Source organism: Oryzias latipes, chromosome 16 (genome assembly GCF_002234675.1).
Source record: "Oryzias latipes chromosome 16, ASM223467v1".
Lineage (NCBI taxonomy): Eukaryota > Metazoa > Chordata > Actinopteri > Beloniformes > Adrianichthyidae > Oryzias > Oryzias latipes.
Genome location: NC_019874.2, coordinates 8,514,701 through 8,803,058, shown reverse-complemented (window position 1 = coordinate 8,803,058; position 288,358 = coordinate 8,514,701). Strand labels below are relative to the sequence as shown.

Here is a 288,358-nt window from a genome sequence, read left to right as displayed (position 1 = left end):
TGGGTTAAAGTGACAGTTTCTTGGCGCACAATGAGTCTCTCATCTTAACGTCTTGAAACAACAACGAACACAAATCAAACAGTTTTTAAATCTAACTTAACTTTTATTACATCTATAGAAAAAACAGCTGCAGCTTCCAGCTTTTTCTGCCACAGTAATCACAAAAATGCCTGTGAGATTGCAGAGGGGCTGTAGATCAATGCAGACTAGGATTTTCTCTTTTTTTTTTTTTTTTGGATGCTGGTGTGCCGCGGGTTTTTTGTCAAGGTTAAAGTGTGCCGTGTTGAAAAACACTGCTGAAGATGAGCCAGAGAATTGCAGTTAGCATGTAGCATGAACATGGATAGCAAGAGATAAAACTAGAGACCAGGTAATGCACCATAAAGGGGCAACGAACTGGCGATGAATGCTGGAGCTTAAGTAGGCTGGTAGATGGTGAGGGGAGTGTCCACAGCTGGGTCCAATCAGGAAGGCAGAGCGGAGAGAGGAGGGGGAGGAGAGACTGCAAGAGGCACCATGACAGTACCCCCCGCCCCACTCAACGACCGCCACCGGGCGGTCCAGGACGCCGGTGCAGGTGGGCCTGGTAGAAGTTCTCGATAAGGGACGGATCCAGGATGACGGAACGGGAGATCCAAGACCGTTCCTCCGGACCGTAACCCTCCCAGTCCACCAGGAACTGGAAACCCAGACCCCGGCCCAAAACATCCAACACCCAGCTAACCGTGAAGGCGGGGGCGCTGTCGATGATATGGGCGGGCGGAGGGGAAGCGGACGGTGGGTAAATGGGATTCTCCTGGACGGGCTTGCTCTGGGATACGTAGAAGGAAGGGTGGACCTTGAGGGCAGCCGGCAACCGGCAACCGGAGACGTACACATGAGGGGTTGATGAGTTTTCTCGATGGTGAACGGTCGGATAAAGCAGGGAGCGAGTTTGCGGGTGGTGGCCTGGATAGGGATGTACCGGGACAAGAGCCAAACCCTTTGACCAGGCTGGTAAACGGGCCCCACCACCCTGTGAGGATTGGCAGCACGACAGTTACTCTTCTTGGTGCGCAGGAGAGCAGCCCCGGTCTGACGCCAAATGCGCTGGCATTGTTGGAGATGGTGTTGGACCGAGGGCACTGCCAAATCAAATTACTGAGACAGAAACAGAGGTGGTGAGTACCCAAGGGAGGCCTCAAACGGGCCCCCCCTGTGGCAGAAGATGGGTGAGAATTGTGGGCATACTCAATCCACACCAGGTACTTGGACCAGTCTGTAGAGTTCTGAGTTGCCAAGCAACGGAGTGCCGCTTCCAACTCCTGGTTAGCCCTCTCAGCTTGACCGTTTGACTGGGGATGATGTCCATAAGTGAGGCTGACTGAGGCTCCCAAGGCAGAGTAAAAGGCCTTCCATACCTGGGATATGAATTGCGGACTGCGGTTAGACACAATATCTGAAGGTATTCTATTGTGACAGAAAACGTGATGAACTAGGATGTCTGCAGTTTCCGTGGCTGTGGGCAGCTGAGGAAGGGGAATGAAATTAACAGACTTGGATAAACGATCGATTACCGTGAAAATGACTGTGTTGCCTTGGGAGGGAGGAAGTTCAGTAACCAAATCCACAGCAATATGGGACCATGGTCGATTGCGTGTGGGTAAAGGATGTAGGAAAACAGAAGGAGGCGAGTTGGATGAATTAGACTGGGCACAGGTGGTGCAGGCAGCTACGTATTCCCTTCCATCATTTTCCATGGATGGCCAAGAAAAACAACTGCAGAGAAGGCTAAGAGTTCTGTGAATGCCGGCATGGCAGGAGACACGTGAAGTGTGACCCCAGGTGAGTACATCAGATCTAAGGGAGGATAGCACAAATAGTGTTCCGTTAGAGTAAGGTGCATGGTCGGGTTCCTCACCTTGAGCTTGCAGGACAATGGTTTTATTCTCCCAAGTGAGATATCCTACAGAGCAGGTGGGGGATATGATGGTGGTATCGGAAGGGGTTTCAGAAGGGTTGAATTGGCGAGACAGAGCATCTGGTTTGATGTTCTGACTGCCAGGCCTGTAGGAAATGGTAAAGTTGAACCAGTCAAAGAAGAGGCACCAACGTGCTTGACGGCAGTTGAACCTTTTAGCAGTGCATAGGTAAGCCAGATTCTTATGATCAGTCCAGACTATGAACGGTTCAACCGCCCCCTCCAGTTAATGGCGCCACTCCTCCAAAGCGAGCTTCATAGCCTCAATTCATGATTTCCCACGTCGTAATTTTTTCTGCGGGTGAGAGTTTTTGGGAGAAAAGGCACATGGTTTGAGCTTTCCAGAAGATTCCTCTCTCTGTGAAAGAACAGCTCCCACTCCAGAATCGGAAGCGTCAACTTCTAAAATAAATTGTCGTGAGGGGTCCGGTTTAATGGGTATAGGGTTTCTTGAGTTTATGAAAGACTGTTTGAGCCTCGGGGCTCCATTTGTAGGGTCTGATGGTAGAAGTGAGTTTAGTTAAATGTGAGGCAATGCTGCTGTAATTCCTAATAAAACAACGGTAGAAATTGGCGAACCCCAAAAATTGTTGTAGTTTTTTCCTAGTGTCTAGAGCAGGGGTCGGGAACCTATGGCTCGCGAGCCATATATGGCTCTTTTGATGGTCACATGTGGCTCGCAGACAAATCTTTAATTGTACTTTTTTTTTTTTATTAGACCAGTCCTTGTCTGGCGCGATGCGATGCCAGAGGCGCGCAGTAGTAGTGGTGCTTGGAGAGAGAAATCTACACCAGCACTATCAGTTTACTATTATCTATTATTTCACAGAGTGTGTACCAGCCGGAAACCTGTGAATTGACGTGTATGAGGGGCCGTATAAGACATTATTTATTCTGAACCATTCACATTCATACATTCTTGCTCTCACAGTCATATATACTCTCTTTCGCATACATATATTCTCTTACGCATCCATATATTCTCTCTCTCACATTCATACATTCTTGCTCTCGCAGTCATATATACTCTCTTTCGCATACATATATTCTCTTATGCATCCATATATTCTCTCTCTCACATTCATACATTCTTGCTCTCACAGTCATATATACTCTCTTTCGCATACATATATTCTCACTTGCACATCCATATATTCTCTCTCTCGCATGCATATATATTCTCTTACGCATTCATATATTCTCACTTGCACATCCATATATTCTCTCTCTCGCATGCATATATATTACTTTACACATACATACATTCTCACTCTCATTGTCACTCTTAAAAAAGAATGTATGTATGTGAAAGACAAGTATATATGTACGTGTGAGGAAGAGTTTATATGTGTGTGTGAGAGAGGAGTATGCATGAAACGGAAGTGACTTTGCATGAAAAGGAAGGCACTTTGAATGAAAAGGAAGGCACTTTGCATGAAACGGAAGGCAGATGATTTCTCGTGCTCTGATTGGACGAGAGGCCGCCACCTCCCATTTTGAACAGACGCTAACATGAACCAATAAGAATAACATGAACCAATAAGAAGGCCATCGGAACCTTAAGAAATATTTTATCTTCACCTCAAGTGGTCACAAATCTGTCTGCATCTCTAGAGACACAAAGGAATGTCTCAAATACCAATAATGGTAATAGAAGTGCCACCGAAACAGAAAATCCGTATCCACCTTATTCCTAGCCCCCATGAGCCTTTGCGTGAATTATGGGCGACACTTCCTGTAGACGCTGGAACACGCATTTACATTAAAACAAATTCCTCTTGTTTTCGATCCATAACTACATATAAATGTGGGAAAACCAGCTGTCATTTCTTAAAAAAGGCAACGGTGAGGTGGAGATGAAATATTTGTTAAGGTTCCGATGGCTGCAGGACCCCCGTGGCTACTTCTTGCCGGTTCGTTTTTTTTTTTAAAATAAACTTTATTAACAATATCTTGCACATACAAAATACCAAACACAAAACTCCACTGTGTGCAAAATACAATCTTCACGTTCGCCATGAGAATGAACAAAAAAACATAATGATAACCATGTAAAACAGGTTATGCAAAAAGAAAACAAAAATAATAAGGCAAAGGAATCTGTTAAAGTTTCAGGAGAGACCGTGTTTCAACTGTTCTGACAGCTTTTTTGTTAGTGGAAAATTTAATACTGTTCACATACAAAACCATTTCTTTCTGAAAAACATAAAACACGGTTTTTTTGTTGGCATATTTACATTTGTGTATAAAGTATTTAGCCATAATTATAAGTAAATTAACTACATATATTTTTTCTGCATTAAGTCTTCCTTGTGTAAAATATCCAAAAATAATATGCTCGTAAAATAATCTATAATCTTCACATAGATGAGTTCTTATAAAATGTATCACATCTTTCCAAAATAGTTGAGTGAAATAGCAAAACCAAATAAGATGAGGCACAGTTTCTGGTGAGAAATGACAGAATGAACAGTTTATGTCCAGATCTTTTTTAAACTTAGAAAAGAAATGTTTCACTTGATAAAATTTGTGAAGAATTTTGAAAGAAATTTCTCTGATTTTATTGGTGATGAAATACTTTTGTGGCAGGGTCGAAACCTTTTCCCACTGAATTCTACATACAAAGCTGTTCCAGTATGAGATAACATACGGTTTTGTGGCAATCTCATTTTGAAACAGAGAACGGATACTTTGATTATTACTGCTAGCTGAAAAACATACCTTTCCACACCACAAGTCTGTTAATTTTGGATTTCTTGCTTGTTCATGTTAGCGTCTGCACTGTAATCCCTAGCGAGTTGACTGAACTTAACAATTATTGTGTAACAGATTACGCAACAGTTAAGTTATATTATTAAAACTTTTAAGTTAACATTTATTAAAATTCATATTGTCAGTTGGCTTACATTTGTATTATTTCATATAAAAAATATTAAGATTCCTCAACTTATAAAAGAGAGATTATTTACTTAAAGTTTTTAATATTTTCCAACTAAAAAACGCTTTAACTAACTATATTTTTATATTACTCAACTCATAAAATATGTAAAATTCACTCAAATGCTTTATAAATTCTTTAACTCATTAAATGTGTAGCATTGAAAATATTTAAAATTCTTCAGCTTAAAATGTATTCTAAACAGAGATATTGATACTGCCCCACTACATTTTAAAGGCTAACATTGATAAAAACCAACAAACGTGAAGGCCACACAATAGTGATTGCTTAATACACTTTTTTTAATTGCTCTTTAAAAAAAAAGCACAAATATCAAGAGGATGAAGAAACAATAAGTGCAATAAAACTGCATTATAAGAGTGCCACACAACATATTGACAAAAAGAGTTGGTTTTGTATTGTACGGCAGAAAAAGCAAATGATCACAACAAAACACATTAGTAGCATAGCACTTAAACCAACAAATAGTCCATTCTAGAAGACTCACTCAACGAAACATTCTTCAGCGTCAATAAATGTCCTTTCAGTGGTTTGCTGTCCTCAAGGCTCAAGACAGCATTCTGAATAAATATGAAGGCAAGTTCAAGTTTTTTGGGGTGCTGTAGGTCCAGAGCATAGATGTCCCCGAAGAGTTAGAAGAGATTAGTCAGCCAGATGTGTGGGACCACTGACGGCAGCATCAGGAGTATCACCACGACAACTGAGAAGATACCCACAGCAGTGTCTGTGAGGTCTGGTATTCTGGAAAAAAAAAAAAAAAAAACACAGATGAGTTCAGACCCTCAAAGATATTCATCACACTAATGTCCAAAACTGACATTCCTGCCATCTGTCAATGTGAATCTTTTCATGTTAACATTCTGTTAGCTTTTAATCAACTGGCTATGATGTTTTAAGGACCAACTCCAATTAAAATTGTGTTTTTAAAAAGTTCTTTAGCATTTTTCTGAAGGAGGACATTTATAAAATAATTTAAGACTAAAGCTTCATTTTTCTTTATTCAAATAATGATGGATCAGGAGCAGAAAAAGGTAAATGAAAATGTTCCCACTCCTTCCAATCAGGAGTCCCTGATGTTCGCCTTTCATCTTCCGTCTCATTTTTAAAACCATTTAAAAATATCACTCAGTTTACAAACTACAAACAATTGCCCTATTTATTATGTCACTCAATAAAATCTCAATCAATATTAAAGGATTAGTGAAAAACATTGACAGGGAGTCGTGTGCACTTACTGTACAGGTCTTGAAGAAGTTGGAGGCATCTTCATGCAGATAAACAGGAAGTGCAAGGAGGACAAGTGCCCGTCTCATGTTCACGTCACGCTGGTCCTAAAAGAATAAAAAGAAATATCCATTACCTTTGAAGCAAATGCAGAGCAAACACTTCCAATATTTATTTAAGGAACTTTAAGAAATAATAAAATGATACCTTTTCTAGATGTCTATTTCTAGTAAGAGGACAATACAGTGTTTATGTCATGATCCACTTCAGGTCAAAGACCCAAAGTCATTTTTAAGGCAAGTTACACCTTGGCTTCTTACAGCTGTTTACAAATGATTTGTTATCCGTTTTTGAATTATGCACATTAGAAATTCACCTGGAGGTCATAAATCCTAACCAAGCTGGCCAGTTCCTGTCTGTTTTGGTGGACTTAGTCTCAGAAAAGGGCAGCTTTAAGTTACACAAACATGTAAAAACTGCACAATTTCCTCTGACTGCATCTACTCTACATAAATCCATTTCAGATCTTGACAGATAAGTTTTCATGGTTTCAAATGATGGAATGGTGCTAATGCAACATCATTTTATTATTGTAATATACTGTCATAAAGACATGACAATATTCCAAAGTGTCTCCACATACATGGCAGTGGAAACACTTTGGAATATTGGCTATGTAGTACTGCAGTATTATATGTAGTACTGCATAGTGCCAAAGTAACAGAACACAACTTGCACCTCCATTCCATTGTGCCACCTTCAGCCTGCAATCTAAATATGTTTAGTTAAATTGTAAATAATTTCAACTCTATTTAGACCTTTGTCTAGTTAAAATGTGCATAAATGTTTCCATGCTGCCGTATAAATCTAATAATGGTAATAGTTCAGGATGAATGCATTAAATAAGTATAAAACTCACCCACTGACACCTCTTTTCTGGTGAAATGGTGACTTTCTGAAGTTCAGTATCTGAAAAAGTCCAAAAGAGATTTTTCAATGTTAAAAAATGTTTCAATTATATTCTGATCAAAAAACATTTATTGCACTACACAACCTATTGGATTTTTGGTTTTTTTTAAATAGCTCTAGACAAATAACTGAGACAAGTTACCTGGCTGGCCTTGGCATCTACCTGGAGGTGAAACACTGAACACTCTGTAGTTCGGTACCTGAACACAACACGAGCACGTTGATTAATTTATTTTTACAAAAACCTTTTTTATAACGGAGATCAGTGATTTATAAAAGCTTAAAGCTGCATTCAAAACCCAATGCTTCCATGTAGCCACCAGGCTTAAAACTGTTGGCGGTAGCTCCTCCCACACAACCGTTAGAGGCTTTGAGTGACATTTTTGGACAAATGTCCAGCAGCAAACTTTAGCCACAGACAGAGGCCTCCAACGCGAATTTCACACGCGGATCACGTTTAGTGTGATTGCAGCATAAAAGATCATTTCTACCTCTGAAAAAAAAAAAAACCTCATCACTGTCGTAACTTACGGGCAAAGAAATGCATTTTGGGTTTGGCTCGCCATACGTATGACAAACTAATCATGTATACATTTCCACATTAATCTCTAAAACAATCATAACACACATATGTTTAAACAACAGTAAACCACATTTACGGTAGTATAAGAGCATTTTTAAAGCATTCATTCAAAATAAACCATGAACGATACTTACCAAATTAAATCAGGGCTGAAGACAAGACGGCACCATCAGCGATGAGGCAGATGGAAAAAAAAACCCGAAGTTGGGGCGTCTTGAAGCGGGACGAAATCGCAACGCTTTGCAGAAAAATAAAATGCTCGACTTTCAATTTCAAACGTCGCATACTCGCATTCGGCAAATCCAACATGGCCACCTGAGCTAACGTAGAGAAAACGAAAGACCCTCCCACCAGTACGTGATGACGTTATGACGCTACTTCAGGGATCTTAAAATTTTTGAGTGCTAGATAAAAATAAGCTTTAAAATATTTAGCACTGTTAAGTTAAATTTGAAAAAATCTTGATAGAGCTTAATACTTTATAGTTGAATCAACTACAAAATGACATTTAAGTTGTGTAACCTTAATAGTTATGAGTCAGTACAAGTGATAGGGTTTAGAGTGTGTTCAAAATGGGAGGTGGCGGCTTCTCGTCCAATCAGAGCACGAGAAATCATCTGCCTTCCGTTTCATTCAAAGTGCCTTCCTTTTCATTCAAAGTGCCTTCCTTTTCATGCAAAGTCACTTCCGTTTCATGCATACTCCTCTCTCACACACACATATAAACTCTTCCTCACACGTACATATATACTTGTCTTTCACATACATACATTCTTTTTTAAGAGTGACAATGAGAGTGAGAATGTATGTATGTGTAAAGTAATATATATGCATGCGAGAGAGAGAATATATGGATGTGAGAGCAAGAATGTATGAATGTGAGAGAGAGAATATATGGATGCGTAAGAGAAAATATGTATGCGAAAGAGAGTATATATGACTGTGAGAGCAAGAATGTATGAATGTGAATGGTTCAGAATAAATAATGTCTTATACGGCCCCTCATAGACGTGCCTAAAACTGCGCGCTCCCGTCTCTGAGAAAGAGCGCGCAGTTGCGGGGACGGGATGTTAGAGGAAGAAAGCGGGGGGGGGGGGGGGGGGGACGGCTAGTAAGGTGAAGCGCGCAGGGATTGTAACAACGTAAAACCCGCTGCCCGTCACTCACTGCAGCGTGTGAGTGTATGTTTGGCTCCCCGTCTTTATGTGATCAGTCTTTGTCACATCTACAGAACATTCAGACCTACGATCACGTTTAAAGTCTCAACACCTGCATGAAGCAGAAACTCACCACGTATCAACCAGACTAGACCATCAGCAAAACTACTACGAGAAAAACTCATCATTTATTAGCAACAGCATAACGATGTTATTAAAAAGAACCCACAGACTTATTGTACTTTAAAAATGTTGAAATTACATTAAATGCACACATTCATTTGTATATTTAGTTTTAAACATATTGTTGCGGACTTAGTTTAACTTGGCTGTTGGGCCGCCTTATAAGTTCTGGAGTTCATTAAACGCATCAAGCAGAGATCTGATTGGCTCTCAGTTCTGTCGCTCAGGTGGTTGTTAGGTAGTTTGGACCAATGGGGTTCAGCTATGGGCCGAATAAGGGAAATGGGTGGGCTGGAGCGGGAGCAGGGGAATATAAAGTTGGGAGAAGCGCTCTCGCCTCGGCGGGAGAGATTCAGGAGCTGCTGAATTAATTGTACGGCGTTCGTTGCGGTCTGCAGTAACCAGAATAAAGAACCTTAAAAGAGGTTAAGTCTCCGTGCCTCAGTGTGGGAAAGGGACACTACATTAATGTATGGCTCTTTCGAAATTACATTTCAAAATATGTGGCGTTTATGGCTCTCTTGGCCAAAAAGGTTCCCGACCCCTGGTCTAGAGGTTCCCATTTTGCGATAGCCTCAATCTTGGCAGGATCAGGTCGAATGTGACCAGTTTAAAAATTGTTAACCCAGGAAGTGGATCGTGGTGACATGGAATTCACATTTTTCAGCTTTAACATAGAGTTTGTTCTCCAATAATCTTTCCAGAATAAGAGGTGCATGGGTTTCATGTTGAGCGGGGTTTTGGGAGTATATAAGAATGTCAACAAGGTAAACGAAGACGAAGCAGTTGAGGAAATCCCTGAGTACGTCGTTTACGAGCCTTTGAAAAACTGCGGGGGCGTTGGTAAGACCGAAAGGCATTACTAAATATTCGTGATGCCCTACTGGTGTATTGAAAGCGGTTTTCAATCGTCACCCTCCTTCATACGGACGAGATGATAGGCATTGATAGGCAGGTCTAATTTAGAAAAAATATGAGCTTCTTGGACAGAATCAAAAATGGAGCTAATGAGTGGCAGAGAGTATTTGTCTTTGACGTTTATCTGATTTAATTCCCGGAAATCAATACAGGGTCGCAGGGTCTTGTCCTTCTTCTCGACAAAAAAGAAACCTGCGCTGACCGGAGAAGAGGACGGATGAATGTGTCCCGAAAAAAGTGCCTCCTGAATGTAACTCTCCATAGCTGCTTTCTTGGGACCGGATAGATTTAATAGCCTACTCTTGGGTAAGGTGGCACCATTGAGGAGTTCTGTGGAGCAGTCATAGGGTTCAATGAGGTGGTAGCGCGCCAGCATTGACTTTGCTGAAAACAGTTTTTAGATCATGAAAACAGGAAGTGACCTTGGAAAGGTCCACTTCTTCAGAAGTGTTAGAAATGGGTGGAATAACAAGTGGAATAGCTGACTGCAGGCAGTTAGCCATACAAAAAGTGCTCCAATTAGTCATGCGTTGACAACCGCAGTCAAACTGCGGATTGTGTCGACGGAGCCAGGGGAAGCCCAAAATTATGGGTGTCTGAGGGGTTTGCGTGACGTAAAATTGTATTGCTCATTGGCTACTGAATAACTCAGAGTCTTACGTCAACATATCTGTTTAGAAGGTGAGTTTTTCATGTTTTTTCAAATCTTTTACTGTATTAAACGGTCAAACGTGTACTTAATGTAACCGGAGGACGCCAGGATAGTCAGATGAGATCCACCAGTGGCTACTACTGAAAAAAGATGTTAGAAAGTAAGATGTTGCATGAAAAACTATCACCATTCATTGTAAACAATGTTCTCCTGTGCTAGCCATGCTAGCTAGCTCAATGCTAGCGGGGTTTCCGACTCATTTCAGGACTTTTACGGATTAAACAAAGTCGATTTTTACGACAGTGTCAGGATCGGTCATGTCAAACCTGGGAACAATTGCCTGTGAATTGTCACTAGGATTAATCAAATCTTATTTTCAAGAAGTACGTTAATGCATAACCTATAAGGTTTCTCAACATGGTGGTGAGAAGCGGAATGCCTGTGTGGACTTACCCGTGAGCCCCCAGCCCTTGGCTCGGCCGCCAAGTGAGTTCTCATCGGTGGATGACAGTTTCATGTTTCTTTGATATCAGGTAGGGTCTAAGCATCTGACTGTGGTTTCAGCCAATGGGTCGAAAAGCAGTTTTGAGTACCTAAAATTGTTGGTGTCTCTTGGAAGGGTATTAGAAAAGGGCTCCAACAGGGAACTCTGTTGTCCTCCCGGTGGACTTCAACACTCAGACAGGCAACAACAGTGACACCTGGAAACAGTATCTCTAATCTTTCTGGTGTTTTGTTGTTGGACTTCTGTGCTTGTCACAGTTTGCCTGTAAAACGCAGAATATTTCCAACAAAAGAGCATTAACCTGCATCTGAATAAGTGATGCTTTCAGTGGTACTTCCGTCTCTCTGTGACCAAGTTTGAGGATTTGTTTGAGCCAAAGAACTTGTGGAATAGTCACTACAGGTCTGAATGGAAGTTCAGTATCTCCCAGTTTACAGCACACGTGACTGGAGTCTTAAATGTTCATGTGCATTTTCCTTCCTTGGACTAGACGCATCAGTCTAAGGAAGGAAAAAAAAAAGATAATAATGTCTCGATGCAAATAAGACAATAACATAAAGTTCAGGAGGAGAATGATCAGAACCATCTCCTCCATGTTTTGTTTGATTGTTTTGGACTGCGTGTCTTCTTCTACGTTGATGTGAAATACTGATACACCTACAGCACTCTCTAGTGGTGTAGATTGTGCGTGTGGTGGAGATTATAACAGATACATGAACCTATTTATGTTTAAAAAAAATCTAATGTAAGTCGCAGCGCTGCCCATACTATGAAAAAAAGTGGGACTTGTACTGCGAAAAATTTGGTAGTGATTTTACATTGCACCCTTTTGTCTTTTATCACAGCGAGTGAGTATGTATGTGTGTGTGTGTGTGTTTGTGTGTGTGTGGGAGAGGGGGTGGCATTGTGCCGGTTTTTATTTACATGTTTGTTTGTATTTTCCTTTGTTTTTAAATTTCCTCTTGTAAAGCACTTTGAATGCCTTGTATTTTAAAGGTGACATACAAATAAACTTTGATTTGATCTGATAGGTGGGAAAATTAGAGCATGAGTGATTGTGTGGCCCTATGATGGACTGGTGACCTATGCAGGGCGTACCCCGCCTTCGCCCAACAGTAGCCGGGAAAGACTCAAGCAACCCCGTGACTCGAAAAGGGATTCAGCTGTTTAAAAAATGGATGGGGGGATGGCGTCTAGTTTTCCCCTGAGTTCTTGTGGCTTCAGCGCTTTCATGTAGTTCTTATAGAGGTGTAAGTCTCAGTCTGCATTTCTGTTCCATGTAGTCTAAGTTGGCACAGATGAGATGCTTTCTCTGTATTAGATCAATATTAAACACTTTCATTTCTGATAAACTAAAATGCAGACTTAGCAGAGCTTCAGTCAGGATCACAGCTTTTCCAAAGAACACAGGGCTGGAGAACACGGCCGTCAGATATTTGCATGTTTTTGCATCTCCTGAGTGCATGAACTAATGACAGCAAAACAATCAATCACTGCTGGAGCAAGCTTCTGATCTATAATTCATAGCCTTCTCCGCAGCATTTTGACGTGCAGATTTTTCAGTGAGTGTATGCCTGTTGCAGTGGCAACATATTTCCCTGTCTAACTGATCAGTGAACACATCAGAAAGCCGGAGAGCAGTGCTTGTCTGGGAGAAACAGACTTTACAAGCAGCTTTGTTTAGTAAGACAAATAAAAGTCTGATTAGGGCTCGCTGTGAATGAATAAGTGAAAAGTCAGGCTTTTAACCCTTGTGCTATCTTAGATCAGTGTTTTTCAAGCAGTGTGCCGCGGCACACTAGTGTGCCGTGAGAGATGGTCAAGTGTGCCGTGGGAAATTGCCCTCATTAACTGATCTAAAAACATTTCCCATCCCCAGGAAATCAGCTCTTTGTTCATCCAAACAGGCCCTGATAAAACACTGAGTAGTTAGGAATATAAAAGATCATAAAATTAAATTTTCTTTGTGTTTATTTAATTCTATTTAATACATTTTGATAAGAATGACGTTACCGCGATTTACCTGCAGCTATAAGTGTTTGCGGAAAAGTCCCGCCCCTTTAACTGTCTCCGCCAATCATTCTTGAAGGCTTAATCCCATGTCACCAGTCTGACCAATCAGAAGTGTTTAAAGTCTTCACTTCCTTGTTCCAATTTAGCTCAAAAAGTCGCTCAGTTCTAACAAAAATACCAGCTAAAGCTCGTCTTTAGCGGTGTAGCTTTCCACAGAGTCTGGTGTCAGACCGTGGAACAAATGAACAAAACAATGAAGCTCAGAGACGCGAGTCTTTCTGCCCTCTTTCGGTAGTTTTTACACTACATCTCCCATGATGCACTGGCTTAAAGGGATAGTGTCTCAACGCACAATGAGTCCTTGTTTAACGTCTTGAAACCAAAACAAACAAACAGTTTCTAAATTTTCTAACGTAACTTTTATTTCATCTTAGAAAAAAACTGCCGCAACTTCCTGCTTTTTCCGCCACAACTATGACAAAAATGCACGTTATATTGCGGGGGGGGGCTCGATCAATAAAGACCATGAATTTCTGCTTTTTTTTTCTTTGGATGCTCGTGTGCCGCTGGATTTTTGGCAAGGTTAAAGTGTGCCGTGGCTCAAAAAAGGTTGAAAAACACTGTCTTAGATGACCCCACCCTTGCATTGACGTGTTAATGGGTAAAAGCGAGAACAAGAAAAATATATATAAAATTCAATGTTGACTGGTTAACCTTGAGGTTAAGGCTCCCTCAGTGGACGTGTCCAAATTAGCTTGTTTTCTAAACACTTTCATTTACTACTGAGGTGAATGCAAAACATAGAAGAAAAAACAATGGGAGTATATTAATTATTTTGAAAACAAGTATTACAAAGTGACCAAATAACTCTTGTCCATGCACATTTTGCTGTGATTCATTACTGTTTGGAGGAATGTTTGGTGTACTGCTTCAAGTAACTGGCACAGGTTTTGGCCCCCTGTGGGACAACTATCTAAGCAGTCTGGAGGTCCCAGGAATTCCAGCTAAGGAGACATTTAGAAGCCAAGTCTGGAAGTCCAGCCGAGTGGGATTCATAGTATCCCTGCTGATGATTGGCTGTAGTGACAGATCCCTTCAGTGCTTTCACATCCTGCACTGATCTCTAAATCCCCACGAAAGATAAACATGCATTCGCAAACACACACACATGACACCAGAACACATGCACGTACACACAAACACATCAAGTCTTGGTTGGATAAAGGACTCTCTCACAAACATGAAAACACACAAATGCATGCACGCACACTCACACACACGCACATTCAATCTGTCATCTGGCCTTATCTGGCACAGGTAAGAGACACATTTGTTGACATTACCATCACATGTTCAGGGCTCAGGAGCCAAGCTCTGTGTGCTTGACAGATCCTTGTTAGTGTTGTTTGCATGAATCCGGCGCTCCGGCGTGGATTCCCATGCCGTCAGTAAGCGAATCTTCTTTCTCATCAGTGGATTCCTGTCAGGTCAGCCAAACGAGATATTTTTCTGCTCCTCTACTCAGTGGGGCTGCAGGAATGCAAGCCTGCAAATTTGTAATACGATGACAATGAACACCTGAGTTTTTTTTTTTTTTTTGGCCTGTTCTGTCTTTAGTGTAAGTAATAGAAGCAAATTCTTAGAAATAAAGACAGTACTAAACACGAGTTACACCGGTATCACTTTACCGTGGAGCCAGTTCATCAATTAGACTAAATGTAATGACATTGAAGGCCAATTCATACAGCTGCCAAATGTGTTTGTCCTTCTGTCTGTGGAAATCATGGATTAGCAGCAAATGAATCTAGATTTTAAACTGTCAGTGGGCATAACTGGCTAGTTATTAATATCGGTGTTGCACAAGAATGTTATTTTAGTTTTTTTTTTCTTTAAAGATCTACTCTGATGAAAATTGTGCTTTTGGTGTTTTTGACATGTTCTCGTGGCATTTTCCTGCTGATAGAGTATAGATTAGGAAACGTAAAATTAAATTTACATTTCTCAGTATTTCTCAGTATTTCACACACACATCTTCATCAATAGGAAAATTCTAATGACCGAGCATTCCACTGGTATTTAAACGCAGCACTTACGGACGAATTTGTGAGACGTGAAAACAGTCTCACGGTAGATCCGTGCATAACTTTGGCTTCGTGTGTGCGTAACAAGGGATTCGTGCGTGTTTTTTAAAGATGTGTGTGTGTGTGTAAGTAGTTTCAAGCTATTGTAATCTTAATTTGTGCATTTTTTTCATTTTTTTTTTTACTTATACACAAAACGTATTATGTGAGTAACAAATCACGCACAAATCCAAATTTATGCACAAATCCTAATTTACGCACACAAAAAGCAAGAATATGCATACACAAATCCTAATTTACACACACAAAAAGCAAGAATATGCATACACAAATCCTAATTTACGCACACAAAAAGCAAGAATATGCATACACAAATCCTAATTTACGCACAAATCAAAAATTACGCACGCACAAATCCGACTGAGTCTAAGGCTACGTTCACACTGCAGGCTGAAACGACCCAATTCCGAATTTTTTGCCCCAAAGCGGCCCAATTCCGATCTTTTCATGACAGTCTGAATGACACAGATCCGATCTTTTCAATTGCGACCCAGGCCCCGTGGGTTTGCCGGCCTGATTCCGAAACGTAGCCGATCTTTTCAATTGCGACCGCCGTCTGACCGGCCAGGCGACTTGATTCCGAACCGTTCGTCATCGACACGCAACAAACGTCATCATTTTGCGTTGAAGTAGGCTGGAACGAGAACGTAAACATCAACCATGGTGGACGATGCTGCTGAGACCCGTCAGTGGAAGGGAAGGGAGGTCACGGATTGGATTAATATTTGGGGTGACAGCTCTATTCAGGCCAAACTCCAGGGCTCTTATCGCAACTGGGCGGTTTTTGAAAAAGTTTCCAGCTAAATGGCAGAGCGTGGTGTTGAACCTTTCCCGCAATTACTTTTTTTTCTTTCTCCCCTTTCCGACCGTGGTCAGAAGGGGACCCGAGGCGATCCTCCTCCTCCTCCCTGTTCTGATCCTTAGATTCTCCAGAACGGGTTAATAAAGAGTCCATAGCATTTATTCTGGGGGAAACCACGCGTCCACACTGCCCCCCCCCCCCCCCATTCTCTATCGCGGCATGCGCTTGCACACACACACACACACACGCGGGCGCGCGGCCCCAACACATGCACATTTCCATTCCACTACAGTGGGTACAGACGATCCCGACTCCATTGCCTTCTTAAAATGAGAAGATTGTAATTGTGCTGCTCCTTCGTGAAAATAAATTTAATATTACAAAAAGAGCTCTGCTTTTGACAACACTGTTGTTGACATCCATTGTTAACGTTGGCTCCGCAAACAACAAGTGACGTGTTCACCGTTGAGTATTCTTCTGGCTTCTGCGCTTGCGGGTCTCGTTTGGGTCGTGTCATGGTCACACTGGAGATCACAAAAGTTCGGATTTACTTGGAAATGTGAACGGTCTAGCAAACAATTCGGATTTTTTCAAAAAATCCGAATTGAGCATTAAGCCCTGCAGTGTGAACGTAGCCTAATTTCTCTCCATACATATTGCGGGTGCGGGCGGGAGTGCAACGCATACGTTGCAGGAGCGGGCGGGATTGGTCCGAAATTCAGCGGGCGCGGGCGGGAGCGGGATGAAGAAAATAGTCCCGCGCAGGGCTCTAATGTGTAGCTCTTTACAGAACTAACACAAACAAGCCCACAATCCCACAGCTATCATTTGAATGAATGAATGAATGAACATGGATTATGGTATGAATTTTGGAGTTTGTGGTCAGTAGTTTTTGCATTGCTCTCAAAAGTTTTCCTACTTATTAATGTGTTTAAGTAGAGCACTCTGGACCTGATGTTTTGAAGAAATCCCCCTAGTTGGTGTAAAAGTATTTTTTTAGGAAAACTTCATAAAGGCACTTTTTTAGTTTTATTTGGATGTTTTACTGAACATCAATGTCATGAATTTAAAGGAAAATATCTCAAAATGAGGCTTTTCACAGCAATTATTGGGTTAGATTAAAATAGATTAATTAATTACAGATCACGATCAATTAATCACGCAAAAAAAATGTTTATGACAACACTAAAAATATTATCAATAAACTGAAATCAGTCTGGTGAGCTGACTCGCCCCTTGGATTTTTTGACAAATAGAAATGTCAAAAACAAGCAGCAGGTACTAACACCTCGGAGAAGAGAAGTCATCTTACAGGTCGTCCTTCATGGAAGCCAGGAGTGCTCCTCTGCAGCTGACACAAAGGAAACGGGAAAACAGAAAGTGACTTTTCTTCTGTTTCCTATTAAAGCAACACTTTGTTTTGGGAAAAAATTGTACGCCTCTTCGGTTCAGCGCAAATTCTCATTTCTGCCTGAAAACCCATCAGGCAGTGCTGCTGTTGTTGGTTTTGGTCGTATTTACTCAAGACAGAAAGCAGCAAACACGTTTTGAACACAAACACGAGGATTGGGCCACAGATGCAACGTGAAGCTGAAGGAGTCAGGAGATCACCAAAGTCATTAAAAACTCATCCTCTGAGAACTAATTAAGGCTTTGGAGATGTGGAGGATTATGCTATGCAGTTTGAAGTGGAATAAAAAATCATCAATATATCTCTGTGGCTGGAGGCTGATGTTGCAGTAAAACACAAACGATAAACCCGCCTGATCCCCCACCATGACAGCTCTCACAGGCATCCTGGGGGAGCGGCATCAACTATTCATGCAGGTGTTGTCACTCTGTCATTACATTCACATTCCTGTGCAACGATTGTGTCAAGAAGAGGAAGTTCTTTACCAAGGAGAAGAAAGAGCTAAAGAAGCACAGGTAGGAACAAAGGAAACATACTGGGGTACAAAAAAGAGGATCGAGACATGCGGCAGTCTTTCCCTCGTGAGGTTAATAGAAGTTTGCAGAGTATGAAAGTTTGACTTCTGACAGATGCTTAACTGTACAAGGAAGTTTGGAATTTTTTTTTTTCATGGGACTTTTAATTTGTTTACACGTTTTGGTGTTCATGTTTGAAATTTCCCGTTTTTTTTGTGTTTCTCTGCTCTTTTTAAGCTTTTCAGCTAGTCTGATTGGGGAAATTGCAGTTCTAGGTTGCTGTCTCACTCTGTGCAGATGGCCAGTCAATGTCGTTACGCCTGCGCTAGGCACAGCTGTGTATGCAACTAAGATCTGTAAAGAAAAAAACAGTAATAAATAATATATTTGACATAGGAGCATCTTAACTTTCAGGGTGAGTCAACACAACAAACAAAACACCCCCAGTAGGAAAAGAAAACAGACTTTTCTTAAAACCGACAACAAGTGAACAACCCTGGGAGTATTTCAGACAGGCAATTTGAGTAGTGCGTTTACCTGGTTACTTCTCCCTGTGGGCGGTTCAGTCTGATCAACTCACTTGTTCAGCGTCCTGCTTAAGTACCAGGTGTGGTCCAATCCTCTTCTTCCATTTCCGTGAGCCTGGAGAGCTGAGCCAGGAACAGAGAGAAAAGTGAGAACTTTATCTCCAACATCAAAATGTCTTTGCACAACTTTCGGGTCAAATGTTCTTTTCATTTTTTTCTGCGACACAGACAGAATTCTGCAAGCCACTTCACAAGCTTGATGCAACTTCTCCCTAAAAGAACTAACATAATCTAACACATTTTGTTTGGCATCACAAAAAATTAGACAGAATTTTGTCTTTCAAAAGTTTCAAAGGACCACGAACAGTGTGACCAAACACGAGCTCTGCTGGGCTGAATCCAGTGGATTCCTGAACATTCTCTCGGGTGGCTAACATCAAAAAAGGCAGACCTTCATCCCACTCTCTACCAGAGTATAAGCAGAATTTCTTCAACATAGATTTCAACGTTTGGTGAAATCTTTCCAGTGCGCCTTGTGACTGGATGATACGCGCTTGACACCCGATGTTTAACGGAAAGGGATTTAATAACCTGTCCAAAGAGCTTTGAAGTGAAATTTCAACCTTGATCAGACTGTATAGAATGTGGAAAACGAGAGGTCCCCGGGTAGTTTAATACTCAAAGTTTTCTATGGAGATCTTTGTTTTATGTATCTGAACGGAGCCTTATGCCAAACTAAAAGAAATATGGAATAAATCTTCTTTACTGCATGAGTTGTCTGACTGAAACCTCCATTTTTGCAGCTTGACAACTGAAATAAACAGAAGAAAAGAATGTCCAAGACAATGGCAGCCATTTCCTACAAGCTCCAACAAAGTTGACAGTTTCACAAGTTTAACTGAATCCCAAGAACCCAGCCTGAGGCCTGCTCAACACCTGTTTTATCTGATCCCTGAACCCCCAGACCCTGGTCAGGGCCGTGTCAAACTGAGAAACACAAACTCAGATGGCACTATCCATCCGTCTGTCCATCCATCTTACTGAGAGTAACTGTAGTTTGGTCAAGGTAGAAGAATCCATCTTTACCCGGTGACACTGAATGAAACACGTGGACAGGATACTGGTTTCTGAAGATGCTGAGGCTGTTTGGTCAAAATTCTGAACCTTTTGCTAAACACTTTGCTTGACAATCAAATAGCTGAAGGAATTATAGTGTTTTTAAGCAATAGAGTAATGCTGAAGTTATTTACTTAGTGAGAATTTATCAGAAGAATTTGAAGTTATCTAAAGCTAATGTTACACAGTAAGAGAGTAGATCAACTCAAGAAACATCCCCCTCTTCATTCCTCCATCGCCACACTGGCCCAAGAGCATGTCTGCCAGAAATCTGCAGAATCAGCCACTTCAGACCCGCTCGTTTGTGAGTGTACACGATCAGGTCTACCATGATTTAAGAAGAGGCAGTAAAATAAAATGCAAGGCTGAATCTAGGACAAAACTTCTCCCCTAGGAGCCTGCTGTGAATGATACCAAGACTCAGCTGCTCCACACCTTCATGTTTAGCCCACTGTTCAAAATCTTTCCAACAACACTCAAATTTAAACTTTAACCTCTTTTTTCACAGCTTTTTGGCAGTTTTGGTCTCGTTTTCTGATCAAATTTTAAAATGTCATTTCAACTAGAAGGCTCAACGTCTGATGGCTCATCTGAGGAACGGACAACCACTGACCTCACAATAATAACGATTTCATTTATTTAAAGACTCAAGACCACATCTTTGAGGGAAATATTCACATTTGAGGGAAATGCATCAAACCAGTACAGATGCTCACTGCTGCTAAAGCACAATTTAAAAAGATGAATCTTGTTATTGTGCTATCCTATGACCCCACCCTTACATTGACGTGTTCTCCCTGCCATGACAAAGGTGGATAAAGATGGAAAGATTTCATGTAATCCTTGGACACCAGTGAAGTTCACAAATCATTGAAGAAAAAAGGTTCATAGCACTGTCTAGTGGGTCCAGATGACCCAACTCCCAATGTTAAAGTGCCTAGGATAGCACTAGGGATACGGAGTATAAAAGGTCCAATATAGAAACGTTTTTAAATTCAGAGAAAGTGAGATTCAAAGCTCAGGAAAGGGATCTGAGACTGCAAATGTAAGGAGCAGTAGACAGAAGCTGAAGAGAGAAATTTCTGATGACGTCAACAACAGGTTTCTAGACTATCGCTCCAGATAGCTTTTACTTTTCATTCATTTTCTGTACCGCTTTGTCCCTTTCGGAGTCACGGGGCTGCCGGAGCCTATCCCGGCTACTTGGGCGTAGGCAGGGGATGCCCTGGACAGGTCGCCAGTCTGTCGCAGGGTAGAACATCCACAATCACACACCCATGCACTCTCACGGACAATTTAGAGTTGCCAATTAACCTATGAAGCATGTTTTTGGACAGTGGGAGGAAGCTGGAGATCCCGGAGAGAACCCACGCATACACGGGGAGAACATGCAAACTCCACACAGAAAGGACCCCCATTGATGTATTTTTCATGTCCCCCAGCTGGGACTTGAACCAGGGGCCTTCTTGCTGGGAGGCAAGAGCGCTAACCACTGCGCCACCGTGCAGCCCGTTTTACTGTAGAAACCAAATCTGTTTGGATCCTGCCAATGTTCTGATCCAAAGCACAGTGGCTTCTTTCAAAGATTTGGGGTGAAACATAAAGCAAAATTAACCTTCATAACCCTTGAGCTGTGTTTTGTTGAACTTTAGTCCTCTGTACAACATTTTCAGCCTAATTTGTTGCAGCAGTGAGTCGTCCGCATATACATTTTTTTCTTGTACTTCCCTTCTAATTTCAGACCTAGAAGCTGTGAACCAAAAGCCAAAGTCATAAAAGTGGGTTGTGACTCCAGCTGTTTGCTAACCACAACCATAACAATGTAGTTGAATTTTTCTGCTGTCTTGACAAACCTGGTTCTACAATAATAAAAGTAAAAAAAAAAAAAAAAAATAGAAATCAAGGGCAGATAAAGTTCAGAGCTTTTTTGGAAGTAAAGTTTTCTTCACACAAAGCCAGTAAATCCCATCACAGATGGTCCTTGAATAGATTCTGCTGGGCATTCTGGAAAACAGGTTTTGGACTGTATAGGGAGGATGCAGTGCTTTGTCTGTGTTTTGACAGGATGATGGATTGCAGCATTGGGTCATGGAGGCTTGAGGGGAAACTATTCAGCAGCTAATCACTGAAAGATCAGTTTTCTCAGACTCTGATCAACTTTCTGCACCGCTCTTTCTCAGCGCAGGTCAGCAACAGGGACCCACAGGTGAATACATGGGTGAACACATTTTATTGACACATGTTAGCAACATTCAGGGTCCAGTGCAGCTAGAGTAGTAATGTTCTGTCTAAAGAAGCCCTGAACACAACTTCCTGCCTGAAGTATCATCTGGAGCAGCGAGACTGATGAGCCACATTCCTGTCTGTCCACACACCAGCATGGGGAGGCCCTTTCCTGCTCTGCTGAAGCATCTCCAACCATGCTGTGTGACAGGAATGTGTGTCAGTGATCTCTGAAGATGAAGGATTGCTACATGAAACCTTCAAGATGGATGAGGAGGAGGAGCAGGCCAGGCAGTCTATAGGGACGCAATCATGCATGCAGAGCTGCAGCTGCAGGTGGACAGGCAGAACTGCAGCTGCAGGCGGACAGGCAAAGCTGCAGCTGCAGGTGGAGAGGCAGAGCTGCAGCTGCAGGCGGACAGGCAAAGCTGCAGCTGCAGGTGGACAGGCAGAACTGCAGCTGCAGGCGGAGAGGCAGAGCTGCAGCTGCAGCCGGAGAGACAGAGCTGCAGGTGGAGAGCCAGAGCTGCAGCTGCAGGCGGACAGGCAGAGCTGCAGCTGCAGCCGGAGAGGCAGAGCTGCAGCTGCAGCCGGAGAGGCAGAGCTGCAGCTGCAGCCGGAGAGGCAGAGCTGCAGGTGGACAGGCAGAACTGCAGCTGCAGGCGGACAGGCAAAGCTGCAGCTGCAGGTGGAGAGCCAGAGCTGCAGCTGCAGGCGGACAGGCAGAGCTGCAGCTGCAGCCGGAGAGGCAGAGCTGCAGCTGCAGCCGGAGAGGCAGAGCTGCAGGCGGAGAGGCAGAGCTGCAGGCGGATAGGCAGAGCTGCAGCCGGAGAGGCAGAGCTTAATCCGTAATCCGTAGACAACAGGATCTTGGTTTTTAGCACATCTGCTCACCAACAACTCTCGTGTGATTGGCCAATGTCTGGGGTTCGCACCACATTCACCTGTGATCAGAAATAAAACCAACATGACATCCACAACGCTCCTAAACATTAACCCATCAGTTTGCTTGAGCAACAGGTACTGCTTAGGCTTAGATCCATTCAAGAGCCTGACCCCTGCACAAGAACCACAATAGAGGTTTATAGCTATTCAATATTTAAATAAAAATAAATTCAAAACAAAGGTAAGCATGAAGTTGGGAAGACAAGAAGGTAAGATCAGCTTAAAAGCTTTAGTGAGAAAAGAGCAAAATCTTAAATTGGATCCCAAAAAAACAGAAAGCCAGTTGAGAAAGTCAAGCACTGGAGCAATCATGACATCTACAGCAAGAACAGTCCAGGCCAATGCTGCTGCAGTCTGTGCGCTGTGCTGCCAGATCCCTGCACAAGACAAAGATCCTGCCGCAGCTAACCACACTAAAGCATGGAAAAAATGTTCACACACCACTCCTTTTAGCAAAGAAAGAAGATTTCATCAAGGTAATAGGATACAGTTGTCGTGGAACAGGCTTCATACCCTCCAAATAAAAGAGGATTTTTTTTTAGATAGTAGCAAATTCTAGTTTGTTTTTTAACCTATCTGATGCCACAGCTGCGTTGACAAAATTAATTGAACAAACATTTAGTACTAAAAAGGTTTGCAGCTGCAAAGATCAGACAAACTGTCGGCAGATCCATGCAACAAACATCAGAAACTTTTTCTGGGGTATTCAGACCTCAGCGAACCCCTCTTAGTCTGGCTCCCCCCTCGTTGCTCTGACCTCCAACACCAGACTGCTGCAGATAAGCAACCCTCTCCTCATTGATGCCTGGCAGAGGAAGCGGATTTCAAATGATGCACAGGCCTAACTTAAATGCCAAAAATGGGTGTAAACATGGATGATGAGGAAAAGGTTGGAGGACAAACTTCTGATGGCCACAGTTCCTGTTGTCAGGAACTGGTGCTGGAGGACCCAAAATGCAGCAGACCAGGCTTGGTAGCGGACAATTAATAATAAATAATTTACCTTCATTTAATGAATAAACTTGAACAAGACAAAAGCCATGGAGGAAACAGAATCTTCTGATTTGTTGCTCAGAATCCCATCTCTTTTGACATTGTTGCATCTAAGTTTCCTTTGGTTCGCAGGCCGACAACTGCAGCAAAAAAGAAGAAAAAAGTAACAGCAAACAAAAAGTGGTAACATAAAAATAAGTTGCAGCAAATTGTGGTTAATTTTTTTCATTATGAAGAGTTCTACAAAAACGTCAGTAATCACGTCAGGGTTCTTGAGATCATTCAAAGATTCTCCCGGTACTGGAAGCTTCTCTGAGAGCTGTCTGTGTCAGCTGCTTCTGCTGTGTTTCTGTGACCCGCTTTGAAGGCTCACTGTCCCGCATTAACCCCATAGGGGGAAAAACAAACAAAAATAAAGTTAGGGGAACATTTTTTTTTTCATTGTCAACATTATTGTCACTATAAAAATCAGAAAAATATCACAAATTTGGGGAAGCCCAAGCAGGCAGCCTTCTCCTCCTGCAGCGGATCTCTGTCTACGGCGTAACGAGCGAGCTCCTCCAGCCCCGGGCTGCTAGCTGGCTGGCAGAAAAAAATGGGTCGGCAAAACAATCACCAATTCACTTCCACTGTGGATTGACTTCCATTTTGGATTGACTTCCACTGTGGACTCACTTTCGCTGTGAATTCACTTCTGGTGTTGATTCACTGTTGTGGATTTACTTTCGTTGTAGCTTTCTTTTGCTTGCATCGCTTTTTTTGTTTGCAGTTACTTTTTTTGTTTGCAGTTACTTTTTTTGTTTGCAGTTACTTTTTCTGTTTGCAGTTACTTTTTTTGTTGCTGTGATGGCGGTTATTTTTCACAGCGTTTGTTTTTTTATTTGCAGTTACATTTTTGCTTTAAGTTGCTTTTTTTCTTTTTTTTCTGCAGTGGCGTTTCTCGGCCGCCGTACTTTAGATTTGATTCATTTTAGTCGTTTGTTATTATCACGCTATTTCTAAGCCTTTCATAGTAAACAAAATCCATTTATATAATAACATATTACCTTTAACACACTAAAGAACAAACTTTTTAAATTAAATCTTAGTTATTTTACTTACCCAGAAGTAAGACGACTCGATCTCTGAGGCCCCGCCTATCACTCCTTGTGGGTGTCGCCCATTTCATGATGTCAACCCAGAGCAGAACTTAAGCAGATACAGCTGACGGGAGTAAAAGCCAAAACCAAGTGTGATATCCTCACTGAGGGAAGCAGAAACGAAATGAAATGACTCAACAGAAAAAAAAACAAGTCAAAAACGAATTTGGGACACAGAAAGTTTAGAGAAGAATCCTCAAAAAAATCCTACTAAAATGAGGCTTATAATTGTGTTTTTGAAAATGTTTATGCAATATTTAAAGGTGGTTTGTTCCACGGCTGAGTTCCTGAGCTGGAACTCACTCAGCAACAATCTTCGAAGCAAGCATCTGTGGATACAGAGGTGGAGGTGGGTGGGTGAAGGGTGGATGAGAGGCAAAAGGAGGGCAGCGTGTGAGCAGGAAGTCAAATGAGGGAGGAAGGGCGTGGATATCAGATGACAGGGCTTCCAAACCTCTCATCTGCGCTCGTGGTCGTTCTGATAACAGCCGCCTCTTTAACAGATCCGCCCCAACACCCGTTTATTCAGGCTGCAGGCGGGAGACTGACAAGCCTGGGCAACATCTGGCAGGTGCTGGTCCCATCATCCAGGGTGACCTGGTTCAGTTGACTCTACCACGTCTGTTGGGACGGTGTTTCTCTACTGTTTTTACATGCTGTCCTGTTTGGACGTCGCCTCTCGGAGCATTTCCTGCAGGGAGAAAACTGAAGGCTTTAACTGACGCATCACCTGCTGATTTGATCACTTCACACCATGGGAAGGATTCAGCTGCACAGGTATCAACCAGATCAATATTAGCAGGGACTGTCTCCAGAAGGTGAGAACTTAAACAGTTTTAGAAGGAACTGAAGGATCAACAAGATGTGAAGTGAAACCAACCCCACCAGGACCACATTTCTCCCCTTTGCTCCCTCTCTCTAATGTTTCCCCAGCTAAAACTACATGACTGACACAAAATTAGACATGAAATAGCCAACCACGTGCCATTAATAACATGTAGTACTATTTTTTTCCAATTAAAAAATATCATTACCATTAGTAAAAAAACATTGAAGTAAAATGTTGTTTTTGTGGGTGTACCAAAAGTCATTCCAAAGTCCCTCTTGAGCAAAGAGGTCAGTAAATAAACACGGAACAACACTGACGGAGAAAAAGGATTGAAGGGGAGGAGCCTCACGAGTACAGACCCTGAGCGCGGTCTTTGAGCTGAATGACACCTGGGAGATGCAAGGATCAGGGGTGTGTCCTCTCACTCCTCAACAATGCGCACGCTAAAAGAGAAGAAGCCCAACTACAACCAGTGGACTAAGTGTAAAATGCATCTAAACACCTGACTCCACAGCTCTGACGGGCACGGCAAAGCCTGTAGTCAAGTTGCAGCTTTTTGTCATACACCCGCAAATGGAGGGTGGAGATGGTGCACACAACTCCCATTCTTGTAGACGTTTAGTTTAGCCCATCTGACAGTCAGCTGATGCAACACAGGTGTGCTTATGAGCACTGATGAGCCCCTTCACTGGAAAGGTTTACCCTTGATCACCACATTTCAGCTATTCACAGGCCCCTAACTGTGCTCACCTTTGTTTCACACGTGGTCAGCAGGGGTGGCATGCCTTTTAGGGGGCTTAATCTGGTGTTAAGACAAGAAAGTCAAATTTAGATTTTAAAAAGCAATAATGACACTATTGTTTCTACATTTCCAACGCTACCCATTTAAAAAAATGTTCCTAGTTTGTATCTGATACTTCATGAAATGATTGCTGCGATGGGAATTGTAACAGCAGTGGCTGCTGTAACTCATGGAGGGTTGCAGCTGTGCCTACTAAGCAGTAAAACCTTATTGTATAAACCTAAACGTTGTTTAATAGTAGAGGATAGCATTGGTGGCCTTGAGCCAAGACCTCAGTTTTGGTGTTTAGAACTGTTGAGGTTCACTTTGGAGAACAACTTGACAGACTTTAAACCAATTCCTCCCTCAGTTTTAGGGGTTTAGAGATTTGATTCTGATATAGGTTGTGGATAAAAATGATCAAACAGAGCTGTACATCAGTAAGTTGTGTAAGTTTTGAAAAGTACTTAAATATTGGAAATTGGAAAAGTTGCTTCTTAAGTTTTTATAATGGCAATTTGCATATACTCCAGACTGTTATGAAGAGTGATCAGATGAATTTTATAGTCCTTCTTTACCATGAAAATGAACTTAAATCCCGAAAAAAAAAACCTTTCCACTGCATTTCATTGCTGTCATTAAAAGACGTGCTGAGATCATTTCAGTAATTTTCTTGTTAACTCAGGGGAGATTGTTGATGAGCGCAAAGCTGGAGATCATTATATCAGACTGATTGGATTAGAATGGCAGACCCAACATGTTGAAAGCGAGCAAACAAACGCCTGCAAAGTCTGGCAAAATATTTAGCATGTTGGCCTTTCTGAACATGAGCAGCCCATTTTGGCCATTTTCTCACTTATACCCACATCTAATTGAGAACTAGAGTCTTCCAAACACTGATATCAAACTCTTTAATCTGGGATGTCTCCATGGGGAGATCAAGAGGATCAATGACAGCAATAAAAAGACATTCCACTACCCTTTGTTTTCAGAGATTTTTAACTAGAACATTAAACCTTCAGTCTCTGACATTTCCATAGGTGAGCTCTGACGAAACTCATTATGACCCAACAACCTGTCACCACAAACAATAATTGTGTGGCTACACACAATCACACACACACACAAAAATATCAGTTAGCCTGGGGGAACTTGTGAGGGATTATCAACATCAAAGTCAATAGAAATGTCAACCTGGCTATCTCTGGAAATGCCAACAACCCTTTGCATATCCGCAGCACAGAACCAAAACCACACAAACACATGTACGCGCACACACACAAGTGCACACACACCTGCCTTTAGCACAGGGGGTGATTAAAGCTACTCTGGTGAGTGCTCCTTTTGATCTCCAAACATAGTGGAAAGCACTTAGAGGCAAAGCCCCGTCAAGCAGCAGATGACTTCACGCCCAATCGTCCAATCAGGGCTTCCCGCAGCACCTCAGGGCCCTTCCCCGCAGAACTATCAAATAGATTAACAGGATTAGGCAAATACATACAGCCACGGGTTGCTGCTCGAGCTAAATGTGTCAGAGCAGCCTGTACCAAAGGTTTTAAGGTCAGCTGAATAACCGAGGAGTCTAAAAAAAAAAAAAAATCAATCAAACTTGATTTCTGAAGCACCAAACTTCAAAAGGCTCACAAAGACAAAAGGAAAGCCCATTAACCCTTTTACACCAGAGCTTTACCTCTAGTGTTTACATTATTTTTACTATCGTAACTCTTCAACCATGTATGTACCCAACTGATGTTATACCAGTGGATTCTGAATTGGAGAAAAGCAACTTTGCGGTGTTACGCAACACTTACCAAGGTCAAGTGTTTAAGCAACCAATGGGAATCATCTTATTCTGTTGAGCAGAAAAGTGGCTTTGCACCATTACTTTTTGACCACGTAAACAGCTGAAGAGTGAAGGTACATCAGAGATCATGTGTCATTTATGCCTTTTATGCACCATAGACCTGTACGCGTGCTGCTGGTTTCTGGGTTGTCCAGGCCCCTTGGAGGGTTGTAGAGTGGACGGGCAAAAGCTTTTTTATATTCATTGAAGTTTCAAAAATGTATGGTCTTCCTTTTTGAAGTATGCTCGATTAGGATTAACACTGTAACGTTATGACCGATCCATCACCAACATGGACAGGATTAGAATAAAAACTATTCTCCATTAAATCTGAAGCATGTTTTTCTTCCTTTAATTTGACGGTCTGTTATTTAAAACCGTGCAGTTCAGAAATTCACACAGACCAACTTCAGGATAGACAAACTGTTGCATCCAAACTGAAGCTACTTTAAAGCAAACAAACAAGAAAAAAATATATCCTTAACTTACTTTTTGACAGAAAGGGAGCCAAGATGTCAAACTGTGTAGATCCTCTTTTTAAGGTTATCTTAACATGATGCAGGTGGTAGAAACTGGCTTTGAAAGAGATTTTTCTGCATCTTAAATCTTGTTGAGTCTGAAATAAACTCCACAGAAATGACATCATACAGCAGGTAGATTATACTTTGCTCTAATGCAGATACATAACACAGAGCAGCTGTTAGTGCAAAACCATGATAGAAGGTTATGAATCATCTGACACATGAGGTGTATATTTGTATAAACTCTTACAGCATTTGAGGCAAAACTTTATTTGTATCATTTATGTTTGCACACATTTCTTGAAGAACCAGATGGAGAAAAATATGAGAGAAAGAGAGAGTTAGTGTCATGGTTTGGGTATCTTTGCCTTGGATTTTGCTTCCTTTTCTTTCTGTCATGTTTGAGTTCTGTTTCCTGTCTTATTTTGAAAGGTTTCCTGTTTCATGCTTTTGAGTTTCACTTCCCTGGTCCCAATCTCTTCTGATCATGTTCACCTATGTCTTGTCAGTCCTGTTTTGTGTTTGAGTCTTGTCTCTGCCTTTCTCTTGTGCTGGTCCAGACCGTCTCTTCCCTAACTGTCTTCTGCCATGTTTTCATGTTTTGCCCACAGTAAGTTTAGTTTTGTTTCCCTGTTCTGCAGAACTTTTTGTTAGTTAATAAACCCCTTGCCCTGGAACCGTGTGCCTCCCGTCTGCATTTTTGGGTTCTTCATGCCCACAAGCCCTCCCTACCTGACAGTTGGATGTTAGAGATTGTGGATAAAACAAATGGGGTACAAAAAGAAATGGGAGAACGAAGGGGGTTAAGGAATTTGGTGGATTATTAAGAAGGGTAGAATTTTAAAAAGTGTATCATTTTTACGGTCAATTGAAGATGTTTGTCTAAAAGGGGCGGGGCCTGTCCACACACATTCAAAGATTACAAACATATCTATAGGCTCCATAGAAATCTTCACACGCAAGCATGTCAACTCATGCACAATACAGCTGCAGCTCACATGCACATCCTTATGCACACAGACACCTTTGCGGGATAGCAGATGAAGAGAATATGCCTGCAGGGCAAACCAAAATCAGCCACCCAGACCATGCCTGGCAAAACTGCCACAGGGGCCCCCATCGCCAGAGAGCAGGGGGGCACAGAGTGCGCAAGTCTGAGCCCAGCCAGGGAAACGGCCTTCCCGCCACACCAGTGCAAGGTCCCAGCCCAAGGCCTCACCCGCAGAGAGCCCCCACCCCCCCGCACCCCAGACAAGCAGCCCATCATCACCCAGGAGTTCTGGTTATCCCTCCACCCTAATCCCAGGCAGGAACCAGTGCCCCCAAGGGAGACCTGCCTCACACTCCAGGCCAGTGAGAAGTCCAGAGAAGTGGACAGAGAAGTGATTTCCCCCCCATGAGTTAAGAAGAAATCTACAGAGAAAGAAAATCAGTTGCAGAGAAATGATCCTATGATCCCCTATCAAAGGATAGGGCTCATTTTACAAAAGGATAATAAAAGGAAGTGGCACCGGCACCGTCTGCTTCAGGCTCCTTTCTCTGGTCTGATCCAGATCTGAGGATAATTGGCTGCTTGAACAGAGGTTTGGGCTGAGCCATTGTGCTAGTGGCCCAAACAAGTCTCGAGTTTCGGAAGGAGATGGATGAACAAGTTTGGTGGTGGGGGTGGGGTGGGGGTGGGGCAGAGCCCCTGATTCAAACATTTAGCTTGCATGAGGCTGAAAAGTGTCACACAATCTGAGAGACAAAAAAGTGATAGAAAAAAAAAATGAACTCAAAATACAAATAAACTCTTTCAAAACAAAACAATGAATTCTTTTTTCTACATTCTGCCCCTCAGAGTTGAAGTGTTTTTTATGATGAACATTATAACCACATTCAGGTAGAACAACCTCTGCTGTGATTGGTTGGTGTCAGAGAGGACAGAAAAACACTCAACAAATCCTAAAATGAGCTGTGAGAAGTCCTTTAGCTTTTAGCCGTAAGTCTCAACCCATGCCATGCTAAATATAAACTATGCAAGGAAAAAGTTTTAAGGACTATTTCCCAAGCTGCAATAGGGATTTGGTTCGACAGAAAAGGATCCTGATAGCCGAAGGTTCTACTGTCACTCTAGTTTTCATAGGAAAGAGCAGTAACTTGCACATGCACACCTGGACCCTTGTGGAGCATGTCTTCGGCTTTTGGGAGGATACAGATGTGCCCGGAGAAAACCCACACTTGCAGGAGGAGAACATGCAAGTTCCACACGGAAAGGACCCAGCTGGGAATCAAACCAGAGCCCGTTTGTTATGAGGTGAGGCGCTAACCACTGTGCAGCCCCTACTCCAAAGAGAAAAAGTATTTGTTTTTTTTGTGTCTTTTGGTTTCCTGACTGCTCATCCAGCTCGTTGTGTAGCTGGTGAAGCTGATCCTGTCCAACACCATGAGGTGTTTGCTCTCAGTGACCCTCGAGTCAGTGATCTAAAATGACAGGTCATAGAGAACAGGGGTTCCATCTGCTTCCTCACTCTGTGTCTGTTTTCTGTTCTAGTCTTGTTGGATGTGGAACATTCCCTCCATCAGCTGCTCATCTCTGTTTCAACAGACATCCTCAGTCATGTTTGTAACGTAAGGCTTGCAGAGCCAAAAACAAAAAAAAAATCTGAAACATTTTGATACATTTGATCCCCAACAGCAGAGGGATAACATGAACAACATGTCTTTCTCTTAAACTAAAGTTAAGTGAGTTACCAAAAGACTTAAAGAATCGGGAGAGTTTCATCTTCATGCATAGCTTGGATACTAGAGGTTTGGGTTCCTCGGATATTTCTGCAGTAGAGGCAGACATGACTGTGACTGCAAAGTTCTTAAATAATGCAGCTTTCAATTCAGTCCTGCAACTTCTGCAGTGGCAACAAATGAAATCTTCTCATTTACTTTTTTCGTGATAACAAGGTTTTGACTTATAAATGCTGTGTGATAAACTCGAAAAACATGCGTATTTCATGGTCCATTGTGATATCATAAGATTAGTGTATTTTTCAATGTAAATCTACTCCAGCAATTTGTTTTCCATAGGAGACACTGTTACAAGTTATTACACTTGAACAGAGCTGAGGGATTTACACAAAAGTTTTCTTTGACTGCGGAACGGGTTACAAAAAACACTGATAGAAAAAAATGAACACACATGTTGCCCTTTTGTAATCCTGATGAAAGTATTCAAATATCAGAAGGGGTATGCAATAGCGGTGTACTGAGTCATTTGAACAAAAATTAGATTCACATCATAATTTGTAGTTAATAATGCATTTCATAGACAATTTTGGTTCATTTTGAAAAATCTGATTCACTGACCTATTGATCTAGGACATCTTTAGCCAAAACTTCAACCAGTGTGACTCAGAGAGAAATACCTGATACTGAACAGTACAGGGAAGGTTTTCCACATTCCTTGGATTTCTTCAAGATAATCAAGTGTAAATTAACTATGTGTACAAACAAACAAGAATGAATGTCAAATCCATTCACATTTTAGTTTCCTATAGTTCAGCCCACAGTTGTTTTCCACATTCAAAGAATCCAAAGGGAACATTATTAGAACATTCTAGCTCACTGTATGGTCACATTTCTTTGCTAAATTCAAAGTGTTTCCACACATTGGACTGGAATGTTGGACTGAGCAGTTTTTGCTGATGTCATCACGTGTTCTTTGTCCACTGTGATGCACTTGAAAGTTTTTATGTTAGAGTCTATTGTGTCTCAATCCAAATGGTATTTTCCAAGATTGATATAATGAATTCATTTGAATTTGAAAAGATTTTATAATGTTCAAGTTTAATTTGATCAACAACTTGTGTCAGACAAATCAATCTGGTTAGATTGTGGGAAAAGAAAAGAGAGGAGCTTTCCTCCTGTAGCTCTTAGCTTCCATCATCTACAAGCTACAACACACCTGACTTTTTGTGACAACTCAGAAGGCACTAAGGGACAGTCTGAAAAATGAAAACACCACAGTCCACAAAACTAAATCAGGGTCAGGCAGGCAGGGGTCAATAACAAGCATGCAGTACCACACAGGCAGCATGGCACAAACACAACTTTGCACTGTGTGAGGCTCAGTACAGTGCTTTGAGTGATTGCACATGAGTGTCAGGTGTATGGCATTCAGGAACTGTGTGCTGGGGTGCTGGGAAATGTAGTGCTTTTATAACTCTAGAGATGGTTCCCGCCAGTGACCAGAGGGGGAGACAGAGCTCTGACGTCTGACAGTGTGTCCATGCGTTTGTGTGGCTTCATGTGTTTGTGTAGGTCCATGTGTTTTTTGTGAGTTCATGTGTCCCTTTATCTGCATGAAGGTTTATGTATTCTTGCATGCATGCACAAATATGTGTGTGTGTCTATGTGAGTGTAAATTCCAACATACAGCACAGACCAAAAGTTTGGACACAGCTTCTCATTTAAAGAGTTTTCTTTATTTTCATGACTATGAAAATTGTAGAGTCACACTGAAGGCATCAAAACTGTGAATTAACACATGTGGAGTTATATACATAACAAAAAAGTGTGAAACAACTGAAAATATATCAAATTGTAGGTTGTTCATAGTAGCCACCTTTTGATCTGATTACTGCTTTTCACTTCACAGGTGTGCCCTGTCAGGTTTAATAAGTGTGATTTCTTGCTTTATAAATGGGGTTGGGACCATCAATTGTGTTGTGCAGAAGTCAGGTGGATACACAGCTGATAGTCCAAATGAATAGACTGTTAGAATTTGTATTATGGCAAGAAAAATAGGGTGAAGATGACCATTGACGTGTTCTCCCTACCATGATAAAGGTGGATAAAGGTGGAAAGATTTCATGTAATCCATGGACACCAGTGAGGTTCACAAATCATTGAAGAAAAAAGGTTCACTGCACTGTCTAGTGGGTCTAGATGACCCAACTCCCAATGTTAAAGTGCCTAGGATAGGTTAAAAATGGTCCCACACAGTAAAGTCTTGCTCACTTAGCCACTGTAAAGTCTTCATTGACAAAGCTCAGGAGCACCTTGAATATTCTTGACGCTCAGGAACCTTGGATTTAACGAGCTCCGCATGTCAAGGAAACAGTGGAAAGATGGTTAAATTCCCACTGACTCTGTGGCCTTCCTGTGATGGAAGAAGTTCTGTCTTTTTCTGAAAAAAGCACAGAAGCACCAAGATACTCTCTGATCCATGCACAAGACCTCCTCTGGGAGGCGAGCAAAGCTCCCTCTGCTCCTGGCCCTCTGCAGCATGGCTGCAGCTCTGGGACACGGCTCTGTCTACATTTAGGATTTTGCAGATTTAATCTAAGTTCAAATGCAAATTATATGCAAGCTGAAGCATGTGGGGAAGTAACAGCCGACAGAGAAAGAGGGAGATAAAAAAGATAAAGTGATGTGACTCGCGCAGTATCAGCAGTGACACCTGTGGGCGTGTGAGTGACACTGTCTAAGAAGTGCGTGAAGCAGCACATCACTCATGCGCTGGTGGAGCCATGCAGGTGGAGTTCAGAGCACACTGTAAACCCGAATAAGTTCAGTGAACTCAAAATTTTTGAGGAAACAGATTACATAATAATTTTTAAGTTGACTTACTTAAAAAGTACAAGTTATTTGAACTTAAAATCTTTGAGTTGAATAAAATAAAACAATTTAACAACACTTAAACTATAACTTTTTATTTAACTAACTTAAAGATTCTTACTTTACTGAACTAGAATATTTTGTTTTTGTTGAACCTTAATACATTAGTTAATTAACTAAAAAACTTTAATATATCTCAACTCAAAATTAATCATTTGAAGTCTAAACTAGTCTTATTTGTCCTTCTTAGTCAGGACCATTCTTACAAAAGAAAAACTGAGGCAGAATTGTAATTGCAAGTTTATTTTTAAACCACCTTACACAAGTACATTTGAACAACTTGTTTTACTAGAAAATGTAAAACACTGCACAATTTGTGTCAAGAAAAAGTGCACAAGCCATAAAAAAAAAAAAAATCAGTCTTCAAGAAAAGCAAAAAATGAGCACTAATCTTTTTTACACCATTTCCTTATACAACTTTATAAAAAAGAGCATTCTTACATTTCAGGAAAAGCAAAAATTGTTTATCAGCCTTTTTTTTTTTTTTCACTTTTCCCACATAAAACAGTATTTTCTTAGGCTGCCCTTTCCCTATAAATATTAGCGCTCAAAAAAATACCCATTTAGGAAATTTGCCTACCACAAGCTCATCTTCCACCACAACTGCTGTACTGAGCGGACAGAAATGCACTGAACTTGTATTGTTGTTGCTGACGGTCAGAATGCCAACAGAGGTGCTGCTGATGTCTGCCTCTGGTGACTCTTTAATCTGCAAAGAAAAAAAAACTGTGTAGTATTAAAGAGAGAGAATTGATCGTTTGAGGGAAGAAAACTTTATGCAAAAACTACAACTTGAAATTTACATTTTAAGAGAAGGTCAAAAATTACACATCAGGCAAATTATTAAAGTTGATTTAAATTAATGATTTCAAGCATTGTAGTCAAAGCAATAAATAATTTACACATATTTATCAAACTCATTACAGAAATGATGAAATGCATAGATTAAAAAGACAGAAAATAAAACAGAAACGTCACTTAAATCACATTTGCTTAATTCAATACAGTGATCTTTAACTAAAGTCATGTAGAGCTTGATTTATTGCTTGAAAAGGATCTGGAAGAACAGAGCTTATATAATACAAAATCAAATGAAATCAAAATAAGACTACTTGTAAGAGTCCTCATGATTCCATAAGGCACTGTACACAAAAAAATAAACAAAAGCTTTTGTAACATGACAATCTGAAAACAGGATCACATGTATTCACCCAAACCCCACCCCTCCCTCCACCTAACCAGTTTCACCAACATAACTCTCAGCTTGTGCTGGATGGTCAGCACCTTTCAGGACACGTCCAGGAATTCCATCCGGCCCAGCTGCTTACCTACTATTCACCCTCTGGAACTCTTTCCTGATGTCATGCTCTCACAGTTAGCACTCGTAACTCTCCACCAGGTTGTGTCTTTGTTATGGGGCAGTTTTTCAACTACAGTACAGAACATCTCCATAACAATGACACAACCTGCTGGAAAGAAGGTCACCTTCTTGCCAATGCAACTTAAGAGCAAAGATTCAGTTCAATTTTATTTATATAGTCCTATGTCACAACAAAAGTCGTCTCCATGGGCTTCATACCGGCAATTGTACAAGAACATGAAATCATAATACATTAGGTATTGGCTAAACTAAACTAAACAGACTAAACTAAACTGGGCATCCCTGCCATTAGACCCTCTTACACAGTAAGGAAAAACTCCTTTATAAAAAAAAGAAAAAGACTCCTCCCCCAGGACGGACAGGCGATGTACAAGAACTCTTAGAGAAGAATTACATTTTCTAGTTCAACAACTGCATTTTAAAGTCCAGCAGATTGGCGTCATCCAGATGAAATAAGGGACGCCTGTGGGCCCGAGACGAGTCAGAGTCGAGGTCCACGGTCAGGTAAAGGAGCACGGATGAGCTGGAGTGCAATATTTTAGGAGACTATTTGTGCTTTGCCACATAACATTGCTTTGGCATGACTTTCTGGTTAAGTTGTATTACCCACCCAGCTGGAGTATTAACCAGCACACTGTCTCTGGTACTATTTAGTGAATAAAACATTATCCGTCATAAAGTACTTACATTCCAAACTTTGAAGAATTGTGGGTCCTCCTCACGTTTGTATATTAGAAGCCAGTACAGGACAGGAGTACCTTTGACATCAGCAGTCTGCTCTTGCTGCACAGAGACAAATACAAATTAATATGGCAAACATATTTCAAATGACTGCACCCTTTGGTCTGGCTCAGTTCAGTTCATCTAGTCTTTTTAATTATCTTAAAATTGTACAGTTATTTCAAAAACTACACCAAACATAAGATGACATTACATTCATATTTACAAATGCATTGGGATCAACATTGATGTTTTTTTCTCCAGTGAAGTAAACATTTACAGTCAGTCACTGAATTAGAAACGCTCAGTGATTAATATGAACCGATCCAAGTCAGCCCCTTCTTTTAGCTATACTAATGCATAATGTTGATCATGCCATGCAGTTACACCTCACCTGTTTATCATAGAGGTGCAGAATGTCACATACAGCCTTCCGGTACGTGCTGCCTTCTGTCTCAAAAAGATCAGCATCCTCTGCATATGTCTGTCCAGGTTTTCACAGGTTGAAATTTGTGATGCGATGAAATTCAGCTCACATCTACAAAAAAAAATAATTAAAATGTTAAACACAATTTAAAGCTTTTTCAAGCTACTGGTAGCTTGAAAAAACGGCTGCATTTTACAATAGCCTCAATACTCAGTCCACAATATGTAATCTAGGATGCATATTAATATTTTTTTAATATTTGTGCATTAGCTAGAATGACATATTTCAGAGGATGTTTAAGGAAGAGACAAAACAGTTATATTAAAATATTTGACATTGTGAAACACAAATCACAACCAAACCAGTGGCCAAAATACCGTTTTTTGAGTCTTAAGCAAACTGTATGATACATTTAGTACTTTAACTCGAGCCCAATTCAGGACAAAGTTATTACTGCTACATAACATTAAGGTAGCTTAGACATTTTTACTTATTTATAATTAATTTAATTTGTCAATAAGGTCAAATGTTCTCCATAGCCGGAGGATTCATTGGACTGGGAGCTGCTCGTGTCTTAGATATTGCAGCCATGTTAATTACAATCAAAACTTACCTCCGCTCTTATTTTTCAAACGCACCGCCGGTTCACTAGAACATACGAGAACATGTTAGCGTAAGGCAGCTAGCTTTGCCCACATTTGCATTTTAGGTTACTACGTGAAATACAAGTTACACAAAAACATAACGATTACCAAATCACAGAGCCTGTGGTAAAAAGTAGTAGAAAAAAGGCAATTCCCATTGACTCGTATTTGTGGCTGTGGCAGCCGCTCTGCCAGAGCTAGCGGTTAGCTAGTAGTAACGGTTAGCTAGCTAGTAGTAACGGTTAGATAATTTAAATTGTGCGCCAACCAACTCGGTAAACGTAAAACTTGAAACTTTGCCCCAACAACTTCTTTTAACCACAAGCAATAATTCTCTGATGACATGATACTGCAAAACATACATAATTGTTTATTCAGAACAAATATTCGAAGATACATACAAACTCGTGGAGCACGTCATGAATACAAAGGATATACTTGAAGGAACTTCAAAAGAAGCAACAAATATATAATACAGAGGCGAAAGTCATAAAATATAATAAAAAATAAAATAATACGACTTACCTAGACGTATGTGCGTTATCAACTTGGGCCAGCTGACACTCGCATCAGACCTCCGCCATCTTGAAGACTTCTGTGGCTGAGTTCACGTTCATGGGCGCACGTTATGACGTCATCACGTCTCATTACTCATAAGTTTTGACTCCAAGGTTTCATTTACTCAAAATGTTTTAGTCCAATAAAGATATAACTGTGGCAAAAGTTGAATCGGCTTATAGGTTTTAAGCTGACTCAACTTGTTTGTTACTTTTGAGTTCAATGATTATAAAACTTTTGAGGTCATTGGACTATCCGGGTTTACAGTGCAGCACTCAGCATGTCGCCTACCCATTTACCAGGATGCTGCTGATGCTCCGGAAACAGGTGACCTTCAGGCGCTTTGGATCCAACAGTTACTTCTCTCCTTAATTAAAAAAATCGGAGGAAACACCAGTTCTTCTTCCTGATCCTCCTCTTATTTCTGATGTGCTCCATGAAGATGGTTGCACCACAATGAAGACAGTTAGTACAACGAGAGGATGATGCGTGTTTGGTAAAACTAAACATAGTGGATGTCTTGTCAGGAAACCTGTCATGGTTCCTGTCAGCCTGTGAACTGGTGCTCACCACTCTGACCTGCCAGCTCTATAAGAAACTCAGGTGGTTTTTCAAATTTCAAGTGTTCTTCTTGGTGCTGCTGGATCACCTGTTGCCATACTTTGGATCATATCTGACCTCGTCTTCAGCCTGCTTGACCTAGGATTGTTGACACTGTCAATTCTTTTGCTCAGTTTTGTTTATTGGATTTCCTAATGAATTTTGTGTTTTATTTCTCTTCAGTCAAGAAGAAAAAAGGCAAAAAGGCACATCTTCATTTCTATGACTGAAATGATGAAGGTGAGGACAAATGAGGCGGGAACTACGTAAAAAAAATGACATTTGAAAATAATTTAAGCAAATGTTCAAAATGCAAACCTCAAGCATGAGTAGGTTAATGCAGCTGAAACCTGAATAAATGAGCACAGAGGGGGGAGACAGTATGTAGATAACAACAACATCAACAATAACAACAACAAAACAACAACAGTTCTGTTTAGCGCCTTTTCCTGAACCATAAGTCGCAGCACATGAAAAAGTGACAGTTTTAACAACAATGTAGCAGTAAAAATACACATTTAAAATATACAGTTACAAAATAGGTCAATGCAATGCAGTTAGATGGGGAGAATGCAAGTCAGAAAGGGGCAGCATCAATGTTTCAGAGGTCAGGAGGAGAGGGTTCCAGAGCTGAATGGGCAGAGCGGCTGAATGGTCTGCGGCCTATAGTGATGAGACGAGCTGTGAGGAAAACCAGCTGGGCGGAGGAGGATCTGAGGGACCGGGTGGGTGCAGCAACATGAACAAGGTCTGACAGGTATGGAGGGGCGAGATTAGGAAAGGATTTAAAGGTCAGAAGTGTTTTGTACATAATCCGGTCGATGGAGAACAGGTGTGATGTATTGGATGGATGCTATTAGGATAAAGATACGGGCAGCTGAGTTTTGAACTGGACTGAGCGACACCCCCCCAACATTCCAAACAGGAAGCAATTCAAGAAGCCAAAATCCCATAAATTTCTATAAAGAAATAGCTGTTACTCAGTCATTCAATTGGTCAGAATAACCATTCTTGCTTGAAAACTTTTTTTGTTCTTGATAATCCTCTTTTTGCCCCAGATTTTTTCTTTATTGTAAGTCATTCAAGCTATAAACTGACCAATCAGATGCCTCCATAAAAGTAGATGGTCTGGAGTCGAAAGTTCAAAGCGTTTGATTGACAGATTCTCCTGAACCCTCTTTTAATGATAGGAGTGGGGGCTTCTAATGAGCTCACTCCTGTTTGGTTGGTTGCCATGGAAACAATATCTCATCCCAATTTTGGACCAATCACTGATTCTTGACGTTGTCTGGCTCCAACATGGTGGCGTCCTTATTGGGGAAAAATGGCGACTGAATTGTTTTCATTTGGTTGGAGCCAATGGGTAATATCACACTCCGTCAGTCCAGTTCTCTGATACAGTCAATGCTTTGAACCAGTTTATAAACTGTTTTTGAGGAAGTCTAAATTAAAGGGAATTGCAATAACCAATAGATGTAACAATCTGCAGAAAACAGGAGCAATACTGAGGAAGTTTATCACACTGGAAATGGCGTAGGACACAAAGTCACCCAAAATATTGGAAGTACCAGCTGTTTACCTAAAAGCGGACAGTTTGTCCAACCAAACCACAGACTCCAAACCAGTCTGGCTTTAAAAACTATGTACCTACAGTTTTATGTCTTAATGTCAAGACTTTTTACGCCAATAGAATGATGAGCCGGATCTTTCCAGTCAGGCATGCCAAGTCCAAGTCCCCAACTTCTTGATCCAAATCAAGTAGCAGATCTTCCTCCAAGAACCTCCAAGGCTGAAGTAGGAAGCAGTTTCCCATTAACTCAAAGTTAAAAAGCCCAACTTGGAGCTGAAGTGCATATTTGAGGTTATGGCTTTTTGATGGAGAGGTGGGTTGTTCAGTGGGTGGAGTTAACAGAGCTTTGAATTTTACCTTGTCCCACTCAACTTTTCAGATGGTTGTGGTGGACGGTGCAATGTGCTTGTCCCACTTAAGGTCTTATTTTGGCTGTTCAGACTCCAATGACTGCTGCCGCGTATTAAATTATATATGTGAGTCACTTTTTGCGACTCACAAATACAGAGCCAATCATTTTCCTCAGCCTCCATCCACCTCAAGTACGAGCCAAAAACGGCAACAATTAGTAAAAAGAAAAAAACCTGAATGAGTTTTCTGTGTAAAAGAACAAAACAGCATGAAAATTACCACAGTCACAAGCATGAACATCCAATCGTATTGACACATCACTCGTATTGTTTGTTTGTGAGCTGTAGTTGTATTCTGTACATGTTGACATGTTTGTGAGTGAAGATTTTGGAACCAACAGGTATGTTGGTAACATTTGAGTGTGTGTGGACAGGCCCCGCCCCTTTTGACCAACATCTACACCTGACAGTAATGATAATAAATCTTTTGTCCCCTTCTGTATATGGTCTGTTATGGCCCCAACAGACTGTCACATTCTTGGGGAAATTCACAAAGGGGGCCATTACATATGAAAACAGGACACCAAGAAGTTGAGGAACACATTTTATTGGAAGAAAGAACCTGCATCCTGTAAAGCAATGTAAAAAATAAAAAATAAACTTACTGTACAGGTTCCAACAAAAGACAAAACAAAGGGATTGGAACCTTGGCCTGACATAAAATAAGTTAGGGAGACAACTGACCCAGCCACGTGATCGTAAGATTTCAGGTTTGATTACCGCCTTGTTCGTCCTTGTGTGGAAAAATGTCCTTGGGCAAGACACTGAACCCCACCTTGCCTCTGGTGGGAGGCCGCCACCAGTGTGTGAATGTGTGTGTGCATGGGTGAATGGGTCTGTGACTGTAAAGCGCTTTGGGCCTTTGAAGAAGGTAGAAAAGCGCTATATAAGTATACGCCATTTACCATTTACAATGAACAACACCCAGCAGGATAAAACTGCTGAGGACCAAGAGGGGATACAAAGAAAAACAAACCAACCAGCTGTTACCAACCAGCTGTTTGGTTTTGTTTTCTTTTTGTTCTGTATTTCTGTAACAGAGTGGGATCTCTCTGTTTTTGTACAGCTTTGTGTGTCTGTTTGTCTGTGCTTATTTTCAGGTGTGCTGGAAAGGGTGTGGCCTCCATTTGGACCCATGCATGATGTGCTGCACAAACGCTTCACCCTGACAGGATGTGTCTGCAGATACACTGTCACGGGGCTGCCACGTTCCCCTCCCAAATCTCATTTTGTTGGGATGAGAAAAACTTTTCAGTCTATTTCTTCCTGACTTCATTTTTCTGTCATGTGTGTCCCATCAGGCAGAAGGAAGTCAGAGCATAACTGGATGCGAGATCCAGTTTTGTGGCGTGTGCTACAAACATCTCAGCTCAAGATAGCTCTGGTTGCCAGTGTTGGGGAAATTACTTTTAAAAGGAATTGATTACTTTACTTAGTTACTGGATCAAAAATTTTAATTCAATTAATTTAATCATTACCTATTTGAAAAAATAATTGACTACTCATTACTTTATTGTAATTTTTGTTCATCTCATATATAAATTCTCAAGGGAAAAACAGAACAAACAGGATCCTCTTGTCTTTTGTTTAACTTTATTTTTAAAGCAATGACCTCGTGTAAAGTATCAATCTGGTTCACGACATAATCTGGTTTTATTACAATTTAGACAACAGTGTGAAAAATGACACAAAAATAAGTTACAACACACGTGGTCTATACCACTGCAAAAAAACCAACAACCAGTTACGCCTCATGTCTATCAAATCGTAAAATAAGCCACTCTTTTGAAAACACAAAGAACTATTAAATGCCTCCATGTTCATTTTCTCGCTCCTTAGTTATTCCATTACAATGACTTGCACCTCTCTTTCTACGTCTACCTTTTGTGCAAAGTTCTGCGCTGCTGCGAGTCTACCAAACTATACCCCATCCCCTCTTGAGTACACTGAGTGCCAACTCATACTGACCACAGATGCAGTCACATGCAACCTGGAGGGAAAAATAAAGCAAACAAGGCTATAATATTATAGAGAAAAACGACTCTCAGGAAGGAGCCAGCTCATGTCTTTCACTTCAAAGAGCGGCTCTAGAGTTGTTTCATTCTTAAGTACTCAGGGCGGGTCTCTGGTCTGATGCTAACCTGCTGCTCCTCTAGGATAAGAAGACTTCCAGCAGCATCTCTTTTTGTTTCAACTTTGAGCCAGGTTGGAAAGCAATGAGACTGCAGCAATGACTGGACTTTGACCAATCCCCAATTCTGTGCGCACATCCGTCCACGTATGTGCCAGCAACTCTGTTTTTTTTTTAAAGTAACCTCCGTTTCATTTCATTTAACCGAGAGAAAATGTCAGAGCCTACAAAACCTAAGTAATAAAGTAACAAGGGTTTCTGTGGTCCGATAATTGTAGTTGATTACTGAAATTTGAACTGTAATCCATAAAATTCTTCCGTTAATGACAAAAGTAATTCAATTACAGTGATTCATTACTTTTTCATCCGTTACCTTCAACACTGAGTGTTTTAGATTTCAATATCACACACGTCATTCTGAAACATACCTGTTTAGTCACACATCAGTTCATTTGACTAGAAATGAAAGAAGATCCAGAGCTTTTGGCTGCAAACCCACTCACCAAATCCAAAGCCTTAGACCCTGAAGAGGTCAGCAGCTGCTCTCTGGGATCCTCACCTTCTTCATCGGCTGTTTTGGCTTGAGTTTGGCTCAGTTTATGTTTGAGCTCAGAGCCTCCCAGCTTTAGCTAAACCTATCGGATCAGGGTTGGATCAACCTGAAGAACACCTGGAGGTACCTGAAGCCTTTGTTTGCATGTTTTATACACCTGAGCTTTTCTGTCTCCTTTCCGTGTGTCTCTGAGAGAATAATGAAGGCCTCCTGATTATTACATAAGGCTTTTTCACTAGAATATTCTTCAGCTTTTACAGTGTGCCCATTGGGTTTGAACTGCTGTCTAAAATGGTTTTGGCTCCATGCTGGTTGTTCTGTGAAAATGGTTTCAGAGCTGAAATCAAAACCCCTGACACCTTGTTGTAAGTTTTTCTTTCAGGGTTTTACCTCTGAGGCTCATGAAAGCCATTTGTCTTTGTCCACAGCTGAAGTTCACATCCGTCCACTACCCATGACCACAGGGACAAACAAGTACTAGAACCTTCACCTCTTGAGTCATGTCAGACCTGCTGGATAAGGGCAGATTCTGCAGCAGTGGGTTCACTGCTTTCTTCACTTAGATTTCGTAATAAAATGAGAACAAAAGTTAACCAATCAAACCAGTTCTTATTTCAGGACTGCTGTTTTAGGACACAGTTTCCAATTGAAGCTTTTTGAAGGACTATTGGACAGAACCCTGTAACAGGTTATATGCTGGACGAATCCTGGGATGCTGGCTGCATGCAGCGCTGACCGGGTTCAGCAGGCGTCTGGGGGTGGCTGCTTGCGGTTCGCACCCTGCCCATCAGAACCACTCCCCTTCTTTTTACAGCAGTGCTGCTCTGCAAAAACGGCAGATGTCACCAAGGAAATTCTTTCTGCGTCATTGTCCTGGGACTGAATGAGCTGTTGCTTCATTATGCATCTGAAACTGAATGTTAACGTAATTTGGCAAATTTTGACAAGGCTTAAATTTCATCTAATTTTGAGATATTTTGTCTCTAAAGCAGGTCATTGCGTCTCAGTGAAGGTTAATCTACTGAGTTTTACATCAAATGGAAGAAGTTCATTTGACTAGAAATAAGCAAAATGAACTTGGCTTCAGAATTTTTGCTACATGCTACATGCAAAACTAGCCCATGGACCCTCATCAGCTCCTAATGATGATCATCCTGCTACCATACCTCATTATTTTGAACGTTTGAACTATAGTTCTCAGGTTTTTTCTGGTCTGAGTTAAACTCTTTCAAGAGGCGTTTGAGGAGAAGCTCTCAGTCCTTAACATGAAGCCAATGTTGTAGATGCAGAAGGACACAAGATAAAGATGCATTAAAAAGTGGTGCTGGACTGTACACGTGGAGGCCTTTGCTTCTATTTTCAGGCCCTTTCTTAAACTTTCTGGGCTCCGTTTTTTTCTCCTTAGACTTTGGTTACTTAACCTGACCGGTCCCGAATCGACGTCCGGGCTTTTCCTCACAGCAGAAGCTCCGGTTTTATCAAGCAAATAGAACACCTGCAGACATAGGCAATTCTGTGAATTAGCTACACACAGGTTAAACTAAACCAGTCCATCACTGCTGTTACCGGTTACCAGCTGGTGTTTAGGCCAGAGTAATCATATAGAACATTCAGGCTATGTGACCGGGACATCCTTTTCAGGTGTTCACTATCACTTTTTACTGGACACCCTGCAGCCAATCAGAAATGAGGATTCACTCGGACCATGGGATATGGGCCGTTATTATACAACTAAGACAATCTGGCCTTATTGCAAGCATCTGTATGGAAGCAATTGTAATGAGTGAAGTTAAGTTTTATGTTTTTTTAAATTTATGTTTAGCTTTCTAAAGAAGATGAAGTAGTTTTATTTTTTTTTAAATCTGATGAAATGGTTAAAGATAAACTGAGAGCAGCAGACTCCACCCAGTGGAGGCGGGGTCAGGCACCGTGGGACAGCCAAACTTTTCTGCCTCACAGATCAGTGACCAAACATCCAGGTCCCATTAAGACTTAGAAAACAAACCGCTTAACCTCAGAAAACCTCTCTGCTGGTTGACCTGACCCTGCAACTTCTATTGCTGCCCTTTTGCTGTCCATTCAGTTTCTGTGACAGATGTAAACGCTGACTTCTGCCGCCGGTCCTGCTGTGCATTCCTGCACCGTCTGAGGAATCATCGAGGTTTGGAAAAATCTAAAACATTCAAGACTATGGTTAAAACACCCGTTTCAGTTGTAACCTGAGATTCTTCCAGTTGGATGAACAAGCTTCAAAGGAATGAGCCTCACAGAACATTTTCAAGCAGCATGAAGATGAGAATCCACTCATCAGGCTGTTTTTCTGCACTTTTCCTGACAGTATAGGAAAGTTACATGTGCTTAACATTTATTCAAACACCAGAACTGACGGAAAAACAAAAGTTTATAATGGCTCTAAAAACATCAACTAAAAGTCAAGTTAGTGCATGAGGCCAGTTGTGTCGTTGGGATGTGGGTCCATGCTTCACTTTCTGCTGCTCTGACACATCTCTGTCCACATTTTGAAAGAAAAAAAGACAACCTTTTTACTCTAAAATGATTTTGGTTATTGAAAACCGATAATATCAAGCAATAAATCCAGCTCTACATGACTTTAGGTAACGATCACTATATCTATCTACGCATTTAATCATTTCTGTAATTAGTTTTATAAATCTGTGTGAACGTTTTATTATATTGACTAAGCTTGCTGGAGAGAAATCAATCAAAACTGAGCAAAAGGGGAGGGACTTCCATTAATGAAATGATCTGTTTTAGTCTGAAACGTCCCATAATAAAATACTTAACAGGTGTTGAGGAAGGTATTTTTCTTTTTAAGTAAGATTGGTTTGATTTTGGCCTCATCTGCAGTCGTTCACAAAGCAAAACCTTCCTTGTGTTGCAGAAATCGCTGGTTTTGCCTGCAGCTGTCCAACAATCCAGGTTTTATCTGCTGAAATCGTTCAAACTCCAAACGCAGAACCTTTCCAGCTGCTTTGTTGAGAACAGATAATCAGTCAAAACTGTTGTTGTTTTTTTTGGAGGACATTTATAAAGAAAATTAAGCTTAAAATCGCATGTCTGACTATTTCTTTATTCAAATCGTTGTGAATCAGGAGCAGATGAAAAAATGTTGTTGGTAAAGGAGCTTATTTCTAACGCAGAAAACACACTTGGCAAGCCACAAGTTCTCAGCGACAGAGAGGGAAAGGGGCCGGGGTTGCTCTGCGCCAACAGTCCCGCCCACAACTTAGGAATTAAACGTCCAATGCCACAAGACCATATTAGAAACACTGAAAACCAGCTTTCCTTTGGCGTGGGTCTTTAAATGCTGCTTTGACGCCCCTGATGAACCTCGCTGGACATTAGAAGCAGATCCAGCGGCAGACGGTCAGGATCACCTGAACCTCATTCCAGGGGTTCTCTCTTGTTTTTCTTTAGCCTCACGTCACACGAAAACATTTCAACCCTTAAGAAAAAAGACATTTTACAAAGACGAGAAAGTTGCACCAGTGGGTTTGTTTTATTCTCATAAAGCAGTCCATGTAGTGAATATTTATATAAATTTATATAGGACTTTTCTATAAATATAAATTTTTTTCATAACAAATGACAGACAGACTTAGGAGCTGCGGCAGCTGAGGCCATCAGAGCCGACAGGACTGTGGAGAGGAAGCAGCAACCAAACCGTTAAGAGTTAACCAGCATCCAAACATCTGCAGAACAGCCGACGGCGGACCTCCACTGACCGGAGCAGCTCCTAAAAGCCTGGCCTGTTCCGATCAAACAGTTCAGTGAACCTCCATCGTCCCGTCTGAACAAAGAGAACCCTCCGACAGCTGAAAGGCCTCCAGGAGAACAAACATCCGCTTGTCACTCTCACTGTCGCCGATGCAGATTCATCTCCCCTCAAACGTCTGCTTCCTCTCAAATTTGTGTTAGAAGACGTTAAAATAAAAGGAGTTGCAGAGGCTCCAAGAGTCCAGAGAACTGTCAGCTCTGCCGCAGCACAAAATGCTTTCCAATTCAAATGTGTGTGAGCGCCTCTGCTCTCCTCCAGCACAGAACGTCTTCAGAAATAGATCAATGCTGCTTTGAATCTGCTGCGCACAGAACATGCCAGCATCCCTGCATGATCCCGCAGATCCAGGGGTTCTGGATCCAGCTGTCGCGCTGGAGACCTCCTCTGCGGAGCAGAGGAGTCCGAAGGAGGCGGATCCACATGGAAGCACTTGGGTATCAGGAACTCCTCACATCAGAGCATGGATCAGGAACTGGCCACGCTCAATAGTTCCAACATGTATGAAAAAGACCACGTTCACCTTTAAATACCAAATCTTACAAAAGTATGTACAGCCCAGCACGCGGGCGGCGTCACACCGTGGTCTCGCCCTGTTTACTGCTCGCCAGTCGCGTGTAAAACCTCCTCCAGGAGTTCAGAGTCTTCCCCGACCAGATCCAGAAGCCGGACGTGATGCCCACAATGAGCGTCATCAGGTACTTGATCATGAAGACGGTGAAGTCCGGGCTCATGTTGGGATGGTTTTGGATCGGACATGGCACAGCGTACGTTTTGCACGTCTGGCCGATCCACGTCCTCTCCCACTGCTCCCTGAAGGCCTGCTCGTAAAAGTAGCAGGCGATGACGATGGTGGCCGGCACGGTGTAGAGCACGCTGAAGATCCCGATGCGCACCATCAGCTTCTCCAGTTTCTCTGTTTTGGTGCCGTCGTGCTTCATGATGGTTCGGATCCGGAACAGGGACACGAATCCCGCCAAGAGGAAGGAAGTGCCGATGAAGAGGTAAACAAAGAGCGGCGCTAAGACGAAGCCGCGCAGGGCGTCCACGCTGTTGATGCCCACGAAGCAGACGCCGCTCAGCACGTCTCCGTCCACCTGCCCCACCGCCAGGATGGTGATGGTCTTGATGGCGGGGACGGCCCACGCGGCCAAGTGGAAGTACTGAGAGTTGGCCTCGATGGCCTCGTGACCCCACTTCATCCCCGCCGCCAGGAACCAGGTGAGAGCCAGGATGACCCACCAGATGGAGCTGGCCATGCTGAAGAAGTACAGCATCATGAAGAGGATGGTGCAGCCCTCCTTCTTGGTTCCCTGCACCACCGTTCTCATGTCGTTGTCAAACCTGTCGTTGCACACCACCCGCTCCTCCAGCAGGAAGCCGGCGATGTAGGCCACGGAGACCATGGTGTAGCAGCCAGACAGGAAGACGATGGGCCGCTCCGGGTAGCTGAAGCGCTTCATGTCCACCAGGTAGGTGAGAACGGTGAATAGAGTGGAAGCACAGCACAGCACGGACCAGATTCCGATCCAGATTCTGGAGAACTTCAGCTCCTCCTGACTGAAGTACATCATCCCGTGCGCTCTCTTGGGCTCGCAGGGCGCGCCGCAGTTCTCTTGCCCCAGGAAGTGGTAGTTCAGATAGGGGGGCATCCTGAGCGCTGCCGGGCAGCGAAAGTGGCCGCTGGGGGGCCCGGGCGGGACGCGCTCCGTGGGGTAGGGCCCGGGGCCATCCGGCTCCGCTCGGTCAGACATGTTCTGGCCCACGCACAGCTCCCCCGCGCCGTGCACGGGGAAGGTCTCGCACGCCAGGGTGTCGGGCCACTGGAAGCCGAACTTGTTCATGAGCGCCTCGCAGCCCTGCCGCGCGCGCTCGCACAGAGAGCGGCACGGGGGCAGCGCCTGCTCCAGCACCGTGCACACGGGCGCGTACATGGAGCACAGGAAAAACTTCAGGTCCGGGGAGCACTGCACCTTCACCAGCGGGTAGAACTGGTGGACCTCCAGCCCCGCGTCCTCCTGGTTGGTGTGGCCCAGCAGGTTCGGCATGATGGTCTCGTTGTAGGCGATGTCCGTGCAGAGCGGGATGGAGATGGGCTGACAGAAGCCGTGCTCCGGCACCGACATGCCCCGCTCTCCTCCCCCGAACTGTCCGTTTACAGCCACTAATCCAGCGTTCAGAACCAGCAGAACCGACCGGAGGGTCCAGGACGCGCGAGCCACTCCGTGCTTCCCCATGGCGAGGGGGTGGTGGGGGGCGCGCCACCGATCGCAGGGGTTCCAGCAGCCTCAGCGAGGGGCTCCTCCTCCAGCCGCTCTTTGTTTCTCCGCGTAATCCCCCGCTTTGCTGCGCGTCCTCAACGTCCACGCGCGAATCACGGCGTGAATCCACAGCACGAGACCGCGAAGTCCTCTGGAAAGCCCACGGGAGCGCAGACGCGTCTTCCTCCGGGACGAGGGGCAGCTCCGTCTCTGACCGCGCGGCTCAGCGTCAGGCTGCAGCGCCAGATGGCCCCGCCCCTCCTGCGAGCTCCAAAGGGGACGTGGACGCAGCTTCCGTTTAGGACTTTCACAATAAAGCACCTTGAGCCACGACGAAATGACCGTGTCGTGCACAGAAATATATTAATAACAGTCATAATGTTGATAATAATGTTCCTTTATCTGTGTTAGCTTTAACTAAAGAAAATAAAAGTTGTTCAGCTTCAGAAAAAAGACAAAAAACCCTTCAGTTGAGTCATTTAAACTTCTGCAGACACAGACTACGGTCTTTTTGCTCTTCCTCATGATTGTCGTCCGTTTCCATGAGCTCAGGAAAACGTCTTCACTAGCAGACTTGAAACTTCCTGCTTACATTCCTCTTCTTTAGTCTGACTTTACGTCACGGTTTCCACATTGTGCTCATTCCTGTGGATTTGTTCTGTTTCTCATTGATTTGGAAGACTTGACTAGTTCAAGACAGCAAAAGACAGGAAGGGTCTGATCCATTGACTGTACATGAGAACTGGACTGAGTGACCCCTCCTTGTGTTCCAAACAGGAAGTACCTGCTGGCTCCATGAAGCTAAAATCCCATAGACTTGTATAGAGAAACAAACAGCTGTTACTCAGTCTCTCTATTGGTCAGAAACACCATTCTGGCTCTGATACCTTTTTTTAACATCTTCAGTTTTTTTCATGTTTTTTATTTGTTTATTATTACAAGTCATTTAAGATATAAACTGGTCAATCACATGCCTCAGTAAAGGCATGTGGTGCCCGCTGGCCCATTAGAAACGTTTGATTGACAGATTCTCCTGAGCCCGCCTTCACTGGAAGGGGTGTGTTAGTCCCACAAGCTCACTCCTGATCGGCGACATTAGTTGCCTTAGAACATTGAGTAATACTGACTCGGATGAATCATGAACATCATTTGGATCCAACATGGTCGCGTCCGAATCAAGGAAAAATGTCAACTGAATTGACTTCATTGAGTTGGAGCCGGAAGTAAATCGTTTTCTGCGGGTGACATCAGAGTCACTCGGTCCAGTTCTCTGATACAGTCAACGTTTTGAATTAGTTGAAATTTACAAACTGTGTTTTGAGGAAGTCCAAATGAAAGAGCATTGCATTAGTTCGATCTGATGTTAGAGTTAGGGGTCTGAAGAGTCTATGCGTGTGCACACACACAAGCACAAGTACACACACAGCATTGTAGCTTTTAAGAAGAAGAATCAGCAGTTAAAGTAGTAAAAGCTTCTGTTTTAGTATTTCAAATTTGACATTTGTCTGACTTAACTTAACAAAAAGACTTTGGACATACCTGTGAGCTGCATCACCTCTTAGCCCCCCTGAAGACTCTTCTGGATTCAAAACTTCAGCAGTGCTGCTGTTGGGAGTTTAGTGTGGAAAGGGAAAGGAATGCTTCAAAAACTAGAAAATCCACCCATTTTCTATACTGGCTTATTTCTGTTCAGGGTCACAGGGATGCCGCCTAGCGAGCTACTGCTGGGTAAAGGTGGGATACATCCCATCTGCTGCACTATTTAAACATGTAGTTGTAGTGTTAGATAAGTTCATCTTTCTCTAAGAGTTCTGGTAAATCGCCTGTCCATCCTGGAAGAGGATCCCTCCTTTATGTGGACACCCCTGAGGTTACTTCTTCCTCCTGGAATCATTTTTTAAAAAGTGTTTTTACTCACCGAGGAGGGGGGTCTGAGTGGAGGGATGCCCACTTTGGTCTGTTTAGTTCAGTTTAGCCATTAGCTATTGTATTTTATAACAGATTTAATGTTCTTATATGTATGAAGCCCATTGAGACAACTATTGTTGTAATATTGGGCTGTGTAAATAAAATTGAAACTGGACAGTTCACTGCACAGCCACATGCCAGAGTTTAAAGAGAAACTACTCATGCTTTCTTGTTTTACTTACAGAACAACAGTAAAAATGAAGCAAGCACCCTTTTTTCCAGAAAACAAAAAGGTTTTCTGTAATGAAACCCTGGAATACTGCTGGATACGAACAATGAAGAAATTGTTTCTCAGTTTGTTATGGGCCATGCGACAGACTGGCGACCTGTCCAGGATGTCCCCTGCCTTCGCCCACAAATGGCCGGGACCGACTCCGGCAGCCCCATTACCCCGAAAGGGATAAACGGAAGAAGATGAATGAATGAGTTTGTTTTGGAGTGTTGTCAAATTTAAAATGATCATCATGAAGGGTATCTAAAATCTTTGCCAAACCACCTTTGTGAACCACCAGTGAAAGCGGACTCAGTGTGGCGAACCCTTACGGATGTACCATCAGGTTAACAACGACAGGAATTCACACTTTTTTAACATACAAAGGTTGGTTTATTATTTTCACTGCTAAATGTTGGCAAATAATGATAAAAAAAACCCCAAAATGATCCGTTTACAAACTAGAATGAAACTTTCTTTTCTGTTTTTTACATTTAATAAGGAAACAGCTGTCAGTGGAACGACTCCAGTGAAATGATGCTAAAACATCTGTAATGACAAATAATTAACATGAGTTTTTGGACTCCTTTCAGCAGACAGAAGCATGTACAGACTGCTTGGAACAGCTGTGCTCATCTTCCACTGGCCACAGATGTCCGGACTGAACCATTACTCTGGATTTATCAAAGAAAAGGACTTTGTTTTGTTCCGGCAGTGTGTCTTTAGGAGCAGTTATTTAGTTTTGAATTGGTCTTGCTTTCAAACTGCAATTTTCCTGCACTTTTGCCTTGGTTCTCTCGGCATTCTGGCTCTGGAGGAGCAGCATTTCAGGACTCACTCTAGACCGCAGTTTTTCTGACGATGGTGACGCAGTTCCTGTGGGGGGGTTGTTTGAGGTTCAGTTGGAGTCCTGTGAGGAGCCTCTGATGAGTCATACTCTGTTTGAGGTCCCAGTCCATGTTCGACGGTCTGTAGGTGATCTGGAGTGAGGAACTGGACATTCCTATTTAACCCTTGTGCTATCCTAGGCACTTTAACCCTTGTGCTATCTAAGACGACCCCACCCTTACATTGACGTGTTCTCCCTACCATGACAAAAGTGGATAAAGGTGGAAAGATTTCATGTAATCCATGGACACCAGTGAAGATCACAAATCATTAAAGAAAAAAGGTTCAGAGCACTGTCTAGTGGTTCTAGATCACATGTGTCAAACTCAAGGCCCGGGGGCCAAATGTGGCCCGCCATGTTATTTTATGTGGCCCGCGAGAGCATAAAGTTTTTCTTAAATTTTTTTTTTCTTTAGTTGATGACATATTATTTATGTGTAGCTGCTGTTGTGATTATTCAATGTTTTCAGGTCTTATGTGTGTATGCAGACAAAGTGTTGTCATCAAACCATCAGTTGGATGCAATGCTGTGCACCCTTTTTTTGTCAAATGTTACACATGTAATACGTGTTCTTTTTAGCTCAGTTTTTGGTATTTTTCTTTATTCACTTGGACAGTTTGATCGTGGGTTTTAATAAGTGGATAAAATTTAGAAGGATTTATGCTAGACTAACAAGCCACTATATATTTTCTACGAAACTGCAATTGTCACTTTAAAAGGTTATAGTAAATAAATTAGTTTTTTAACATTAAGGAGTAGTTACATTTATTTTTCATTACATTTAGCTACATGCATAAGTTATATCTGGCCCTTTGAGGACAGCCACTATGCTGATGTGACCCTCAGTGAAAATGAGTTTGACACCCCTGGTCTAGATGACCCAGCTCCCAATGTTAGAGTGCCTAGGATAGCACAAGGGTTACCATTGGGAGTTGGGTCATCTAGACCCACTAGACAGTGCGCTGAACCTTTTTTCTTCAATGATTTGTGATCTTCACTGGTGGACATGGATTACATGGAATCTTTCCACCTTTATCCACCTTTGTTATGGTAGGGAGAACACGTCAATGTAAGGGTCGGGTCATCTAAGATAGCACAAGGGTCAATTCCATTTATTTACAAGGTGCCAAAGAAGGCAAACAAACAAACAAACAAATGACCAGATCCAGATAAGAACAAAAAAACTGATTTTTATAATCTACTTATGTCCAGATAAATCTGGTCTGAACAACATTTTTTAACTGCTTGGCCTAAATAAGGGTCAGAAGACAGGTCAGAGGCATTAGTTTATTTCAGGTAAAACAACATTAAACAACATTTACAGTGGGACTTCACACTTTTTATTAGAACATTACACACATATGCAACAGCTACTCTACTATATACTGTGTTATTTACCGTAAATTGATGAAGTGGAAAGCAACATCTCTGGGAGAAGGTTGTTTTGTCTTTTTAGTGCAGCTTAAAAAGACAGAAATCTGTGAGTAGCTGCACTTTACAAAGCTGCAAACTGACTCCTCGCTGAACACAGCCAGAATGCATCTCAACATTCTCAAACTACACCAGAAATGGCAAAAATAAATATATTTATTCATATCTATATATTCATCATATATGTATATTCATACATGACTTCTTTTGAATGCAGTAAGAGGACCCTTTGTGCGACCAGTCATCATCTCACCCCATGGAATTTGATTTATCATCGAAATGATCTTTACTTTGAGATTGCTCTTTATTTTTGGGGGGTTTTCTGTCACAAAATGTGCACTTTTTCTAGGGTTAACAGGAAGGTGAACAGTCTGCCTTCCAGACTCAGAAGATGCACATTTCAAGAGTGCAGAGAGGAGCAGGAGCAGCAGCGGAGGAGGCGGTGTGTGGCAGGCTAAAAGTGTGCCACACTAAACATGTGCACACACCGGGAGCAACAAACCAAAAATAATGATTCTGCTGCTAATGCTGCCTGCATTCCCCTAAAGCCACTCCGGGCTGGGCAATCGCAGTGCTGCTCCGTCGCATTAACCCTCTTCTGTCACGCCGCTTTACTGGCATTACCCAGCGCCTCTCCTCCCCTTTCTCTGCCGCACAATCACAGCCCGGGGGTGACACTGCAAAGCCGCAAGAAAACTTCAAGTACAGCCTTTCTTCATGCCCCCCCCCTAATCTGTGGTAACGGTTCAAATCTGGGGATAACATTTACATTTGAGAAGAAGCCGCTTGCACAGCAATGAGCAAAGCAGGCAGATATTAATATTTATGCGTATCGTTTCAGGAAAAGCCATAAATGTGACCATGCAGGCTGTCATACTGAGCAAACCAAATTTAGTTTAAAAAAATGTAGAAACCCCTTGGAGCCGCTGAAGGAACTAGACTGGAACAGGCACCAGGAAACGTTTACTTACAAAGTTTACGTCACATTTTTAAAAAAAATTCTGTTTGAATAACTTAAAATAAATCAAAAAGCAGATATTTGATCATAAGGACATGTAGCGACAAGATCTTCCCAACACAACATTTGACTTCATTGTGAAAGACCCCAGGGATGAACCAGGATCCCGTCAATCGTCTTTTCAGGCGCTGGCCGGGTAGATTCTGCAGGAAAAATCCTGCCTGGGTCACAACCACACAGCCCAAACCATCTCTGGTTCAGGGAGAAATAAAGTAGTTTTGGACTGATTTTAAGAAGTGGTGACGTAAAAATCAGCCGAGAGGCAGTTCTCGGTTCCTGCAACAGAAGGTTCAGGCCCCTCTGAGCATTAGAAACGTCCCAAAAGAATTTCCAAAAAATCAATACCTGAACATTTCTGTTCATGACGAAAACATCTGATTGCTAAAAAAGGACACAGATTTCTCTGCGGAAACCGTTCATGCTAGCTGGCGCTAAACTTAGGAATGCTTTCATCTTTAACATGATTGTTCAAATGATCTAACGCCTTCTTTGACCGCATTCCGACAAGTATCTGACCAACAGGTATGATGATGATGTGTGTTCATCCCATCACAACAACAGTTCAGGGCCAGACTTATTGTTTCAGTTGATCGGTAAAAAGGAAGCCACTGTGTTGATAGTACCTCACAATTATCTCCATACAACAAAGCTTTTCTATTCAGAAAAGATTCAAACAAAGCTTTGAAGGAAACAAACACAGCAGTACCATCTTCCCTTCTCTGGAGGAGCCACAGCTCATAAAGAGGTGAGGGTGGAGCATCAACCAAAGTTTCCCTTCAGATGCAGCACAAAGACTCCCTCACGCTGCGGATTTGTCCAGTGGAGTGGCCGCTACGGGATCCACCGCCAAGGGATCTGCCGCCAAAGACGGTGGAAACTGAGGGCTGGATCAAGAGATCAGCTGCACAGCCTATTGCCATTTCTCCATTCTCAACATTAGCTCATGTTTTCTGGATGGAAGCACGGATGCAAAACTATTGCCCTGTTTAACCCTCTGTCAGATATGTGTGTTTCCATGCTGACACAGCTGCGGGTCACTTCTATTATTGCGCTTGTGTGCACGTTGGATGGTACAAACTCTGCAGAGCAGAGCACCACCACCAGAGACCTATGCTAGTCTGGCTTTTCAAACTAAAGCTGGCGTTTTAGCGCTCTGGCTCCATCATGGAGGTCCACTGAGCACAGCGTTTCCCACAACAGGGGGCTCAGTTTGACCAGCCTCCTCTCTCAGCAACACGCCACACGTTGCACATACCTGACTGTGACAACAGCACCAACAGCTCAGAATTATGTTCCCTGGGAACCGGCTCAAAAGAAGGAGCTCAGTCAGCAGCTATCATGGGATGCTCTGCTCCTGTCATTTCAAATGCAAGAAGATGATTGTCTTTCTCTGAAGCTGCTGACAGTAAACAGCCCCCCCCCACAACACTAAGATGTGAAGCTGGAGAGGATCAAGTCCCATCTGGATATCTTCTGCAGAGTGGGGGACCTCTAAAAGGCAGTTAATATAATGTGCTGTTAACAAAACCGACAAAAACCATCCCATTACCTCCTCCACCACTTGATCAAAGATCAGGAGGAGGACGCCCAAGTATGACACCCAAACGCAGACCTAGGAACCTAGGACCTCACACAGGTTTGTGATTACACAGGAATCATTTAAAAGAAAAATCATCTAATTTCATTAAACTGAAGCAGCTTCACAGTGCAGTTGTGCCACAGAAATGTTCATGAAATCTGTTCCAGACAAACAAATTGTCATGAGAAAAAACCCAATCAGGTCCGCATTTTTAATAGCAAGGATGAGAGTCTAGAGCAGTGGCTATTCTCAAAGACCACAGGACCTCCAGTATGGCAGCCAGGAACTATAGCATCACCAGGGAGCCCTTCATCATCTTCATCATCATCATGATTATTGTTGTTTACAGTCCTACAACCAGGACTGAAGTTATTAAGAGACAATCACAGCAATAGTGCTGCATTTTATGCTTGTGTATGTTTGTAAGGTTGTGTTTGTGTGTGTGTGTGTCTTGGCAGGAGCAGTGCAGTAGTGAGAAGCAATAATAAAAACGTCCATTATATAATTTCTAAATGAGTATATCATACATACAAATATACATTCTTAAATAGGAGGCTAGTTACAAACACAGAACACCATATGTACCGATAATAAAAGTCCTTTTGTTTCCACGGTGACAATGATTTATGACTTATTGGAACTTTATAAAAAGTAAACAAAATTTGCAAAGGATAGCATGAAATCTTAGGTGGCACCAAGAGTGCACGCATGCTCAATGCTCACTCAGTCCTCATGCACGCACCACACTCGTTCACTTTGAAAGTAATAAATAAGGAGAACTGGAGCTCTTCATCCGTTCATCTGTTCCCTCTGCAGCGCTCACCTGGAAGAGACAAAGGAAGAGCGTCAGTAACTCACAGCCACGCCACATGCAACAGTACCAACCTTTATTGAAATGTTCAAAAACACATCAGATTCCAGCGACTTTGAGAGCGTCTCACAGCAACACAAATGGGCAGAGCATAAGGGCATCCACAGCTGTGTGAAGAAGGAAGAACATTCGCTCAGTGCTTGTTTTAAGATAAAGCTTGGCTCACTGAAGGAAACCTGTGATAAAAAGTGCTGGGAAGCTCGAGCCCAAGCCTGAGGTGTGAAGAGGACGATGAGATAGTCGGTTGCCAATGATCTGGATTAGTGAGGAGGCCATGGTCCACTCAATGACCACGTGTGTGCAAAAGCCCCAGACATCCCCTTCTCCATGACGCTCGGTGTGAGGCGTCTGCTGAAAAGCTGCATCTCACTTTCTCTGTGTTATTCTAGATTAGGTGTGGTTCCTGGTCAAAACAGAATCCGAATAAATTCCAGATGTTTCTAGGATGGATATGGACACCTTTCCTACGACCAACTATTTTGTGAAAACACTCTGAACACGCTGAATGGGTGACTGCATTTTTAAATTTGTGTTCAAATGAGATTTACTAGTTACACACACTAAAGTTAGTCGGGTCATCTGACACATAAACAGAAGAGCACCACAGTTGTTATACAAGTTGTCCGTTTCCCTTGCCACACTCCTTGGAACCCGCAACCAGTGGGTTCATCACCAACAGAACCACCACCAGGGGCCTCATTTATAAACGTTGCGTACGCACAAAAGAAGGCGTACACCACTCTGTACGCAATAGTTGAGATTTATAAAAAGCAAACTTGACGGGAAAATGTGCGGCCCTTCACGCAAGCTCTGACCCAGGCGTACGCACGAAAACGGGTGAAATGAGAAACGGCGACACCGTCGGCAGATGGAAGAAACACGTGAAAGTGAAAATGACAATACTGTCTCTCATAAATAACATGAAGACTTCACAAAGCAAGTCTTACAATTAACAGCCTACACGAACACCAGTTTGATCGATCAGCAGTGAAAAAAAAATCAAACGAAAATTACAACAGAAATTTAAATGAACACTTATTTGCAAAAAGAAAAGGGAAATTTTTTCTGCAATATTGGCATGTTGTGCAATTCATCCTCATAAATAATATAGTTAACAGAACGAAATAATGTACAAAACTGATATTCTCGTCAGTGTGTCCGTCTGGCGGGGCAGACATAGGTGCAATTAGACAGACAGATGGATAGATAGAGAGAGATGCATTAATTGTCCACTGGGGAAAGTTGTTTTCATATTAAAACATTTCTTCATAAGCTACAGAATTATGGTATTCATGCATATGCCTTTAGTTTGTTTTATTTTTGATAAAACAATGTATGGCGTATGTCTCAACCATTCAGAAAGCAACAAGAAATTACATTTGCGCTGAACAATTTCCCATTTCCACGTGGATTATTACCGACATCTGTAGCTTGTCAGATGTAATTAAATAGATGGAAATAAAATGCCCCATCACAATGCGTAATGACGCACAATGGCTGATCTTGTGCTCTTAGAAGATGTGGCAAATGGAAGAATTGGGGGTGAACGCATCTTTAGACAGCAAGAAGACTTGTTGGCAAACGAGGACGAGTGGCTTATGAACCGGTTCTGACTTCGTCGAGCCGTCCTGTTGGACCTCTGCGGGCTTTTGGGGGTGTGTAACCCGGTGCATCTGGCGCGTCGTGTCCCCCTGCGCCTCAGTCACCACTCGACTAAGGGATTCCCTAATTCTTGCCGCTAGTCTCTCATCAAGAGGGGTCAGCTCCGGTATCGTCCCCCCCCCCCCCCCCCCATCCCGTGGCAAAAACACTCTGGCGATGCAGCGCCAGAGGTTTTTTTGCCTCGACTTTGATGTCCGACCATTTCTTTTTTATTTCGGCCACGGTCCGAGGTTGGGAGGCTACAGCATTTAAGGCGTCTGCCACTGTCTGCCACTCACGTGGCTTTTAGGCATTAGTAATGCCCACACTGTGCCCTCCAAACAACATTTTCCTCCTCTTTTCCACCTCGCCAACGATAACTTCTACTTCACATTGAGTGAAGTTACGTTTTTTTGATTTCTCGGTGTTCGCCATGGTTTCGCAATCAATGAATATTCATTTGTGGGCGTTTCACGGACTATTTATGGGCAACTATGGACGTGTCATACAGCCGCAAAAGCTGCGCTGCATTTAGAATTGGTTGTGATTTATTAAGGGAAAGATGCGTAGGATGTGCGTGCGCACGGTTTTATAAATCCGAATATTTCTGTGCGTACGCACGTCCTATGTTTCATCCGTACGCCACTTCTGACGCAAATCCTACGCAAAGTTTTATAAATGAGGCCCCAGAACATTATGAGGAGGAGCAGAGGATCCTCTGTGAAGAACGACTGCTACTGAACCCTAAACTGCTGATGCACGTCAGATTAAAGAAGTTAAACATCAACCGACGGTTTCACAGATATGAAAGTTGATAGTGTAAATCCCAATAGATCAAAGGCCGAATCCGAATTCTTCCCCTACCCCTACGGCTTCTCACTACCTGTTGCTCATCGTAAACAAGTGTAGAAATACGTTTCTCCTCCCCCCACATATGTGACGCAGATCACCCAAACAAGCAGAGGGGTAATCTATCACTAAGATAGTTCCTGGCACTTCTCCATAAAAAGCCCTTTTGGACACCACTACCGCTTCAAATGCCCTTAAAACTGGTGGAGTAGGGAGAAGCTGTAGGCGTAGGAGAAGAATTCTGTTCCGGCAAAACATTTTCTGTAGTTTACTCAAACATGAGTATCAAAGGTGGAGCTCAGATTATTACTACAGTATGTTGGTTGTGTTTCTGCAGAGCTTTAACCAGATTAGAGACGCAGACAGAACGTCGCTCACACAAAGGAACATGTCTGCATTTGAGATAACAGCTAAAAGGATTTAGCTGATGTTTTTGCCCACATTAATGACACAACAAAATACTAAGACTGTTTTGTAATTATCCCCAAACTACTTCAAACACTAGTATAAATGATTGTTTGACAGTAATGTTTGAACAACTTGCTTGTGCTTTTAAGAGGTCTGACTGCATCATGTTCACAGCGGACACACTGATGAAGAGCTTCATAAAGACAAATGTGCTGACTCAGGATTACCATGACACAAGACAGAGGAAACGTCAGACAGCAGACACAAGAAGATAATTGACCAAAGAAGTGGAGGATGCAGGCAAGAACTAGAGAGGAAGAACATGAAGATCTGGTTTAGAAAAGGAAAAACAAGGAGGAAGAGACGAGACAGCTAGAAGGAAGAGAATTGAGTAGAGGACTACAAATGAAGACGTGGTTGAATAAATAATCTGTCTCTTCTTTGGTTTTTCAGCATTTACTCAGGTTCTTACCCTCACAGCCCCCCTTCCCCAGCCTGTGTGATGATGTTTCTAGTGGAAGCAGCTCTGTGTGTCAGGAATCTTAAATGCTGGAAAGGCTCCTGTTGGATCTTCTGCAGCTTTGGCTTCCTGACTCCCAACATGCTCATGTGAGCAGCAGAACACGTGTTTAATCCAAACCAAATTAGCAATAGATGACTGCTTCGTGAAGTGAAGTGAGGATCTCTGTTGGCAGTTAAGGAGCCGCCTGAACATCACAAAGCACATCTTCAAGCAACAGATCTGCTCATTCCCCAGCAGCTGTACAGGTCACATCCTCACCTGACACGGTTTTCTCAGCAGCTGCAACATTTGGAGTGTGGAAATCCAGAGTTTTACCAGCTGACTGCTTCAGACAACAGCATTGTTTAAAACAAAAAAAAAAAAAAACTAGTCTCAGATTTATGCTTCAAGCTGCTGAAGCTTTTATAAACAAAGGAAAATGTCCCATTTTTTTGGAGGACACGAGTATGAAGCTTGGGGGGGTTTAAACGATGTAAGGACAGCATCAACAGCCTTATTCTCAGTTGTGGTCTGACGCTTAAGTCTCATCTCTGCCCAAAGGTCTGTTTTTACTGGTGTAACCCCTTCTGCCCAAACACTTTCATCAGTAATACCCCTGACCCCTATAGAGAGGACCCAGCAACCTGTGAAAGGAAGCTAGATCAGCTGGCTGTCTTCCTGGTCTACATCTTTCTGTCGTGATGCAGAGCCGAAGATTGTAGTGCAGAAAGATCAGCTTCACCTTGCAGATGTACACCAGAACTGTCAGATTTCTCCCAGGAGGAGCCGCAGAGCGAGAAGGACAAAAACGACATTCAGAGACGATCAAACGCCTGCAAGGGGACTCTGACGATGATGTCACGTGATCTGAGACCGGTCTGATATGTTATTCATGCACTGAGCGTGACCAGAGTTGCATGACATGCCTATTCTTCCTCCTGTTTACCTTTTCTCCCCTGCTTCTTCTTCTTCCTTCTCTCGCTTCCTCTTCTTCCCCAATTCTTCCAACCCCACACACCACAGCTCTCCTCTTAGACGCACTGATTTCATCCCCGCTTTCAGTGGGATCAAAGCTCAGTGAGCGTCAGGCAGAAGCACTTGTGGATCCACTAATAATCCCACTCGGGGCAGGCGTGCCGTGTTGTTTCTGTGGGCTTCACTGCTCTGTGTCTTTTATCTGTCTGAATGAACAGGATTTTACAAATCTCAGGCAAACCGGGCAGTCCAGTTTGGGGTTTCATTTTACACCATGCCCCCCCCCCCCTCGCATCCACACATATCTCTGCAGTCAAGGACACCCCCCCCCCCATACTGTTGGTCTGATCTGATTTAATGAAGTAAGGCAAACTGTTGCTGAACTTCACCCACTGAACGCCACAGCCGCTGTACTTTACATCTAATGAGCTGTTTTTTAGTGATTTCTCTGTCAGAGAGTGGATGAAAGCGAGGCGCCCTTCATCATTTTTCACATTTGTTTTCCAGTCTCAGCTCGTTCTGTGGCATCACTTCAAAGCTGGTGCTAATTTTGAAGAATCTTGAGACCAGGTCAGCGTGGAGCTGCTGCATCTCCGACAAACCCTCCGCTGCCTCGACAGCAAGTGGAGAAGTCACAGCTGGATCACTCAGATGACTCGTTACTGCGGCACTCGTTTACTGAGATGAAAGACTGGAGCTGCTTCTTCACGGACGAGCAATCACACAGTGTCTGCACCGGTTTTATTAGACGTGCCTGGTCCTGAAAGACATTATCGAGTCACATATAAGTTCTTAGTAGAGGAGTAGACTCAAGTCATACGACTTAGACTTGAGTCTGACTCCGGTGATGAATTTGATGACTATAGACTCGACTAGGACTTTAACAGCAGTAACCTGTGACTTGACTCGGACTTTAACCTTCTGACTCAAAAATACTTCCTGTTTTCCCTGACAACCAAAGATTATAAACTATGTTGACAGAGACCGCACATGAATCTGTCTTTTTCTGTAAATGTCTGCGTCTGTGCGCTGTCGGCACAACATTCAATCAAATTATGCCCACATTGGTTTGGTCCGATACATCCAACCAATCAAATTGCAGGATGACCAATGAAGACCATCTGTCAATCAAAGTGCCAGTTTCTGTTTATCCGCATTATTATGTTCTGGCATAGACGTTATGAGGTTGTCAACAAAAAACAGTTAGTAGTTAATTGAATTGACTTCATGTGGTTGGAAGAGGAAAGAACATGTGAGTAACATCACACTTATGAAGGAATGCTTAGTTTTAAAAAACACAAGTCCTTCTAGTCCTCTGACCATCACTCACGTCAAGCTCCTGCAGCTTCTCACTGCACCACATTTACCCAGCAGACATTTTCTAACCTCCCTAGGATTCCTGCTTCTTCAGATTCATGCTGTGGCTGTTTTTTTTCCCTCCTCCAAACACAAAGTTTCTTTCATTTCCTCCCTTTGGTCATTGGAAAGTCTGTCTACATTCACACTAAAGTGAACCACACCAGAGTTCATCTGCAGAGTTCCCTTTTTTGGTCTAAACCTCCCAACCCAGACGGTCATCAGGGAAAACCAGACCTGAATCTGACCAGGACCAGATCTGCACTGAGAGTAGGTGTCCTGATGGTGGCAACTTTGCATCTAAGATGTTTCCAGCGTGTTCCTTTTCTTCAAAGTGGTTTGTAAGTCTGGAAGAACCATCAAGGGGTGCAGGGCTTCATCAAAGACCCCAGCCGGATCAATCAGCTTGTGATGAGGAAGGCTATCTGACTTGAGGGAACAAGGAGAGACTGATGCTGCTGGCTGCTGTGGATTCCTCTGCAATGACACTTCAAAGGGAGAAGCAGGATTTCTATTGAACTGGTGTCTTTAGGGGAGCAGCTGGTGTACCTTTGGGCGCCTCCGGCAGATTCCTCAGAGGCTTGACCTGCTGACCCGCAGGCTGTCGTTTCAGCTGGGAAAGTTGTTTTAGCTTCATGCTCCCAGCTGACAGCACCTCCAGGCTCCCGTTAGATTCCACCACACAAGCCAACAGGATCATCTGTAGGCAAACTGGGGTGTACCCGAGCAGTAACCCACAAGACCACTCAGGGGTGTGGAAGCAACATTGATGGGAGGGAAATGAGAAAAAAAATTCTCATCTAACACACACATTTCATTCTCAGCTTTGCCCAAGTGTGTACACAACGTACACACGCATGTACACAAATACATGCCGATAAAGATGATACACAAATGCACACACACACACACACACAGGTGCACACAGTCTAATCTTTATGTTCTGCCTTTACAAAACACAAAAACGGAAACAGCGAATTAAACTTTCGCAAACACAGAGTACTAAAGCACCCCCCTAACCTGTACATGTATCAGAATCTGATCAGACACTGTTCAGAGGATGCTCCCTCACAGTCCTCCTGGCAGGGGAGACTCCTGCCTAAACCCACTTGAACTATGAGAGACCCTGGAAATCACACTTTATGACTCTGAACATCTTTATGTGTCGCGGTGCAGAAAATAAGTTTATATCTGCTACAAAAAATGCACAAATTCTGTTTGTCTAGGACCTAATAGTTCTTCTTTGAGAAGCTCTTCTATCCTCCCCTCTTTACCTGTATTAATGTCACCTGTTTGAACTGGTTCTCTGAATAATAGACTTTATGTACGAACCAGTTCCTGGTTGTCATTTTAACAACTGAGTGACAGGACCGAGTCAGACATGATGCCAGGTGCTAAAAGCTGGACTTCAATGTTTACTTCAATGTTTTGTATCACTGCGCCGGCTTCTTTGAAACAACCTTTTGCTTCATCATCTGGACAAAAACAAGCGGTAAGAGGTGAACTTTCTCTCTGAACTGTTGCTTTATTCAACCTATCGGAAAGCATATATATTTATCGCCGAATCTTGACTGCAGCAGTGGTGCTGCGCGACGCGGACTATATGTTACGTGATGCGGCGCAAATAAAATTCACACAAAAATCGACACATTTTCATTACTTAACTGCAAGTTCCATAGCATTTTAGAAGACCAATACTCTTACCAAAGTTTGTCAGTGATGAGGTTAATGTTTACAGGATTCATTTTAGGGTTTGTCAAAAACCCTCAACATGGTCAAATAGCGATGTCTGAAGGTAGAATGTGCTGGTGCCACAAGGAAAAAGAGATGAAATGAGCCTCAAACAGAATTAGATCTTGGTTTTCACTGAGAAGAAAGTGACGGGCGTGTCGAGACAGAAACTCTGTATTCTGTTCCTCAGCCCACTTCAGCAGAGGTCATCCGATCTGGAGGTTGGATCCTCTGCGGCGCACAGATCAGTATGGCAATGCAGAGTAAAGCTTTCAATGCAGGTGCGAAAGAAAGGACAGGTTTATGTTTCACACCTGAGAGCACGGAGGTCTTTGGAGAAGGGAGAACAGTCTGCTGCACGTCAGAAGCTCGGGGTGTGCTATATCCACTGTGACTCCATGTTGACAACACAGAAATCCAGGCACCTGACACCACTAACCTCCACCCCCAAGGTTCAGAAGAAAATACTGCGCCTGAGAAGCTGGCAAACCCCCGTTTCCACTCAGCGTCTTGACTCTGTCAGAACTAACAGCTCGAGATCCGTTTAGAAGGAAACTTTTGTCACAAACATGCTCACTCTTGACTCTTTCAAACAACCCTCGCCCGGCATCACCGTTCACGTGTGTTTTCTCGTTTTTAAGTACATAGAATGTAAACCATGCCCAGAAATTTTGATTTGATCCAGATGAAAAGAAGACCAAACTCCTCCATGCTTTGTGGTAAAGATAGCCTGTACCAGTCCTTGCTAGACCAGAGTTCTCCAGGTCTTTCTCTGTAGAGCCTCACATCGTTCATCAGGATCTGGTTTGCCCTCAACACCCTATGCAGGTGATGGCAGTATATCTTCTTTATAGGATTTACCATCCACTAATAAATGAAAGAAGAAACACAAATAGATTCGTGTACGTCTTTGTTTTCATCGTCTGAGCTGGAATCTGGATCCAAACTGTACGGCTGGATAGCTCCGATATGGCTGCCATTTTTGTTGCACCGCAAATTTTGGCTTGGAGGGGCTCTAAGCTAGCGGGAGAGAGCGTAAACAAAGGGATGATGGGAAATTAGGGCAGGGTTGCTCTGCGCCAACAGTCACAAGTCTGAGAAGAATTTCTGATGAACTCTTGCAGACACTGTCCTAGAAACAGGTTACTGGATTTTGCCTGAATTTTAATTAAAAGACCACTAGGAACGCTTTGAAAATAGACGGTTGGAGTGCGAATTTAAAGAAAAATTATTATTTTCCAATGTTCAGAATATATAGCCCAGCATTGTTTGCAGTTAGCTTGTGGCTTCACGCCGATAGTCTGAGCTTCAGAGCTCTGTAAGAAAAGCTCTGAGACTGCAGGACAGGAAACAATCTGTTCACTAGAAGAGTTTGAAGGGAAATGGAACTGTTGGAAAATTCTCTTCAGTGCTGATTGAAGCTAGAACACAAATAAAGCAGGGAATGAGTGTTGTTGATGAAATGAACTCTTCTTTACCAGATAGGATCCAAGCCCCCCCCTCCCTGCTTCCTGACAAAATGCTTCAGAAAATAACTGGTTTGTAAAGATAAAGATTCTTTTATTAAAAAAATATCAAAGAAATAAGATTTGTTTGTGTGGTTGTCTGTTGGTCAGAGCTCATTCTGGCTGCAGCTCACATTTCGTCCAGCTCATATCATCTCTGAGTTGATGTTCAACAACAAGTTAGCTGTTTTTCTGCTCATTCACTTTCCGCTCATGTGAAAGGGATTACAGGAGAGAAATTTGGAGTCTCCTCTGCTGTAAAGTCAGTCTAGAGGAAGAAAATGAATTATGGAAAGTGTGTGACTCAATCACATGCCTTCATTTAAGGCCACAAGCCAGCACAATTCTTATCCTGAAGACACACTTTTAACAGTCTATTGTGCTAAGGCTGCACATTGCTGCAACACACGCATTGTTCTGTTAGCTTCTCAGTCCCACACCAAAAGACAGAACCATGTTTGTTGCACAACAGATTTACTTAAGGCAGATGTGAAGGATCTATGCGTAGAGCCTGTGCAGAGCAATCAGCCGTCTTATGAGGGTGCAGGTATGTCTGGCAGTTACTCTGAGGCATGTGCGTCAATGGACATCATGAAAATGGAACGTACCAGTGTCGTCCGTGGGGTAAGTGTATCGGTAAGGATAATGTAAGTTACACATGTACCTGTGATGCTGTCGTATAGTGTCATTACGCCACACTCTAGTCGTTACACACCACACGTGATCTGTAAATGTCCATAGGAGGCCTGTAGGATGCCCACACAAACTATGCTTATTTTTAACAGTCAACCTTCACGCAAGGGGGGGAACACTTACCACATGAACAGCACTAACAGGCTCTTTGTATAGTCTGCAGGATTTCATGGGTTCGAAACGACACGCCTGAATCTCACCGACTTCACTCTTACTCACCCTTGCATGTTGTATTAGTGTTCACTATGACCTGTTGCCTGCAGCATGCCCATAGAAAAAATATGCATGAACATTTGTTGCTCTAGAGCAGGGGTGTTAAACTCATTTTAACCGAGGGCCACATCACCATAGTGGCTGTCCTCAATGGTCCAGATATGACTTATAAATGTAACTAAATGTAATGAAAAATAAATGTAACTACTCCTTAATGTTAAAAAAAATATTTAAATATTTATTTATTATAACTTTTTAAAGTGACAATTATAGTTGTATAGAAAACATATGTTTGCTTGTTACTTTGGCATAAATCCTTTTAAATTTGATTTTGTCAGGTTAGTTTATATGGACAGTGTTTAAGTCCGAATGTATAGTTGCCCAATCCCATATTTCAAGTCTGATTCCCCCTAGATATAAATAAATACACACCAATTTTATTTTTTATTTTAAGCAATGAAAAACTTCTATGCTCTCGCGGGCCACAGACAAGGACGTGGTGGGGCACATTTGGCCCGCGGGCCTTGAGTTTGACAAATGTGCTCTAGAGGCTCACTAAGCGGTCTACCGCCTTAATATTTTCTGCAGGCCACCTGTTTGCCCCGTAGAGGTTTGCCCATTTTTTACCAACAGACAATCTGTATCCACCCATAAAGGCTATACGTACAATTTGCATATTTAATATTGCATGAATGAAAACTGGTCATACGTAATTTTACGTGGAAAAAGTGAGAAATGTTGTGGTCTTTACGTGAAACTTTCACAGATGTATCATAAATGAACCGCGTTAAAACCACGGAAGAAGTGCAACCAAACCAAGTAAGGAACAGGTAAATGAACGTGTGTGATTATTGGTCTGTTTAAATGCAATTCATTACTGATTCTTGGGTCAATTACGTAATTTGAACATGATATGTGTGCCGCATGCACCATATAAAAGTTATATATCTGTGGTATATGTGTGAAAAGTTCCTTAAACATAGGTGGAACGCCACAAATTTGTGAATGCATCTCACAAAAATCACCCACAACAGCATAAGATTAACATAAGAATTACGTATAAACATCGTAAAATATGCGTAAACTGCGTAATTCTCAACAGACCAAAAACTTTGAACAGCTCAAAATCGGATTCACGTAAAGACCCATTGGCCGAAAACCTCGATGGACATCTATACACAGCAATGCAAAAAACACTCATGAATTATGTATATTACGTGGAAAAAGCGCAAAATGTACGTAGTGGCTGTGTGACACGGCCTTAAGGACAACTGAAGACTGAAGCAAACATTGAGCCGGCTTCATCAGCACTTCTTCTGTCTGGTAAATCTATTTGTTTGAACGTTTCAGAATTTCAGTCTGTCTTGGCTTTAGTCCACAGAATGACAACAGAATCACTGATCGTATGAAATGAATTCCAGATCTGCTCTTAAACGTTCCTTCTTTACTACGCTGACTCCTTCACTAGATTTTACTTTTGTACCATTCACCAACCTCTGAACATTTGAAACTTGGATCCTGTTTGTCTGTGTCACATCTGAAAACATACTAACATAAAACATCATTCTGAATTTGTTAAAGATGGATTTTATGTGGTGTGATAACTTTAAAAACATGTCTGCTTCCACTCCTAGCCAATAAAAGAAAGCAAGAAAGCACGGGGAGATGCAGATCTTGGGGAGCCTGCAGGGCTTCACACTCACTTCCCTCTAAAGCAAATTTGAGAAATAACCTCAGCGAAGGTTTGGTCCCTCACTGTGAGCTGTTGAACCTGTTTGATCTCGGCCACCAGAATCTTTCTGCAGTGAGGCTTAAAGCCCCAACCAACCAAGAGGTGTGATGAAGACCGGAACAAAACCCCGTCTTAACTAATCTCTGTACAGCTAAACCGAATGTGAACTCCTTTAACGATCTTGTTTTACAAACCGCCGCATCTCGCAGTGTCACCGGCCTCGGCCCGCATCACCAGATTAGATCCCCAAAACCCCCCTCCTCGCGCTGAAGACAGGAGAGGATGTAAATGCCAGCTCATCACCCCTACTAAACTCTGAAGTGAAGTTGAAATGAACAGATCCACCGAATGGATGAATGTCTGCATTCTTTGTGCCTTTGGCAGTTTACTTTAGGATAAAACCCACCCAGATTTGGGAGGGTTCAAAGGTCATAGTGGCACTCTGATCGCTCATTCAGAAGCTGCTGCTGCTGAGGAAACAGCGCAAAACAAACATCATCAAATATTCATAGACACTTGAAGATTTGACAAATTCTGATTTATACTCATTAACATTTAATAAAGCTTGAATGGAGGAGGTTCCAGGGATTCTCAGTTGCATTAGGGAACAATGAGGCTGAAGGGAGCATATTTTACATTTACCAACTCTAATGGTGCACCGCGGTTTGGAATCCATCACATATGAAACGGTTTCATCTCTAGAAGCAGTTCAACCCTCAGAGGACAGAAAAGCTTTTGTCTTTGTAACATGAGGCTCTTATGATGCAACAGAAACAAACCTTTTATTGATGCATCATTTTTGTATCCTCAAACCTTTTTAATTCATTCAGTGTGAATTTCAAGATGAAACCTGCCGTATATTTTTATCCCAGAGCAGCAGCAGGTAACCTGGAGTCTGCGTTTCCAACAGCTCCTCTGAAGCTCAGCATTGCAGGTCACAAAAAAAGCAGAAGGAAATATTCCCAAAAGGTCCAACATGCCTTCATGAGTGTTTGAAGCTGGTTCATCCTTTAGGACATAGATGAAAAACAAACAAAGGAGACGGATGAAAAAAAGATCTGAGGTCAGTCAAAGATAGCTGCTTCAAAGTTGGTCTATTTTAGAAGTCTACATAAATGTGTCAGGCTCACTGCGGCTCACTTCTGGTTCTTGGGTCAGTTTTGCCTGGTTCTGAGGTTATTGCTTTCTTTGCATCTTTTATTGGACAGAAAACATTTTGTTTTACTAATAAAGCTTTTTATTTGAGATCCCTACCCCCTATTTTATGGAGCTTGGTATTGTCGAACGTTTACACACACAGGACAAAAAAGAACATTTCCATCTCCAGCTGATCTCTCTTCACGCTCCAGTCCTGTCTCCGGGTGGACACGCTGCGGCGCGGCAACTCGTCAAAATCTAACTATTGTGGTCAGTCAGTGCAGTATGAACTGACTGACCAGTATGAACTGACCAGTGTCATTAAAGCCCTGATTCCACAGACAAATGGAAGGTTTTGGATATATATGATCAAATATGTTAGGCCATTTTTTGTGTGTAAACAACAACCACATGGATTACAAACTGAAATTTGACAAGCAAATCATTCTGAAATCATCACAAAAATAATTGACTACCTTCGTCATCTTCACCCAAACCTGCCTTTACGTGAATGATGATTATTGGTCTAAATTCAAATGCTCTAATACAGGTGAATCTTCACCCACTCAAGATGAAGATGAGGCTTCCCACTCAACAAACATGTGGACAGGTTTTTCTCTGCTGACGCCCTGGTGTGGCAGTGAATCCTGAGCTTGTGGTCTCGACTCAGCTGGGAGTTTCAGGCGTTCCTGGATCAGTGAAGGCCTGCAGGCCTGCATGTTCAGAGCTTCCCTGCTGTTTGAAAAGCCACCTTTGACCTCTGGTCAGAAAATAGCTGCTGTTTTTGTTGTGGTCATGAATAACTGAAGACTACAAGGAGGTACAGCTTTCTGGGATTTTGGATAGATTGCCATCACAAGGCAGCAACACATCTTCAATTCAGAGCTTGGAGAACACACATTTTACGGTGTGGTGGAGCCACGGAGAGACAGTCGTCTTCTGTCTCTCTCTTTTTTCTTTAAGATCAGATCTAGGGGCAGAATTAAGAATTGTATTCTTCTCCGTACTCCTTTCCAGTCATGCAGATGTGTGGACCTGTGTTGTGTACTGAATATGTCAATGTAATGTGGTATTCTTCATGAAAGGAAAACATGAACAAAAACAGATGGAGCGGCTGCTTTGGAGCCTGCTTCCCTGCAGACTGAACGCTGCATTTAGTGGGGAAATGATCCACAACGTGCCAGTCTATTTCTGGACGTCCTCTACTCTCATTTTAATGGGATTAAATGAGGATAGGGACAGTGAAGGTATGGCACGTGCACCAAATTTAGCCATTTCAAACACAGGAGACTGTGTTTGTGATGTGAGACTCTGACCTGAGTTTGCTTTCCTGTTCTCTGCTGTGCTGCTCTAGTGATCAGAGGTCAGAGGTTAAAGCACATCTTCTGCCATGTGAGACAGTCAAAACATCAGGATCACATGTTTCTCAGAGCTTGTTGGTTTCTTTCTCTGATAATCACGAGTTTGGCATCCAAAACAAACGGACAGTCATGAGGGACGTGCAGGAAGGTTTCAACTTTTGGAAACAAAAAGACCTTTTCAGCGGCTCATAATTTTTCATGCTATTTATTGTCGTGCAAGTTCTGTGTGGAGATGTTTGGCAGGACATCCCCATTTTCATCGGACCGGGTCAAATGTATTTGATTCGCATTTCTCAGTGTTCCTCTAAAAACCTGCTCTCTGAGCACCAGTCCCTGCCAATACAAAAATAACAAGTGGGTCTTCACATTGTGATGTCACAAAGCGAGGATCCGCCCCTTCCAGGAGGAGTCTGCGGTGCCAGCAGGCACCCCCAGGCCAACACAAACACACTTTCTCCGTGGAGCTGGCAGTGATCGGCTAAACTTTTTCAATTTATCTGCACAATATGCACATCCATCTTTGCGAAAGTTTGGATGTTGTTTGTTTTGTGGCAGAAACGTATGGAAGCGATTATGTAGCATAAATAAAAAGCAAAGTCAAAACCAGAAATGCTTTTTCATTTTCAAAATGAAGCTGCATTTTTTGACTCAAAAATATAATGAAAAAGCAATCCACCAAAATGCTTTTTCATTTCCTTCCTCAACACAGCTTATTCTGTCACTTAATTAAAATTAAAATGAAAATGGTATTTGACATTTCATTTTCAAACAGTTCTCTGGTAAATGTGTAGCATAATTCATTTAGAAATGTCTAATTTGACCATTAAAATGGATTAATAGAAATGCTTTTTAATTTTCAAAATGAAGCTGCATTTTTTGACTCAAAATTAAAAAGAAAAAGCAATATTTCAAAATGCTTTTTCATTTCCTTCCTCAATACAGCTTATTCTGTCACTTAATTAAAATGATAAATAAAATGGTATTTGACATTTCATTTTCAAAAAGGTCCCTGGTAAATGTGTACCAAAATTCATTTAGAAATGTCTCATTTGACAATTAAAATGGATTAACAGAAATGCTTTTTAATTTTCAAAATGTAGCTGCATTTTTTGACTCAAAATTAAAAAGAAAAAGCAATATTTCAAAATGCTTTATCATTTTATATTTCAACACAGCTTACTCTGTCACTTAATTAAAATGATAAAGAAAATGGTATTTGACGTTTCATTTTCAAAAAGGTCCCTGGTAAATGTGTACCAAAATTCATTTAGAAATGTCTCATTTGACAATTAAAATGGATTAACAGAAATGCTTTTTAATTTTCAAAATGTAGCTGCATTTTTTGACTCAAAATTAAAAAGAAAAAGCAATATTTCAAAATGCTTTTTCATTTTATACTTAAAACCGCTCATTCTGTGTCATAATTCAAACGAAAATGCAAAGAGGGGATTGCATTTGCATTTTAACATCCACCCCGCGCAAGTTGTCACAATATTCAATTCGAAAAAGCATTAGCAGAGGGGAGGCGGGGCGATGACGTCACTGCTTTCTCTGTGTGTCCGGCTGCTGACAGACGCACACACGCGCACCAAGAGCAGACTGTGTTAGCGGCAGAGACGAGGGTTTTGTGATGGTTGTGAACTTCTGATGAGTTTCCACAGCTTCTCAGGACTAAGTAACTGCATGTCCGCCTTCTGCGGTCCTCCTCCCGACGCACCGCGGACAAGCTTTGTTCTTCGGACCGCCAGCTGCCTTCGCACAGCGGAGCGCGAAGCTCCGATGATCGCTGAAGGCGGAAATGCTGCTATGATCTGAGAAACCATCATATGAATTTGTGTTTCCAGTGGTGTCCAGAACAAAATAAAGACTGATGTAATTCACAGATATTTACACATTTATCTGCAGCTTCGCGGTGAATTTGCTGTTTGTTTTATTAAGATCCAGGAATCCAGGTTTGAGCAGGCCAGGTCCAGCGGTTTTTGAACAGGACCCGGTTTTACGTAATCTTAATATGAAAAATGCAGCAGAATGTTCCTTTAGCTCCCTCGCGAATCAGAAGCTGTGAATCGTAAGCCAACTTTAGCGTCGTCTGACCGCACGGATTTAAAAACATATAATCGAGCAGAGCAGGCCGTAAAATATTAGCATAACTGTTATAAAAGCACATTATGAAGATAGTCTCCTGCAGCTTCGCGCTGAGTGAGTGTTTTTGGTCCAACCAGCAACGTTTAGCATCGAGAAATCTGCTGTCTGATGATGGAGCTCCAGCTGTCATCAAATGTCAAATACCATTTTCATTTTAATTTTAATTAAGTGACAGAATAAGCTGTGTTGAGGAAGGAAATGAAAAAGCATTTTGGTGGATTGCTTTTTCATTATATTTTTGAGTCAAAAAATGCAGCTTCATTTTGAAAATGAAAAAGCATTTCTGGTTTTGACTTTGCTTTTTATTTATGCTACATAATCGCTTCCATAGAAACGCAGACATGCTGGTGAAGTCAGCTCTGGGTGGACATCATGAAATGGGTGGCACCCACATGAGAGAAAGGCGGAGCCTCAGAGATCGAGTCGTCTTACTTCTGGGTTGAAAAAGGAACTGTAGAAATAGTTAACATTTCATAACAAATGGTTCCTTAGTGTGCCATAGGTAATATATGATCATATATTTGGATATGGTTTATTCTGAATGGCTTAAGAAAAGCAGGATTTAGACCCTTTAAAAAAAGAAAATGCTGCATGCGGATGCCTCGGGAAACTACTGCACCCTGACTGAGAAAATGCTCTGAACTTTGACTGAAAGCCGGCTGGTTGTGACTCACGGGGGGCAAAAAGAGTCAAATGAATGTTCTCTTAACATAAAACAGTGTAGAGGGGATTCAGGCAACTGCTGACTGGATTTTGCTGCAATTGGACTAGAAATGAATCGGTTACAACATTCTACAAACTCACCTCTTCTGGGGTTTGACAGCTGATGATTTAGTGTTTAATCTTGTTTTAATGTTCTGGTTACTTTTGAATTTTTGACCAACACACAGTTGAAGCTGACCCATGAGGTCAACCAAGATGATTCTGCATCAGCAGGTATGGGTTTGATTTAAACAGATTTTGATCATTATTGCTGTGATAAGAACAAACTGCAGATCTCTTCATTGACTTCCTGATGTGCGTCATGTGATCTCTGGAAGCACACTGTGCTGGACCCGGAGCAGCTCTGTGGAGCTCTGCCGGTCAGTTAAAAAAAAAAGCAGTAGTCCGGAACACAGAGCCTTTTCATGAGTCTGGACCTGAGGTCTGGTAAATCCTTTCACGCAGATAAACCTGACAGATTCTTTATCTCTATGTAACCAAGAGGTTGCATGAATTTCTGCAACCATTTCCCCACCGACGCATGAGAAGCAGCTGATTTCCATTAGATCACGTACTCTCCTCATTAGATCTTCCCGAGGAAAGAGAGAGATGGGCCGACGGGAATAGGGGTGGTCATTAGAATACAGTATGTAATTAGGCAGTCACACCGCCTCCACCCCACAAGCTGCACCCTCCATAATCCATATTCAGATGCCGCTCTGACACAGAACAGAGCTGTGAACACCAAAGAGCATCACTGGCAGCGCTCAGCAGCCACTCCAGGGTTACATCTGCTGGGTCTCTGGGAGGATTTGTTGGAACGCTGGTTTGTGAAATAAACACTGCCTTCTTCTGTTCACACAGACCCCTTGTGGGAGACTGATCCAGATAAGGAATGTTGCTGAAAAACTGACATCAACAAACAGAAAAACTGCTATTAGTCCACTGCAAAATCCCTCCGACGTGCTGCTCTAAAGTCTGCAGTGATCAGGATTTAGGTCAGCAGCTCTTCCCCAGGAGGAGACTATTGTCAAGTGTATTAATTAACCTATTTTGTGTCAGTGTAACGATCTGCATAGTTTAGTTAATTTATAGGGCGTGAGTGAGAGTGATGAAGGAGGATCGCAGATGAGGATATCTGCTAGGGAAATTTGTTTAGTATTTACATAAGTATTTAGACGCCCCTGCAGATGCAGAAAGTGAATTTCTGGAATTTAATTTATTCCAAAAGGCATGTGTTTGCTCAGGGACTGTGCACAGAGACTCAGCTGGTTAATCAAGCACATGTATAATTCATTTGCAAGCGCTGGGTCTGGCTCAAAGCCTGCCAAGATAAGCAATTATGAATGTAACGTTCTCACTTTCTTGCAGAGAATTTGAAGGGATGCGCTCTGAAGGCTTGAATGACATCCGTAGTGTCTACCAGGGCGCTCCTCGGTCCTCTTCCTGCTTCTGCTTCTTCATCAATGGAAGCTTACACAAACAATGACTCTGGCTCTGACAAAAAAAATCTTTTGTTAAAGATTTACTTTGTTTTAAACGTGCATGAGCAGAAGTAATCTGTGTTAACCTGGAGGTCTGCCCCAATCCACCAGGGATCCCATTTGCACATAAAAAGCCCTAATTATAGATCTGCGGTGCGTTGAGCGGCCGGCTGCAGACACTGGACTCTCACTGAGAAAGATACAACGGCGTCTGCAGCGTTTGAAGGACAAAATTAAACTGACAAAAATGACATTTTCTGCAGTTTTGGAGGGGTTTTTCATGGGGGTCAAAGAGCAACCAGTGAAACTTAACTTCGTTGGTCAGGATTTTGTGAAACTGTGACCGAACTGACTGGAGACCAGAACTTGTTGAGGGCGGGGCTTCCTGACCTTCATCACACTGCTGAAAAACCAAGCCTAAGCAGTATGGAGTGATATTTCCGTGCAACCTAGTGGCAGAAATATCACTACATAAAGCAGTAGCAGGACTGAGGTCAAAGCAGTTGCTGAAGACATGGGTTGTGTCCAAATTCCCACCCTAACCCCTCACTACTAAAATACTATGCAGTGCGGCACTATGTGGTGTGTGGAATTTAACAGCAATTTGGACACCATGCTCACTACTTTTTTTTTAAACAGCGGATATGACATAATCGATTTCACAAAGTTAAAATTTAATTCAAATAAGCGTTCTGCGATGATTATGAGTCTACTGTCTTCTGAAGATAAAAATGTTGATATATTATTAAAAAAAACATGTTTAAATAATTTTTTTTGGCAAAGATTGTTCCGAAGCAATGCATTGTGGTCTATATTCGCCGATCTAGTGAGCGTCGATGCACACTGGTTTTTAGCAGAGACTTCTAGGAAATTTCTAGGGCACTCGATTTGGGAATTGTAGATTCGGACACAGCAAAATGGCAAATGCACCATGTAGGGGTTAGGGCGGGAATTCGGACATACCCATGGTGCAGCAAGGACTGCTGATGAAATTTCAAAACTAAAGTTTGCTGGTCGAGCTTTGTTCAACAGACGAGACAATAAAGTCCAAGGTGCCTCACGCATGCGGCTCATCCTCCACCAGCACTGTGCTAAAGGAGGGCAGCTCACTGTGACAGAACTCGGTGTCATGGAGCTGCTTCACACATTTGTGCTTCTTTACGCCATCACTCACACTGCATGACACCTCACAAAACTAGGTCACACTCACTGGATCATATGACAAGACTATGAATATTACAGCAAAATAGCTGCAAACATGGTGAGGAGTTTAGTGTGTCTGACACTGGAGTCAGGAATATTTGATGGTGTTTGGCTCCTAATGTCTGCCGGCACAGGCTTCTTCAGGCCGACTGCTGCTGCTGAAACCAGCAGAGATGAAGCCTGAAGGAGAGCCAGCCTGTCCCATCTGAACTCCACTTAGAGGAGGCGGAGCTGCTGGCAGTCACCGCTTTGAGTAAAATGTGACACATACAGGCTTGGTCCTGGCCTCTTCCTCTTCTTGGTTTGGCAGCAGTGAAAGCTCACAGTCACGTATCAAACAGCAACCCAAACAACAACCACTGTTAGGGGTTTACAATCCAGAACCAGATGATCATTTAAAATAAAAGGATCTGTAAGGATAAACAGGAAAAGAGGACGATGGTACGTCCCGTTTGGGACGGAACACTCTCAGTGGGATGGAGCATCCCACTGGACAGGGTTAATGAGACCCTAAACCTCAGGGCTTCATAAGCCTTTTCCAAGGGGGAGGGGCAGAATATATTGCTCCTCCCTTAACCAGAGAGGTGGGGCCATCTCCCAGGTGACAGTCACTGACAGAAAAAGTGTTTTCTGTAACACACACACACACACTCACAGCGATATTTTCTCTGCCTCAATAACAGACCCTGCGGTGCAGAAAGCGAAGAGCCTTGTTAGCCAACAACCAGCCGTGAAATCACTGCGCCGTACTCCCACCACGATGAGTCAATCCATACCTCCTGCTTCTCTTTGTTCGTGCTGCGAGTGTGTGCATGCACTCAAGATGAGTGTGTTTGCTGGTTTAGCTCCAGGCCTTGCAGAGCTCCATCTTTTCCTCGGCTGGCTGCCTTTTGTTTAGACTCCTCTGCATCTCCGCTCTGACACACATCTCATGCTGTGCATCCTAAACACGATATCAGAGGATTAAGTTAACTTCCACCACTTTAAATGGAAAGGTTTTTATTGAGAACATCAGCGTTCGGCTGCTCCTCTGCACAGTTTGAGTCTGCAGCTTAAACGGCTGCATGGAAATGTGAGGAATGTGACAGCAGCTCTGCCCTGAGTTGCAGTTTGAGGTTCTGTCAAAGAGAAAATGGTAAAACTCACATTTTCAGCAACACCATGTCTGACTTCTACATTTTGGAAACATTCTGATTGCAGACATCTTCTTTGAATAAGAAACACCCACTGCTGATGGTGTCAGCTTTCATGCTGCAGGTTAGACTTTGGTAGATTCCTGGGGGATCCAAGTTTGGCTTCCATCCACCTTTTTCTCTTGGGTGCAAATTTAGAATCCCAGACTCAAAATAATCGGGTTCTGAATTGGAGGAAATGCGCCTAAAACTGTGAAAACAGAAATGTTCATAGACTTTTTCTATGGGTTTGATTGCGTTGGGTCACACAGAACTTGTAAGAAATGCTTTAAAAACACGGTTACTGGTCTTTTTTTGTTTACCTAACTGGATTTTTAATAATATTAAGACATTATCCTTTAGTCATTTCTTCGGTTTTCAGAGTTCAGATAGGAGCTGAAAGCAGACCGGTATAATGTCATTGTCATTGATGATCTTCAGAGTGGGTGAAGGCCAAACAGTTCCTTGTTGATGTCACAAACGGCTTCATTCATTCAGTTCCATGAGGCCAACAGGTGGGCTAGGGGGCTTTGGCATGTTCTTTACCCCACATCGATGAAGTATATCTTTGTCATAACATCAGCATTTTTATTTTTCAAAATGATTCTATGACTTTATTCAAATGAACAATTTTTTCAGACAAATCACATCAGTCACTTCCACCATGACCTGTGTGCATCTTTGGCAGCGACATCACTAAAGTCGTTTACATGTCCACAAAAAACGGAGAAATATTTCAGAAATATTAAATCATCAGAAAATCTTGGTATCCACGTTTAAGTTGATTATCAGAATTATTTTTTATATTGATCTGAAGTTATAGTCCCATCAGGTATCACACACTGTGTTAAACCTAAATCCCAGGGGAGCAGTGAGCTGCGGTCACAGCCACACTTTTTAGTGGTTTGATCCCCTCAGTCCAACTCCTTTAGCTGAGTGTCAAGCAGGGAGGCACTGGGTCCCATCATCAGTTTTTGGTATGACCTGACATGGAGTTGAACCCACAACCTCCAACATTTATCACTAGGTAGAACTGATAGTTGTGGTGCGCACAGTGCTAGCTTAAAGACACATATGGTCTAATAAACCATTAACTATTCAGGTATATGCAAATGCAAGACTACTATGAAAAGCAAATCAAAACAGAGGAACACAAAATACACCCAATAATTAAGACATTTATACAGGCCTACAGTGAAAATATTCCAAAGGTTGTATCCGTTCTATATAAGCACATTATGGAATCAGAAGTAGGATCAACTCTATCTGTCAAAGCAAAATGGGAAAAATAATTTGAGAGAAAAAATCTTAGGAGATGTGGGATGATATGTGGAAAGTTCATCGAACCACAACGCAGTCACTAAAATGGCGAGAATTTTCTCGGAAAAACCAAATAAGAGATTTTAAAACACCAAAAATAAAGGGCAAACTAACTAAAACTCAGCAACTCTGCTGGAAAATTTGCATGGATAAGGATTCAAATCAGACACATATTTTTTGGGAATGTGAGCAAATAAAGCTCTTCTGGGACACCGTCCACTCTGCTATATGTGAAACACTCAGGTATAGGATACCCCGAACCTGTCTTGTGATGTGTCTAGGTTACTTAAAGGGAACTGTACATAAAGTGGACCAAAATCTAGTAAAAGCTCTTCTTGTGGCAGCAAAGAAAGCCATAACTAAGAACTGGCAGAAGGCTGAAGCCCCAACACACAAGCAATGGATGGATATTGTGGAAGAAATCCAAACAATGGAAAGACTTACATACAAACTAAGAATGAAGGAAGAACAATTTCTGAAGGACTGGGAAAAATGGTAAATGTATAAAACAAGAAAAGGTTATGACATATAGTAAACTTTGTGTTCAGTATCCTGGAAAGGATAAAATTTCAACCTGACAAACTCTACGTACCTTCTTCTATTAAGTTTTTCTTTTCTATTATTTTTCGTTCAATATATACTGTTTCAATGCTTCTAACTTTGTTGATGTGTTTAAAAATAATAAAAAGATATTTACAAAACAAAAAAATATGTCTGCAAAATAGAAAAAAAAATTCCTTCGCATGTGTAGAAATAAAGACTGAAATGAGTTGAATGAATGTGGACACATGCTGAAAAATACAGACATCTGACTAAGGTAACCACTACTGGATAAAGACTGCTGCATTGTCCTGTTTACATGGTCACTTCAAAAATCTGATGCCTCAAGATAACATTGGGAATTTTTGCCGTATTTGCATACAGCCACACTGTCTGCGTCCCATCTACAGTTTTCCTCTGTTCAGAAGTTAACCTGTACTTCTCCAGATGTCTGCTCCAAAAGGAAACTGCAAAGTTCATCCAGTTGGTGTACCTCAGGCTGAGAATGACTAAAGTATCGCTGATGTAAACCACAACCTGTCCTTGTAAAGAGGAGACAGAGGCAAGCAGCTAAGTCAGACAGATTCACCTGGAAAACAAACACGGGGATGCTGGGATGCAGCAGACGGCCATGCAAACCCTCATTTCTGAGGTGGTGCAGAGGAGCTCAGGCGCCGCCAACCCCGCTGCTGCTTTGTACCCGCGGAACGTTTTCTGGAACTGGAGAGCGCCAGCAGTTTCTGCAGTGAGGCTCTGCGCCTCCGCCGCGCTCTCCCAGTAATCACAGCGTTCTCGGCTGCGGCATTATGCTAACACACAGCGGTGAAAGAGGAGGGGCAAAGGGGCTGCTTTGATAAGTTGAGCATGGCAAACGTGAATGAGGTAGCGACAGGCGAGGCAAAACACACATTCATTCCTCTCACAATGCCAAGCAGCACTTTTAATTAAAGCCTATCCAACATGATGAATAATGCAACAGCTTCCACACAATCCTCAGTCTCCTTTCTGATGCTTACCACAAAGTGTTGAACCATCTCAACCAGTCACACGCATACATTAATCAGGAGAAAGACACAAAAAAGGCTTTGCTTTCTCCCTGCTTGTACACAACATTTCTACAAAGATTTGCCAAACGTGGAGAAAGCGCAGAGCATCACTGAGTGGCTCCTGTTTGTTTTTAGCTGCTGTTTGTCGCCGGGTTTACGGCACGTCAGAGGTGACGGGATGGGAGCGGTGGGGCCCAGGTGTTGCGTTCCGAACTCTGAGGAGCAGGTACAGCTCTGCAGCCCAGGGCAGCTCAGCTGGAAGAGAAAGCACCAGTGTGCCATTCACAGAGACAGGGAGGGACTACCACGGGACGCTCAGGCCCTACCAGCAGATGAGAAACACCAACGTCCCAAAACCTCCTCCACAGTCATGGCCATGCTAAAAAAGGGGGCGTGGGGATACGGATGGAGGAGGGGTGGAGTGTTGTGGAAAAGAGATATTCAGAGTATTAAGAAGAGAAAGGATTGCATGGGAGAGTGAACCCATTACAGAGCAGGGTGGCTGGGGCATGGGAAGACTCGGAGGCGGCTAAGGAGAAGTGCCAGGTCAGATTTAGCCCACAGAAAGACTCTTTGGGACTTGTGTGAGTGTGTGGGTGTGTGGGTGGGGGTGCAGCTCACAGACAGGCTGTGGTGAAGTGCATGTCCTCCATTTTATGCGATGTTTTCAGATCTTTTCCCCATGGGGCACCACCTTAACATGGTGGATGGTTTAAGACCTCAAGTAATTCTAGGAGATAAGCTGTCCGGGGCTAAACAGGTCCAAGATAACGAACCAGACAAAGAGTGGCTCAGAACCTTTCACCCCTCTGGAGCCAGGCCTGGGGTTAGGCCTTGTTGGCTGGGACTTTTTGGGCCTGGTCCAGCCCAAAGGGGGAGCACTCCCCCATGAGTCAATCACCTGCAGAACATAATCAGATGCTTGAGCTGAAAGTGTGAACATAAAGCAGTATTACTTGATTAATGTCAGTTTTTTTGAAAGCGTCATGAAGGAAAGTCTTGTATTTTGTTGCTTTTGGTCTTTGCAAAGATTTGACCCATTGATGTTGTTTTGTGACATGTGTACCTTCTCATTTTTCTTCTGACATCAAACAAGCCATGTTTTTTCCTAATCTTGTGCGGATCTCAGAGGGTGGTTGTCTCTAGAAACTGGTTTCTCTGTGTATTTGAGTCGGTGGTTTACATATCCATCATTTTTGTTTTTTCTTATTTCAGTATATATCACATGTTCATCTGCCTGCTCTTACTCTCTAACTCTTGCCTTTTAATGGAGTATCGTGGGTTTTGAAAAAACTGAAAAGGGGGGGATGGGGTGACAGACAAAAGAAAAACCAGACTCTCTTCAGGAGCGGCTGCCTGAAAAACTGATCAACCGGATGAATATGTGCCATCAGTTTGTTCAAACGGGGTGAACGGTGGAGGCTTTGACCTCGTCCTCCTTACCCCTCGTCCTCCTTACCCCCCCCCCCCCCCCCCCCTTCATTCCTCTCCCCCTGAAATGTGGACCTTTTCATACCAGGCCCTGTGTCTGCAGGCCACTTACCCATACAGGTCTGCAGTGTGCCGTTACCATGAAGACTTTCCTATAAGTGTTTCATGTTTGGAGGAGACTGTCTCCTGCTGACTTCTGCTCGGCACACTCTGCAACACAGCAGCCGCGGGTCTTCACAGCCTTTTAGCTGTGTGGAAAAGCTGACTGGCAGAGAGCATGTGAGCTGAAAGACAGCTAATCTAACCAGGTCTGCAGTCCACAAACAAACGCCTGAGAACGAGTGGAACGCTGCTTGATGACATTGTGAACTGAGCACCTTGTGAAGTTTCAAATGGCAAAATGACAGGTTGTCTTCATTAAATTGCTTCATTTGAGACCAATTCACTGAGATGAGAAGCTCCAGATCTGCTACTGCAGAAGCATGTTGGCTGAAACACACACAGAGGACTCGCTTTTCTCTTTTTTGGAAGAGCAAAAAAGAAAGGAGGCACGTGCAATGCTCATTAGAGGAAGCCATATGTTGGAAGAGAGAGGAGGAGGACATGAAAAGATGGTGGAGTAAAGGTACGAAATGAAAACTTTAAATCCCTTCTTTTCCATTCATTTCTGTCTCTAAAATGTGTAAATGTGTAGAGATTTTTTTTTTTGCCAGACATTTGGTTAACACCAAGGTAATCTGTAAAAACCCAGCTGAACTCCAAGATAAGAATGATTCACACATTGTATGAAGAAAGAGTTTTAGCACAAACAGCTGTTTGTAATGGTGAAGCATGGTGGTGGAAGAGTAATGACATGGGATTGTTGTAAAGAGACAATATACGATTTCTATTGGCATAGCAAAACCTAAAAACCACTCAAAGACCCCGCCCATCATTCAAAGAGTGATACAACCCAGCTCTAATGCTGCCCTCACACCTCGCGTTATTCGCGAGTCGGCGTAGAGTTTCAATGTTAAGTCATTGTACAGAGATGATCTGTGGTCTTAGGCGTCAGGCACAGCAAGGGACTCAGCTTTGGTCACATGACATTTTCGGTGACTCCATCAAAGGGTAGAAAAATGAATCCAATATGGCTGATCGATGCAAGGATTTTCGTCACAAAACTTCCATCCATTTTCTTAACTCGCGGGGCTGCCGGAGGCTTATCCGAAACTAAAGCCCATTTAGTCATTCTAAAGGTTTCTAAAAGTGAAATGTCTTCATTTGACGTCAAAATTGGCTGAAAAATAACAAAATGTGGCTCGCAGCCCAGATGTAAACCTCCATCTGGTGGAGAAGTAATGGGAAAACTGAAGAGCTCAGACATGTGAAGCCTCTTCAAAGCGTTTCAAAGAAAGACAGTACGAAATGGAAGTCCCTGTTCTGAACGGGAACAGTGCGCTTGTAGGAGACAGTAGGAAAGTAAAAGCAGCTGCTTTTCCTGAAGGCTCTCCGTTTCTCAAGGCTATGCCTCCGGTTATCCGTCTTCCCCCCACTTTCCATCCTCCCTTAGGCTCACAGCAGGGATATGTTTCAAATCACTTTGTCCTTTTCCTAGAAAAACTTTGATAGGCTGGTTTGTGGGCTGCACAAATCCATTTCTGCTTGCTGCAAAGCCAGAAATACAATTTTCTGTTCTGTTGACTTTGTGGGTTTTGGACATTGATGGTTTTAGTGAGCAGACATCAATGTAGAAACTCACCGGGGGACAAATGGTGCTGTTACTTCTAGGAGAAATGCCTGTGCAGCTATGAGGTTTTACCGCATTTCATCCTTCTCCTAAAAAGAGATCAATCATAGTGACGGAGACGACACCTGAGGCTACAGCGCGCCTGTGTGTGTCTGGGTGTGTGTGGTTTAGATAAATGGCTGCCACCTCCACGTCCTGGACAGTACAGCAGCGCTTTGCCTGCAGCTGTTATCTTCAAAGGGGCACAGTGATGCCGTGGGGCGGGACTTTCCCGCCGCTGACCTGTGATGGGTGGCTCTACAGACGCGCTGTAATCCGGCCTGGGTAACCAGCAGAGACAGAGAGCAGGACTTCAGCACGGCACACACTGCTGCCATAGTCGTGCCACTACGCAGAAAAGACAACAAATCAGTCTGACAGGGAAATGGGCTTCCTGTGAATCCCCAAGCAACTAACTGCTGTAAAATTTCACTTCCTGGCAACTAGGCACACTTTGGGAAAATACGCTACATTTTTTCAGATTTAAACCTAATTACATCTTCAATTTTTCTCAAATAAATTAGAGATCTCAGGCAGTTGCTTTTTTGACTTTACAGTATATATTTCTGCAATGCTAAAAACTAAAATAAAAAAACATTAAAATGTGTCTATTCTTGAAGAAGTAGAACAAACATAACTCAGTATTTACTTAAATCCGCTGTGATGGACTGGTAAACCGTCCAGGGTGAACCCCGGCAGAAACCCCATGACCCTGAAACCGCACCACCTTGAAACCACACCAACCTGAAATCCCACCACCCTTGTTTAGGATGGAGGATAAATGGATGATCACAAACTTTGTGGCCATTGCAAAAAAGTGCATAAAGTGCAGAAATGCCCCATTTCCATTTTGGTCGTTGGGGGCAGAACGGGGGCAGGGGTCCTTTATTTATTAAGACAGAAATCCTCCAAAGCTGCAAAACTTTAATGCAGGTTTGTCAGCCCCACCAGGGTCAGCAGGTCAGAACCTCCGGGGTTAGTCCCACCAGGGTCAGAACCACCAGGTTTGGTGTTATTATACTGTAATGACTTTTGAATCAAACATAAGCTCCACTCTCTTCGTCCCTCCTCCACAAAGGATCCTCTGAACCCCCCTCCTCTGGAAAGGATCTGCTGAACCCCCCTCCTCTGGAAAGGATCCGCTTGTCTGTTTGGCATTTATTGCTATACATATATTGTTTACATTGTCCTTTTGTTAATATATTTTTAACTGTCTTCACTGTTCTCATCTCTGCAGCTTTTAATGAGCTGTGAACTTTAGTTTTAGCCCAGAACTAGGTTCTAATTAGGGGTCTTCAGTAACAAGCTAACAGCACATGGGTTTTAGGATCCACACGGGCTCAGGAGCCCCTTGCAGTAGTCGTGTGAAGGCTCAGGGACCACAGCGGTGTGAGTGATGATCCAATCAGCTTTCAGCAAGCTTCCTGCATTCGCATTCTGTTTGAAACGCTGCGCGGTTGAGCCGACCCTCTTTCATGTCGCTCTCCTTCCCTCTTGAATTTCATGCCTTGCTTAGAGTCATGCCATTCAGCTGTGGCCTGAGCTGATTGGTTGAAGGGACTCGGACTGGGTGGTCACTGCAAAGGGAACCGTTGCCTACCTCTGGAACGGAGTTGCATCAGCTAATCTTGTGAATAATGCAGGGTCATGAATAAACATAGATGGGCACAGTGGAATACTGGAGGAAAAACCTGCCTTTCTTTTCATCTCTTTGGCCTCTCTGCTCGACTCCGCCCACATTTTTGGCTCACTCCTATCTCATTCTGCTTTTCCCTTTTCCAGCACAACAAAACACTCTTTTTCCAACTCAGCTAAAGTCAAAACTCCCGTCCTCTGACACTTCCCCCCCTCTCTTTGGCTGCTGCGGTGACAGACATTGTGGTGCTGTGGTTTTTGTGTCCCAGAGAGGAGCGGTCCGTCCCAGCCTTCACTCTCAGCTCTATAACAGCCTGGCTTTCCACAAAGGCAGCCATCCAGCCAAGCACAAAGCCTGCCCACTGGGAATAGACCCACAAAAGACAGGGGGCTCCTCGCCGTCTTTGCTCCACTCTGTCTGATGCAGCCTGCCTCCACCACCTCCTATAAATAAAACAACGTTGCCTCAACAAAAAAAGAAATCCTGCAAGCCTCGGCTTAAATCTCCTCTGTTTTCCTTCCCTCGCGCTGCTCCCCTAATGTCAATTCTCCCCTCACCTCGTCTGCCTCTGATTTCACCGGTAACCCTTCGAGGCCAGACTTCCACGCTAACAGATTGAATGGCATGATGATGCTATGTGTGGACTGGATTAGCAGAGCTCATTAGGTTCAGTGTAATGCAGGCGGGGATGCCGTGGTGGATGGAAACACTCATTAGTGATTAGAAATCCTTGGTTCAAAGATTCACTTCTAAAACACAATGTCTTCAGAAGGCATACTCCTGCCGTGGGTTACCATAGCAACAGTATGCAGACGTGGTTACTCCATTCTGTGTAGCTAGTTTCACTGACTAACAGCAGATATCTTGAACAGAAAGAACTGAGGCTTACAAAGATTTATTTTGCTTTTAAATGCATGACTTGATAGGGATTCCATTAAGGCAATCCCTTTTCTTTTGTTTTTACTTCTTTAAAGGGACACTACATGACTATTTCTGTAAATATTTCATGCATGTTTTTTTCAAATACGTTTTACATAAAATATGAGGAATTTTATGAGGGCTCTACCCCGGAGCAGCTCTACTTTCTCTGTGAGTCAAAGGTCAATGCAAACAAAACGAGGGCATTTGACACCCATTATCGATGCACTGGGTCAATTTATTTGGACTTAAAAGCATTAAAATGGCACTCAGATTGGGGTGTAGCCTGACTTTGCCCTAGTTGGGATAAGCTCCAGCATCCTTGTGTTAATTCTAAAATGTTTACATGTGTAAAAATCCAATCATCCACTAGAATGGCCTTAGTGAGCATATCAAAATTCTATCTATTTTGGACAGCAAGGTCTCTCCTATTTTTAGGGCTCAACACCAATACTTGCAACAAAGATGGTGAACTGGAACAATGGTCATATGTCCAGCTACTTCTCTTGTGGCTGTTAAAGCCCACTGTCATGAAAATGGTGTGTTTGGTGTTTTAGATATTTTTCAATAGCATTTTTCTCTGGATGGAGGACATAGGTAAAATAATTTAAGATTAAAACTGCCTTCATGAGAATTACTTTATTCAAACCGGGATGAATCATTAGCAGATGAAAAAATGTTGTTTGAAAAAGCTTTCAGTTGAGACGCAGCAACTGAACTGGGTGGGCCAAAGTCTCCCTGCTCTGCTCCATTCTGATGCATCCGCTTCCAGACAAATAGATTAATGTCCATCTTTGTTTTCCTCGTCTGAGCTGGAATCTGGATCTAAACTGGACAGCTGGATAGGGGCGAAGGGCTGTGAATTTCTGACAAAGTCCTGCCCCTCTGCAAAAATGATGTACTAGAAAACGACAGAGGTTTTCGGATTTTAGAAAAAAAAACTGCATCATTAGAATTAAAAGATAGCTGGGAACACTTTGAAAATAGATCAGAAGATGATCGGAGTGGGACTTCAAAACAGCAACAAATATTAATCCTGATCATTTTATTTTTTAAATATTAATATTAATAATAAACTTCAAAGACTTTGTAAGCAGCCTTTTACTATTGTCAAAGGCAATCCAGCAGCGAACAAGCTTCAGATAAATTTAAGCTACACCGAAATTGTAAGTGTTGGTAGCACTTAAGACGGTAAAACAAGGTGATAAGCAACTATTCTCCTCACTGTCCTGCACTTAGGGGAATCTGGCAGATACCTAAGGTCTAAGATAATGTTGAAAGAAAAGAAAGATGGAGCAGGTCTGACCTGGTAACTCTAAATAAGAACAGGAGAATGACATCCAAACCCAATGGTGAGTCCCCGTACCCCACCCCAGCAGGCCAAACCATAACCCGAGTGCATGTGTTCAGTCAGGATCTCTTCACCTACACAAGAGCAGCATGAGAGATCGTTTCCACTTGCAGAACTACAATAAATGAGGAGTGTGTGTTCTCTAACCAACCAACCTGAATCATACTGCAACAAATTAAATAATGAATAAAGAGGAGGGGAAGGAGGAGCAAAGGTGTATGTTGGCATTTTCTACCAAACCACTCAGTAGAAGAACTTGCTGGAAGTATAAGCGTGCGTGCGTGCGTGTGTGCGTGTGTGTTTGCGTGCGTGTGTGTGTGTGTGTGTGCAGGGGGATTATGTGGCTCCCAGCCTCAGGACCAGCTTGGACAAAGAGGCTGATTTCAATGTAAATGCAACAGCTGAGAGGACAGCGCGCTCTCAGCAGGAAAACTTCCACAAACACCGACTCAGAGGAACGCCTGCAGATCAGTGAACGCACACTTGATTCAGAGGAGCCGTAAACACAGCCGTCTTTGTGCTTCAAATGCATGTTTTGAAGAAGAAGCATAAAGATGAAGTGCTGAAGAATGCAGGACATAAAGAGGAGTTGATGCACCTGCCAGTGATTACATCTCTAATCCGGCTGACTGTCCTGCTACAGCGGCAGCTCCGTCATAAAAGCAGCTTTATCCCCACGCCTGCCCTCTGCACCTCTTATTACATGCAAAAACCAGACGCTTCATTCGAGCTGCAAACGGGAGCCCCACCTCTGAAGGAAAGGGTGGGCCCCTCTCCCTTTCAAAATCCATCCCTCCATTTTTGCATCCTCTACTTCAGTGCCGCAGCGCGCACGTCTGAGTGGAGGCCAGCAGGACGCCGATACGTGACGTGCACTGAGCTGTCTGACTCCCCTGATAATGATCCCATGTGCAGGCTGTCATTATCTGGGTCTCAGTTTTCCCCTCTCTTCGATTTCATGCAGTTTTCAGAACCTGTCTCGAGCAACGAGTTAGATCGGAAGAAAATAATACTCTCTCATGCCCACCATGTGGAGAAAGAAGGAGATTTATCAGGCATACGCTGCCACATTTCATTTAAATTAAAGGGAAGTCTTCCTTATTAGGCCTAAACATATGCAAACAATGTATTCTACAGGCTAAGGTGGCACAGATGAAAGAATTGGAGCAGTGCGTGCATGTCAGCAGTAGATCTAGCAGTCAAAACTGCAGAGGTTTGTTCATCCACTGCTGTGTTTCCCTCATACTGCAAAGCCAGAGTTCAGATTTATCAGTATACCACCAAATATGCTGGGTTTCTTACAACAGGAGCTTGTTGGACCCTCCTGTATTATCCCTTGTGCTATCCTAGGCACTTTACCATTGGGAGTTGGGTCATCTAGACCCACTAGACAGTGCTCTGAACCTTTTTTCTTCAATGATTTGTGATCTTCACTGGTGTCCATGGATAACATGAAATCTTTCCACCTTTATCCACCTTTGTCATGGTAGGGAGAACAGGTCAAAGTAATGGTGGGGTCATCTAAGATAGCACAAGGCTTATATCCTCACACACTCTATATTTTAGCAATTATTTTTGTGTAGCTTCTACTCAATTGACCTTCTTAGACTTCATATAGGAGGAAAACTGACATTTTACAGAGAAATAACAAGATTTTTTTTAATTTTCTGTGGTCAAATTTTTTTTATACCTACACCTGATGCAGACGCCTTCAATCCAGGAGAGATGGAAGCCAGCGTAACGCTTTTGCTTTCTGCAAAGCAACTAGTAGCTCAATGTTCCAACGTCCACAAAGGGCAACTGCTGTCACAGCTTCAGACTGAAGAGGTACAAGGAGAGCCAGAACACCAGGCTGGACAGGAGGTCATACCAACCTCCTAACCACAACTTGAGAACAATAACAGCCTCAATAACACCATGCTGAACGAAGCAGCAATGGACCTGAAAAATGAAATAACGGCTACAATGAACACCAGTCAACCCCGACACCAACTACAACAGTCAAGTGATGTACCTGAAAGTTTCCTGAAAACTGAGAATGAAGCATTGAGGGAAATCCCTACCACAACAATCACAGAAACCAGTGAACTGGTTTACACTTCAGCAGCAGTGATCCTTGAGATACTTGGCTGTCAGAGCAACCATGGGAAAAAAAACATTACCCACCATGGAAGCAACAGTTGGAGGCTAAAATCAAGGCAGCTTAAAGGGAAGTAAGACAACTGACAGAGGCCCAAAGAGGTGCAATGAAAGAGGAAATTCCCAAGAGATGCAGCCAGAGACCTGAAGGACTGGAAACCTGACCAGCTTTGACCAGCCGCCTCAGAGGAACACAAGAGACAATGAAAACAGTTGCTTCTTTCTTTCTCTTATCCATTAGTCCTATTCATATTCACTAAGCGTGACCTCAGGCTTGTGCGTGCATCGGTACCTGTCAGGTAGTGGGTGGCAGGTCAGTGCTTGCTGCTGGAGGATGCCTTTCCGTGGCTGTTTTTGCGAGAGCACACCTGTATGCTGTCCCCGCTCTCCGTCTGCAGTTTGACATTTGGTACAGTGAAGACAGAAGACACTGTAGGAGGAACAGGAAGCAAGGAGTCAGACAGGAAGCAGAACATTCCTATGTGAGCTGTGCTAAAAAATGATGTTTATTTGCACTTTAGTAGCTGCAGTCAGAAAAATTGGCATCCTTGAAAGCCTTTCAACCATCTATATGCAACACAGCTTGCTGGCGTTTCACTGGACCATTATAGGTTAAAGAAACTCACACGTGAACAGGAAAAATTTCAACTGAGAAGATTTCTTTGATTTTCTTTGTGTTGACATCACAATCAAGTATCATCAATAATGAATCCTAGTACATTTCCTGCATGTGCATCTATTCATGTTTAAAAGCATGTCTTCTATTTAAAAATGTCTCTGTCCATTTAAACATCAGATAGTTAATAATACTGGAAGTCTGTCTTCCTTATAATATTTGTTTCTACAACTGTAACTAACTCATCCTGAACTTTCCATGCCGTTACTGTCCAGCCAGCTGTGAGGATGCAGCTCTGATTTCTGCAGACACTTGATCCGGTAGTGTTTGTGCATCGGTTTGCTGATCCAGTGTCGTGGGTTAGAGGTTTTTGGCTTGATGCTGTTGACCTTCCGTCATGAACACACAGAGCAGGCAGAGCTCTCATCAACGCCAATAACAGGACTTCTGGCATGTTTGCACAAAGGCCTGAACTTACTCGCTTTGTTGACAAATGGGGGAAAGGAATGTGGTGTGAAGAAGCACAGAGCAGCTGCAGTATCTGATGTGGAAGCAGTTCACTGGCCTTCACAGAGTCCTGACCTCACCCCAAAAGAAAACCTTTGGGAGGGAGGGACTGGGGGACCAGAGCTTCTTGTTTAACACCAGACCTCATGAAAAAGGTGTTTTTGACACATTCTTGTAGCATTCTTCTCATGATGGCGGACAAATGTATAGAAAAATTGCATTTCTCAGTATTTCTCTATTTAAATTGTTGTGAATCAGAACCAGAGGAGAAATGCCATTTGACAAAGATCCTACTTGTGTGGGCGGGTCACAAGCTCATATAGAGAACAGTAAAAAGAAGCTACACTTCTGTTACATGTTCTCATCCATTTCAGCAGCAGCAGGGTTTTGTTGTCAGTTTTTTTTGTTTTGGAGACTCACAAACACCAACATCTGATTGACAAAGTCATTATCCAATTGAGAGAAAAGCAGTTACTCCAGGAGTGTTTGGCCTCAAATACTCTGTCTTTGTGCATTTTCTAGCGTTGTGGTGGTGATGGTGGTGTGTGTGTGTGTGTGTGTGTGGGGTTCCCCGACTAAACCTTAAGCACACACTGGTGCAGGACAGTCAGAACATCTACAGGGAGGTTCACGTTGTTGTTCTTATCTCTTCTAATGAGCTCCTCTTACAACCTAATGGGGAAAAGGACTTAAATGTGACCAGTAACTCATCTTTCTTGTTTTGTTCTCACCAAAACAACCCAGACTCACTGCACATGAGGAAATTGTGTTTATTCTCAGCAAAATGTTCAGTGTTGGACCGTGTGGCTAGAACATGCGTGCTATCCTGTAGGGATAAAGAAGGGCCTTTCCCTTTTGCCGTCATTTCTCAAACAATTTGAATTCTGCTTCCTTCTTCTCTCTGCTGCTCTGTTTGTGCGATTCGTGTGCAGCGAGAGCAGGGAGAGGGAAATGCAGAGTGAGAGAGGATGAAAAGATCAAAAGCAGTCCTCTCTCTTCTGTCTTTCAGTGACCGCTGCTTCCTGATTCCTTTCAGACATGACAACCTGCTGGGGGCTGATAACAGGATTAATAATGCTTAAAATCCTGATTGGGGGAAATAAAAATGGCATCCTCCCATTAAAAATACACCACCATGTCAGACCAAGCCCACTCAGGGCCCCTGAGCAGGCTTTTCACACCACTAATGACTAACAGCTTAAGGGATTGGTGATGTAGCCTGTCTAACAATATGGATAGGTAGTCATCCCTGAGCCTACTTTTATGCCATAACCGAATTCTGGAGAAATAATTGAAATGTGTTTTGACAGCAGAGCTTTTACTGTGAGGATGTAAATACTCTTTGAAAATGAAGAAACACTGAAAGGTTTTAAAAATTTAACGGCGTATGTTTCTGGGCTTATTTAAGCCAGAGTTTAATCAAAGGTCACCTCAGTAAACTCTCACTCTCTGTGAAAAAGGGATAAAACTCACATTGAGCCTGTTGCAAAAGCCTGTCAATGTCCGGCTGACTTCACTGTCCCAGTACCATCTATCCAGCTTTTTTAAAATTCTGGATGAAAAACACAGTTTATTCTTCTTAAGCTTAAAAACACGCACCTGTTCAGGGGTTGACCTGTATGGGTGCCTCAGGTTTTTGGGTTGTCTGAGGGTCGTAGACAGGAGGCGCTGCATCTTATGGGTGTACAGGTGTGTCTTGAATTTCCTTTAAGGGTCGCACGACAACTTTTAGGGACGCAATTAAAATGGAAAGTGCCATTGTCGTGCATGTGTTAAGTGTATCGTGAAGTGTTGGTAAGGTTAATAGATGTTACACAAACTTATGATGCACAGGTGATGCTGTCGCACGGCGCCCTTTACGCTTCACTCTAGTCACTTGTGAGGTGCGCTCACTGGCTCCTTACTGACCACGAGCAAATGTGGCACACACAGGTGTGGTGGTGATGGGTAAGTGGCAGTAAGATACACATTGTTTACCCCCACAAACTATGCTCTGATTGTCAGGCTGCACACAAGGAGCACCCACTTATCAAAGGAACATCACTAATAGGCTTACGGTGCAGTCCGAGAGATTTGGGGGGGTTAAAAAAAAATCTGTATGACACGCCTGCATCTCACCTACTTCACTCTTTCTTCCCTATGCATGTTGTAAAAGTGTATGCCACGACCTGCTGCCCGTATCCACCTGTAAGGGCAGTTATGGCTGAGGCCTCATAGACAGACAGCTGTTGAGCCTGTCATGGTGCTCATGGAAGAAAAGAATGAAGGCAGGTTTTGGGATATTCCATTCCAAAAGTCCCGCTTGTCCTGGGCTCTTTGGGTTTTGGTGCAAGAATTTTTTTTTCTCTGGCTAAGAATTGGGAGCATCTTTTACAACCACAACTCTGCTGTCTCTCTGGACTGCAGCAATGACATTAATTATATAATTAAATTAAACATTATATATAATCAGTTTGCCCTAAAAAGGCCTAGAGCTTTGCCAGTGATGTTTGCTCAGGTGTTTTTCTGCAAATCTGTGGACATTCTGTAAGTTCACATCTTCATTGACATTTGACCTGCCATTCGGGTGATATTAAGTTACGTACTGTCCTGCAGCTCCCAGAGCCGGGGGGGAAGGTTGCTGAAGTATTCATGACTCAACGCCGCCTGGGCTGACAGTCGGTTCTTTGGGAAGCACTGGAGAAACCTGGAAGCCAACTCTTCAGCATGGTCTACAAAGCCCAACCTGATGGACACACAAAACAATGAAATAACTACAGAGATATACTGCATTGTCAGAGAACAAAAGATGTAAGACAAACAATATTCAAATAATGTCACGATTATATGTATGACTATCAAAGATAAACACACTGATCAGTAAAAGGAATTACAGAAGGCAGACACTGCAAAGTAAATCCTCATCAAACCTGCACAAAGGTGTCGTGTTACAGTGGCACCAAGCACCCGATCACAATGAACACAACTGAACACACCGTCACACAAGTAACACACACACTGTTCATACTACACATATCCAAGACATCAAACATACCCAACAATCGACAGATACTGAGCCCACCGATTCTACCAGAAACACTGAACCCATCGATCACCCTGGACACACCAAACATCAAACCAGAGACCATAAACATGCTAAACACTCCAATCACAGCAGACACACTAAACACGGAAGGCGCACCGTCACCATTTCATACAGGAAACACTCCGGTCACAGGCAATGTCTGCCTTGTCTGAACAGGCCTTACATGCATGTGAGGATTATTCAAACCCATCTCCAGTGGAGGATACAGTTAAACATTTGGCAGCTTTTGAATGCTGTTGCTGTAAACTCCAGAGTGCATTCCTTTCTGCTGTTCCTGCCAAAAAGGTTCTGATAATATCCACTTGATAGCATCGGCGGATCCAGGCAATGACAAATTGACAGTAGACTGAAATGCTCCGTTGTCAGAGGAGTGTGGTGAGAGCTTTTTCACCGCTCCACCGCGATGACAACAGCAAGGATTATCAAAAGCTGAGAGGAGACCAGCTGCCTGTGTCTTTTCATAGCTGCAGGTGGTGCTGCATCAGATTCTTAGTTGGAGCACATAAACAACAGGAACTGCTCTGCTGCCGAATCTTTGTGTTTATAGTCAGAAAACATCCTGTAAAGAGCTTTTATCGTATCAGTTAACACTTTAGGTGTGGCGCAAGACAAGAAGAAAAGTACGTTGACAACAGGCCCTGACATGCAACTGTTGTGCTTACGGTAGGGAAAATAATACTATGCTTAGGCATCATATTATATGGGATATTCAATAGAGTGGAAGGGGCGTCTATGTTATATGAAAATGCTAAGGCCAAAGGTGACTGAAAAGTTTTGTTTCCATGAAAAATACTCATTAAAGTTCACAAAAAAAAAAAAAAAACAACTCATTCTGAATTATAGCATCTTTAAAATTCCTTAGATTTTATTATAATACATTTTTGAGCCACAAAAGGAATGTGTAGAGGCAAAACAAGGATTGGCAAAAAAACAATGAGGTTAAGAAAAAACGTCCAGTGAGCCTCTGTGTCGGGAGATTCATCAGCCTTTGACGTGTTGCAGTCTATGACAACCACTTTGCTACCATTAAAAAAACTATTTACCAAACTAACAGACCCCTTCGGGAGCACAACCCCTCCTGAAGGGTGGAGCTTGGGACTGACCAACAGAGTAATGAAGTGGAAGATTTTGTACCAGACTGTTGTATGACAGGCAGGCCGAGTCTGGAAAAAAGTCCAACCAACCATTTTCTTCACCCGCTGTACCCCATTCGGTGTCACAGGGCTGCCAGAGCCTAACCTAGCTACTGTTGGGAAAAGGTGGGAAAAAGTCTCTGTACTCAATGATCTGTGTTTGTACTTTTATCTGTGACCAGGAGACACAGAGGAAAAACAAACAGTGGGAGGATTTTGTGGATGATCTAAGATGACCACAGAAGCAGTGATCAGGAAACACGTGAATACTGAATTGACTTTGAACGTATGTCTTCCACTTTACACTATAATTTATTACACTATGGTAGAACCATGTCTGCTGCATGAAAGGAACAGAATAAAAGCAGAGTGAGATAATGGAAGCTGAAGTTATGAGAATGTGCATTGAAGAGATTCTTGTTAACATAAATGACTTAAAGTGTCGGAAAAATATAGAAACAATGCAAATGTAAAGAAAACCTTTTTTCATATGTGGCTGCAGAGATTTGTTGTCATTTTCAGGATAATTTTATCAGCTGTTGGTGTTTTACAATAGTAAGCCTTATTTTCCTATCACAAAAGCAATTTTCAACATAAATGTGGTGATGAAGACGAACACCTTATATATACTTGTATGACTAAAAAAGAAGGAAAGTTTGATGTATTTTGTGCCAGTTTTTCTAGAAAATTAACTGTATACTTTTAAAATTGTATCTTGTAAGGTTTCCTACATATTAAAAGTAAATTCCGGACGCTCCCTTGGTGCAGTTGTAACAAACACAAGACAGTCATAAAGTTTATTGCTGTCCAAATGACAATATTTTGTTCAGTATTGTCTTTCTATGTTTACCTTTAGGCCTTAATCAAAATGATTAAATCATAAAAACAGGTCTGAGAAATGAGTCTTTTAGAGACTAAAGCTTAGAGATTACTTGTGAAGTTCAGCCCATCCTATAGGAAATTAGAGGCCAACACGTTACTTCTGCCTGTGTAGTTGGGCTGGATGTCTGTCAACAGCAGTTTGTGGGCTTCTTCAACTGTAATTCTTCAATCAACCATCATAAAATCAAGTTTGATTGGAGATAAAGAAAAGCCTGTGCTGGGAATACATGCTCTGGAATGCCAAATGTTACCACCTGATTTACTTTGTTTCAGTCCAGTAATATGTTTTTTTTTTTTTTGGCAAACAGATTCTTGTTAACATTTCTTGAAGGATTTTTTCTAATACAGACGGAAATCGAAAGTCAAGCCTTGTTAAATAACTGCTCAGTGTCCATTTTTACAGATGGAGGGGGGAAGCAGTAATAGAAAGTAGATGTAGAGTGCGATGGGGAGTAGAATTAGAGGCGGGACCCAAGAATAATTGGAGAGAAAGGCAGAATCCAAATTTTTCCCCTACCCCTTCAGCTTCTCCCTACCCCAACATTTAGCTCTCCAAACAGAGAGTTGTGGAAAAATAGTAGGTATGTCCCAATTCCCACCCTAACCCCTATAGAGTGCACTATAGAGTGCACTATAGAGTGCACTCTATAGTGCGTTCGCCATTTTGTAGTGCTGTCCAAATCTACAATTCCAAAATCGAATGCCCTGGAAATTTTCCAGAAGTCTATGCAAAAAACCATGCATCGATGCTCACTAGATTGGCAAATCTAGACCACAATGCATAGCGTCAGAACATTTTTTACCAAAAAATATGTATTTAAATGTATTTTTTTGATAAACCATCAACATTTTTATCTTTAAAAGACAGGGGACTCATAAATAACCGTCACAATACGCTCATTTTAATTAGATTTTAACTTGAAATTGATCATGTCATATCCGCTGTTTAAAAAAAAAAAAAGTAGTGACCATGGTGTCTAGATTGTTTTTAAAATTCACCACACCACACAGTGCCGCACTATATCGATTTTTAGTAGTTAGGGGTTAGTGTGGGAATTCGGACACAACCAGTGTGGTCTAATTTAGATGTCTCTCCCTGTTGATGACATCATCAATAGTAGCCGATCATCACGTTAATGCTGAGCTGCCAGCGCTCAGAAAATACATAACAACTTCAGTTTTATAACTTTAAAAATCATGCTAAAACAAAAAGTCATTACTTACATTTACAAGTAAACTTCTGTACTTCAGAGCACAGCCACGTGAAGAAATGCATTTCTCCTCTGTGGCACAGAGCGACACAGATTACCCTTGTGGTGGAGGGATCCAGAGCCCTCTGCTGTGAGGGGGTTCCTATTCAAAAAGCGATTTCAGACACCCCTATACCTCCAAATGCCCCTACAATTGGAGGGATGGGAAGAAGCCGGATGGGTAGGGGAAGAATTTGGATTCGCCTGAAGTCTACATGTTCATGTCTCATCCATCGTGCTTTGCCAAGTACACATATGAGCAGAAAGAAAATGACACTCATCAAAAATCTCCTCTGATTCTTTAGGTTTTCATTTCCTCCTGAATTAAAGAAACATCACACGCCAAAGAGGGAAGGTCACCTCCCCGACTCTGCTCTCCATTCACATTCAACACTGCAAGATGCTTCTCCAACTGCTTCTATAAAGATACCGTAAGTGGGATCACTTCTCTGTCTCTTCTGTCACCTGTTCATTGCTTAGTCAGCACATGAATCAGGATGGATTTGCATTTTCAGTAATCCAGATGTGAAAAAAGTTTTGCAGCCTAACTGAAACTTCAGTACTCTTCCTCACATGAGTCTGGAGGTACACACGAATGAGGCTGAGACACTTCAAGGCAGCGCCTGGTAGACGTCTTCACTCTGAATGGATCAAAACCCCTCCAGGCCGACTCAGCTGTCTGCTTCAGATCTCATCCAGATACGTGCTGATGCATGACTGCAGCTTTTGCTTTCCTCTTTGTTCTGTAAATGTCTTCTTTGGGTCATTTGGATATGAACTGAGGAAACTTTTATCTAGGTTTTCTCTTCAATGACACTCTGTAAATCAGAGTTTTCAAAATTAAAAATACCGGTACATGTTTTTTAAAGATTTATCTGTCTTCAAGTTTTGGTTGCAGTTGTTTTTATCTTTGTGCCGCACACCTGTTACATCTGTCTGATGAACAGCAATGACAAGAGAAAAGTCAGCAAAATGTTGGACCGACTGGTTGAATCACCAAAAACACATAAAAGAGAGAACAGTCCAGGAGACAAAAAGACTCCCCCCCGTGATATAAAACTAACAGTGGACTATCCTGAGACACTGGAAAGATCTGCGCCCACCCACTCACACAAAGTGGATAAAAGACTCACTTTCTTTTATTAAGCTGGAAAAAATCAGACATTCTCTTAATGGTACTGGATCTAAATTCTCTGAAATTTGGTCATCTTTTTTAGAGCATGTCATGTCCTTGACATTAGAACCGACCCAGTGAACTTTCAAATACATTAACAGGTATGTTGTGTTCAGTGCCTCTGCTGTTCATAGATTGGTAGCACGGTATACTGTTTGTATGATTTTATTCATTTGTTTGTGTACGTTTTTTTCTTTTTCTTTCTTTGAATTGTGGTTTTGAATTGTTTTATTTGTTTTTCTTATTTTAATAAATCATACATAAAAAAAAATAACAGTGAGAGAAATAAACTTCAAAGAGGATGAAGTTACTCATATTAACCCTTGTGCTATCCTACGCATTTTAACAGTGGGAGTTGGGTCATCTAGACCCACCAGACAGCGTCTGAACCTTTTTTCTTCAATGATTTGTGATCTTCACTGGTGTCCATGGATTACATGAAATCTTTCCACCTTTATCCACCTTTGTCATGGTAGGGAGAACACTTCAATGTAAGGGTGGGGTCATCTAAGATAGCTCAAGGGTTAAAAAACATCATTTCTGACAAATAAAAAATGAATTTTGTTGATTTATCTAAATTGCTGTCATCACTATATCGGTATGGCTACCCTGTTTAGCCACACTAAAAACTATTAGCTGAATATGTTTCACATCTCCTCCACTTGCTGGTAGCTGCACAGTGCAACCCGCAGGTCACTTCACACATGACAGTTTTTTTTTTATGTAGCCAATGCAGTATGTGGCCTGTTATGGTCAAATCAGTTCAGACTGTCTGAAGAAGGACATTGTTGGTGTTGAACAAATTTCATGTTTCCTTTCTTTAGGTTTTACTTTTTTAAACTGCTGGTAAATCCTCCATGTTCTTTATTCACCTAGGGATGATCTTTAGTGGACGGAATTACTGCATGAATATTTCCATCCATATTCTCCCGCTCATCTGGGTCGCGGGGGCAGCAGTCTAAGCAGAGATGCCCACACTTCCCTCTCTCCAGCTACTTTCTCCAGCTCCTCTGGGGAGACCCTGAGGCGTTCCCATGCCAGCCGAGAGACGTAGTCTCTCCAGTGTGTTCTGGGTCTTGGTCGGGACCTCCGCCCAGTGGGAAATGCCCGGAACACCTCCCCAGGGAAGGGAGGCGTCCAGGAGGCATCTGAACTGGTAGCCCGAGCAATCTCAACTGACTCCTCTCTATGTGGAGGAGCAGCAGCTCTACCTCGAGCTCCTATATCTAAGGGAGCACCCAGACACTTCATTTCAGTCTCTTGTACTGGGACCTCATTCTTTCAGTCATGACTTAGACCTCATGACCATAGGTGAGTTTCGGAAATAATATCCACCAGTAAATTAAGAGCTTTGCTTTCTGGCTCAGCTCTCTCTTTAGCGACCGCATAACGGCGGACACCACACCCATCCATCTGTCAGATCTCCCGCTCCGATGATCTTTCACTCACGAACAAATCCCCACGTTCCTTAAACTCCTTCACCTGGGGCAGGAGCACTCCACACACCCAGAGAGGGCAAACTAACTTTCTCCTGTCAAGACTGCAGATTTATGGTCATTTTTCTTTCATATTGATAGAACTGAGAATAAAGACAAAGTAGACTCTCGACACAGCAAAATCTCTACTCAGTCTGAACATCTGAAGGTACAGCCTTCTCTGCAATCAATTCAGCAGCTGTCTTTGCTGTTGTTTCTCCAGAAAGTCTTTACCGCAGTCATCTTTGCCATTGACTCTGTGGATGTCTCTCCAGTCGTCTATCCAGCTGCTTCTGCAGTCATCTCTGCAGTTACCTCTGCAGAGGTCTTTGCAGTTGTCTCTGCGGTGGTCTCTGCAGCTGTGCATACAGATGCTTCTTTGGCCGTCTCTGCATTCCAGCAGATCAGACAGATTGGGATTTTTGCTGCTTTAAATGAATAATTTGCAGAAAGAGTGCCACAATGCATTTGCTCTCAGTCCCCCCGAGGACAGAGACGCTTGACAAAGTCTTATGACAGACACAGGTTAATCTCATAAAGTACACAATTCAACACTTTACTTACTTGTTCCATGCTTGTCTGAGCTTCTTGGCGCTGTACACTGTGAAGCGCTCTGCAAGCACAAGACAACACAAATTGTCAAATTGTGCAGCAATTATGTCAAAATTAACTTTAAAGCAGAAATCTGTCTTCTCATAGACAAAACGTTTTCAATCAATTTCATTGGCTCAACCCCCCAGACCAGAGTGTTTTGGTCCGCAGAACTTTGACCAGCCCGGTCTGCATGAAGTCATTTAAAACACTGATCTTCAGCGCTTTAGTCAAGCATCAGAACAATGTCTGTTTTTTGTGGAAACATACAAGTTTTCAAGTTTGAACTTTGCAAAAAAAAGTGGAGAAATCCACTTTCTGATGACATCCAGTACATCAGGAGCTTTAACAAATTCATATTCCCATAGAGGGAGAAAGCCTAAGTCCCTTCTGAGAAATAACTGGCTCTTTGAGGCTGAAGGGTTCACAGTGAGGGGTTGGAGATGTCAATTTCCATGCGGGAACCTCCCAAATGGATAAATAAAGTTGTCTATCTATCTATCTATCTATCTATCTATCTATCTATCTATCTATCTATCTATCTATCTATCTACATCACTTCAGATCTACTCATGGGTTTTGCTACTTCAGTAATGTGCTGCTGGCAGGTAAGAGCACAGGACATTATCCACATTTAGAAAAAAAGGTTAGTGAGCTGTCTTCATCCACAAGATGTTAATGCTCAGCTAAAACCCAGCTGGATTTAAGCTGAGCCTCAGACTCACAGATGTAAAAACAATAGACAGCTCAACCCCTCCCTTCTCGTGTTCCCAAATAGGAAATACCAATGGCAATGGCGACAGTAGTTGCCGTTGATACGATGACTCAGAGCAACTCGGACCAATCACCGTTGACTGGTTTCAACATGGCCGCATCAGGAAGCAACAGTGAGGGATTTTGCTTTATTTCGCGAGAGCCGGAGGTAAGGCATTTTCTATGGGTGACGTCACACCTTGATTCATCCATTGTTTTTAGAGTCTATGCCCAAAACCCAGGCAGCCACTGGTGATGTTTGTGGCTGATGAAGCACCCACTCAGTCAGAGTCAGATTTACAGACATATAATGCCAATCTATTTACCAACTATTGATTGGCTAGTGTTTCATGTCTCATATCAGCATCTTTTAATAAACATAGCAGACACATATTGGACTAAGGAAAAAATGTAAAATGTTCAGCAGTTCAATTTGGCTCCAAAAAAACACAGCAAGGTAAATGCTGAAGACTGAATACAACAGACACAGCACCACAAAAGGATGCGCGCTGTCTCTCACACATACACACACACACCCACACACACACACACACACACATACACACAAACACCCACACACACATTCACACCCATAAAATCCATACGTCTCTCCTTCTGGACAATAATATCAGTGATTTTAGTGTATAAGTCTTCCTGATCTTCTTTTAGTTTTAGAATTGTCACAGTCTTAAGGAAGACGTGTTTGTCTGACATTGATTATTATTATTAATTATTTTATGTTTTGATTGAAAGTCCAAATTTTATGAAAATACATTGACAATTTAATTTTTTTATTTTTTGCTGTTGCTGCTTGGTGGCGCAGTGGTTAGCACTCTTGCCTCACAGCAAGAAGCCCCTGGTTCAAGTCCCGGCTGGGGGACCTGAAACAGAACATCAATGGGGGACCTTCCTGTGTGGAGTTTGCATGTTCTCCCCGTGCATGCGTGGGTTCTCTCCGGGGTCTCCGGCTTCCTCCCACTGTCCAAAAACATGCTTCATAGGTCAATTGGCAACTCTAAATTGCCCCTAGGTGTGAGTGTGAATGGATGTGTGATTGTGACCCTGCGACAGTCTGGTGAACTGTCTAGGGTGTCCGCTGCCTTCGCCCGCAAATGGCCGGGATAGGCTCCAGCAGCCCCGAGACCCCAAAAGGGATAAAACGGTAGAAGATGAATAAGTATTTTTGCAGTTAGAGCAAAACCTAAAATAACAGACTCTTGTTGAACTCATTAGCAATCACCAAAAAAAAGCAGGTAAGCTCATGAGCGCCCTCTACATTGGGGTAGAGCTGCTGCATGCCTCACCTTGTGTCTTTTCTGTGTGACTATATGTCTGATCTGAACTTGAAATAAATGATAAAAAAAAACTTGAAATACATTATCGGGCAGCCGTGGTGCAGCAGTAGGGCGGACTGCGGCTCGATTCCCGCCTATGGGCAACACACCTAACGCTGGTGGAAGGTTGGCGTGTTCGGCAGCAGACACACCATCAGTGAGTAAATGGATGAATGGGACTGTGACTGTAAAGTAAACACCATTTACAATTACATAATAATAAACAGAAAGTGAGGACATGTAAGAAACATGTCTACAATATATAGTAACACTTTAACAAAGCATTACAATTTTAGCACACACTGAATAAGATAATCTATTAAACCCAATTTGCATGGGATTGCAGCATCTGCCATGAGAAAGGGCCTGTGCTTTAAATCAACCGGAATCACACAAATTTTCATTCAAAAATTATTTAAAAGGTTTGAGCCTTACATAACATATAATAAGCATCCATTGCACTAATTAGTGAACAAATATTTATTTTATTTTTAGCATAGATCCTGCAGGTGGGGATGATGACTGGGTCACTATCTCACCTGCTGCCTCCCCTGACCGCACGTCCCTGTCAGTCACCCAGAAAATCCAGGTCCCCCCCCCCAACCCCACGCTGCACTGTTCCTGTCCCGCAAACTGAAGCAGCGCATTCCAGCAGCCTGCTTCTCCAGGAAAAGTCTGGGCTGGACAAAGGTGAAGGGACGGGGGTGGTGGGTGGTTACAGTCCTCTTGCATCATAAAAAAAACCTTTGCTAAAACCTTTTCTGAACCACTCTCCTGTGGTGACCCATGTGAGAGGGAGCGGCCAAAAGGCATAAAAACAAACCCGTTTCAGTTTCAGAGGAGAGACGAGCAGACGCCTCAGATTCTGGAGTTTGGCTGTGTTAGGTGGACTTGGCACACAGTTTAAAATGTGGTTGATAAAGAAAAACGAAAAAAGATATCCGATGACCATGTTGACGAACTTTCTTTACACCCCAATCTGCCTTTTCTCTTTAGGTTTTCTGTCTTCTTCAGGAACTAAAGAAGGTCTTATTTAATTTACATCCTGATATCTTTTCATCCTGAAAACCATCAGAGTCAAGTCATTTTTTGTTCATGGTCTGATTAAAAAACCCTAATAGGATTAATCCGATTGATGCATTTTGCCAACCGGTTAGCTGGAACTCAGGCTGACATGCTCGACGTCAGTCAGTGGTGTTCCTGCTGGAGGCAGGATGAACAGGCTGATCACTCACTTTGAAGCCAGTTTCTCACTTAATTACACAAAAGATGTTTTTCTTTTAAGAACATTTTTACAGAGTCTTAAAAGCAAAGTTATTCAATCTTCTGAGAAGCACCACTGGCTTGACTTTATGCTGTGTTTGCTTTGTGAACAGCAGCTTTGTCTTTGGACATCTTCTCTTGGGCGTATTTCACAACCAGCACATGCAGCCTAAAGGCTGAGCTGGGCTGTGAATAACAGAGCTTCCTCTTTCTGCATATGATATATTATCTCTGATGTGATGGAGAAAAAGATGAGATAAATGTGGAACCATAGTGGAAATGAGAAATACAAATATTTAAAAAAAATTTGCTTCTTGTCCAATTTAAGCAGAGATGCATTTACTGCATTAAACAGAAATAGCCTGACTATTTCTGAGAACTGTAATGTAAAGAATCGCCAGCAAAATACGTTTCAGCATCTCAGAGCTGCAGGAACAAAAGATACAGCACTGCCATCTGCTGGACAAGGGCAGAACTGAATAATGCTGTAAATCCTGTAAATGTACTCCTTTCATTTATACTCCATAGACAGACAGACAAACAGACATCTTGAAGGCTGTGCCTCTGATGAAAAGGCTTTGACCTGTGGGGTCCCAAAGAGGTACATGCTGAGTCCTCTCTTTTTCAACCTGTAGATGCCTCTTCTAAGTCAGGTCTACCGCATTCATAAAAGTAACACTCAGATTTATATTTGACCAACAACAGGTGATTATGAAGCTGTGAAAGTGCTCTGTCTGTAACACAGACAAGACCAAGGTCATCTTCTTTTGCCCAGAGAAACAAAGAGACTATAGGTGAACAGTCACCTATAGTCTCTCTCCAAAACTCTAACGAAAATTGTGTTTTGGGTGTTTTTAACATGTTTTATGTAACATGTTCATTTTCCTGTTGATAGAGGACATACATAAAGAGAATTTAGATCAAAATTTACATTTCTGGGTATTTTTTTATTCAAATTGTGACTAATCAGGAGCAGATGAAAAAAAATGAAGTTGGAAAAAAAAATAGTAAAAAGTTTGACATAGAAGCTACAACAGTGAGCTTCCTGCTCTGCTCCATTCTGATGCATCCACTGTCAGACAAATAGATTCATGAACGTCTTTGTTTTTCTCGTCTGAGCTGGAATCTGGATTAGAACTGTACAGCTGGATAGATCCGATATTGCTCGCCATTTTTGTTGCACCAGTAATTTCAGTGTTGTGAGGCGCTTTAAACTAGCGGGAGAGTGTAAACAAACGGATGATGGGAAATGGGGCAGGCTTACTCTGCGCCAAGGATCCTGCCTACAATTCAGAGGTTAACTTGTGCTGCCCTTAAGAAACTATGTCCTAGAAAAACAGCTCTTTTGGATTTTGCCTAAAACCAGCATCATCATTATTAAATGACAGTTGAAACGCTTTGAAAATAGATCCGAAGGTGACTGGAGTGGGACTCTAATCACGCCTTTCTCTGCAGCAGGCGAGATCACTGGAACTGTCAGTTTCGCTGTCCTCATTAAAAAAAATGCTGCAGTTCATACAGAACGCTGCTGCTGGGACAGCTCTGCTCGTTCAAGTCTGTCCGTGGTTTAGCCTCAATGGACATCTCTGTTTGTCCCTGCAGAGGCAGCTGGGACTCTGGGAAGCTTAGAGACGGGCTTTCTGCAGGTGTCCACAGAAAATACAATCTGGCAGGCCTTCACTTTCCTGCTGCTAAAGTCTTTGGGGATATTTCAGATTTTATTTAATGTATGTATTCATGACTCAGATTCAACTTTTTTAGGTACATACAAATATTTTTTTTTATTTTAACAGCACATTTGGGTTTGTGCTCTCATCCACTTCTCGTGTTTGTTTTAAAACAAACTGGAAAAGTTGCACATTTCCAACAGCTGCTCATTTTGGAGGGCTATTTCCCAGAAAAAGTGGTAAAAAAAAATTAAATAAAGGAGATTCTGCTCCTCAGAGACAGGAAAACAGTAAGTTCCCTGTAAAATTGGGAATGTTCTAGTAGTGACATGAAATGACCCACCTGGTTTATAGTGAGGCAAGGAATTGACGCCAGGCCACGTGTCTTCAGACGGTGTTCCAAGGACCTGGTGGGAAAACAAGGATCAGGAGTGAGCAGAGAGATAAAGGACCACGGAAAAACATGTATCCAGAGCAATTTTTGTCACATAAGATAGAAAAAATTGAAAATGTTTTCAAAGTGCACAACATAAATCAAACCAAACATGGTTCTTAACCACAAAACCAACTGTGCAGTGGATGAAACACTAGGCTGAAAAACACAGGCTTTGCAATGTTTCCTGAAGGGTTGGAACGAGGAAGATTTCTGTCAGAAACTTCTCAAGCAGGCAGCTGGTTTTATGAGGACAAAGCACAGCGGACATGCCTCAGACATGATCTACAATCACATCCAGACTTCTCACTTCCTTTACAATCAAGGACCCGCTCACTTCTGCGGCTAGCCAAGTCAAATGTCAAGAAGCATACAAATACATTTTGGAAGATGAGTTACGATAGACATGTCTGCCTCCCAACTGAGAAATGGGAGATGGGATCTTTATGAAATTTAAGTTTAACATTTATGAATTCAAAACATCACTAAATAAAGGTTCCTAAAGCTTTGTAGATGATGTACAGAATGAACCCAACCACTGATGTAAGACAGGGACCTCTCCACTAGGAGGCAGTGTGGTACCAGGACTCTGAAAGGGCAGAAAGGCCACTCACTAAACCCACTAGAGCCAAGTGCTGCTGCTGGGCTTCAAATGATGGAAGCTCTTCTTCACCAGCCCCAGGTTGAAGTTATTATGGAAATGTTGGTACATGTAGTATATTGAAAAGCCCTCTTCTCACATTTTTCACACTACTTTAAAGTGGACTTCATCAATAGATCTCCAGAATTTCAAAAGTCTTTTTAGAGTTTTAAGTCCACTTCTTTTGCTACACCATCCACAGATGAATGCATGTTGATGCAAGAATCCAATTGTATTAAAACCAAGTATGATGTAGTGTTTTCTCTCACTGGATAACATAGTAAAAGAACATTTCAAGTCCTCTGAAAGAGGTTGAATGCAGTGACCATCAGCAGTCAAAAGAATGTGATAGTCACTGAAGGGTTGTGGCTTTTTACCATCTCCAGAGCTTCTTACAGTAGAGTTGAACCATTTCCCAGCTGTTGTCAGGGATCCTGATGGACTCAATAGGTGGAGTCAAATGGAGGTTTTCATTCTACAAAGGAAAGTTACAGCTCAAATGAGCAACACTGGTCTAAATGTTTGACTACAGGCATAATTAGAGTTTATTCAGAGTTATGGAGACAGAGGAGCAGCTGTGTGTACATGTGGGATGGAAGGGGGTGTTACGAAATAACAAGTGGGGAATAAGTTAGCACAATAAAAGATGCAAGTGACCTTTGACGTGATGAGAGGGAGTGCCAAGATATCCAGAAATGGAGGAGCTGTGTGGATCATGAGACCCCATGAACAGCTGAGAGGAGCCAAAACTTTATCCGGAAAGTTCAGATGGCCACTATCTGGTCTGCTTGGCCCACGGAGGACGACTGAATATTAAAACGCTTTCTTGAAAATCCAAAGTCCATTGCTCTGCAGTGAGACGGATTATTTCCAAGCAAAAAACACTCACTACATTTATTCCCTTTCCAGGAAAAGTCTTCAGAAGTTTTGCTTTCTCAAACTAAGTAGCTACAAAAGCTCATCTCAGACCCCGAAGCCCTAAGTCACCATAAAAGTTCAAACTTGAGACAGAAAAGCGGGGCTTCAGTTTCACATAAAAGAAGATTTTCCTACAAACCAACAAGTCTACCAGTTTCCATACATTTTCATTATTTTTACTGATCTTGACAGAACTGACAGAATGACACACGTAGCATCCTCTTTGGGCTGTTAATCATGTAACTAACTGCCTTTGAGCTAATCCGCCATTGAAGAGAGTCTGAGCCCTGAAGGGTTTCTCACAAACATGTCAACATAGTTTTAATTTACCCAGCTTCCTTATGTCGGGGGTGTATGAGCAGGAAAAAGGCCTACCGCTGATCTTGTCTAAAATCGTTTTACATCCCATTGAACGAAAACACTTATGATAACATTTAATCAACACATCTGATAGAATGTGTTTTTAAAAACTAAAGTTTGTAAATCAAACAGCAATATTCACTTTGGTTGCAAGGAGGAGGCACTTCCAATTCAAAGAATTTCAGTAGATTTGTTTTAATTATACGCATGTCCAAAAAAGAACAGGGTTGAGTATTTGTGAGTGTTTTTAGAATCACAGGTTGGAAACTAGAAGTAGATCCAGTTCTAATTCAACTCATTTTTTATGAAGCACATAGTTCAGACCCCAGGCTGCCTCAAGGCACCACACAAAAAAGCAAGAACTCCCAAACCAAGACCAAATTTGGCCGGTTTGTTCCAAACCATTCAAATGAGGACAGGTTATCTTAGTTTATAAGTATCAGTGTTCAACAGATTTCAAAGGAAGGGTTTTTGGTGTGATCCCTGTACTGAGGAGGCAAATGATGACAGTGCAGAGAAAAGCTCTGCAATGTAGTGGATACTCTTGTTACACATTAAAGAGTCTGATGACTGCTGCTGGCAGAAGGTCACCTGGGGAAGACGGATTTTGCTCAGACCAAGGTCTAACAAGGAAGAACAAGGACAAAAAAAATACCAACAAATGAATGAACTATGTGATTTTTTTAATCTTTCAAGGGATGCTGCAGTCCCCACAGTTCCTTCAACATAGCAAGATAATCACAACTGGACTTGTCAGCTCTGCGCTCTACCATGGAGAAATGAGCTACAAAGCCTGGCAGATGCCTCATACTAATAAGAAACACTGCAAAATGAACTCCTCTGTTGATTCCAATGCTTTATGAAGTCACTTTAGCTCCTTTACATTTTGAGGCTTTGCCTTTTATGTAACTCTGTGTCACGCTTGATAAAAACAGCTGTAAGTTTCGGCATGGTGTGTGTTCTCAGTGGACCAAAAAGCAGTATAGGTAGGTGCACTCATCTACCCATCCATCCATCCATCCATCCATCCATCATCTATCCATCCATCCATCCTTCCATCCAGCCATTTTCCAATCCCACTATCTCTTTCTGGGTCCCGGGGTTGTTGGAGCCTATCCCAACTATTGTTGGGCGAAGGTAAAGTTCACCCTAAAAAGGTAACCAGTCCATTAAATGGCTCCTGTGAAGACCTTTTACTTCTTATTTTAAAATTCTTTTCAAAGCGTTAAAAAACAAAACAAAAAAAACAACGATTTTCCCAAGTGAAAAACTATAAAAATTAGAATAAAGGTTATCAATTTGCAAAATTAACGTTGGCAGATTTAAATTTTAGAATGGTTTTCTCTCAACGGCTTTTGCAATTCTCCCGAGCCGGGTTATTGACTGTATAAAGGGAAAGCTGAATCCAGTCGGTGTTCACATGACACGAATTTGCAAAACTTAATCAAGATTCTAGAAATGTGAAAAACAAAAACGCACATTTCACTGTTTCCATGAGATCATAATTATGCAACTAAACACAAACCAAATGACGCGATAAATCATTCAAAAACATGGATGTGAACAATACTTAGATTGACAGCAGAAACATTCAAAAAACTCATTACAATGCATGGAAGACACGGAGGATATTTGGAGATCGGATTTATTTAATTTAAAGGTTCTACCAAAGCATCGAGAATAACGTCTCCATGTCTGGTTCATGAGATCATTCAGTCTCCTGCTGCACAAACATCCTTCTGTCTCTGTGACCCACATTAGTTCAAGAGGGGAAAAATAAGAACAATATTCAGAGAGGATCTAGAGCAGGGGTCTCAAACTCCATTTACCTGGGGGCCACTGAAGGCGGGGTCTAGCTGAGGGAGGGCCGCAACTTCAACGCACACACGCAGCTAGTGAGTGTCTGAGAGCCAGTAAATTTGTATGGAACATGTACTATAATATTAACTATACTCTATTATTAACTGTTTTCTGTAGAAAATTTACTGATAAAATTTCATTCAATAAAATAAAATGCGTAAACAAAAAAATCAATAAGTAAATAAATCAGTAATACATTTCTGTTTATTTAGTCTTCTATATCTGCTGTTTCTAATTTAAACGTCCTTATTAGCACAGTTCAAACACTGCTGAATTAAAACTATTAAACACTAAAGAAGACTTAAATTCTACAGTTCTGTAACCTCCATCAATGGTTCTTCTGAACACGGCTTCTCTTGTCTTCTTCTCGCTGATGGACACTTGGCAGGACTTCCTCCCAAACAGCTGAGACCCTCAGTATGGATGAAGTATGTCAGAAAATCTGGACTGGACTTGGACTTATTGAAATTTAAGGTGGAGAAGTCAGAGAGGATGTGCTCCCAATTCTGAGTCTGTGTTAGTCTGTGTTTAATGTTTACTCTTTAAAACACAAATCAGTAAATGAGAAACAAAATTCAGAAACCATTTTTGGATTTTCTTTCTTATGACTTAAGTACATTTAAACCCAGATCACAAGTTATGGTAGAGCAGCCGGTCAGCCATTCCTATATTTTCATAGTTGAATTCAAACTGTGGTTCCTAAAAGAACGGGTGCCGTTCACTGGAGATCAGAACAATCAAAACTGATACCTGAGACCAGAGAAAAGCGTTTGAGATCACCCAGGTGGACGAAACGCTGCACAGATCACTTGGTGTGTGACGTATGTTTTTGTTTTTGCTCCAACATCACCTGTCAATCACCACAAAAATATCACGAGAAAGGGGCGGGAGCAAGGAGCCAACCTACGCGAACACAGATGGAAATTTAGTACTGCATTGACTGAAAGCTGCCCTGATGCCTACAAAACAATGCATTATGGGACATGTGTCCTGATGGGTTTTTGTAGTTCAGTGATCAATTAAAATAATTTAAAATGCCAATTGATTAAAAAATGGCTACATAAATTACAAAACATTCAAATAAATATAAAAGATGGAATAACACAGATCGTACTAAGGGAGAGAGGTACATTAAAACTAAATTGAATGTTAAGGACAACTCCAACTTCCTGTTCTCCTTCAGTCTCGCTGCAGCTTCGCCTTTATCTCCCCCCCCCCCAGGCCTGGTCTCCCAACGCTTCAGGAACGGCGCTGGTTCATCTAAAACACGTCGCGGGAGCGGTGTGCTGCAGTGACAGCCGTCCATGAGAACCATTTGGTCGGAGTTAATTACGCCGCCGCGCGCCTTACCTTAAGCATAACCGTAACCCTCCCCCGGGTCTGTGCGGCCCAGAGAAAAGTTCAGCACGGACTGCATGTATTTAGAAAATTACGAGCGAATAAACACTTTCTAAAAAGGAAATTAAGGAACTCCTCAATATGGTCCGGGGAGGGGGCTGTCAGGTTTCCCTAAATGTTCCCCTGCTTTCCAGCCCCGTCAATGTCACGCCCCCAAGAGTCATTTGCTCCACTGTGATTAATTCGTTTGTCATCTCCGCGCACGACAATGAAAAAGTGTCATTTATACAAACTGGCGGGCCGCATTAACATTAAACTTTCATATTAAGGCGGGGGCCGCAAATTATCTTCTTGGGGGCCACAAATAGCCCGCGGGCTGCGAGTTTGAGACCCCTGATCTAGAGGATCTTTTTAGAATTGTCCTGATGAAAATATGGAAACTATCATAAGATTTAGGAGGCCTGATCTGGCTGCCTTTCCATCCCGCAGTGGTGCTTTGTCTCCGGCCTGACCGCAGCCAGGTGACCTGTCCAGGCTGTATCCGTCCTTCGTCCAACAGGCTCCAGCAACCCTGCGGCCCCAGCGGGTTAAGAAAATGGATGCAAAATATCTACCAGTGCAGAGCAGTTTGTCACGTGACACATTTAATTAGAAAAGTTCTTCCATTGCAGTTTTGAGAAATATGTTCATTTCAAATCACCTCAAAAACCACCTCTTCCAAGGGCAAAAACCTTTCTTCGATAAATGCAAGTTTTGACGTGTTTCTATGAGGCAAATTTATTATAACAAATCCAATTTGCACAATTTCAGAATCACTGAAAACCTATTGTTCAAAGGGTAAGGGCGTGGAAAGAGGTGGGAACTTACAATAAGCTCACTCCTGCTTGGCGACAGTGGTTGCCATAGATGCAATGATTCTGAGCGACTAGGAGCAATTACTGTCGAATGGTTTCAACATGGCGGTGCCCGTATCAACACGCAATGATGAGGGATTTGGCCAGATTTTACGAGAGCCATTCGCGAAGCATTTATGCTTCACCAGCATCAATGGGTTGGATCAACAGTTAACCACAACCTTTACCAGATACTACCTCTGCTTCATCTAAGCTGATCCTAACAGGTGGCTGCTTGTCATTTCATTACACACACAGAAACACACACACGAGCACACGCACACACGAGCACACCAACACAACCTGACAGGCAATTTCCTGCAAATAGACCTGTCTCTGTTCTCCTCCACAGGAAGTAAGCCTTTGTTTCTTGACAGCTACTTAACCAGCCAGGAATCACACACCTTCTTTGTAATTCACACAGACACTTGTGTGTGTGTGTAAGGGGTGTGTGTGTGGCTGAATACACAGCCCTGCTAGCACTCATCCAAAGACCACAGCTATTCCATTCTTTCAGACACCAGCAAACATGTCCCAAAGACACACCGGGTAAACACTAGGGCACGTGTCACACACTCCACGTGTCGTGCACATGCAGAGCTGAAGGATGGGCGATTAGCTTAGGCAAGAATGCAGCTGCCATAGCTCATGACAGAGAAGAGGCAGGCATTGAGGGATTGAATTTGAGATTTTTTTCCCAGATTCTTTTTTTACCAAAGACAACTGGCTCGTTCTTTTTTTCTGGTGACAGGACACGTTAGTAAGCGATGAACTCTGCTGCTCTTCAGCTTACTCTTTTAACGCAGATCTACGAAAGCTGAATGTTTATAAATGCACATAGAGATGGACAATAAAATGTTGGTGGGACATTGAAGTCCCAGGGGCATTTTCCAAATCAACCTATGAAGCATAAAAGTTTTCAAGGAAAAGCCACACATGCACGAGGAGAACATGCAAAGTCTACACAGGAGGGACCCAGATGGTTGAACCAGATTTAATCTCTATTAGGTGAGAGTTCCGACCTCTACACCACCATGCAGCCTTGATATTCTTATTCTGGACAAGTCTGAACCCCGGAGTATGACCATAAAACACAAGTTCAGATCCTTCCTTGACTTTGTCTTCACAGAAGCAGATCTTGTCTGCTGATAGTGTGAGACATGGAACCCCCCTTTTTTGGGGGGGGACTTTTCCCCTTTTTCTACAGATCTTGATCTCCTATAGAAGCCCCCAGCCACTCTTTGGCTTGACCCTTGTGCTATCCTATGGGGTCCAGATGACCCCACCCTTACATTGACGTCTTCTCCCTACCATGACAAAGCTGGATAAAGGTGGAAAGATTTCATGTAATCCATGGACACCAGTGAAGATCACAAATCATTGAAGAAAAAAGGTTCAGAGCACTGTCTAGTGGGTCTAGATGACCCAACTCCCAATGTTAAAGTGCCTAGGATAGCACAAGGGTTAAAAGAAAATCAATGAGAATCATTTTCCCCCTCCTTCTACTGGCTTTTAGAGGGACCCCCTGCCTACAGGGCATCTTCCACCTCTCTCCAATCCACCCCCCCTCACCTTCCCACCCCCCAAATGCTCCCAGTTCTCGGATCTCGGAGCTTTGGCCCGGAGGCTCAACAGCAGAGAATTCTCTCCATATTAAATGTTTTCCTCCTTCAGTCAGTTTCATTATCATTCTGTCATCACTGCCACCAGAGTTCTATGAATACAAATCCATCTCGTCTTCCCTGTTCTGTTCTGTCTGTTTCTGTCATATCATTGAAATTAATTATGGGTGACGGGACAGCAGATCGTATTCTGAAAAATTCATGAGACGTCTCTCATTTCAAATATTAATGCTAACTACTACTCCCCCCCCCCCCCACACACACTTTTCCCTAAACTATAACCACTCATTTCTGCGTAAAATTAATTAAATTTGCGCTAGAGCGCCCCTACTATCCTGTCACCTGTCTGCTATGATGACCATATGTTGCGCTGTCTGTGTAGAACCCGCTGGAGGGGGGGGGGGGGGGGGGGGGGTTGCACAAGGGGGAAACAACTTGGAGCTGCAGAGGATGTGAACAGGTAGAGAGGCGGGGGCGGGGCTTAGACTCACCTCTTATGATTCCAGCCCCGCAACAAACTAACAGCTGCTTCCTAATAAAAAAATAGTTCTCATCCAAAACATTACTATACTTTATCGGGTTTACTGGATTTAAAGAAAGAAAAAGAAAAACGAGTCTGCATCAAAGTGAATTTATTTCCATCATCTCACTCATCCAACACCTCTGAGTGTTTGAGAGACGGAAAAGTCTATTGAAGGTTGTGTAAAATAGGCATGAGATTAAAGGAAACATCACGCTCATAAATAATTAAAATAAGTACTTAAAAATTTTAAAACAATACAAGTATCCCGAAATGAACTATCGCGATATATCAGCGAAACGATTTTTTTCTAACATCCCTAGTGCTGCGGCTCCCTGTGCTTTCATTTCTGTGGGAAACTGATCCAAATGGCTCTTTCTGGTTGTACAGGTTGCCGACCCCTGTCTTAACTGAAGCTCCAGGTCAATAACGACATTTGGCTTGACTCAGAAGAGACCTGTGAACATGGGGGGGGGGTTTAGCTCCAGTTCAGCTTGTTCACAGTGGTGTCCATGGTTTGAGGCATCATCTGTGTCCCTCATTCAGATGTGTTTGTGTGTGTAATGTCATGTCCATCATACCGTTTCACTCTTCATGCCGCTAGACACAACAACACTCCAGAGTCCAGCCAAAATGGATGCCTTCCTTGTTATTTTTTTGTTGCGTAACATTACAACAATGACAACAAATGAAATAGTAGGGCTGCTGCTGCTTGGGTTTATTTAAAGAGAGATGAAGAATACTCAAGAGGGAAATTCTCTACTCTATCTCTCTCTGTTCTCCATGTTTCAAACCGATCCACCTATGATGTCACTGTCAGGCCTGTTAGTGGTCTTGATAACACTCCAGCCCTGGTCAGAATGGCTAAAACCACAGCCTGTAGCATCCACAAGAGCACAGCTCAGCAAGCAACTGCAAAAACTGGAAATACCCCAAATAGATGCAAGGCAGAACAGGAAACACACACTGATAGCCATTCTGAGTGTCAGCACAAAGGTCTGAGGTATGTGTGAGACCAGAAGCCTCCCCAACATCCAACAGTTTAAATGCTATTAATTCAAAGCAAGAAATTCAGACAAAACTTCTATCAAGATCCCACAAGAAACAGCTAACATTAGCAACTCACCAAGAAAATCCGCTCCAGCTGGTCCTGAATGTCCTTCATCCCGGGAAAGGCCGCCACGCCTTGGATCATCTCAATGAAGATGCAGCCCACTCCCCTGAGAGACAGAATGACACACCTGCTCAGCATTTCGGAAACATCTTTTAGAAAACATGGAAAAAAAGGTTTTTCATTCACCAGAAAACCGGCTTTTACTATGTCTTTCCAAACTGCTTTGGTGGACTGATTCAATCATTTTGACTGACAGACTGGGCTGAAGGCTTTCTTAAACTGTATGATCATTGTTATTGTTGATTGGGAGATGAGGATAATTTTTTGGGATAAAATGGCAAAATGTTAACCCCCACCTGACTGCAGAAAAACAGACCACCCAAGGATGAGGAGAGTTTAATGTCTGAATGAATAAATTCATGAATGTCTGAGCCTGTCTGTATTCTGGACTTATAATCTCATAGGGAAACTAATCAGTTATATTTCCAAATATTTTGGAATACGTTTCATTTTTATGTCTTGCAAATATCACTGCATTATTCAGGAAAATGTTGTGAAGGTGAGGTTGTTGTGCTACAGAAGCTAAGCAGCCTGAGGTCTTTAGTAGTCTGACAAAGATTTCTGCACTTTAATGTCTTTTCAACTATTTAAAGAAATGGGCAGCGGCAGAAAGCATGGAGCAAAAAGACAAAACCGATTTAAACAACTCAGAATTGTTGGGAAAGGTATTTTGTGTTTGACGGTGGATTTATGAAGTGCTGTAGAATTTCCTGGTAGATCTCTGCACCGACTGTAGACTTCAGAAAACCCAGTGGACCAACACCAGAAGATGACTTGGCCCCACAAACCATCACTGACCCGAGAAAGTTCACACCGGACCTGAAGCAATGAAATCTAAGCCTGTACACGCTTTTTTTCCAGACTTTGGGACTTCAATTTTTCAATCAAAAATATAAAAACATGAACTCTAACGATGAATGAGTCCCTCCAGGATCTTGCCGGCATTTTCTGTAATAGTTGCGGCACAAAAAGCTTGAAGTTGCAGCAGTTTTTCTTGAAAGTTGCGTGAAAGTTGTGATACTTTTCAATATTAATTTTTATTTCCTGTTTGTGTAAAAGCAACTGCAAATTTTGAATAGGAGTCAAATAAACATAAAGAAATACGTCTTTAATTTTCATTAAAGTCCCTCTATGACTATTTTTTTTAAAATAAAAACATTCCCAGATATTTTTTTTATTATGATTAAAAGGTTTCTAACTGAAATCCTACAACTTAATGTCTTAAGAAGCCATTTTTCACGTTTATCTGAAGCCTCTGCTTCCAAAATCTCCTCTACATGGGCGTGGCCATTGAAGCTGAGCTGAGCAGCTCCCCCCTCGACTCCCCCTTTCTGAGCTGTGTCTTGCATGACTGAAGAGCATGAAACGGGGGGGTGGGGGGGCAGGGGAGGGGATCAAAAACAGTCTCAGAAACAGTGAAAATGGTTGAATTATGTTACAGCAAATGCCATAAAGTAAGTGTCTATTCACACATCATTTTTCAAATACGGCCACAAGGACTCAGACGAAGGGTTAAGTTTAGGATTGCACTTTATGGTTAAACTGCGCTCACTCTGAACCCGATTCGCGTGGTAAAGGCTGCCAATCTCACTGTTAAGTCAATGGTACAGATGCGATCTGAGGTCCAGTGATGCGATTTGAGCAACGGGTGAGGCGCAAAGGTCTGGCAGCACTGCAATTACAGTATAGCAGCACGGTGCGATTTGGTACTAGTCTGAACCAAATCACCCATACAGTACCTGTCCTGGCTAAAGAAAAATTTGTATGACATGGCTGTCATACAGATTTTGTGCATGAACATTTTTGCTTTATGGGCTCCCTTTTTCATGATAATCTACTTTTCTAAAACATGTCATGATTCTTCCAAGAATACTGGACCTTTTCACAATATTAAAATGTTTTACATTAAAGCAGAAAAGAGGGAGTGCTGACATCGGACAGAGTCGGCCGGTGCTGTGAGAGGAGCTTGTCGACTTCAACATCAGATAACCAGATGGGATGTTCCGATCTGGTATCTCTACATCCATCGTCTTTGCAGCAGTGAAAAATAGGATGATGAAGACGTTTTGCTTGGCCATAACCTGCTGTCTGAACCCAGAGCAGTATTGTTTCTGTGTAAATGACCTCTATGGAGATCTGCAAACACACTGAGTGAGGAGTGGGTAGAAGGGGTGGAGACAGACTTATTTATCTTCTGTGTTCACTGAAGAGGCAGTGTTCATGTTGTGGAGGTCATCGTGAAGCTGCCAGTGCAGTCTCCTGGGATGATGGAGCGCAGACCTGCATGCAGATGTCTGTGTGACAGGGCAGAGAGTGTGGCTGCTCTAATTTATACAGTTTAGCCTGAAAAATAGTGTCTACACATCATCATCATTCATTTATTTATAAAGCACCTTCCACCAGCAGCCAAGGAGGCCCAAAGTGCTGTACATCAGCTGGTGATGAAGAAGAATTTTTGGGTTTGAGAGCAATAAAGTACAATTTTAAACAAGAGATGTTTTGCAGTGCTGCACATTCAAGGTAAACACTCCACAGCATGCCTGCAGACTGCTGTGACAGGAAAAAGGGAGAGGGGGGTCACTTATGACAGAAAGACAGATCCACTAGACCTCTTGGCTCTGCAAAAGATGCTTCTTCATGGACGACTGAGCTGTAAGTGAACAGAGTTCATGAGGGTCCCCACTGGAACGGAACGACACCCTGCAGATCTGAGCTTCAGAAAATGTCCCAGAGACACATAGCGTTCCTCTCCCAATCAGTCCCACAACAGCTCTGCCCTTTAACAGTATGGAGCGGGCCGCTGGGAATGCAGAGACAGCTGCAGACACTTGGGTGACAGACCAAGTCCACCCACACCGGTCTAGCTGCTTTTCCATGTTTGACCTGTTTTCCTATGAAGAATGCTCCAGAAGGAAACGAAGGGCATAAAGGAAGGTTTAGAGGAGGAGGGTCTGCCAGGTTTCAAGACAGGAATCCTTCTGTTTTGTCCCAGGTGTGTCCCACACCTGAGGTTCGTTTTAATGATTTTACGAGGGTTTGTGTAGCAGTAGGACTAACATTCCCATGATGCACGTGTCCCCACAATGCTTTGCACATTGTCATGTAGAGTGCAGCTTCCACGTTTTGCTGGAAAAAGGCTGTCCTCCACACACTCTGTAAAAAAACAAAAGCGCACTACGACAGGTCTCTGTGCGCTGCTAGGAAATGACAAACTACGCACATGTCTGCAGAGGCAGAGGTGCAGAGACAATTCATTCAAAAGTTCTGATCTTGAACATAAAGAAATGAGAAATGTAATGACAGCAAGTTATGGACTTCAAACTCTGCCAGAGGTGATTGACTTTTCATGTCGTGTAGAACGGCCAAAGTGGATCCGATGATTTTAGAGGTATTGGGTTGCAACTGCAACACTTTAAAATGAGCTGTTGAAACAGAATTTAAAAAGGTCTTTGTAGGAAATCCGAACGTGATCTTTAAAAGACATACTTCAATTCTAGTTGTCAACAAACTGGAGAGAGTGCAGAAACATTCATCACAGCTGCACACAAATTAGTAGAAAATTGTGGTTTGGGAGTTTTAAAAGAGGAACTCATGAGAGACAGGAGGACAGATGGAATAAGAGACAAAAAGCTGTCAGAACAGCCACATTTGGACTGTTAACGCTCACAAAAGCTTCACAAAAAGTCAGACAGAGTGAAACAGTGAAGACGTAACAAAGATTTCTGTCTAGCTCGGCCTCTGGGAAAAAAATATCAAACAACAAAAAAAGTAGAAACTGCCCAGGGAATAGGCAAAAAGAGGACAAAAAATAGATAAACCACACGAAAAAGTGTGCTGAAAACATGGAAAGACTGCCAAGGGAGGGACGTTCAATACAAAAAAGAAAAAAAAAGAAAAAAGGCATTTTGCTACAGTTTGTCATTCAGGTGATGCTGTGGGGTTATGTGAGGTCAGAAAAGATCAGGCTGAAAGAAACAGTGAAGAATGTGTGTTACTAGATGATATAGGCTCACAGAAGACTTAACTGTAGGTGGAGAAGGTCCAATTAAATGGGGAATATCGTGGTTTTATACTGGACAATGGGGTTAAGATGTTCAGTTACTTCCTGAGAGCTTTTACAAAGCTTAACCTAAGACCTGCTGTCTTCATGCGTGGACATCGTATTGTGGGTTATTCTTTTACAGTAGTTAATTCTGTGTCACTGAGGGTCTGGGACTATGCTAAAAGAGACAGTGAGCATCAAAAACCCAAAAAACACACTGCTTTGAGCATATGTGAGTTTGCAAAGTCAGAAATCCTTTTTGGGGCCCACAAAGTTCAAGCCAATTGAGTCTAAGTAATCAATCAGTTGCCACAACCTACCTGGAAGACATGCCGCCTCTCACCGGGATGGTATACTCCATTGGTAAATTTATAACCACATCTCTGAAAATATTTTCATAGACTAAAAGAGATGCTACGTCCTCCAGAGATGCTTGGCCAATATCTTAACAAAGCAGATTCAGAAGTTGCTGCAGATGCATCACCACACAGTATCACACCTGTTCTTGCACAGAAACAGGCAGATGGTTCATGGTGACTGGTGACATAACTCTAAAGAAGACCTACAGAAATTGATAAGCACTTTGTGCTAGTTACAGAAAAAGTTATTAGGGTGTGTGAGAAACTTTCTTTATATCTTATGGGTCTTTTATTCACACTATTGACAGATCATAAGCCCATTGTTCCTCTTTGAGAACCTCTGGCTTGGACGATCTTTCACCACAGATCTGGAGATTTCATCTGAGGCTGTTACTCTCTTTGTTCAGTATTGTTCATGCTCCAGTAAAGAGCCTAGTAATAGATGATGCTCTTTCCAGAGTCAGCAGGTTATGGCCAAAGATTTTCAATAGGAGGAAGAGGTGCAGGTTTTTCTAGACCATGCTGTACCCTCCCTCCCACCAACATATGAATACGACTAGGGGACATCAAGTTGCCACAGAAAATAGCAAGGGTTCAAAAAAAGTAATCGCAAAATGGTTTAAAGGTCAACCAGAGAAATTTAGACTGGATACCATACTGACAGCAAAGCGCATACTTGCTGAAGGTTTTGCTCATGAAAGGAGAAAGACTCGTGATACTACCACCTCTGAGACCGTATATCTTAAAACGTCTACATGAAGGGCATCTAGGGAGTTTAAGGTACAAGGCCAGAAATAAAAAGTTGGTAAGGTGGCCTGGTATTTAAACACAGACAGTCAAACGGTGAACAGATGGGACTTTTTAAAAATGCAGGCTACTGTGAACCACTGTTTCCTACTCTAGTACCAGACCATCCTTGGCAGAAGATTGGTATGGACCTGTTGTTGTGGTTAGGAAAACTGCACCGTCTGATCATAGACTATTTCTCTGGGTATATTAAGACTGTTGTATCTGATAATGGCCCCTTTTCCTTATAAATAAAATTATATGGAATATACCATAAACCAAATGGACCACACACCACATTTCTAATATTTTTCTGTTCCCATCAAGTTCCACTAAATGTCACCATGGGTTCTTATGGGTTAATTTTCAAGACAGCTGCTCCAACAGATTGCAAAGGCAAGCCAGTCCACATTAGCCAATGGTGAAGCTGGTGAAACGTGTAGTTAGGACCATCAAAGATTTCTCAAATAAAAGAAAAATAATCACAGTAGAGGATTGCTGGCTTTTAGATTTACTTCACTGGAGCCTGAGTTCCCTTTTATTCAACTTACAAAAGGGAGAAATCAATGTACCTTTCAACCACAAGCATCATCCAAACTGGATCCCAAGTGTGTAAACGAATGTAAAATATACACTACGACAACCACAGACATCCCTCTAAGATCTGTCTCAGAGCTTCCTTCCGGACAGGAAGCTTATAGATTACTACAGACAATTGATTCTGCTAATAACCCAAGATCATATGTAGTGGACACCAATACAAGCTCCCTCGGGAGGAATAGGACACATCATTTATCTACAGAGGTAAAGCCATCTAACAGAATTAATTTTAATGTTACTGTGATATTACAGGTCTTAAAAATAGCTCCTTGCTCAGGAAAAGATTATGTGCTTTAATGTGTTACAGTTTATAATTCAGAAAACGGATGACTTGAACTCCCATGATGCCTGCCCATGATGCTTTGAAAGGCAAAGTGAGGCTCCAGAATTCTGCAGAATAAACGCTGTTCTTGGTACTGCAGGTAAGGACCCAAATGCAGAGGCGGAGGCACACGGTTCAAGGGCAAGGAGGTTTAATGCAAAACAAAAGGCGCTGCAGAGCAGGATCACAAAACAAAACTCACTGTGGCGTGGCATGAAACATGGAAAAGACAGTCTGGGACGAAGAGGCATGAAGACGTTAAAGACGGTAGAGACGCTAATGGACCAGCACAAGAGGAAGGGAGAGACGAGACTTAAATACAGGCAGGGCAGACAAGACACAGGTGAACAAGATCAGGACAGATAGGGACCAGGAAGTAAAACTCAGGAACATGACCAAACAGAACACCTTTCAAAATAAAACAGGAAACAGAACCAAACATGACAGAACAAGAAATAAATCAAAAACCAAGACAAAAGAAACCCAAACCATGACATTTGGTCTCTGTTTACTGTGGTTGCTGGTGTGTGTGGTTCAGATTTTTCTTTTTGAGTTTATAACTTGTTTTCTCTTCCTCTTTGAATTAAAGCTGTTTTTGTCAAAGTAAATTAACCTTTTTTGTCCATCACGGAAGAATGAGGAAGACAAAAATGTAAACTAAATTTACACTGAAAACAAACAAAAACAGAAAAAGAAACAGAGGAGCAGACACACTCAGGAATCGTCAAGATCTCATTGGAGTAGGAATGAAAACAAAGATCAAGCATGAGGGTTCTTCAACCACACAAGTGCTTTGTTAAAAAACAGAATTCTTGAATATGAGGAGCTTTCTCACACACTGCTGTCCATCAGTGAGTTTCCACGGTTCTTAAGAAAAGTATGTTAGATAGGTGCACCAGTCTGAACTCTTATTTACCTTGGTGGACAGGGGGCGCTATACTCAGTTGGTAAGAATGTGTTCTTTTTGGTGGATTTGTAAGTAAGTGAATACATTTTCTTGTCTCTCCCAAGGTTAGACCCGATGGAGACAAAAGAAGTGGGGTACTATTTGCAGTTCGCAGACAGATTGTTTAGTTTCTTTTCAACCATAATTAATTCCTTTACAGTTCCAGCAGATCCATGAATATAGGCTGCGGTAAACACGCAGGTCAGAGGCTACCAGCACTCACCACATGTCAAGGCAGGTGGAGTAGTCTGTAGAGCCCAGCAGGACATCTGGAGGCCGATACCATAGGGTCACCACCTCGTTGGAGTAAGTATGGCTGGGGACTGACTTGGCTCTGGCCAGGCCTGCAAGAGAAAAAAAATCTGAGTCAGATAGCATGAAATGACCTTACACAAACAAAGCAAATCTGAAAAAGAGCCAGAGAGTGGCAGCAACAGCTGTGAACACAAACAAAGAGAGGCTGAAAATTCTTGCAAAGAGAAAAATGCACAGCAGATGTTTTTAACCTAGAATTTATCATTAAAAATACATCAATTTGTAAAGAACTATACATTTTGACCATGGTTAAAAAAAATAACTGTCCGATGTGAACTGATAGTTGACCAAAGAGCAGCACACTGCTCAGGGATGGCGCAACTGAATTTAATTGAACAATATTGGAAACAAATTAAAATAGTTTTGATCAACTTTGTCTTTATGTCCAGGAAAAATCAATAAAAACATCCAATATGCTTAAGCATCTGAGCAAGAACCTTCAGAAGCCCTGATAACCAACAGATCCAAGGCAGTACAGTCAAGAGGCCGGCCATGGACAAGAGGGCAGCGTGGTCATAATTCAGAAGCCACAACAGACAGACCCTCATCGAGGGAGATGATCTTCTGACAGTGACCTGCCTACACAGACAGGCAGCATGACACTGATTACCTGAAGGTGATGCAAGCAGCGAGTGATCCAGGATCATAACAAGAACACATCTAAGTAAATGCCTCCAAACCAACATCTGATTGCTTTCTGAAATGTCTGAAGACTTCTTGGTGGAATCAGAAAATGCATTCTGCAGCAGAGGAGCTGCCACAGAGAATTCTCTGTCTTCCATTGTGAAGAATAGTTAGAAACTGCCTTTAACTTTTATTACACTAATGGTTTAAACTTAATTCACTGAGCATGTATTGTCATCTCAAAATTATATTACATTTGAAGAAAGCACAGCCAAACTATTGTTCTAACAGTTTCTTCTCATACTCCCTCTTTTCTGTGCATGTTTTCTGCTGAGCAGGCCTCAGAGTTATCTTCACTTTAGCCTTGGAGGTTCTCTCCACCAGTAACCTGTGGGCATGTTTTTCACACGAGGCCCATCGGACGATCTTCTGAATATGCAAATGCAGGGTTTTTATACCAAAGCCCATCCCTGAGCTCGTTGGTTCGGACTTTGAATGTACCATGTTCATGTCTGTCCCCTTCGTGTTTGTGCGAAGTAAAACCTCCACAAAAGCTAAGTAACTGTCTCTGAGTCCTTATTCATTATTTCTGTGTGTAAGAAACTGACGGGTACGAACCTAAAAATATTCCTATTTTACAGTCCTTTCTAGAAAATCCAGTTTCTTCACATCCATGGACCGTAATTTTGTCCTAAGTGGGAGGAAGCAATAAGAGTCTGCGGATCTGAATCATGTGGTGGTGTGTGGGATGGGTTGAGGCCTTTCAGATGCTCTGTATCATGACCATGAAGACAATAACGGGTTAAACATTGGAACATCTGCAACTCAGGGAGCCAGTGGAGAGACTAACGAGTCCAGGTGGCATGTTTTTGTCTGAGTCTCCACTATAAAATCTTGATAGTGCTGTTCTGGATGTACTGCAGACTTTATGCTCAGGCAGGTGACTCAACAAGAGGGTAGTTAGAATAGTTGAAGACAAAGTTTTCTCAGTGCCCCTGAAACAAAATGAGGAGCAGAGATGAGAAATATTTCTTGAATGATAGACGGCTGTTTTGCTGAGGTATAAAGATGAAACTCAAGTGACATCTGGGGGGACAATTTTACCCCAATGTTTGTATCTAAACTTGTCTGGTAAACATATTGGCCAGAAAAGAAAATTACTGTAACAGAGGACGGGTGAAGCTCCTGCTTTGGTCACAACTGCCCTTAGGTGGATACGGGCTGTCTGCAGGTGAGAAATGGGCAAATCTGCTGGTGGCCTGGGCGAAATATCAAGATCGTAGAACATAAGCCAGCTAACCCCGTAGAGAGAAGATGTTCATGCACATTTTTGTTGCTACAGGCATGCTGTGGGCGACACGTCGTAGTGAACACTTAACATGTAGGAGTAAGTAAGGAGGAAGTTGGTGAGACGCAGCCGTGTTCTGAAGACTCTCCATTTTTTTACATCCCTCCCAAAAATCCTGTGCACTTTGCGAGGAGCTCATTAGTATTGTTAAAATAATATGCGTGCCCCCCTTGCTGCAGCCTGACTGTTAGAAATGGGTAAATGAGATAATCAGAGTGTAGTTTGTGAGGGTGTTTTTACGTTTTGGTTACGTGTCACCTGCACACATGTGCGTGCAGCATTTGCACACAGTCAGTCAGGAGCCAGTTCACCAGCCTCACTAATGACTGGTGTAGCTTAGGGGAACCTAAACCCAGCATAACTCATACGTCATAGGTGTGTGCAACTTTTATTTGCTTTACAAATACTTCAAGATACACTTACTACACACAAGACAATGGTATGTTTCATTTTCAGGAGGTGGACCAACGAGCCTTAAGTGATCTTTTTAAAGTCTTAAACTGATGTTTTTATGTATTTTCGAGGTCTAGCAGCTCCGTGCTAACGTAGCTGACCCACGACTATTGATGACATCATGGAGTGGGAGTAACATCCAAATTCAAATACACTTTTTTTCCATAACTCTCCGTTTGGAGGGCTAGATATAGGGGGTAGGAAGAAGCCGGAAGGGTAGGGGAAGAATTCAGATTCGACCTTAGTGTCTCTCTGCGCCATAGATTCAGCAATACCACCCAAGGAAAGACCAAACCAGTCAAAATAACTTTCAATGAGCTCACTTGTGTGTTTTCCCCTCACAAAAATTGAGGATCTTGTGATCATCCTTACCAAATCCAGCTTCCAAAGGTCAGAGGGAGGCTTGATTATCTGACATGAGTGGGTGATTTTTGGCAAAGACCATGGTTTCATCTGTGCTGTAAGAACGGCTGGAACCTTTTGTGTCACTACAACCCTGAGAGTGACGCTCAACTTGGTTGGCCACAACCTAATTAAATGGAAGACAGATCTGTAGTCAGAAAAGCCTCCAGGGATTAGACTTGGTTATTTGAGAGGTAGATTCATGAAATATTAATAGAGACATTTATCTCAGGGATGAAAAAGGGGTGGGGGTTTTGAAGGCCTAGACATGAAAAAATTGACACTGGGAGAAGGGAATTGGAGCTAAAAGCCAAGAGTTCAACCCGAACACGGATTTGGGAAAGATACAAAGACCATCTGCGGGTCGGTATGATAACAGACTGCATGCCCTCTCCTGGTATATGCTTTCAGGTGGACAAGCTTTGTTTAGCACTAAGTAGTTTCAGCCATGTGCATGAAGTTAATCCCAGAATCCACAATGGAATTAAACATACTTTATTGTGAGTGAATACATTTCAAAAAGCTTGATCTTACTTTGTGGTGGGATGATAAGTTTTGGAATTGGCCGAAGAAAGCTAAGCTGGAGAGAAGAAGCTAGTCACAGTCTTATTGTTGTAGAAAAGTCATCAAATGGTAAATACTTATTTAGCACTTTTCTACCTTCTTCGACAGTCCAAAGCGCTTTATAGTCACAGTCCCATTAACACACACTTTCACACACTGATGGCGGATGACTGCCGAACACTGGTGCCAGCCTTCCACAAGAGGCAAGGTGGGGTGGAGTGTCTTGCCTAAAGACACTTTGACATTTGGGTGGGCAATGCAGGAATTGAACCTGCAATCTTCTGATCATAGGTCGAGCACCCGACTTGGTGTAAAGCCCCGGAATGCTGATGTTAGGATGGAGTCAACCTTTTATTATTTATTTGTTTATGTGATATTTTGTTTATGGTACATGGTAAAATAATTATCTATGATTTTTTGTTGGAAAAATGTTTTTTTGCAGTGCACTGACAAAACGTATTAAAACTCATCCTAAAATCAACCAAGGTTTTAGAAATGTTGCTCAAATGCTAACTCTTCTAATCTCCTTGCAAAAAAACCAAAACAAAAAACAGCTCATGACTAATGGTAGAGCAGAGTGCAGATGCAGGGAGCTTTAATGAGGCTGACGGCATTACCGCTTTGTCTCTTCCCCAGTGGTTAGAGGGCTTAATTAAAGCATTTAGCTTGGTTAAAAAAGTGACTTCCTGCCCTGCAGAGAGTCCTCTGTATTAGGGGGAGGATAAATGAGACGAGGAAGGAAGGTATTTAACATTTCCATGTGTCAGAACACCCACAACTTGAAGACGTTTCAGCCGACAATAATCACAGCTGAACATTGCAATTTCCACACGTCCCCACAGCATCTCAGACCTCTGGGTGAGCGCCTGTAGCCCCTCATGCTTCCACACTGCTTCGTCTCAGTGGGGGCTGGGGGGTGGATGTCTACCCTTTCTCTAAAAAAATCATTTTCTTATTGTTTATCTGCTGTTTGGTATAAAGTTAAATGATAGCATTAATCCTGAGTTTTTGTTTGTCTTTTTTGCTGCTCAGTCTTTGTGACACGTCGTTTCTTCAAGGTGAAATCAATAAAAACAGCAGTTTTACTGTCAATTACTACACATAGAAACATGCATTTGCCTTTTTTATGACCTCACATTGATCTGGTAGTTTCAATGATTGCTGAGTCTCCTAATGCAAAAGAGTCAGTAAACCATCTGCTAAACTGCATTTCAGACATTAAGTCATGGCTGGCAGAGAACGTCTCACAGTTTAACCACTTCAAAAAAGAAGTTTTAGTTGTTGGTTCTGAAGACAAGAGAGAGATTGTTTTTTCTAATCTAAAAAATGATCAAACTTCTCAATGTGTGAGAAACCTGGGCATTATTTTCAATTCTAAGATGAATTCTATTCCACAAAAATATAACCAGCACAGAGGTGCTAATGCATGCCTTTATTTCCAGCTGATTAGATTACTGAAACGCCCTGCTCTCTGGTCTTCCCAGAAGAAGGATATCAAACCTTCAACTATTTCAGAACTCAGTCGCATGCGTGACGAGGACCAGAGGGTGGAGACACATTACAACCATTTTAAAATCCCTGCATAGGCTCCCTGTGTTATTCAGGGTTGATTTTAATGTTATTTTATTGGTTTATAAATGTTTTTATGGTCCGTCATATCTATCAGATATGATTTTAAAGTATGAGGCCTTGAGGACCCTGAGGTGTAGATGGGCATTATGTGTTTTTTTTCTATCTTCTTGCTTGTTGTTATTTAAATTTTAGAAATGCATTTCCCTTCAGGTGAGTTGTTCTTCTCAAACTAACTCAATGCATCATCCTCATTCACACCATCCACCCTCATGTCCTCCTGCTCTACATCCATAAACCTCCTCTTTGGTCTTCCTCCATTTCCTGGTAGCTCCAACCTCAGCATCCTTTTACCAACATCGTCACTGTTCCACCTCTCAAACCATTTCCATGTGCTTCTCTGCATTGGTCCCCAAAAAATCTACCATGATCCCAGAGAGAACCTCGACACCTTCAACATCAATCACTAACAATGTTCTTTGTGATGCGGAGAGGGAGAACTGATTAAGAGAGACAAAATGACACTTGTTTGCTTTGGCGTTTGTGCAGATGTATGACAAACTTGGATAAAACAGACTGTAACTTATACTCCTTTATGCTTTCCATGGCAAATCTAAAGTGTTGTGATAGAAAAAGGGTCAACACCTCAGGAGTGTTTCTGCAGAGGAGGCAGCTTCAAAGGTCTGACCTTTGGATTTGTGCACAAACAGACCTTGAACACCCCCCCCCCACCCCCGTCCTCTGTGGATCTCCAGCTGACCTGCCATCCTGTTCAGATTTACAGCAGGAAGGAAAGTCAGCAGGTAATGGCACTGCACGGTCCCACACATGCTCAGAAAAGAGGGCTGCAGGTTTAAAAGACAAATTTAACAAGAAACAAGTCAAAGACTGCGCCTGCTGCCCCCCACCCTCACCAGGCAGTCCAGGCATGATTATTCACCAGAAACTCAATGGATTTTAAAGGCAGTTTATGGACAACCCCTGTGCCCTTGCTCTGTCACCTCTGGGAGGATGTACAGTACATGTTCTTAAGACGGGCCTTAGAGTGAACTGATGATGGCAGTCTTTGTACCTGGCAAAGCTAAAACAAAACTATGATGTGTTAAAGATTTCCTGCTCTTCTGCGCTCAGTTTGCTTTAAAAAAAAAACATCACGGTGAGATCAGTAAGATTATTTTTACTGTGTTCAGTGTCGGAGATTCTTTTGCATTTGGTCCATATGGACTTTTTTACTTTTTCTTACACATCTTTCTGTATCACCAAGAAGTTTTTACTCATATTCCTTTGTGGTCTGCCACTTGCAGTGAAGCCAGCGTGTCAGTGGGCCACATCATCCCTTCAACAGTAACACTGGCAGACACTGGCAAAACTCGGGAAGATAGGGATCGGAACCAGTTCCACAGACAACGACTCAGCGTGAAGAGTTGCAGGTCTGAAGGTCCATCCGGGATTGAAGTCCCGGCTGGTGCCTGTGTTCCATCTTGGCTGCAGACGTGTCTGCATTTGGCGATCGTTCAGTGTTTTAATGGGAACGCAGGAAGCCTTTTAGCAGACACAGCTCAGCTTTGCTCTCACGAGGCCTGAAGTATTTGGGCCATAACAATGCTGGTCTGCTGTTTGCTTTCTTGCCATAGTTAAAACTGTCCTCAGTGATTCTGACTCTTAGGTGCAGTGAGATGGGTGAAAAAAGAAACTCACACATGCAGCATTAAAGCTGATGAGTTAATCAGCTTGCGAATTATTTTTTATGTCCACGTTCATGATATCCTTTTTTAACCCTTGTGCTATCTTAGATGACCCCACCCTTACATTGGCGTGTTCTCCCTACCATGACAAAGGTGGATAAAGGTGGAAAGATTTCATGTAATCCATGGAAACCAGTGAGGTTCACAAATCATTGAAGAAAAAAGGTTCAGAGCACTGTCTAGTGGGTCTAGATGACCCAACTCCCAATGGTAAAGTGCCTAGGATAGCACAGGGGTTACATGAAAAAGCCATTTAGCATTGAAAGGCCATACTGCAGCGTAAGACTGGTCGCCTCCTCCAAGTTTCAGTTCTTTTAATAAAATCACAGCTATTGTGTCTGTACACTGTTCCTATTCAATTACAATTCAAATCCAGACTATTATTTCAACGTATTTCAAATCTTTTGAGCTTTTGAACTGAATTCAAAATTTCAAGCTTGTAGACATATTATGGTTATTTCAAGGTAAACCAGAAACTTTTCCTGAACACCCCACTTCCCTTTAAGGATCAGCGAAGTGCGTTTAGTAAAACTGAATGATTCCATGGTCCAGGTTAATAGACGACTATGATTGGCTGCAGGGTGTCCATTAAGTAAGAGATAATGCTTGATGAGGTGGCCATTATAAGAAATTAATGGAGGGCGCATAGGGGTGAACTGTCCGATGGAGATCCTGTCATGTCCATTATGGAGACATTTGAAGGAGAGAGATCTTTTCTACTGTCTTCTTGTTGTGATCAAATGTGGAACAACATCAATCTACCTGTTTTCAGTTTCTGTTTTTCCATTACCAACTGGTGTTTAGGCCCACACAACAATAATAATCTGGAACAGTCCTTGGGGCACACTGTCCTGCATGTTTTCCATACTGCCACTCCTGAATTAGCTCATCATAAAGCCCTGCAGAAGCCTGATAGTGGCAGCCATCAAAGGTGGGTCTGTTGGCACACGGTAGGATTCAAAAAGTGCAGGAAAGTCTTCCTCGAACATTCAGGCTTTCTTTTTTAGACGTCCATTATCACTGTGCATTATTACTTTTTAATGGACACCCTGCAGCCAATCAGAATTAAGTATTCACCTGGACCATTGTGTTAGTAAGGGATAATGCCCATCTTTGTGGAAGCAACCATCCTCCACTTTGCGTCAGATGGTTTACACCGCTGCAACATCCATGAAGTACTGATAAGGGACACTTTAAAAGGCATTATATCCAACAAAATGACCTTTAAAGTTCCAGTTCTATCATCTATTGATCTATTTTCAAAGGGTCCCCAGTGTTTTAAAAAAAATTATGATTATGCTGTTTCTAGACAAAATTAAAAAAACTGAGACATTTTCCAGGACATAATTTCTGCAGCGACAAAAGTTCGTTAGAAATTCACCGCTGAGTTGTGAGCGCAGTTCTAATGCCTGTCCCCACTTCCCATCATCTCTTTGTTTACATTCTCTCCCAGCTTTCATCCCCACGTAACATTACTAGTGCAAAAAAAAATGGTGATCAATATCTGAGCTATCCAGCCGCACAGTTTTGATCCAGATTCCAGCTCATTCAAGGAAAACAAAAACGTTCATGGATATGTTTGTCTGACAGTGGATGCATCAGAATGGAGCAGAGTAGGGAGCAGTAGGTCTTACGCAGGGGTGCAACTACCTAATTTCATAGGGCTATGCGACCACATTAACCCTTGTGCTATCTTAGATGACCCCACCCTTACATTGACGTCTTCTCCCTACCATGACAAAGGTGGATAAAGGTGGAAAGATTTCATGTAATCCATGGACACCAGTGAAGATCACAAATCATTGAAGAAAAAAGGTTCAGAGCACTGTCTAGTGGGTCTAGATGACCCAACTCCCAATGATAAATTGCCTAGGATAGCACAAGGGTTACAAAATGCCCCCCCACACCCCCACCCAAATAAATTAAACATCTTGCTAATGCATGTTTTTTTAAATTAAGAATACTTCAAAACGACTGACGTGGTATGAACTGGTTTTGCCCTGAACGTCCACCACAAGTCCTGATTCTTTTTCTCTCTTCTCTCCATCCTCACAGCTGTATGATATTAACGTTGTTAGGAAGATTTTCAAAGAATACAGTGACTAAACTATATGCAAAAATAGAAACATTTTTAATTTAAAATTATATTTGTGTTGGATATCACTTAGTGGTGTAATAGAATAGAATAGATTTATTTACTATTGCAAGACACTTCTGTGACCATTTTATTGGTAGCTGTAACCCTTGTGCTTTCCACCTTTATCCACTTTTGTCATGGTAGGGAGAACACGTCAATGTAAGGGTGGGGTCATAGAATAGCACAAGCGTTAACCTGAATGTTCCAAGCCTGCTTTTAACATTGCTACCACCTTCATTCACACCACATCTTTGTCCCTCTTGCGTTTTCTGTTTTGATTCCCCGATTGTTTTTTCTTTTGCCTTTCCATATAACCCTGTCACCAGATGATCACACAATTCAAATAAAAACAATCAACAGCGCGCTCTTGCGGGGGCGCCCAATCAGTTACGATGTGGCTCTGTTACTGATAATATTACGTAAATAAATGTGCTAAAACAGCTGTGAAATTAAAAAATTCGGACTATAAACAATTTTCCTAACTTCAGGTTTGGCGCCCTCTTTGGTCGGCGCCCCTATGCGACGCATATGTTGCATACCCACTTTTTGTACCACTGGTCTTACGCCACACCTGCAAGCTTTTTCTAACTGTATTTTTGCGTCAACTCCTTATTCACCTTTTTCATCACAGTGGGGCTTTAGGAGGCAAGAAGTATCATTTATTAGCATCAGTTACAACATACCTAGTGTCTGGCTTTGCTCTTACTTTATTTTGATGTCTTTATAAAGCCTTCACAGACTACACAGCAGCTTTTAGCAGCAGATAAGGTCACCTTTTTGTTTTTTGGTGTGACAGTAAGCCCCACCCAGAGAGGACCAACCAACAGTTTCTTTGTCAGACCAAAGACTTTAAAATGCTTCACAGAATGTGTTGCAGTCTGAGAAGATGATACTTTCAGTCTGTAGCAGTTTGGATTCAGAACTTCCACGAGCAGAATCTGTGTGCTGAGTGGAAGCAGCTTTGACGGAACACTCAGCTTTACAGCACAAACAACAACGATCAGCCGCCGTGTTGTGCTTAGCTGGCCTTCATTAGTTCACATCCTTGATCTGAAGCATATGGGCTCCTCAAAGCCTCATTTACAGAATGTGGTTGATGTTTGCAGTGAAATGTCAGGGGAGCCTCGGTGGGCCTGAGAGGAACATCTGGGTAAATTCACACCCAGCAGCAGAAAAACTGAGCTCTGGCTGGGGTGGCTTATTTGACCATGTCAGCTTTTCTGCGTTTCTCGGTGAAGAATCTTTGTGTGTTTAAAGTTGAAGAAAAAACAGTCAGTGGTTGTCCACGTAAAGTGTCTGCTGCACACAGACAGCTTACAGTAACACTGCACAGAGCATCTGAAGCAGATGTCTTTTGGGGACACGGCAGCTGGTTTGATTGGTGCAAACACCTGTGGTGAGGCATCACCACCGACTGTAGATTCAGAAACAACTCCCCCACAATTACGCAGCACGGTGTTTCTGCAAAGGCACACTAATTTTTGCCTCCTTCTGTGAATGGGTCAGGCAAAAGGAATAAAGCTACATTTAGTATTTTAGCCCAAAACTTTCAGTCTTCAAACAGAAGGATTTAAACTCCAGTGTAGAGATATAAAGAACTGCTAATTTTATTTAAGCAGCTCTTCACAACAATCCCAGGTACAGCCATGCACCAGAGGCTTCAAATGATGGGTGGATGGATGGATGGATGGATGGATGGATGGATGGATGGATGGATGGATGGATGGATGGATGGATGGATGATGGATGGATGGATGGATGGATGGATGATAGGTGGATAGATGGATGATGGGTGGATAGATCAATGGATGGATGGATGATGGATGGATGGATGGATGGATGGATGGATGGATGGATGGATGGATGGATGGATAGATGATGGGTGGATAGATGGATAAATGGATGGATGATAGGTGGTTAGATGGATGATGGGTGGATAGATCAATGGATGGATGATGGATGGATGGATGGATGGATGGATGGATGGATGGATGGATGGATGGATGGATGGATAGATGATGGGTGGATAGATGGATAAATGGATGGGTGGATTATGGGTGGATAGATGGATGGATGATGGGTGGATGGATGTATAATGGATGGAGGATGGATGGATAATGGGTGGATAGGTGGATGATCGGTTGGTGGATGATTAGTCATGAGAAGTGCCTGAACATTCCTGTGTTCTCAGTTGTTACATTCTTGCAACAATAAAGAATACTTTTCTTCAAACAACAGAAAACATTCTGAGTTTAGGCTAAGATGATAGTTCAGAGCTCGAGGTTCTTTAAAAACATTGAATATTTATTCACGTAAGTCACAACAAAGCATTACTATAAATGTAATAACCTTGTCAGGAACCTAGATATAGATTCAGAGCAAAAAAGTACTACAGAGACAGACTTTCCTTTATATTACAACATTCACTTCTATCAAACCCAGACAATGAGGCTCCTACATCCTCCTAAATCTCTTATTTTTCTTCAAAGAAAAACTTAGTTTGAGTTTGATCAGCTGTCACAGTGTGACTCCATCCATCAACTCAGTATTGAACATGAAATGCTTAGGAAGACATTCGGCATGATAAACCCTTACTGGTCATGCTCAGTAATGAAACCACCACAGAACCTGGATCAGAACATCTTCTCCTGCAGAGTCATATAAGGCAGAACGAGAAAAAAAAGGTTTTGTTTGCATCTTTACATCTAATTCACCTGAAACACATTAAATATAACCTGTCCTTACCTGCACTATAGGGTATTATTTTTAAGCCTATGCTGTTCAAGTCTCGTCCTTATCCTCCCCCATGTCCTTTCTGTCTGCTAACTCCTCCTCCCCATTTACCTCAGCCAGAGCCCCAACCAGAGTCACAGGCCTCAGCTGTTGGTTCTTAGTACCCGCTGCCAAGGCCAAGGACCACAGGGAGTCATGCAGCCTCCGCCCAATTTACCACACACACACACACACACGCACACACACACGCACACACACACACATGCTGAAACAGCTTTCACTTTCCTCATCTGGCAGCCTGCAGGCGGAGACCCATCCTGCTCTTCTGTGTGTTTGCTCAAGAGCTGCAGTTCCAGCCTCACATTAACAGTCCAGAGAAGCTCGTTTGCTTCTTTCACGCCGTTTTCCTCTTCTCCCTCACAGTAATGACTCCACATTCATACAAGGTTTACATTATTGATGAAGCTCCCTGCTGCCTCCTTCTCCCATCTGTCTGTGCTGAGGGAGGAGGGCCCAGGAGGGTGGAGTAAAGATGGATGGATGTGGGGGAGGTTCATTCAGACATGAGAGGTAAGACAAATGATGGGACCAGACTAAAGTCAAGGTGAAAGTGAACGAATGAAAGGACAGACAGACGGACAACACACGCACACACATGCACATACACTTCAACACAAACACATAGACACACACACAAGAAGACAAACACACAGTTTCATAGCATTGAATGAAGGGATAATTTTTTGCATGTAGTTAATTATTTCTATTGTACTCTTCATTGTAAATACTCGCCTCATTATTTTACATTTAGATTTTTTTCCAGTACATTTACCTGGTATTTAAGACAGTACTATACCCAGGACTAAATCTTCCTGGTACAACTGTATATCTGTTATTGAAGGGCCTTCTCACAGTACAGCAGTGGCAAATGAGTACATTTGACATCAGAGCGTGGTCGATTAGCTTTCCATAGCAGAACAGAAAGCTGGTCTTGCTTGCAGAGGTGTGCCACGCCAACGTTTCTTAGTCTCGAGAACAGGACAAGACAAACATCAACTATGAGACCATCTTGATTGCACCAACAACTTATTAGCATAAAAATAAAGACGTCTATTTGATCTGGACCTAAAGTTGAGAACAAGTTTCACTCTTTGTTTCATTGCAGCCGTTTGCAAAAATTATGAAAGCTGTTTTGTTTCCTCAATCATGTACACCGAGTGAACAGAAAAACAAACAAAACATTTCTGCAAATTTACAATCCCATGGTAATATTTCAGACCTTTGCTCTGACTCATATTTGACTCAATGTTGTACATTTTTTCTGATCCTCCTTGAGATAATTCTACTTTTTCATTGGAGTCCAGCTGTGTTTAATTAAACCGACTGGACTTGCTTAAGAAATCCACACATCTGTCTATAGAACACCTTCCAGCTCCCAGTGATGGTAAGACCAATGAAAATCAGGAGGTTGAAAGAGCTGCTCGAGGAGCTCAGAGACTGAATAGTGGCATTAAGGGGACAGATCTGGACAAGGTTCCAAAAATGTTTTGCAGCTCTACAGGTTCCTAAGAGCACAGTGACCTCCAGATTCCTTAAATGGAAGAAGTTTGGGACGACCAGAACTCTTCCAAAACCGGGCCGTCCAGCCAAACTGAGCAATTGTGGTAAAAAGTCTTAGTAAGAGGGGTTAGGACAAAAAACCCAAAGATCACTTTGGCTGAGCTCCACAGATGCAGTTTGGAGATAAAAGAAAAGTGAACATCACTGCATCTTTGCATCAGTCAGATGTTTATAGCAGAGTGGCCCAAAATAAACCTCTCCTCAGTGGAAGACATGAAATCCTACGTAGAGTTTGATGGAAACACACAACAGACTCCTAGACTATGAAAAAATAGGGTCTTTGGTCTGATGAGACCAAAACTGAACTTTCTGGTGTAAATTCTAAGCGGTATGTGTGGAGAAAACCACACACTGCTCATCTGCCCAATACAATCCCAACAGTGAAACATGGTGGTGGCAGCATCATGGTTTGGGGGTGTTTTTCAGCAGCAGGGACAGGATGACAGGTAACAATTGAAGGAAAGATGAGTGCAGCAAAGTGCAGAGATACATATGTTGGAAGAAAACCTCTTCCAGAGTGAACAGGACCTCAGACTGGTCTGAAGTTCAAGTTCCAACAAGATTACATATTTTTGGAATTAATTTCCAACCTTATGCTTGGAAGGAAAATATGTGACTCAAAAACAGTTGGCATTTTTGTGGCAAACATATCCAGAGACGACCTTTGCCGCAGCTCCCGCTTCAAAACAGAAGAAGTGTGACTGTGTTTGGCTTTTCTGAACACTAGGAAGGTTGAGCGAAGGGGTGGCTGCACAGATCAAACAGAAGATGAATCCTGGTGGCTGCGACTAAATCACACAAATAGAGATACAGTGGCTGCAGAACAGAGCAGCAGCTTGTTGCTCACCAAAGTCTGCCAGTTTGAGCTCTCCAGTGTCACTGATGAGCAGGTTTTGTGGTTTTAGGTCACGGTGGAGGATATACCTCTGGTGGATATACGACAAGCCTCTCAGCAGCTGGAAGAGGAAGAGCTGAAAAGATTTTAAAAAAAGAGAATAACATTAACATGGATCTATCCTCAGAATGTTTTCTTTTTGCATTCATTTGTCAGTGACGGGACATTTGTGTCTGAACAGCTAAGTAAAGCCTTCAACTTCACTGAGGGGGCAGCACATGTATGGAAGTTTTTCTGTAGCATAATTGACCCTTGTGCTATCTTAGATGACCCCACCCTTACATTGACGTGTTCTCCCTACCATGACAAAGGTGGATAAAGGTGGAAAGATTTCATGTAATCCATGGACACCAGTGAAGATCACAAATCATTGAAGAAAAAAGGTTCAGCGCACTGTCTAGTGGGTCTAGATGACCCAACTCCCAATGTTAAAGTGCCTAGGATAGCACAAGGGTTAAAAATAAAAGTCAAAACCAGAAATGCTTTTTCATTTTCAAAATGAAAAATTTTGACTCAAAATTAGAAAGAAAAAGCAAAACACCAAACCGCTTTTTTCATTTTCTTCCTCAACACCGCTTATTCTGTTACTTAATTAAAATCACAGAGAAAATGGTATCTGACATTTCATTTTCAAAAAGTTCTCTGGAAAATGAGTAGTAATGACTCAAAAATAAAATTAAATGTCACTCTTAAAATGCTTTTTCATTTTCGTCTTTAACTTCGTTCATTCTGTGACATAATTAATGCGAAAAGAGGGGATTGCATTTGGGTTTTCACATTCACCCCGCAAAAAGTGTGCAGTGAGCATTTCCAGGGGGGAGGCGGGGCGATTATGTCAGTACTCACTGTTCTTCTGCACTCTTTGCTCTCCCGGCTGTGTTGCCAGATTGGGCAGTTTTGGTTCTAAATTTGCGGGTAAAATGGCTTTAGGGGAGTAGGGAGTAGTAAAATTTAGGTGATTTTAGGGTCGGTTTGGCAGTTCTTATTTTCTCATGAAAATATATTCCCGGACTGCGTGGATGTTGGAGTTCTGCGAAGCTTCTATGTACTGGAGCTCCATGAACACACCAGGCCGAGTGTGGGAGGAGCTACCAGCTAATGTTTTTAGCGATCGCTACATGGAGCGGTGTCTGTGTCACTATATATCTCACTTCCAATGCATGGAAGACACAGAGATTATTGAGAGATCAGGTTTATTTATTTGGAAGAGTTCTACATGGTAATCATGTGTCCGTGTTTGAGTTCATCCCAGAGATTCTCCCAGAGAGTCTCTGCTTCAGCTTCCAGGCATGACGGCCGGGCAGCAGTTTTCCATCCCTCTCTCTGACCGAGTCTGGAAGCTTGCAGTCCTGCTTTAACCCGAGAGGGAAAAAATTAAAACCAGATTTATAATTATTGTAATGATGAAAATAAAATAAAAACCATCATAAGATTCAGGAGAAGGGTTTAGAATCAGGCTAATACGTGTCAACAACAACATTTAGCTTCTGATGCATTTAAACTCCTTACTGCGGGCAATGCCACAATGTGCATCTTGGCTGTAAATATGTGGGAAAAACTTCATCCTTTTTTTTGTATGGACACGATTGGAAAAACAAATTCACATGATTGTATGGTTTCTCAGGACTGCCCGAAGCAGCACTTCCGCCTTCAAAAGCCGCCTCAAAGCTACTTTTCTGCTCAGAGACTCGGTTGTCCCGGGAGACACGGTCAGACGGACTGAGGTCTGAAGTCCTCTGGAGCGTTGAATGTTACAAAGCACCCTTCCCTTCACTTCACTTCACACAAACACGAATAGACCGGCAGCACTGATCCGATATGCTTGGCACGTGCAGAGCTTGTAGCCACAACGAGTGAGCACTGACGTCATCGCCCCGCCTCCCCCTGGAAATGCTGACTGGTATTGAGTTTTGCTACAGTTTCTGCGGGGTGGATGTGAAAACGAAAATGCAATCCCCTCTTTGCATTTTCGCTTTAATTATGTCACAGAATGAGCGATAATGAAGAAGAAAATGAAAAAGTTTTATAAAGGAGTGACGTTTAATTTTATTTTTTAATCATTTGATGCAGTTAAATTTTGAAAATGAAAAAAGCATTTCTGTTAATCCATTTTAATGATTTAATTAGATATTTCTAAATGAATTTTGCTACACATTTACCAGAGAACTTTTTGAAAATGAAATGTCAAATACCACTTTCATTATCATTTTAATTAAGTGACAGAATAAGTAGAAAATAGAAGTAGAAAATAAAAAAGCGTTTGGCGGTTTGCTTTTTCTTTCTAATTTTGAGTCAAAAAATGAAAGCTTCATTTTGAAAATGAAAAAGCATTTCTGGTTTTGATTTTCTTTTCTTATTATGCTCCAAAAAAACTTCCATAGCACATGAACTGTTTAGTATGATGGCATTGTGCAGCTTTCTATGGTTATATTCCAAGGGAGTTTATGATGGAGAAGAGTGCAGCAGACAGCAGGGTAACAGAGATGCATCAAAGGAGATGCAGGACTCCCTTCAGGCAGCAGCTGTGATCCTGTAATGTTCGGGCATTTTCCTGAGGTTGTTAGGGTGCAATCTGCTGCTGTGATCTTTCTCCAAGCATGTCATAGTTACTCCCAAAGTTCAAGCACATTTTGAGTTAACTGCTGTATTCAGAATTATTGAGGTCACACATTTGCCTGTTTGTGGCCACATCCAGAGTGTACTCTGCCTTTTCCTTACAAATAACTCAAGTAGGCCCAAGCGTGGCACAGGAGAGGAGCGGGTGTTTAGGGTTTGAATCCGTGGAGGCCAGAGGACTGCGGGCAGAAGAATCCTGCTCCATGCAAAGAAGAATCTCTGAACTTGAGAAAACATCTTTCACCATTTTCAGCACGTCTCTTTGCTTCAGTTCTTGCACTGCAGTGCAGAATATTGAATTTCTGCTGAGGTGAGTCAAGCAAGGGTGGTGTTACACTGCACCCGCTCCAAAAGCCTTTTGAACATGTAAAATAACAAAGAACGCATGATTTTATGTGAGTATACCTTTTAATGAGGATGAACCATTGACTGTTTATGAGAACTAAAACTAAGCAAGTGTGAAGTCGCCCATTAAATGGGGCTTTCTTTAAGCCCCAACCAACTGAAATAAACTCAGTCATCATTTTTTCTTTTTTGTGATAGATGCTCCCCGCCCCTTTTGAAGTCAAATGATGACGGTAAGCAGTGATTGGTTAGAAATCTGTCAATCAAACGTTTTAAATATTGGCCGTAGGGGTTAAAAAACCACTACTACTACTACTACTACTACTTTGATTAAGGCATCTGATTGGTCAGTTTATAACTGATATTACTTGCAAAGAAGAAAAAATATTTTTAAATGAAAAGGGGATAGTCAAAAATATGATAAGAAAAGGAATCAGATCAAGATTCTGACCAATAGAATGACTGAGCAACAGCTGTTTGTTTCTCTATAGAAGTCTATGGGATTTTGGCTTCTTGGAGCCAGCAGGTACTTCCTGTTTGGAACTCCAGGGGGGAGGGATCATAAAGAACTGCATAAAAGGTTCATAAGGAATTAAGAATTTTCACAGTAGAAACTGACAAACAGTATGAAAGGATAAAAGCTCAGACTTTGTACATTTTCATCTTGAATCTGTGACCTGGCAGTTCTTTCTCCCCTTCTGTCGACACGTCAGTCAAAAACCCATCCAGCTCTTCATTCCACCCCTCACTTATATCTCCTCACTGATAGTGTGGCTTTGGCTAATTAGGCTGACTAAAGCGGTGTGGAGTCCAATCAGGGAGGGTGCATCTGCTGTCACTGAGTTGACAGCTTCTTATTTCAGTACGAGGCGGGTGAGAGATGAGCCACAGAGGAACATTAACTTGGAAAATGTGTGATTGTTCATGTATATCAAGATCAAAATCTAATCTCTGCAACATTCCAACAGTCTCTTCTTTGGAGTTGGTTTCTAACAGAAACTGAGCCGTTTTGTCACCAGCCGGCTTTGTGACTGCATCCACTACAGTGGTAGTGTCTTTCTTTCTAACAACCTTTGGGTTGTAAAGAGAACATTGGCTCTTGGTTAACAGAGTGACATTATTTGTTTTCTTGAAACCTTTTAATTATTATCATCCTGTAAGGATATTTAAAGACACTTTGTCAATATGGTCATATAACTTAAAGATTAAGTGATGACTTGGACATATTTGAAGAGCAACAAGTTTTTCTTTCTTTTTTAACAGGAGCGAACCAAATTTTGCATGGTGGTGTCGTGGTTAGCGCTCTCCCCTCACAGTTAGAAGGCTCTGGTTTGAAAACCGCATAAACTTACACTTTGACACAAAATGGCTGTCAAGCCGTAGGTTGTGTGGCCATCCTATAATACTATCAAAACTCCCTTTGGATATTCCCAACACGTGTTTTGGATTTGTTTGGGTATTTGGATTTTTCCAAAGGGGAAATGCAGCAGGGGGCAGGGGGTGGCTGGAGGGTAGCAGTCTGAAATCGGCCGATCTTCATATGATTTTGGGGACCTTGGAGACCCTCCATCAGTCAACTATAGCAGTGGTACCCAACCTTTTTAACCCCACGGACTGGTATGACGTCACACAAAGATTTCACAGACCGGTCTTTAAGATGTAGGGCGGATGATAATTGTAGCAATGCTACGATGAGGGAGAACCAGAGACCTGACAAGATGAACCCTAAGCTTTTATTTTGAAACATATGTTATTGTACATCGCACAGGTGTCATCATCCTCTCCCCTGCCCACAATCATGGTGCAAAAAAGATGTACTGTCTATTAAATGTAGCTTTCTTGGCCTGCGTCAAGAGTGACATAGACCATTGTTTTTCAACCAGTGTGCCGCGGCACACTAGTTTGCCATGGGAGATGGTCAGGTGTGCCGCGGGAAATTGCCCTAATTAATTCACTGATCTAAAAACATTTACCATCTCCATGGATATCAGCTCTTTGTTCATCCAAACAGGCCCTGATAAAACACTGAGTAGTTAGGAATATGAAAGATCATAAAATACTTTTTTCTTTGTGTTTATTTGATTCTATTAAAGACATTTTGATAAGAATGACGGTACCGCGATTAAGCTGTAGTTTCAGACGTTTTCGGAAAAGTCCCGCCCCTTTAACTGTCTCCACCAATCATTCTTGGAGGCTTAATCACCATCACAATCAGTCTGACCAATCAGAAGTGGTTAAAGTCTTCACTTCCTTGTTCTGATTTAGATCATAAAGTCTCTCAGTTCTAACAAAAATACCAGCTAAAGCTCGTCTTTAGCGGTATAGCTTTCCATAGAATGCGGTGTCAGACCGTGGAACAAGTGAACAAAACAATGAAGCTCAGAGACGCGAATCTTTCTGCCCTTTTGCAGCAGTTTTCACACTACATCTCCCATGATGCATTGGATTAAAGTGACAGAGTATCTGTGCTGCAACGAGTTTTCCCTGTTAAACGTCTTAAAACCACAACGAACACACATCAAACAGTTTTTAAATCTTCTAACTTAACTCCTATTACATCTTTTAGATAAAACAGCTGCAACTTCCAGCCTTTTCTGCCACAAAAATGCACGTGAGATTGCATAGAGAGGGACCGTAGATCAATACAGACTATAGTTTCTCATTTTTAATTTTTGGATGCTGGTGTGCATCCGGATTTTTGTCAACGTTAAAGTGTGCCATGGCTCAAAAAAGGTGGAAAAAAACGGACATAGACGGACGTAACAGAGAATCGGGACATTTTTCAAAATAAAACATCTTTCAGATTCCGAAATAAATAAAAAACGGAAGTAATGTAAGTTATTCTTTCTTTGCGGCCCGGTACCAAATGACCCACAGACCAGTACCAGTCCGCGGCCCGGGGCTTGGGAACCCCTGAACTATAGCAGTGCTGCCTTCCTGCCACCTGCTGGACTGCCACCACACAACCTCCAAATGTCTCCAGGTGGCCACTGACTGATGTAAAAAAAATATCTGCCCACTGTTTGATTTTTAACTTTGTCTTAACAGCTCTGCAGCGCCTAAAAATGCAACTGCCGCCTCACAATTACAAATGCCACCACTCGGCACTTGCCAAATTTGCTGAAAAACGTGCATTTAAGTGCAAATATGGTGCAATTTTTGGATATGTTACTGTAGTCGAAAAGTTCAGGTCCCTCTCATAGAATTTGAACTCAAATATGAGCCCTGAACCATAATCAGCTGATAATGAATGAATAAAATGTAATTTAATGTTTCATTTAAACTCTGGGCATCATTTATTTATTAAACCCAGTTCCATGATGAAAGCAGCATCAAAAACACAAATAACCCAAGATAACTTCACATGTTTATAATGAATATGAAGGAAAAACATTAGTGATGGATGAAAGCACCTACCTGGTCCAACCCCCAGGGTTGGTGTTCATATTACTTGTCTGCACACACACAAACATCCACACACAACACACACACCATATCAGCATGTCTGCTGTCAGAGAAAAAGAAAAGCTCCTCGCCATCACTGTAACGGCAATTATTCATGTGCGTCCAGCCATGGCGGCTGTTTGCAGAGCAAAGCTGAGGAGGACGACTGCTTTAAAACTGAAGGGAGCAAATGAAGAATTCTGCTGGAATCACACTTCCTGTTCCAAACTCAGCATCCACCAAAATGTTCCACCAATCACACATTAGTTGTTGCACAGCAGATGAAGAGTGATGTGTGAAAATCAAAGAAGGCGGAAGGACGTGTGACAGGTTTTCAGTGGGAACCAGCCTGAAGTGGGAGCGCCTCCATGAAAGCAGCATCTTTAGTTTGGAGGACTGTTCTTGACTACGATGTAAACCAGCACAGGAATCTTTCTGACATGCTCCACCAGCATCCACCCCCTCCACGTACCTTCTTTGTTTGCACTGATGAAGTTTTACAAACACAAAGTTGTGTCCATATGTGAGGCGTACCTTGACGTTGTCTGGATGAAGCCCCCCCGGGTATTTGTCCATGTACTGACACAGGTCTGTGTGCTGCAAACAAGAAAAGTGGTGGGAAATTATTAGGAAGAGACAGGTTATGCAACGTGATGCAACGCCCAAAAGGCAGGAGCAGTTCCTCTGATTCAGTGTCCCCCCTCCATGATGCAAAGCACAGAAATGAGGGATTATTTTCGCCTGACACCCTCGCCATCAGTGGAGCTGCGTTTGACAGGCGTGGGGGGCCGACGCCGCTCATCCTGTGAGGCTGCGGCTCAGCGTTCACGCTGATGTTTACAATCTCCTGCTGCCGACCTCGCCAGCGGAGCTGCTGAATAATTCACAGAGGCGCGGACGCCTGTTCGTCTTCCTCTGCGCTCTGCCTCCGTTTCCTGCCTTTTCATTTCCATCTCTGTCTCCGTAACAGATGCAGTGATTCTGGCCCGTCAGTTTCGGGGTCCTCTCTGTTTCCCCCTGTCAGTCCTGCTGAGCGGACGACTGCTGCTTTAAATGAATGAAACTTTAATCCAGCAGTGAGTCACCTGACTAATCTCTTTCAGATTTAGGAATTTCAATAAGAAAAGAAACATGTGGGACACACATACACCCATTAAAGAGGAGCAAGCTTGTGCCAAAAGCTTCCAAAACTGATTAACTTCTCTATAATTCTGAGTTCTTATACAACCTGCTGACAACCTCCTTTCCCATCACCCACACATTAACATATCCTCAATTACTGACACTCTCAGCCTTCCAGCCAGGCATCACGCTGTCCTTGGTCTCACGCAACACAGCCAACAAGCTGAGTCAGCAGCTTGACAGATCTTATCTGACTCAGCACATCAAGATCACTGACTTTAAATGTGACCGGCAGAAATGGATGCCGGTCAGAAGATAGAAAAAGACAGTGGACAGAGCAAAGTCGTTCAGATGAGAGGAAGATGCTTAGAAAACCTCGATCAGCTGCGCCGTTGAGTAAAGGAGCAGGACGGCCCTCCTGAGGTCAACGTATGGGTCTTAACAAACAATCAGGTTGCTACAAAAATCAGTGTAAAACCTGCCTGATTTTTCAAGGCGGTTTGATGCTCTTCAGTTCAAGCAAACCAAGTCCTCCACTGGCTTGTCCCAGAACGGAACCAGGCTGAGGCAGCAGGCTGACTGCAGACTGAGGCGCCATTGCTAAAGATGGTGTGAATTTTACAGTGTATGCAGGAAAATATTCAACTATGTGGCAGTTGATGTCACGCAGGTGTCTGCAGTCTACAGTCAGCTGCAAACATCAATCTGCACTTCCATGGTTAATGTGTGATGTTCTGCTCCCAACCCTAATTTATCCTTCATTTATTCACGTTAATGAGAAATGAAAATGCAAGACTTCATAAGCAGCTTTGGTCAGCATCGAGGATAGTGGAGAGGGAAAACATAGCCATGTGGGCTAACAAGGAGCTGCTGACCACAGGTAAAAAGGTTTGTAATGGAGCCTTAGCTCTCTACAAGAACATTTGCATTTTATTGTTTAAGTGCAGAAATAAAACCGATTGTTCTGTATTTCTGCTGTGTATCATGTTGAAGAAAACAAGTCGTGTTTTCATTGATTTCCTGTACATCTACTGCCATACGGTCACTCCTTCAGGCTCACTGCTCTGGCTCTGTCAGCTCATGGATCATAATAATTTATACCGGATTACAGCATATTTACTAGGAATGTCAATATGCATTCATTCCCGTTCTATCAAAGCAGTTAATACCATACTGAGTGGTGCTGAAGTGAACACATCAGAGCACAAATGAGTGGTCATTTCTGCCTGTGTGAGTCATGTCTAACATCCAATGCCTCCACCTCTGCTGTGGAAAACCTGTGTCACACACAGCTCCACGGCCTTTTCAACACAGAAATAGGCACATTTTTTTCCTCCGATTGTTTTTTCATACAAATGTTTGTGTTACATTTTGGATATGAACATTTCCACACTAATGTTGTGTGCGTGGAGCCCCTCAGCAGTGAAGCCCCTGATGACTTAAACGCATGGAAACGTTGCCAGAGTTCCATATTTTCTTTCGAGGTTATGGAAAAGCCTCCGTCTTTCTTCATGAGTTTGTTTTAGAGAATGTATTTCTGATTGCCTTTGTGTGTTTAGCAGGAGCAGACAGATGAGCCTGAGGCGGGAAAAACAGCAGCTGCTCCGACAGTCTGCAAGCAGCCCTTGGCCAAGGCGATACTGAGCTCTCCAGTTTCTGCAGGCTTCATATAAAACATTTAAACAGATGAAACACACGAGGGTTGACCCTTGTCTCCTCATTAAACTGTGGTCGCATTCACTTTTGCTGAAACTGCAGCTTTCATCCGTGCACGCATCAAGCGCTCACAGGCAGAGTGTCGACTCACCACATACTCGAAGACCAGAGTCAGGGTTTCCTTGGTGTGGATGATGTCATGGAGGAGCACGATATTGGTATGCTTCAGGCCTTTCAGGAGAGATGCTGAAGGAAGAGAAAGATCAGAGTTGCTGTTGAGCATGAGGGGAGATGGGAGAAGCTGCTGAAACCATCAGCTGGAACGCCTGTCTGCATGGCGAGGATCAGAAGAGGACCGAACATCTCAGAAAGTTCTTACAGCCACTCATCTTAAATTTACATGGAGGTCAACGGGCTGTTGATGAGCACGGAGGTTGTGCGTAGGGAAGCATCAGCTCCGGTTTTCCTCAAACAAACTTAGGGATTCTTACAATCAGCAATCTGAACTATTCCCAGAAGAAAACCAAAGGAGGAGAAGGCTGGAAAAGTCAGTTTTGCATCTTGATCACAGAGAAGCTCATGAAAAAACAAAAGAGGGAGTACTTCTACAAGGCCATGCATCTTTGAACAAGCAGACTCATTAGATGTTAATAATGTTAGTAAAACTCAGATAAGCGCTGTAACTCACAACATCACTGCCTTCTGTCACCAGAAGCACACCAGCCGACCACCAAGCAGACCTCATTCAGCCACAGCAGGTCAGTCATGCAGGAGGCTTGTCCTGACCTGAACCCCTCCAATACAGTCCAAAATACCTTCGACTATCGCTATGGTAACAGCACAGAATTCTTGTCAGTGGCAAATTTGACCTATACAGTCACAAACTTGAGTACATTTCATTGTAAAAAGCTGTGATGGATGAGAGTGTAGTAAAAGTGTTTGGAAGCAGCTTTGTTGAAAAGGTGCTTCCTTCTCAGGCGATCCCAGCTCCAGGTCCCAGCAGATGTCAAGCACTGCCGGAACTTGAATGCCAGAGAGGCATTTTATGTTTTCTTAAAGTTGAAAAATTCTTAAATGCACTGACAAACGAAGCCTCGCCATCAGCAGGTCTGGATGAACAGACACAGCAGGATGGACCAACGTTGGTCCAGATCAAAGACTGGACCGCTTTCTGAGCGTGCAGAGTGTAAACAAAGACACGGTTCGAGGACCTCTAGTTTCATCAGATGCTGCTCTGTCTGTGTGCAGAATCACCCTGTTCAGTTCTACCAACTGATTCAGGCCTCCAACCTGCTGAAATACTGATAAGTATTTGTATTCCACACCATCGGCTTATTTATAAACCAGGAGCAGCTTTAAAGCAGTTCTGTATCTGACTGGTGTCCTAGGACTTGAAAACAGCAGGAATGTGTTGATCTGGTCTAAACTTTGACTGCAGTGTTCTGAAGGACCTGCAGCTTTTTGAAGACTATTACAGTAGTCCACCCAGCAGGAGATGCAGACGTTAAGCATCTTCTCTGAATCTTGACCTGAGATCTCTCATTGTGAGGCCGAAGTTCAGCTCTGAGTGTTTTAACTTCAGGATTTCTAACGTTAGGTTACCTTCACTTTTTTCTTTCTTGTCTCTAAAATCTCAGACTTCAGTCTTTTTGTTGTTGAGCTGAAGACAGTTTGCTTTCTTCCAGGAGTTTAGCTGCTCTAAGCAGCAGAGAGTCTGATGGTGGTTTGGTGTCAGAGCTCCATTAGGCTGAGTGTCATCTGAGCGACACAACCTCAGGATCCCACAAACTCTGCATGTGGAAAAACAACCGCACTGAATGGACTTAAACGATTCAAATCTTGCAAACAGCCACAAATCAAGAAGGAATTATAAGGAGGTTCTTTGTGGACATTTATCTTAAATGTACTTAAAGTCCCACTCCGATCATCTTTTGATCTATTTTCAAAGCGTTCCCAGGGGCCTTTTAATTAGGACTTTGCTGTTTTTAGCCCAAATCAAAGAACCTGTTTCGTTTCAGGGCATAGTTTTGAAATTTAAAATTCTAAACAGTTTTCTTGGGGATTTAAGCAAAGTGAAAAGAATAAAATGGACTAATGTTAGTGTGTTTTCCTTTTTTTGACATTTACCTTCCCTTATGGCTGTGAAGGGCGTTCCTTCCTCCTCCTGCAAACGGATCACCTTCAGAGCCACAAGCTTTCCATTCACCCTGTCAACAACAAACAGCAAGTTCATTAATTGCGTTTCATCTGTGGTCTATGACAACATCAGTCCACTGAACTCAGTGAAGTCAGATGAATTGGAGGATAGTTCTGTCAGTAAAGAGCAATTTAGCTGCAGCGAAGTGCGACTCTGCTACAAGGCCACTGGATTACAATTAAATGAAACTCACCAATCACAGCTGCTGTAGAGAGAAACAAAGCGCAATCACATTCTCACTGCACAGATCAGGGGGAGTGGACTTTTATGCCTGAACTCTTTATTATCCTGAATTCAATTAGGAAAACCTGGGAGAACAGCAGAAAGCCATGAAGGGGACTGCCGAGTGAAAGCATCCATCCTCAGTCCGAGTCTAACATCCGGCACAAACAGGGTTGTTTACTTCAAGCCTGAACTGTTCTCCTTTTTAATTTTATTCATTCATTAAGTGGCAAGGCTGCTCCTTCCAAATCCTGCTCACCACAAAGAAGAACGCTGGATTTTCCACACTAAAGGGTGAACAAGATTATAAGGTGCACCATTTATAAGTTGTCCACTTTCTAACTTAATACATATACGAGGTACACCAAACTATAGGGGAACATAGTGTGATGAACAACGTGATATACGCGCTTTGATGAATGAGGAGGTTTTTTTGCTGTTTACTAACGCTTGTCCACCACCTGCAGTCGGATAAGACTTGATGTGAAAAGTCAAAGTGGTGCAAATCCCGCAAATCTTGCTTCAGGCTTTTTCTTTCACCGCTCCTTTCCAATACGACTTGGTATCAAATTATTCGAGCTGGGCAGAACGGTTCCAACGGTTGACACTTCCACGTTTGAAAAGGACGGTACACGTCACTACCAAATCCGAGTCCCTGAGTGGTCCCAGTTCAGCGTTGTCGCAATTTAGCTTCAAGAAATTCAACCGTTTAAACTTCCAGTGAGCAATCCATGAATTGTACATAGAGTCCCCAACAGAACTACTGAGTTATGAAAGCGGAAGCCCGATCTCTGGGTTAACACGTGTTTGCATGGACTTTTCTTTCAAAGTGGCCGCTTGAACGTGAGTCGCTGAGAGCCTAGCTTCAGAGATAAGTCTGTCAGTCATTCAGCCTGTTAACTGTGTTCAAAGTAACTGCTTTGTCCAGTAACACGCTGAAAGTTAGCCATTTTAGCGTTTTCACAGTACCTGTAACTCTAAATATTCTTTACTACACAAAATCCAGACTGATAGCGCCAAAACAAACGTTATATGTGACTACACTAACTCCCAACAATAGTAACACGTAGAAAACACAGCATTTGTGTATTAACAATAACACCCAACCAAACATTATGACAGAGCACAATTTACTCTAAATCGCTTCAACATTACTAAACACAACCAGAAAGAAATGTTGTTTTTTTAAGTTTGCCTTATAGACGGAAAATACAGTGACTGCGTCAGAAATAGACCTAAAATGCACCACATACTTACTTGCTTTTTCCTTTGTAAACTGTAGCGTAGGACCCTTCTCCCAGTTTCTCAAGCTTTTCGTAGGAATCTGCTTTTCCAAATTTTGGGCTTGTTGGCTAAAGAAAAAAAAAAATTCATAGATTTAGGAAGTAAAACCAAGTTCAAAACAAAATAGTAAGCAACTACAGTATGAGATATTACATTCAGTAGCGCTGTGGGTGTCATATGTGTTAGAAGGAAAGGAAAAGGAACTCCTAAAAAGTTCTTCTAATACAGAGTTGGGGTCTCCAATGGTGTCCGGCGACGCACGCCATTCCAGTGGTCCCACTGGAACTGTGGGATTTCTCTACAAATTTGCATGGAACCTACATTGTTCAGGAAACTGATCATATTCTACTTATTATTGACAACCTAGTCTGGCAGCCTTCCAGAATGATGCACCTTTCCAATCTTTGGAGTGTGGATAAGAAACAGACTAACTCGTCAGCTTAGTGCTTAGTAGAGGCTAAAAAAGTGAGGATTCCAAACACAAATGCTACAGAGCAGGAAGGGGGCGGGAACTGAAGGGCGGTCAGACCTGACTAATCAGTATGAGATCTTAGTCTAACTTCTCACTGTGCAGCACACACTGTACGTTTCAGCCAGGTAGTATTCTATACTTAGTGTCTGATTTTTATTCTCTGCTTGTCTGTAGTTGTGATTTGCGGATACAACAGAAGGACTGATCGCCTGGGCTCTGCCTCCACTTACAAAAGACAAATATATTGCAATATACTGGAAAATATATCATAAGAAATATATTTCAAGGTATTAGCAACTGACTTCAATATTTCAAATTATATTGCAATACATGAATATACAACCTATTTTTTTTATTGATTCATATATATTTGAAATTAATTGGTGAGCAAACTAGATGAATTTCATAATAGCTTTTATCATTTTTTGGTTCATTAGACAGGAACTCCAATTGAGCATGGAAACGGCAATAAATGCAGTACTTTTATATACCGTTACTTCCATGAATGGAATATATTGTCAACACATTTTTGCTCAATGTATTGAGAAATATGTTATAGTATCGCCCATGCTGGTATCAGTGGGAGACAGCAGGAGGGGTTTTAGGTTAGCCTGCTGTGCTACAACCACCCTGCTCACTTTGTGCTGCGACTCAGGGAAAAGCCAACAAAACGGAGCTGCATGACAGCAAGTCAAGGCAAATGCAGACAAAAAAGCTAATGGGGTTGCTGCATTCATGACACGCGAAGGGCCAAAAGGAATCCGCAAGAGTTCAAGAGTCTGTCTTGTAAGGCTCAATGGTGTCTGCACACCAAACCCAGACCCCACCAGAACCAGTCTGGTTTACGCAGTGGTTTTTCCGTTTGAGGGGTTTACAAGAGGACCAGGTTCTGTTTTCCTGACTGCTTAGGACAGGATTAGTAATACATATAGCTGTTTTATTACTCAAACACACAAGAGCACACACACACACACACACTCTGTTTTCTAGCCAAAAACAGGAAATGTATGAAAGACTTCTTCCACTGATGAATGCACACATTTTGTACTGACCGAGCTGGGGCTGGAGTGGCGACGCAGTTTAGGGGACTCTTTGCTGGTGGTTGAACTCTTGGATGTAATGCAGGCGTTGTTCTCCGAGTGGACCCTTTTCACTTGGCTGGCGGGTTTCTCAAATGGGTCAAAGCCGCTCTGCGTCCGCTGAACTCTCACCTTCTTGTCCTCAGGGATGGTGTCCAGGGGCTTGATGACTGAGTCCGTTCCCTGGCAGCCGCGTGTGGACATCTTTGTGACACATATCTACCGATAAAGGGAAAATGGGGGAAAGGTGAGGACATAAATGAACACAAATGATATAAATCTACTTGATTGTCAGAATTCAGTTAAAAATGTGGATGATTCTCATCACGTTTCTCATCTCTTGTTAGCCAAATTCCCCATCTCAGGTTCCCCACGCCAACACAGACTTACCACCAGAACCAAAAACTTTACATTTTTCTCAGACTCTTTTCATACGGATGCTGCTGTTCTCGTACACAGAGATGCCAAAGACAATCTACCACAACCCTTTTCAGGAAAACTCCTGTTGAACTCCTATTTTCATCCTAAACGCCTTACCTGTGACTGCCTCCGCAGACAGCATGAGATGTTTTGCCACAGCTCCCCTCAGGTTAAATATTTAAGTAGGGTCTCTTTTGCAGGGAGAACTTCTGGTTACTCTGATAAACAGGAGGCATCTTCTTACAGCTCTCCAGCTTACTCTCTAACATGGGCCAGGTTTCACTGAACAATGAAGCACGTAGCACAACACAGATTCTTCTCTGTCCTGCACATGTGGTCAGGTTAAAAATAAACAAAAAATATTAAACAACCAGTTTGACGAAGACTCTGATTGAAATTGTTGTGACGGTAACTTTTATTTGAAAGGTTAACAAACTTTCACTGAGCTGAACGCTTGAGCGTACAGGTCCCTCATGTAACCTCACCAACAACAGGGTACAAAAATATATTTCTTAAAGTAACATTTTTTTGCGTTTTATGTATACAAACAGCCAGAATCGTGTAAAAAAACTACATATGACATATGAATTCCAAACTGCTCCTTTTGAATAAAAGCTTTCCACTCTTGACAGATACTCTGATGGATTCTGTGGACTGACGTTTGGAGACAGTCAGGCTGCTTTAACTGTCAGTCTGGTGGATATTCACTGTTCTCCATGACAGCTGTAGTCTCTGAAACTGCTCATGCTCACGGAAACAAACACTCATTTAGGGCGGATCACACTACAGAGCATGAATATTAGATGAGTAGAGACTGAGAGAAATGGGGTGTTCAACAAGCCTGGTGTTCCAGGAACTCCAACTCAGAGAACCGCCTGAGCAAAAGACACATGGTGGTAAAAACGGTAGGTAAAAAAATCAGCAGGGACACTGTTTGGTTGGTTTACTGTGTTTCAGTCAGACACACCAGCATGCCAGGAGCTGCGAGTGCAGCACCAAACAGCATTTTAGCTCAGCGACGGAGGAACACAAACGGGGTTTATTTTCAAAATGTCTTCAAACGTTTGCAGAGTTTCTCACATTTAGACATATTTAAATGGTTCCAAAACTAATCGGCCATTAACTGTTTCTCCAGTGACACACCAACCTTATCCTCTGTCCAAGGCTAATGTCACCTTTTCAGACAGCTTTAAAGATGCTTTAGTGTCTTTGTACTGATGCTTTGTACATTCCCTTTAAACCTGCAGACAGACTTTAAAGGCTTGGAGCTTAAAAGCGTCCATCTTGGGCTGCACACATAAAAGAGCCTCCTGTGTTTTCTGTTTTTTGTTTTGTTTTTTGTTCTAGAAGCAGTCAGTAGTATTTGTGCAGCATACACACCAGCTGCATTGACTCGCTATCAAGCAGCCACTTTCGATGAAAAGTCTTTGTAAGCGAACGAAGAGCAGAATTTTGGGCTCTTGTGTCCAGAATCACGCATTGCTACACAACTTTTCAAGTCCGGTTGCCGTCTCTACATACACAAAAGTCATTCATTGATCAAAACTTCAAGCGGTTGCACTTTTTCGCGCGTAATCTGTGACAGTGACCAATCGGAAACTTGGATTTGGCAGAGAAGTGTAGGTCGCGTCCTTTTTAAAACACAAAGGTAAAAACCGTTGTAAACATGATCACAAAGGACAAATGATTAATTGTGCTTTGTGCCCAGCTCCATTAATATGACACCAAGATAAACATTTAAAGGAACTGATCTGTTACAACAAAAAGAAGCAAGATTTGTGGGATTTGCACTGCTTTGACCTTTTACGTCAAGTTTCATCCCACTGTGGGTGGTTGACAAAAGAAAAGCACTGACAAAACGAATAATGGCAGTCCTGCACTTTGCAACCCTTGTTGGGTTGGTCCCCTTCTTCGAACTTTATATCACCAACCTTGAACGTCTGTTTCAACGTCAGGTACAACACATTTCACCTTGGTATGGCAGGGGCATGCTGCAAGGCAGTAACTGAGGAGACGACGGCTAATAAGGAAGGCTGACGTGTTTATGACATATAGATTGTTGGGAAAACAGTGAGAAGCAATGTGTATAATGTTAAAAGTTGTTTTAATAAGCCTGTATTCATCCAACCACATTTCAGTGAGTTGCCGATGCATCGCTGCTCCATGGCTATGTCCAAATTCCCACTCTAATCCCTAACTACTACAAAAAAACCATATTGGATTTTAAATGGATTTTTTTATTAGATTTTTTAACAGTGTAACATAACTGGTTTATTTATAGAAACAATTTAAATACTTTTTTTTTTTTTTTACAAAAAATGGTCTTACGCAATGCATTGTGGTTTATAATCAGCAAGTGAACATCAATGCACACTGGTTTTGCGCAGAGACTTCTGCGAAATTTCTAGGGCACTCAGTTTTGGAATTGTAGTTTCAGACAGAACTACAATATGAGAAACACACTATATAGTGCACTATATAGTAAGCAGTGAAGGAATTCGGACATAGCCCAGTCTGTCTGCGGCTCTCTGATTACATTCCATTAAGCCCGTTTACGGTGGCCGTATTGGTTCAGTATTACTGTTTCAATCACAGGGCCTATTCAGACTGTGAAAACGCAGAGCGAACTGAAGAGCAGTCCAATTGGAAATGAACCAAGACCACATCCAAAGATAGGTCAGAGAGCGGTTCCTGGTCCCAGAATAAGGTCCGCTTGGGTGGATGTATTCAGACTGAACATTTGTTCCGTATTATCAGGGGAAACAAACTCTGTTTCACTTTAAGCCAGTGCTTCTAAATTATTTTTTGCCAGGCACCCCCTAGGAAAAAGAAAATGTTTCGCGCCCCCCTACCCCCACATAACCCCCCACCCCCACACACTCGCGCGGTGACAATATATTAGGTAAGTATCTATAAAAATTGTGTAAGTATACCTAAAATTGTATCTTTTAACATAGAGCAAATATCTGGCTTGCCTCTTTAGCTACTGGACAAAACGGTTTCTGTTCAGTTGGTTAAAGGTCAAAGATCACATGCTTGAAGAGACTTTTTAAATCAAATTCTACAGCAATTAAAGTGGAGCAAACAGTAGATGACCTAGTGGTTGTCACGAGCTTTAGCTGCACAATAGTAGATAAGATGAACTGCTGTAGAACCACATACATGATTCAAAGACAGACAAACTGTTTTCCAACAACCCTGTGCTGTGAGCTTCGTAGAGCTGCAGATGTTAAATTAAACCCAAAGTCAGCCTAACAACTGTATGCCATCTTCTTTAAAAACAGTGACATGCAGTGAGGTTTGTAGTGAGACACTGATTCTTTCAGAGGCAAACTGACAAATATATGAACCCAGTAAATTCACCAGCTACTGTTTCTGTTTCATATTTCTTTCTAAACATATTGCAAACACATATTGGACAGAGGAAGAATGTAAAATGTACAGCGGTTCAGTTTGACTCTAAAGGAATAAAAAAAACAGAGAGTACAAGAAGACTACAACAAGACACACACTCGTACACACAAGCACCCACACACACATGCATGAACACACACTCAGCTTAACATGTAAAGGAAGTCCATACGCCTATCCTGTACAGTAATTTTCAGTCTTTGGTCGGATCCAAATTCATTCCCTACCCCTCTGGCTCCACTCTATTGCTCCAATTGTAGGGGCCTTCGGACCTAGTGGTGTCGAAACTTTTTTTTTTTTAACCCTTGTGCTATCCTAGGCACTTTAACATTGGGAGTTGGGTCATCTAGACCCACTAGACAGTGCTCTGAAACTTTTTTCTCCAATGATTTGTGATCTTCACTGGTGTCCATGGATTACATGAAATCTTTCCACCTTTATCCACCTTTGTCATGTAGGGAGAACACGTCAATGTAAGGGTGGGGTCATAGGACAGCACAAAGGTTGAAGGAGGAGCCATAGCAACTGAAAGGGATCCTCAGGGGTGAGTATCCCTTTGCCCTGTAGGGTGATCCGGGTCGCACTGCGGCACATAGGAAAAACTCATTTCTTCTAGTGGTTGTGCTCTGAAGCTCAGAAGTTTACATTTAAATGTAAGTATTGACTTTTTAAAGTTATAAAACCGCTGTTGTGTATTTTCCGAGCGCCGGTAGCTCCGCATTAACCTAGATCACGGCGACTATGTATGATGTCATTGAGTGATACTAACATCTGAATCTGAAGACACTATTTTTCAATTTCACTCCGCTTGGAGGGCTAAATGTAGGGGAAGAGGAAGCAATTTGGATTTTGCCGTAGTCTCATTTAAGTAAACAAAGCAATGAAGTGTTGCCAAAACTTTATCACAGTGTTGCATTAAAAAAGAAATCAACATTTTGCATCCTTCTGCCATTCTATTGAGCCGAAAAAGCTCTGCCACGTGTGCAATAATGTGATATTGATTCTGGTTGAAGTTCAGCCTCATTAATCACTATTTTTTCCCTCCATCACCTTTTCTGGCCGACCATCACACACTTTAACAGGCATTGATAAAATACATTGTTTCTCTCAACGTAATTATAGGGTGCACGTCTGCAGTGACCCGAGTGTCCCACAGGGATCATTTTGGATTCATCCTGCATTACAGCTGTTGTCCTGTAATGGAAAATTCAGGCATTGATAAAGGAGTAGTCAGGTTTGCAAAGTCACTCAGGCTGATGCAACCTTCTTACCCATCCCCAGAGTTGCGGTTACCAATGGTGTTTGCTTGACTTATGGTTAGAACCACAAAAGATCGATTAGCCATAAACCTTCTGCCTGCTGTGTTGTGAGCAGAGTTAACTTGCAGAGTGAAAGATATCCGACTGTAAGAGCAGGTTTTATTTATAACCTTTGTTTTATTTATCTGGGATAAAATAATTGCTTAGAAATATTTAGATTTGTTTCTGTTTAGATCCAGATCTGAACTCCCCACAAGGTTAAGCCATAGTACCAAATACCCTTGTGGGTGACTATGGGCTGTCTGCCACAAAAAAATGGGCACACAGGAAATATCAAGGTCATAGACCGCTGAGTGAACCTACAGATGTTACAAGGGGAGTGAGGGAAGCACCCAGGCGCAGAGAGGAGGAGGAGGCAGGATGTTCCCGGCAAAAAGGGATCTTTAATAACTAAAACTAAACTAAACAAAATACCACTGCAGCATGCAGGCAAACTTGAACTACAACAACAGGAACTCGAAAACCAACTAGAACCAGGGCGACATAAACCTATGGAGCAGCACAGGAGGAAGGGAAAGGCGTTCATGCACCCTTTTTTTTCTTCGGGCAAGCTGCAAGCGACGAGAGCGAAGACTTAAACACTCACCGGGGTAAGGTAAGGGTGAAGTGGGTAAGATGCTGGCACATCGTACAGGTTTTAAATTTTTTTGACGTCCCCCAAATCTTGCAGACTGGAGCCCATTAGTGCTGTTCATGTGACAAAGGCGCGCCTATGGCGGCTCCTTGCACACAGTCTAACTGTTAGAAATTAAACACTCAAAGTGTTGTTTGTGTGGGAATCCTAAAAGTGTCTTATGGGCACTTACGCATCACGTGCACACCCCATGCTTGTGTTATTCCCACTGGATCAGTAAGGGGCTAGTAACCACAACTTAATAATGACAAGAGTGCAGTGTTGGCGAATGACATCATAATCTGTACGTCATAAGTGTGTGCAACTTTTATAAATAGTTTACACCACACTTACCAGATGTTCCATTTTCACGACGTCCATAATAAGGTCGTACAAGCCTTAAGGAAACTCCAAGACAAACCTGCGCTCCCCTGAAGAAGCACTCAGGGTCCACTTGCCACAGGTCCAGATTACCCAGAAACCCACAGCACCCGTGCACGGGTCTATCCACTGTACAGTTGCATGAGACTTAGGCCACAGGTACTTTGGGCGCCATGTGGTGTGTTGCACTGTACTCTTAGGCCGCATTTACACTGCATGGTTCAAGTGATCCAATTTTTTCCTCTCATGTGGAGCAGATCGAATATGACCGGTGAATTTGTACGCAGGACATAAGCGCATGGATTCCGATTTTCTCAGATCGGATACAGGCCACATTCATGTGAAAATAAATCGGATACTTGCATTTGCGTGTGCCATGTAGGCAGACAAATCGGATATTCCTTAGTAAATGCGAGTCGTATGTCAGTGACGTCAACACAGGACACCACCGACTGAGATCACATGACTTATTAAGGTACTTTTGTGCACTGATTTTGCTGTCAGAGGACAGCTGGAGCCCCATCAGTGTGTTACCTTTCAGCCTCAGGCTTCGTTATTTCCGGTCCGGTCCAAGTCGGGACGCAAACGGTAACTAATCAAGCGGGACACCGTTGCTCTGGAACAGGCTAGAAGCTGTTTATTTCTTTGCTTGGATCAAACTGTTAGTACAGCACAACGTCTGCAAACACTTCCCCGTTCAAAACTTAGCGAGAGCACATAAGTCGGCCGAGCAGCCCCCCTTTTTCCTCTGCCGCGCATCCCCTCTCGTGCGCCTGCCTCATCCAGGAGCACCCAAGGCAACGCCTCCTTCCGTCGCTGCGTTGCCTCCATGACAACCGTAGTCACACAAAAGAAACACAACAAAAGGGGAGTCGGGGGGGAACAAGCTTTGCTTGTTTCTTTTTCGTCATACTAAACATTTGCCGTTTGGACCAACACGCATCTTTTAAATGTGCTTTTATTACTGTTATGATTATTATTAAAGGCCTGCTCGCACATAATTTTTTAAATTCGTGTGGTCAGTGCTTTTTTCTTGGCTGCAAGGACCGGGAAGAAGGATTATCATTTGGCTAAGAATACATGCTAAAAACATTAGCCGTGGAGGTACCTAAAACTCTGTGCGGGCAATGCCGCAATGAGCATCTTAGATGTAAACATGTGGGAATTACATCATCCTTTATTTTGTCTGGACACCACTGCAAACACATTCATAAGATGGTTTAGAGTTGTAGCAGCACTTCTGCCTTCGGCGATCCGGCTGCCGTTCTGACGACAAAGCTAGTCCCGGGGAAAGTTTTGACGAACTTCGGTGCGTCCGAAGGAGGTCCGCAGAAGGCGGAAATGCTGCTACGTAGTCCCCAGAACGTCTACATTTGATAGTTTCAGCATTGTATAGTGTAAATGCAAAAATCGGATATGGGTCACTTTTAAAAGATGATGTAAGCAGGTCGTCAAAAAAATCAGATATATTCAGAAAATCGGATTTGGGCATCAAGACCTGCAGTGTAAATGCAGCCTGAGATATCCCGTAAGCCAAATCCTCTTCTGAAGATGAGCTGTTGCAGACCGTGACTCAGCTGGTCCTTGTCGGCGTAACCAGCCTTTCCTTTTGATTGGGAAGCCGGGGAATACAAAGCTCAGACATAAATGGCTAAATTGGCAGGCCTCCCAGCACTTTCGGCTGTAAAAGTGCACACAGTCACTTAGGAAAATGGCCATAATGTGGTATGTTCTGTAGTTTAGCCTCCACGCCCTCTGCTGTCCTTCCCATTCTTCATTAGTGATGGAAACCTGAGACAGCAACTCTAATGTCATCAAGCAGAAGTGATGCAGACATTTTTCTGGTTGTCTTTTTTCCCACTTTTGCCTGTATTGTCAGAGTAAAAATGTCATAACTTCAGAATGTGCTAATCGCATTCTTCAGTATAAAAGCTTTGATTACAATTCAGTGTCAAAACTGTAAGCATGAACTTAATTAACTAAGCAAAAGCTCACAGAAACCTGGTACACCACATTCCCAAAGGACCTGACCACTCAGTATATTGGAAAGTGTTATTATTGCACTGTGACACATTTGCTGAAAAAAAGAGGGAGTGAGCAGATCTTGTTGGGGCTCAGATTTCAGCACAACATCAGCATCTTGATAAGCAGATCCTGAACTCAGCAAGAGATCCTGTTTCACCTTCTGAGGTTGCATGTCTGTGTTCTGCCTACTCGCTTTCCGTCTACAGTGAACTAATGTTTCAATTACACTTTCACTAAAATGGACAAATTGTAATCAAAAGTATGGCTGCTGCTGTTCCAGGTGATACATCTGTTGCCCAGTGAACTTTAATGTTTCCAAAACTATTTTGCCTCCAAAAAACTTTTCCAGCTTTTTTGGATTATAACAGCTGGTAGCAAACTATTGCTCCTGTTTCAACCTTTATTTATATAGCACTTTTACAGCAACATACGTCACTCAAAGTGCTGTGGATAAAATACAATAAAATTTAAAAACAAGATGACAAGACAAAGAGTGCGACAACCCCCCAAACACACACACACAGACACACATACGCACACCATGATAAGAAAGTGATAAAATGATGGAATGTAGAGACCTGGCTTTGTCCTGAAGTGGGAAAACGATATTTTGGGGACATGTCCAAATTATTGACCCCTCGACCCAAGTTCACAGAGAACACTACCACAGGACCCCCCAGATCCGATCAAAGAGTCAGATCCCATTGCAGCGACCCCGTTCACTGAGAAGGGTCAGTCACCGATGTGGAGGATCCCTCAGAGGAAAACACTGGAGTTACAAATAAAATTTAAAAGAAATAAAATTAAAATTAAAATATATTTAAAACATGAACAAAAAACACATAATTACATAAACCTTAATAGACATAAGAAATGGTAAGTGTGACTAAATAATTAAAAATAAATAAATAAAGAAAATACAAATAAATAAATGGATATACATACACATATAAAAATAGTAAAAAAAAATAAAATAAAATATCAAATAAATTCTTAAAATTCAACTAAAAGCTAAATTAAAAAGGTAGGTCTTAAGCCTTCCTTTAAAAACATGAACAGTGTCTGCAGCCCTGAGGTTCTCTGGGAGGCTGTTCCACAGGCGAGGTCCGTAAAAACTGAATGAGGCCTCGCCGTATGTTTTTGTTCTAACTTTTGGGATAATCAAAAGGCCGGTATCAGAGGACCTCAGGGTCCGCGAGGGCTCATACTTTAAAATCATGTCAGATAAATATGAAGGCCCGAGACCATAAAAACATTTATAAACCAATACATGTTTGAACTGTTCACTCCACATTTGGTGGTGTATGATGCATTTGACTGAAAATATAGACATTTCCTCACAACTTTAATGTTTCAGTGCAGAATTATATGGCAGCCGTGTAAGTTAATGGCCTTGGCTGCATGCAGATTTAGGACCTAATTAAGCATTCAAGTCTGACTCGTTAGCATTAGGGCCTCTTAAGCCACTTGATATGAATCAAAGCATGGGCCATTCACTCCACCTGTGGAGATTTACATCCAAATCAAACAGTCTGGTCTTCTGCCTCAGGGCACACTCACAACAGTTAATTTATACCATACATTTGACCTCAAAATTCCAGTAGGTTTGGTTACTAGTCCCTCCATTTCAAACTTATATGCTAATATTAAATATTAAAACAATCTAATGCATCAGAAAAGTGTCATTTCTACAACCCCCTCAGGCTTGAACATTCCAACACATCTACTTTAAGGTCAATCAGAAGCCTTAGGTTGAGGTCGGATGAGCTTTCAAAGGTCCCACCTTCTTACACCATGCTACCAAACCATACTCAGTAGAAACGCGCGGTCAGGGAAGGCAGGTGAGGCAGTGCTTCAACTGCCGTCATGAGATCTAAACTAACGCACAAATAAACATTTGCACAGGATCTGTGCTACAAATGTAATTTCTGTGTGATTATAATACTTTCAATGATTTTTACGATCCAATTTGCTGTGTTTTGTGTATTTGCTGCTCAATAACAGTGTAGGCTGTGAGATGAGGCGGCACCATTATGTGTCTCATGTTAGATCGTGCAATCCCTGCAAACTGGGTTGGACACGTGCCTTTAGCTAACACTCATACTGTGTTTGAATTAATTGCCACTGATGTATAGGACACAATGCACTTTTATTACCTTATAATTCACTGAAAAATTAACTATTTTTGATTAGAGTACTCTTCATTTCATGAATGGAGGTGTGCTCTTGTTTATTGTCATCGTAAATATATAGGAGTCCATCATTTTAAGTTTTGCTCTGACTGACTGCAGAAATGGGGGATTCAATATCTCTGCTCCAAAACGTCTCATAAGTTGGACTTTCAATCAAAACACAAAGTAATAAATGATAGATGACCAATGCTGGAGCTTAAGGGCCTCAAGCTTCAAAATTCCAAAGTGGTTCTAAAATGTAAAGAAGATAAGTAGGACCTTAACGCCTAAGTCACAGCGATCTTTGAAGGAGAGGCATATGGAATTCATCTATAAGCAACAGACAGATCAGTCTCCTCTGTGTGTGTTGTGTCTTTTGTTATAGGCTCTGTTCACCTTTGTGTTTTTTGGGAAGCATACTGAACTGCTATACATTTTACATTCTTCCTTGGTCTAATATGTATGGAAAGAATAATAATATGAGATATGAAACACTATGGGTAGTTGGTAAATGTATTAGGTGCATGTCTTTGTAAGTCTGATTCTGAAAGATTCAGTGCCCCACAGCCAAAAACCTCACCACATGTCACTGGTGTTCAGAAATGCCCCCCCCCCATTGCTATGTTCTAAGCTTGGACACACAGGCCCAAACTGGTTCCGATTACTGTTGCGGTACAGATTGGCTGGGATTACGACATTTGTTAATCATGTATCACCTCATGTTTTGTGTCAGTGGCTGAAAAAGGTTCAGCATGAAACCACATCATAAACTAAACTGCGCAAACAGTGTATTGTGCAACACAGAACATAGTGGAAATTCGAAATACACATCCAGGTTTAGGAGTTTTTTTCCTGCTCACCCACAAGCCCTTCATTTCTTGGTGAATGTTAAAACCAATCAAAAACTGCAAAGCTGCCATTTTGAAGGATGGAATGTGGTGTTGGGAAAGAGTCTAAGGTGTGAAACATCCAATGTGATCGCTGGACAGGAAGTGATTGGATTAAAAGGGAATTGTTACTGAAATATAAAACCTCAAGCTTTGACCTGTGGATTGGATTTTTCTCGACACACAGCATGAAGCTCAGACAAAACAATGATTCCAATATGAAAGGATATGAAGATGCATCACAGCTTATCATATCTGGAATGTCACCTGGAATAAGGAGACCCCCCCCCCCTCCCCCAGCATAGCACATGGAGAGTTTCATTATAAAGATATTTACAATTTTCTCCCTCTGTTTTCCATTCAGTTTCCTCGTTCTGAGCAGAATTTCTATGAGCCCTCTGTTCAAAAATTGAATCTGACCAACATATGTGCAATTTCTGAATCTTTAATAAGTTAACACTCTCTTCTCTAACATCAGAACAACTTTTCTTTCCTTTTGTGACTTTTGTGTTTTTGTGTGATCTCTACAGAAAAGGAAGCTAGGCGGATCCAACTTTTCTTTCTCGAGAAAAAAGTCCAAAGCTGGAAAAGAAGCCTAACATCATCTTGTGTAATTTGTTAAGAACTGACTGATTTGAGCAGGACAGTGAGACAAACAGTCATATTCCAGAGCTCTGGTCTATGTGATCCTAAAGGTTTTGTATTTATTTTGGAACGGCCTACTGGATACCTAAACAATTTCCCTGTTATTTTTCTATTTTTCATTCTTTTTTGTTCAGCTCCTCATATAGTTTTTAGCTTTTGATAAGATCAATCTTGATCAAAAAAAGACAAAAACACAAGTTTACATTACCTGCATAGCATTAGCAGAAACAGAATAGGCCAAAGACAGCTGACATCTTGGAAATAAAACTGGTTCTTAGGTATCATAGCCACAAAAAATGAAAACACTCCTGAAATTCTGCCTAGAGTGAAAAGAAGATCACCATCATCTTCATAAAGTTTGGTTTATGTCAGACATGACAGCAAACACAGAGAGGCGTGGGCTAAGCATGACAAGCTAGAGGATGAAACACTTGTGTCAAATAGATGTTCAAAGGTAAACACAAACTCCAGAGTGAGGACATCAACTAAAGACACTGTATGTTCTATATTAGCCCAGAATAGGAAGACTTTCAAGGTTTACGGAGAAATCAACAACAAAGTAAACATGACAGATGGTAAGCAGGCTAGTCTGAAAGATCTTATTGGGACACCCTTCATTTCAAAGCAGCCATTTATCCTGTTTTTACCTCCTCTCTAGAACAGTTACATGGATGTGGATGGGAATGCTGACAATATTTGGTCTGGTTTACTTTCACACATGGAGAGAAAAATGACAGCGCACCAAACCACCTAAAATCACGATGCTAATGCCTGACTTTTAGTTGGGGTTCACCCTGGACAGTTAGCTGTTATGAAACCAGGAAGAAGAAAGTCCTGCTAGTCCTGTGAGAATAATGCATAAATAAGCTCCTGCAGCTCCTCACCACACCATGTTTACACAGCAACCATATGGAAACCTTTTCTTGATTCCTGCTTCCTGTGGCTGGTTTTTGTCTCTTCCAAAACTGAGTTTAAGGGATTTCTTCTCCTTGGTTCTAGTTCTGTCTTTTGGAAAAGGTCTGTTGGTCCAGACCAATTCCACTTAATTTGGTCCGGATCGAGTCCTGAAACTTGCTTTCAGACTGCCGTCAACCAGACATTTCTATTTTAAATCAAACAAAAGCATAAAGATCTCTTCAGACATTGAAGTTATGGGAGTCCTGTGCTTTACAATCCTTGTTAGGATAGTTCACTGATTCAAACGTGTCCAGTCTGACTACAACCTTAGCCAGTGGAAGGTCCGTCTGATTCACACTAGGGCTGGCCGATGTAGAATCTTTTATATCACGATATAGTTTTTTTCATTTCAGACAATAACAATATATATCACGATATAATCCAAATAACTATTTTTGTCAAACTTGAACACTCTGCTTGTTAGAGAAATGTATAATCATCAGCAGGTTGTTTGGATTTAAATATGTATTTCCCATCATACTGAAGGAATACAATTCAAGCAAAAACTTTCAGGTTTCAAAAGAAGACATAAGTAAAACACAACAACTGCTTGATCAGTTCCATTGAAAATCAAAACATTCATTCTACAAATAAATTCTAATGTTTTCAAGTTTTACAGAGGGAATCATCGTTCAATTCAGTCTGAGATTGAACATGCTTAGTGGCTCTGCTTCAGATGATAAAAAGGTTGGTGGCAACTTCCAATTTTAGAAGGAACACGCCTTCTGCACAATTTACAGTGTTGTTTTTTGTCGGATTTTAAATAGCTGAAATGCTTCCACACAGCGGCTTGAATTACATTTTTGAGTCACAGACCAAGTTGGCCGGTGGATTAAAAAAAAATCTACCAGCCCAAGATAATTTTACCAACCAAATGATAAAATAATTTTAGACAGAAATACCCTCTACCTTCTGATTTTTTTAAAGAAAATGAAACTGCATAAAAGTAATTTATAAATAGTATAAAAACGTCTTTATTATCATCAAACTGTAAAACTCAAATTCAAACATGCTTAGAAAACAAGGACAGATTTACGATAAGAGTTCCCAATCAGCCTCCGGGTGATTACATTTTATGTTAAATCGTAACAAAGACCAGCCTTAAACCAGTAGAATGTTTTGGATTATTGTTTTTCTATATCATTGACATTAAAGCTGCAGCTCTCATGTGAGAAGGGGACGAGGATTCAACATCTGACAGGTCACAGTTTTTGGTAGAAAACTGGCTCTAAAACAAAGACACTTCTAAAACACAGTGAATTAAATTCAATTACTATATTTATAAATTAGTTTTTATTAATGTCCGATGAATTAATTTTGTTTTATATATATGCCACGTCTTAAAGGTCGATCTGTGAAAATATTGTCCGACTTTATACCGGTCCTTGTTTACATTTCGGTGACAGATGGAACAGCTCGTTAGCATAGCATCAATAGCATCATAGCATTAGCGTCGAACAACATCGCCGTCTCTAAATCAACACTTCTTATTCATGTGTTGTTGCAGCAGTAACTGACGCAGCTTTATCCTCCAGTTCTGACTGGATACTGTTAAAAATCGCCGCACGCTCCGCTGTTTCATCCGCTTAAACTAAACCTTCACAAGTGAAGTGACCGTGGGGGTGGAGCTTGTCTCGCGTGTGTTTGTTTCACTCGAGTGCAGACAGTAGGGGAGGAGAGGTCAAAACCAAATGTTAACGCAAATGTTCACTCGCCATGTGGCGACGAACGCTCTACCTTTTACTCGCCAAACTGGAGAAAACGCTTGCAACTGGCGGGTGTTAATTTCGGACCTATACTTCGCGACAGACTGACTCTTCTATCGAGAAAAAGTAATATTGACATATATTTAATTATTGTTTTATTGCCCAGCCTTAATTCCCACTGAAGTGAACCGCACCAAAGTTCATCTGCAAGTGAACAGAGAGCCTCCTTCTTTAGTGTTGTTAGTCCAAACCAGAGTTCAGGTGAGCCTTCAAACCTGACAAACCAAGAAGACCATCAGAGGAAACAAGGTCTGGATTTGTCCAGGAGAAACCTGTCAGTGTTACGTGATCTTGAGCACCAGGTCCTCCAGCTTTTTGAAGAACTTCCACAGTTTTCTTTGGACACTGGCTGCTTTTTAACTCATTTTTCATCTTTGTAGCTGACCATCACCACCAGAAAAGTATGTTTGTTTGTTTGTAAACCTTCTACTTTTAAATCCTTCCAGCTTTAAAAGATCGTTTCAAGTTAAGGACCTGTATTGGATCAGCACATTTTCATCAATACCATTACATACCTAGAGGCCATCAGCTTTTTCCTTTGTTTGTTTAAGTGGATTTTTCTTTCCAATAATGAAGCACAGATTGGATCAAATGGAGCAGAAAAGACATCTTTACTCCTCCACAGATGTCAAACCAGTTTAAACTTTAGTCTGGATTGTGAATATGTTTGGATTTTTATTTTTCGGTGACTGTTAAACATTTTTCTCTCTGTTGCCTTTTCCTAACATATTGTCCAGCCATCTTCTCCAGAACCGGCATATCGGCCTGCAGAAATCTGCATCCACAAGACCCAGTCTGATGGCGAAAGGCCCACCGCCATTCCTCCTCCATGCCCTGTCCACATTCCATCCCTGAGGGCTTAAAAAAAGAGCATGTGTCCCGAGTAAGACACCAGGATTGTGGAGGGAGTGGAAACAGGCTGCAGCAGAAACTTTCCATCCATTAGACAATGTCAGCATCTGTCTCACCACCACAGCGGAAGTGCTTCTTAGTGGCAAGGAGGAAAGAATGGTGACGGGAAGGGGGGGGGGGGGCTGACAGTGGTGATGTTCAGGCAGAAACCTGCAATCGCTCTATTACCAAGGCACATTTTGCCTTTGCACTTTTCCTTTCCTCAGCGCCTGCCGTCTCATCCTCCTGACTGAGACTCACTAATGCACAGGAGATCCGTCCACTTTCAAGCTGCCATGCTAGCAGGACAGCCCACCATCACGCACGCAAACAAAAACCCTTCGGAAAGACGAGCTCGCAGCTCCTGCCTGATCTGCAAACGTCGACATGCCTGCAAATCTGCACATCGTCTCATGCAGTGTGACGTGCGAGTGGCACGTCTGGGGAATACTATCATCCACACACACACAAACAGAAGGGATGTCTCCACGGAAAGGGAAGGGAGGGAAACATTTGGATGCAGGACAGAGAAATGGCCAGATCTGACTCTTTCTCTTACCTTCCAGGAGGAAACAGCTCACCTGGATGCCTCTGAAGATCAGACAGAACGCATTCAGGCCAACCTCTCTCCCTGCTAACAGCTCAAAACATCTCCCTCCCTCTTCTCACACTCTCTCCTCTTCCTTCTCTTCCGCTCTCTTCACGAGCTGGAATTGATGAGATTGTACTACAAGGACAGGGGGGAGTGAAATCTGAGGCAGCTGATGGCGTTAGGAGTGTGTGTTGTTTCTGGCCGGCGGCCCTGAGAGACACTGGGCTTTTGGCTAATATGGGGCTGAGGTAGAGGGGGAGGGAGGGTGGGATGCAGGGAGGGGGGCTGGATTGTGAGGATGTCTGGAAGCCCTAGAAGGCCCCTGCTCTGCTTTGAGATGGTACAGCCCGGCGGAGTTTAAGGAAGCAGGCACTGTGCAAGACAGCAGCAGATCCACAACATGAGTGGGGGCCACAGCTGCTCACATCCAAACTGAGGGGGGGGGGCTCTGCTCAGCCCCAGGCTTTCACCTGCACTCATAGCGGAGAGAGAAAAGTTTGAGGGTTTATTCACATGATTGAACCCTCAGATAATTTGAGGAGGATTTTTAAAATGTGGAGGTCAGTAACATCTTTGAATAAAAAGTAGATCGAAAAGAACCATTAAAATTAAGCTAAAACAGATGCTCCTTTCTGTGTTTGCAGATATCTGTCAGTTTGATCACATCAGAGTTGTGTGTTCTCTTTTTTTTTCACTTGTCCTGTCCAACAGCTGAGCAAACAGATCAGAGCTGAAGGCCTCTTGTGTTGGACATATTTTATTGTCTAAAACAGGGGGGAATTAATTTTCTGACACACAAGGTGTATATTTGTATAAACCCCTTTTGTAATTTAGGCTGAGCTTTATTTATTTTTATATTAATTAGATTTCTAATGGACCGGACTGAAAAAAAGGAATATTGGGGGGGGGCTAGGGGAAAAAAGAAAGGGGGGAAAAATAGGGGATTTAGAAATAAGAAGGATGATTATAGAAAAGGGGTAGAATCATAAAACAACAAATAACAAGTTGCTGAAAGTTTATAATCATTTCTGTCTGAAGTGTTAATCTAAAGGGGGCGGGATCTGTCCACACACTCAAATGTTACAAACATACCTGTTGGGTCCGAAAATTGTCACATACAAACACACACAACAACAGTTCACCCGCACATACTTATGAATACAAACCAACACATGTGAAGCATTTCATTCAGTCACGAGTGTTTATGTTCTGCTGGGGTGGATGATGGAATGAAAAAAAAGAGGGAAAGGGCCCTGTTATCCCCACGCCAAGACCCCTGCCGAAGCAGCAGTGGTAGGACCCGCCGGCAGCCATATATAGCAGATAGCAGGGACGTGCACAGGATTTTAGAGGGGCAGGGGCTCACAGTCAGAAAGGGCAACAAAAACGCACATTTCTTTTGCCCTTTAAACAATAAAGAAATTATTAATTTTTTTCAAATAAAGTACTAATAGATAACTGTTCAGTTATCTAACTATTCAGTTATTTATTATCCAACAGCAACCAGGATCTATTCCATTTGAGCCAGGATTACACACATCTACCCATAACACTGGGAGATCATTTATTTGTAAATATTATAATATTGTAATATATTTTTATGTTATATTTTCATAACATATAAATATTGTAAGAAATGTACATTGTTGTGCATTATAACAGTCACATGACAGCCGAAAACACTTGAGGAATGGATACCAGAAGAACGAGGAACAAAGTTTTTGACAACATAAGAAGATAATTCTGTATACTGTATGGCAAGTTAAAATAATACATGTGTTGGTTCAAACACAAAGAGACAATAATAATTAAGAGATTGGAACCTTTGCCAAGAATAAAATAAGTCAGTTGACTGATCCAAACCGTCCAAAAGTGTCAGCATCTAAAGCTGCCTAACCAAAGCTAAACTATTCAAAAGAAACAAATTAAGCGCCCAAATCAAGATTGCCAAGGCCCAACCCCAAACGAAAATAACAAAACCCTGCAGTTTAAGCCTGCTGAGGACATTTTTTTTCTATTAGCATATTGCGGGCAGCAGTTTGTAGTAAACACTTATCCAGCTATTAGGGTAAGTAAGGTCAAGGTAGGTGAGATGCAGGCGTGTCATATAGATATTTCATTTTCTCAATCCCCTCAAGTTCTGCACACTGTTTACTGTGCCCAGGGAGCAAGCGTGTTTCCCTCTCCTTGCACAAGGTGCAACCTCTGATCGGAAGATAGCAGGTTTGATTCCCGCCCATGTGTGGAAATGTTCTTGGACAAGACACTAAACTCCACATTGCCTGGGTTGGCACCAGTATTTAGCACCGGAGCCGCCATCAGTGTGACTGTGCGTGTGAATGGAAATGTGACTGTAAAGCGCTTTGGGCCTTTGAGGAAGGTTGAAAAGCACTTTACAAGAATAGACCATTTACCATTTAGAAATGAGGAAATTAGACAAAACAGTGTGTAGTTTGTGTGGACATCCTACAGGCACTTAGGGATCACGTGCACACCAATTGAATGCAGCATTTATGCATAGATGGCAAGGAGCCAGTTGACACACCTCATTACAGGGGTTAATCCATAGAGCTGCTGCAGGTTTTCAGGTTTCCAGGTCTATGGAGGCTTGTAGAGAGGAGCGGTCACATCTTAAGGGGAGAAAAGGTGTGTTGCAGTTCCCTTGAGGCTCGTGCAGCAACCCCAATGGCCATCATGAAAATGGGATATACCATTGTGGTGCTTCTGGTAAGTGTATTGTGGATGATTGGAAAGGGGAAGGATAATGTTGTTGTGCGGTACCCTGAAGCCGAACTCTAGTCAATGGAAGATGGATGGATGGATGGAAGGTTGGGTGCAATGGGTGCGAAAAAGCATGCAGCTTTCCCTTGAATAACAAAGGGAGATAGGGGGTCCATAAGACATGCCTGCATCTCACCTACTTCCCCTTACTTACCCTTATCTGTCAATGGTAGTGTGCGCATTGAAAAAAATGTATATGAACATTTTCTTCTTAAGATTGTGGAGCGGCTTGTCTACGATCTTAAAATTTCTGTCTGCTTCTCTCTACAACTCTTAACGAGCATGAGCCTAAGGCTGTGTCACACTGCCGCTATGTACATTTTGAACATTTTTCTGTATATGAAGTTCGGCCTTACGTGATACTTGCATGATATTTGTAATTCATAAGTGTTTCTTGCATTCGTCATTTGTCGATGTGCGCAGATATGAAAAGGCCAACGGTTCCTTCCGTGAATTCAGTTTTGAGCTGTTCAAAGATTTAGATCCGTTTTTTTAGTCGATTGAGAATTACGTAGTTTATGCACAATTACTATATCAGTCTTATGCAATTATGCATGATTTAAGCATTCGCAACGATGCATATTTGCATATAAGCAAATGTGTGACTTTCCACGACTGTTTCATGTATGTCTAACAGACTTTTTACGCATGACCACTGATCTAGAACTTTTATATCGCACATGCGGTGCACGTCATGTTAAAGTTACGAAATTGACACTTGAATGTTCAGCCAGATTTGGCTTCAACGTTGATTTATGTGTTCTTTGCCTGGTTTATTCGTACTTCCGTGGTTTTAACGTGGTGCACTCTTGATACATCTGTGAAAATTTCACGTAAAGACCATTACTTTTCTCACTTTTCCTCATATATTCATTAATGCCCAAATGTACATAGTGGCTGTGTGACACACCCTAAGGATTCAGGCTCCCACTCTGGTGTCTTTTGGTTGAGGCTGACATGACTTAAGTCATAGAACAATGATTACAAGCCAAAGGGAACTTTCTTGGTGTAACTTTGTGAGCGTGTGCCGTAGTTTGTCCGTGTGCTGCTACTCTTTGACCTTTTTCATCTCAGCATCAGGACCAAAGCACAACATGGATTTACACAGATCCTACAGGCAGCGTCTTACCCTGGAAAGTTCTTTGGTCCATCGCAGGATAGCTGTGAACATTTAAGCCCATTTTGCTGCCTATAATTGATGTGGATTATTTAAAAATGCTTCTTTTTTCCTTCAACCTGACAGATGTTGAAGGTGGGGAGCTTGAATCAACTTTCCTCAAAGCTCCAGACAGAAAAGGATTCAAATTATTGGGGCATTATTGTGTTGCAGAGCAGCAGAAAAGTGTGAAATTCACAGTGAGATTGCTAAGATTGGATCGAAACTGGGTCGATTACTGAGCTGCAGCAGACAGTAATCAGTTAAAACCATGACAGCAGCACATGAAGCACGTGAAGCTGTTAGCATTTTAACAGGTTTCAGGCTGAGGCCGTCGGCGCTGCTCTCTGCTGCACGTACAGGTCAGCAGCCGTGTGTCTGTGTGTGTAGCTTATCCTCCCTATTCTTCCCGTTTGAACACAGTTAGCACAGAGAGGCTGAACTGACAATGAATATGAGCCAGTAAATGAATGACATTCATTCTTTGACTGCAAACCAACACGTGTCAAAGAGCAACTGACCACGGCTCTCCTTACACAGCCTCACTGTGGCTGCTTTGGAGAAGATGGTCTGCATTAACACCACCTGCACTCCAACTGCTGAAGTCTAAAGGAAAATGGGGACACCCCGCACCTGGATTCTTTAGCAAAGTCCAACTCCCCTAAAACCCCGCCCCTTTACAGCTTAACCCAACCAGAGCTGAGTGTTTGGTACGTGTCCTTGCTGACTGCCCGTCCATCAGAGTTTGACACACTGATGGCTCTTCTTTGAGACCAACGCATGGACAAGAACCCACGCTGACATGAACCTTTGCACCTCTGCATGATGAAGGAATTAGTCTGCTGTCTGCATCATATATGCATATTTTATGCATATATGATGTTGGACTTTTGGTTTTGTACCTTTGTGGCTCAGACAGCTATCTCACATCATTACTCTGACTCCATGTGTACCGTTGCCACAGCAACCAACATCTGTCAGTGCAGGAGTGGACCAGTGTGATCGCATCTGAATTGACCAACTGAAGAGTCCTAACTGTGCCATCGCACCAAGATGCTAACGGTTGACGTCTGTAACATTATGAAGGAATGCACGAGTCAAGGATGACTCTGTAAGGCTATATAGACAGACTGGGAAAATGTCTGTCAGCCTCAGAAATGTCAAAGCTGGGGAGTTTCTCTTAAGCTTGCAGAAGTCATTTTAACACACATAATCTTGTGTGGGATCACTTAAAGTTCTTGAAGTTCATTAATAAAGTTGTGTGTTGGGTTTCCTCTCACAGTCACTGCGGTGATTCAGCAGTAGAACACAAATGTGGCAGGCAAAGGGCCACTCCATTAATGTCCCCAGCGAGCATTAGCTGCTTCACCTGCAAAGGGCGGAAAAAAAGCCCTTCCCTCCTGTCAAAGTTACAACCAGCCTGGAACATGCAACGAGTGTGCGGCATCAGACGTCATTTGGCTGCGTTTTCGGGCTTAACCTTAAGCCGGGTAGGTTTGGTGTGTGTTCTCCTTCAGTTCGCCGCCGTACCATTCCAAACCTGTCACAATGTGTTTAGACCACAGGCTGTATGCTTTTGCAGTTCATGCGGCTCCTGTCGGTCATCCTCCTAGGCTGAGGGAGCAGGTATGTGTGTGATTGTTTTATTGGTGTTCATCTACATTTATTTGTAGGTGCTGCTGTTTTGTCATTGGGAGCCACTGTCTTCTGATGTCTGATTCTTTGGTGTTCCATGTTTGGACATCGCATGGCTGAGTTTGGCTCCCGCTGTTGGCTCAGCTGACTGGTTGGATTGAGAGCCATGCGCTCTCGTCTCCTTGGCGCACCAGACACTGCCAGAGCTCAGAGTTTCCTCACAGTGGATTGGCGTCAGCCGCTGCACGCCAGAGGCGTGGCGTCAGGACTTGTTGCGCCAGGTTGGAAGACACGCCACTCGAGCTGGAAGGACTTTGTGACCCTCTTTTCCTCTCGTGTGTGTGGGCACTGTGTTCATGCCCAGTTTATTTGTGTGCGTGTCTGTCACTGGATGCCTCCTAGATTGGTGCAGGGAAGTAGTTTGGGCGCCCCCACCGTGGTGAAAAGAAGAGTAACCATTTGTCTACTTGTGCTTGTCTATTTTGTTTCATATGCCAGAAAGTCCTGTTTAAGCTTCTTAGTTTTTAGTTTTTTGTCGGCTTGCTTTACAAAAATAACAGGGGAAATCGTAATACCACACAAACGTGACTCGGCACTCTTTGTGGCTGGGACAGAGGTGCATTTTTCTCAGCAGACTCAGCAGTTTATTGGAAACGTTTTTCTGCACATTTTTTAAAACTTTTTCAGTGGGATGATCACTAACTCATGGAGGGCTCCTGGGTCCCTGTAGCCCACACAGAAGCCTGACTTGATCCAGACCGGCACCTGTAAACCTGTAGACGATACAACTTTCTGAAAGGATTTACTGTTTTCTAAAGTAACAACACATCAAAGTGTCAGGAATAAAACATAAAAGATAACATGCATTTTACATGGGAGGGGTGTTATTTTAAAGATAGACACTCTTTTTCATATGTTTTTTTAATTTGCTCACATCCCAGTCTTCCTTTGGGATTTATGTTCAGAATTTCTGAAGCCAAACTAAGTATCAGCATTGCCTCATTTCATGTTGCCAAACGGGCAGGTCAGTGACCTGAATCTGCCTCATCCTTCCAGATGTGTCACATGATCCAGCAGACTAATACCTGATCCACATCTGTGACCTAACTGCAGATGGATTTCTCTGACCTGGATCTACAGCAGCCCACCTCTTTCACCTGCAGCCACACGTGTGCAGCAACCAGGAAATGCAAACTCTGCTGAAAACAGCAACTGCAAAGCCATCCTGCAAACAGTCAGCCAGTGAACTAGCTGCAGACAAACAAACCTGTATGTCTGACTGTTGCAGCCAAAATGGAAACATGACATTATGCTTTTTTTAATCCACTCACTAACTCTCTGTCCCAAACCCTCAGACATGTTTTTAAAAGATTGTGTTTATACTGTAGAGCAGGAAGATACATAAAACCTTCAGACGTATAACAAAAAACTATGAATTCAGAGGAGAAAAAAATCAGATGCTGAGATTAGAACAAGTTCAGAAACAAAAATTTATTCTTGCAATAACGTTTCCTGTTTCCAGCTGTGATCCTCTGATTGGTGAGTTTGCTGGTTTGATCCTCCTGTCCAGGCCGTGTCACACAGCCACTAGGCAAATTTGGCGCGTGATGAAAATTGGTCTACATGAATATATGTGGAAAAAATGAGAAAAGTTGTGGTCTTTACATAAAAGCACAGAAGTACAAGTAAACCACACAGAGAACATCATGGTAGAACATGAACCATGCATGTATATTGCGCTGTTTATTTGCTATTCATAAGTGATGTGTATGTAATTTCTATGTGATATGTGTGCCGTACACACAATATAAAAGTTATGCATTGGTGGTAAATGCATGAAAAGTCTGTTAGACATACGTGGAACGGTTGTGGAAAGCAACAAATTTGAGTGTGCATCTCGCAAAAACGCACACTATTGCGTAAGATTTATGTAATAATTGCGTATAAACAATGTTAAATATACATAAACTGCATGATTCTTAAACGACCAAAATTTGAACAGTTAAAAACGAATTTCACTTAAAGATCCGTCGGCTGAAACCCTCGACAGACATCTGTGGACATTAACGAATGACAAACGCAAGAAACACAAATGAATTAAGTATATCACCCATGTATCACGGAAATTTCATAGGTGGAAAATGCATAAAATGTATGTAATGCCTGTGTGACACGGCCTTCCCACACAGATGTGCATCTGGGGTCAAATCCAGTCAGTCAACCTTAAGCCGTGAGATTTTCAGTCTTCCTAAATGCTCTGAAGACTCAAGTCAGGTTTTAAAAAAGCGCACAAAGCTACGCCACAAACACTGACACTGACCCACAATCAATGACCAACACCCAAAACTTAAGAATTGATTGACTGGTCAGCATCTGTTGGCTGAGGAGGTTGAGATTCAACAGTTTGTCCTGCAGAGGTTCCACCTTCACCTGATCACTAATCAAACCTTCATCCACGCCTCTCAAACTGAGTGGAGTCAGCTCAGGACGTCTTCTGAACAGCAGCAGGTCCACCTGCTTCAAACTGAACCCTCATATTTAAAAACCAAGGTTTTGTCTTCAAGGTCAGCAGATTCTCGGCTGGACATGAACGCAGTCAGAGATCCGGCAGATGTAGTTGAAGGGAGTATCGAACACGTGACACCTGCCCACCTGCCCACCTGCAGGCTCACACTGATGCACGGAGGACGTGATGAGTGTCTCGATGCGACCTTGAATCTTTCCAGTGGGAAGGCCTGAGCCAGCACCTACCTTTGTGAGAAGAGATTCGATCGATTGACAAGGGCAGAAGTGAACGACGCCGCAGACGCACCGAATCCACCGAAGGCCAGCCATGACGGACGGCCGACTGACCTACCCAGCTGGTGCTCTCAGCTCTCCAGCTGTTAATGCGCTTTCCGTCTGTGCACGTGGACAAATGTGCAGTGATATTCACACCCCTGCCTGGCCTACATTCCCTTTTCCCTCCCCACCACAGAAAATCGCGCTCTTCCCTGCAGAAGGGGCAGCCTCCTCCTGGCTCTCCAGCTCTTTTCATTGTTATTCTGTGTTGAGTCGCTTTGCTCGCCACCTCTGAGCCCCACAGATCGATGGAAGAGGAGGCCCAATCACGAACACAGCAAAGCAGAGATGAAGCTCCCCCAGCTCGCCCTGCGATTTATTACTACTAATGTGTTAAACAACAGGTTGGCCTGAAGGAGCCTGAAGACAATTACTGCCTCATGGTGTTGGCGCTGTGAGCCGCGCGCCGCTGACAAGCATCAGAATGCAAATCAGCGGATGATCCAGCGCGAGCACACGAGGCAGACGGAGCTGCTGCAGAATGTAAAGAAGAACTGTAATCCCTATTCATGCTTCGCTGCTGCAGGCCCTCACATCAGCACTCACATTATACCACACTGAGCCTACACCCGGAGTCAAAGTTACTGAGCTGGAGCTGCTTCCAAAGCTGGATTGACCTTGGCTTGACTTTTAACTCCACACATTCCTGCAGATTTCAACAGTTAAGTCCATGGATTCTTAGAATAAGGTCACTGACAGCCAGAGAAGCCCCAGAGCAAGTTCTGAGAAACACTGCATGCATCTTTGCTGGAGGGAATGTGAGGGTTTTTTTTTTTGTTCATGCTGATAGAAAAATGTCAGGATCAAGGCTCAGCCTGGCCAGCAGATGGCAGGGGGTCCACTCCAGGTTAACCCCCCCCCAAAGGAACACAGGCTCATCCTGAAGACAAAAGCTCAGCGCTGTCCACCAGCTATAGAGCCAGACAACACAAGATCCTCTTATTTTAAATGTTCACGAAAGAGTAAAAGAAAGAATGACAACATTATGACTACCTCAGAAGAAAGAGATGCCTACCATCTGAGGGTAATGAAAATCCAAAATCAAAGTGTGCAGAAATTAATAAGCAAACAGTGATGTTTTGCACATCTGAAAAGAGGTTGTTTTTGCTTTTTGAATTCAAATGACTCAGAGTTTCCACAGTTCCCCTCTTGCCCTTAGCCTCAGATCACTTCAGTAAAATAAAGAGAAACTGGAATCTGTTTTTGGATCCAGCCTGATGTACATGAGGTTTAGATCTGCAGGAGTTTTTATGCATTTCTAAAACACACCAGGGGGCTCCCAATAACATGATAGCAGTGGATCTGAGCTGTGCCTCACTCTGACAGGACGGGACCCGCAGCTCTGCTGACCCGTTCAAAACCTTGCAAACGCAGGTCCATCAAGCCCCCTGTACTGTACGGCACCTCTGAGCTCATAGGGCTGCTCCGCACGCCGTTTTATTTTGTGGTTGCTAATATAATCTTAGAAACAAACTCTATAATCAATCAAACTTAAAGCATTTCCAGCTCGGCATGCTAAAGCAACATATTACTGCTGGGTGGGGGTGAGTGGGTGCACCCCTGTTCACATGCACACATACTTTGGCCCGTGCTGGCGCTGTGGGTTTTTGGGTTGTCCAGGTCCATGGAGGATCGTAGAGAGGGACTGCTTAATATTAAGGGGAGCCCAGGTGTGTCTTGCAGTCCACTTGAGGTTCTCACGGCCACCTCAAAGGACGATCATTGTGCGTCGTAGGAATGATGTAGGTATTATGAACTTAAAACGTACAGGTGATGCTGTTGTACGGTGCCCCACACTCTAGTCATTATTAAAGCTTTAGACACAACTATCCTTATGGGTGGAGGCAGGCTGTTTGTAGGCAAAAAATGGTCAAACCTGGACGGATCACGCAGGTGATCCACAGTATCAAGGTCGTAGACCGCTCAGTGAACACGTAGAAAGAGAATGTTTCTTCTACAGGGATGCAGCAGGCGACAGGTCATATATGTCATATAGTGAAGTAGGTGAGATGCAGGCATGATTCCCACCCCATCCTGCACACTGTGCAAGGAGCCTGTTAGTTCTGTTCACATTAGGCCTGCACAATATATCGCAAATGTATCCTTATTGTGAGATCAAGCTGTGCAATATTCATATTGCAAAAGATGGCATAAATTGCAATAAATGGTTTCCTTAAATGTGATAAAACAATCTTATGGCACCTTGAAGTATTTAACGAATTAAACAAATCCATTTCTGCATTTGACCAATCAGATGGACACCTTCACGTTGTTGACCAATCGGATGGAGCGCTTTTATGTTAGATGTTCGCCTCCTATGTGGACGAGGGTCTTTTGGAGTATAATTATTAAACTGTTTCAGTGAAATGGAAAGGATGTTTTTGGTTGTTTTGCTATTTGTTCACATACGGCAAGTTACATTGATCACTAATATCAATTTTCCTCAAATTGTGCAGCCATAATTCACGTGATACATGCACCCTCCTTGCTGCAGCCAGACTTAGAAATCAGGGGATTAGTTAAAAACAGATAGGGATTTAGATTTCCTATTTTTTTCTTTATTAGGGCCCGAGCACGGAGTGCAAGGACCCTATTGTAATTCGAATGTTTATTAGGGCCCGAGCACGGAGTGCAAGGACCCTATTGTATCTGTTAGAGTTATTATTATTAGGGCCCGAGCACGGAGTGCAAGGACCCTATTGTATCTGTTAGAGTTATTATTATTATTATTATTATTCTTTTTCTTCCGACGGAAGAGTCGCCTTTTTGAGGCCTTTAACATACCCCAAAACTCACCAAATTTTGTATACACATCAGGAGTCGCGAAAAATTTCATATTTTATAGGAGAACGGCATAGGTAAACAAAAATGGCTCGATAGCGCCACCTGCAAAATTTGTTTTCGCGAGCACCTCCATATGCTTTATAGTACAAACCTGATTTTAACAGGGCATGTTCATCGGATAGAAACCTACAAAAAAGTCTCTTGGGACCAAGCTGTCAGTCGCACAGGAAGTCTGATATTTTGATGACAATATGTCATTTTTGCTGTATTTTGGTCATTCGCAGGCCTCGCTCTAGAACGAACTCCTCCTAGAGATTTGAGAGTAATGACTCCAAACTTTGGTTTTGTAAACTAGACACATGTCCGATGTTAAATTGCAAAGCTTTTAAGTTTTTATGGATGTTTGTGACCATGGCGGCGCGTCAAAATTGGAGGTCGTTTCGAAAACACGCCATGAAAAGAAAAATGGCCATTACTCAGCCATGCATAATCCAATCTGATCCAAAATTGATGTGCATGATTGTAGTCTGACTCTGAACACATCTGCAGTGAAAAAATCTGGAAAAAGTGTAGCGCCACCTGCTGGCAAGAGGAAATGACATGTTTTACTTGGAGCATCACTACTCCGAGTAGGATGAGCCAACACACCTGAAAATGACATCCACCTGTTGAAAAGCCATTGAAGTTTACTCTGACAAAAAACCATAACTTTCAATGCGGGGGTGTGGTCGTGACAGAGCGGCAAAGTTGGGCATCTCGCCATGCACACAAAAGTTGCTCTCACGTGCACATTCCTTGTCCAATCTCACTGAAATTCAATGGATATGATGAAGCTTCTATTCTGAACCCATGGATATGACCATCTTGGACGAGCTCTATAGCGCCACCTAGTTATTGCATTGGGCACATTCTGCCCTGTATTTTCTCTTTGCTTTGTCCGATGTGCATGAAATTAAAACTGGAGATACTCAGAAGGGTCCTCTCTCATCATGTAAAGTTTCATGGGTGTACACCTGACGGTGCCTGCGTAACAGGAAGTGGTCGATTATGTGCACCCAAATAATAGAAATTTATTATAAATCAGCCGTTTGTCTCAGGAAGCTGAGATTTCAGAATTAGATGCCTTTAATAACCTCCAGCTTTGATATGTAACACTATAGGGTCTACGAGAAACTTCATCACTTGATTTTTTTAATGAAATTTTGGACTGAACAAAGATTTTTAGCATAAATTCTGTTTAGGTTATCAGCACCAAGAATTCAACTTTCATAGGCATTTATGTGCTACTGCTTCCTAAAAAAATTCAGAATTATTGAAGTTACAGGTGAACTTTTATTCAACATTTCATCCAAAAAGGTCCGAAAACGTCTTTTTAGGCAAAACTCCAAACACCTATTTTTTTTCATAACTTAATCATCATATATCAACACCATTTATTTTTTTAAATGTAGGGATCTGTGTTTGCTGCCTTCCATATTTTTTTCAGAAGTCCAGGTGAAACAGATGATTTTAAAAAAATCCTGATTCATCCCAAAACCTGTGCTTTTTCCGTCTGGATTCCAAACAAGTGTGTTTTAAAATTACTTATGCTTCAAATATCCACACCAAGTTTCACACGCATATAGCTGAACATGTCTAAATGCTTATTGAATATTCTTTACAGATATAAAATGAACTGGTCAACTGTAGGATGTCATTTCCTCTTACATGCTTCAGTCTTTTCCTCATGCTGCAGCTTGTTCCTCAGCCTGCTCTGTTGCTGGAGTCAAATTTCACCCCCCCCCCCCCCACACACACACACACACCAGCTGCCTGTTTATATGCTAACTAACCCAGAAGTGAGGTGACAATAGTTTAGACACAAGAGGGAGGGCAGACTGCTTTTTCATTTGTTTTGTATGTCTTTCATAGATTTTTATGAATAATCATTGCTTTTCTAGTCATGTAAAATGCAATTAACTTAATATTTTATCTTTTTTTTTTTACAAACAAAACATATGAATGTGCTCCAAAACAAAACCCAACTCTCAGTACAGTTCTACAGATGTAACATAAGACTTAGACAGTAAATGTCTCTTTTATCCTTTTTTAATCAATGCTGCAACTTCTTTTCCTTAATATAAATCCAATGAAATTAAACTACAAAACCAAAAAACACAACGTATAGCAAATTTCTCTAAATAAATTATGTGTATATACAATATGTAGCACTTTTAAACAAAATAATAACAAATCCTTCCAATACAAGCACAGAAAAATGGAACACAAAATTTAAAACCCAAATTTGAAATGGCAATTTTAAAAAGATAATTTTTTCAGCCTGCTAAAAGTGCACAATTGTAAAAGCTCTTTTATATAGACAACTGTTTGGTTGCTTAGAGCTCTAAATATAAAAACAATGCCTTTATGGACGTGGCACGGATGGCACGGATGTTCAGCAGGGTAAACCCCAGGAAAGCGGCGGGACCTGATGGAGTTCCCGGAAAGGTTCTGCGGGCCTGCGCCGATCAACTCTCCCAGGTCTTCACAAAAATCTTCAACCTGTCGCTAGCTCAGGCTTTCATCCCTGCTTGCCAGAAGTCATCCACTATCATCCCGATACCCAAAAAGTCCTCATCCACAGCCTTCCTCACGGACTTCCGCCCAGTTGCACTCACTGCTGTCATCACAAAGTGTCTGGAGCGGCTGCTCCTGGGACACATCAAAGACTCCCTCCCTCCAATCTTCGTCCCCCACCAGTTTGCTTACAAAGCAAACAGATCAACGGATGATGCCATTTCCATCACCCTCCACACTGCGCTGAGCCACCTGGAACACAGAGACACCTACGCCAGGATGCTCTTTGTGGACTATAGCTCAGCCTTTAACACAATCATTCCTGACATTCTGGTCAACAAACTGTCTGAACTAGGACTCCACCCACTCACCTGCTCGTGGATCAAGGACTTCCTGACAAACAGACCACAGACAGTCAAACTTGACCCCCACCTCTCCTCCACCCGGACGCTGAGCACAGGCTCCACACAGGGATGTGTGCTGAGTCCTCTGCTGTACACACTGTACACAGCAGACTGCAGACCAGCCCACACCAGCAACACCGTGGTGAAGTTTGCAGACGACACTACTGTGGTGGGGCTGATCTCTGGGGACGACGAGACGGCCTACAGAGACGAAGTCCTGAAACTCTCAAGGTGGTGTCAGGCTAATAACCTCATCCTGAACACCACCAAGACCAAGGAGATCATCCTGGACTTCAGAAAAAACAGAACAGATCCACCCCCACTCTACATCGATGGAAACTGTGTGGAGAGGGTCCACAGCTTCACCCTCCTGGGCACCACCATCTCTGCTGACCTCACATGGTCTAACAACACCATGACTGTCATCAGGAAGGCCCAGCAACGCCTGCACTTCCTGAGAAAACTTAGGAGGAACGACATCAGCCAGGAGCTGCTGGTAACGTTCTACCGCTCAACCATTGAGAGCATTCTGTCCTATGGCATCACAGTGTGGTTTTCCCACTGCACTGAAGCAGAACGGCAGAGTCTCCAGAGAATGGTAAAGACAGCGCAGAGGATCATCGGCTGCCCCCTCCCCTCACTGAAGGACATTTACCAGTCTCGCTGCCTCAGCAGAGTGACTAGCATCACCACTAACTCCACCCATTCTGCTTTCCCTCTGTTTGAACTGCTGCCCTCTGGAAGGAGGTACAGGTCCATCTGAACCAGGACAAACAGACTAAGAAACAGCTTTTTTCCACAGGCAATTATCATACGGAATGCACTTACGTCCACCAACCACACCTCACTCTAATTTTACTACAATGCGTGCAATATCCTGACTGTCTAACCGGGTCACTGTGCAATAACTTGATATTTATTAAGCTGTGCTCACAGCAACTCATGTAATTCCATTCTATTTTATTCACAAATATTTAATATTTAACAGTTTCTGTCCATATTGTTCATTTTTTGTTAAGAGTTGTAAATACAGTATTTCTTTTTCTATTCTATTTTTATTTTTATTTTATGTAACTCCTTCACTCCAAGGCTGCTGCAATTTCATTGTATCCCCATGTACAATGACAATAAACGATTCTGATTCTGATTTTATCACTTAGACACAGATGGAGAACCATATCAACTGGATTGGTAACAGCAACAACCACCGACCAAGCCGGCAAGCCCTGGCAGAAAAGATCCCCACAAGAAACACTGCAGGCTGTTCCATAAAAAATATAGTTTTACCATTGCCTTGCAGATCACAGTTGAAGTGGTTTAGTTTTCCTAAAAAAATTCAGAATGATTGAAGTTACAGGTGAACTTTTAGACAACATTTGATCCAAAAAGGTCCGAAAACGTCTTTTTAGGCAAAACTGCAAACACCTATTTTTTTGCATAACTTATCTTTCAAATATCAGCACAAAAAAATTAAAAACGGTAGGGATCTGTGTTTGCTGCCTTCCATATTTTTTTCAGACTTAAAAGTGTAACAGATGATTTATAAAAAATCCTTTTTCATCCAATAACCTGTGTTAAATCTGTCTAGACTCCAAACAAACATTTTTTTATGGTAACTTATGTTTCAACAATCGACACCAATTTTCACACACCTATAGCTGAACATGTCCCATAGCTCCCTGAATATTTTCATAGATATAAAATGAACTGGTCATTCTAACATCTAGCATTCTAACATCTAACATCTTACATGTCAAAGCCTCTCTCAGCCTGGCTCTGCTGAAGGAGTCGTGTTACAACCCCGCCCCCTCCTGCTGGGACCCCTGCTATGTAAATTAGCAAGCAGTGAACAGAGAGATGAGGAGTAAGAATGGCCATTACTCAGGCATGCATAATCCAAAGACAGCCAGTTAAACACTGAAAGACATATTTTTTCGGTATGTCTTTCATACATCTTTAGTATTAAAAACTCTCCAAGATGAATGTGCCTGACTCCACCTGCAGGTGGATCACAGACTTCCTGACGGACAGACAGCAGTATGTGAGGCTGGGGAAGCTCGTCTCAGATACTCGGACCACAAGCACCGGATCCCCCCAGGGCTGTGTCCTTTCACCCCTGTTACTCTCCCTGTACACAAACAGCTGCACAGCTGGTCACCTGTCTGTCAAACTCCTGAAGTTTGCTGACGACACCACACTCATCGGCCTCATCTCTGACGGAGATGAGTCGGCCTACAGGAGTGAAATAGCCAGGCTGGTGTCATAGTGCAGCGCTAACAACCTGGAGCTTAATGCTCTGAAGACAGTGGAGATGACAGTGGACTTCAGGAAGGCCCCAGCCCCCCTCCCCCCTGTCATCCTCTGTGACTCCCCGGTGACCTCTGTGGAGTCCTTCTGCTTCCTGGGAACCATCATCAGCCAGGACCTCAAGTGGGAGCAGAACATCAGCTCCATCACTAAGAAGGTCCAGCAGAGGATGTACTTCCTGAGGCAGCTGAAGAAGTTTCACCTCCCTGAAAAGATGCTGGTAGACTTTTACACCGCCATCATCGAATCCACCCTCACGTCCTCCATCACAGTCTGGTTCGCTGCGGCCACGGCCAGAGACAAGGCCAAGCTGCAACGCGTCATCCACTCAGCAGAGAAGGTGATCGGCTGCCACCTCCCGTCTCTCCAGGAGCTGCACATCTCCAGGACCTGGAGGCGGGCAGCCAGGATTGTAGCCAACCCCTCTCATCCAGGACATAATCTCTTTCGGCCCCTCCCTTCTGGCAAGAGGCTCCGGTCCATCAGGACCAGGACCTCGCGCCACAAGAACAGCTTCTTCCCCACTGCAGCCAGCCTGCTGAACAGAACCCCAACTCCCCCAGGTGACCCCCCTCCCCCCCCCGCCCACCAAAGGACTGTCTGTGCCACTTACAGGCCCCACCATCCCAGCCCATCTGTGCTCCCACTTTAATTCACCTTACTCTACTGTATATAGTGTGTTGTTGTTGTTAACTTAATTTTTAACTTATTCTTAATTGCACTATACACCAAGTCAAATTCCTCGTTTTGTAAAGTGCGCTCTACTGAACCTGGCAATAAAACTTTTTCTGATTTCTGATTCTGATTCTGATTCTATTAATCATTGTTTTTTATTCATTCAAAATGCAATTAAATCAATATTTTATCTTTTTTCTTTTCCTTTTTCTTTTTTTTTATCTCTTATATCCTTTTTTATAATCAATGTTTGAACTTCTTTTCCTTTCTATTGTCATGGTTTCAGTTTGTTGTCTTTTTTTTCGCTTTAGTTCTTGTTCTGTCTTGTTTGGTTCTGTTTTATTTTGAAAGGTTTCCTGTCTTGTCATGTTTCTTGAGTTTTACTTCCTTTGGTCCCCATCTGCCCTAATCGTGTTCACCTGTGTCTTGTCTGCCCTGTCTGTATATAAGTCTTGTCTCTGCCTTCCTCCTGTGCTGGTCCATTAACTTCTGCTCATGTTGATCACGTCTTCTTGTCTGGCGTCCATGTCCCTTGCCAAGCCACAGTAAGTTTTTGTTTTTAGTTTTGTCATCCTGCTCTGCAGCGCTTTTTGTTAGTTAAATAAACCCACTTGCCCTGAACCCGTTTGCCTCCCGTCTCTGCGCCTGGGTCCTACCTGCTCTCGAGCCTCCCCCCCACACGACATCTATACATCCAATGAAATTAAACTACAAATCAACAAACACAACTGATAACAAATGTCTCTAAAAAATGATGTGTATATTTGCAGAACCTTAAAAACACCAAACAAATAACAAATGCTTCCCAATTAAAGCACAAAAAATGGAACACAAAATGTAAAACCCAAGTTAGAAATTGCAATTTGAAAAAGATACTTTTTTCAGCAGCTTTTCAAAATCAATCACCAATTCTACTCTTCTGTGGATGAAACAAAGAACTCCAGAACAATGAAGCCATTTCTCTAAGTCTCTCTCACCTTCAGTTTTAAACAAGGTCTGTGAAAATCCACCATACATTGGTCACATGAACTCAGAGACCTGCTAAAAGTGCACAATTGTAAAAGCTCTTTTATATAGACAACTGTTTGTTTGCTTAGAGCTCTAAATATAAAAAAAAATGCTTTTCTATCACCTAGACACAGATGGAGAACCATATCAACTGGATTAATAACAGGGTGGCATGTTTAGACAACATGAAGCTGTCCATCACATTTTTGACCTAAACATGTAAACACATCCTTGGCTCTGCGGTTAGGAAATGGTATTTGGGAATCTCTTTATACCAGGAGCCAGCCTGGCCATTGGAACATCGCCACAGTGCCCATCCAGACTGGGACAGCAACGGGGTCCACTTCAGAGCCGTGAGCTGCTGTGTTTAACTCCAGCTGTCCCAGCAAGGGAGACAACTGCAGCAACATCCACTGACCAAGCTGACAAGCCCTGGCAGAAAAGATCCCCACAAGAAAAACACTGGCTCAGGCAGGCTGGTCAAAAAAAAAAATAGTTTTGCCATTGTCTTGCAGCTCGCAGATCAAGTGGTTTAGTTTTCCAGTAATGTCAGTCAAGAATGCAAGTTCAGATTCACAATGTTCATATTCACCATATTCAACAGACATCTCCTCCAATAGCACCTTAAAAATCCTGTGCTGTTTTGCTTTGCAGCTGAGGTTGTTTACGATTTTCAGAATAAGAGTCATTATATGTCAAGAGCCAATCACTTCTGCACATAAGGCCTGCTGGTGAATGACGCAGCAGTAATGCAGACATTTTGGAAAGTCTGGGTCAGCTTTACAGTGAGTGATGAAACCTGTTTGTCTATTGATCATAGCAGGAGTCCCATCTGCAGTCACTGCTACCAGCTTTTCTAATTGTACCTTTTTCTGCACAAAAACTCCTTCACTGTGTTATACATTTCAACTCCTCTTGTAGTTGTCTGTTAGGGCAGATGTGTCAGGAGTTCTTCTCTTGTGGAAACCAAAAGCTATGCTGTACTGTTGCCGTCCACAGACTCATCACACTGGACGTTAACCACCTGCACTTTGCAAGATCCCGGTCCAGCTAATTGGCCAAGTTATCAGACATAGCTGACACTCATCTAGACATTGTAGTGGAAATTGAATGAGTTCTATTGTTCTCAACCTTAGGGACAGTGATAGCAATTATCATCATTGCTTGAATTTTTTTCATGCTATATGCAAAAGTCTTTGTCCCTTAAGGCAACAGATTACAGCCCCCCCCCCCCCCCCCCCCCCCCCAGGCTGCTGTCGTATTAACAATAGCTTGGAGCTCCAGAATGGACAAGAAAAAACGACGAGAATGGCTCGAGCAGGGCGTTGCTCACGGGGCGGTCGCTCGTGCCATGCGGTCGCACGTGCTCGGGCCCGCTAAATGCTACTTGTAGCTTTAATTATTATTATTATTATTATTCTACCGGAAGAGTCGCCTTTTTGAGGCCTTTAACATACCCCAAAACTCACCAAATTTGGCACACACATCAGGAGTCGCGAAAAATTTCGTATTTTATAGGAGATTGGCATGGGCGCACAAAAACGGCTCGATAGCGCCACCTACAGTGACTTTTGTCCCGACGCCCCGCATACGCTTTAACGTACAAGCTTGATTTTTACAGGGCATGTTCTTCAGATGGAGACCTACAAAAAAGTCTGAAAGGACCCACCTGTCAGTCGCACAGGAAGTCTGATATATTGAGGTCAATATGTCATTTTTGCTTCATTTTGGACATTTGCAGGCCTCGCTCTAGAACGAACTCCTCCTAGAGATTTTGGAGTAATGACTCCAAACTTTGGTTGTGTAAACTAGACACATGTCCGATGTTAAATTGTGAAGCTTTTAAGTTTTTACGGATGTTTGTGACCGTGGCGGCGCGTCGAAAATGGAGGTCATTTTGAAAACACGCCATGAAAAGAAAAATGGCCATTACTCAGCCATGCAAAATCCAATCTGATCCAAAATTGATATGCATGATTGTAGTCTGACCCTGACCACATCAGAAGTGGAAAAATCCAGAACAGGTGTAGCGCCACCTGCTGGCAAAAGGAAATGACATGTTTTACTTGGAGCATCACTGCTCCGAGTAGGATGAGCCGACACACCTCAAAATGGTGTCCACCTGTTGAAAAGCCATTGAAGTTTACTCTGATAAAAAGCCATAACTTTCAATGCAGGGGTGTGGTCGTGACAGAGCGGTGAAGTTGGGCGTCTCGCCATGCACACAAAAGTTGCTCTCACGTGCACATTCCTTGTCCAATCTCACTGAAATTCAATAGAGGTGATGAGGCTTCCATTCTGAACCAATGGATATGACAATCTTGGACGAGCTCTATAGCGCCACCTAGATATTGACAAATATATTTTATGTCACATTCTGACCTATCTTTTCTCTGTGCTTTGTCCGACATTCATAAAATTACAGCAGGAGATACTCATAAGGGTCTTCTCTCATCGTCTAAAGTTTCATGGGTGTACACCTGACGGTGCCTGCGCAAGCCACCACCAAACAGGAAGTGGTTGATTGCGTTGCTGTCAGATAATTAAAAATTCATAAAAAATCAGCCGTTTGTATCACGAGGCTGAGATTTCAGAATGAGATGCCTCTTACATATCTCCAACTTATATATACAGCACTTGCATGGGTGAACAAAAACGGCTCAATAGCGCCACCTACCATGTTTGTTTTTGAGAGCCCCGCCATGTTCTTTAACATACAAGCTTGATTTTTACAGGACATGTTCATCAGATGGAGACCTACAAAAAAGTCTCTTGGTACCAAGCTGTCAGTTGCACAGGAAGTCTGCTATATTGATGTCAATATGTCATTTTTGCTGTATTTTGGTCATTTGCAGTCCTCGTTCTAGAACGAACTCCTCCTAGAGATTTTTGAACAATGACTCCAAACTTTGGTTTTGTAAACTAAACACATGTCCAATATTAAATTGCGAAGCTTTTAAGTTTTTACGGTTGTTTGTGACCGTGGCGGCGCGTCAAAATTTGAGGTCGTTTCGAAATCACGCCATGAAAAGAAAAATGGCCATTACTCAGCCATAAATAATCTAATCTGATCCAAATTTGTTGTGCATGATTGTAGTCTGACTTTGAACACATCTGCAGTCGAAAAATCCGAAACAGGTGTAGCGCCACCTGTTGGCAACAGGAAATGACATGTTTTACTTGGAGCATCACTGCTCCAAGTAGGATGAGCCGACACACCTCAAAATGACGTCCACCTGTTGAAAAACCATTGAAGTTTACTCTGATATAAAACATATCTTTCAACGCAGGGGTGTGGTCTTGACAGAGCGGCAAAGTTGGGCGTCTCGCCATGCACACAAATGTTGCTCTCATGTGCACATTCCTTGTCCAATCTCACTGAATTTCAATGGATATGATGAAGCTTCCATTCTGAACCCATGGATATGACAACTTTGGACGAGCTCTATAGCGCCACCTAGTTATTGCATGGGGCACATTCTGCCCTGTATTTTCTATGTGCTTTTTCCGATGTGCATGCAATTAAAACTGGAGATACTCAGAAGGCTATTCTCTCATCATCTCAAGTTTCATGGCTCTACATCTGACGGTGCCTGCGTAAGGCACTGCCAAACAGGAATTCAATTTTCAATTCAATTTTATTTGTATAGCCCAAAATCACAACAACAGTCGTCTCGATGGGCTTCGAAGTAAAACATGAAATCAAAAGGATCACGAATACAAAGAGTTCAATAGAAAAATACTAAAATGAACTAACAAACTGACTAAGCTATACTGGCATCCCTGCCCTTAGACCCCCCTTCGCGGTAAGGAAAAACTCCCAAAAAAACCGGATTCCGGAAAAAACGAAGAAACCTCAGGGGTGCCCACATGAAGGAGGGATCCTCCCCCAGGACGGACAGGCGATTTACCAGAAATCTTAGAGAAGAATTAACTTATCTAAATCTACAACTACATATATAAAAGTCCAGCAGACGAGCTTCATCCAGCCGTGGTTATCGGGACAGTCAAAGGCGCGAGTCGAGCCGGAGACAGGAACCACAGCCAGGTGTAGGAGCAGGAGCAGAGACGAGGTACTCGGTCAGGTACAGAGCAGAGACGAGCCAGAGATGAGCCAGAGGCAGGATCCACAGCCAGGTGTAGGAGCAGGAGCAAAGGCGAGGTAAACGGTCAGGAACTGGAGCACGGATGAGCCAACTGGAGTCTGGAAGCACTCCCACTCCCCAGGAGGGGAGAGGAAAAGAGGGACAATACATGAATCGCACTGCACCAAACAGAGGCATGGAGAACTAAATGATAAATTATGATCAAGAATAGAGGAGAGGAAGGGTAGAAGTAAAAAAGGAAAGAGGACAGAACCCCAGTGTACCATAGTTACCCCAGCTTCAACTTCTAGCAGCCATTTAAAAGAAATAGTTATTATTAAGTTTAATTTAAACAAACTAACATTAAGTTAAATAATCTCTGAATACTAACTAGTCTGACAATAAGCCTGTCCAAAGAGGAATGTTTTCAGTCTAGCTTTGAATGTAGAAACTGAGTCGGCCTCTCTTATATGAGCTGGGAGTTTATTCCATAAGACAGGGGCTTGGTGGCTAAACGCTCTACCTCCAACCGTACTTTTACCAATTCTAGGAACCACAAGCAGTCCTGCATTTTGCGAGCGAAGTGTTCTGATTGGTTGGTAAGGGACTATGAGGTCCTTAATATAGGACGGGGCCATTCCATGTAAGGCCTTATAGGTTAACAGGAGGATCTTGAACTTAATTCTAGAATCAACTGGGAGCCAATGGAGCGAAACTAACACAGGAGTGATGTGATCTCTTCTGCTGGTTCCAGCTAACAATCTAGCAGCTGCGTTCTGAACAAGCTGGAGACTTCTTAAGGAACTCTTAGGACACGCTGCTAACAAGGAGTTACAGTAATCCAGCCTCGACGTAACAAATGCATGGATGAGTTTTTCAGCATCACTCTTAGAAAGTATATTTCTGATCTTAGCAATATTCCGCAGGTGAAAAAAGGCAGTTCTACACGCCTGAGATATATGAGCCTTAAATGATAAATCCTGGTCAAGTAAAACCCCAAGGTTTCTAACTGTGGAATTGGGGGCTATACTTATACCATCCAGGGAGACTATCTGAGCAGACAGAGCATCTCTGAGGTTTTTAGGACCAAGTATAATGACCTCAGTTTTTTCTGGGTTCAAGAGGAGGTAATTAATTGTCATCCAGGTCTTGATGTCACTGATGCAGGCGTTCAGTTTCTCTATCTGGTCATTCTGGTCAGGCTTCATGGATAAATACAACTGCGTATCGTCGGCATAACAATGAAAATTAATGCTGTGAAGGTCGATTCCGTTGCAGTCATATAATCAAGCTTTATAGGAAATCAGCCGTTTGTCTCAGGAAGCTGAGATTTCAGAATTAGATGCGTCCTACAAAGCTCCACGTTTGAAAAGCAGCACTATACGTAGGAGAAACATTTAACCACCTTAATCACTCTATTGTGCTAAAAGCAAATTTTTGGACATTTTGACTCAAGCAAATATTTTTATCATAACTTCTGTTTAGTTTATCAGCACCAAAATAAAAAATATTTACATTTATAAAATGAACTGGTCAACTCTAGGATTTTATTTATTCAATCTTACATCCTCAAGCTTTTCATCAGTCTCCCCTGCTGCAGTAGTGGAGTTAGCCCCCCCCCCCAACCCCCGGCTGTGTGCTCACATGTAAATTAGCCAGGAGTGGCAGACAGAAAGTAGAACAGTTAGAAAGCCTAGTTCAACACTAAAATACAGCAATTTCCTTTGTTTTGTTTGTCTTTTATACATCCTTAGCACTAATCATTGCTTTTTTATTCATCCAAAATACAATTAACTTTATATTTTATCTTTTTTTTTTTTTTACAAACAAAACATATGAATGTGCTTCAAAACAAAACCCAGCCTCAGTACACTCCTACAGATGTAACATCAGACAGTAAATGTCTCTTTTATGCTTTTTTTAATCAATGCTGCAACTTCTTTTCATTTCCTTTCAATACATCCAATAAAATTAAACTACAATGACAACAAACACAACATATAGCAAATGTCTCTAAGAAGATTGTGTATATACAATATGTACCACCTTTAAACACCAAATAAATAACAAATCTTTCTAATAAAATCACAAAAAATGGAACACAAAATGTAAAACCCAAATTAGAAATTGCAATTTTAAAAAGATACATTTTTCAGCAGCTTTTCAAAATCAATCACATGTTTTACTCTTCTGTGGATGAAACAAAGAAGTCCAGAATAATGTAGCCACTTCTCCAAAGTCTCTGTCACCTTCAGTTTTAAACAAAGTCTGTGAAAATCCATTATACATTGGTCACATGTATTCAGAGACCTGCTAAAAGTGCACAATTGTAAAAGCTCTTTTATATAGACAACTGTTTGTTTGCTTAGAGCTCTAAATATAAAAAAATGCTTTTCTATCACCTAGACACAGGTGGAGAACCACATCAACTGGATTAGTAACAGGGAAACATGTTTAGGTTTAAACTTACATCAATAGACAACATGAAGCTGTTCATCACATTTTTGACCTAAACATGTAAACACATCCTTGGCTCTGCGGTTAGGAAATGGTAATTGGGAATCTCTTCATACCAGGAGCCAGCCTGAACATTGGAACATCACCACAGTGCCCATCCAGACTGGGACAGCAACGGGGTCCACTTCACAGCCGTGAGGCTGCTGTGTTTAACTCCAGCTGTCCCAGCAAGGGAGACAACTGCAGCAACATCCACTGACCAAGCTGACAAGCCCTGGCAGAAAGGATCCCCACAAGAAAAACACTGGCTCAGGCAGGCTGGTCAATAAAAAAATATAGTTTTGCCAATGTCTTGCAGCTCGCAGATCAAGTGGTTTAGTTTTCCAGTAATGTCAGTCAAGAATGCAAGTTCAGATTCACCATATTCATATTCACCATATTCAGCAGATATCTCCACCAATAGCACCTTAAAAATCCTGTTCTGTTTTGCTTTGCAGCTGAGGTTGTTTACGATTTTCAGAATAAGAGTCATTATATGTCCAGAGCCAATCACTTCTGCACATAAGGCCTACTGGTGAATGACGCAGCAGTAATGCAGACATTTTGGAAAGTCTGGGTCAGCTTTACAGCTTACAGTGAGTGATGAAACCTGTCTGCAGTCACTGCTACTGGCTTTTCTAATGGTACCCTTTTCTGCACAAAAACTCCTTCACCGTGTTATACATTTCAACTCCTCTTGTAGTTGTCTGTTAGGGCAGATGTGTCAGGAGTTCTTCTCTTGTGGAAACCAAAGGCTATGCTGTACTGTTGCCGTCCACAGACTCATCGCACTGGACGTAAACCCTCTGCACTTTGCAAGATCCCGGTCCAGCTAATTGGCCAAGTTATCAGACATAGCTGACACTCATCTAGACATTGTAGTGGAAATTGAATGAGTTCTATTGTTCTCATTCTTAGGAACAGTGATAGCAATTATCATCATTGCTTGTTTCTTAATCTGATAAAAACCTTCTTCTACTTGATGAGAAATTGAGCAGGTCTAAACGAGGCTTAGATTTAAGAATTTAACAGGCTGCTTTCCTATTAACATTAGCTTGGAGCTCCAGAATGGACAAGAAAAAACAACGAGAATGGCTCGAGCAGGGCGTTGCTCACGGGGCGGTCGCTCGTGCCAGGCGGTCGCACGTGCTCGGGCCCGCTAAATGCTACTTGTAGCTTTAATTAGAAATGCTACTTTTCTTTTGCTGTACAATCACATTGTACTTGACCTTTTTGACATACAGAATGGGATTTCATAGGAGCAAGTATCACTTTAAAACTTTGAAAATATGTCTAAAACATTCAGATCATTTATTGACTCCTGAACATACATGTAAACTATAAGCTTCCCAGTGCCAGGGCTCTATTAAGAACAAGTGCACATTTCAAAAATAAAGTGTATCTGAAAACAGTCAAAACTATATCAGTCGTTTTTTTTAATATGGGACAGATACAGATAAACTCAAATTATGCAAATAGCGGTCGATACAAATACTGGTACCAGTATAACGCCAATCCCTAAAAACAGATGGGACCCAATGGGGATGTATGCATCACCTGCAAACCCTGTGCGTGTAGAATTTGCGAACCATCAGTAAGGAGCCAGGGTGCGCACCTTACTAACAACGAGAGAGGACATGTAAGGACACTGTACGACAGCATCATCCCTACTTCATAAGTGTGTGAAACCTACACTATTCTTGCAAATACTTCACCATATGCTTACCACACACACAACAATGGCTCATTTTCATGACGTCCCTTGAGGTGGGAGCACCAGCCTTAAGAGAACTGCTGTAGCTTCCTACGATCCCCCACGGATCCTCCCAAAAACCTGCAAAAGCTGTGTAGGTGTATGTGACTAAGGCTTAAGGTATGTACAAGTACTGGCTACTGGCTCTTTACTGGCCGCGTGGGAATACCACGTGCACGGGAAGGTGCCTGTAGGATGTCCACAAAAACTACACTGTTTGTCCATTTTCCTCATTTCTAACAGTCAGGCTGCAGCATGGAGCGTGAAAAGGGTACACACCTATCACTTGAGCAACATTCAGGGGCTCCTTGCACCATGCACAGGATTGGGGGGGTTAAAAGAATGAAAACCCTGTACGACATGTCTGCATCCTACCTCCTTCATCCCTACCTACCCTTGTGTTGTTCAAGTGTATACTACAACCTGTTGCCCAACCTGTCATCCACATTTTCTTTCTTCTTGAAACAATTTCTCCACCTATTCCAGTATCTTAATCAGCCTCAGATCTTTTTATACAAAAGGAGGAATCCTGTAAGAACTCATGGAACTGCTGAAAGAACACTGAAGAACAGAAAAGCAAGAGAACCAGCAGTGCTGGAGTTTCTGTTGGACTTCTGGGCATTTCTCTGTTAGAGAGCTTATCTGACACACTCTTACAGCAATAAAGCACACACATATGTAGGGCTGAAAATCATTGTAACTAAGGCTCATTGACTGCATTCAAATCAGCACCGTTGCTCTCTGGTCTTATCTGGAATCAGCTCACCTCCTTTATCAAGCACAGCCTGTTTTGTCACGTTATCCCAAGTTCAGGTTAAGAATGTGAGACATCCTGGTTTTATTCTTATTGTTATTGTGACGCAGCGCAGGAGGACCTGCTGTGTTCATCTGTGCATCATGAATGAAAGAATCTCCTCTGCAGTCATTTTCTATGATGTGATCAATCATCTGGGATCAACAAGGACGGCGGTCTTCTACGACGCAAAGAGGAAAGCCGACATTGTGCTTTTCCGTGGCGTCTGAAGCATGTCAGTGAAAAAGCTCCTAGGACACGTGGCAACAAAGATGTCAGAAGTTCTTATCCAGACTACGCTCGTTGTAGAGTTGTTGCTGAGGAAACAGTCATAGCAATGCTTCTGTCCACACTATCAGTGAGGAAAACACTAATACTGCTGTAAACATGGAGGTACAACTTCCACAAAACACCAATGTTCACGTGTCTTCCTTTGATTTTGATAGAAGATCTTTAAAAATGTATTTACAAGTTATAAGATACAGACACACAACAACCTCAACACAAAGGTTGTCCAAGACAAATGTATTGAAGAGTTTTAAAAACCCCTTCACAGAATCCTGATTTTTTTTTCCTTTGAAACTTGTCTTTTGTTACTTTCAAACAAACTTGTGTTTTGCAAACTTGGTTTTGCTTATAAGTTTTTTTTTAAGTGTAAAATTCCACTCATCCATCTTTCCATTTTCTTAACCCCATCCATCCCTTCCAGAGCATCTCCCGGCTACTATTACATGGCATGGTACACCCTGGACAGGTCACCAGTCTGTGGCAGGGCCCATGATAGAATTTGAAGCCAGTGCTTTTTCCAAAAAACATAAATATATCCTAGAAAATAATGTAAAAATTATTAAAAGATACCATGGCTCAGCTTTTTTCCGTATTTTAGTCCACAAAGTGCACCGGCTGTGATCATCTTTAAGTTATTTTTTAAGCTGAGATTGTCAGAGTTGTTGGTGAAACGCACAGTTCAGCAAACCACAACAGGGCAAAGTAACCTGGCTGTAGAATCAGAGTCTGTATGTGTGGGGTCAGAGCTGAGCAGAGCCACAGTGACACTGCTTCTGTGCTCCAGTGCTCTGGAAAATCCTGGGAAACAGTGGAAAACTGCAGTTTCCCTTCTAACTTCACAGTTTCCCTCATCACACATGATGTAAGAATGTAGTAAACGCCACTGTCTCGGATCTACCTTTACTTTATCTAACCTCCAGCTGTCTGCAGTCCTGGGGGGCATCCTTAATACTCTCACTGACAGCCCTCGGGGTGGTTGAAGGCCACCAACACACTCCACCTGTTTTCCCACTCACTGCACTGGTTGAATGAGGCGGCAGAGTTGGCCTCCATTATTCTGGGCTTATTAGATGCTGGAATATAGGAACCAGCTGCTGCTCTGCATTTAATCACCAACATGAGGCCTGAGTGCCCCTGGCTCTGCTCAGAAACACACCACTTCCACCTGCAGCTGGCTCCCCTGCAGCCATCACCATCATTTCCATTTCCTGGGTGCTTTGCAGAGTAATGTTGCTCTCTTTGCTGTTGATTAATGAAGCTGTATTTACATAGTAGCTATATGTGTTATAGCAGAGGGAAAGCAGAACATACCTTCAAACAAAAGACAACCTGAGACTGATTTTCTTCACACCTTTTTTTCTGCCTGTGCTTACACCTTCTGTCCTCCATCCGTAGCTGCGTTTACATGGGCAAAAGTAATCGGAAAGAATGCCTGACTGGAAGAAAAATCTGTCATGTAAACACGCCGTTCGGAATAGTCTGCCCCGATCAGACTCGTTCGGATCAGAATTTCTTTGCGATTGAGATAGGTGGGTTACACGGATTGTTTATCTGATCGTTGTTCATGTAAACACTTCATTACGATCGTGTGTCACTACTGCTCTGGTTTAATGTCATGCATAGACGGTGTGTCGCTGAGAGAAAACTTTGGAGCTCAAACAAGACCGACCAGCTGCTCTGCGGAGGCCCGGGGAGAAGCTCTTCGCCTCTCCTCTCTCTTACACCCCTCACGAGGGGGGTGGAGCGCTTCGTGACCCGTGACGTCTGGACCCTGTGCGATCCTGGCTCGTGTGCTGGTGGACCGTACGAACTGTGTCTCTGAGCAGAGCAGCTGGATTAATAACTTTGTGTTTGAGGGGAGGGAGGATACTTTGTTACGTTTGCGTTTTGTTGTTGTGTGTGTGACTTTGCTGCCGGACGCAGGACACGGATCGGAAACATTTTCCAGCTAACACAGCGGCTTTGGGGCGGTGTGCGAACTTTTCAAAGCAGAAATGACGCTCAGTCCTTAGAAACCGTTCAAACAATCATGTGGATTTGTGTTTCCAGTCGTGTCCCGACAAAATAAAGGCTGATGTTTTTCCCACATGAGTTTCTGTTCATTACACAAGGCTAATGTTGTTAGCGCGTGTTAGCCTCTCCTGTGAGCTCCGTTCTTCCACAAAAAAAAAAAGCACCAACCACACAGATTAAAAATAAAATGATGAGCGAACAGGCGCTTCGTAATATTCATGGAAGATCATCTCGTATATTACCGAGCTGCTGCATAAATGTATATGAAAGCAAAGGTTTGTTTACTGTGGGACTCGTTTCCTTTTTCTGGTATTTTCAACACTACTGCGCATGCCCAAATGATTTATTCCGACCGGAAGTGTGACCATGTGAACGTTTGTTCTAATCGGAAAAAGTTTTTCTGGGCCCATGTGCACGGTTGGATTTTAATATGACCATTGATAGGATCAAGATATTTTGCCCATGTAACCACGGTTACTGTCACAACATCTTCTAGAGAGAACAGAAGTTGACTCTTTTATTTTAAACATATCACAACCGTGCTGTTCTGTTGTAAACTCCAAAACCGAGTGTACTTTTATATATACTGTGACTGAAAATAAACTCAACTTCAAATAATGAATTATTTTCTATACACAAACACTTATAAGTACACATATAACTGTACACATACACTCACTGGCCACTTTATTAGGCATACCTGTCCAACTGCTCGTTAACGCTAATTTTTAATCAGCAGATCACATGGAACCAGCTTGATTCATTTATGCATGTAGACATGGTCAAGACGATCAGCTGCAGTTCAAACCGAGCATCAGAATGGGGAAGAAAAGTGATTGAAGTGACTTTGACCGTGGCATGGTTGTTGGTGCCAGACGAGCTGGTCTGAGTATTTCAGAAACTGCTGATCTACTGGGATTTTCACCTACAACCATCTCTAGGGTTTACAGAGAATGGTCCAAAAAAGAGAAAATATCTAGTGAATGGTAGTTCTGTGGGCAGAAATGCCTTGTTGATGCCACAGGTCAGAGGAGAATGGCCAGACTGGTTCCAGCTGAAAGAAAGGCAACAGGAACGCAAATAACCACTGGTTCCAACCGAGGTCTGCGGAAAACCATCTCTGAACTCACAACACGTTCAACCTTGAGGCAGACGGGCTACAGCAACAGAAGACCACTCCGGATGTCACTCCTGTCAGCTAAGAACAGGAAACTGAGGCTATAATTCACACAGGCTCACCAAAACTAGACAACAGAAGATTGGAAAAACGTTGTCTGGTCTGGTGAGTCTCCATTTTTGCTGCCACATTAAGATGGTAGGGTCAGAACTGGCATCAACAACATAAAAGCATGGATCCATCCTTCTTTGTATCAATGGTTCAGGCTGGTGGTGGTTGTGTCATGGTGTGGGGGGTATTTTCTTGACACACTTTGGGCCCCTTAGTACCATTTGAGCATGGTTCCAACGCCATAGCCTACCTGAGTATTGTTACTGACCATGTCCATCCCTTTGTGACCACAGTGTACCATCTTCTGATGGCTACTTCTGGCAGGATAAGGTGCCATGTCATAAAGCTAGAATCATCTCGGACTGGTTTCTTGAACATGACAATGAGTTCACTGGACTCAAATGACCTCCAGTCACCAGATCTCAACCCAACAGAGAACCTTTGGGATACGGTGGAACAGGAGATTGCCATCATGGATGTGCAGCCGATAAATCTGTGTAATTACTGTGTAATGCTATCATGTCAGTATGGACCAAACTCTCTGAGGAATGTTTCCAGTTCTTGGTGAATCTCTGCCACCAAGGATTGAGGCAGTTCTCAAGGCTAAAGGGGGTCCAACCAGGAACTGGCAAGGTGGACTTAATAAAGTGGCCGGTGGGTGTATATATTTCATGCATCTGGCATGTCTGCACACAAACAAACCTGATTGGTGAGCAGAAAGGTAGGTTCAGGTGAGTGTGTGTTTACAAGAATGTACCATGATGTTACTAAATTTAACATCATGGTACATCATGAGGATTTCATTGTTTGCTGCCCCCAAAATAATGAGTTCTTCACTCTAAGGGGAATGCGGCAGAGGATTGTCCAAACACAAACACATTGAGGCCAAGCAGCAACAAACCCCACCCCCACCCCCATCCCCTATCCCCAAAGACAGGATCATCAGAAATGCTGATGAGCTTAGAAAGTATTTTGTGAAGGGAAGCCCTCCTATTTTCTTCCAAAAATCAAAGATTCTTCACTGAATAGATTTACAAGGTAAGCAGTGGTGGAAAAAACTGCAGGCAGAGCTGACGCTTTTCATCAGCCAAAGGCTTTACGTCTAGATTAACTCTGGGATGTTTTACAAAATATAGAGAACTCAAAAAGAAACAAGAGTCCTTTCACAGAAAATTTGTTTCAAAATAAAAGTCTGAACAACAACATTACAAATTGATCTTTAGGTCCTGCCTCTGCCCGCATTCATGTGTCCTTTTGGTAGAATAGCTTTTGCAGGAAACCCGCCCCTCCAATCCTGTCAGTCCTTCATTCCTCCAGAGAGCCTGAGTGAAGGCAGGCTGGTGATGACTGGGAAAAGGTTTTCCACAGAAAACCTATGCAGATAAATGTGGTTGAACACATTAGATTACATAAGAGTGCAGAAACTTTTTTCCCCCACACAGCAGCCAAGAAAAAACAGCAAACAATCCTAAAATAAAAACTTTAGCAGAGGAAAACTCAATATTAACAAAAAAGCAAAATGTCAATTATTTTGTTAAAATTATGTAACTTTGGCAAAAAATCAAATGACCACATTCTTTAAATTCTTCAAAGGAAATTACTTTAAAGAAATTAAGCTTTAAACTGCATTCCTGAGTATTTCTTTATTCAAATTTGGATTGATCAGAAGCAGATAAAAAAATGCAGATGGAAACAGAGCCTTTTTGTTAACTAGAAAATACAGTGGGCGTGCCAAAGTCTCCCCCATTCTGATGCATCCACTGTCAGACAAATAGATCCATGAACGTCTTAATTTTCCTCGTCTGAGCTGGAATTTGGATCTAAACTGTTTGACTGGATAGCTCTAATTGGGGGTGTGAGGGGCGGTAAGCTAGCAGGAGAGCATGTAAGCAGAGAGCTCTCAGCAACAGGGAGCGGAAGGGGGTGGGGTTGCCAACTGGCAACACAACTCAGAGGCAAATTTCTAAAAACCTCCTGCCAAAGATCACTGGGAACGCTTTCAAAAAAGATCAAAAGATCATCAGAGAGGGACTTTAAAGTAATTTCCATGTTTTGGGGAGAATTGTTTTTTAGCAGAACTCAAGCAGTGCTCTCTCAAACGGAGAGAGAGCACTTCCTGTCATTCTTGCAGGAATTTCAGAGGAAAAGAGCAAAAAACATCTTCTTTTCTAGCCCATCAACAAAAGAAAATGTTTGTGTTTCTGTGGCTTCATCAACCAACGGGGTTTCCGACATCCAGACTTTATTCACCTGACATGTGCAAGGCTAATGAGCAATCTGCATGTCCTCCTGCGTGGCTCACTGTTCCCACAGCACAACCTTCAGACCGGCTCACATCTCATTACCCTCCCCATGTCTCTGTTCCAAAAACCATCACTCTCCATCATTTCTTCCTCTGCACAGTCAGGGTCCATTTCCTGTGTGCGTTCAGCAACAACAGTGGACCCCGGGAACATATGGAGGAGCTCCACACCTTTCAGCGTGATGGATGTCACTCCATGTCCAACAACAATATCATGGCATCCTCTCAGAGAGGGGCTGCATTTGAACGCCTCAGCAGTTTTTAATCCATTAGGCTCCCGGCAGAGAGGAGGGTTAATTAAAGACGTGACTGGAGCAGTCAAAATCTAAAATGAGATGCTATCTCTGTCCCTATGCTGGCATTCTGCTGACCACCGAGGCTGAGGAGATTCTCCCCAAATAGGAGAACCCGGCTCTAAACCCTGGATTTGTTGCTGCAGATCGTTTCTCTGATCTAGTCTGAGAACTTGAAGAAGACTGTGCTCTGTGCTGCAGAACCCTGATCAATGTCAAAAGAATCTCATTGAAGTTGAGTCGATGCGCCTTCACAGATGTTCTTTCTAGAGGTCCTCACATGTCTTTTTAATAAAAACACCTTGTGACTACAATGAGACTCTACCAAAGGATGGAGGCCAAATGAGGATATCTTCTATGAAAAATTAACAGTAATTCATCAAAGCTCATCTGTTTTGCTTCATTTTATGAGTATGAATGTTTGAACTGTGCATTGATTTCTGAAAGTTGAGTATTCTTTCTTCCACTTACAGATCAGTGCTCAGAGCTTTAAATTCCACAGTAGGAGGATCCAGAAAAGGCGTCTGCAGTTTGCTGCACTAATCCTCACATTGCAGGAAAAGGAGGACCTTATATTAAGTAACATTAAATTACTGGACCTCTCTCTGGAGGAAAGCTGAGCAAGCACACGGAGGGCAAACAGACGTTCAGCTCCATCATCTCCCTCCGATTGGGAGAGAGTCTGACCCAAAGCACAGATTAGCCAGCAGCTGTCAGGAATCAGACAGAGCCAAAAAAATGCCAACAGCAACAACTTGAAGGGGGCGACAGACAGTCAGTCAGTCAGGCTTAGCCGCCACAGTGGGAGGCGTATGCAGGCAGACACATGTACAGCACTCAAAGTTAATGAGTTCACTAAAGCTAAAATGCTTTCTGCTAAATTTGGAATCGTGAAATAGGATCTAAGTCCCTCACATTTAAACCGTTAACTTCATTCCTGATCAGCTTTGAGATGCAGAAAAGGGGGGGTCAGCAGTGAAGATGGAGATGTTAGTAACAGCCTTAAACACATAAGGCTGCTAGGTTTGAACGATGTTGGAGAAGTCAGCTCCAAACATGGCGGATCGTGTTTTAAACCAAAATGACCATTACTGTCCAGATTAAAAATGTGATCTATAAAGTATCAACAACAGCAGCACAGATTCTACTGCTGATGCAAAACTCAGTGTTCACAGCAAGAACAGGACCAAAATATAGGATAGACGATACCCCAGAGACTCTGTCATCACCGCAACGATTTAAAGATGACTTTAAAACAAACTGTACAACACCCAAAAGTTTCATTTCTGCATCTTTGGTGTAGAAGTATTTTATTCCATTTAGTTTAAGATATTCAAAAGATGAACCAATGGACTCTGGAAATCTGATCAAATGATGGTATTAATCAACCTTTGTTTTCCAAAACCTGACTCATTCAAAAGAAAAGAGCAGAAGACGTGAGACTTTATTGACTTTATTGATTTGGTAAAGCAAAGTCATTCAGTCATGTAGACTCTGGTCACTTTTCAGATAATGTTTCATTTATACACGCCTGTGATAATGGGAGGGAGCCATCAAGGACAGTGGACAGTTCATCAGCCAGGGTTCAGTAACAAATTATGCCAGTTATCCAGCAGCACAGTGGCTGCAAAAACACAGCAGGCATGAACAGATGTAACTGAACGTATCCTGTTTCATAGCCTGTGATAGAAGACACAATAATGCACATTTGTTAATCTAGTTACAAACACTGAGTGAACTGTAACTGTTGGGTTAAGTGTCTTGTCCAAGGACATTTGGACACAGAGGCAGACAAGGCGGGAACCAGACCTGTGAAGTTCCAATAAAGGGTTAACCGCTCTACCTTTGAGCCACAGCTGACCACAGATGGGGATTAAGAGTGGATAGGCGGTTGGTCCAGATAACATAGATTGGGGCAAGTAAAAAAAAAAATTAAAAAAAAACTTTTTAAGGATGAGAGAGGCCTGTACCTTTCACCACAGGTAAACTTTAACTATGAGAGACATAACGGGGGGAATCGAATCCCGAAAATCTCAATGTCTGATTGTCAAACCTATCTTTTGCAAATTATAATGAAAAATAAGTATTTGGTCAATAACAACAGTTCATCTTAATACTTTGTTATATACCCATTGTTGGCAATGACAAATAGATCTGATCTAAATAAAGGTTATATAAAAATACATAAGTAAAATGACAAAGGTGAAACATTTCCTGAAAGGTTTCACACAATTTGGTGTCCCTAGCAGACTTCAGGCAGGGGAAGTTTGCCAGGGACACGTCTGGCACTGCATGATTAGAGTCCCTGTCAGCATAATGCATTACTGATGGTCCCAGCTCTCTGTAGATCATTCACTAGGTCCCCCTGCGTGGTTCTTCGAATTTTTTCTAGCCGTTCTTGTGATCATTTTGACCCCAGGATGAGATCTTGCATGGAGCCCTAAGTCAAAGAAGATCTTCAGTGGTCTAGTACGTCTTCCATTTCCTAATAAATGCTTGGAAACAATAGAGTTTCCACTGACAGCTCATTGCTCTTGGTCATATTGGCCAATTATTTCATTACAAATCCAACAATATGGTTTCCTTCTGTCCCCCAATTCTGTTTCTCCCAGTTGAAGTTTAACGCGTCTCTCATCTTTTTATGGGAGAACTGACACAATTAGTAGCTGACTAAATCCTTTTTGCCCCACTGGCATGGAAGTGTTTAGGAGGGGTGACAGAGTTTCTGACTGGGTTTGTTTAACAAAAGTTTGGAGAGTGAGAGGATGCCTGAGCAACGGAAGAGAAGCTTCTTGATTTAAAGTCAATGCTTGACTCCTGCTCACACAAAAGGCAGCTGCACATCTTTTAAGTATCCTCCTATTTCTCTTAATTTAGCCTAGTTTCATTGGGTCCCTCTCATTTTAGAGCCCTTTCTCTTATTTGTTTTAAAATCTCTTCACAGCTGGGTGCCTGTCTACCTCTCTGAGCTGCTACAGCCTTCTAGATCAGCTGATCAGCTGCTTCTAAAATCACCACTGCCCTCACTGCCTTAAATAAGTCTTCTCTAAAAAACACACATTTTTTAGCTTGTCAAAGGGTTTTCTTTCTTCTGTTCCACCGCTTTGCCTCTTCTTTTTATTGATTATAACGTCCGTCATGTTTGTGTACCAATCATCCACAGCTACCCTCGGTGTAAGAGCCTGTTTTTCCGATCTTCAATCATCTTTTTGGTTTTCCTTGGTTTTTGTCCTGTTTAGGTTTATCCGTTGAACCTTTGAAGTTCTGCCTTAAGCCTGGTCTTCTGCGTGTTGGGTTCCTGACATCGGGGATCAGGGATGCATGTCTGCTGTGTCATTCAACACACTCAAACAGCATCTGCCTTTCTGACAAACACAAGAAGGAATGCCTGAAGTCACACAAACCAGATTCCCACCGCTTCAAAACCTCTGGCTGCTGGCCGTCCTGCTCTAGACAGGAAGGAGTGTATTCCCTGCTCGGATTCTCAACATTCCTATTTAACAGTGAGGCCCATTTATAGCAAACAGCTCCAGCTGATTCCCATGACTCTAACTTCCAGAAATGTTCTGCTTCATCCCCAAAGTTGCGTCCTGAAATAGAGCACGAGCCAAACGTTCTTATCAAAACAATTGTAGAAGACAGCGCTGTTCCCAGCAACCTCTCTGCAAGGACTGTAACATAAAAAGGTGAATGTTTGAAGCAATAAATGCTTTTCCAGGTTTCTCATAAAACAATCTTAGATTTCTTTAGTTTAATATCTTTCTATGGTTCACATTTGCAATAAAAACACGCAAATTTGTTTTCTACAAAGGTTTGTAAATGTGTAGGTAGAGTTTTATAAATGTGTAATAAAAGCTGTCCAATCAATGCAATCCCATTAGCAAATGTAACACCAAAGTCACAATGTGTCATAAAAAAAATCAAGAGTTGTGAGTAAAAATCATTGCGGGTGTACATTCTTCAAAGTTCCCTGTAATGATTGACTGCACTGCAGTCCTCTTAACAGACACAGAGGCTGAAACCCACACTTTCTATGTTTTCAGGGGATTTTTCATGATGACTCAAAACAGGACATGATTGAATGCCTGTTAAAAACCTCAGATTTTTGGCTGTTTTGGCTGTTTATACCTCAAAAACGTGAAACTGTGCTTGTCTGAGGTTCTGTTTGTGAAATACAGAGAACTGCTTTGATCAACCATTTTAAATGGATTTTCTCACATTTGGAGGAAAATGGCAGAAAAAAAAAGTGATGTAATCCAAAAAGGGGAGTAGTCCATCAATCTATATGAATGTGTAACTTTTGGCAGTGATAAGATTGCTCATCACAGCTGTTTGTCTGCACAGTCCCTAAAAATCATTTGGTCTGAACTTTGGACGCTCCTCTTGCCTTTCTGCTCTCAACTGGTCAAACTGCTTTGAAGGAATCCAGAAATTAAACTGATCCACTTGGCTGAAAGTTGTTTCCTACACATAGACGGGTCAGCTGGTTGGCTTCCATGCTCATTGCACGTATACGTTCCACTACAAAGCTTTTTTTTTATGTTGTTCAAAGGTTCAAAGGTCTTCTGTGGACTGAGGTGATGACTGTTGTGCTCTTAAATCTGATTTCAAACCAAAGTGGTTTGACTGCTGCCTTTAAAATTTACAAACATAAACATAATACAACCATTTGTCCTTTGTGTGTGCATGGATCCATGTGTGCATCAGACACAAAAGCAATCCGCTATCAGACACAGTTCAGACATAAAAGAAACTTTGGTAACACTTTATATTAAGATTCCTTAACAAGCTTTGTTAACACATTAACAAGCATTATAAATGAATTTATAGGGTGTTAGTAAGACATTTATTAGTACAATAAGTCTAATAAGGTTTATTAAATTACTTAGTTAACACATTTACAAGCATTATTATTAGGATGTTTTCAAGATGCTAATGATGCATTTACTGATATTATAGGTGCTAAACAAATGTGTCAGTGTTAACAAGCTTAATAAGATTTATTAACAACCTTTGTTAACAAATTAAGAAGTATTATTATTGTTTGGGGCTCTAGTAAGATATTTATTAGCATTATAGATGCCTGACACAAGCATAAGTGTTCATAAGCTTAATAAGTTTTATTAACTAACTCAACAAATTAATAGGCTTTATTAATGTGTCAGATGCTAGTACAATATTTATTAGCATTATAGAAGTCTTGCAAATACCTGAAAGTGTTAATAAGATTTATTAACATCTAAAGTCAGACCATTGTCTTCTAAATCCGTATTACTAAACTGCTTATAAGCTTTACAAATGTATTAATTAACTTTGTTAATAGTTTATTAATTGTTTTGCAGCACCTCATCTAAAGTGTGGATGTTTTTTACCACAAACAACCACAAAGCATAAAGATTGTAAAAAGAACTTTATGACATTAAAACAGACTAAACATACACAAATCGTTCTGTAAAAGATATATAATAATTTAATTCAGACAAATAAAAAAAATTAAAAACATATATACTGGTGTTGGATGACTAGCATCATAGCTAATAAGGATAAAGTATTAGCATCTATCCTGAGTGAAACATTCATTGCAAATCCCATCACCAGGAGACAATTCTCTGCATTCAATGCAAACTGCATTCAACCACTGTTGCCTTGCTTCAAAGTCCACAAGAGAGTTGCACAAGCCAGTCATTTTTGAAGAACGAAGACAATAAACCTACAGGAGCCATGCTAAAGCTAACACGCTAACGACCGACCGGTACAGAATCAAAGATGGGCGGGGCTTTTTTCGTCACCTGTGTGAAAGCAAAGTCTAAGAGGCCATTCAATTGGCTGAAAGCGAGCAGTCTGTTTTGCTGATGAGTTTGATTGACAGATTCATTAGCCAATGGTGACATTAGTTAACCTGCCCATCTTTGATTCCTTTCATAATCAAAGATGGGCAGGTTAGCGTGTTAGCTTTAGCATGGCTCCTGTAGGTTTATTGTCTTCGTTCTTCAAAAATGACTGGCTTGTGCAACTTTCTTGTGGACTTTGAAGCAAGGCAACAGTGGTTGAATGCAGTTGGCATTGAATGCAGAGAACTGTCTGCTGGTGATGGGATTTGCAATGAATGTTTCACTCAGGATAGATGCTAATACTTTATCCTTATTAGCTATGATGCTAGTCATCCAACACCAGCATATATGTTTTTTTAAAAAAAAATATTTGTCTGAATTAAATTATTATATATCTTTTACAGAACGATTTGTGTATGTTTAGTCTGTTTTAATGTCATAAAGTTCTTTTTACAATCTTTATGCTTTGTGGTTGTTTGTGCTAAAAAACATCCACACTTTAGATGAGGTGCTGCAAAACAATTAATAAACTATTAACAAAGTTAATTAATACATTTGTAAAGCTTATAAGCAGTTTAGTAATATGGATTTAGAAGACAATGGTCTGACTTTAGATGTTAATAAATCTTATTAACACTTTCAGGTATTTGCAAGACTTCTATAATGCTAATAAATATTGTACTAGCATCTGACACATTAATAAAGCCTATTAATTTGTTGAGTTAGTTAATAAAACTTATTAAGCTTATGAACACTTAGGGTTGTGTCAGGCATCTATAATGCTAATAAATATCTTACAAGAGCCCCAAACAAAAATAATGCTTCTTAATTTGTTAACAAAGGTTGTTAATAAATCTTATTAAGCTTATTAACACTGACACATTTGTTAGGCACCTATAATATCAATAAATGCATCATTGGCATCTTGAAAACATCCTAATAATAATGCTTGTAAATGTGTTAACTAAGTAATTTAATAAACCTTATTAGACTTATTGTACTAATAAATGTCTTACTAACACCCTATAAATTCATTTATAATGCTTGTAAATGTGTTAAGAAAGCTTGTTAAGGAATCTTAATATAAAGTGTTACCGAAACTTTGTGCTGTAATGAACATTGAGGACAAAGCTTTAGGAAGGTGCAGCAGAGGCATCATTTGTTCTCCTCATTTGACCCGTCCCCTGCAGACACAGCCGCGTTCGGGAACCATTTGGTGGTTTTTATCCCCCAATCCAAACCTTTAGTGCTGAGTGTCAAGCAAGTAGGCTTTGGGTTCCAATTTTTAAGAGTCTTTGGTATGACTCGGCCTGGATTTGAACTCACAACCTTCCATTCATGGGGCGGACACTCTATCACAAGGCAGCAGAGCCCCACTTCTCTGACACCTACTTCCTGTCTGCCTGAACAGGAGACTGCCAGCACACCTGAGAGAAGGGGAAGCCAGCATGATGCTTTGGGAAAAGATCAACCCAGTCGTGCTTATGATTTATGGCAGGGCTGGCCAGGGGACCGCCTGGTCCTCAAGAGCCTAAACCCTGCCTGATTTCCAGCTCTCCCTGTACTGCTTGATTCTTTATATGTCATAAATAAAAACAAACCTTTTTGACCTGCAGCGGATGAACAGGCAGGAAGAAACATTTTTAAAAATACCCAGAGGGAAAAAAGGATTAAAATTAGACTTTTTGGAAATGAAAATGTTTAGGATTTTACTTGTCTGATCAAAGACACAAAAGACAGAAATGTAGTGCAATAGAACAGAGAATTTTTTCTTCCTGACAACATCTGGCCAAGAAGACCTTGAAGAACAAATTAAGCGAAAACACAGAGGAGCCCTGAAACTGGGCCAGGGATGTGACAAGCTGCCAGAGACGTACCTCATCAAAACTGCTCTCCTCTTTCTTGAAAGCTGCAAAGGAAGAAAGAAAAACAGAATTTAGTCACTGAGTAAACTGAGATGTTTTTTTTCAGAATGAGCAAGAACCTGTGTAAAGGAGGAGCAGGACCTTCTCAATTTTGCAAGAGCGTCCTGGCCAAGAGGCAGCAGCACAACAATAACACATTTCTCATTTGGTTACACACAATACACATAAAAAAGGGAGTTTTAAATCAAGCATTAGCAGTTTGATAGCTTTGTCTCACATTCATTTAAAAGTTATTTGAAAGAGTCTAAAGAAACCAATTCTTTCAATTTAAACTCTTTCTGGAGTTCATTCCAAAACGGAGCTGCAACAAATCTAAAAGGCTTTTTTCCCATCTCTGTGCGCACTCTGGGCAATGAGAGCAGGAGGAGGTCCAGAGAGCGCAGGCTGTAGCTGCTGCTGCTCTTCAGTTCTATGAGCTACAGGAGATAAGGCGGTACCAACCCAAGAATACATTTGTTAATTAAAAGGTACCAATGTTTCAATCTGCGATGGGACAAGGAGGGCCAACCTACCCAAGCATACAGAACACAGTGATGGGTTAGTGACCTCAAGTTTGTTACAAAACGCAGTGCAGTATCCAAAGCATGCAAAGCATCAGCAGAAGCATTCATATAAATCACATCACCAAAATCAAGGACAGACATAAAAGTAGCAGCGACAAGTTTCATACGGGCTTCAAATGACAAACAAGATTTGTTTCTAAAATAAAACCGTAATTTTAGTTTCAGCCTGTGAACCAGTTTCTGAATTTGTGGTTTAAAAGTTAGACAGTCATCAATTAAAATACCAAGGTTTTGTATTCAGTTACCAGTTCAATTAAATGTCCTGCTTTTGGAGTACCGGTAATTGGGGGCAGGTTTTGGAGTTTGGCTTTGCTTTTAGAGAACAGCATATTTTTAGTCTTGTTAGAGTTTAAAACCAGTTTTAAATGATAAAAGGTGTTCTGCAGTTGATTACAAGCTGACAAGTGCTGACGTGTACAAGACGGTATCATCTGCATACAGGTGCAAGTTATCGATGATACCTTTATCAGGGTCGTTTATATGGATGGTAAAAAGAAGCGACCCAAGAATCGAGCCTTGTGGAACCCCGGCAGATACTCTTAAAACATTAGAATTTTAGCTCTGAACATTTACACACTGTGTGCTGTCAGACAGGTAGTTTGCGAACCAACCGACGGTGTGCTCTGACAGCCCAATACTGTGCAGTTTCTGTTTAAGCACAGTATGGTCCACAGTGTCAAAGGCCTTAGAGAGGTGGAGGGCGGCACAGTCGTGTTTGACATCCAGGGATTCTGATATATCATTTAAAACTTTAAGAGCTGTGTTTGTTGTGCTATGTTGCTTTCTAAAACCTGATTGTGATGAGCTTAAAATATTATTTGAGTGAGGCATTCTTTTAATTGTACACTTACGAGACTTTCCAAAACTTTTGCCAAAATGGGTAACTTGGAAATTGGTCTATACTAGTTATTTACATTTGTTGGGTCACCGCCTTTAAGTAGCGGTAACACATAAGCCGATTTCCATAAATGCGGTATGGTGTTTGTGGACAAAGACAAATTAAATAAATAAGTCAGCAGAAGTGCGATAGTCTGCTGCAGCTTTTATAAAATATGGTTCTAGATCAAGGATCAAGGAGTTGAAGGGCTTTTGCGACTTCTAAAGTCGTGAAGGGGTAAAATGGGAAATTGTGTGTTGAGTTTTCACGATTTACTGGGAGGCAAATTTAACTGAATGTCTTGTGGAATTAAATAATGATCCAGAGGCAACAAAATGCTGATTAAAACATGAAAGCATCTCTGTCTTGTCCGTAATATCACAAGTGTTTTTCATTACACTTGAGGGGAGCTCAACGCCTGAATTATTCTCATTTGGGGACATTTAGGGAAATAAACTCCTCTGCTAAATGACAAATCTTCTTAGTGATACTTTCGTAATTCTGACTAGCACTTACTAGTTTATCATATCTTCATGTTTACTTTGTTTATTCAACCTTTATGTACTGTATACCTTATTTTCATGTTTTTCGAACCTTCACGTTTATTAAAAAACCAAGCTTCTTGTACCTTCACTCTTATTTACCATATATTTATTTTCATTGTTTCTTTATGTTTTGGGTCTATTAAATCCAATGAAAATTGTGTTTTTGGTGTTTTTAATGTGTTCTTGTAAATTTTTTCTTGCTGGAGGACATATATAAAATAGGACATGTATGAACTTATATTAAAACTGTGTTGTATTTTTACATTGATTCCGTCTTCAGGTTTATTGCATTTTAATATCTATAATAAGTTTACAGTTATGCTTCGTTATTTATCAGACTATCCAGCCAAAAATTCTGAGCAATTTGAAACAGTCTTCCTTTGATCTGAGCAGTGTTTCTCCAAGTTGTTATCCATTTCCCGTACAAGTTTAGACTTAAAGCGCTCTTTCCTGTTGGGCAAGTAAGGCAACAAGCTTTTATCTGTGCTGCAACTGTCCCTCGGTCTGAGTTTTTACTGCCTGACATGTCTCCAACAGCCTGCCTTGCTGGGTCAGCAGCTTCAAAACGGCCAGATAAATCCGAAATCCTTTGGTTCCAAATGTCAGAATTTTGATCGTCAAACATCCGAATAGATACATCTCACTTAGACAGCTGGGAAGCAGTGCATCAACCTCCATTGGATCACTGAAGTAACCAGCAGCAAAACTAGTGTAAATAGTGTTAACATAAAAATAATTTGATTATGGAATCGCCTTGAAAATCAAGTTATGCACAAGGAACGCACAATCAAGAGAGCCCAAAATTGTCTGTTTTCTTCGTAAAAACGCCATGTCCAGTCCCCTTCAGGGAAAGTCTCCGTGTTTTCAAGTCAAACAGAGAGCAGTTCCTAAATGCAGTCTTTACAGCGTTGCATTAGTGAAGTTCCAGCTTCTGCACCCCTGGAAAGACCTGACAACTATAAAGGAAACCAGAATATAATGTACTCAACAGCAAACTACCGTACAACATGGCTACTGAATAATTATTTTACATCAAGGGTTTTAGGATCTTGGCTAAAACTCTGTCATCTTTAAAATACATTTCCTACCGTTTGGCAGAATTTTTGGTGAGGTTTACAATAAATGAGGTTTAGTCAAGAGATTTCATGGACAGGAAGTTGGCTCCAAGTGTTTAAAAAGCTATAAAACATGTTTGAAGTTTAAAGATAAACTCTACAAAATAGTCTTGCTATGAGCCTACACCAACTACTCAGAGACAATGTAAAAACTTTGAATGCAAAGGAAAAGAAGTCAGAATATCATTGAGTCCCTCATCTCATCTCAACAATAAAGATGACAGCTTCAGATTCTTTGTGTCTCAGATGAACCTGGTGATATGTGTCTGTCAGAACTCCGGATTTGGATCCCAGGAGGATTTTTCTTTAATGCAGGAAATGTTTGAGCTCTATTTAGATCATCCCAGCCTGCACAAAGTTGGAAGACACCTCAAGAAACAGTTGAAGTAAACAAAAGTATGCATGAAAGAACAATCTAACTATTCCCAATTAGACTAGAAAACCTCCCATCGACTCGTTACTGCTTCTGTAGCATCTGCAACAAGAATTGACCTTTGACCAAAGATGTAAGGAAAATATTCAAGAGCCAAAGTTCTCAGAAAAACAGATAATGAAGCTCTGACACTGTGTTCTAATTGAAATCCACCAAATGTAATTTTTAAGTATCTGCAGAGTAAGATGTAAAACTGACTAAGTGTAGTGACAGTTCCCATGTGATTGAATGGCTTGATGGTGTAAGCAGTTTTTAAAGGGTTCTGAAAATGACGTAAAAGAGATTATAAATATGATAAGAATTAGCCGCTTAAAGCGACGAGGTCTATGAAAAAAGAACAATATTTAACCACCAGTCCTCCATTTTAAAATAAAAGTCCATGAAAGAATTCTAAAAACAGACTTTTTCATGGGAGCCTCTGAGCCTCAGCTGGCACCACTACCAAGTGACCAGAGGACAGCTTCTAAATTGGTCACCAACACTAATTACCCGAGGACAGGCTAACATTAATCAGCCTAATGTGCCGTCAGAGCTCCGTGATGCAGAAAAGGTACAATCCAAGAAAAACAAAGACAAAATTCTACATTAAAATAGATCCATTTGTATGAAAAAATGTATATATTCATAATTTAAGACATGGAAAATGGAATAATACCTTTCAGATTGAAGTTTTCTTGTAGAATTAAAGAAAAAAATGACCTTGAATGTTTTTATTTGTTTTTTTATTTCATAAAAATGCGTGGGAAAGTTGTGAATTCTCTTTGAGAGTTGGTGAAGATCACTTGATCACCAAGTCAATAAAATAGATTCCAATCAATCTTCTGGAGTAGCATACACTGCAAATTCTAGTCTTTGGAATAAACTTCATGCGAGTCCAAATCACCTCAATCAGAGTAAAAATTAACTTTAATAACTAATGGAACTCTTTTGATGGACTTGATTTTTTCATTCCAATTTTAGAGGTAAGTTTTACTCTTATTGGTGTGAAGGTGCTTGTACCACCTTGAGTAAAATAAAACACCAGAATTGGGTCATTTTTATTAACTTTGCCAGAATTTATAGAAAAGTCAGATCTTACTTTTGACATTGAGTAATTTCTTATCATGTACAATATTAACGAATATTCTAAACTTCTTTTTTTGTTTTTATTCGTCAGATGTATGGATACCATTTTAATACATGAAAACATGTATTGAGATACAATTTGCTAAATTCACAGAAAACATTCACTTGTAAAAAAATGTGAATGAAAAAGTTACAAATACATTTGTACAAAATACAGTAAACAGAATTTTACCGCGCCTTCAGAAATGTGAATCGGACTTTTCAAGACTTGACGATATAAACTGGACCAGAGTTTGTCAACCTTTTTTGAGTCAAGCTACTATTTTTCCTTGACGATAATCCCGAGGCACACCAGCAACCAAAAATGTACAAAAAGTGAAACTCTGTAGTCTTTTTTAGTGAACAGTCTCTCCACAATCTTACCTGCATTTCATTGTAATAACTGAAAAAAGCTTGAAGTTCCAGTTGTTTTTCCTACAAGATGTGATAGTTTTCAATAATAATTTTTAACTAAATTAATCAAAAGTTTACCCGGGTAGTTTTTTTCCCCTCCTGTTTATTACAATGCAATTTCATGTAACCTCACAAAAAAACAAATACAAATATTTATTAAATAGATTTTTCTAAATAGTAACTTATATAGTAATTTATTTGTTGCAATATTTGAACAATTATATAATGACAACATGCTTGATAAATTTTACACAAAAAAGACCAACATTTTATTCTTGTTTATGTTCATTCAAGTTTTTCTTTTTTCTAAATAAAAAATGTAACTTTAAAAAACCAAAACCTACAACAAGGTAGTTTTTCAGCACTACGGCCCTTGTATATAGAAGAGTCAGCCATTATCACAGTGTGTTATCACTTTTTACTGCACACCCAGCAGCCAATCAGAATCAAGTATTCATCCGGAGGTAAACAACCCTGCATCCATCACAGAAGCACCTGAGGCCTAAAAGCTAAGTTGTTGATGGTTGATTCTGATGAAAATACTGAAAGGGTGGAGCAGCTGCTGCCTGGCACTTATCTGAGCAGGTTAACTCTGAGCGGTTACTGAGCCTCATGCCCATGAGTGCACACGAGTAAGCTTTGTAGCGTTTGAGGAGATAAGAAAACAGATTATCAACAGTCATTGTTATCTCTGATGCAGAGAATATTGTTACTATTTATCTGGTGGGCACTTCTCTAGCAAAACTAGCCTTTAGCACCTGTTAGCCTGACATTCATCTGCAAAACTGAAACATGAAGCCAAAACTACTGAGAAGGAGAAGAGCCGCAATTATAGAGCTGCAGCATTCGGACAGGAAGGACAAAACATTCATCGCCCCCCAACTGCTGCTTGATCCACATGTGGATAGTTATTAAAAAGTTCTATTGCTTTTAATTATTTTAGAAGCGATTTTGGATTGATGGTATTGGATTTGCAGTCATTTGTATCTGTTTCACGACGTGTAAATCTCAGTTTTTTTCATAGATTAGCCAGAGGTGCAACTTATATTAAAGAGTAACTTATTTGTGGTTTTTTAAAAACAGAAATAAGCACAAATATTCATTATTTTTCCACTAACAACTGTTAGAGGGCACTGCAGGCACGTGTATCAGTATTTGCTGCTGACAGCAATGCAGAGGAAGAAGCACCGTCCAAAACAAACATGGCCGAGAATCTGATCGTCTACTGAACATTATGATGTTTTTTCCCTCTTGAGCAGTTATAGACCTATTTCTAATCTCCCATTCCCGTCTAAAATTTTAGAAAAAGTTGTTGCTTGGTCCTCTTGCTTCCTTTATCAAGCCGTCTGTCAGGAACCTCGGGGTAACTCTAGACCCGGTTTTATCCCTTGACTCTCATGTGGGGTCACTTGTACGTTCTTATTTTTATCATCTAAAAAACATAGCAAAACCGAGTCCATTTGTGTCGCGTTCTGAGATGGAGATGCTGATCCACACTTTTATTTCATCTCGTCTTGATTATTGCAACTCCATCTTCACATGCTTGAGCAAAAAATCTTTAGAATGGCTCCAAGTTGCCCAGAACGCTGCTGCAAGGCTTTTAACTAAATCATCTAAGTTTTCACACGTCACCCCGTTGTTAATCCAGCTGCACTGGCTCCCCATCCGCTACAGAGTTCATTTTAAAAACCTGGTGTTAACAGACACAGCTCTCAATAGCCAAGCACCGGTCTACATAAAAGACCTTTTGCAGCTGTACACCCCCAGAAAGTCCCTGAGGTCATGTGACCAGGGTCTGCTGGTTGTGAGGAGAACCCGGTTAAAGACTAAAGGTGACAGGGCCTTTGCAGCAGTGACTCCATCCCTCTGGAACTCCCTTCCTCTCAGCCTCAGATCTGCAGACTCAGTGTTTCCTTTTAAAAAGCAGCTAAAAACCTTCATCCCTTTATTCATTTTCTAAAATCCTTTCTTTTTAAAATCACTTTTTCTTAATTCTCTCCGTTTTCTGTGTTTTACTGTGTTTTACCGTGAAGCACCTTGTGATTTTTATTTTGAAAGGTGTTATACAAATAAAGTTTATATTATTATTTTCTTATTTGCATCGAGACATTATTATTATTCTTTCTATTTTTCTCTCCTTGGGAAAAATAGTGGGAGAGCAAGTCATCAAACCGGGTCACAGAGAGAAGAAAATAAATAAAATTAAAAAAAAATAGACTGAATGATTTCATAAATTCAGACATCGAGACGTGATAACTGATGCTTGTGTAGAGCTCTTCACAAGAAATCAACTTAATCTCACAACATCATCCGTGTCCTCCATGAATTATGAAGCCTCCATATGGTGATGAGGCTAAAACCTTCAGACAGTGGATTCTCCACACACAATTAGGGTTGTGCCGATAGACGATATCATCGTCCATCGTGATGGGTGACTGACATCCCGATGGAGAGACACCATCGTGATGCCACGCCCCCGCCACGCTGCGAGTGGACACCATAAGCCGCGGTTACATGTGAAAAATATATTGACCGGATCAATGGTCGGATTAGAATCCAACAGTGTACATGGTTCCAGAAAAATGTTTTCAGAATATAAAAAACGTTCACATGGCTCACACTTTCGGTCGGAATAAATCATTCACACATGCACAGTAGGGTTTGAAAAACCGGAAGCGGATATCAGTTCCGCCGAGCGGCTATTTTTTTCTCAAACTTTATTGAATGTAACAATTCAATACAAAACAATGTTGCCGAGCGGCTATATACATTGACATGTCAGCTCGGTAATATACAAGACGATCTTCTAAACGTGCTTTTAATAATGTTAAGATTATTATGAAACGCCTGTTCGCTCATCGTTTTATTTTTAATCCGTGTGGTCATTGCTTTTTCTGTTTAAAAACGGAGCCGGAAAGAAGCCAGAATTAGCAGTATGCTAACACGGGCTAACAGCATTAGCTTTGGGTGGTGCTGCAATCTGCATCTTGGCTGCATGTAAACATGTGGGAATAACATCAGCCTTTATTTAGTCGGGACACGACTCGAAACACAAATCCACGTGATTGTTTGAACGATTTCTAAGGACTGAGCGGCCTTTCTGCTTTGAAGCTTACACCGCCCCAAAGCGCTGTGTGTGCTCACGATCCTCTGCTCAGACACACACTTTTAGACCCGGTTCTGAGTTCGGTAGCCCGTTCCCCTAGAGCTGCGGAACGGATCACAGTTCTAAATCTCACACACATACCGCTCATGTAACAAAGCATCCCCCTTCCACTCAAACACAAAGCTGTAAGTGTAAGTCCGCGCTCCGCCGGTCCACTTGACTAGTTAAGTGCGGGAGCGGACCATTTCTTTTCTAGTTTGTTTGTTACTTTTTTGTTAAAGTCACTTCCCTCAGTTTATACTGGATCATTGCGGATGAGTCATTAGTTGGGAAATAAAATAAATAAAGTAAAATAACGAATAGAAATTAAAGAAGAAGACCGAAATATTAAAAATAGCCCCCCCACGACGATATCATCGTCCATCCCGATGGTTGACAGCAAACATCGTCAACGGCCAATTTAAGGGACATCGCCCAACCCTACACACAATATATAGTTTATGAACACATTTCTGGACGAGCATTGAGCATTAAATTTGAGGCAGTGGACACGAATGTGACCCATGAATTGTGTTCGGCGTGTTAGTGAATTTGTTCATTAAACATTGGACTTTTCTCTTTAAAGTGTTGCTTTTGCTCCGGGGCGACTTATAACGCTTCTCCGTTAAGGAAAGAGATGGGTCTCCCCACCTTCATCTGCACAGGAGAGCACCCCCCTGTGCAGATGAAGGTGGGGAGACCCAAAGAACATAAGCAGTCTTGCTTATATTCTTTGGGTCTCCCCACCCACAACGTAGACAGAAAACACAAGAGGAAGGGAACTGCTCAGGTTTTCCTGCTGCTCTTTGTTTCTCTCCCTCGTCTCTTTTGCTCGTTTCATGGATCCATTGATTGATGTCTCAGTCCCTGGTGGGTTCTTCATGTTCCCTGAAAATCACCATCAATGTGACATTAAACCTCAAAGCGTTCATTTCTCTGCAAAGAGAGGCTCTGCAGAAACAATCTTTATTCCCCTTTTGACCCGTCCATATCCATCCATCCATCTCTTCATGCATCCCGCCATCCATTTCCCAAAGCTGCAGAAACCCTTTCAGGGTCATGGGGTTGCTGGAGCCAACCCAGCAACTGTTGGGTGAAGGCGGGGTCCACCCTAGACAGGGTGACAGACTGTTGCAGCCCCCCCCTACCCCCGAGACACACACACACACACACACACATGCACAGCTAAGGACAATATAGAATCACCAGTAAACCTATGAAGCCTGTTTTTGGGAGGAAGCCAGAGATTCCACAGAAAACACACACATGATGCACGAGAGGAACAAGCAGGCTCCACACAGAAAGGACCCAGCCGGGATTCGAACCAGCACCTTCTCATAAAGACAAAAACTCCTAAATGAAAGCTGATGGAGCGAGCAGGGTGGATGCTGAGGAGAGTCTTAGGACTTTCTCTGAAGATCCGATTATCTTTTCCCGCTACAGCAGTGATGAAGCTTAAAACTGTTGACGTTTGTGGGGAAAATGGAGATTAAGGAAAACAATTTCAATATTTCTGAACTTTTGCATTTCATTTCCTTAACTCAAGCTTTGGGGCGCACGCGCCTTCGCCACACAGCTGCAGCAGCTGTCCGGACTGCGACTGCAGCTGCAGCTGCTGCACAAAGAGCCGAGGAGGTCCCGGTACTCACCGATGCTCCGGAAACTCTCGGACAAAGTTCTCCTCAACTTTTTCATTTTGCCAGTTTTCTGGGCGGGCTGAGAGGCCGGCATCTGGTCGCACAGCCCCCCCTGAGAGTGAGCCTGAAGCGGGGAAGGAGCCGCGGACGTCCCGCCTTCAGTTCAGCTGCTGCGCGCCGGAAAACCGGAGGCTGAGCCGCTCCGCCTCCGACAGACCGGAGCTCTGCCTACAGACGCCGCTGCATCTCCACGGACGGACGCGCAGCGCGGAGGGCGGAGAGCTTCAGACTGGAGCGGGAAGCTGGGTCCTGCGGGATCCTGCGGGCTCGGGAGGGCTCCGGCTCTCACTTCTTTTTGTTTCCCGTCGCTCCTTTGCAGCTTCACCGCAGTCTGGATGTCATTTTTGGGATCCTCCCTCTCTCCGGTGTCGGTCCCAAACTCCGCCCCACCCGACGCCGGTTGGAGAGTCGGGAACTTCCATTGGTACTGAGACGTGTCAATCACTAAAATAGCCCCGCCCACCAAAGTGTCTCAGGATTGGAATGCGTTCACGGACCGTGGGGCCATCTCTTCTTGGAGGAGCAAACAGGATGGCTGATCTGTCCCAGAAAGCTTTGCAGGTTTTTCTTTGTAGTTCTCAGACAGCAGAATGAAGCTCTGCTGTGCGCTGCAGACATTCAATTCAGACCCTATATGCAGCTGTTAGACGCAAGCACAATCCATGCAGACACTACATGCAGACGTTAAATGCAGACACAATACATGCAGACACTAGATGCAGACACTACATGCAGACAATACATGCAGATAAAATACATGCAGACGTTAGATACAGACACTACGTGCAGACGTTAAATGCAGACACAATAAATGCAGATGCTAGATGCGGACACAAATGCAGACGCTACATGCAGACACTACATGCAGACAATCCATGCAGACGTTACCCGCAGACACTACGTGCAGACGTTAAATGCAGACACAATAAATGCAGATGCTAGATGCGGACACAAATGCAGACGCTACATGCAGACACTACATGCAGACAATACATGCAGACGTTAGATGCAGACACAATAAATGCAGACGCTACATGCAGACACTACATGCAGACAAAATACATGCAGACACTACATGCAGACGCTAGATGCAGACACTACATGCAGACGTTAGATGCAGACACTACATGCAGACGCTAGATGCAGACACTACATGCAGACGCTAGATGCAGACACAATAAATGCAGACACTACATGCAGACGCTAGATGCAGACACTACATGCAGACGCTAGATGCAGACACTACATGTAGACACAATACATGCAGACGTTAAATGCAGAGACTACATGCAGACGTTAGATGCAGACAAAATACATGCAGACGTTAGATGCAGACACTACATGCAGACGCTAGATGCAGACACAATACATGCAGACGTTACATAGACATATTACATGCAGACGCTAATCAACCTTTGATAAGACAAGAATAAAGGCTTGACATATTTTCAATCTAAATCGGGATTCTTTATTTAAAAACATTCTGAATGAACTGACCAAACGATGTTTGTTTTTCTTGGAGAAATCTGAATATTGTAGTGCTTTCCACTTCTCCAAATTCGAAGCACTTGATTGAAGAAAGAATCCTTTTCCATGACGGTGCTGAGTAAAGCTGAGTCTTTTTTTCAAGATCTCCAGAGTATTAAAGCACATTTCTCAGAGAGAAATCAGTGTTTGACTATGCAGCCACACAAAAAACCAAGTACAGAAGAAAATCAAACACTTTTCAAAGCTAGTAACCTTTTGTTTCTATGAGGCAGGAGCAGGCAGATCCAGACTCAGAGGTCTGAATCTCACAGTTCTGCAGCTTCACACTACGACAATATTTCTGTTTAAAATGACCACCAGAGTCTGTTCTTTACAAATTTTATTTGTGTACTTGAACACATCACTGCTACAATGTCACCCGGAAATCAACACTGTGTGAAGGTCAACCAGAGAACAAAAGACGGAAAAAGAGATTTTGAGAGTCAAAATTACGGAAGAGAAATGAGAAAATTTAAAACAAGTTTCATTCTGATGAATGATGAAAAAAAGTTAAAATTACAATTTCAGCTCCACCTTCCACAGGTTCTTCTTGAACCTCTGAGAGATGCTTGTGTGTGTCCTTCTCTGCCCCCTGCAAGACTCCTGTCAAGGTTTGCAATAGAAGAAGTCTAAAGGTGAGGGTGGGGCAGTGGGAGCCTGGCGCTGCGGCCGCCTCACTCGTTCTCAAACTTGCTGTAGGGGTGGTCGGCGTCACCGATCAGGCCTGCACACACCAAGCAAGAGAGGGTCCAATCAAAAAGGAATCAGTCTGAGCCTGAGCAGCAGCAACTTATACAGACATCTTTGTCTGTATAAGTGCAACACGTCACAGAACAGAGGGAGGAGATCCAGGAGAGACTCGTTTGCCTCTCCTGAAGCATCCCTTCCACATCATCAAGCTGCCAGTCTCTCTGTAGCTGTGTTTTCATAAAACTTTATCGAAATTCTAAAAATTTACAAAAAAAAAAATACTATTTCACCGTTTCCATTAAATCATAAGGATGTGAATAAACTTAAACCAAGTCACATGATAAGTTAGTTATCAACATGAAGACAGATGTAAATAATAATTTGATTGATAGCAGATACATTCACAATTTGTCACGGCACTAGCGCTCATTTAAGGAGACGCCGGCGTCTTATTCAGGCTATGGAGCGGCGAGCTCCTTACACGTGGGAGGGGCTATGGATGAAGCCATATTGGGAAATGGTGGTTGGTGATTTTCCAGAGCTGTGGATCCAACAATTCCACGACTCGCTCAACTTCTGTGTGATGCTGTGGGACCTCTTGTGGCGCCCGCTGTGCAGCGCCAAAGGCCGCCATCTGGTTGTTGGTCACGTGACTCATTTCATTCGATTTAATTCCATTGCACTATTGCCAAACATGGCCATTTCGATACGCCTTAAAACCAACTCTTCATAGCACAAGAATTTTTTTTAGTCATGTTTCTGTTAGGTGAATTTATTATTGTGCATTTCATAGTCAATGCAAATGCCGCTTGTGAGACTAAGTTGGCTTATTAGCTTAGCAAATTCATATTAATAGTTAAATACCTTCAGTTTTCAGATGTCTGTTTAACCCTACTATTATCCTTGGGGTCAATTTGACCCCAATTCAATGTTTGTCATAAAAAATATAATAGTTAACCTTTTTCTTTTTACTTCATATTTCATGATTTTTCCTAATTTGATGGGGACAACAGCATTAAATTATCCTGATGATATTTTTTTATAATGTGCTAAAGACATATTACACACATTGGTGTTCCTCGGGGGTCAATTTGACCCCAGGCTGTTTCAGCTGTTAAACTTGTCTGTGTGTGTGTGACCTAACATCCTCACACCTGCAGAGTTGATCATTTTGAGTTGGTACATAACGGGGGGGGGGGGGGGGGGGGGACTATAGTGTGGTGTGAAATCTTGCCAAAATGAGGGAGCCAATGTAGGCTTTTGAGTTGATCACATCCAAGTCTTTCCACCTACACATGCCTACCCTCTAAAATTACCATCTCATGTAAAATGTTTTTAATTGATGGTTATATGTTTTGTATATATTATAATGTTGAACTGTAACACGTGAAGGTCACTTTACTTTGCTGCAGCCGCAGACAACAGAACTTCTTCATCGTGGGATAAATAAAGTTTTATCTCATCTTATCTCTCAAATGAAGAGCTTGAATAATGAGTTTGCCTTCAACATGGCTGACTGTGGGCCTGGTGGGACACACTCTTGGCAAGAAATATATCTGCAAGGAGCGCATCTCTCTGCACATCCTGTGTACAGTAGTGCAGACTAAAAGCTCGACTCTGGGCATAAAGAACTGCGCCATGGTCTGACTATGACTTTCTGTTTCACACCAAAACATTAAAAAAAGAAGAAAAAAAACCTCTAACTCTCCCACTGCCGGTTCCAAGCCGGGATTACAAAAGAGGAGGGGTGAGTGAGACTTTATAGTGACCAACCACAAATATGTCACAAAAAGGGAGATAAAAATAAGTAAATAAATATGTTCATGAAAAGAAAGGGGGTCACTAACATCAGCCAATATGCTTTATTCTGTGAGAGTCATAAATGTGCACCCAAATTAGAAAACATTTGGATAAAATTTTTCAAGATCTACTAACTCTAAAACTGAAAGTTTAACCTGATGGTGGCGCTACAGCAAAGGCCATAGAATCACCAAAACCAATAGGCTTCAAACTCTTGTGGTCATTAATGTTGACAGTATTATAACTGTTCAAGATACATTCATTCTAATTTAAAAGCTTGGCCTGATGGTGGCGCTAGAGAACAGGTCAACCCACTGATCTGTTTCATTATCAAGGGGGTTATTTATGTATTCAACAAATAAACAATGTGCCTGGCACAAAAAACTTTGTTATCAATTTTATGTAAATCGTTTTCTGAAGGCAAATGTGACCCCAGGGGTGAAATGTGTGAGTAATATTTGAGGATAATACGAGGATTAATATTGATGAATATTAATGAATACTGATTACATTTCATACAATTATTTAGACAGAAGTACTGGTTCAAAGAAAAATGTGTTCTGAGGACTAGCATGGAGATGTGAGATCCAGAGTGGAAGCTCATCTGGTGAGGTGGGTGAGCTGAGACTGTGAATGGAGATAATCATTTCCTCCCTAACTCAGCATCATTTCATCAAAACTCCAGTCCTAAACAAACCACAATATAGCTCTCAGAGAAACGCCATCATCTCCTCGTTACAGAGGATGACTGACAGCGGAAGATGAGAGTGGCCATACGTACCGTACTTCCTGCGGATCTCATCGTGCCGAGCCTGCCTCTCCACCTTCCTGTTAGGAAAAAATAACAAAAAACCCCAGAAAAGTTAGCTTCAGTGGACAAGAGAACTCCAGAGGAACCCTGTGGAGAGACGAACAGTCATAGAAGGACTGATAGTGGATTTTGGACTGTTTGAACAGGTTCCACAGCAACACCGAGGTAAAAACAAAGTCACCAGATTTTCTTTATCTTTGCTATATGAGCTCCATTGAACAGATTCCATCAAGGTGAATAAGGTAAATAATGCTAAAAGCAAAGGGAAAACCTGTTCTGCATCATTCCCCTAAAGCAGAGGTTCTCAAAGTGCAGAGAGTTTTTGTGGCCCTCAATAAATCCTAATGGATAGCTATTACACCAGCTGTACGTTGCTTAAAAAAATTTTGTTTCATGGTTTCTGGCGACATCTGCAGGAAAAAACGGCAATTACACTCAGATGTCAATTTGGTGCATTAATGTACCTCATGGGCTGGATTAAGACATGTGACTTATTTGCAAGCAGGTAAATGCACTGCTCAAATAATTTAATAAAAACCGTCACTATGTTACAAATCATAAAAACGATGACAAATTTACTGTAGGGAGCGCAACAATGAGTTTCAACAACAACAACAAGGCTACGCTGCTTAATCCAGTGGAGCTGTGACAGAAGCTAGCGAGGTTGTGGCTTTGGAAATGGCCTGGCATAAAGCTCTAAAGTGAAGGAGGTTGTAACAGAATGTATGCTGAAAGTAGCTGATATTGTCTGTCCAGAGCAAAAAGTTTGAAGAAAATAAGCCAATTACTAGACGAGTAGAAGATCTGGGCAGCAACCTCCGACCGCAACTGGGAAAACATCTGGTTAACTGTACAAATGATACTTGGTCATTAAAGTTATTAAAAACAAACATTTTCTGTTTTTCAATTTTTTTTTTTTAACAAAATTGGCCCCCAGTCTAATGTCGAGTTCTTAATTTGGCCCTCCACTAACAAAAACTTTCAGAACCCCTCTCCCCTAGAGAATGCATCCCAGGCAGCTGGATGGCTCCGTTGGCACGCATGCGTGTAGGAGTGCCACATAGGAAACCAGGGTTTGTTTCTTAGAGGCACGATGAGTTTCATCCTGTGTGGGTCCTTAGGCAAAACCCTTCATGCTAATGCTTCACTTTCCCTGCGCCGGTCCCCAGCCCGGATAAAATGCATGGCTGTATCAGGAAGGACATCTGTGGTAAAACTCACTGCCAAACCAAATGTGCGGATCTGTGAAACTGGTTCGCTGTAGCGACCCCTGAGGGGATGTGCTGACAGGTGAACAACATCCCCAAAGAGTTCATGACTGTAAAACAGCTGAGTAAAGATAAATGTTTGTCATGTTGTCAAACAGATGTGCCAAAGGTTTGAATGGTCTCACTGAAAGTTTGATCAAGTTCTTAGCTGTTAAACAGCTCAAAGGTTTACTCCAAACAAACAAAACCACACGACTAAAGAGCTCTTTACTCTCTTCACTCATTGGTCAGGTCCTGCAAGTCCTGCAAGGCGTTTGGTTACAGGAAAGGAGACGTGCTGTGTGTGCTTTGACTGAGAGGATGCTAAAAACTGCAGCGATGAGGAGACGACGGATGTGAAGGTATGACGATAAGTGTTTATGACATATAGACTGTCAGGAACACAGTGAGAAGCAATGTGTCACATTAAAAACAGTTTTAATGAGTCGGAATTCATCCCATCGCATTTTAATGAGTTGCTGTGTCTCATCGTTGTGGTGTTTTGGATTTATTTGAAGAGAATTTCGTTAAGAAGCTACAGTTTTTAGCTTGGCTGGCCCTCCCTACATGTGAATTACGCAGCCGCGTAGGGCCCCGCCGTAACCACCAGGGCCCCGAAGTGGCGGAAAAAAAAGGCCCAAATCTGGCAACCTATTTCATAGAACGTCCGTACCAACGTGTGCTCTGAATGTTGTTCCAAAGAATGTTGCCTGCACTTTAATGATCCCCCACTTCAACATACCCGAATCAATCTGGCAACCCAATAAGGACGTTACGCCACTCTTAGCAACGATTGGTCAACATCATTGCGTCTGAACCTGGAACAGTGTGCATTTACGAGCGCATGTTGTCACATTGATCAAAGCGACGACAAGAGAACTTCATGCCAAAGAGACTTTATCCATCGGGCGCTGAAAAACGATGAAGAACTTAAACATCAATCACAAGGTAAGTTTGGAGGATGTTGGGGCCGTATTTTTACATGATCCTGCCTTTCTGTGCAGCAGCGCGATTTACGTAAAATACTTATCGATTCGAGGTAAAGTTTGCACATAAACGACCCCGTTTGTCGTAATTTCCAATGGAAAACTCGAAAATAATTCTGATACCCAAGTTTCCAAGATGAGGTCGGAAATGACCTTCTAAAACGGCGGAGAGCAGAGAAAGTAAATAATGATGATGGTGGCTGATAAATGTTTTAACTCACGTTATCTTATTGTTTAATTGTTTTGCTAACACATACTTAGTGCGTTCTACCTTTTCCAGTTTATGTCAGTATAAAAACGGCTGTTAATCTGTTATAGCAAGTCAGGTAGTCTTTTTCAACAATGAATGTGCCTTAAAATCTTGCATTGGCATAAAATATGGAGAATCAAAACTGCCAAATACAAATAGGAAATAAATGTTCTCATTTATAAATGACAAGCAAAATAAATAAAAATAATAGATAAAGAAGTGTATAAATGCTTATATCTTCACTTATACTCAAATTATTGTTCACATTCATTATTTCTAAATGGGTACATTTATGTATTATTTGTATTTGGCAGTTTTGGTTTTACATAATAATGTTTTGCACAGTTCCGTCTAACAACATTCCTTAGTGATGAGGAGTAACTACACCTGCAATGAAAACAATGCAGTGAACGGTCAACTGCTGCATAGTTCATGGATGCATAGTAATTTGTAGTTATAAAGAAATAGTAGGTTAAATCTATTGGCATTAAATAGGCTCTTCAAACTTCTATTTATAATATTGTAAGGCATTCCTTTTCAGCTGTGAAGGAGCAATCATAAAGTATTGGAGGCGGTGCAGCGTCCACATCCCAAGATGTTCCTGACATCACTGAAGATGTCATCTCAGTTAATACCTAATTTAATAACTTGTAAAGTAATTTAAAAGACAGTGTCTGCATAACCCCTTTTTTTTCCATAAACAGCAGCTGAAGAGTATGAAGTCCCAAACGGTTCATGATTAAATAAATAAATATGACCTCATGCAAATACACAATCAAACAATAAATCTATCATAAATATATAAAAAGATCACACACACAAAAGTGAAGGCACTTCTTTCCAACATTCTGCTTCCAGCATCACAGCAAACTGTTTGCTTTTGTTGAAGTTCTGTCTCTTATGTTCCAGAGGCTCCAATAGAGGTGTGTATGAAAGAGGAGCAGACTGGACCCAAGATTCCACCTACCTCAAATCTAATTGGTCCAGCTGAATGCCCGACCACACTCTCTGATCCAGTAAGAATGGATTTGGTGCAAAGAGGTCCTTTTCAGACTGATAAAGACTTTGACTTTCCACCCTCAAAACCACCGTCATTGAGCTGTTGTGTTCTTTATTTTGGATTGTTTTATTGTTATTTGATTTGCTATTAAGTTGCTGTTTTTAATGAATTGGAGATTTGTGAATGTCATTTGTTAAGGTGCCCAGTGTTAAATTAAAATATATATATATATACATTTGTCATTCATATTTTTTTCTTTGCATTTAGAATTGGTTTGGCACCACTAAATGTGCATCCAATATGCAGGCAATGTACTGTATTCAATTCTTCAGCAGCAGCAATAATACATTCACAAAATGTAGTAACAGAGAGATCTCATTTATATTACAACAACAGTTGCGTTTTGTTGGTGCTGCCCACAAATTACATTTTGCTTAGGGCCCCTGGAAGACCAGGGCCGGCCCTGATTTTTAGGGTGACGTTCTAGCAGCGTGTCCGGTAAAACGGGACACAAAGAAGCATGTAAGAAGCGTTTTCAGCCGTGTTAAAATAAATGTTCTAACAAATAAACAGCTGGACTTTCTTTTCCTGTTTGATAACACGACAATCGTTGCTTTGTGTTTCTCCGTGACTCATCTGTTGCTACGTTTCTACTCGGCTACGGTGGCCGTTGTGGTTCAGTTGTTCGGCTCCGGGAAAGGATGGTATTCAGACAGGAATGTCAGAGCAAACCGAAGCTCAGTCCGATTGGAACCAAAACCACCTCCAGGGCTCCAGACTAACTTTTTTCACTAGGAGCACAGTGGCCCCTAACTGAAAATTTTAGGGGCGCAACCAGAAAATTTAGGGGCGCATACCGTAAATCAACATTCTAATCAAATCTACTCATTTCCACTGTATTACTAATAAATACTTTAATAATAGATGCAGAAATTACAATGTGCTGTTTCAAATTCAGTGTCACATTTTATTCTTCACTTTTGAAGATGCAACAAGAAGGTAAAAAGACAGCACCATCGCTGTCATGACAGCACAAATAAGTAAAGAAAACGGATGGAAATTTATCTTTGTGACACCAAATAGGTGCAGCCAAGATGCACAATAAGCGTGTTTGAGATCACCCAGGTGAACTCAACGCTGCGCAGATCACCTGGTGTGTGACATGTATTTTTGTTTTTGCTCCAACATCAACTGTCAATCATCACAAAAATATCGCGAGAAAGGGGTGGGAGCAAGGGGCAAACCTACCCGGACACAGCTGGAAACTGAACTGACTGAAAGCTGCCCTACAGACTACAAAACAATGCATTATGGGACATGTTACCTGATGGTTTTTGTAGTGGAGTGATTAATTAAAATAATTTAAAATACCAATTCATTAAAAAAGGCTACATACATCACAAAACATTAAAATAATCATAAAATAAATATATAATAACACAGATCATACTAAGGGGGAGAAGAATATTGAAACTAAATTGAATGTTAAGGACAACTCCAACATCCTGTTCTCCTTCAGTCTTGCTGCAGATTCGTCTTCATCTCACAGCCCCCCCCCCGGTCTCCCCAACGATCCAGGCGAGGTGCCGGTTCATCTCAAACACGTCTATCGTTGCATTTTCCCCACGTATTTTCAGTGAGTCTAAAGCAAATGTTGTTTTTGCTCGAGCGTGTTTAAAGTTCAAGCCCCGTTAGCTGTCACGCACGTAGGTGTGGGACATTTATTCTCCTCAGCTGACCCGACTCCCGCGGGAGCGGCGTGCTGCCGTAACGGCCGTGCATAACCGTTTGATGCGCCGCCGTAACCGTAACCAAAACCTAAACCTTCCTCCGGTTCTGTGTGACCCAGAGAAAAGTTCAGCACGGACTGCATGTATTTAGAAAATTACGAGCGAATAAATACGTTCTAAAGGAAAGTAAGGAACTCCTTAATGAGGGAGGGGCTGTCAGGTGTCCTGCTTTCAAGCCCTGTCATTGTCACGCCCCCAAGAGTCATATACCCCACTGTGATTGGTTGGTCAGCTCCGCGCACGACAATGAAAAAGTGTCATTCATACAAACTGGCGGCCTGCAGTAACATTAAACCTTCATATTAAACATTAAACGTTCAAAATATCATCTTGGGGGCCGCAAATAGCCTGCGGGCCGCGAGTTTGAGACCCCTGCTGTACACTCTGGCACTGGTACACTAGCCGCAGGTCGGAAGAACGAATCAATAGTTCGCTTACCCATAGTTCAGACGCACATATCAGGTTGTGATATTTGTCTCAGTTTCCTTCCCACAGATGTTTACGCGCACTCGATTATCTATAGGCCCCTCCCCCTACACGCATTTTAGCCACTCAGTGGCTTTCCCTATTCTTCTCACACGCAGTGGCCGCCTCAAAGACAGGTATCACGCGAGAGTGTACGTGTTCGCGTTTCATGAGTATGTGCGCGAGTGTGTGTGTCTGCCTGCGTCCGTGTGGGCTTGCGTCTCATTGATTATTTCATTGATCATTGACGTGCCCCTTCCACGTTTAATGTATAAAAAAATACGAAGGGTGGGGGAGGCAAATTTACTGGTCGCGCATGTGCGACTGGATGTAAAATTCAGTCGCACACTCTCAAATTTTGGTCGCAAAATGCGACCAATTGCTCGCAGTCTGGAGCCCTGACCTCCAAAGATGGGTCAGAGAGCGGTTCCTGGTCTTGGACCAGGGTCCACTGGGGTGTCTTCAGATTAAAACATTTTTCCAGATTATGAGGGGAACGCAACTCTGGTTCACTTAAAGTGGAGCCAATGTGTCCAGTCTGCACACGCACTAAGAAAGCTTCTAAAAACATTAAACGGAGCAAAAACTGTTGAATCAAAGCATTTCCACCAGACATCAGGCAAACTCCGTAGCCTGAGAAGTCTGAAACATTCATGCTATTAACCCAGAAGGATGATGACTAACTTCAGACCGACCGCTTCCTGAATCTGTCAGGAGAGGCTTTTCCCCCACACCTCCAGTCTGTTTGCAGAAGCTCTCACCGTTCTTCCGAGCGATGTCTGATCTCCTCCCTCCTCCTGGCCAATCGCTCCTCGTCTCTGTCAAGCCTGAGGACGACAGCAGACATGACTGGAGGACTCCAGATGGAGTGATGAGGCCAAACATGCGCATGTGCAGACAGAGGCTTTCCTGGAGACAGGTTCGATTCTGCATTGTCTGCATCAACACTGGCATGTGTGACTGCAGAGCCCTCTGCCATTCCAGTGAACCACGAGGCTTTGTCACACTTCAGTTACAGAAACACAACAGCACTAGTGCAAGGGAACAAATATTGACATATCATTTGTACAATTCTGAATTAGAAAAACACAGGTGTGTAGTGCATGTCATGACCCGGCCCCCCATGACCCCGGACGAGCAGCAGAGGATGGATGATCCATTTCCCATCTGTGCCTTCCTGCTCACTATTACCAATGTTTGAAGGAATGAAACACGGCTTTTTGGGTGTCCTTCTCACAGGTCAGTGTCTGAGCGGCGTGTGAGCTGACCTTGAAGAGCGCCTCTTCCTGCAGCCGCAGCAGCAGCAGCAGCAGCAGACCGTGATGATGATCAGAATGCATCCACCCAGCACAGCCAGGGTGATGATCAGGGCCTCGAAGTTCACTGAAAGACACACAAGTTCGCAGAAAAACAGATTCTTATAAAAATGACTCCAGTCTCCTCCTGTGGCAATAGCACCCCCTACTGATCACTCTGCAGAACTGCAGGGTTTCCTCAGAAATGAAACTGAGATCAAATGAGTCCGGATCTGCGCAGGGTTCAGAGTCTTTTTCAGCAGGTCACCGTTTTTGAAAAACCGATGAAGGACTGAGCAGCAGAGACCAGAGACCAGAGCTGTTTGTATGCAAATGCCATTTATTCAAAGAGAACCCTGGGTTGTAGAATTCTGAGATCTAAAGTTGCCTGTTTGTGAGAATCCAGTTTTAGAGGTGCGGAGCTCCGCCTCCATCTGACCGTGATCGGTCGTGAAAACATGACTAAAAGAAAAGGCCTGAAATTGTTAGAAACAGGGAAGCAGGTTGGAACATATACCCCCACCATGTTTAAAGGTGTGATCGGCTTAATAGCACCAAACAACACGCCAAGTAACTCTTCTGATATGAGCCGTCCCTAAAAAAAACTCAAAAACAGCAAAGAATCCTGCTGTGAAAAAAGGCCGTGTCACACAGCCGCTACCCACATTTTGAGCGTGAAAATTGGTCATCCATGAATATATGTGGAAAAAGTGAAAAAGTTTCACTTTACATGATATTTTGATGGAAGTATCATGAATGAACCACGTAAAACCACGGAGGAGTACGAATAAACCACAAACAGAACACGTAAATCAATGTAGAAAATGAACCGTGTGTGATTATTGCGCTGTTTACATGTAGTTTATTAATGATTCGTGCGTCAATTACGTCATTTTAAATGGTAAATTTGAATGTGATATGTGCGCTGTACATGCCATATAAAAGTTATACATCGGTGGTAAATGCGTGAAAAGTCTGTTAGACATACGTGGAACGGTCGTGGGAAGACACAAAAGTAATCACGCACGATTGCGAAATATCTACCTAATAATTGTGTACAGACTATGTAAAATGCGCATAAACTGCATAATTCTCAACCGACCAAAAACTTTGAACAGCTCCAAACTGAATTCACGGAAAGACCCGTCCGCCTAAACCCTCAAAGAATGACGAACGCAAGAAACACTCATGAATATCACGCATGGATCACAAAAGAAGGAAATTTCATCCGTGGGAAATGTACATAGCACCTGGGAGACACAGCCTTTAGGATTTGATTTTGCCAGATTGAGTTTGTTAGAACAGATTTCCTGTCAACAGTGACATTTGTTGGATTTGTTTCAAAGTTAAAACCTGAGCTGACATTCAAATCAGCCTCTCTAGTTAGTGTTCTTTGTAAACATGAAGAACTGAACCCACGGTGTGTGTTTTATTTCTCATCATAGCAGACGGAGACCCTGTGGATTCAGATCAGGGGCCTCATTTATAAAACTTTGCGTAGGATTTGCGTCAGAAGTGGCGTACGGATGAAACATAGGACGTGCGTACGCACAGAAATATTCGGATTTATAAAACCGTGCGCACGCACATCCTACGCATCTTTCCCTTAATAAATCACAACCGATTCTAAATGCAGCGCAGCTTTTGCGGCTACATGACACGCCCATATTTGCCCATAAATAGTCCGTGAAACGCCCACAAATTAATATTCATGGCTTGCTAAATCATGGCAAACACAGAGGGGAAATCAAAAAAACGTAACTTCACTCAATGTGAAGTAAAAGTTATCGTTGGCGAGGTGGAAAAGAGGAGAAAAGTGTTGTTTGGGGCACAGTGTGGGCATTACTAATGCCTAAAAGGCACGTGAGCGGCAAACGGTGGCAGACGGCGTTAATGCTGTAGCCTCACAACCTCGGACGTGGCCGAAATAAAAAAGAAATGAAAGAAATGATCGGACATCAAAGTCGAGGCAAAAAAACGTCTAGCGCTGCATCGCCAGAGTGTGTCTGCCACGTGGGGGGGGGGGGGGGCTGACCCCTCTTGATGAGAAACTGGCCGCTATTATTGGGGAATCCCTATTAAGTCCCCCTTATCGGCGTCCTCCTCCGCCTCAGTCACCTGACTGAGACGGAGGGGACGCCGACGCGCCAGGGTCAGGGTGACACAGGTAAGAGAAATAATTAAAATGAATGCAGTCAAGTCACATGTATGCAGGCTACACAATTACAGATTATTAATATAGAACAATTTTATTTAAGTTGCTGGGTGTTCCAGCGGGGCCAGTGGTTACGATGCTGCAGCTGAGCAGCCGTCTGGCCCCAGCGTCTCCACGGCACGCGGCTCTCAACCCTCCAGCAGTGGGCGTGTCCTCACCGATGCAGTCCTTGAATGCAGAGGGAAGTCAGTAGTTCAATCAGAGAGGTGGCCAAGGAGTTGGGCGAAATCAAGATCGCCCTGACTGAAATAAACTGCACGATGAGGGAATTCTTAAATAAATAATATTTTCCACACCTCTTTTTCTTTACAAGCGACGCATCACTTCCAAACGCTGGCGCACAGCAGCAGCAAATGGCTCAAATGCGTGGGGATGGGGTTCAGGGTCGGGGCCAACACAGCAATCAGCGCCAGGGGGTAGAGGCACGTTTTTAAGCTATGCCACATTGTGTAGCACAGCACATGCCAGCACGATTTGGCACACACTGTCACTTTCACGTGTTTCTTCCATCTGCCGACGGCGTCGCCGTTTCTCATTTCACCCGTTTTTGTGCGTACGCCTGGGTCAGAGCTTGCGTGGAGGACCGCACATTTTCCCGTCAAGTTTGCTTTTTATAAATCTCAACTATTGCGTAGAGAGTGGCGTACGCCTTCTTTTGTGCGTACGCAACGTTTATAAATGAGGCCCCAGGACAGCCTCCCATTCAGCCAGCAGTCAGTAGAAAAGAAAACATGTGGAAACGCTGAAGATTTGGAAAGAAAACATTACTCAAAACGAAAAAGCAGAAGTGATCAGACACACATCTCTATAAATCCACTGTTGTCTGAGACCTTTGAGCTCTGTGGACTTCTGTGTTGTAAATGTGACCCGGATGATTCAGCTGCAGGTGGATGAAAGGACAGACGGCTATGTCACCCAGCAGACGTCCAGCGAATGAAAACTATTACTGTGTTTGCATCATTAGCAAATTATTAACACGGATTCGCTTATGAGGCTTGAAACGTCGGCCACGCCTCTGTGTGTGTGTGTGTGTGTGTGTGTGTGTGTGTGTGGGTTCATGTCAGAGAACCCTCCCTAAAGGTCGTGTCACACAGCCTCTATACAGTTTGGGCATTTTCCAAGAATGAAATCTCAGTCTTTGGTGATACACGTGTGATCTGTGTAATACCACAGATGTCCACCGGGGGTTTCAGCGTGAATTCTGTTTTTGAGATGATCAGAATGTTGGGTGTGTTAAGAATTATGCACTTGGTGTGTACTTTCTATAGTTTACACACAATTGTTAGGTAAATCTTGTCCGTCACTTTTGCGAGATGCATTAACAAATTTGTGGCTTTGCATGTAACGCCGATGTATAACAATGATATCGCACACACAGCGCACATATAAAATTCAAATGACTTATACCATGGTCAGGGTGAAAACTTGTCTCTATGTGGCTGCTGGGCGTGGATTACAGAGTGATAATGTACAACTAAAAAAGAGTCACATAGCTTAAATGTTCTATATCACTGAGCTGGATTGACATGTTCTTTGCGTGGTTTATTCGTACTTCTTCTGTGGTTTTATCCGTGCAATAAGCACAAATAATACGTAGTGGCTGTGTGACACAGCCTGAACATGACAGCAGAAAACCAGTGGTTTCCTCTGAAAGGGGGCCCTCTTCCACCTGATGGAGGCGAGTCCCCAGTTCCAGGCTGGACCCTTCTGCTTCTCAAAGCTGACGTTCCTCTGAGCTCCTGATCAGCTCCCCCATGAGCAAAATGGAACAGAGCCGGTGCATCTTCAGTGGATTGAGCACAACATCTACTTCCTGGTTTCAGTTCTGCTGCAGAAGAAGGAATAACAGCGAGGCGGATAACTCACACCAGCACACGCCCCAGCGCGCCTCGGCCAGCGGGCAGAGCGAAGGTGGCGGCAGCAACCAGGTGACGGGGTAGTCGCTGCAGTTCTTGGTAGTGATGCACCACAGACACTGTAGACACAAAGGACACAACAGCTGCCTGAATGCTGTGGTCTCAACGGGATCTGAACCTGCAACCTCTTCATGGTTGAGGTCATATGTGGGGAAGAGCAATACAAACGTGACTATTATGGGATATGAAGGAAGATTGCCTAATGTTTTCTACAAATCTTTTGTAATATCTTTGCAAAGTCAGACTAGAATTTGTTTTAATAACTTTTCCTCCAAAATGCTCAGAAGCTACAAAAATATCTATTTTTAGATATATTTTGAACAGGCAGAGAAATCAGACACATTCATGGTTTTGAGCACGTCATCTGGTACCGTGACCGTACTCCTGTTCCTTCTGGGTTTGAGCTCATCCAGCCGCTTTCTGACTCCAGGTGACCGCCTAAATTCTGTTCAAAACTTACTTGGAACATAAACAACCTATATAATCAAATGCTTCTCTACTTATGTGATGTCACTGCTGTTGATTTTTTTTCTTCATTTTTCTATAAAAACAAGAAATCAGAAGAAGAGAAACCAGCCCTGAATGTTTGGACTACAACAGGGGGGGCGGGGTCTGGCCCCGGAGCGCATGTTAGGGCTTACCAGCAGCAGAGGAGCATGCTGGGAAAAGCTGGAGCGCCACACCTGTGCTTACCTTTGCATGCGGGACGCAGCTGTCGCAGCTTTTGAAGGTTGAGCAGGCTGAAAGAGAAAAACATGGTGGACAGAGTGAAAAGAAGAACCTAAAAGTCCTGCTGAGATCAAATACAGCAAAAGTTCACAGAGGGTCAGAGGGGGAGGGGCCCGCAGATATGACGTACTTCAAAAACAGCGCCGTGACTTCCCCATCACAGCAGAATTGAACACAAACGAAGCCAACCAAAACAGCTTTTGGGGGAAAAGACCGAGCCGACAGTTACAGAACCCCGAACTTACGGACTGGCGGCGTCGGTGTTGGCTGACATTCTCCCACGCTAACGAGCGCGACGGCGAGCACGAGCGCTGCGGTGACACGCGCACAGGCCTGTCCTGACATCCTGAAGGCAGAGGAGGAAAGTAAAATCAAGAAAACTACCTAGGGGCTCATGAACAACAACCTCCGCTGTTTCTGTTGAGCTCTGACGCTAATGACGTCACGTCCTGGATGGGCAGGGCAAACGCGTTACCCGTCTATGAACATCCCGTGCGGGCGGAGTCAGACATGCGCGCACAGCTACACCTTTTTACGAAAAAAAAATAAAAAACGTCAAAGAAAAAAAATACTTTCAATTTTAACAATTTTCTCTCAAGAAAACTGCTGAAAAAGCCGGATGATAATTGAATTAAAACCAAAAACATGATTGACAACTTATAATACAAATTTGAAAACAAAAACTGTAATGGGAGCTGCAGCTGGATGCAGACAAGCATATGAGCAGGGGTCAAAAGGACAAGGTCAAAACAAAAGATAGTACCAAATCTACCTTATTTTTACTTTTGTTTTCCAAAAGTTTTTTGGGGGGCGGGGGTTCTGGAAATTTTCATTTTGATTTGGGAGGACCGCTCTGGCCCTGGCGTTTAGTGAGCCTGCCATGGTGCTTTAGAAATGTCATACCCCTTGAGACCTGATCCCTTTTTTAGTTCTCTTTTCATTGCCCCAGTTAAGCAGATTTAACTACCCAAATGTGGTGTCCATGCATGTGGACGCCAGGTCTGAAGTGGTTAAAATAAAGAATTCCATATTCTATATAAAAAGAAACAAATACATGGTTTAATTGATGTGAGCTAGTCATGAATGCTCATCATCATATTTATGCTACAACAACGGTTTCAAAGAATGTCATAATTTATGTCTCAGAACTTTTTAATGGAGATGTGAATCCCATCTGATCAAAAATGTTTATTAGTTATGAAGATACTAAAGCTGAAGTCACAAAACGTTTTCCACATGACTAATTATCACCTGTTATTATTACAACTGTTCTTGCTTGATTGTTAAAGCTACTTTACAGATGTGCTCCCATTAAGGGTTAAATCCTAAAATAAGGTTAATAAAATAAAAATAGGAAAAAAACTTGATCCATTTATTTATCAAATGTGTTCTTTTTAAAATATGTCTATGAAGACTCTCATTCATCCAAGTTGGATCCATTGTAGTAGGTTTAGGGGCTGTCATCTGGACTTGGTTTTAAAGTTAGAAGACGTTTCACCTTTTCACTTTTTTAAAAATATGTTACTAAGGTATCGGATTGGGACTTGGTATCGGTAAATACTCAAAATCACATCACTTGGAATCAGATCAGGCCAAAAGAAAACTTATCAGGAAATCCTTAGCTGTGGAGAAAAAAAAAAAGAAAAGGCCAGAAGACCGCACTAACAAAATATGACCAGCAGAGGGAGACAGAGGAGAAGGGCCCTGTCAAGAAATGACACTCTCTTCTTAGCTCGCAAAAATGTTTCAATGCGTTTCCTTTGCTGATCCTTCTAATGTCATCGTGATCAGCAGACATCTCATTCAACAGAATGTGGAAAAGCTGGTGTTGTAAACTGGAGGTGCAACAAATACTGTTTATGACTGCATGCTGTTAACTCACCGCTAAATTTGCCTCACGAAAGGCTATGATGGACGAACCATGTAGTCATTTGATCTGTGGGCCACTGCTGGCATCGTCGTGGCAAGAATGTGATCCTTGCCGACCACGGAGGACGCACCATCTGTAACCAGCATGTTAGAGCGTGCCAAATCCAAACTGCTCTCTTCAAAGAATGCTGCAATTTTGGCAAATTAAATGTTCAATGGTGTTCTGCCCCTTCAGGGCAATTAGTCCAAGTAGATCATTGTGGAAACGTTCTCTATCAGAAAATCGCACATAAAGACAGAGCTGTGTAACATCACTGCTGTCTGACGACTTATCCACTGCCAACGACATCACCTCTGCCTTCCTGTCGAAAATCATCTCAAAAACGCCTTTTCTTTTTCCCCATATCCATGCCACTCGTAGCAATGCTGCTGTGGCTCTCTCCTGCTCCGTACAAACCCAGAACAATATCCTCCATCTTTGCTCACGACAAGATGTAAGACCCACAATCTTCTTCCTCCTAGCGGCAGAGCCTGTTGGAAAAGTAGCGTTGAGGTTAGCATGCGTGGCGTTGAAAGGTCTCCTCAAATTCTACATGGCCACACGGCACACAGGATTCACACCGAAAATGTGCATTTCTCCTTCCATTTCTTGCTGAACTGCATGTTCTCTAACTCAGAGGTAGGGACAGACATTTTGCTGATGATGTCACCACCTGCGCTGCACCTGTCGGTTTGGGAAAGACGGAAATGGCTTTGATTGTGCATTTTAGTTTATAAATGAGCTGTGCCACAAACAGTGTAAACATGAAATTCGCCCAAACGCAAACACATTAAGAACCAAACTGAACAAAAGTGTCTCCAGTGAATCTGCAAACTTCCAGCTATGTCATTTACACTGATACAACATATAAAAATGGTTTTCAGTTTTTGTGACAACAAGGAAAGGCTGTCATATTTTTTTTCCGCCGTGGAGAGTAAAATGTAATTTGTTTTATTTTTAACTACGCTGAATCTCACTCCAGGGCTTTTTGGGGTGGTTATGGTGTGCACTGGGGGCCTGACCCAGCCCGGGAGCTGCCAATGAAATAGCCTGGGTCTACGTATAGCGGTCTGCGACTTTGCTTTTCCTTATTAGCCACCTGTGCGCCCCGTCCAGGTGGCTCGCAGGTGGCTGTCTGCCAGGTGGCTGTCTGCCAGGTGGCTGTCTGCCAGGTGGCTGTCTGCATCTACCAGGTGTATCCTCCTGCAAACCCCCCAAAAAAACAACATTTGGACTTTCCTGACATTGGGTCAGGTGGAGAAGAAAACAGAATCTCACAAGTAGAGAAAAAGCACAATAAAGAACAGGTACACATGATAGGTTACAGCACTGTACAGCATGGCTATTTGCTTACCTAAGAAGTACTTGAGACACACCTCATGTGTGTGTGGATGTGTGTGTGTCTGTGTATGTGTGTGTGTGGGTGTGAGACTTGTCCATCAAAAGCAGAGAATTAGTCAGAGGTTAGTGCTAAGCTTGGAAGGACTCTGCACATGAATGACAGGTGTGAGGACTCGGACAGAGTCAACCAACACCTACCTAACAAAGTAAGACAAGGACAGAGGGTGTGAGGGTAAACCACGACACTGATTGCTATGTTAAATACCCCCCTTTTAATGAGGACATCCCGGACATCCCTGCAGTGTGGAGCAGGTTGATGAAGATGATGGGTTTTTTTTAGTCGTAGACGCAAGATCCCATGGTCAAAATGTTAAATGGTGTATGCGTATCTAGACTTGTACTACCTTGATTAAGGCCCAAAGCCTTGTACAGTCACAGTTCCACACTCCCACACACACAGATTCACACACTGATTGCAGCTCTGCCATCATTCCTTTTGTCCTCACCCTAATGATGTTCTTGATTTACCACAACTGTTTGTTACATTTAAATTTTGGACCACATTTGCAGTTTATTTATTGCTCGCAGATTATGTCGAAAAATCCAGGTCTCCTGTGTTTAGATCCTCCAAGAATTGCAGACACATTTATATTCGACATACAGTACATTGTAAATTAATATGCAAATTGGTTTTATGTGTCAAAAAGTTACAACTCTTAGTTTTTCAATGAAACTCATGGGCACTTTGGATCACTGACATCAATCTCAGAAACCTGTGATAATTAGCTTGACAGGTGAGTTAAATCTAAGGAAAAACTACTAAGGGACATTCCACATTATTAATCAGGCTAACATTTTCAAATAATATCGGAAAAAAAGGAAGTCTTCTGCTAAAAGCCTAAAATAGCTCAATGGACAAGGCATGAAAAGCTGATCATCAAGCGTGATAATCTTAATATATAGAGACTTGTGGCTGATTCAGAGCACACACAGGTTGGTGCAGATAGAGGCAGAATAAGGAAGGTTTCTGCCAGTCAAATACATCGGATAAAGAGAGCAGCTGCTAAAATGCCATTACCTCCCCCAAAGGCTTGCAGTTCTACATAAACCTTCTATTCAGTCCCCCCCTAAACACTTACGAGCAAAGACAGCTCCAGTGGGCCCAGCCATACAGACTCATATTCAAACAGTCTTGTTCACTTATGAGTGCCATACAGCCCTGGATGGTACAGCTGGATGCAGTAGTGAGTGGTTGGTGGATGGCCACCATGTCCCAACAAGGCTGCAATGTCAGCAAGGAAGTGGTGGAGTCATGGTTTGGGCCGAAAATCATGGGGAGAGAACTGGTCGGTCCCTTTAGGTGGGAAAAGGACCTCTGAAAAGTAGGTGGAGCTTCTGACTGACCCCTTTCTTCTGTGGTACAAAAAGTAGAACCATGCTTTCTGTAACAAAATCATCTTCATACATGACAATGCACCAACTCATGCTCTCATGCTGCAATGAATACCTCTGCATCATTGGCAGCTATGGGTAGAAAAGAAGAGAAACTGATGGTGTGGCCCCCATCCTCCCCTGACCTCAACCCTATTCAGAACCTTTTATAAGATAAGAGAAGAGAAGAGAAGAGAAGAGAAGAGAAGAGAAGAGAAGAGAAGAGAAGAGAAGAGAAGAGAAGAGAAGAGAAGAGAAGAGAAGAGAAGAGAAGAGAAGAGAAGAGAAGAGAAGAGAAGAGAAGAGAAGAGAAAGATACTTCATCGATCCTAGTTTGGGAAATTTGGTTGTTGCAGTGACCGTGTACAGGCTCTATAGCAAACAAACAACGAGTGACATAATCAGGGCAGCAATCAGTTAGCATCCTCAGCACCCTGCTTGAGCATCCTCAAACCAAATATCTGTGAGGGTGGGGGTCATTTCACATCCAAACAACAGCTCTTGGAGGATATTCTAACATCCTTTAAAGAAATTTAAGCAGAAAAAACAAACAAGTGTAATCCTTGTGCTATTCTAGGCACTTTAACCTTGGGAGTTGGGTCATGTAGACCCACTAGACAGTGCTCTGAACCTTTTTTCTTCAATGTTTTGTGATCTTCACTGGTGTCCATGGATTACATGAAATCTTTCCACCTTTATCCACCTTTGTCATGGTAGGGAGAACACCTCAATGTAAGGGTGGGGTCATCTAAGATAGCACAAGGGTTAAAGGATGCCAGAATTGTGAAGCTGCTCCAAAATAAGGGGTCCTATGTTGTAATGGAACTTGACCTATGAAGCTTTGGATTTCAGTAATAACTAAAATCCATAACTTCCATAATGTCCATAACTTGTTTCAGACTGACATACACATTACTGCAGCAGCAGAAATGGCAGGAGTGAAGTCAGAATGAACAAATGTGGAGAAAGATAATGAGGACTAAAGGGTCGGTAAACAAAGAGAGAGGACTTCCAGCTTTGGACATCAGAGCTGTTCTTACAAAGACAGTGTTCCTTTGCAGAGGAAGAGTTCTTTTTTTGAAGGGGGGAGGTCCACATTCAAAAACTTTCATAAAAAGGAAACACAGAGCCAAGCATGAAACTAAATACAGCTTTATAGGCCTGAGCCCGGAGAAGATACTGAAGGACAGAGCAGACACAGAAATGCTTTCATGATGTACTTTACTGTTTCAGCATGCAAAAAAGGACCAAACTCTCAAATGGTGGACAACAGAGGACAGACTTTGGCTGCATCATAGCCTCACACAGCAATCGTTGCACAGACAGCCTCATTTTTAATTACTTCAGCCTAATTAAAGCTCTCAGCTGTGTGCAACCGAGACTGTCTACCCATTAAAAAAATCACTTTTGCAAGCATCTTATTACAATGCATGGCTGTGTTCCGTGTTATTGTGTCCTCACCTTTTAGTGGATTCACTAATTGTGATGAGAGTAAACGAAGAAAATGAGGAGGTGGAGAAACAGAAGAAAAGCTGTAAAAAAGTACCAGCACAGCACAAGACAAGCTTTTGCTCAGCAACAATCTTCCAAAGAACGTCACTGCATCTTTCAAACAGCAACCTCTAGGATCATCTTCCTTTTGTCTCCTTGTGATCCTTTTGAAGCTTCTGGGTCTAGTTTTAGGATGGTCCCGTCTGATCCAGCAGGTGCTGCTAAGCTGCAGCTCATTTGATGCCTAAAAGCCTGGTACTGCTGTGCAGCTCATAAAACCCACAAAGCTCCTCGCTCTACATCCACGTTTTTACATTTCAGGTATTTTGGTGGAAACAGTCAACGACTGGCTGCTTCGCTTTGCTACGCTTGTCAGAGATTGTGGTCTTCCTCTGTTTTCCATCAATAATCATCTCCTGACTTTTTTGCTGACTGGCTGCATCTTTCACTTACATGAGCAGGACAGGGACACCCACAAACAACAGCTTTCACAGGAAACTCAAATGCGTTCTTCTATTCTGCACTCTTCTAAAGTGTGGAGTTATTGCAGCAAAACTCACATCTTACTGGGGCCAAAATCATGTCAGCTCAGCTTTCTACCACAAGGTGGCATCGGCATTCTTTAGCAGACCGTTAGAACTCTGATTCTTGTGGAAAAAAAGGGAAAACATTGGGACCTGCAGTAGAGCTGTTATTGCAGAAAGCTTTGGAACCATAATTTTACCAATTGAAAGATCAAAGTTTGTCTGGTCCTCCTTTAGAAAAGCCACCTGTGGAGTGGAGCTGAAGGTGCACGGAACAAAGAATGAGATATACCTTCAAGAGAGGTCTTTTCTCATGACCCAAATTGTCTGGATAATAGCACCTGTATTCATGAGTAATGGAGGCGCTCCGACACTTCTTTGCTGATCTTTGAGGGATTGCCATCTCTCTAATTACTTTGTAATTTCCTGACTATCAATCAGGCAATCCAGGCGTTTAGTATCATATAGAGATTTTTCATAATGAAGCTGCTAATGTCCATACTTCGTCTGCTGAAAACGGAGGTCCTGCTGTGCTCACGTCCCTTGCAGTTCCTTTCTGGATTTTTCTGACTTGCTCAGTATTCCCTCTTTCCCATTTATTTGTTTAATTAATTTTTCTTATTACATTTCACAGTGGGGGGGGGTCTCACTTCTTCATAAAGTCTGGTGAAGGCACTTTTAGCAGCCTTTTCTTTTCCTGTGGTTAACGTCAGCCGCGCTCAGAAGCAGCAGGCAGTCAGCTCAGCAGGTGATGGGAGTTTCACGCAGATGCTTTTATCAGGTGCAGGAAAAACCTCTCTGTTTCATGAAGCCAAAAAGTGGGGTTTGTGCTTGGAGCCCTCCAGGTGGGTGCGCACCAGAGCCTGACAAATGAAGGGACAGGACTCCATGCAGCCAACATCCCCCACTGGAATGTACAAGATAATAATCCAACCCTTAATCCATCATCTTCCAGAAGACACTTATGCTGGCTGAGAGGGGGGCGGCATCAAACCCCAAAGAGGCTGGCCTGTAGATCCGGAGTTCTGTGTCCCAGCTCTGAATTTTTTGACAAAAGGTAAGGAAGAATGGGCTGCACAGTGGTGCAGTGGTTAGCACTCTCTCCTCACAGCGAGACGACCCTGGTTTGAATCCCAGCCAAGACTTTTCTGTGTGGAGTTTGCATGTTCTCCTCGAGCATGAGTGGGAATTCTCCGGGCACTCCGGCTTCCCTCCCACCATCCATAAGTGGACTTCATAGGTTAATTGGTGTCTCTAAATTGTCCCTTAGTGTGTGTGTGATTGTTTGGCTCTGAGACAAGTTGGCGACTTGCCAATGGTGACACCCCCCCCCCCCCCCTCCTTCTCCAAACAGTTGCTGGGACAGACTCCAGCAACCCAATGACCCTGACAAGGATTAAGCGGCTTCAGATGATGGATGGATGGGGAGGAGGAATGACAGAGAGCAAGGGCTTCTAAACTGTTCAAGATCCAAGCTGTTACGTCCCTGATCCGAGAAAACAGGTGCTATAGAGAAATACACAAGACCAAGGGTTGTAAGACCAGGTTTGAGGGAGGAGCTTAGAAAAAAAGATGTAAATGACCTTTAAAAAGCTCGCTTACTGAGCACCAGTCAACCAATCCAATCATCCAAACAAAAGAATCTTTGTTTCTCAGAAACTTTTTTAACAGGACACTCACACAACGAAGACACAAATCTCATCTCTTTTTGACAATGAAATCAAACTTTAAATGAATTGTGGTGTTAATAAATCTTGATTTTAAAGGTAAATTCTCCACAGAAACTTTTATCCAGATCGATCTGAAATATTTGGAAGTTTAAGCCACAACCTGAATGGTGCTATAGTCCGAAGGCCTCTGGGTCCGGAGCACCTTTCTGATCAGTTCAGGACCCCAAACAGACGTTGCATGAAAACTAATTCAAAGTACTTGCATTATTGGACAGATGGGTGCAGGAGTTTTGGATTTCCATTTCCTGCTTCACTCAGAAAAAAAATTCAGTGTGAATAAATGGATATGATGAAAGGTTGTAAGAAAAACAAAGCACCTGAAAAAAGAACAGAACCGTCTTTGCAGCAGACTGATCCCTCATTTCAATATGAAGTCTGCTGTCTGCTAATGAAGAGGTATGCAGAGCTTGATTATGGCTTTTCTGAGGCCTCTAGAGTCTGCAGCAAATTCCCAAGTTCACATTCATCAGCATGCAAACCATGTGACAGCTCTCCAACACCCTCTCCTCTCCTCCACCTCCTTCTTTTTCTCCTCTCTCCTGCTGTGTGTCTCCCTCTCTCCCCGTCTCCTCTGGCTCAGTGGTGTGTTTCCAAGAGATAAGACCCTTGCTCATTTCACACATGAGCAGAGTGGAGCTGGCGGAGGCTGCGTGTGTGTTCATCCTCTGCGTGAATACCTGTTTGTGGCTGCCTGGGTGGGTGGGTGGTTGTGGGTGAGTTTGAGGCTGACGCTTATGTATGCACTGAAAGTTAGAGAAAAAGAGCAAGTACAGACACAGACTCAAAGTTTCTGCACTTGCTGCTTTCTTCCTTTTCACTTTCTGGAGCTTTCTGCTTTGTCCAGAGGAACTTTCAACCCAGAGACAAAGAGCAGCAGTTTAAAACTCTCCTCTGAGCCTCCTTTAGCGCTGGTGCAAACCCCATACAGGGAAAGTCGAGCAGTTCCTAGCTTTAGCTTGTGTGGTGAAAGGCAAATGAAAGGAGTGCGTCACAGAAACCTAAAAGTAATGGATAGTAGTACTCTCAATAACAACAAGCAGAATTATGATTTCATTAAATGGTTCTAATGGTTATTAAACATTAGAGCCATTTCCTCTAAGTCCCTCTTAGTCAATGAGTTCTTCTTTCCCTTTTGACTTTTCCCATCAGGGGTTGCCACAGCAAATCAACCACTCTTTTGAGGATGAGTTGCATGGTTAACTAAGCAATGTTTTATGCTGGGTGCCCTTCCTGATGCAGCCCTCCCAACTTATCCAGGCTTGGGACTGGCACAGAAGTAGAGAAGGGAATAGGGAGCAGTCTGGATTTGAACACTGGATTCACGGATGGAAGGTGCTGCAAACCAGCACGAGCTAAACTGGCTCCCCTCTTAGTCAATGAGTTAATTAAAGATAACAAACTTGGTCTACTAGTCTTAACAGAAACTTGGCTACAACAGGACGACTATGACTGAATGAAGCACAGCCCGAGCAATCAGAAATCCAGGATTTTTTTATTTTTTATTTTTTTTTATACACTGTATTTTATCCCACGAAGGGAAATTCTTTCTCCGCATTTGACCCATCCCCTTGGGGAGCGGTGAGCTGCAGCCGAAACCGCGCTCGGGAGGCAGTAGCGTTAAGGGTCTTGCCTAAGGACCCTCACTGGGTGATGTTAACTGCTCGCCATTGATATGGTAATTGCCCCCAGTACCATTGCTCATTCCCCTCCGGGAATCGAACCCTGGTTTCCTGCGTGGTAGCTTCCCACCTTACCAACCGAGCTACCCAGCCGCTAAAGGATTTCAGGGAAAGGAGTTGGTTTGGCAGTAACATCACAGTCTCCTTCCTAGCACTGAAGTCAAACATGATTATAACTTATATTGTCTATATGTCACCCAAACAGGAAGACTCAACATGCAGATTTATTTATAATCACTGTGTCTGAGTTTTGACTCACAGGTCAACCAATACTTAGTAACATACTGAGCAAATACTCTGGGACCAGCTCTCATAGCTTTAGTCCCAGTGAATATGAGCAGTTTGTGAATGATGCCTTCCAAGCCCTTAGGAGAACACTCAATGTTGTTGCCCCTTTGAAACCTAAGCTTGTTAGACAAAACCGAGTAGCACCGTGGTTTAACGCAGAAACACGTTCTCTTAAACAAGTAACCCGTAAATAAGAAAGAGAATGGCGCCAGTTCAGCTAAAAGTAGTCTCTGAATACCTGGAAACATAGCCTATTAAATTATAGCATAGAGCTAGAACCCAGGACTATTTAACCTTAATACCAGAGAATTAAAATAATCCAAGATTTCTTTTCAGTACAATTGCTAGATTAACTCGCAGTCAGAGCTCAGTAGAACCACATATTCCTGCTACTCTCAGCTCTGATGATTTTCTTTACGTTTTTATAGTGAAATCTCAAACTTAGCTGAGATTAGTTGAATCAAGTTATTCCTACTATCAGCCCAGAGCAGGCTGGAGCGGTCCAAGTGAAGGCATCCATTGAAACCTCTGTAACATTAGACTGCTTCAGTGCTGTGGATCAAGCAGAAATAAGAACAGTTATTATGTCCTCCAAAACCTCAACTTGTCTCTTAGACCCAATCCCCACTAAGCTTTTTAAACAAACTTTCTCCCTAATTAATGAATCCATATTAACGATAATAAATTTCTCAGATGCTTTCCTGCTGCTTCTTTTGCGGTTTTATTTTCTCTTGACAAACTAAATCTAAAGTGCACAGACTAACCTAAAAGGAAAGTGCTTGAGTTTGTTTTTGACCAGGAGACTCTGCAGGTGTTTGTGAGGACCGCGGACCACTGGGTTCGTCTACCAGTTCCAGCTTGGCTTAAAGCACAGAGGCTGCATCCTCATCCCAGGCTTTAACTTTCTGTCATGAACAAACTTCTAAGAAATGAAACCGCAGTTTTAAAGACTTTGGGGACAAAAGTCCCTACAGTCATAAAAGAATCTGACTTGAAACAAAGAATGACTGTTATTGACGCTAAAAGTGTCAAGCCAAAGGCCTTCACACACCTGAGTGTGGTCAATTTTATCTCCTCCTCTTCCACTCTTAGGAATGATCTGAGTATGGTTTTAAATCCAAAATTTGTCATTCTCAGGATGGACACTGTAGTAAGATAATCACTAAAATAATCCTACTAATGACTGACAGACTTATAGCACATTATGGTTCATTAGGACGCTTGTAACGTCTCAGTTAGAGAAATGAACTGTTAAAGGACTTCTGTCATGTAAAAAACACAGAAGAAAATGCAAAAGTTGATCATTTTCTTGTAAAAAGTCAAAACCGGGAATATTGTAAATACTGTATTTCCCAGATTCAAAGCAATAGCAGACTTTAGACTGCAGCTGTTTGCCTGGTAGGGATGGATAACTTACAAGTTAAACCTGAAATAATACTATTACTTCTGTGGAAGCAACTCTTGCTCAGGGCAGCCATCTTTGACTTCTTTCGTTGACATAAATAAAAAAGGAAGACTGAAAGCGCCACAGGCTCTGCTGAAGCTAAGTTTGTGTGGGAAACTGCCTGGCGATTTACCAAGAATCTTCTACCCCTCCCTCTTCATCTCTTCTTCATTTTTGCACACCATGCCGCATTCCAACTGAGCAGCGCACCCTCGATCAAGGATAATAGGAAAACCTATTGTAAAAAAAACATTTGCGTAACTTCCAGTAACAAGAAAATGACCTTTCTCATCATGATTAGAGATCATCTACTCTTAAAGGAACATGATGTTTGCAGAACCTGCTTACAATTTTTTAATTCCTCGTGTTGGTAGAAAAAGCATCAACAGTGAGGATGGCAGTATTCACTGCAGAGATACTTGTTCTTCTAACTCATGTGTTACGTAAGGTTTAATGGCCGACAAACTTTTTTTACTTTTTAACGCACGCTGTGGAAGCCTGAACGGTCCGACGCGAAGCTTCCGCGAAGTGCGTTAAAAAGTAATAACGCACACTTCGAAGGCCATTAACCCGCTTATACCATGGTCACTTGCAAAAGCAATACATATTAACCAGTTTTTAGTCCTTAAGTCTTTTTTTTTCCGATTTGGATCGCTCTTGTCACAAAAAGTGGACTATTTGTTACGCGCCACATCACGTAACAAATAGTCCGCGTCGCGCCGCATCACCGCTGCAGTCAAGATTCGGCGATATATATATGCTAATCTTTCCGATGGGTTGAATAAAGCATCAATTCAGAGAGAAAGTTCACCTCTTACCGCTTGTTTTTGTCCAGATGATGAAGCAAAAGGTTGTTTTAAAGAAACCAGCGCAGTGATACGACACATTGAAGCCCGGTGCCGTTATCAGGTTTTAATGCACACCCAGCAGCCAATCAAAATCGAGTATTCACCCGGACCATGGTATTAACTTGTAGAATATCCAGCACTCTAGCCAAAACTACTAGAAATACTTGTTCCTATGTATTTTTCCATTCAGAAAGGCTGGTACACAAACAAACCCCTTATAGCTTGTGTAGATATTATTACTGAGATAAGGAAAGGAACAGTGCAGGGATGGAGGCAGCAGGGCAGGGATGAAGAATCCAACAGATGAAGATGATGCAGATGTCCTAAAGCTGGAGACAAAAGTTAAAGGGAGGTCCCACATCTCATCACTATGTGAACTGCTGGATTACAAATATAAAGGAGAAAATACATGAAAGCCATTTGGGGGAAACTTGTAGTGAACAAAAGCATGGGAACATGGTGTTGATATCGAAGCGAGAGACTTGTGACTCGCAGAGATGACATTTTAAGGTTAAAGCTGCCGGGTAGAATCAGAATTCAAATCCAGGTCTAATAAGCATAGCTGAAGTCAAATCAAAAATCCATCTAAAGAGGCAATAATGGAATCCAAAACCAAAACCAAAGGGCAGAAGCTGGTCAGGGTTTAAAGATAAACTTCAAACCAGCTAGGTAACTAAGATCAGAGAGTAAGAGGCTTGACTTGAACTGAGCAGATACTGGATCGACCTGACAGAACGCATGCTAAATATAAAGGGTGTCTCCCAGGTTTGGCTGATGACCCAAACCTACTAATGCGGAGGAGCAGTGAACTCATTTACTTTGTAGGCTCCAGGATGATTATATTATTATATTTGATTATATCCCTACTGAGGAAAAAGTGCAGTCTGATTAAAACATTGCATATCCTGAAAATCCTACTAGACTGCTCTAGAAAGTTTTCAGTCAACATTGCTTGTATGACAACCAAAATGCAGGAGTTCAACTTGACATTCACAACTGGCAGCTTCTACGTGTCCATCCTGTTGATCAGAGTGGGCATCAGTCAGAAAGAAACAGAATCAGCTGATCGTGACGTGGCGAAAAGTGTCTTTTCATGTCGGCTGAGCACCAAGGTTTTTGGGCGTCGCATTGTTCTCTGCGACAAAATCAGCTGATTTATGCCGATTGCATAGGCGTGTCTCTGCCGATCAGTGTCGCATATCAGGGCAAAGCGGCTTTTCTCCACTTCAGAATCTGCTTGAATTATGTCAACAGTTGAAAAGGTACGGTAGTCGAAAGAATGTCAACACTGGAGCTTTGGTGTAAAAAGGTTTGTGTTCCTGTTTAATTATTCTGACTAACAGCTTGATTAGACAAAACGTGATGTCACAGTGTTTTGTTTTTTTTTGGCAAACATTTGCAAGGAGGGCAAACACTGAGATATTCTGAATTAGGCATTTGAAACTACATGAATCTGAAGTTAAGAGAGTCACGTTAAAACAGTGTGGTGTTTATTATCTGCCCCCAGGAGACAATTGAACCCTCAGATGAGCCAACTCTATAAAGTTGAATCTGGCAAACCTAATCTCCTAAAGCACACAGGAAACATGGACCTAATGGTGTGCAACATAAGCACCGGCTTGTGCATGACTCACACAGCTCGCCTGACAAGCAGGTACAGTTCTCGCTGGTGGGTGGTCACTGTGCATCCCAGTCTTCATTAGCATAAAGTTCCTCTGCTCTTTGCTGTTGCAATATATAGTTATTGTGGGCTATGTAAAGAGAATCCAGACGGCATGAGTGCAATCACACCCCCATAACCTGTTGTATTAAATGATACTTTTCCATGACTGTAAAGGCCTGTTCACACCGGGACGAATTTCGCCGGCGATTTTCGCCGACGTTTAACGCCTCGTGACTAAACAAAGGGCACCAATGAGAGTGTGCACACCGAGGCGAAAAAACGGCAAGCGCCAAAGCGTCAAAAAAAAAAAAAACGCCTCGGGTTCGTTTTTTTTTTTCGACGCGTTGCGTCGAAATCTATTCGACCAATGAGAATGGCGCTTTTGCACACGTGTCTGGAGCTTCTGAAGTTACAGTAAAACACAACTTGGGGGCGCTCAAACACAAAACTGCCTTGCTGAGCACACATACCAGCGAAGAAGATGGACGCCGAGTAGCGTCTACACAGCAGCGAAGAAATAATGACGGACATTCTAAAATATCCCCGAACCAAGCACCAGTTGGAGCTACTGGTGCTTGAAATATTCATGTTTTCTTTGTTTGATTCTGACAATCGCGTAAATACTTGCTCTCTTCTTCTGAGCGAAAAGCGACTTTAAGAATCGTAAAGTTGCGCAGCGCCACCTTGTGTACAGGAGTATTTCTGTTTACATTAAGAGCCATCTAATGTCAGGGAATGAAATTGCATGTTCGCTTGGCTCACCATCAGCGAAAATCGCCTGGGTGTGAACACAAAAAACGTGGCGAAAAACGCTGGCGAATAACGCCTGGCGAATATTCGTCCCGGTGTGTACGGGCCTTTAGGAGGTCATATTTACTGAAATCCAAAGCTATTTCAATCAAAAATATCTTCATAGGTAGACTTTAATTTTGAACATAGGATCCCTTTTGGCTTATTTGGCAGCTTCTAAAGGGTTGAGGTCAGGGGAAGATGGGGGCCACACCATCAGTTTCTCTTCTTTTCTACCCATAGCAGCCAATGATGCAGAGGTATTCATTGCAGCATGAGTTGGTGCATTGTCATGCATGACGATGAGTTTTCTACGGAAAGTCTAGTTTTTCTTTTGGTACCACAGAAGAAAGAGGTCAGTCAGAAGCTCCACCTCCTTTTCAGAGGTTATTTTCACACCTTCAGGGACCCTAAAGGGACCAGCCAGCACTCTCCCCATGATTCCGGCCCAAACCATGACTCCACCACTTCCTTGCTGACATTGCAGCCTTGTTGGGACATGGTGGCCATCCACCAACCACTCACTACTGCATCCATCTGAACCATCCAGGGCTGTATGGCACTCATCAGTGAACAAGACTGTTTGAATATGAGTCTGTATGTCTGGGCCCACTGGAGCTGTCTTTGCTCGTAAGTGTTTAGGGGGGGACTGAATAGAAGATTTATGTAGAACTGCAAGCCTCTAGCCTCTAGGCCAGGGGTCGGGAACCTATGGCTCGCAAGCCATATATGGCTCTTTTGATGGTCACATGTGGCTCGCAGACAAATCTTTAATTATACTTTTTTTTTCATTAGACCAGTCCTTTTTGGGCGCGATGCGATGCCAGAGGCGCGCAGTCGTAGCGGTGCTTAGAGAGAAAAATCTGCGCCAGCATTATCAGTTTACTATTATCTATTATTTCACAGAGTTTGTACCACCCGGAAACCTGTGAATTGCCGTGCCTAAAACTGCGCGCTCTCGTCTCTGAGAAAGAGCGCGCAGTTGCGGGGACGGGATGTGTGAGGAAGAAAGCAGAGGGTGGGGGTGAGGGGTTGTGGGGACAGGTAGCAGGTGAATCGCGCAGGGATTGTAAAAACGTAAAACCCAATGCCCGTCACTCACTGCAGTGTGTGAGTGTGTGTTTGGCTCCGCGTCTGCATGTGAGCAGTCTTTGTCACATCTACAGTACATTCATACCAACCTAAGATCACGTTAAAGTCTCAACACCTGCATGAAGCAGAAACTCACCACGTATCAACCAGACTAGACAATCAACAAAACTACCACGAGAAATACTCATCATTTATTAGCAACAGCATAACAATGTTATTAAAAAGGATCCACAGACTTATTGTACTTTAAAAATGTTGAAATTACATCAAATGCACACATTCACTTGTATATTTAGTTTTAAACATATTGTCGCGGACTGAGTTTCACTTGGCTGTCGGGCCGCGTTAAAAGTTCTGGGGTTCATTGAACGCATCAAGCAGAGATCTGATTGGCCCTTTGTTCTGTCGCTCAGCCTGTTGTTAGGTAATTTGGACCAATGGGGTTCAGCTATGGGCCGAATAAGGGAAATGGGAGGGCTGGAGCGGGAGCAGGTGAATATAAAGTTGGTAGAAGCGCTCTCTCTCGTCTCGGCAGGAGAGATTCAGGAGTTGATGAATTAGTTGTACGGCGTTTGTTGCGGTCTACAGTAACCAGAATAAAGAACTTTAAAAGAGGTTAAGTCTCCGTGCATCAGTGTGGGAAAGAGACACAACATTATTGTATGGCTCTTTCGAAATTACATTTAAAAATATGTGGCGTTTATGGCTCTCTCGGCCAAAAAGGTTCCCGACCCCTGCTCTAGGCAAACGTTTCTGCAGCCTTGTGGACTTCATGCTTTTCATTTTGAGTTTGTCTTGCAGCATTATTAAAGGAACAGAGTCAAGGATTAAGAGGAGACTCATTTGTAAGTGGCCAGACGTGTGCAAGTATGGACGTGTTTGGTGCAAATGTGGATCAAGGTGAAGTCTTTATTCTTTTAAGGATATTGATTCTCAATAAGCTTCCATTTTTCTTTCTGTGTATGGGCAGCATAACAATATTTCTGCAAATCCTGTGTTGAAAAGCAAACGTAATGTTCCAGTTCAACTGACAAAGCTAGCAACATTAGCTCTGTGTTATGCTAGAATAAAGAAAAAAGACGTTTAATGCCCAGTTCTGCTGAGTGCAGAGCAAAATGAGAGAAACTACACACACAGCTCTAATTGAGTCCCTTCACTCCAGATGTATGTGCTGAAAACCTGTCATTTTCCACTCTACAAATGGAAGGGCTGAGCCCATTATGGTGTCCTCTCACATGAGCTCCAGGCAGCTTTTAAAAATTATATGTTTTGCAGTTCAATTAATTTCACGCTGTTTAGTCCATACATTAGAAACTGTATAGAATATTACCAACCTTCAAATGCAGGCCTTTGGTCTTTGTAAAGTGTTATTTTCTACACTGCAGAATACTCACTGATAGCACTTAATCAGCACTTAATCAGGCGTGGAGTTTCAGCTTCCCTCGGTTTGTCCTCGGTAGGGCTGGCGGCTAGGTTGCACGGGTGTGCAGTGCGGGCTGGCCATGGGTTGTCCCTGCCTGCCTCTGGGTATGGGGGCCTTTGCAGGAGCATTCAGTGTGATCAAGGTACACTTTAAGAAGCACACATTCGTTCAACCCACCCGTTATTTGCTTTTGCACAAAATGGGCATGGGTACTGTTTTTACACCCCTCTCCAAGAATACCAGTTATGCATTTCTGTCTGTGTGTATTAGTCTTATGAGTTAAATCTTCCATCATTAATGTACGAATACACTCAAAACCTGTAAATGGCTGTGTCCAGACTATTTGTTGGTGAGTTTAGGAGGACTAAGTCATGCAATTTACTTATGAATCTCTTATCATCTTCCCCATCTTAACCCCTTATCCCCCATCTCTAACCTCCCATTCTCTCTCTCTCTTTTCTTTTTTTCTGTCCGGTCCAACAAGGAATGCATACAAATATAATTATTATAAATAAAGCTCAGCCTCAAATACCCCTGTGTCCCCTGGTTTATACAAATATACACTCTGTTTGTCTGAAGATCCCTTAACCGCTATTGTAACAGTAAAATCTGTCCAACACAAGAGGCCTTCAGCTCTAATCTGCTTGCTTAGCCGTTGGGCAGGACAAGTTAAAAAAAAAAGACGTGGAGTTTTCTTTTTAATCTTTTCTGACATTTTGGTCTCATTAACAATCGATGCACCTGCATTTGACATCAGGCGAGGGTTGGCACTAAGCAATTTCCATAAACACACTAGTTCAAGACACAATTCCCAGGTCAGGCTTTTGACAGTTTTCTGCATAGACGCTGATGGGACATCAATTACAAACTGCATGCTGTCAGATGGGCTCTACTTTCAGCTCAAGTATTACGTGTCCTTTGTGTCCACAGGGAACTGGAGGGTTCATAAATGAACTAAACAGAGAGTCAAAGTAAAAATCTGGCCCAACACATAAATGTCTATTGCCTTTCAATAACTGTACTAAGTTTGAAAACACAAGATTCATAGTAGAATCTCTACTGTGAACCACAATCACAGAATAGTGGATTGGAAAAAGTGTGCCGCTTTATTCATCTCTTGATTAAAATAACTGATTGAAAGAAAATTGCTAACAAAAACTGAGTTTAATTGAAACAATTGTGTCCTAAAGCTATGTTTTGTTGTTTACTATTACCTCAAACAAATTAGCTGTTGATTGCATAAAGTCTCAAAGATGGAGGTTAAAAAAAACCCTGGTGATTTTAAAAACTGCACCAGGCACTGACACAAGCAAATAAAGCACTAAAAAAGGGGGCTTCATCTTTGGAATATAGTTGGGTCATTCTTTTGGTTGGATTTACTTTAACAGATGGGCAGATTAACTGCCTGGCAGGATAAACTAAGGGAGAAAAGTGCTAAGATGCAAACAGTAATTCATCTGAATAAACTATTACAGTTAGTGGTAAATTACAAAAGTTAGTCTAATGTTGAAATGTTGAGTAAGTGTGTGAATGTTGATATATAGAAATGTTGAGTGCAGGTCATTGAAAAATTAGTATGAAGAAACCAAGAAAAAGGCACAGGCTGCAGAGGAGCTGGAGTGAAACTGCATGTTCAGTACAGACATTACATTCTAACACTTTTTTGCTTTACTTTATCATCGACGTACATCAACATCCAAGTGAGCTTGATCACTCAGAGAAACTTCACATGCCCATTGTTCTGTGCACTTTTCCTGTGAGTGCACTTGTAAATAGACAGTTCTGATGTAGTTGAGTTTCTGTCATTAAACTCTAAAAGCAGAAAGAGCCCAGCTTTTCTGTCATCAGCACAAACACCTTTGACAGGATTGACTGAGGAAGTCCCAAAATTCAAATTTTGTTTCAGCAGGAAGTCATTTTAACAGGAAAGAGCAGAGTTCCCAGAATGCACCACTACACACTGAAACAAAGCTGCTCCTGAATGCAACCGTGGATTCAGGAGCATCAATGAAAACTTCTGTCAGACACATTAGTGAAACACAAACTCGGTTTTCCCTCTCTGAGGTTTAGTGAAAAGCTCTACCATCAAATATAGGCTGTGCCTGTTATTTTGAAATAGAGCTCACCAGCAGGGAAAAATATTGTTCTGAGTTGACACCGTGAGAGTTTGGTCCATATTGACATGAAAGCATCACACAGTTGCTTCAGATTTGTCGGCTGAACATCCAAGATGCCAATCTCCTGTTCCACCACATCCCAAAGGTTCTCTATTGGGTTGAGATCTGGTGACTGTGGAGGCCATTTGAGTCCAGTGAACTCATTGTCATGTTGAAGAAACCAGTCTGAGATTGCCTCATCCTTATAGCTTGTGCCTCATCCTGCTGGAAGTAGCCATCAGAAGATGGTACACTGTGGTCAGAAAGGGATGGACATGGTCAGCAACAATACTCAGGTTGGCTATAGCCTTGGAACCATGCTCAAATGGTACTAAGGGGCCCAAAGTGTGTGCGGAAAATATGTGTGCATTATTTGTTTTTTATTAAAATTCTGGGCCTTACTTTTAAGCCCCTGGCAGGTACAGCACCTTCTTACCTCTCCAGTCTGCTTTTAAGATACTCTCCTCGGAAGTCCTTACGTTCCACCGACCAGTTTGGGTTAATGCTTCCCAGAACAAAATGTACGTTTCGGGGGGACCGTGTGTTTGCTGTGTTGGCTCCTAAACGATGAAAGTGGTTGCCACTGGCAATTAGAAAGGTCACGCTTGTGGAAAGTTTAAAAAAAGAGTTGTTCCTTCATGTTTTAGCACGAGCCTTGCCCTGGTTTTAATCTCTTTTAAATTTGTTTTATGTTTTTTCATTCTTTTTTTTATTGTTTTTACTCTCCTACAAGGCTAAATGTGGTTTAATGCTTTTAGTTCTTGTTTGTTTTACTCTCCATGTGTACAGCATGTTGGGCCTCCTTGGCTGGTGGCGGAAGGTGCTTTATAAATTAATACATGGTGATGAATGATGTTGATTAAATCACCACCAACAACCTGAACCATTGATGCAAGGCAGGGGGAATCCATGCTTTCATGTTGTTGAAGTCAAATTCTGACCCAACCATCTCAATGTGGCAGCAGAAATGGAGACTCACCAGACCAGACAACGTTTTTCCAATATTCTATTCTCCAGTTTTGGTGAGTCTATGTGAATTGTAGACTCAGCTTCTTTATCTTAGCTAACACGAGTGGCACCCGGTGTGTTCTGCTGTAGCCCATCTGCCTCAAGGTTGGACGTGTTGTGTGTTCAGAGATGCTTGTCTTCAAACTTTGAAACCAGTGGTTCTTTGAGTTCCTGTTGTGATGTTCAAAGTCATTTCAATCACCTTTCTTCCCCATTCTGATGCTCGGATTGAACTGCAGGCAGATTGTCCTGTCAATGTCTACATGTGCACAGAGTTACTGCCATATGATTGGCTGATTAGTAATTTGTGTTAAAGAGCAGTTGGACAGATGTGGCCAGTGAGTGAGTCAGCCAACCAGCCAGCAACTCCCCCGTAAACTGTAAGATATTCTGAATTTTTAGAATTCACAATTAATTCAGCATTAAATTAGCTTAAGTAATAAGTCAGGCAAAATATCCTGTTGGCTTCCTCTGTCCTGCCCTGCACAGCACACCATTAAAAAAATTCCCAACCTCAGCATAGTTGCAGGGTAAAAATCCCTGTACAAATTAAGCTATCACAATGTTTCATCGTATTCATAATATTTTATGGCCCCCCTCTTCTATGCTTCCATGGTTTGAACATTAACCAATCACAATGCAGTTCCATGCACCTTACTTATAATTGATTGGCACATGCCGTTCTGATCCCGCCCTTCAGGTGGCTCTTCCAGTCCGGGGGGGAAAAACTGCCCTCTTATTAATTTGTTTTTTAATTGAATTTCTCCTGCCATTTCTTTTCCTAGTTAATCCCTGCAGTAGCCTGTGGGCTGATGATTGACATGTAATTACAGGCTGTCGGCATGCATGCTTTCTCCCTGCCTCTCTACTGAGCTCTAAGGTTGAAAATTCTGGTGCATGATTCCTCTCCGCCGCCGGTGTCTGTCTTTCTTCTCCTCTACCTTTCACTTTTTCTCTTCTGCCTCAATATCTGAGGAAACATCGTAGCCCAAAGAGACTTTCAAAAGTAAAAAGACAGCTCCTCTCCCTTTTCTTATTCTCCTAAAAAAAGAAATGGGGCACATTTTCCATTTTTAATCATTTTTCCCTGCTGCTTCTATCAAACGGATCAGTCAGAGCAGTGGCTAAGTTAAGCTCCTTCTTTCTTTGAGGACATATGTTAATAAAACAGCCAGCAGATAACAGTAATTACCTTTCAGTGGCTTCTGCTCCTCACTGGGGGACACACTGTGTGGAAGAGGTCTCCCTCTTTGCGAGCTTGAACCTCCAAAAGATTAATTCTGGTTTTAATTAGAGCACACTCCAAGCGACACACGAAAAGCTTTCTTCCCTCCATCCTTCCCTCGTTTCTCATTGCTTCGCTGTCATTGCTGAATAAGTAATTAGAAACTCCAAATCGCCGCCATGATATTACAGTTTAAACGGAACATGTTGATCTCTTCTGATTCTTCTGTAGTTGGAGGCTTACACAATTAAGATAAAAGCAGCGGGGGTGGGGGGTGTTGAAGAGTTGGAAGATTACAACGTCTAATCATAAATTGTTATCTGTCATTATGACTAAAGCTCCCCCAGTCTCTGTGACACTGTCTGCAGATGATGATCGTCCAGCTAAATTGAGGAAAACTGATTCTGAGAGTGGTTCCTGGTCCCGGACCAGGGTCCTTTTGGATGTATTCAGACTGAAAACATTTTTTTTCGTAAACATGTGCATGTCTGTGTGGAGTATGACGGTCACGCTATCTTTATATTTTTGATTTTATTATTTATATATTTAGTAATCTAATCAATTACTTTTATTTGAACCACAAAGGCCTAAGAGTTACTTAATATAAATTACGGCACGTTACATTTTTTTTATTGTTAATCTAGCCTCAAGTCTCAATCATAGAGATGGCAAGGTCAGCCAAAGTGCAAAAACAAAACCAGAAGGATCACGGAGAAATAGGCCGCTGATGCCCAAATGGACGAACCGAGGCGCCGACAGTTCTCACATATTCGCTTCAAACATGGAAACGTCTGAGTGGCCACCTGAGTGGCTGACTCTAAAAACAGAAAATGTGGCCCTGGAAAGAGTCCATCACATAGCCCCCCACAAACCAGCCATAAATCCCTAAACCAACCAGAGAGAAAATAACAAAATATCTGTGACACGTGTCAAACTCAAGGCCCGCGGGCCAAATGTGGCCCGCCATGTCATTTTATGTGGCCCGCGCGTAGGGCTGGGATGATGACCTCATCACCGCATCACCACACTTTTTTTTTTTTGTTAGTTTTTTTTTTTGTTGAAAGTTCAGCTTATGATGCTTCATTGGAACTATAATAAACACATTAAACACGTTCATCTTTGCTGATAATTTACTGTTTCTGCTAGTCCTGTGTTCAGACTTTCCTTCTTTCTTTCAGACTGTTCTCTCCTCTCCCACCGCGCCTGTCACTGTCTCTCGTCACTGCCTCTGCTGCACGTGGCACGCGGCTCCCTTTACACACACAAGCGCGCCCTTTCAGAAGCACACATCCTCATTGTACAACAGAAGTTTCCGTCTCGCGAGAAAATACAACAAATTTACTGCGTTATAATTATTAATTTCCATTGTGTTCATTTCCGTTACAAGCTGCGTGCGTTCTTAAGTGCGCGACACGCCCGGAGGATTTTGTGTTGGGGGGGGGGGGGGGGGGGGGGGGGAGAGAAGGGGTTATTACTGTTCTCGTTCACTCTGTAACACCAAACATGAACGCGCACTGTTAGATTTCAATGAATATCACTACATGTTTTGTTTGGGAACTATTTGTGCAGTGCAACGTTACGTGTCTGTATAAATAAAGGCGGAGCCTCCTGCCCCGCCTTCCTCATGGGTGTCAGGCTTCATGGCTACCGGAAAGGTGACAGTGTCTGCAGTCTGTTTATTACTGGGCAATAAATAATATTCTGAGAAGATGTCTGTACCAGAGAGTACAGGTGAAACTCGCGTGCAGCTGGAGAGCGGTCCACTGCAGAGGAATCAACACGCACCCCCAACACACATGTGCGCGCTTCCTCCTCCCAGTCCTACACACGACGCAGCGCGCTCACACAGTCACAGTCAATCTACAACACCTACATAGTTAGTTCATTAGTTAGATAGGTAGTAGTTAGTTGTTACTGTTATTTGTTGATTAAGAATACTACGTTGTAATTGTATTTATTTCTGATGCGGCCGCCGGGTGATTTTGTGTGTTTTTGTTGTTTTTTTCTTTTTTTTGGGGGGGGGGGGGGCTGCGGTTATCCGCGACACCGCGCCCCCTGGTGGTTCATCACAGCGGTGATCAAAAATCCGACACGTCACAGCTTCCTCTAGCACAGGGGTCGGGAACCTTTTTGGCCAAGAGAGCCATAAACGTCACATATTTTGAAATGCAATTTCGAAAGAGCCATACAATAATGTTGTGTCCCTTTCCCACACTGAGGCACGGAGACGTAACCTCTTTTGAGGTTCTTAATTCTGGTTACTGCAGACCGCAACAAACGCCGAACAATTAATTCAGCAACTCCTTAATCTCTCCCGCTGAGACAAGAGCGCTTCTCCCAACTTTATATTCCCCTGCTCCCGCTCCAGCCCTCCCATTTCCCTTATTTGGCCCATGGCTGAACACCATTGGTCCAAATTATCTAACAACAGGCTGAGCGACAGAACTGAGAGCCAATCAGATGCGTTCAATGAACTCCAGAACTTTCAATGCGGCCTGACAGCCAAGTTAAACTCAGTCCGCGACAATATGTTTAAAACTAAAAATACAAGTGAATGTGTGCATTTTATTTAATTTTAACATTATAAAAGTACAATTAGTCTGTGGATTCTTTTTAATAACATTGTTATGCTGTTGCTGATAAATGATGAGTATTTCTCGTGGTAGTTTTGCTGATGGTCTAGTCTGGTTTACGTGGAGTTTCTGCTTCATGCAGGCGTTGAAACGTGATCTTAGGTCTGAATGTCCTTTAGATGTGAGACAGATTGATCACATGCAGATACGGAGCCAAACACACACTCACACGCCGCAGTGGGTGACGGGCAGCGGGTTTTACGTTTTTACAATCCCTGCGCGATTCACCTGCTGCCTGTCCCCACAACACCTCAGCCCCACCCTCGCTGTCTTCCTCACACATCCCGTCCCCGCATCTGCGCGCTCTTTCTCAGAGACGGGAGCGCGCAGTTTTAGGCACGGCAATTCACAGGTTTCCGGGTGGTACAAACTCTGTGAAATAATAGATAATAGTAAACTGATAGCGCTGGCGCAGATTTCTCTCTCTAAGCACTGCTACTACTGCGCGCCTCTGGCATCGCATCGCGCCCGAGAAGGACTGGTCTAATGAAACAAAAAGTATAATTAAAGATTTGTCTGCGAGCCACATGTGACCATCAAAAGAGCCATATATGACTCGCGAGCCATAGGTTCCCGACCCCTGCTCTAGCATAAAAGTTTTTAATTTCTTCAAAATAAAAATTGGTGTGTATTCATTCATATCTAGGGGGAATTTGACTTGAAATATCGGATTGGGCAACTAAACATTAGGACTTAAACACTGTCCATATGACCTAACCTGACAGAATCAAATATAAAAGGATTTATGCTAAAGTAACAAGCAAACATATGTTTCTATGCAACTGTAATTGTCACTTCAAAAAGTTATAATAAATAAACAATGACTTATTTACCATTAAGGAGTAGTTACGTTTATTTTTCATTACATTTAGTTACATATATAAGTTATATCTGGCCCTTTGAGGACAACCACTCTGCTGATGTGGCCCTCGGTTAAAATGAGTTTGACACTCCTGATCTGTGAGGTTAAGAAGACAGGGCCACGTACAAACTGACACATTCACAATGGGGCTGATGTGAGTCCCCCGAAGGCTAGGGCTGGACTCCCTGGGGAATACAGAGCGGGGTGGCTGTCCACAAACCAGCCTGCTCCAGGGAGCAGGGAAAAACGGTGGAGCAGAACCAGACATCAGAGCGTGCAGTCGTGATGACACGAGGATCGCTGTTCCCGGACCAAGCGAAACAGAATGAGAAAGGAGCCACAGACGCTGCATAAAGAGACCAGTAAAATGTCCACAGATGAGTCAGGTCCATAGACTGACCAATCCAAAATGCAGGTCAAACTATTAAATGTACACATCTTTAACAGAAAAGAAACAAAAAACAAAGAGTCATCAAAACAAAGCCAGCACCGAATGATGGCCCACACAGCAGAAACTGGACCAGGTTTTGAAGAAAACGCACCATGTACTTATAACAAAATAACTGTCCCAGGGTCCTTAGGGGCGTGACCTCACAGATGACTGACTCGAGGAGGAAACACAACCCGGAAAAACACAACACAGAAGCACGAAAGATGGCAGCACGCCGCACACCAAGAGATTCCGGCGATCACAGCACTCAAGAAGACCAATACATCTCCTGATCAATCGCCACTGACAACCTGAATACTGCAGGATGCTTCCTCTGCAGATACGCGCCGGAGACGCGAGGACCGCCGCGCCGAGAGACGCGCCGGGAGCTGGGACACCACCTGTTGAACAGACGCTGGGAGACAGACGCCCAAACATCATAAGAAGGGGGATCAAAAATCCGAAAGAAGGGGGGGAGGACATCATGACACTGAAATGAGAAGGAGAACAGCGAGCAAGGAGAACCGGCGACAAACGCAGCGCTTCAGTAAAGAAGGATGAACAACTTACACACCTGGACTTAAATAGGACGCTAAACAGGTGAGTTAACTGAATCGCCCTAGGGGAGTAACCGAAGTAAACGCCTGCCTGAGTTATCTGCCCGAATTTGCTCCCAAATGGGTAGCTCATTTCAGGTTAGAAATTTCAGCACTATTGTACTCTAATTGAAACAAAAGGAACACATGTTGACGTCAAATTCATGTTGTGTCCCTAGTCAAAGACACCACAGACGTCTGTCTGAAGGTATTCAATTCTAGTAAAGCACCGAACCCCAAACTTTCTCACAGTCACTGAGCCCTGGTGCGTGAAAATTTCCCCATCGTGGGAATAATAAAGTCTATTTTATCTAATGTAACCTAATCTGATCTAATCTAATCTAATCTGCAATCAGATGGAAGAACACAGGAGTAAGAACGAAAAAGGGTGAACCAGTTTTGAGCTGCTCTGTTGCTCACACAGGGAAGCAGCTTCCTGATAAACCTATAGGTTCCCCCGATAGTTTATATTTCTTATACAAGTTAAAAACTTTGCTCTTTTTCTGCTGCATTTGTTTAAAATGCTGCACTTCTATTGATATTGTGGTTTTCTCATTTGCTGGAGAAGCTCTCACTTCTCTGTAAAACACTTTGAGTTGTGGTATGAAAGCTGTCTCCCCGTCTTTAGTCCAACAAACAGTTTTAATCCATAGGCTTTGTGACCTCAATGGTGACAACGTTAAGCTAAAACACCTCAAAAAGGTGAAGTTTTCCAGATTCCTTGGACTTCTTCAAGATAATCAAGTGTAAATGAAATATGTGTACAAAAAAAAACAAGTAAACAAGAATGAATGTCAAATCTATTCATATTTTAGTTTCCTAAATTTCAGCCCACTGTTGTTTTTTAACATCCAAATAATCCAAAGGGAACATTATTAGAGCATCGTAGCACACTTGTTACACGTCTTTGCTGAATTCAAAGTGTTTCCACACATTAGACTGGAATGATGGTTGATCGGTTTTGCTGATGTCATCACATGTGTGTTGTTCGCTCCGATGCACTTGATCATTTTTACCCTCAAATAAACCTACTCTGACTCAATCCAAATAGTATTTTCTAAGATTGATTTTTAAATTATTTCATTTTTAAATTATTTTTTATTGGTTTAGGTTGATTCGATTTGATTAACAACTTTCCTCAGACAGATCGATGTACTTAGATAAATCGATTCATCGTTACATCCCAAATTACAGCAGTGTATTAGGATTACTTTGTATAAACCAGTATTAGCTTTGGTATATGGCAGAATAAATAGAACAGATTTGAGTTTGCTGCTTGTAGGAATGTTGTCAGTGTATCAGCTTTACAAAATTCTCCGTTTTGTGGATCACGACACTGAATTCATTTTCCGCAAAGAGATTTGGAAACACAAAAAAGTTGTTGCCCTGGCCTTTAAGAAAACACACATACACACTAGTAAAGGAAGAGTATTTGCTGTGATCTGATTAACAGAACTCGGTGTTGAACAGCAAAGATAAAAAAGTAACATGAAAATCACTTGAACATAAACAGACATTGGAATTTGTGTGAAAGCTGCAGAGGTTCAGCATTCAAGTCGTATGTCAATTAGATTTGCTGTTTTTTATATTGCCAGGTCAAAAGGACACAATGGCTTTCAACAGTAAGCTGAATGTGTACTTTTTCATTGCTGTGCTTGTGAGGCGTTATAGCTGAGCTCTAACAGTCCTCTTAAAAACACTTGTACTCCATTAGCTGTTCAGAGGGACACAGCAGTCTGGCACAGCTCTATTTAAAGGAGCTGTCTGCTAAGCGTGTCTGCTGGCCTGTTGATTGATCGGAGCAGTGAGAGAAAGGACCCAAGCAGGGGGTATTGAGGCCTTGCCTTTTGTGAGCTTGGCAGTTCAGGGTGAAAATGAAAACTGGGAAAGGGGCCATTAAACAGCAACTGAAGGAGTGCCTGCATGTAATGGCTATTGAACAGGCCACTCCAAACGAGTGGTAATCAAAGACGAGTGCAATTACACACTCCTCTGTGCTTTACACAGTCAAGCCATTGTGCTCTGAGCTCTCCACCTCTCATGACAAAGGTAACCAATCAAGTGGGGCTGGGCTGAAAAATGGCAGAGCACAGATGTAATTATAGAGCAATTACAAACTGATGTGCAAAAAACAAAAATAAATGAAATAAAACAAGTTGAAGATTTATTGCTATATGAAAGAAGACATCTCAAATCCCCACCAGTACAACTAAATGCAAAACAAATCCTTGACACAGTTTAACAGATCTGGATTTAAAATATCACCTTAAAAAGCAAAAAAACGTACCACCCTGTCTTAGATGTGATATTCGTGCAAGTCTTTATCTGTTTTTCAATTACATGTTAGGAAAAAGCTCGTCTGTTTGGCTTGTCTTTGCTGCCTTTCATAGCTAGTTGTGATCAGGCAAAAATGCCATGGCCAGAACTAAATTTAGCATATGGTATTCAAACTGGACTGTTGCTACCTAATACCAGCACATGCCAGCCACCTATGGCATGCCACTTGCATAAATGTCCATCAAATGTGGCATATACCAAGGTGACACTTGTCCCCACTAACAAGACTGGGTATGGATACTTACTCAGAAATGGGGCCACCATCAGTCAACTCCTCTACATGGATGACATCAAGCTATATGCTAAGAGCGAGCGTGACATTGACTCCCTGATCCACACCACCAGGATCTACAGTACTGACATTGGGATGTCATTCGGGCTCGAGAAATGCAGCCGGATGGTGACAAAGAGAGGCAAGGTAGTCCACACAGGAGGGGTCTCACTCCCAGAAGGAACAATAGAAGACTTTGAGGACAGTTACAAGAATCTTGGAATTCCACAGGCAAATGGCAACCTGGAGCAGGCAACAAGCAAAGCTGCAACAGCTAAATACCTCCAACGAGTAAGGCAAGTCCTGAGAAGCCAGCTCAATGGCTAAGAACAATAAACAGTTACGCACTGCCAGTTGTCAGATATCCTGCAGGAATATTAAGATGGCAAAAGGAAAAGATCCAGACCATGGAAGTTAAAACACGAAAGCTCCTCACCACACATGGAGGGTTCCATCCCAAATCCAGCACCCTGAGACTGTATGCTAGCCGCAAGAAAGGAGGTTGAGGACTAGTGAGACTGGAACCCACTATCCAGGATGAAACATCCAAGATGCATAAATACATCAAGCTAAAGGCCCCAACGGACAGTGTGTTCCGTGAATGTCTCAGGCAATGGAGAGTAGAGGATGCAGTGGTGGAAGACAGATCCTCCAGGGAAGACAAGTCTTTCCTAGAGACATTGTCACTGACAGAGGTCCCCACTTCACTGCAACATTTTGGTATGAGTTCTGTAGATTGTTTGGATATTGGTCAACCTCACATCGGGTTTTCATCCTCAGTCCAAGGCCAATCAGAAGGACTCAAGCATTAACTGTCTCCAGATCTTAAGTTTCTCTGAACCCTCCTCCTGGTCTTGTAATGTGATTTGGGCAGAGTATGCTCATAAAGCTCTACCCTCAGTCGTCACAGGTCTTCCACCTTTTGAGGTCTGCCTCATGTATTTCCCACCCTGGAGACTACAATGTCTGTCCCATCCACTCATGCATCTGTGCGCAAGATCCATCGAGTCTGGAGAAAATCACGTCTAGTTTTAATCAAGATTGTGGAGGAGTTTAAGCGTCATGCCAACAAATGCCAGAGACCTGCTCCCAAGTAAAGACCTGGTCAGAGTATATGTAATTGGTCACATTTAGGTCAAGTCTAAGTGAGGGTGGGTTCATGAACAAATTCCTGTATTAATGGGGGAATAGTCTGTACAGAGGAAGTCTTGTCGTAAACAGACACATCTGTACTTTAATGCTTAATGCTCATCTTGTAAACCCAGTGGTCTTATAATTATGATTATGCTGTTTTTAGGCCAAAATGCAAAAACTTGTGTTGCTTTCTAGGACATAGTTTCTGCAGTGCACCAGTTCATCAGAAATTTGCCTCTGAGTTGTGGGCAGGACCATCAGCGCAGAGTAAGCCCGCCAGATGCTAAAAGCCCAAGCCAATTTTCCGTTCACATGAATAGAATATACTTTTGCCTTTTGATGACTTTCTGGTCACTGGATAAATATCCTTGCCTAACACACGTGCGTGAAAGTAACATACACAAAAATGAACCCTATTGTCATGGTTTGAGTTTGTTTTGTCTTGGTTTTTGCTTTAGTTCTTGTTCTGTCTTGTTTGGTTCTGTTTCCTTTTTTATTTTGAAAGGGTTCCTGTCTTGTCATGTCTTGAGTTGTACTTCCTTGGTCCCCATCTGCCCTGATCGTGTTCACCTGTGTCTTGTCTGCCCTGTCTGTATCTAAGTCTTGTCTCTGCCTTCCTCTTGTGCTGGTCCATTGACGTCTTCTTGTCATAGCGTTAACCTCCGTAACTTCTTAGCATCTTACCGTCTGTAACGTCTGTAACGTCGTCATGTGTCTTCGTCCCTTCATGCCATGTTCCATGTTTCTAGCCACGCTCATGCTTCCATGTTTCTAGCCACGCCACAGTAAGTCTTGTTTTATTTTGTCATCCTGCTCGGCAGCGCTTTTTGTTTGTTAATAAACCCTCTAGTCCTGAACCCGTTTGCCTCCCGTCTCTGCGTCTGGGTCCTACCGGCTCTCGAACCCCCCTCACCGTGACACCTATAGACTATTTAATATAGTAATCATTTTTAAGTACTCATGAATCTTTCTTTAGCATTTCATGTTTTTACTCAAACAGAGATGGCTGTCATGGTTTGGGTTTCTTTGCCTTAGTTTTTGGCATTTTCCGTCATGTTTGAGTTCTGTTTCCTGCTTTATTTTGAAGGTTTCCTACTTGTCTTTGTTTTTGAGTTTTACTTTCCTGGTCCCAATCTCTCCTGATTGCTTTTACCTGTGTTTTGTCAGTCCTGTTTGGATATAAGTCTTGTCTCTGCCTTCCTCTGTGTTGGTCCCTAATTGTTTGATTTCTTGTCTACCTTGTCACCACAAGAGTTGGCCTTGTGTGTTTTTCCTGCTTGGCAGTGTATTTTACTTATAGAATTAAAACCTCTTTGTATTTGGAACCACCTGCCTCCCGTCTCTGCATTTTGGGTCCTTCATAAACCTCCTCACTTGACATTGGCAGGAAAAGTTCACGTCTCTGACGCCAACAAATCTAATTTCCAGTATTTAAGGAAAACATCCAGCACCTCTCAAGAAAAAGACGTAACAGTAGCTGCGTTTCCATTGACTATAAAAATTGTGCAAATTAGATTGCAATAATACACTTGCCCAAAAGAAACACAAACATTTTTTTTAAATCGCCTTTGTTGAAAAGAGGTTTTTGGGTGTTAGGAATCGGCCCCGTTTCCCCCACTCTGGCCATCAGCGGGAACAATCACCATAGTACTGACCATTTCCTGGTCTGCATTCTACAGTTCCTATCAGCCCTTGCCCTCAATACCAGGATGTTCCCCAGCTGCTTCCACTAATTAATTACTCTGTGGACCTCGTCTCTGGCTTGTCTCAGTTCCTGCTCCTACACTTGGTTGTGAACCCTAAGAAGCCTATAAAGTTAATCTGCTACACTATTGACACATGTAGTTGTAGTGTTATATATGCAAATCTTCATTACATTGCCTGTCTCTCCTGGGGAGGATCCGTCCTTCATGTAGACACCCCTAAAGTTCCTTCTTTTTTTTTTCCTGTTACGTAATCCGTTCTTTTTAGGAGTTTTTCCTTTCTCAGGAGGGTCTTAGGGCAGGGATGCCCAGCTTAGCTTGGTCTGTTTATTTTAGTTTAGCTATTACCTCTTGAATTGTATGACTTGATGTTCTTTATGATTTCATGTTTATTAAAATAACCTATTGAGACGACTATTGTTGACTATTTGGAGTAGTTTAGTTAATTTCTGTTAGTCTTTCTAATCCGTTGGTTGGGTAAGTTGTGGTTTATTGCCTGAGTTTTTGCCTGATGGGAGGAAGACGGCTGCCGCTCCACAGACGGAGTTTCATGCACTCCCGATGACTGTAATCCAGGACACTGCCAACTTAAGGAACCTGTTCAAAAGCTCAGACTGGAGCATAGAGAAAAATCTGTTCTGATAGAGAAAATTAGATCACTATCAGCATCACAGTCAAAGTACATTCAACAACTACAGCATTCCATTAACTCCAATTGCTCCCTGTCTCAAACCCTTTGGAGAATTTCCCACTGATGCCCATTCCACCGCCACAGACAGAAACATCATCCAAATATGTGGCTGTAAAAACAAAAGGTGGGAGTGGGCGGACGGATGGGGCTCCAAGCACCACCAACACAAGCTCCGCAGTGGAGGCCAGGAGTCCACAGGACCTCCATGAAGACCAGCCCAATGCTGAGCCCAGGGCTCAGGCACTCTGCTCTACACCCAAGCAGTCGTGTGCTGAGGTGACACTTCGCGGCCGGAGGTTCTGTGTATCCAAACCCAACACTGCTAGCTCGGGGAACCTAGTGCTGACCAACTGCTTTGCTCTGCTGGCTGAATACCTCACTGCAGCATCAGCAACCCGAGCAGGCTCGGGGCGGAACTCCTACCGTGACATTCGGCTCTGCTGCTGGTCTCAGCCAGGCGATGTCTCCCGCTTTACCACCTCTACGGGTCCAATGGCGTCTGCTGCTTCGGGGCCCGCTTTACTGGGGCCTGACCGACTTGCGGTTCTTCCTACCGCTGGCCCATCCGCCCGAATCCTCCGGTGTTGCGCTGATGCCCACAACGAGAGGGAAATGCTTCCGTCTGTTGAGAGAGACGGTGGCCAGACGCTCAGGCGAGGTTTCCCGGGGCTCACACGCCGCATCCTGGCTGGCTCACCATTTCCCCGGCTTCAGGGGAACCACTCTCCACAACAAAACCGGGTCTTCACGCTGGATTATTGTCTGCCCGGAAACATCTCTAGAGCTTCCATTTCTCCACTTGAGCCCACTGGAGCGGAGGCTTCTGCTTATCACCCCACTGCTGTCGCAGGGAGACCCGCTGGGAGACCCGGACTTGTGCAGCACCCAGTTCGCATTATGGGAGACTCCACTATCCGGCATGTCCGGGTCAGCAGGTGCCATACACTGTCACTCTCTGAAGTGGTCGTCAATGACATTAAAAACTCAGTCCACCAACTCTCTGTTAAACACTCCTCTGCGGAGACATTCATCTTACATGCAGGCACCAACAACCTGAAACTACAGCAATCAGAGACTCTGAAAATGGACTTCATCCATCTGATTCATACCATCCAACAGTTAAACATAAACTGCATCATATCTGGACCACTGCCTGCACCCCGTCATGGAGACATCATGTTCTCACGCATCCGTCAGCTTCACATTTGGTTAATAACATGCCTTTTATTCCATGAACATTCCATACATTGATAATTTCACAACGTTTTCCAATAGACCGTACCTCTTCAAATCAGACGGTTTACACCCTAAAGGCCCGTACACACCGGGACGAATATTCGCCAGGCGTTATTCGCCAGCGTTTTTCGCCACGTCTTTTGTGTTCACACCCAGGCGATTTTCGCTGACGATGAGCCGAGCGAACATGCAATTTCCTTCCCTGACATTAGATGGCGCTTAATGTAAACAGAAATACTCCTGTACACAAGGTGGCGCTGCGCAACTTTACGATTCTTAAAGTCGCTTTTCACTCAGAAGAAGAGAGCAAGTATTTACGCGCTTGTCAGAATCATACAAAGAAAACATGAATATTTCAAGCATCAGTAGCTCCAACTGGTGCTTGGTAAGGGGATATTTAAGAATGTCCGTCATTATTTCTTCGCGGCAGTGTAGACGCTACTTGGCGTCTAACTTCTTCGCTGGTATGTGTGCTCAGCAAGGCAGTTTTGTGTTTGAGCGCCCCCAAGTTGTGTTTTACTGTAACTTCAGAAGCTCCAGACACGTGTGCAAAAGCGCCATTCTCATTGGTCGAATAGATTTCGACGCGACGCGTCGGAAAAAAAAAACGAACCCGAGGCGTTTTTTTTTTTTTGACGCTTTGGCGCTTGGCGTTTTTTCGCCTCGGTGTGCACACTCTCATTGGTGCCCTTTGTTTAGTCACGAGGCGTTAAACGTCGGCGAAAATCGCCGGCGAAATTCGTCCCGGTGTGAACAGGCCTTAACAATAGTGGTTCCTGTCTTCTCTGCATGAACATTGATTTCACCCTCCGTTCTTTCAAAACCATTCCCAGCTGACGGTTGAACCAGGACACCCACACCCCTGATACATCGTTCTCTGCCATACAGCATCATATACCAGTCAGCATCACCAATAGATTTTATAATCATTTCCATTCATATCCACATGCCTTGCATGTTAGATGTCTCCGCCCAATTCACACATCAGTCATAAAACTCATGTTTTGCTCACATCAGATTTTACCCACCACGATGAAGATGGCTCTTTTAATTGTCAGATCACTTTTAAATAAGTCTTTTATCATTAATGATCTGATTTTAGACCATGATTTAACCGGTTTATTTTTAACTGAAACCGTGCTTTGCACTGATGCACCAACTATTCTCACTGAGGCTTCTCCACCTAATTTTACCTCATTTTTTTAATCAGGGAAGGAAAAAAATGTGGAGGTACTGCATTGATTGCTCACAAAACAATAACATCATGATCCTTTTGATTTCATGTTTTACTTCGAAGCCCATCGAGACGACTGTTGTTGTGATTTTGGGCTATACAAATAAAATTGAAGCTAATTGAATTGAACATCTGAAAATATTTGACTTCGTAAATATTCTTCCTCATGCTTTTCTTTGTTGTTTAACTGTATACAGACCACCAACCCCCCTTCCTGTTTTATTGCAGAACTTTCTGAATTTTTATCATCTCTTCATATTAGGTACAATAGGAATTTAATAACTGGTGATTCATTTACATGTTGACAAAAATGATGATATCTGTGCCTGTGAGTTTTTAAATCTTCTGAGCAGCATTGATTTTCTGCAGCGTGTCACACAACCAACTCACAACAGAGGACACACCCTGGACCTTGTCATTACCTACGGTCTGTGTGCCGGGGTGTCTTTTGTTGTTGACTTGGCCATATCAGATCATTATTGTGTGTTTTTTTATGTCAGCAGCAGGAAGCCTCAGTGAGAACTGAGGAAACGGTATTTAACTCCTGAAGTGGCTGCAAGTTTTATTGATATTTTTAAGCAAACTCCTGCTCAGATTTTACCGGCACCCTGTGATTTTATTGATGATAATTTTAAAAACAGACTTCAGTCTTCATGCAGTGGCTCCATTCAAGACAAAAACGTTAGGAACCACTCTAAAATCCCATGGAAGACTAATGACATTAAGAGTCTGAAGCAGAATTGCAGGAGGGGAGAGAGAAGATACAGGAAGACGAAATTAACAATTCATCAAGACATTTTAAAGGTACAACTCAAAATCTCCAATAACTTAGTTAAACGGGCCAGAACTTCCTATTTTTCTTTTTAAAACAATTGATATTTTAATAAACCAATTTTCCAAGGTGGGATCAATAAAGTATCTTTATATTATCTTCAATTTCAATTTTATTTATATAGCCCAAATTCACAACAACAGTAATCTCGATGGGTTTCGTATAGGTAATTGAAAGAGTAAAACATAGAATCAAAAGGATCATGAATACATAGAGTTCAATAGGAAAATACTAAAATGAACTAACAAACTGACTAAGCTAAACTGGACATCCCTGCCCTTAGACCCCCCCTTCGCGGTAAGGAAAATTCCTAAAAAAACGGATTCCGGAAAAAACGAAGAAACCTCAGGGGTGCCCACATGAAGGAGGGATCCTCCCCCAGGACGGACAGGCGATTTACCAGAACTCATAGAGATGAATTAACTTATCTAACCCAACAACATATTTAAAGTCCAGCAGACGAGCTTCATCCAGACGGAGTTGGGGGGGACAGTCAGGGGCGCGAGTCGAGACGGATACAGGATCCACAGCCAGGTGTAGGAGCAAGAGCAGAGGCCAGCCATAGACGAGGTACACGGTCAGGTACAGGAGCACGGATAAGCCAACTGGAAGCACTCCCACTCACCCGGAGGGGAGAGGGAAAGAGGGACCGTACATGATCCGCACTGCACCAAACAGAGGCATGGAGAACTAAATGATAAAAAGTGATCAAGAATAGAGGAGAGAAGGAGGGTATAAGTAGATGAGAAAAGAGGACAGAACCCCAGTGCACCATAGTTGCCCCAGCGTCAACTTCTAGCAGCCTACTAACAACTAATTGTTATTGTTATTAAGTTTAATTTAAACACATTAACATTAAGTTAAGTAATCTCAGAATACTAGCTAGTCTGACAATAAGCCTGTCTGTTACTGTTCTGAATACGTGCCGGGGGGGGGCGATAAATAATTATGAATAAAACAGGTTTTTGAGTCTTCCTGTTTGGGTGATTTATAGACAATATGATGTTTTCAAAGGAGTTATAAACATTTTTAACTTTAGGGCTGAGAAGTAAGATAGACTGTGATATTACTGCCAAACCACCTCCTTTCCCTGAAATCCTGGATTTTTGATAGTTAGCATAATGGGGGGGGGGTTGGTTCATTCAGTCTAACATAGTCATCCTGTTGGAGCCAAGTTTCTGTTAAGGCTAGAAGACGGAAGTTGTTATCATTGATTAACTCATTGACTAAGAGGGACTTTAAATGTTTAATAAACCACATTTAATGACATCATAATTCTGCTTGTGGGTACTGCTGTCTATCACTTTAAGGTTTTTATGATGCGCTCCTTTCATTTGTCTTTCAGCACATAAGCTAAAGCTAGGGCCTGCTTGACTTTCCCTGCATGGGTTTTGCACCAGCACTAACCCTAAGGGAGGCTCAGAGGAGCGTTTTCCACTGCTGCTCTGCGCCTGGGTCTCGTCTCTGGGTTGTCAGGTTGACCGACTAAGATTTCAACAAGTTCTCCATGCCATCATCTTATGCATGTGAGGACTTCACAGATCACAAAGGACTTCATGGGTAAAATCAATGCTATAAGATCAAACGTTTTATCTATGCAATACACTGGTTTTAACAGATCACCAGCATTGTTTTTACCAGCAGAAACACTGGGGAGTTTTGTCCTGGTTGATGCGGGGATGCTTGGTCGAGTTGTATCCCAGGTAAACACTACAACCTGCCTTTTAGATCCCATACTAACTTCACCTTTTAAAACATTCTATGGATTTTTTGAGACACAACTTTTAAATATAGTAAACTACTCTCTTCAGACGGGGGTCTTCCCCTCTGCCTGTAAGGCAGCAGTGGTGAGGCCCCTTCTGAAGAAGAGTCATTTAGATCAGAAAACTCTGGATAACTACAGACCGGTACCCAACTTACCATTTTTAAGTAAAATTATAGAAAAAAGTGACTACTATGAGCTTTTAAATACACATTTTAGAAAAATATCAGTCTGGTTTTAGGACAAACCATAGCACAGAGACGGCTCTTTTAGAGATTGTTAATGATCTTTAAATAAACTATGACTCACAGAAACTTTCAGTTCTGGTGCTACTGGTTACAGATACAGATTTTATTAGACACACTTAGGAGACAAGTGGGCCCCTCTGGAAATGTTCTTAAGTGGTTTTCTTCTTACCTTACAGATCGACACTTTTATGTAAGCATGGATACATGCTCTTCAGGAATCCATGAAATAAGTTGTGGGGTTCCCCAGGGGTTGATGTAGGGCAAATAATTTTTAATTTATATATGTTTCCTCTTGGGGATGTCATCAGGAGACACAGCCTTGAACCTGACCATGAAAGTGTTAGCACTCTTTTAAACTGTATTTTAGATATAAAGTCATGGATGGCACAAAACCTCCTACAGCTCAACCAGGACAAAACTGAAGTTCTGATCATCGGTTTGAAGACAAGAGAGAGATGATTTTACCACTTCTTCAGAATTTTAAGCCTTCTCAATTTATGAGAAATCTGGGCGTACTTTTTGATTCTGAGCAAAATTTTATCCCACACATTAAAATGTCGTTAAGACAGGATTTTATCATCTCAAAAACATTGCCAGAGTCCGCCCGTTCCTCTCTCTTGCCAGCACAGACGTGCTGATGCATGCTTTTTATTTTTAGTCATTTAGATTATTGTAATGCTCTGCTCTCTGGTTTACCCAAAAAGTCTATTTCAAATCTATAAGTATTGCAGAACTCAGCGGCACGAGTTCTGACAAGGACCAGAGGGCGAGAACACATTACACCGCTTTCAAAATCACTGCATTGGCTCCCTGTGCGTTTCAGGATTGATTTTAAAATTCTTTTAATGGTTTATAAATGTTTTAACGGTCTTGGACCTTCTTATTTAAATGATATTCTTTTAAAATTTGAGCCCTCGCGGACCCTGAGGTCCTCCGGTGCTGGCCTTTTAGTAGTTCCAAAGGTGAGGACCGAAACTGTGAGGCTTCGTTCTGCCATCACGGTCCTCGCCTGTGGAACAGCCTGCCAGAGAGCCTCAGGGCCGCAGAGACCGTAGAGGTTTTTAAGAAGAGGCTCAAGACCCACCTTTTTAATTTAGCTTTTAGTTGATTTCAACTGCTTATTTATTCTATAAGTTTTAGTACAGGGTATTCTATGTATTTATTTTCATTCGATGCATCTTATTCTCAATTTTATGTTTTTATATTCATCTTATGTCTTTAATTTTAGTATCTTATCATGATTTTAGCCCCAGTGTTTCTTGTGGGGATCTTTTCTGCCAGGGCTTACCGGCTTGGTCGGTGGTTGTTGCTGAGGTTGTTGCCCTTGTTGGGGCAGCTGGAGTTTAACTAAGATGTTCCTCTGGCCAGGCTGGCTCCTGGTATGAGGAGATTCCCAAATACTGTTTCTTCACAGCAGAGCCAAGCCTTACATTTCTTTTAGAAGTTACATAGTCATTATTCATTGTACGTGGGGGTCATGGGTCGTTTGTTTTAATGGATCCAAATTGAAGACGTCTTTTGTTTACATTATAAATACCTTCACCTGTGGGTGCGGCTTTCAAAAGATACAGCATTCCACGCTTTTAAAGAACACTACACTAATTTAAATATCCTTTACGTTGTGTTTTTAGCATCACATGGCTTTGTATATTTCAGTAGGTTCTTATGAACTAATCCATCGTCTTCCGCTCATCCAGGACCGGGTCACGGGGGCAGCAGTCTAAGCAAAGATGCCCAGACTTCCCTCTCCCCAAACACTACCTCCAGCTCTTCTGGGGTGAGTCAGAGGCATTCCCAGGCCAGTCGGGAGACGTAGTCTCTCCAGAGTGGTCCATCCCTCAGCACTGCAACGCAGGCTTCATGCAGGAGTTCTTTTTCCAGTCTGTTGATGCGTCAAATTAGCAGCAAAATCCGGAGAACCGGAAAGTCAGCGTTTCAAAATAAAACCTTCTGTTGTAATTAAAAAAGAAAACTTTATAAGACTTGATTTCATATTCACGGTAATATGCTCACACAATAACGCACGTTGTGCAAAACATTTTCTTTTTCCTAGGGGGGACCTTGCAAAAAAAATAGTCTCATCCACTTAAGCTCTCGACATTTTTCCAGTTTTTATTCATATGGATCTGCATATGGATCCATCTGCCTCCGACTGCTCGTTACATAGGGCTTGGACGAGGTGGTCTTATTTTTCTTTTTCTTTTTAACTTGGCCTGTCCAACAGCTGAGCAAGCAGATCAGAGCTGAGTGCCTCTTGTATTGGACATATTTTATTTTTAGGAGGTGGTCTTTGATGCGTATTGAAATTGACATATTTTACAAAACTGCAATGGAAATACTTTTTTCAAATTAAATGAGTCACGTGACCAAGAACTGGATGGTGATACGCTTCTTGGTAGGAACTGCCGGCCTTGGACGCTGCACAGCGAGCGCCACCAGAGGTCCCACAGCATCACCCAGCTAATCAAAAGTGGAGCGTGTCATGTGGAATTGTTGGATTCACAGCTTCTCTTTAAAATCAATAACCACCATTTCCCAAAATGACTTCATCCTTAGTTGCTCCCACGTGTAAGGAGCTCGCCGCTCCACGAAGAAGACGCTGACGTCTCCTTTGATGATGAGTGCTAGTGCCGTGGCAGATATTTGAATGGGTCTGGTGTCAATCAAACTTGTTCACATGCATCACCACTTTCTTAAATGATTGAGGTGGTTTGTGTTTATTCACAAAAATATGATGTAATGGAAACAGTGTAATTGTGAAATTGTTTATTTCCTGACATTTCTAGAATTTCCATAAAGTTCTGTGTCTATGTGTAATAGAAATGCAGGTACTAAGTTGCTTAATGTGGTTTAATATTTTTCACGGACTTCAATTAAAAAACATTATTTAGCAATTCTAAAAATAAAATAAACAATAAAACCAATAAATGGTTTCTTTTTGTCAAACGTGCTGGATTTTGTTCCTTAGCAAGCTCCTTTATGGTTTGATCCCCATGAGCTCATGGGATGGGGTGAATATAACAACGTTTCACTAACCCTTGTACTGCTTGCTCAACCAAAATGGTAGAAAACATATTAAAACATTGATTCTGGCAATTAAGCAACAGTATTTTTTTTCATTAATTTTGACTTGGTTGGGTAGTTAAAAGGTTAAACTGTGTTTGTTTTCCTTTTGCACATATTTTTCAACCTGTGCTTGAAGTGAAACAGTCTTGTGAAAACCAAGTGGCTCCTGTCTGCCTCCAACCACAGTCAAGTGAGGTTACATCTCATCATTTTATCATTTTGAATCATATTAATCACATTTCAGAATCTCTCCCCTGAAAAATGTAATTTTTTTTCTTTCACATTGCAGTTAAAAAATAGTTTTTTTGTGTTTCCAGAGGCTGCTTTTCTTATTCACTGACACAATTTGGTGTTTTAGTTTCTAATTACCTCTGCATCATTTCAGGTCAGCTGTATCTCCTCCTGGATGGTTCCTCCCTCCCCCACCTGTGGTTCTGTAGAGGAGGCAGATGCCTGCACTTTGTAATCAAGGCAATTTAAGTTGCAGTCTTTCGGTTCTCAGTGTCGATGTGTCCCTGTTAGTCCACCTGCTCAGCTGACACTGAGGTCTGCTTGGATTTTACTTTTTTGACTTTGTAATGCCTTTTTTTGTGAGTGTGTGTGTCTACAGTTTTTTCTCTTGTGAGTCTCGCTAGGGTTTTAGTTTTCTTGTTCCCACATTGTGGTGTTTTATTCATTATTAAACTACTGGTTGTGCATTCTTCCATCTCACCCTGATTCCTCTCTGCACCTGGGTTCCAGATATCCCAGCCATTACATTGACAGCCACTGCTTTTGCTGAAACACACAAAGCATAATTTTGATGTCCGGGTTTAACATGCAATAAAACCAAAGAAGTGGGAATTGTACATGAAGCACCAGTAACTGGTTAACGGCAGACTGGGTAGAAATCCAGTCAAGAAAAAAGGAAAATTGTCAAAATATTAAATGTTGCAGGATTGCTCATAGCCTCCCTCACAACTGAGAGTAAAGTATGAGATCTATAATAAACAGAGCCATGTAGCACTTGTCTGTAAGGCTTCCCCCTGTGTGATGCTTAGAAAAGTCACCCCTCCCTTGACAGCATGATAAAGGTTCTCCACAGCTTGTCACAATAATCCTTTGCACAAAGAGTTAGCACTGGGTAACAAGAGAGGAACAGAGCTGTCTTAAGCATGTAGAAAAAGGGCATTTTCCTCAACTAGTGTGTTTCAGCAACTGCAGGCTCTCTTATCAGCGAGTGTCAGAGGGAGAGCGAGGGGCTCAGCTAATCCAAAACAGCTCCTCTCAGCTAATCTCAAATGAGATGGAAATCCAGACGACTCACTCGCCCAAACAACATGCTGCGTCTGTCATGTAAGAGCTTGCCTCGGGGGATGTGGGTTGGTTGGAGGCACTAAAATAATCTGGAAATATAAAGTGAGTCAATAAAAAGAAAAGAAAAAACTCCAATATTTCCATAAATCATGAATGCGCACTCTGTTCTCAGTTTGCTGTGTTAAACGTTTGCATTCAATGAGCCCTTGGCCTCCGAAAAGTACAGTTGACCCACCTCTTCTGCTTTTTGCGTTCAGAACTTTTATAACTCTTTAGACTGACAACAGTCGTTTCATTTTAGCAGAAATCTGAGAGCATGAACCAAATACACAAAACACCCTAACAACACAGAGAGCACAGAACTAGAGCTACCATTGTCCTGGTAAATTTCCAAATTCAAACATCAACATTCTCAAAGCAAAAATGGCATCAGTGGTGCTCTTACGGGGCATGAAACCATACTGCTGCTCACAAATCTCCACCTTCTTCCTAAGCCTGGCTTCCACTACTCTTTCCCACAGCTTCATTGTGTGGCTCATCAACTTTATTCCTCTATAGTTGCTGCAGTTCTGCGTGTCACCCTTGTTCTTAAAGATCGGGACCAGAACGCTTCTCCTCCATTCCTCAGGCATCTTCTCACTCTCTAGAATCCTATTGAACAACCTCGTTAGAAATTCCACTGCTGTCTCTCCTAAGCATTTCCATACCTCCACAGGTACGTCATTAGGACCAACGGCCTTTCCGCTCTTTATCCTTTTCAGAGCCTTCCTAACCTCATCCTTTCCAATCTCTGCTACTTCCTGCTCCACAACAACCACATCTTCCTCCCTTCTTTCCCTGTCATTTTCCTCGTTCATCAGCTCCTCAAAATACTCCTTCCATCTTTTCTGTACACTCTCCTGGGTTGTTAGCACCTTTCCATCTCTGTCCTTAATCCCCCTTATCTGTTGCACGTCCTTCCCATCTCTGTCTCTCTGTCTGGCTAGCCTGTACAAGTCCTTCTCTCCTTCCTTTGTGTCTAACCTGTCATATAGCTCATTGTAAGATTTCTGTTTGGCCTTTGCCACCTCTCTCTTCACTCTATGCTGCGCTTCCTTGTACTCCTGTCTACCTTCCTCAGTCCTTTCTACATTCCACTTCCTTTTAGCCAACTTCTTCCTCTGGACGCATTCCTGTACTTCCTCATTCCACCACCAAGTCTCTTTACCGTCTTTCCTCTTTCCAGATGACACACCTAGCACCTTCCTACCTGTTTCCCTGATAATCTCTGCTGTAGTTTCCCAGTCCTCTGGAAGCTCATCCTGACCACCCAGGACCTGCCTCAACTTCTGCCTAAATTCCTCACAGGTTTCTTCATTCTGTAGCTTCCACCACTTGGTCTTCTTTTCTGTTTTCCCTCTCTTCTTCTTCCTGACCTCCAGAGTCATCTTAGGCTACGTTCACACTGCAGGCTGAAACGACCCAATTCCGAATTTTTTGCCCCTAAGCGGCCCAATTCCGATCTTTTCATGACAGTCTGAATGACACAGATCCGATCTTTTCAATTGCGACCCAGGCCCCGTGGGTTTGCCGTCCTGATTCCGAATTGTAGCCGTTCTTTTCAATTGCGACCGCCGTCTGACCGGCCAGGCGACTTGATTCCGAACTGTACGTCATCGACACGCAACAAACGTCATCATTTTGCGTTGAAGTAGGCGGGAACGAGAACGTAAACATCAACCATGGTGGACGATGCTGCTGAGATCAGTCAGTGGAAGGGAAGGGAGGTCACTGATTGGATTAATATTTGGGGTGATCGCTCTTTCCAGGCCAAACTCCAGGGCTCTGATCGCAACTGGGCGGTTTTTGAAAAAATTTCCAGATAAATGGCCGAGCGTGGTGTTGAACCTTTCCCGCGATTACTTTTTTTTCTTTCTCCCCTTTCCGACCGTGGTCAGAAGCGCGGGGGACCCGAGGCGATCCTCCTCCTCCTCCCTGTTCTGATCCTTAGATTCTCCAGAACGGGTTAATAAAGAGTCCATAGCATTTATTCTGGGGGAAACCTTCTTTTATTACCGTCATCCGTAACACACAACATGAATGCGCGCACACACTGCCCCCCCCCTATTCTCTATCGCGGCACGCGCTTGCACACACACACACACGCGGGCGCGCGGCCCCAACACATACACATTCCTCTTCCACTACAGTGGGTACAGACGATCCCGACTCCAATGCCTTCTTAAAATGAGAAGATTGTAATTGTGCTGCTCCTTCGTGAAAATAAATTTAATATTACAAAAAGAGCTCCGCTTTTGACAAAACTGTTGTTGACATCCATTGTTAACGTTGGCTCCGCAAACAACAAGTGACGTCGTTCACCGTTGAGTATTCTTCTGGCTTCTGCGCATGCGGGTCTCGTTTGGGTCGTGTCACGGTCACACTGGAGATCACAAAAGTTCGGATTTACTTGGAAATGTGAACGGTCTAGCAAACAATTCGGATTTTTTGAAAAAATCCGAATTGAGCATTAAGCCCTGCAGTGTGAACGTAGCCTTACACACCACCATGCGGTGCTGTCTGGCTACACTCTCTCCTACCACCACTTTGCAGTCATTAACCTCTCTCAAATGACCTCGTCTACATAGGATGTAGTCCACCTGAGTACTCCTACCTCCACTTCTGTATGTCACTCTATGTTCCTCTCTCTTCTGGAAGTAAGTGTTGACTACAGCCATTTCCATCCTCTTCGCAAAGTCCACCACCATCTGTCCCTCCAGATTCCTTTCCTTCACACCAAACCTGCCCATCACCTCCTCATCACCTCTGTTGCCCTCACCAACATGCCCATTAAAGTCTGCTCCAATAACAACTCTCTCTCCTCTGGGGATACTCTCTATGACCTCATCCAACTCACTCCAGAATCTTTCCTTCACTTCTAACTCACAGCCAACCTGTGGCGCATACCCACTGACTACATTCACCATCACCCCTTCAATTTCTAACTTTAGGCTCATCATCCTGTCTGAGACTCTTTTCACCTCTAGAACACTGTTTACAAACTCCCCCTTCAGAATCACTCCTACCCCGTTTCTCTTCCTATCAACACCATGATAGAACAGTTTGTATCCTCCTCCAATACTACGTGCCTTGCTGCCCTTCCACCTTGTCTCCTGCACACACAGTACATCTACCTTCCTTCTCTCCATCATGTCTGCCAGCTCTCTGCCTTTCCCTGTCATTGTGCCAACGTTAAGAGTCCCTATTCTCAAACCTATGTTCCTGCCTTTTCCCTTCTCTCTCTGGCCACGGACCCTTCTGCCTCCCCTCTTTCTTCGACCAACAGTAGTCAAATTTCCACCGACACCCTGTAGGTCAACAGCATCGGTGGCGGTCGTTGTTAACCCGGGCCTCGACCGATCCGGTATGTCTAAAGTGTTGTGGATGATTCGCATGGTTATTTTGGCAATTTTTACGCCGGATGCCCTTCCTGACGCAACCCTCTCTATTTATCCGGGCTTGGGACCGGCACAGAAGTAACTGGCTTGCAACCCCTATGGCTAGATTAAATAGTGTTAATCCTACAACTTATTTTTTTGCTAATTTTGTTGAGCTTAATCTTCTCCTTCATAAAAGACCAGGACACAGCAGCATCACTCCCACACATCAGCAAAATTGTATTCTTTTGTCTCCTTCTTTTCTCACTACAGCCTTTATGTGGTGAACAACCACTGACCACGTTCACCAATCCCACATTTAACTTTTCACCCCACAGAATTTATTTAACCCTTGTGCTATCTTAGATGACCCCACCCTTGCATTGACGTGTTATTCCAACCATGACAAAGGTGGATAAAGGTGGAAAGATTTCATGTAATCCATGGACACCACTGAGGTTCACAAATCATTGAAGAAAAAAGGTTCAGCACACTGTCTAGTGGGTCTAGATGACCCAACTCCATGTGTTAAAGTGCCTAGGATAGCACAAGGGTTAAGAAAAATTTAATCTAACTTTCTTCCTGTGGCTTGTCTAAGAAGTGTGGCTTTACAAACAACCTTTTATCCTTTTCCAAGACTTCAAGTGGACACACAAAGATCTTTGATTGTGCCAATTTGGGGTTTAATTTGAAATATTCTTAAATTAAATGAAGTTTTATGTTTTAAGTTGTATGCTCTTTGTAATATTCTTAAAGCTGAAAGCACAACTGTTAACACGTTAAGTCAACATGTCCAAACATCTCCATCTGCTTCTTTGCATTGGTCCCCAGACCATCTACCATGATCTGATCCTCTCCTCCCAAAGAGAGCCTCAGCATCTTCATCTCTGCTGCCTCCAGCTCTGCTTTCTTTTATATTGGATTGGAATGAATTTTTTCAAGCAATCAAAACAAAAAAAATATCAAAGGTCAAACAACAGAAACCGTTCTTATCAAGCTGTATGGTTGAGTAAGTTAAAGTCAAGTTGTCTGCACGTCAGAACTCTGTGTTACATCTTGGTCACAGTTGACTTTTAGAAATAGTCAAGATCTCAGTTACCTTAGCAATTTTCCTTACTTATATTTTACTCTTTTACATTACACCAGTGGTCCCCAACCTTTTTGACGCCACGGACCGGTATGACATCACACAAGACTTTCACGGACCAGTCTTTCAAATGTAGGCGGGTGATTATAATAGCAATACTACAGTGAAGGAAGAGACGTGACAACACAAACCCCAAGCTTTTATTTTGACACGCATAACATTGTACATCGCACAGGTGTGATCATCCTCTGCCCTTCCCACACTCATGGTGAAAAAAGAAGTACTGTCTATTAAATGTTGCTTTCTTTTTTTGGGGAAACTTTCCAAAGACATTTGTTTTTTACTCATATTCTAGCTCCTGGGTTTTATTTGAGCGGTATCCTATCACGTGACCGAGAAGAGCGCCTTGACCTGCGTCAAAAGTGATATAGACGGATGTAACAGAGAATCTGGCAATTTTTCATAGTAAAACATATTTCAGATTCTGAAAATAAAACAGAAGTAATGTAAGTTATTTCTTCTTTCTCTGCGGCCCGGTACCAAATGACCCACGGACCGGTACATCCGCTGCCTTACAGTATTTCCTTTGCTTTGACTTCTGTGACCAAATACTTCCATCTTGTTTATTACCATAACCTTGGCATTGACAGTAAAATAAGAACTGGACTGCGTGAGCCCTCTTCCTTCACGTTCTAAATAGGAAGTACCTGCTGGTCCAAAAAAGCCGAAATCCCATAGACTTCTTTTGAGAAATAAATAGCTGTTACTAAGTCATTATGATCGTCAGAATAATCATTCTGGATCTACTACCTTTTATAATGTTCTTGTTGATCCTAATTCTTTTTCAGGATAGTTTTTCTTTAGTGCAAATTATTAAAGTTATAAACTGACCAATAAAATGGCTCCATAAAAGTGGGTTATTTTATGGGGTCTGAGAAGGGCTCAACAGGACCTGTTTACTGCAAATTTACCCAAAAAACAAAACCACAGACTAATATAATAATAGTGATGAAAATAATATTAGGGTAACACTTTATATGAAGATTCCTTAACAAGCTTTGTTGACACATTAACAAGTGTTATAATAGAATTTTAGGGTGTTACTAAGACATTTATTTATTTTTATTTTTATTTTTCTTCTTTTTTTTTTTACTTGTTCTGTCCATCAGCTGAGCAAACAGATTAGAGCTGAAGGCTTTTTGTGTTGGACAGGTTTTACTATCACAAAAAGAGGTTATATAGCTTCGAGAAACTAGGGTGTAGATTTGTATAAACCCCTTTTTGTTGAATTATTTTTTATTTATTTGTTACATTTAGTGTGTGTGGGGAGGGAGAGGGGAAGAATGTGAGGGGGGGTGGGGGTGGAAGAGAGTATAAGGAGAAGAGGTGAGAAAGTGGGGGATACAAGTACTGATTTGAATAAGTTATTATTTATTACTAAGACATTTATTAGTAAAATAAGTCTAATAAAGTTTATTAAATTACTTAGTTAACACATTTACAAGCATTATTGTTAGGACGATTTTAAGATGCTAATGATGCCTTCATTGGCATTATAGATGCCTAACAAATTTATCAGTGTTAATAAGCTTAATAAGATTTATTAACAACCTTTGTTAACAAATTGTCATGACTCGCTAAGCGGGACAGACCCTGATGCTGGAACCCGGAAGGAAACACTGGAGAATGATATGGTAAGTTAGAATTTATTTTCCTGGACGAGGATCCGAGAGTGAGTATGTTGAAGGAGCTCTGGCGACGTGAAGATAACGGCGTGGTGAATGGAGGTTTGGCTGGGAGTCTTGGCGTGGCTGGAGGTCTTGGCGTGGCTTGGAGTCTCAGGATCGTCAGTAAGGATCAGGCTGCTCTTGAGGAAGTGTGACTCAGGTGAACACTTGTGGTCAATAGTCCTGTAGACGAAGAGTATGAGCAAGATTTGTAAGAAGCAAAAATACATGAGCATGGAAATATTACTAGTGACCAAACTAAGCACCATAAGGGGCAACGAACTGGCGATGAATGCTGGAGCTGGATCTCCTTAAGAAGGCTGGAAGGTGATGAGGTGAGTGTTCACAGCTGGTTCAAATCAGGAAGCAGAGCAGAGAGGGGAGAGGGAGGAGAGACTGCCAAAGGGATCACGACATTAAGAAGTCTTATTATTGTTTGGGATTCTAGTAAGACATTTATTGGCATTATAGATGTCTCACGCAACCCTAAGTGTTAATAAGCTTAATAAGTTTTATTAACTAACTTAACAAATTAATAGGCTTTATTAATGTGTGATATGTTTTATTAATAAGTAAGACAATAATAATACTTCTTAATTTGTTAACAAAAGTTGTTAATAAATCTTATTAAGCTTATTAACACTGACAAATTAGTTAGGCATCTATAATGCCAGTAAATGTATCATTAGCATCTTAAAAACATTGTGATAATAATGCTTGTAAATGTGTTAACTAAGTAATTAAATAAACCCTATTAGACTTATTGTACTAATAAATGTCTTACTAACACCCTAAAAATCTTATTATAATGCTTTTTAATGCATTAGCAAAGCTTGTTAAGGAATCGTAAAATAAAGTGTTACCAATGTTACCAGTAGTTATTTTAACACCATGAGTTGATTGCTCAAATGTTAAAACGTGAATGGGTGAAATTGTCATGATTTGAAACTGTTGTCTTGTTTTGGTCCTTGTTCTGTCTTGTTTCTGTTTCCTGTTTTATTTTGAAAGTCTCCTGTCTTGTCTGTTTTCTTGAGTTTTACTTCCTTTGGTCCCCATCTGCCCTGATCGTGTTCACCTGTGTCTTGTCTGCCCTGTCTGTATTTAAGTCTTGTCTCTGCCTTCCTCCTGTGTTGGTCCATTAGTTTATTCCTGTTCTGGTGTTCATGTCTTGTCATGCCATGTCCCATGTTTCTTGCCACGCCACGCCACGCCACGCCACAGTGAGTTTTTTGTTCCTGATCTGACATCCTGCTCTGCAGCGCTTTTCGTTTGTGTTTGTTATTAAACCCCTTGCCCCGGAACTGTGTGCCTCCTGTCTCTGCATCTGGGTCCATCCGGCTCTCGAGCCCCACCACCGTGACAGAATGGACCAACAAAATTTTCTGGACCCAGCAGAGCAGGACTACACTGGGAGCCGTCTCGCCATGAGGGGGGGTTGACGTCGCCGTCGTCCCCGCCGTCCCCCACAGTCACGTTCAGTGGTGGTCCGGGATGCACCACAGCCACGTTCAGTGGTGGTCCCGGATGCACCACAACCTCCCCCAGTGGTGGTCCCGGACGCACCACAGCCATGTCCAGTGGTGGTCCCGGACGCACCCCAACCCGTCCCGGCTCCCAGGGGGGTGCCGCCTGCACCCCGACCCACCCCAGCTCCCAGGGGGGTGCCGCCTGCGCCCCGACCCGTCCCGGATCCCAGGGGGGTGCCGCCTGCGCCCCGATGGGTCCCCGGTTCCACTGCCACGCCTGACCCGCCAGAGCCTGACTGCTGGCCCGACCCGCCAGAGCCTGACTGCTGGCCCGACCCGCCAGAGCCTGACTGCTGGCCCGACCCGCCAGAGCCTGACTGCTGGCCCGACCCGCCAGAGCCTGACTGCTGGCCCGACCCGCCAGAGCCTGACTGCTGGCCCGACCCGCCAGAGCCTGACTGCTGGCCCGACCCACCAGAGCCTGACTCCATGCCTGACGACTCCACGCCTGACGACTCCACGCCTGACGACTCCACGCCTGACGACTCCACGCCTGACGACTCCACGCCTGACGACTCCACGCCTGACGACTCCACGGATCTCATGCCGGACCTGCCACGCCGGACCGCTCGGCCCCCCGGCCGTCCTCCGGACCTGCCACGCCGGACCGCTCGGCCCCCCGGCCGTCCTCCGGACCTGCCTCGCCGGACCGCTCGGCCCCCCGGCCGTCCTCCGGACCTGCCTCGCCGGACCGCTCGGCCCCCCGGCCGTCCTCCGGACCTGCCTCGCCGCACCGCTCGGCCCCCCGGCCGTCCTCCGGACCTGCCTCGCCGGACCGCTCGGCCCCCGGCCGTCCTCCGGACCTGCCTCGCCGGACCGCTCGGCCCCCCGGCCGTCCTCCGGACCTGCCTCGCCGGACGGCGCGGACCCCCGGCCGTCCTCTGGACTCTTGTGCCCGTCGAGGTTTATCCTCCGGGGCCCCCCCCTCATGTGACTTTTGGAACCTCGGAGCGGTTCCTTGAGGGGGGGGTACTGTCATGATTTGAAACTGTTGTCTTGTTTTGGTCCTTGTTCTGTCTTGTTTCTGTTTCCTGTTTTATTTTGAAAGTCTCCTGTCTTGTCTGTTTTCTTGAGTTTTACTTCCTTTGGTCCCCATCTGCCCTGATCGTGTTCACCTGTGTCTTGTCTGCCCTGTCTGTATTTAAGTCTTGTCTCTGCCTTCCTCCTGTGTTGGTCCATTAGTTTATTCCTGTTCTGGTGTTCATGTCTTGTCATGCCATGTCCCATGTTTCTTGCCACGCCACGCCACAGTGAGTTTTTTGTTCCTGATCTGACATCCTGCTCTGCAGCGCTTTTCGTTTGTGTTTGTGATTAAACCCCTTGCCCCGGAACTGTGTGCCTCCTGTCTCTGCATCTGGGTCCATCCGGCTCTCGAGCCCCACCACCGTGACAGAAATGCTAAAACGTGAATGGGTGAACGTGAATTTGATGCATTCCATCTGTGATATTTTTAAAACTTATATCTGTGACATTTTTAGAGCGTGCTTTGTGGGGCAACCATGTGCATGCAGGCACTGCGTTGGTGACCCCTGTCATACAGTTAATGAACCTTAGCCAGCTTTGGTAGTCCTTTTAGTTTGATGAACATTTTACAACCTCTTCCAATAGTTGTTCTGGGTTTTTTTGTGCTTCTTGTTCTGGAAATTTCTGCATTCTGTTGATAAGACGATCATTTCAAAATAAAAATGGAAGTTCCCTTAAAAACCCTTGTGCTATCTTAGATGACCCCACCCTTACATTGACGTGTTCTCCCTACCATGAAAAAGGTGGATAAAGGTGGAAAGATTTCATGTAATCCATGGACACCAGTGAAGATCACAAATCATTGAAGAAAAAAGGTTCAGAGCACTGTCTAGTGGGTTTAGATGACCCAACTCCCAATGTTAAAGTGCCTAGGATAGCACAAGGGTTATGTTCATATCCTTCCCTTAGTAAAGCTAGTTTGTGCTTTTGATAAACTTTATAATGGACGCTGGCTTATCTATCTTCCCTCTCAAGGGGAGGGGGTGGCGTGTCTTCATGTTATTCACTTCCAGGAAAATCCCATTACTCTTGAGAAAGTTCTCCAATTGTTTCCCTACAGTGTTGCCGTCCAGATCGACAGGATCCAGAGCACTGTTAGAATTAGCTCTGTTAGCATTAGCTGCGTTAGCCTTTGATCTCAGTTTGATCTGTAATCCAGTAATAAACATGTTGTTCGTTTTGGAGTGCTGTTCCGAGGTGTTTCTGTTTCTTGAGGTGTTTGAATTCCGTAGTCGTTTCTTTGGGACCATGGTTGGCTCACTTTTGGGAATAACTTTTTGATCAACTTTGGCACTGTCCCCCATGTTGAACAAAGAAAACCTTGGACATGTTCTTTTGAAATTATGGCTTAATGAAAGTGTGTCATGAAGGAAGTAATGCAATGTCCCTTAAGTTGGCTACAGCTGGAAGGTTTGCTCGTCTAATTGGGCTAACATGAC

At 42.5% G+C, this 288,358-nt stretch overlaps 3 protein-coding genes and 3 long non-coding RNA genes across 8 annotated transcripts; all 6 read right to left on the bottom strand.

Moving 5' to 3' along the window:
• Positions 1-24,903: 24,903 nt before the first annotated feature.
• Positions 24,904-26,338, bottom strand: LOC105355876. The gene is made up of 3 exons (XR_002874988.1): positions 26,124-26,338; positions 25,390-25,626; positions 24,904-25,039 (listed from the first exon to the last, which is right to left on the bottom strand). It is a non-coding gene; the product is annotated as an uncharacterized LOC105355876 (long non-coding RNA).
• An 8,713-nt stretch (positions 26,339-35,051) lies between these two features.
• On the bottom strand, positions 35,052-38,548 carry LOC105355875. The gene is made up of 5 exons (XR_002875011.1): positions 38,259-38,548; positions 37,703-37,737; positions 37,057-37,200; positions 36,630-36,725; positions 35,052-35,270 (listed from the first exon to the last, which is right to left on the bottom strand). It is a non-coding gene; the product is annotated as an uncharacterized LOC105355875 (long non-coding RNA).
• An 8,503-nt stretch (positions 38,549-47,051) lies between these two features.
• Positions 47,052-49,864, bottom strand: LOC101170298 (frizzled-1-like). The gene has a single exon (XM_023964360.1). The coding sequence runs from the start codon at positions 49,586-49,588 to the stop codon at positions 47,927-47,929; it is 1,662 nt and encodes a 553-aa protein (XP_023820128.1). The 5' UTR covers positions 49,589-49,864; the 3' UTR covers positions 47,052-47,926.
• A 4,084-nt stretch (positions 49,865-53,948) lies between these two features.
• On the bottom strand, positions 53,949-219,402 carry cdk14 (cyclin dependent kinase 14). Of its 3 annotated transcripts, XM_004077647.4 has the most exons (15): positions 219,000-219,402; positions 209,107-209,138; positions 151,896-152,141; positions 150,345-150,439; positions 148,796-148,875; positions 146,820-146,914; positions 144,425-144,487; positions 137,438-137,561; positions 123,304-123,424; positions 115,978-116,071; positions 106,611-106,674; positions 101,224-101,272; positions 94,246-94,385; positions 90,830-90,967; positions 53,949-57,531 (listed from the first exon to the last, which is right to left on the bottom strand). In XM_004077647.4, the coding sequence occupies exons 1-14, from the start codon at positions 219,079-219,081 to the stop codon at positions 90,852-90,854; spliced, it is 1,401 nt and encodes a 466-aa protein (XP_004077695.1). In that variant the 5' UTR covers positions 219,082-219,402; the 3' UTR covers positions 53,949-57,531; positions 90,830-90,851. The 3 variants fall into 3 exon arrangements, with proteins under 3 accessions (XP_004077695.1, XP_011483243.1, XP_011483242.1); XM_011484941.3 differs by lacking the exons at positions 209,107-209,138; positions 219,000-219,402 and adding an exon at positions 167,990-168,229; XM_011484940.3 differs by lacking the exons at positions 209,107-209,138; positions 219,000-219,402 and adding an exon at positions 167,968-168,228.
• Positions 219,403-220,899: 1,497 nt separating this feature from the next.
• Positions 220,900-236,226, bottom strand: LOC101170047 (pituitary tumor-transforming gene 1 protein-interacting protein). The gene is made up of 7 exons (XM_023964323.1): positions 236,014-236,226; positions 235,733-235,779; positions 234,990-235,098; positions 230,882-230,996; positions 230,375-230,440; positions 223,846-223,892; positions 220,900-221,298 (listed from the first exon to the last, which is right to left on the bottom strand). The coding sequence occupies exons 1-7, from the start codon at positions 236,111-236,113 to the stop codon at positions 221,249-221,251; spliced, it is 534 nt and encodes a 177-aa protein (XP_023820091.1). The 5' UTR covers positions 236,114-236,226; the 3' UTR covers positions 220,900-221,248.
• LOC110016617 lies at positions 227,942-230,368 on the bottom strand. The gene is made up of 2 exons (XR_002291927.1): positions 230,017-230,368; positions 227,942-228,121 (listed from the first exon to the last, which is right to left on the bottom strand). It is a non-coding gene; the product is annotated as an uncharacterized LOC110016617 (long non-coding RNA).
• Positions 236,227-288,358: the final 52,132 nt, after the last annotated feature.

Bases quoted from the DNA above. Each gene is read 5' to 3' on its own strand.
- LOC101170047 (XM_023964323.1), bottom strand. From the start codon at position 236,113: ATGTCAGGACAGGCCTGTGCGCGTGTCACCGCAGCGCTCGTGCTCGCC. The intron at 223,893-230,374 runs GTGAGAGCTTCT...TTTTCCTAACAG, and splicing joins AGACATCGCTCGGAAGAACG to GAAGGTGGAGAGGCAGGCTC. The intron at 221,299-223,845 runs GTACGTATGGCC...TGGTGTGTGCAG, and splicing joins TGAGATCCGCAGGAAGTACG to GCCTGATCGGTGACGCCGAC.
- cdk14 (XM_004077647.4), bottom strand. From the start codon at position 219,081: ATGCCGGCCTCTCAGCCCGCCCAGAAAACTGGCAAAATGAAAAAGTTG. The intron at 150,440-151,895 runs GTCAGTACAAAA...TTTTTTCTTTAG, and splicing joins GCCACTCCAGCCCCAGCTCG to CCAACAAGCCCAAAATTTGG. The intron at 94,386-101,223 runs GTAAGTAAAGTG...TGTGTCCATCAG, and splicing joins CTCAGACAAGCATGGAACAA to GTTGGGCTTTGTAGACCATG.
- LOC101170298 (XM_023964360.1), bottom strand. From the start codon at position 49,588: ATGGGGAAGCACGGAGTGGCTCGCGCGTCCTGGACCCTCCGGTCGGTT.